The sequence below is a fragment of the Diabrotica virgifera genome, chromosome 5, assembly GCF_917563875.1.
Source record: "Diabrotica virgifera virgifera chromosome 5, PGI_DIABVI_V3a".
Classification (NCBI taxonomy): domain Eukaryota; kingdom Metazoa; phylum Arthropoda; class Insecta; order Coleoptera; family Chrysomelidae; genus Diabrotica; species Diabrotica virgifera.
This window is the reverse complement of record NC_065447.1, coordinates 207,547,230-207,809,027: the sequence shown is the minus strand read 5'-3', so window position 1 is coordinate 207,809,027 and position 261,798 is coordinate 207,547,230. Positions and strand designations below refer to the sequence as shown.

Here is a 261,798-nt window from a genome sequence, read left to right as displayed (position 1 = left end):
TATAATGATGCAAGTTCAAGAGAAATCGTTGGAATACAACAAACCGGCATATTTATGTTTCGTGGACCTTAAGAAAGCATTTGACAGGGTCACATTAAAGGACGTTATCCATTTGTTATACTCGAGAGAGGTACCTCTAGGAATAATTAAAACGATCGAAAACATCTACCAGAACAACACAATAAGGGCCGGTTGTTCGAAAGCTAATCAACAATGATCATTATCAAATATTTAATTACTGTCACCAACTGTCAATGTCAACTTTGTTTGGGTTGCTGAAAACATAATATGAAATTACTTAATCAATTATGTCAATAATTGTTATGTTAATTGATTAACTAATCTCATAATTTTAATCAATTATGTTTTCAGCAACCCGATAAAAGTTGACATTGACAGTTTTGGTGACAGTAATTAAATATTTGATAGTGATCATTGTTGATTAGCGTTCGAACAACCGGCCCTAAAAGTAAAAGTGGAAGATGAACTAACTGACCGACTGAACAATTCAAGCCGACATGGCAATGGGATAAGACAGGGGGATTCCTTGAGTCCTTTATTGTTCAACCTGATCATGGATGAAATAATAAAAAACGTAGGAACCAAAAAAGGATACCAAATGGGAGAAAAACAACTTAAAATAATCTGCTATGCAGACGATGCAATACTAATCTCGCAAAGTGAAGATGATTTACAACGTATGCTGCACCAATTTAACATAACCGCCAGAAAATTTAACATATTAATTTCCTCAAAAAAGACAAAATGCTTGGTTATACCAGCAGATCCAATAAGATGTAAATTGGAGCTGGAAAGTCAGATAATAGAACAAGTGATGGAGTTTAAATACCTAGGCATCACACTATCTAGCTACGGAAGGCTCGAAACAGAAGTGGAAGATCAAGTGAATAGAGCAAACAGAGCCGCAGGTTGCCTGAATGACACAATATGGAGAAATAAAAATATCGGAAAATAAATAAAAGGCAGAATTTACAAAACAGTCATCAGACCAATAATGACATACGCGGCAGAAAGACCCGACACAGAGTGGACAAAAAGATTGCTCGAAACAGCGGAGATGAAAACCCTTAGAAAAATCGATGGTAAGACTCTATGGGACAAAGCTAGAAGTATAGATATACGACGGAGATACAAGGTGGATAACATTAATAACTGGGTAAGAAACAGAGGAATAGAATGGAATGACCACATAATCCGAATGACAACAAATAGGGTAGTCAGGACAGCGAAAGACAGTTCCCCAATAGGAAGACGATCAGTGGGAAGACCACGAAAACGATGGAATGACAACTTACTAGAGGCAGATTGAAAAAAACAGACAGAGTCATGTCTATACAAAAAGAAGAAGTATTTTTCTCTCGAAGAACGTTATGAACTGCTTACTCTTTGTTGTGGTGAAAATTATTATTTTAAAGCATACACTTCCAAATTTTCTGCTTTTTGTAGTTATTATAATCGAAACAAGGTTTACCAGATTTTGATTGGAATTACAAAAATGTTATTTCCAACTATTTGGTATTGGTATCTTAGTTGTACAAATATTTTTGAAAATGTTTAATAGTGAAATCTTAAATTTTATTGTTAAGTTGTAAAACACATTGTCTATACCTGGGAAAGAGAGTTATTTCTTTGTATGAATACAAGATGTAATTTCCACAGATGAAAGTAGTCAAAACTGTTTTTTGTCCGAATAATGTTTGGTGATACGGTATGCTTTAGAAATCATGCCTGGATTTTTTTTGTGGAATGTCTTCCCTGATGTAGCCTCTGTATTAATGGGTACTTTGTTTTGAAAAAATAATATTCTTGAAATTTGACGCTGTTGCGAATTGTTTTGGCGCCTTTTTCGTCTATCATACGAGATTCTTACCCAGATCTGTATGTCATCTAAGTCATCATTCTCTTTGCCTTCTCCCTATGCGGGGTCGACTTCCCTAATTGCATTTCTCCACACAATTCTATCTTGGGTCATATCAATGTTAATCCCCTTTACCAACATGTCCTGCCTTATCGTCTCCCTCCAGGTCTTCTTTGGTCTTCCTCTCCTACTCCTTCCAGGAATCGGCACTTGAGCTATTCTTCGTATTGGGTCATTAACGTCTCGACATTGAACATGACCAAACCATCTTAACATATGCTCTCTCATTTTGGCATCAATTGGTGCCACACCTAGACTTCCCCTAATATACTCATTTCTAATTTTATCCATCTTTGTCACTCCACTCATCCATCTAAGCATTCTCATTTCCGCCACATGCATTCGTTGTTCTTTTTCACTGCCCAACATTCAGTTCCGTACATCATAGCCGGTCTTATGGCTGTTTTATAGAATTTTCCCTTCAGCTTCATTGGAGTTTTTCTGTCACACAACACACCACTTGCTTCTTTCCACTTCATCCATCCAGCCCTAATTCTACTGCATGTACTTAAAATGATCTATTGATCCTAGGTACTTAAAACTATTGCTTTTCACAATCATTTCACCATCCAAAAATAGGTACCATTTTATTTGTAGTAACTCTATCTTTAAATGAACATTCCAAATACTCTGTTTTTGTCCTACTAAGTTTTAAACCTTTTTCTTCCAGAGCTTGTCTCCACTGTTCCAGTTTTTGTTCTAAGTCTCTTTCTAGGCCTAAGGACTAAGCACAGAGCCTTGGTGCAATCCTACTTTCACATGAAATTTATCAGTCTCTCCCACACCTGTCCTAACACTAGTCGTTACTCCCTCATACATATCCCTCACAATCTTTACATATTCGCCAGGGACTCCTTTCTTATTGAGTGCCCACCACAGAATCTCTCGAGGTACTCTATCATATGCTTTCTCACGATCAATGAATACCATATGAGCGTTTGTCTCTTTATTCCTGTATTTTTCCATCAGTTGCCTTACAATTATTGCATCTGTTGTTGATCTGCCCTGCATAAAGCCAAATTGATTATCGGATATTTCGGTTTCTTCACGTATCCGTCTATCAATTACTCTCTCCCATATTTTCATGGTGTGGCTAAGTAGTTTTATAGCCCTGTTGTTTGTACATTGTTGCATGTCTCCCTTGTTTTTGTAGACAGGTACTAATATACTGCTTCTCCATTCGTCTGGCATTTGTCCAACTTCCATAATTCTATTAAATAGACCTGCTAGCCAATTTATTCCTGTCTCTCCCAATGCTCTCCATACTTCTCCAGGAATGTCATCTGGTCCGATTGCTTATCCTTTCTTTATTTTTGAAGCGCTTGTAACAGTATAAATCTTCTTAGTAACGGTATAAATCAACCAGAGATACTTATTAATGGAAACATGATTATTGTGTAAATCAAAAGCATTAAATTAAAAATATCTAAAAATTTAATGCAGCTTTAACTATTAACGTCTTTAAAACAGTATACATAATAAATAATATTAAAATTTAATTTTAAAATCTCACATGTGTAATCATGAAACAAAAATTAAAAATACTGTGTGAAGCTTTTACAAAATTAAACTGTTATCCCCGCTCTAATTCTACTTGGAGGATCATTACTTTTTTTGCTTTTTGTGCTCTGATTAGAATCTGTAGATCCAGTTCTCTTCATACTAGCAATATAGGCAACCTACAAATAAAAATATAATATGAGTAAATAACAACAGACAACAAAGTGATGTTGGTGCATCCGAGACAGATAGGCACTACAAAAAAATACATGACAATTGGCTGCAACAATACTCACCTGTTTATCAATAGCGCGAAATTGCCAAGACCAATTAGCTCTATACAAAAATGGACGCAAGTCGAATCTGTTGTCTTCTGGACTGTAAGATTCGGCATGATATGATGGAGTTATTACTGTCATCTTGTGTCTGTTGATAGCGTAACATCTGCAAAGAAGTTGATTTTGAAATATTAGAAAGTAATTTAAATAATAATAAAATATAATAATTATAAAAACATATTCATGTTATACAAATTTCCAAAAATCGTTTGATAGAGTTCAAAGGTATGGTAGAGATAGAGTATGGTAAACTCATACATGCCTTTAAACACATACACCTAAATAGATCCTAAGGATGTTAATTTAATCAAAAATCTATACTACAATCAAACAGCGGTCGTACGGATGGAAGATAGTGAGACAAACCAAGTAGAAATTCAAAGAGGAGTCATACAGGGATGCGTACTGTCGCCACAATCATTTAAAGTGTACCCCCAAATAATATTTCAGGAGCCACTATGGGAAAGAACTGAACGTGTAAGGATTAGAGGGAGCATCATTATTAACAAGATGTGCAGACGATACCGCAATCATGGTAGAGAATATAGACGATTTACAAATTTTTCTAGAAATCATTAACAGATAAGACAAAAAGATGGGACTAACAATGAATATAGATACAACCAAATACATGGTGATCTCGAAAACCCCTGTTGACAACATACATCTGACATTGAAGGGTAAACCGTTAGAGAGGGTCGACAAATATAAATACTTCAGAGCAGTTTTAAACTCACAGTTAGATAAAGATGAGGAGATAAAGGTCAGAATAGAAATAGCTCGAAAACAATTTATAAAGTACAAGTCAATGTTTACAAATAAGAAACTGAGTATGGCTATCAGATTGAGGTTCATCGAATGTTATGTTTGGTCGCAATTACTATATGGGTAGAAGCTTGGACTCTGAAGGCCCTATCTGTAAAAAAATTGGAGGCATTCGAAATGTGGCTATATACTCGTATTTTGAAAATTCTTTGGACTTCAAAAGTCTCATACGAAGAATTGGGCATGGCAGAAAGCTTATGAACACAATTAAAATAAGAAAAACATCGTATCTGGGCCACATACATTAGAGCGTCGATCATCCGAAATAATTGGGGGACAGGGATGTTCCGAACACCGATTTTTCCGAATCGAACTGTATTTATATAGCAATATTATTTAACCAGAGGCGAATGATATCATTTACATATATATTTACATACCTACTTACATACATACATGTATAGCTTTAGTGACAAATAGGATAGAAATTAAACAAAAAAGTGCTGTATTTGCAACAAAATGAAGATTATTTAAGCATTAAAAAATCTTCAATTTATTTCTGCCGAAGCAATCCTACCCATTTACGAGCGGCTGGGTTACATGTTTTTTAACCATGTATCTGGCAAAGTATTTTTCAGAATGGATTAAAAAATATGAAATTTGATTTTCGGTGTCAGTTTGGCATCACAAACTATATGCAACAAAGCTAAAACTCCCTGGGATTTAGAGAGGAGAAATAGGTTGTCCCCGGGGTCTTTTTTAAGTAAACCACTCATATACAGCAGTGGCGGCCGGTCAGGGTCGGCAGTGCCGACCCATACATTTATAGATATAGATTTTTTTTTTATATTCAATTTAATCAGAGTTGATGTCATTTGTATCTGTGAAATAAAAAAAATCTGTCAGATAATACAGACCGAATTTTATTCATGGTTTTTAAAAGGATTCGGCCAATCCTAGCGTTAAGTGATCCCTGCGCATAAAAGACTTTTTAAAAAATGAATGATCCGTGCCATTCATCTGACTGTTTTCGGCAAGCCGGCCCCAGCTCATCTCGAGCTTGACGATTTTACACGTAAAACTCAACGAAATACGAGTCGAAGAGCAACCAAACGTATATTTCTCTCCGTAGGCATTAAGCGGCAGGTACGGCACATTTACATCTGCCGATGTTTCATTTGGGAGCATCGGCAGAAATTGTAAAAAATATTCACGCCGTTTTACGTCGTTTAATTGATATTGTAATTTATTTAAGTTGTCACCAATTATCATTTACGGGACATGATGAATCGGAGAATTCGTTAAATCAAAGTAGAGAACTAATAAAATTGTTTAAGAAATACGATTTGAAATTTTCCAATTTTTTTTCTGGTTCGAAGATATTTAGCGACGTGTCTAAAACAGTACAGAATGAACTAATATAATCAATTAATTACATTTTGAATAACGTTATTGAATCTGAGATTCTGAAAACCATTTGCTTTTCACTAGAACTAGATGAAACTTCTGATTATCATGTCATTCACAACTATCAATAATTGTAGTTCGATAGGCGTTACGTGGTAATACTTATGAGAGGTTTTTAGGTTTTACAGACGTCAGTAAAAGCAATAAGGCAGAATATATTTTTGGTGTTTTAAAGGACAGATTAAAATTTTTGGATATAAAAAATAAATTGATAAGGCAAATTTACGACGGCGCTGCCGTGATGTCCGGTGAATTGAATGGTCTCCAGGCAAAAGTTAAAAGTATTGCACCACAAGCTTTATTTACTCACTGTCATGCGCATAGAATGAATATAGTTTTGCAGGATACGTGTAAAAAATTAAAGAATATCGTCTTTTCTTGCCATTTTAGCTAAACGGACTACTGTTTTAAAACAATTTGTTTCGAAATAAATTGTCGAATGTCTTTTGTTTTTGCTACCAAGTTTGTATTCATTGGATAAATATGTTGCAGATTCACCTCCTTCTAACCTAACCGTTTGTTAATCTCGTGTTTATTTTTCATAGAAAGGACAATACGCTTACGTTTAGGCATTTTCAATCGAGTTTTTACACTAAAAGTCGGGAGTTCGGATAAGCGGTCGTTCGGTTGATCGACGTTCGGATAATCCACACTCTACTGTACTTCGAAACAATAAATACTCCCTGCTACACGTCATCATGCAAGCAAGAGTAGAGGGAAGACAAGGTTTGGGAAGAAAAAAAGAAAACTTGGCTGAGTAATATCAGAAATTAGACAAACCTTAGTGTTAAAGAGATATTTCAGGTTGTAAAATATAGGGAAGCGTTTAAAGAAGAGATCGCCAACCTTCGTTAAAAGACGGCACAATAAGAAGAAAAATTTAAATAACTGATCAATCACATGAAAAAGACTTGGTAGGAAGCGTTTTGGTCTAAGAGTTTTCGTTTCAACGTTTTCGAGCAACTATTTTAAGACAGCTTATTCTTTAATATATTATTCCCTATGCATCCTAGAACACCTTACCGGCCACCTGGCTACTGAGACAGGTTGCGTTCATTACTGCGCAGCGCACCTGTACAGGTAAATATATCGAATTTAAAATTATTTTAAGACGAAAAATTTTGTTGCCATTGCTTGTAAAACATTCTTAGAAATATGAATTATAATTGCCAGACATTTTTGTGGTTGCTAAATACGTGCCAGACGCTATAGTCTAAATGGCTATCAACGTTTTCGAGAAAGTATTTTAAGATAGCTGATTCTTTAATATATTATTCCCTATGAATCCTCGAACACCTTTCCGGCCATCTGGCTACTGAAATAGGTTGCGTTCATTACCGCGCAGCACACCTATACAGGTAAATATATCGAATTTAAAATTATTTTAAGACGAAATTTTTTTTACCATTACTTTTTAAACATTATCAGAAACATGAATTACAATTGCCAGACATTTCTGTGGTTGCTAAATGCGCGCAAAACGCTATTTATTATAAATAATAATAGAAAAATTTATATCATTTTAGTATGTCTGTAATTTTAATATTATATTATTAACACATAAATAAATGCAAAATTAATTAGCCAGACATTTACTCGGTTGCAGTCATCAGCCAGATGGATTTAAAATCGTTTAAAATGATATATATTTTCAGCAAAACGTAAGCTGGCTGTGTTAAGAAATAAGACAAACAAAAGATACGGGTAAATATATTTGAAATTAGTTTAAGACGAAAAATTTTTTTGTCATTACTTTTTAAACATTATTAGAAGCATGAATTATAATTGCCAGACATTTTTGTGGTTGCTAAATACGTGCCAGACGCTATAGTCTAAATGGCTATCAACGTTTTCGAGAAAGTATTTTAAGACAGCTGATTCTTTAATATTTTATTCCCTATGAATACTCGAACACCTTACCGGCCATCTGGCTACTGAAATAGGTTGCGTTCATTACCGCGCAGCACACCTGTACAGGTAAATATATCGAATTTAAACTTATTTTAAGACAAAATTCTTTTTGCCATTACTTTTTAAACATTATCAGAAACATGAATTACAATTGCCAGACATTTCTGTGGTTGCTAAATGCGCGCCAGACGCTATTTATTATAAATAATAATAGAAAAATTTAAATCATTTTAGTATGTCTGTAATTTTAATATTATATTATTAACACATAAATAAATGCAAAATTAATTTGCCAGACAGTAACTCGGTTGCAGTCATCAGCCAGATGGATTTAAAATCGTTTAAAATGATATATATTTTCAGCAAAACGTACGCTGGCTGTGTTAAGAAATAAGACAAACAAAAGATACGGGTAAATATATTTGAAATTAGTTTAAGACGCAAAATTTTTTTGTCATTACTTTTTAAACATTATTAGAAACATGAATTATAATTGCCAGACGTTTCTGTGGTTGCTAAATGCGCGCCAGACGCTATTTATTATAAATAATAATAGAAAAATTTAAATCATTTTGGTATGTCTGTATTTTTAATATTATATTATTAACACATAAATAAATGCAAAATTAATTTGCCAGACATTAACTCGGTTGCAGTCATCAGCCAGATGGATTTAAAATCGTTAGAATGATACATATTTTCAGCAAAACGTACGCTGGCTGTGTTAAGAAATAAGACAAACAAAAGATACAGGTAAATATATTTGAAATTAGTTTAAGACGATAAAACTGTCGACGATAAATTGGAAAATTCATCACTATCTAAAACAGTGTCACTCACACTTGACAGCGAAGAACTTGATGTATGACGAAGATTTGACAAAACTGAATTAATGTCAGATATGTTACGATACTTAGCCATTAAGGCTGCAAAAGAATTGTAACATTTTTTATGGTATCCATCACTGGTATTCACTTGTTCCGGTAACTGTACATTATTATATTTTAAATTGTATTTAATACGCGCACTCAAAACTTCTTTACACTTTAACAGTTTTTCATCCACAAAAGTTATTACATTCTCGTTTTTTTCCTTGCAAAACACACATTGTATTTTATTTGCCATTATATTGTATCACAATTACTTTTCACTAAATAGAAACTCGACAAGAATCGTTAACAAACTGTGAATTTATTGTGACTGACCCATCTTAATAACATGTGCGGACAACATTCACCCCCGAAATTGTCGTATCTTTTGTAGTTTCTTAATGCGGGCCATTCATGATCTGATTTGTAGTACCTCTAGTGGTACGACAAGAGAGAGAGAGTGACACTACTTTGTGGTCCCTCTAGTCGTACTACCAGACCATTCACGCCCCAACATTTTATCTTTCTAGCCGCCAACAAAGGTCTTACCTTTCAGCCAACTGTTTTCACGTTGGTGTACACTAAAAAATGTATCGAGTAAAGTCTATGCAAAATATAATTCGGAGGATTTGTGTTTTTAAAAATTGGGTACATGAGTTGAGGTTTCATAATTAAGCATGCCATAAGTTTCGTTTCTCTAGCATTTGTCTAGGGATGATATGAACTAATTAATTTTTACGACTCTTGTAATTTTTACGACTTTTTAAGATGGAGGGTAGTTATATTCTATTTTAGTAAACTAAACTAGAGCTGGGATTTGCATTTAAAAATGAACAAAAGTCGTTTTTTCCTCCTAAAATATTTCATTGTTAAGCTCCAAATCAGGCAAATCTTGAAATTTGCGGTGATTTATACTTCGCCTCATTGTCCTCTGACATCTTTATAAACACATCACCAAATAAATAATTTAACGATGGTAAAGTATAAGCCCGGTTACAGATAAATGAGAAATTTAAAGAGATATACCAATTGGTGTACAAGTGGTATACCAGAGGGTGGTGTAAAATTTTCCATCCTAAGAGGGTATACCGAACAAAATATCCATGTGCTTAGATCAAATGACATCTGTTTTAATAGTTCCTTTTTAATATGTTGCCTTGTTACAGGATAGTATTCAGAAAAACGCAAAAATAAGTACTGTAAAATATAATTTCATTAGGTACAATTATAAATAATATATTATATTTAAATAATTATAACTGTTGTTAGGTCTATTTAATCAAAATAATGCTTTTATTTTAATCACAATAATGTTTTTATTTACGCTGCTGCTAAAAGTTGCCGATGTAAGCTCCTTTTTATACCTATCAATGACTCCTCTTACTCGATTGTCGGGTTCTTGTCACAGCTCTGCTGTGCTAAAGGTTTTTACATTTCCACGAAATTCTGAACGACCGTTAACAAGACTGATAACGCAACAATTGGCAAATGTTGGAGTAATGACAATGTAAAGTGCAAAGTTAATGTACCAGCTTCCAGGGGCAAACGAATATGCATTTTACATTGTGGAGGGGAAGATGGTTGGGTAACCGATGGCTTACTATTAAATGCAAAAGACATTAAAGACAGCTGTTTGGACTATCATCAAGATATTACGGGTGAACTTTTCGAATCGTGGCTTAAAAATAACTTATTACCAGATTTAGCAGACAACAGTGTTATTGTTTTAGATAATGCATCATATCATTCTAGACAACTTAAAAAAATTCCGAATAAATACTCTAGAAAGGATGAATTGCAAGATTTTTTATTATCACAAGATTTATATTTTGAAGATTGGTACACTAAAGACCAATTAGTAGAGGTACTTAATACAAAATTATTTGTAAAGGAATATATTATTGATGATGCAGCAAGTAAAAATGGACATACAACTTTAAGACTACCACCATATTACTGAGTTTTAAATCCAATAGAGTTGTTATGGTCTCAACTGAAATATAATGTGAGACAAAAAAAAAATGTAAGTCCAAAATGTTATAACAATGTCGTGAAACTGATAGATTCTGAATTTAAAAATATCACAGGATAACTGGAAGAAAGCAATAGAGCACGTAAAAAATATCGAAAAAATATATCTTAAAAAAATTCCTGTTCTAAATATAATTATTATCAATGTGGAGAACAGTGATTCAGAGGAAGAAAGTGACAAAGTGTAATACCAAAACAACTTTCTCTCAATACTGAGCTTACCCGGAATATTTTCTTACATAATCAGGATGTAGGGATTATCGACATATGTTCATCCCCAAACTACTGCTTCAATCTTTTAAGAAACACGTGGCCTTATTATGAACACCTCACTTATTGTTGCAATATCTATATCTTTGAAAATCAGTTCTTAAGAGAAAAAAAAATGTAAGTAAGTGTTGACTAGATAGTTTTAATTTTTGCTTCAAGGTTTTATAAATTATTTAAATATATATTTTTTATCTTTCACTACCTACCGTTCGCTCAATTATTAATTAGTTTTTGTATACAAACCAAATATTGTTTGAACATTTTATAGAAAATGCATTGCAGAAATATTATTAAAGTAGTTTAAACTTACACAAAATCATCAAGACACAAAATTAAGCTTAGTTTATAACAATTCAAATTTATAGAATCAAATTCTTATAAAATATACCATATTATGTTTCATGTAGGTCGGTACTATCCTGTTCTTTACCGGTCATAGTGCTGCTTATCTCTTTTTTCTCAAATAAAAAACAAAATGTTCACAAAACATAAGACTACAAACATAAGAAAAACATTACTTTTCTTCCACCCGGTATAAGTACAAAAAAGAAGTTTAATTAAATATTTGCACAACTGTGTAAATACTAAAGAAATATCTAAGATAATAAAAAGAAAAATTAGCGAAATCCGTTAATCCGTTCACGAAAAAATCAACTATGAAAATGAGCATACATTTTCTACATCCTTAACTTATGACTCTCAGTGTAGTGGAAATTTTTAATCCAACATCCAACATCGGCATTCACGCTCTAACTTTCTTTGTAATACCGCTAGTAGTACCACTAGTGGTACTACTAGTAGTACTACAACCCATTCACGGTCTGATTTTAGATCCAACATATCACTCTCTCTCTCTTGTCGTACCACTAGAGGTACTACAAATCAGATCGTGAATGGCCCGCATAACCCAACCAGCGATCGTTTTACTGAAAATACACATTATTTTTATGATTTTAAATCCATCTGGCTGGTGAATGCAACCGAATTAATGCCTGGCAAATTAATTTTGCATGTATTTATGTGTAAATAATATAATATTAAAATTTCAGACATACTAAAATGATTTAAATTTTTCAAGTATTATTTATAAAAAATAGCGTCTGGCTCATATTTAGCAACCACAGAAATGCCTGGCAATTATAATTCATATTTCTAATAATGTTTAAAAAGTAATGGCAAAAAAATTTTTCGTCTTAAAATAATTTTAAATTCGATATATTTACCTGTACAGGTGCGCTGCGCAGTAATGAACGCAACCTGTCTCAGTAGCCAGATGGCCGGTAAGATGTTCAAGGAAGTATAGGGAATAATATATTAAAAAACCAAGTGCCTTAAAATCACTGTTTTCCCGACGTTGCTAGCTCTTGGTCCATTTCTTCAACATCATAAAAACTAACCAAAATGGAAGAATATCATCTATAATAATTGAATCAGCTATTTTGGAAAGGGGTCATCTCCACTTTTTTAAATTCTACAGAAGAGGTCAAAAACTTTTTATCTTTAGAATATTAGGAAAATAATTATTTTACGTATTTTTTGGGTTTAATATTCACTATACAAGCTGATAAATAATTTAAAAATATTTTTTAGGTTTGAAAAGACCTAGAAACCGCAATTTTTAAAAAAGAGATGACCCGTTTTCAAAATGAACAGGTATGAAAAGAAAAAAAATAGTCATTATAATGTGAATATTGTTTATTACACGCATTAAACGGCTAAATACAAGCTGATGAATATTTTAAAAATGATTTTAAATTTTAAAAGACCTAGAAACCTCAATTTTTTTAAATAGAGATGACCCGTTTTCAAAATGAGCAGATGATGTTCATTTTGAAAACGGGTCATCTCAAATGGGTATCTCTAGGAGATAACCTCTTTTCAAACTGAACTTGTTTGCGGGGTATGCTGTGCTTATGGTAATAACATTGAAAGTTGACCCGTTGTCATGTGGAATATACGTCTGTATGTGTACTAAATAATATATATATTGTTATATTTCTCTTTGATATGAAAATTAAAATTTGATAATTATAGACAAAATTCAATTTAATATAAAATATTTTTAATTTTCTCAACCACGGGCATATAAATTTAGAACAACCTGTATACAACAAATTGTTATATTTAATTTTAAGAAGTGATTAAATAAGACTCAAGTGAAATCGTTAATAGGTCATTATCGTTGTTCGCGGAAGGATCGATCATTAGCCGATGCTAAATAAGACTAAGTGGAAATAGAGAATAGGTCATTAAAATTTGTATATAGTAGAAAGTAATTTTAGAATGGGAATTAACTATTTTCTTTGAAATCCATTAAGCATATTTAGAAAGTTTAAAAATTGGTTTTGAGGAATACTGCGAATGAGAGTTGGTGGTGGAATTTTGATTTGTGAATCTGGAAGGGATATTTAGAAAGTAGGGGAATGAATGACAAATAGAGATCAGAATGTTTTGAGCTGTCGAGAAGGAAGTCGAGTAGTAGACGGTAGTGTACGGAGAGTGAGAAAGCCGGTGTAGTTCCGTGAGTGTGGAGTATCTATCGTGGAACGAGAAGTAGGCCAGGTTGAGAGTAAAAGAACCTCCTTGAGCCAAGAGTGTCCCGGTAGCTGATTGCAGTTTCGAAAAAGGTAGAATACAGCATCACGACAGAAGCAGGTACGAGAGCTATACGAGCTAGTTTTCAAAGGAGAACATTACTGAAAGCCAGGACGAGGTTTTGATTGCAGCCAAGGATAGCAGGAAACGGGTCTTGTGTGAAGACATTCTCAGTTCACCAGAAAAAGGTCAGTCTCATTTGTTTGGACATGAATGTATGGGTTTTTCGTATTAAATACCACATTTAAAATTGAAGAAACAGAATCAATAATATCAGAAAAGCTTCATCAAACTTAAATAGAATTGTTGCTAATAAATCATAATAGTTAAATGTTAATAAAAACTTTCAATTGGAAACCAAAAGGAAATAAGATTCCCATGTGTAAATGTTATGTTTAAGAATAATAAGATAGAGCAAATATTAAGCAGTGATTGCCATTTAAATAAAATAAACAATATTTTGATTACAATTGTAACCCATATGTGTTATTATTTTACTCTTTTCTTTCCTATCCCGATTAGGAACCATTAAGAAATACTTAGAAGCCACGTATGTAAGTAATTAATTTTATAAAAAGCCCTGAGATTGAAAACATATTGATATGTGATCTGGTAAATTAATTAGATTATTATTCATGCATTGATTAAATTAAATGACATATAAAAATATTATCTCATATCAATAATCAAGATCACAACAATATATATATATATATATATATATATATATATATATATATATATATATATATATATATATATATATATATATATATCAATCGGTTTTAAAACGTCTTGCGACGTTGTCCGATGCCTAATTTCCATGACACTCTATCATCCCATTGGCCCTCTCTCCAAGATTTCTTGGGTCTTCCTCTCTTTCTGCGGTTTGGTGGTACCCATTGCATAATTATTTTAGGGAGTCTTGAGTTATCCATCCTCTGGACGTGTCCGTACCATATCAGCTGTTTTCTTTCTATGTCTGTTGTTAGAGAGCCGTCAACCCCCATTCGCTGTCTTATCTCATCATTACGTATTCTCTCTCTGCGTGACACTCCTACTGATCTTCTAAAAGCGTCCATTTCTACTGCCTCCAGTTTTCTTCTGTTGTTTTCGGTTATCCGCCAAGTTTCTGCTCCGTACAATAGACTGCTTTTAATAAGAGATTCGTAGATATTGTGTTTTCTTCTTTTTCCTATTTCATGACTCCATATTACGCTGTTTAGACAACCTATTGTTTTTCTGGATTGTGTTATTCTTCTCTTTATTTCTTCATCATCTTTCCCCGTTGTGTCAAAAACGATTCCTAGATATGTGTAATGGTCGCAGGGCATGATGATTTCATTATTTTCTAATGTGATGTTCGATAGTTCGGTACCTATTGGCAGGTATTTTGTTTTTTCTGTATTAATTTCTAATCCCCACTTTCCCCACTAAATAATATATACTCAACGAAAAGTGGAAATGTCACAAAAGTGGAGATGGCACCTTTTCAAAATGACCGATTCAATTATAGATAATTATTATCTTACCTATGCTTACCTAAAAAAATGTTTCACTTTTTCTGCGACTTGTTTCGGAGTATATTTCGACGACCACGTTTGGACTAATTTACAGTACATCGAATATGGACCACAACTTTCGATTTTCCTCAACCTACCGTACTGAGTGAGTTCTTCGTAGGTCATTCCCATGTCTTCTTCATCGGTTTGAACTATTCCTCCTTCTTTTAAGGGTTCTAACTCAGCCGTAGGTGGAGCCTCAATTATTTCGTTTAAAATCGGAATGTTGAATTTGGTTTTAGCATAATTCATAAACCTAAAAATAATACACTATTATTAGTTACTAAGAACTCCTAAACTAATTCTAAAAAGCAAATTATTTCATAGATAACTAATATTAAGGGGCAGTATAGTTAATTCTGCGTTTTTTGCATAATTTTAAAACGTTTTCCCTTGAAAGTGGTGGGATGGCTAAAAGGCTATCTTAAAGAACAACACTTGAAGATTATTCAGTTAAATTTTTATTCAAAAATATTAAAATATGAAGTGGTGGCGTCATTTTTAAGTAGACGATCCAAAAAAAAAAGATGATTTGCGGTGTACACTATATCTTCGGACGGAATCATCTGAAGCATAAAAACCAAAAAGATTATTTTAGTTTAAGAGTTTCTTGAGGTAGTGACGTCGAGTTTTTATGATTATATTGATTTTTAAATTCATGGTATAACAAGTGAAAAAATCGAAAAAAAAAAACAGTGAGAAAGTGTGTTCAGTAAAAAGAAAAATGGTAATTTTCTTCAAAAGTTGTTAAAATAAGCAAAATCTCGACGTCACTAGTAAAATATCTAAAAAAGAAGTGTGCAAAATTTGAGGAAGCTCGGTAAATTACTTTTGGAGTTATAATGTACACCGCCTTAAAAAACATGTTTTTCAGAAAACGCGTTTAAAAAAATGTAGTTTTGTCAATAATAAATAGAATGTCAAATAAAAGAAAATTTTTGTATATATCCATATCTCCGTCAATTTTGCTTCGATTAACTTGAAATTTTAATGGTATACTCTTGAAAATATTTACAATCTAATGAGCCATTAAAAAAATCGAAAAAATAATCAAAAATACTGTACCCGCTCCTCTACCCCCAAGGGCAAATCTAAGCGATGATCATTGCGGTAGAGGTGGCAGTTACAGGGTAGAAAGGATATACAGTATAGAAAAGAATTTAAATAGATATGAATTACCGTGTAGAAAATTGAATAGTGGCAGGAATTGAAGAGATGTTTAACATTGTTGCCAAAGTTTTTTTATTTGATCTTTCGTTTTTTTCTGACTATTTATAAGCCATAAGCATTCCTGCGTTATTCCTTTAATTTTTAGATTTTTAGTCTGCTTTTATATAAAAAAAAGTTGTTTTTACGCCGATAACAGACGGGCGATTGTGGCCGGCCACTTTGTGGATCCACAAAAGTAGTTTACCGTGGGTTCTTATGCGGGCGACTGTGGCCGACTACACTCGCTCGTCTGGGGAGTGACGGCCACTCTACATAAGAACCCACGGTAAATCATCGGAAACTACTTTTGTGGATCCACAGCGTAGCGCTGCACAGGGTTGTTTTGTTTTAAACATTTTGTTTTAATCAACTGTTTTAAACATGTTTTAAACGTTTGCTTATGTTTAAAACACTTGAATTAAACAAGTGCTTTTTTTTTAATTTTCTTTATTAATATAACATCAAAAAATTCTCAAATACATTATATAAACTTTTTAACATACAGATAGATTCAGATTTAAATCGAACATAGCGAGCTCATACACAGGGCCTCGAACCTACATTTAAAACAGCGGACCAGTTAAAAGTTCGACACGACACCATAAATACAACAACGATAAATTATTTGACACGCAGCAAACAACATGCTTCTTTTGCGAAGCCCTCTCCTTTTCGCCCGAGTCGGGCCGAAAGTAGCCGAAGAGCGTACACTGATCGCTTAACAGGGTTGTCACGTCTCTCTAAAGTCTCTGCATTTTCAAAATAAAGAGCGTGTGCATAAAATTTCGGGTTAATGTTTAAATGCATATTTTTTTCGAATCCTAAAAAAACTAATAAATATTTTTGAAAAATTTTAACGCAGAATAAAAGATTACATTGTTACCGAGGGCAAAAAGTCCCTGAAAACTTCTATAATGTTTATTTTAATAATTTACGGGAATGAAGAAAAAAAGAGAAAAGAGACTTTTTGTTTATTCTAAGGAACTTTAAGCCGTCGGTAATAATGTAATCTTTCATTCTGCGTTTAAATTTTTCAAGTTTTTTCAGGATTTGAAAAGGACTATTGTAAACCAAAACCATTAATTTTGAAAATAAATAAAAGTATGCCCTGTTCCATATTTGTCTTTTATCATTATTCATTTGTTGGTGCCGCTATACTATGCGGTCTACCGTCGCCATTATGTTATAGCTTGCGGTCTACCTGGGCGGTTAAAAAACCCCTTAATATTTTCTCAGAAAAGTTTGCACACAATAACGAAAGGCAATAAAAAGGCAAAATGTTTATTGCTACCTAGTACCTAATAAATCTTTTCAGTAGTAATTGCACAAGAGCTCTAAAATTATCGAATTTTTCCCGAGTGGCACTTTGACAGTTTTAATTTCACGATCCGAAGGGGAGTGAAATTATGTCAAAGTGTCACGAGGGCAAAAATTCAATAATAATTTTAGAGATCGAGTGCAATTTGCTGCGATTATTTCGTGAATAAAACTGTTCAAACCAAAATTTTATTGCAATTTATTTATGCAAGTACAAATTAATACAAATAACCAAACACTTGTTATAAATATTTGACGGTTGAAAGTCATCATTTTTATAATTTTTAAAACATTAATTGTCATTAATGTCACTGAATGTATTTTTTCTTTGCAACGAAGGGCATCTGACGTAATATACTTGACGACGGGATATTATCAAAAATTATCACTTTAGTTTTTATTTCTGTAGCTTTCTATTGGTCAGAATCTCCTATGAATGAAATAATCAGGAATATACAATAAACTCATTTCTTTACTTATATGCAAGGATCACTGACTGTTTTTCTCTCTGAAATAAAAACCATTAATTTTTCCTTAATAATAATTAGGCTTTATCCTTTAGAACTAATCAGGTTGCATATATTTTTTTTGTATGTGATGTTGATAGTCAAGACTTAACTAATTTTTTTAAACCTACCAGGCCATTTTATTTGAAAAGAGGGGTTGATATTTACATATACCCTGGGAAAATATTACGGTGTTATTTGCATAATAGTAAAGAACCTAACTTCGCATAAAGTAGGTACGGTGTTATTTGCATAATGGTAAAGAAACTAAATTCGCATAAAGTTTATTGTATATTCCTAAATAGTAGTAGGTAGTATAATGTTTATTAGTACTTATCAATAAACATTTTACCTACAAAGGTGTAAACCTTTCTGAGAAAATATTATGGTGAATAGCCGCACACGTATACAGTACCGTCAAAAACAATATTTACAAAATGAATAAAATGCAAAAGTCAGAAGAATTAATATTTTAATTTTACAAATTAATATTTTGTCATATCAATTTACTAGTTCAGTTGCGAATTAGCCACAAATTTGGCTTCTTCCGAAATAAAATAGCAAATTAATACGACAAATTCAATTATTATTAAGTATTCTTCTTCTTTAAGTACCGTGTCCAAATTTTAGGCGTGGGTAGCTTCCATAACAATTTGCCGATATCGTTCTCGATCTTGTGCGGCATCTAATAATTGATCTGCTGATAAGCCACTCCATTGACGAAGGTTTCGGAGTCATGAATATTTCTTCCGACCAATTCCTCTTTTTCCGTCGATCTTTCCATTGAGTATTAACTGCAGCATCCTGTATCTGCTACCTCTCATTATATGCCCCAGATATTCAAGTTTTGTCTTTTTTATCATCTTGGTTAAATCACCTTCGCCTTGACCTACTCTGTTTAAGACTTCTCTGTTTGAAATGCGTTGAACCCAAGATTCTGAGCATTCTACGATACGACCACATCTCAAAGGCTTCTAATTTGTTCATCATGTTAACCTTCATGATCCAGGGTTAAATTAAGTATTAATTTGTAAAATTAAAATAATAATTCTTATGATTTATCCGTTTTATTCACTTTGTAAAGATTTTTTTGTCGGCATTGTAACATATGGGGTTTATACACCGCATCCCACGGTAGACCGCATACTACAGTAGCACCCATTTGTTATTTCTTAAATAGGTTTTAATATTATGTTTCATATTTTTTAAAGAAGTTGATGGTTATTTATTATTTTGTATTGTTTTTATTTTTTTATGAAAATAAATTTAGTCCATGTGGTGAGACCGCTCCCGTCTGGAAAAATTTCTGATTCGGTTTCTTTGTGGATTCCTATTCAAAAATGTCCCCTTTAAACAAATCTAAAGGGTGCCGGGCGCAATTTTTGGGCAGAAATTGTTTAAACAATTTTTTTAAACAAATACAAAAGATCACGTTTTTTTGCTCCGAAACATAAATTTTTAAGTTTTGTGGGTCATTCTAAACAAGAAAGGTATCTTGTAAATTTTCTCAAAAATTGATAGTCTTTGAGTTATAGGCGTTAAAATCTGAAAAATGCGAAAATACGCATTTTCGAGGGCTAAAAACTCATATTTAAATTAGTATTTTTGAGGTTGCCATATACTTAAATTAAAGATTAAACATTCAGCTTCAAGATTCTGAAGAGTGATTGCGCCTAACCCTAATTTAAACCGTTGTTTTTAATTGTTAAATATGCATGTCCATCCGATTTTTTTGCCGGTGCGGCGCGCTCTATTTCAAAAATCTCCAATTTTCCTCCGAAAAATATTTTTTCTAGATTCTTTGGGACATTCTAAATAAAATAAGTTTCTTGACATTTTTCTCAAAAGTTTTAAAGTTATAAGCGATTTAAAATCCAAAAATGCGTTGTTTTGTCATTTTTCGGATTTTAAATCGCTTATTACTTTAAAACTATTATCTTTTGAGAAAAATGTCAAGGAACTTAGTTTATTTAGAATGTCCCAAAGAATCTAGAAAAAATATTTTTCGGAGGAAAATTGGAGATTTTTGAAATAGAGCTCGCCGCACTGGCAAAAAATCAGATAAACACGTATATTTAACAATTAAAAAACAACGATATAAATTAAGGTTAGACGCGATCACTCTTCAGAATCTTGAAGATGAATGTTTAATCTTTAATTTAAGTATCTGGCAACCTCAAAAATACTAATTTAAATATGAGTTTTTAAGCCTCGAAAATGCGTATTTTCGTATTTTTTAGATTTTAAATCACTTATAACTCGAAAACTATCCATTTTTAAGAAAAATTGCAAGATACTTTTCCTGTTTAGAATGACCCAGAAAACCTAAAAATATATGTTCCAGAGCAAAAAAACGTGATCTTTTGTATTTGTTTAAAAAAATTGTTTAAACAATTTCTGCCCAAAAATTCCGCCCGGTACCCTTCAGATTTGTTTAAAGGGGACATTTTTTAATAGGAATCCACAAAGAAACCGAATCAGAAATTTGTTCGGACGGGAGCGGTCTCACCACATGGACTAATTATTATTACGATAATATTACTATTTATAATAGATCACTATTATCTCTGTTACTATAATATTCTATTTCTCATGATCATCTTTCAGTGCGTCACAGTTTTTCGATTTCTTTCTAACGTATTAAATTGTATATGACAGAAAAAAAGGCACGTCGTTGATTACTTTGGTAATTATTCTAGTTCGGTGATTATTCTAGTTGTCGATAGATGGCGCCATAATAAAAAAAATAATTTTTTTTAATTAGATAATAATATTACAAATATAATCTGTATAATTTATAAGACTATACAAATCAAAGAAAATACCATTTTATAAATGCAAGAAACGCATTTGATTTGTTTTTATTCCAAATTAAAAATAAAATGTGACAACTGTCAGATTTAACTAAAATGTCATGTTGTTCTGAAGCTATTTCCTTGTGGCATTTTTATGATTAATTATTTATATGGGAAATAAGCCACAATTAAAATGAAAAAAATAATTTTATTAACGTTTCGACGCCCAAATCGGGTGCCGTTGTCAAAATACAAAATATTACTAAAATAAACTAAAGTGTTGTTGCTAAGCAAAAAAATTCTTCTAATAATTTATTTAATCTCACTCATTTATATTGGCAATTCAGACATATATTATACATTTTAAAGTAGAAGACTTTAAAATGATATTGCCAATATTTATGAGTTGCGTTCCTGGGACGACTTACTGAAAGATAGTTCATTCGATTACATGAAATTAACCCCAACTCAAGAATATCCGTCATAAAAAATTATAGCATGTGATATGTCTTTAAAAAGACAACCAAATGCAACGACAGTAAAATTCTCGCGTTAGAGACTTCATAGTAAATCACAAGGGAAAACCAGGAAAAACCCTGTGATACTATCCCGACATCGTAAGTATTTGGTCTTACATTAATTTACTCTCAAAAAATAATACCAAATTCTGACTTGTAACATGTTTAAATTATAAATATTATTAATAATACTAGATATATAAGTAATACTAAAATATGTACTAGCTCGATATTATTGACTTACTAATCTTGGTATTTTCTTTCTATTGACTTCCTCTTTCAGTATGGGTAACCACATCCTACTGCATTCTACCGAGGAATTTGCGACACAATTGGTTTCATTTAGCATAATTAGAGCCGCTTCTTTGATTTTTCTCTTTTTACTATCTGATTCTTTCAGGACTATACTTGAATCTCTCCACTGAATTCTATGTTCATTATCCCATGCGTGTTGACATATTTGAGATCTATTAAATATGTCAACACGCATGGGATAATGAACATAGAATTCAGTGGAGAGATTCAAGTATAGTCCTGAAAGAATCAGATAGTAAAAAGAGAAAAATCAAAGAAGCGGCTCTAATTATGCTAAATGAAACCAATTGTGTCGCAAATTCCTCGGTAGAATGCAGTAGGATGTGGTTACCCATACTGAAAGAGGAAGTCAATAGAAAGAAAATACCAAGATTAGTAAGTCAATAATATCGAGCTAGTACATATTTTAGTATTACTTATATATCTAGTATTATTAATAATATTTATAATTTAAACATGTTACAAGTCAGAATTTGGTATTATTTTTTGAGAGTAAATTAATGTAAGACCAAATACTTACGATGTCGGGATAGTATCACAGGGTTTTTCCTGGTTTTCCCTTGTGATTTACTATGAAGTCTCTAACGCGAGAATTTTACTGTCGTTGCATTTGGTTGTCTTTTTAAAGACATATCACATGCTATAATTTTTTATGACGGATATTCTTGAGTTGGGGTTAATTTCATGTAATCGAATGAACTATCTTTCAGTAAGTCGTCCCAGGAACGCAACTCATAAATATTGGCAATATCATTTTAAAGTCTTCTACTTTAAAATGTATAATATATGTCTGAATTGCCAATATAAATGAGTGAGATTAAATAAATTATTAGAAGAATTTTTTTGCTTAGCAACAACACTTTAGTTTATTTTAGTAATATTTTGTATTTTGACAACGGCACCCGATTTGGGCGTCGAAACGTTAATAAAATTATTTTTTTCATTTTAATTGTGGCTTATTTCCCATATAAATAAAATGTCATGTTAGAATAAATGTCATAAAAGTGTATTATCACGGACTTACCCTTTTTCCTATCATTAGTTACGCACTGAAAAATGATCATGAAAAGTACAATACAAAATAGATTGGCATTTTTAGTTGAAGAAATCATTTCCAACAAAAAACGATAATTTTGGCAACATTGTACCATTCGACATTATTCGACTTTCAGTGACGATTCTGCTGAAATAGTTCAGAATCCAGTAGCCCGCTTGAGTATTTGACTTTTATGATATAATTCTTTGACAACTTTATGTTGTCCAACTGCGTGGAGCGGAATTACATGTAAATTGTATGTTCCCTTTAATGTACATATATATTATTTATTTATTAATAATCTGAACACAAAAAAAATTGAAAAACTGAAAATATTTTGCAAAGAAGAGTTAATCAATTTCTCAAAACTGTTTCAGACTCATAGTAATCTTGTAATTTAAATCGGTCACGTCATAACTGATGGAATTAAGCTTTTTAAAAATTGAAACCAACTTAGCAGCTTTGACATTGCCTAGCCGATTACGTAGTTTGGAATGGTAAACCTTATGATGAGAAGAGTCTTTCTATGTTGGCTGACAATGCAACAGCTGTGTGAAGCTGTTGAGCAAGTTTCAATGCTGTAGTATACCTATTTATATTTTTCTTAGAACGCCACCATGCCAATGGTTTTACATTCTCAATATAGGTATTTAGAGAACATATGGTGTAAAGTGTACACACTTTTCCTGGTAATAATAATAATCTAAAATGCTTCTGGATGATAATTTATAATGGATGGAGGATAAGTTTATTTTCAATAAAGCGATGATCAAGCAAATTTGCCAAAAAATGAGCTGGGGTCACCAAATCATTTGCATGTTTAAAAAAAAACACTAAGCACCACCAGAAACAGAACAAAATAACTGACAATAGACGTTATTGCAATAGCCAATTTGTAATGCGGATTTATAAATAGTAAATAGTCTGCGTTCCCCAGGCAATAGCTCCTAATTTTGCAATTGGTTTTCTTATCTATTATTTAGTAGAATAATAATAATAGATCAAACACTTTCAATTAATATTATGTTTAGGAAAATATGATTTAAACAATGTTTTCTTCTAAGTTTTATTTGTTTAAAATATAAAATTTAAAATAAAAACATTTTTAAAGCAAAAAAAAACGTTTAAAACAAAAAAACATGTGTTTTAAACAAGTTTTATTTGTTTAAAACATATAATTTAAAAACAAAAAAAAACATGTTTAAAACAAAAAAAAAAACGTTTTAAACAAAAAAAAAAACGTTTGTTTTGTTTAAAATTAAAAAAACATGTTTTTTTGCAACCCTGGCGCTGCAGCGTGGTCCGTTTGGTTTGGTTCTTAGAACTCTTTAGCGACGTATTAGTATAATAAAATATTTATGGATTACCGTCGAAGGCATACATGATCAACCAAAAAAGAAGATGAATCTGTTGATTTTTCTAGTGGCATTATTGGGTGTGAATCTGTCTTTTGAGTTTACTCCTCATGGTTTAAAAACAGGGTATAGTACTACTAGTGTTGGAAAATTCTCGAGAATATTCTCGATATGGAGAATTTTCTGAGAATGAACCCCATGACGCACTTAAGAATATTGTTGAAGATGAAAAATAGGGTTTTAAAAATCATGATCTTATATACAAAATTATGAGACGATACAACAGCTTTGTATATAAAAAACACAAAAACAACAGAAAATACAAAATTTCTTTAATAAAAAAATGAAATTTTCTTCTTAACAGCAAATAATCGATGTGATATGATAAAAGATGAGACCTCAGATTCAGAATCTATTTCTATCATTAGCTCATTCTAGTCATCTACAATCTGCATTTTAATGTACCGATACAATAAGTACTGAAACTTCTTTCAGTTGTTGCACTGGATGAAGACATGCTTAATATATCAACTACTATTTTTGTTAATTTTGTTCCGAAACATGTACCTTTTCACCATATGATTAAGTCTAGATTTTCAATTGATTTTACAACGTATGGTTTTCCAAAAAAATTCCTTCTTAGACTGATAAAGTGTCAAATCTGCCATTATGCTATATTTTAAAGTTGCTAAATTATCTACAAACTCAGTTCCCCCAGTTCTTCTCTGCTTAAATGAATACCATTCTACATATGCGCACGTTAATATTGCACCAAAACAATAAATATTGACACTGTAAACACCCTTGCTAGTGGTTCATGGGATTGGCAAAAACAATATAGCTACATATTTTTTAAATTATAATAATTTGACCCGTACCTAGTTTTTATTTTTGTTTCGGTTTTTGAAAATATAGAAAAAATTTTGCCGAGAATATTCTCGTTCTCGAGAATATTCTCTTGTAACATCACTAAGCACTACTACTATCATGTAGAATGTAGACCATTAAAAAAATAAATAGCACACTTACCGCCTTAAATCTGACTTTGAAATTCCTCCAATGGGATTAATATCAGCACTGGAACAGTCATATTTAGTCATATAGCCTCTTAACGACTCATCAACATTAGCACTTCCCAAAACTAAAAGTCCACCGGGACGCCCTCTTGTCCAAAGCATTAGTTGTGCGAAGAGATATGACAAAACCATTCTGATTCTAGCTTGAATGTTTTGAAGAGCTAGATTTTGTCTTGCACAACCACCATTCGAAGAAAATTTAGGAAGCATGTTTGTCATTTTAGTGAATATTTCAACGCAAGCTGAAACAGCTGTATCTATAACAATGTTCATGTGATAGCTAAAATCAAGAAAATTACGGAATTTATGACATCTGTTTTCTAAATATGTAAATGAATGAATTGAAAAGAAAAACTTATCATAGTACTAAATATCCTTGATGTCTACAGTGTGATTCTGCGAGACTACGTATATATTTTGTTATATTTTGTCTTACTAGTTATTTCTCCACTATGTGAAGTTTTCCAGTTTGAAGAAGACCTCTAAGGTTCTGATCAAACGTAGGGAAGACAAGCATACCACCAATGTCGGTAAATGAGGGCCACATTATAATAGTATAGCTTGCGGTATCAGTCAGATGATTACTCCTATGAAGTAATTTTGGTATTTTGACTAAAATTGATACAAAACAAAAATACCAACCTTCCTATAAAATCTGCCAGAGTCTCGGCCCTCATCCGGGTCTCTTTAGAGGAATTTTCACTTCCCATATAACATGTAACGAATAGTCTATTACATATATCTTGAGCACTATTTGGTGTATAATCTGGACTAGCCAATATGCGTCTTAAATCCGATAAAACCTTTTGATCTAAAACATAGTGAAAATATATTTTGAAGTATTTATGAGTATAAAAAGTTTTACATGAATATCATTATATTTACCCGTAACTATAATTATAAAGTAAACCACTACAAAGAGACCTGGTCGAACGAAAAAACTGCATAAAGAGTGGGAAGGAAATAGATCGGATACAGATCTTCAAAGCTATAAGGTAGCCAAAAAAGGAAGCGTAAGTAGCATTATCAAAAACTAAAGCAGATGCATACAAAAATTATTTATAAGGCCAACCTGATACCACAGAGGGTGTAAAGAAGAAATATAAAGTAGCCAAACACGGCGAAAAAAGAAAGCAGAAGATTTTAATCAGACTAAATGTTTCCGGGACGAAAGGAATAAAAAAGAATTCCCACAAATGTCAAAAAACGGCGGAAAAAATAGGCTTTGATAGTTTATTAAACGAATAATTTGGGCCAGATGATATCTACGCCAGTCAATGGAGCAAGAATAGGATATTACCTCCGAATTCTATCCTACTGCATGGATTTTAATGAAATTTTGGGCCTAGCCTCTACTTATCTCCTAATTCAAAGTCTACCCTATGCCGATGTGTGCTTTTATCTTGGGGGTGGAAAATTATCACGGAACTCTAACTTTTGCTAACAAGCAAAAACTGTTTTTTTTTTGAAAACTCGATACTTTTTGAGTTATTTGTGGTTGAAAATTGGGCATTTTCATTGAAACATATAGGTTTTTTTGCGAATACCTTAAAAACCATGCATCTAACTAAAAAAACTATATTCAACATTTTTGTAATATATAAAAACAAAGAGACACTTGCCCACATAACTCTTCTAGTTATAATACAAAAAGAGATATGGTAGGTGAAAATAGTTTGTTTTTTGGTACATTATCAAATTGGTGTATTCAACTTAAAATAACAGAGAAACGGTCGATTTTAGGTGTATAATGCTACCAATACCTTTTGTAGTGCTTGAAAAGACCTTTAAAATGAGCGATATTAAAGGTACACTACATTAAAACTAAGCGAGATATACTGCAAACAAAATTGATAACTAACGTGTTTTAAGAAAAAATGAGAAGTAATTTTAACCCCCATCCACCAAAATCTAAATGCATCGTTTTCCTTCTACAATACCTTTTACTATAGTGTTATTTCTATGTTCAGAAAGTTGGACGGGTTTAAAATGAATGGTTTTTGAAAAGAAAAGATCAAATTATAAAGAGCATTTTTAAATTTTCTTAAAAATCTTCCTTTTTCTCCATGTAACTTGAAAATGATAAGAGATACAGTAATGAAAAAAACAAGAAAATTTTTATCTGAAAAAACTCTACATTTTTGTGTGGTATCTGTTTTCATATCTCTTATGATTTTAGAGTTACATGGAGAAAAAGGAAAATTTTTAAGAAAATTTAAAAATGCGCTCTATAATTTGATATTATTTTTTTCAAAAACCATTCACTTTAAACCATTCCAACTTTTTGAACATATAAATAACACTATAATAAAAAGTATTGTAGAAGGAAAACGATGTATTTAAATTCTGATGGACGAGGGGTTAAATATACTTCTCATTTCTTCTTAAAATACATTAGTCATCAAATTTTTTGCAGAATTTCTCGAATAGTTTGAATGTAATCGACATTTAGTATTGTTCATTTTAAAGGTCTTTTCAAGCACTATAAAAGTTGGAAGTATCATTATACACCTAAATTCGACCGTTTCTCTGTTATTTCAAGTTGAATACACCGATTTGAGCATGCAGCAAAAAAAGCAAACTCTTCTTACATACCTACCATATCCCTCTTTCTATTTTAACTAGAAGATTTATGAAGGAACGAATCTATTTGTTTTTTATAACCTACAGAAATAGTTTATATAGTTTTTTTGTTAGATGCATAGTTTTTAAGGTATTCACAAAAATCCGTCCGAAAAGGTGTCATTTTTCAATGAAAATGGCCAATTTTCAACCACCTCAAAAAGTATTGAGTTGTCAAAAAATAATTATAGAACAGTTTTTGCTTAAAGTTAGGTTCTCTAGTCTATTCCGTGGCTATTTTAGCCAAAACATTTTTCACTCCCGAGAAGGGGTGGGAACCACCCCCAAGATAAAAGCGCACATCGGCATAGGGTAGACTTTGTTTCATGAGCTATTCCCTACTTACTGTGAAAATATCAAGTAAATCTATTTAGTAGGATGGAATTCGGAGCCAAATACCCTCATTGACTGCCCTAATCTCTGAGTAAGTGTATATAGTTTTAGACACGAACAAGTTGACTAGCAAATATATTTAATTGAATTATGGAAGTGAAAAAAATGCTAGAAAACAACTACTTGTGTTACGACATATGTGTTAAAGATAAGTAAATGACAGGGTAACACTTCCTGATTAATGTATTCTGATGATTTAGTGTTAGTAGAAAGTACTGGAAAATAATGTAACTCAAAAACTACAAGAGTAGAGACAAGCTCTTAGGAAAAATTGTTTAAAACTTATCATACTGATTCTAACGTTTGAAAAGCAGTATAGATTATTCACTTTAAGATTGAGTTACTATAAATTATGTACAACTTACCCGCTTCCTGATGGATGGCATCCATTATAAGATTACACATGGAAAACACAATAATGGCAGTACTTGACGAATCCACACCACCACTCAAAGGAAGGAAAAAACCACCTTGTCCTGATCTTCTTAAATAATCCCACAACCAACAAGCTGGACCCTACAGTGAGAGAAAAGTTGATTAAAGATATGTGTCTTATAATTTCTCATATCTCGAGTATATTAATATCAAATATATTGATAAAAATTATAGAAAGTACTTGTAAAGAGGTAAAAGGAAGAGTACAAATAACACAGAAAAGATCGGAAGAATTTAATTGGAAGAGAGGTATTAAACAAGGAGATAGTTTCAGTCCTTTAATATTCATAATCGTAATGAACGAATTAATAAGAAATACTAAAGTAAGAACCAACCAACTACAGACAATAATAGGTCACCATAGATTACAACCGGTAACAATAGAGTCCTTAATGTATGCGGACGACATAGTACGAATAGCAGATTCTGAGAACAAAATGCAGAAGCTAATGGATATATGGGTAGAGCAAATAGAAGAATTAAAAATGAAAATAATCGAGGAAAAAGGTAAGATATGGTAATCAACGGCAAAGATGATAAGGAAGATAACGAAATAAAGATAAAATGCCAAAAATCAAAACTGGAAATAGTTACAACTTATGCATACAGGGAAGTATCATTATTAACGGCGGAAAAATAGACTGGGAAATAACAAATACAGCAAGAAAATCAAACAAGTTATACTATGTGTTAGCCCTAATAGTGGGAAAACGAGAACTTACAAAGAGAGACAAAAATAAAAATATATAACACAATAGTGATATCGACTGTGCTCTATGCAGTTGAAAACTGAACAATTCTGGAAAAACATAAGAGCATGATAAATGCAATGGAGATGAGACGTTAAAGCAGGATAGTTGGAAAGACAAAATGCGATAGATTAAGCTACGAGACCAAGGAGAAAACATGGAAGGCAATAGTAAACGCGGCTAAGACTCACGAAGAGTTAGAAGTAAGAAAGAAAGAAAGATATCTCAAGTATTAAATTGGTCACAATATATACCTGGTGTTCTAATATTTATACAGGGTGGGATGTTCCAATTGGGTTTGAATAATGGAAAACAGCTTGGGATGGAAATAGTATACAATTAATGACACCAACGCTGGCACCTAATGAAGAACTGAGTCTTCAGACGACAAGTGCAGAAATATTAAGTCTGTGATGTTTTATTTTTATGTACAGTTTTCTAACACTTATTTGAATTCATTTACACTATCACTAAAAACATAATTAATTAATTTATAATATTTATTACTTAACTCTACCAATTTATTTCTTAGACTAACTCATCATTTACTTTAACCCGTATATTAAATAATACTATTTTAAAACAAAACTGACCTGGGCTATTTCCTCTTCTGGTTCAAGAAACTGCCATTCTATTGGATTGGCAGATGGAAGGGCAGTATCGTATTCGGGAGATAGAGAAAAATCTACGTTGATCCTTGGATAACTAGGTGTTGAGGAAGCCAAATGTGCGTTAGCTCGGCGATTGTTGCGATAAGAACGAATATCTTCTAAGTCGATAGTAGATGCTACAACTTCCTAAAAAGAATTGTAATAATTAGAATATTTAGAAAATGGTGAAAAAGTCTGTGTCAAGAAATTAGAGAAAAATGTTTACATAAGTCTATTTGCCACATAATGTAAATATAAACTATAATAAACTTACCACTTCACTTAAAGCAAATTGTTTAGCTCTATTTAAAACTTTCCCATTCAACGTAATACAAGAAACTCCATCGAAATAAACTCTTTGACCATCACAGCCTCTTAAATTACTGTATACATAACAACCTCCACATTTCATAGTCGCATTCTTAACTAAATCGGCTATCACATAGTTTTTCCTTAATTCAGTATGACTACCTGAACCATTGCATATAATTTCAACACCATCTAATGATAAAGGAATGTGGGGACTGCTTGAACACCAGAGTTCTTCACATATTTCAAAACCTAAAAGAGAAATTATATGTTAGAGATATTCTAATATGAAAAGACAATTATATCTGTTAAACTAATAAAATCAACTGAACCAAATAAAATAAAACAGTTAGTCCGAGACTCGAGAAAAGGACAACTATTCTTCTTCTTGTAGTTCCATAACCCTTATTGATCGTTGATGGTGGCTACCATATTCGCTATTGTGACTTTATTGACAGCTTTATTATTACAGCTCTAAATAATGATGTAAGACACCTATTATCAAAATTATTATTCTATCAAGTAATATAAATAAAAATAAAAAATGTCAACTCAAACCATCAACCAGAAATCAGTAAGCTTGAAACTGAAAAAGCACTGAAAGAAATAAAGAATAAAAAACACCTGGCAAAGATACTACAATGGAAGTAATAAGGAGGAAAAATAACAGTTGAAGTATTCTACATTCTAATGAATAAAATTCTCACAGAGAAAAAGATACCTTCAAAATTAGATTACAGTCACAAGATCAAGCTGTCTTTAGAAAGGGAATCAATATAAATGATCACCTCTGATTAATCGAAATAGAAAATGAATGACATATACCCTTGTATGTATATTCGTGTATTTTGAGAAAGCATTCGGTAAAGTAGAGCATTCATCATCATCATCATCATCCAGCCCTTTGCGTCCACTGCTGGACATAGGCCTCATTTCTAACTCAGTCACTAAGCGATATACTCAGCGTTGACCTTTCCATTTTCCTCTGAGCTATTTGCAGCGTTTTAGAAGTTGTAGCTGTCAATGTCAAATTTTCGGCACGATAGGTCATCACAGGTAACACACATCATTGGTCAAATGTTTTACGCTTTAAAGAAATTGGTATATCGCTTTTAAAGATGTCTTTGAGTTTTCCATAGGCTGTCCATGCTAGGTTTATTCTTACTGGTAGTTCGCATGTTCGGTTGTCTCTTGTGATCTTTATTTCGTGTCCAAGGCATATGTATTTTTCCACCAGCTCTACTTTGTTGTCTCCAATATTAATATTTCCGCTAGGTACTAGGTTTGTCATGAATTTTGTTTTGGAGATGTTTATTTTAAGACCCACACTGGCACGCACTCACTGAAGTTTATGTAGGATTGTACATATTATTATCTGCTGTGTCTAGTAGAGCATTGGGCAATAATAACTTACAGAATTTAAGAACTGATTATAGATATACAGACTGAATATCTAATATTATATACTTCAGGTTCATATTCAGAATATTAGATCTTCAGGTTTATGGAACAAAATAAAATAAACTGGGAAGTCAGACAGAAAGGTACCTACCATGTCACCAAAACTGTTTAACTAAGCACTTGAGGATATATTTAAAAAACTAGACTGTTTTCTTTCTGACTCAGCATTTTCCTTCAGTTTTGATACTACGAGTTGGGAGAGGAAATATTTCTGATTCCTAATAGGTGTACACGAAAGCAAGTAAGCTTCAGTATAATGTTAAAACTTGGCTTGGCTATTACCTGTGAGCCTTAATTTGTATTTCATCATTCTCTACTACCTTTCTTAAAGCTCAAGGTTGTAATGATATACTCAAATATTATGTGACTTATGTGTATTCTTAATAGCGTAGGAGAAAATTTCGGGTCAATGATTTTTAAATGCTTTCATTTTTTTTTGAATCCTGAGAAAACTAATAAGTATTTTTGAAAAATTTAAACACCGAATGAAATATTACATTATTACCGAGGGCCGAAAGTCCCCGAAAACTTCTATAATGTTTATTTTAATAAGTTACAGGTGTAAAAAAGAAGAGAGAATTGAGTGTGATTTTTAATTTAAAATATCTCATTCAAAAGAAACTTTTTGTTTATTCAAGGGACTTTTGGCTCTCGGTAATAATATAATCTTTCATTCTTGGTTTTTAAATTTTTCAAAAATACTTATTAGTTTTCTCAGGATTTGAAACAAATGAATGCATTTAGAAAGCCTGAACTTTTGGCTTTTGGCTCTCGGTAATAATATAATCTTTCATTCTGCGTTTTAATTTTTCAAAAATGCTTATTAGTTTTCTCAGGATTCGAAACAAATAAATGCATTTAAAAAGCCTGAAATTTTGCGTCTACACTCATAAACAAAAGTATTAAATAAAATTGCCTATAATTAATAAATATATAGGCAATTTTAAAGAAAGAATCTGTTATACGCCTTACCTATGCATGTATCTACTGTAGAAATTACTGCATCACCAATTGGTACAATCTTTTGATTAGTAATACTAGAAATCATACGAGGTAGATAAAAATCTTCTGTTTGTCTTTCCTGAAATTAAAATTTGAATTCATCACTTAGACTAAGTACCCACCATATAATGTGGTTTCACTACTTTGTAAAAATAATGTACAATATTTTTACATACCTTTTTCCAACTAGTAAACCACCTACTCTCTCTGTAATTTCCACTGTCAGCAAGAATTTTCTTAGGCCTGATGAGTAAGATTTTTTTATTTAAGAATATTACTCTGCAATTGTACGAAACATTTTTGTGCATAATAGGCATACCTACATCTATTAATATGTCTTTACATAATGGTGCGTTCAATAGTTCCGCTAAGACTTCCCAAGAATGCAGGAAAGTATCACTTTCATAGAAATGGTCCTCACAACTGTACCCACTAAAACAAAGATTTTTTGATTAACTTCAAAATAACTTATAAAGTAGAATGATCCCAATTGTTGACTGCATACCATAGTTTAAATAATCTCCGAGTGACGTAATAAAAGGACACAGCACACATCTTATGGAAAATATAATGTCACTCAAATGAAATAAAATTTACATGAATAGATTGTTCTTGAAATTACTATCTTTTTATATTATTGCGTCAGCTCTGAATTTTAATTAATAACGGGGTAAATTGTAATTAAAGTTTATTGAAATCACATTTTTGAAGTCCATAAAACTGTCATTCATAAGTACTATTAGTCTAGTGGCTATTGAAAAGAGCTTACCCAGCGTGAGCTAAGAGGATTAGAGGAAATACTTTTTTATCCTGGCCAAATTATAATTACTTTATTATCTATAAGCATCTGCCTTAAAAATTTATTAAGTGGCCATTCCAAAAATCTTTTCCCTCTCTTTGACTCACATACAACCCCATTTGATTTTAGATTTATTTATATCAATTTACGCCGTTATTACTCAAAATTCAGAGTTGGCGCAATGATATGAAATGATTCGAGACCAATATATTCATGTAAATTTTATTTCATTTGAGTGACATTATATTTTCCATAAGATGTGTGCTGTGTCAATTAATAAATAAAAGTATTTACTGAAGTATGATATAAAAAATTAAATTGTTTAATTTGTATTTTGAAAACAATTTCACAAGTGGAAATCGGAACATTCAAATAAACTTATTTTAAAGTAAAATTGTGGTTTACTTCTCTTAAAATGTACTTTTTTTACTGTGAAAGGATAAATGTACCACATTAGGTATATGTGTAACTGTATGTTGTATCATCGATGTGTATAACTAACAGATTACCTTTGGTTTGAACCCCCCAGGTTTTACCTACAACTTGTTGCAGTTTCAGAAGAGTAACATAGTCATGTTGGTTATATTGGTAATATGAGTGCTTCAATTGAATTTGGAATCTAAGGTTACCCCTAGATTCCAAATAATTTCAGTTCACTTAGTCCATAAGCTTCCTCTTATTTGTGAAAGCTCCCAATTTAGTTTTGGAAGGAATCACAGAGAGGTTCTCATTCAGACACCAATTATTATCTATTTAATGAAGGGCATCTCACATCTGTTGGGTGTTGGTAACACAGTGTCAACAGTGTTGGTAAATTTGACTAGTAAAATCTGACTATTGTTTGTTTTTTAACCAAGAGGAGTGATTCAAATTTACTGCGCCGTAATGCTTGTTTCTAATTGGTCCAACTGCAGGCAAGTTTACTCCACTGTTATTAAATTTTGACACTAATGACATTTATGAAATTTTGGCACTTCTGTCATTTTATAGGTTAATTAAGTATATCGACGATTTTTTGTGTTTTCTGCATTATTCCTTTAATTTTTAGATTTTTTGTCTACTTTTATATAAAAACAGTTGTTTTTAGAACTCTTTAGCGATGTATTAATATAATATAAGTATAATATACCTAATATGTATGGATTATCATCAAAAGCTGATATGATCAACAAAAAAAGATGAATTTGGTGACTTTTCTAGTAACTTTCTTGGGTGTGAATCTGTCTTTTTAGTTTGCTCCTCTTGGTTAAAAAATCAACTATATTAACAGGTGATTGAATTGAATCAAATTAACCAAATCAACCAATAGAGACAAGGATGTATAGAAAATTTTAGTGAGGGCTTATGAAAAGATCAGACGAGATAAAAGAAATAATGGTCTAGGACCTAGGACATCACACCAAGTCAGATAGGTAAGTTCTGTAACAACTCCTTACTGACTGAATTTGCATCAATATGTCAAACACAATAGGTTAGTAGTAGCAGTATAACAGGAGTTGAAAAGAAAATGAACAGATTGAACAGAAAAATATGTTGTGAAATACAGATACATTTCTGGAATTGCGAACAATGCTTAACACCTTGGCTGCGTTATTAGACAAATAGACCTTGTATTACATTAATGGTCGGCTGTGTCGACTGTCTCATAATGCACTGTGGCAAAGATTCACTTAAACGCAGCCAAGGTGCTAAGAAGATACTATTGCAAAATTAGAAAAATATGAATAGTGGATATTTGCACAAAATAGTTACTATAGACAATGATCATAAATTATATCCCTTAATGTTGTTCTGAAGCTATTTTCTTGTGGCATTTTTATAATCAAGTATATTCAAATGGGAAATAAGCCACAATTTTACCTAAAAATAATTAATTAAATCATTTTTAGGTAAAATTGTGGCTTATTTCCCATTTGAATATACTTGATTATATCCCTTATCAAAATAGATAATAAATTTATAGGGTTTTGTTATCATATTCTTTATCACTGTACATCAATGTACATATTGGCATTAAAAACAAAAAATCGATAATTTTTGATATATCAGGTTTTGCCTTAGTACCACAGAAATAAGTGTCCTAAAGGAAAGTATCGATTCAAAAATAAATAGAATGTGCAAGATAGTTCAAGGGCCAATAGTAGTAATAATTAGTCAATAGAAGACAACATATAATTTATATACACACCAGTATATTAGATGTCAACACCCTTTTGGTAGGGATCTATGAAGGAGTATCACTGAGCCGCAAGCCCTTATCCTTGCCATACTGCTCCCCCATAGGCCTATCAGACACCAGCATATTCCAGGCTAGGCCTCAGATTCATATTAGAATTTTAAACTGCTGCGTTATAGACCTGGATCCCGCGTAAGAAAGAAAAGTTGATTAATAGCAAGCTGAAAATTTGTTAATAGCTTAACGGTGTCTAGTCGGACAAACTGTGATGCACAGGAACACTGGAACAGGGGAAGTTTTAACTGTGGAGCATGATAAACGTGTCGTCCTGACAAGTTTATGATTGTGAAAAATAGTAAGTTGTTTTTAAGTTTATTCGATAGCCAACGTTATGTAATATATGCGAAAATGTTTGTCCGACAAAAATGTTGGGCATTTTAACGAGTCCGACACGTAGAACATGTCACATCACAGGAATTATGTTGGTGATGAATAGCAGTCTGATTTTTGCATGAGAGTTTAATGAAAGGTTAAAAAAGCGATTGGAAGTTCTGTCCGACAAAATTAATGGGAAGTTTTCGTAGTCGGACAATCTAAACAGGTAAGATATAGACAAAAATGCTGGTGATAAATAGCTTTCCGACAAAGACGAAATTTAATTAAGTAAATTATTCCTTACCAAGAATGACTGTTGTCGGAAAAAAATAAGGGGTAGATTTTGTAGTCAGACAATTTAAAAAAATAATTTTTAAAATTTCAATAAGGGGTGATTATTCTATGTCAAAAGTACCTGCAATAAATTACAATCGATATCTGTCGATTTATGTCAACATCATTTAGATACCTCACTGTAATACATTTATAGTAGATCAGGCAAATTATATTATGGATTGAGTGGTCTAGCTATCTTTGTCTGCCACATGCGCGGGATCGCTTGGTTAAAAGAGATAGATAGACCACCTATCGACTTTTTGCACTGTATTCCCTTTCTACCCTTATGTCTATGAATACATTTCCATTTAAGAAAAACTGTCACTTTTGGCAATAATTCATAATAAATTGCAATCGTAACTTCAAATTTAAACTAATCGATTTATTTTGGCAGCAAATTATTTCTTGCCATGTGACATATTAATTACATTATTATTTCATTTGTAGAAAGTTGAGAAAAATTAAGTTATACAATTTTAGTAATAATTTATTTAGGTACCCTTTTTCAATCAAGCAAAGCATTATAGCACGAAGAATGATATTCAATAGAACTTTCACAATTATCTGGCAACTGAACCTCATTGAATTGATGACCAAGTATTTTACTAACTTTGTAAAATGTTCGAAAATTACTCAAAAATGTTCCGTTGAATGGTTTCACTTTTGATTTGGCGACTTAAAATTTAAACTGTTGACACTCAAAAATAGACACAAAAACACTCCATAGTTAATATAAATTTTAATTTCCAACACACGTGGCAAACAGAAACTCATAGACCATGTACTTTCAAATACTACTTTGTATAGCACAAAGTGTCACACTGACAAATGCAGCCTTCTAATACATACTTCTAAGCATAATGTGACATATTTATGTCTATTCTTATAAGCACTGAAGTTTTAGACTCTTCACATTTTTCAATGTCGTTTACAGGGTTAAGATTTGAGTATGGAAAAAAATGTATACAACGTTTTTTGTAGGAAATTTTCCGTACTTTCTGATGCGCCTAATTAGAAAACCCTAAGAGATTGCTTTCACATGTTCTTTGACATTTTTTATTGTCATTTTGAGAATATCTAGAACAAACTCAACCCAAAAAAATAATTGTTTTGCAATATATACAAGCATTGATATTTACCTCACTGTTTTTGGAGTGTGCATGTATATATATGCACATGCAAATATGTGAATATAAATAATAATACACACCTAAAATAGCTTTATCAATATGTGACTAAGTCATTCTGAAAAAATGTTTTTTATTTATTTCCTTCGATTTGCCCAAACTTTTTGTCCGACATATAACTTTTTGCATTACAAAATATAATTTGTACATAAACAAATCAAAATTAGCTTGCTATTTATCACCAACATTTTTGTCTATATCTTACATGTTTAGAATGTCCGACTAGGAAAATTTCCCATTCATTTTGTCCGACAGAACTTCCAATTGCTTTTTTAACCTTTTATTAAACTCTCATGCAAAAATCAGACTGCTATTCATCACCAACATAGTTCCTGTGATGTGACATGTTCTACGTGTTGGACTCGTTAAAATGCCCAACCTTTTTGTCGGACAAACATTTTTTCATATATTATATAACGTTTGCTATTGAATAAACTTAAAAAAAAACTTGCTATTTTTCACCATCATAAACTTGTCAGGACGACATGTTTATCATGCTCCACCGTTAAAACTTCCCCTGTTTCAGTGTTCCCGTGCATCAATGTTTGTCCGACTAGACACTGTTAAGCTATTAACAAATTTTCAGCTTGCTATTAATCAACTTTTTTTTCTTACGCGGGATCCAGATCTATTAGCCTTTTTGTTTTTCCATTCACTGGGCCAAGGTTTGAACTCATGTACCTCACAATTCACAATGAAGAGAGATGAAGACAACATATAATTTATATACACACCAGTATATTAGATGTCAACACCCTTTTGGTAGGGATCTATGAAGGAGTATCACTGAGCCGCAAGCCCTTATCCTTGCCATACTGCTCCCCCATAGGCCTATCAGACACCAGCATATTCCAGGCTAGGCCTCAGATTCATATTAGAATTTTAAACTGCTGCGTTAGCCTTTTTGTTTTTCCATTCACTGGGCCAAGGTTTGAACTCATGTACCTCACAATTCACAATGAAGAGAGATGAGTCAGCCACTGTCCCACTTTACTATCTGACTGACAAGAAAGACAAAATACAATTGTATAAAAACAAGTAAAATAACTGGTTATGCATTAGCAAAAAAGCCAATTTTAGGTTTCAGAAAAGATGTTGGTCTTGTGTATTCATTTACAATCATATTTTTAAAAAACAAACCACAAGTTTAGATCTTAAAAATTGTATTAATTAAAGAGTAATATAGTATATTGAAAAACTTGTTTAACGATGCTTAACGATAACTGCATCAATTATAAGCATATTATGTTATTTTATACCTTATTTCTAATTCGGGTCCTGTTCTAAATGTAGCTCCAACTTCTTTGGCTTCTAAAATTGACTGTAAAATCCTGTCTAGATTTCCTTCAAAATCTAAAGCCCATTGATTTAAAGTAGAAGCTGCAATTGTTACTTTTCGACCCATCTTATTTAAAATAATTTGTTTTACGTAACTAAAATTATCGACCAAACAAGTAAAATATCAAGATAACAAAATCAACATAAACATTGTTGACATTTGATTTAGGTTAATACTTTCTTCTTCCCGGGTAAATACGTCACTTTCTTCTCTTATCACTTCTTCTTCCGTCTTTAATTAATTCTTATTTAACAAAATTTAACTCAATTTGAAAATAATCTTAGATTATACATTCACTTAAATAAAATATTAAGTCCAATCTTAGACAAGGAAAGGGTCCAATTTAATAATTTAAATCAGTTATTCTGTTACAAAGATACTCCAAAGAAAATTTTATGTTGTTCAAAATACTCCTTTGATTAAGATCCAGAAAAATGATAGAAATAAAAAACGAAGAATTGAATGACATAACCTACTCAAAAAATTTATAACCTATTTTAGATTCTGACTTTTGATTCCTAAATCAAAAATCAAGTAATATTAAAATATTCAGTTAAAAATTGAACATTATGAGTGTACCACTACCCCCTGGAACTGGAATCGAAAATATCGATGGGGAACAAATTAAAACGGTAATATATGATATGCTTGCATTATAAATTAATGATTTAAATAAATATTTTATTATGTTTTAGTTAAAGGATTTTCTTATATCATATAATAAACTAAGCGAATTCTGTTTTACTGATTGTATAAATGATTTTACAGCGAGAACTATAAAACCTAAAGAAGTAAGTAGATGAAACATTGTTTATTATAGTAATTACCTATTCGCGGTGTGCAAGTACTTGGAAGGGATACGCGAAACGATCGTGCGCGAATAGCGTAGAAAAATTGCAACTTTCTTAAATAATTCATATTGTCAATTGAAATTGTCAAATTGACCTACATTTCATACCTATTGTCATTTAAGAAGAAAAATTATATATTGCTCCACAATATTGATATGATATGCAATTATTATATAAAGGTAAACTTAATTAATTGTATTTTGCTTGCAGTACTGCATTTTAATAGCTAATTTTATTTACTACATACAATTATTTAGGTTTTAATAACATAACCTAAATCTTATTTTTTCTTCTTATTATTTTTTTTTGGACTATGGCCTTGACAATTATCCAGTAACTAGGACCATATGATTGGCCAATATAATTAAAAGTGCGAATAAAAGTGCAGAGCGTGGAAACCAGGTGTTGCTTTTCCGAACTTGCACAGTCCCAATATATTATATTTAGTATTTTTGTAAATGTGTTCCTTGGAATGTAAGATGACAGATCTTGATATCAAATGTTTATTTAATTTGATAGTAAGAACATATTTATTTAAAGTCAGTTTTGTTAAAGGGGTTAGTTATCGTTATCATCAAATTGCTGTCCCTATAAGACAATTATTGGAATTAATTGGCAAACTATAAGTGTGACCTTTAAACTATACTTATCAACTCTACTTTCAGCTCCTACTCTACTATCAACCTCAAAAAAGATGCTAAAATGTGCCACTCCTGCCCACGGGTGTTCCCCATAAGACCCCATCGTCATAAGGGGGAAATGGAAAAACATCAATTTACCAAGAATCCAAACGCTGTAAAAAATGTTTCAAGTAGCTGAGATAATTTTAAAAAAAAATGTTTATTAGAACTTTTTGTCTAGAATAAACTGTTCTCTCGAAAACAATTTTTAGATAAAATATGTATCAACTCGACAGTAAAAATTGAATATCTTTTGATCAGAGTGTGCTATCAAGAAAAATCACGAGATTTTAAAGGTGAAGAGTGCAGATTTCATATACAATTTTTTCACATTTTGCTGCAATTGAAGTTAGCTTCTATACCTAAAGCTGTTTATTTTATGATTCTCATGAGATCAATAAAAGTTATTACTTCCATTGACTGGTCACTATTAGTCCAGAAAGCCACTGTGCATCCGCTAGGAAAAATATTCTGATTCGGATTTTTGCACAATCTTACTCAAAAAGGACTCCTTTTAACAAATTTGCATGTTGCCAGGACCAAAAGTTGGTCAAAAATTTTTTAAACGTTTTTTTTTTGTTTTTTTCCTAAAATTATTTTTTTTGCATGGAAAAAAGTTTTTTTAGGTTTTTTGGATCATTCCAAACAGAAAAGGTCTTTAGTGACTTTTCTATAAAAATGATAGTTTTTGACATATAAGCAATTAAAAATTGAAAAATTGTGAAATTTGCCATTTTTAAGCCTCAAAAACTATGTGAAAAACTGAAAATTTGAATGTTGCAAAGGTAAGTAGATATTCTTTAAATTGATGAAATCCCGAAGAGTTTTTTGCAATACAATATTCAAAACTCCTTTGTTTTTTAATTGATAATCAAGCGTGCGCGACACTATTTTCTACTGACAGTATGGTGCAAATGAAAGGAATAAATTCGTTATTTCTTAAACCGGCGACTTTAAGGAAAAATCCCGAAACAGGTCGATTTTTATTTTTAAGTTATGATATTGTGGCATATATGGTATACTAGTGACGTCATCCATCTGGACGTGATGACGTAATCGATGATTTTTTTAAATGAGAATAGGGGTCGTGTGGTAGCTCATTTGAAAGGTTCTTCAATTTTCTATTCAGTAATGTAAACATTTACATAATTATTTATACAGGGTGTCCTTCTACTTCTTTTTTGGCAAATAGTTTAATTTAATAAAAATTTTTTGGACACCCTGTATAAATAATTATGTAAATGTTTATATTACTGAATAGAGAGTTGAAGAACCTTTCAAATGAGCTAGCATACAACCCCTATTCTCATTTAAAAAAATCATCGATTACATCATCACGTCCAGATGGATGACGTCACTAGTATACCATATATGCCACAATATCATAACTTAAAAATAAAAATCGACCTGTTTCGGGATTTTTCCTTAAAGTCACCGGTTTACGAAATAACGAATTTATTCCTTTTATTTGCACCATACTGTCAGTGGAAAATAGTGTCGCGCACACTTGATTAGCAATTAAAAAACAAAGGAGTTTTGAATATTGGATTGCAAAAAACTCTTCGGTATTTCATCAATTTAAAGAATATCTACCTACCTTGGCAACATTCAAATTTTCAGTTTTTCACATAGTTTTTGAGGGTTAAAAATTGCAGATTTCACAATTTTTCAATTTTTAATCACTTATATGTCAAAAACTATCATTTTTAGAGAAAAGTCACTAAAGACCTTTTCTGTTTGGAATGATCCAAAAACCCTAAAAAAAACTTTTTTCCATGCAAAAAAAAAAAATAATTTTAGGAAAAAAACAAGAAAAAACGTTTAAAAAATTTTTGACCACCTTTTGGTCCTGGCAACATGCAAATTTGTTAAAAGGAGTCCTTTTTGAGTAAGATTGTGTAAAAAATCCAAATCAGAATATTTTTCCTAGCGGATGCGCAGTGGCTTTCTGGACTATATGGAATTTTTATTGTTAGAGCCTATTCTTTAAAACCTGTAACATGAAATTTCGAATTTAAGTTTTTGCAATTTGAAATATGCCTTAAAAACGTTGAATTTAGACTTTTACATTAGAAAGGATGTAAAATTTTTAAAACTGTTTTGTATATCATTTAATATATTATAATATTATTTAATATCGTTTTTAGAAATATTTCAAATGCGTCATATTTTTACCAAAACTGAAAATTAAAATTTCATATTATAGGTTTTGAAGATAGACTCTAGCAATGGAAATTTCGTAGTGACTGGTCAGTAGAAGAAATAAATTCTGTTGATATAATGGAATCATACAAAATGACAAAAAAAATCACACAATATATGTTTATTTATTTAAAGGTCTATAGAAACTGACTTCGTTTGCTGCAAAATGTAAGAATTGTATATGAAAGCTGCACTCTGCACCTTTAATATGTGCTTTGATTTTTGTTGACAGGACAAAACTCAAAAGATATCGAATTTTTACAGTCGAGTTGATACAAATTGTATTTAAAACATTGATTTTGTAAGTAACACATTCAAAATTGTTGGTAGCTTCAAGAGTTGTTTCTGAGAGAAAAGTTCATTTTACATCAAAGTGCCAATTAACATTCTTATTCAAAATTATCTCAGTTTTCCATTCTCTAATAGGCGCAGGTGTTTAGGGGAAGCCCAGGGATAGGAGTAGCAAACTTTTTGCACCTTTTTTGTGGTCCCAAAATTGACATTCTTAGCAAAATTCAGCTTGTTCATATAATTTTTAGAGGTTTAGTGGCATTTTCGTTACTGAAAACTGAAGTAATTGAATGGGTCTGCCGAATAATGTTGTAAGCGCCACATCACTCATTTTTAAGAAATCGAAAGAGAAGTTTTAAAATTATAACAATGGTAAACTTAATCATTTTAAGAGTTAGTAATAAAGTTTGTAAAATTTATTGTATTGTATTTTGTAATAAAATACAAATTACAATCTGTATTACTCACCCTTAAAATGTATAAACATTATCAGCTAGCTGCCTGTTTTATTGTTATCCTAATCTTCTTTTATATTGTCCCATGTGCCTTTCTCCTCACTGTCATTATTTTATTTATCTACCAATCTTAGTTGTTTTCACATATCTCATAATTCTATTTATTTTTAACGTATCTATATTTTCAACATGAGTTGTTTTCAAAGATTGATTTTTCTTATTTTTTTATGTTTTTGTTTTAATCTAATTCTCTAATTTTAATCCACTAGTTTATTTCTTATATCCTAAATCTTCGATATTTCTTCATATTTTTTCCTTTTTTGGGAGTAACTGTTCTTTACCCTTATTAACCACGCATTTCTGACTATTGTGTCTTCTTCACCTAAACCTCTCTCTCTTTCAAGTCCTCTGCGACACAGTCTGCCTATCTTTCACCTGCTTTCCTCTATCTCTCTTTCCATCAACTTCTAATAGCTCTATCCTTCGCCCCATACAGTTTTCATTCTTAAGTCTAGTTCTTCTAGTTTTACCCAACATCCACTTCATATATTTACATTTCAGCTGCCTCCGTCCTCTTTTCCTAAATCTTCTTAACCAGCTACACTTCACCTCTGTACATCAACGCAGGCCTCACCTCATTCTTATATATCTTTCCTTTCAGCCCTTTCCTGATTTTTCGATCACAAAGTACCTGAGTCATTTGCTTCCAGTTAAACCAACCAACCTGTATCCTGGTTCCAGGATTGTATTGGCACAGAAGGTAAAGAAGCTCCCTCCTTTACCTTCTGTGACAATACATCCATTCCTTTTTTATAGATTAGGTTGAAAAATCTTTGGAGTATCGTAATTCCTTCTTCATCTAACAATCTGAGTAACTCAACAGGAATTTGATCAGGTCCAATTGCTTTCCCGTCTTTCGAGGTATTTATTGCTCTAGTAATTTCTTCAATTGTGATCTCGGGACCAGATAGGTTGTTTTATCTACAACTTTTTTAATACATCCATAACAAGAATTAATAGGTAGGGACTCAGTGAAGAGCCTTGATGCAAACCAACCCTCACTGGAAAACTGTTGGTCAATTCTGACACAAGTCCTTTATTTGATATATGCTGCTTCATACTTAATACCTATCCTTCAAGAACCGTACCTACTTCTCGGAAACTCATTTCTCTCTCATGCATCTCTATAGCTCTTGTCTAGGAACCATGTCGTATACCCTCTCAAGATCGGTAAATATCAAATGTAGCTCTCTTTTCTTCTTCAAAGGATTTTGCTGGCTCAAAGTCTTTATAGTCTAAGAGCTGGGAGCGGATTTTGTGCGTGATAAGTAATATGGAAAAACTATATGGGGATATGTTGAATTAGTTGTGTACATGACTTTCCCCAACGGCCGGAAACCAGAGAGGGGGACGAGGGTAGTTATAAGGGGTCAAAGTCGCGGTTTTTATTATTTTTTTTGTGACGCTCATGATCGAGATAGTGCACCAAAATTTGGGAATAACTAGGTCATGACGTAACGAATTAAAATCTCCAGAAGCGGAACGCTGCGTGGCCGACAAAGGGGTGGGGACAGGGGTGAATATAAAAATTAAAAGGGGTTTTTGTGACGTTCCTGATAGAGATAGTGCACCAAAATTTGGGAATAAGCAGACCATGACCTAAGTAAAATCCCCAAAGCCGGAAACCAGAGTGGGGGACGAGGGTAGTTATAAGGGGTCAAAGTCGCGGTTTTTATTATTTTTTTCTGACGCTCGTGATCGAGATGCACCATAATTTGGGAATAACTAGTTCATGACGTAACTAAGTAAAATACCCAGGGGCGGAATGCTGCTTTTGGGGACAAAGGGGTAGGGGCAGGGGTGAATATATAAATTATAAGGGGTTTTTTGTAACGTTCGTGATAGAGATAGTGAACCAACATTTGGGAATAAATAGTACACAACTAGTTCAACATATCCCCATATAGTTTTTCCATATTACTTATCACGCACAAAATCCGCTTCTATCTCTCCGACTATTAAATTAATTGAATGAAACAAAACTAATGGAAATAATTGATAATATATAAATTTTAGGAAAAATGTGCACTTAATTGCATGGAAAAATTCCTTAAAGTAAACCAAAGGATAACTCAGCGTTTCCAAGAGTTTCAAGTTCTAGCAAATGAAAGCGCCATGGCTGCAGCACAGAAATTGGAAAAGGGAGCAGGTTAATCAAAGAAATTAGTATTTTTATAAAAAAAATTATATTACGTTGTAGTTAATACTTGTTGTTTTTTAATAAATTAAAATATCAACTGGTTATACTTATTACCACTAGGGAGTGAATTTTATGCATTTTATAATATACAGACGTTTTTTACTTTTGTCGATATAAAATATTTAAAGATAAAATTGCTTAGGTAAATAAAATTGCGAATACTGAGATATCTTAAATGCTACTATACTTTGTTTTTAAACCATGAGGAGTAAACTAAAAAGACAGATAGACACCCAAGAAAGTCACTAGAGAAATCACCAAATATATCTTCTTTTTTGGTTGATCATGTCGGCTTTCGCCAATAATCCATAAATATTATGTTAAACTAATATATCGCTAAATAGTTCCAAAATCAACTGTTTTTATATAAATGCAGACTAAAATTCTAAATATTAAAGGAATAACGCAGAACACACAAAAAATCATCAATATAACTTAATTAACCTATGAAATGCTAATAGTGTCAAAATTTCATAAATGTCAATAGTGTCAAAATTTCATAACAGTGGAGTAAACTTGCCTAAGGTTGGACCAATTACAAACAAGCGTTATCGCGCGGTAAATTTGAATTACTCCTCCCGGTTTAAAAACAGACCATAATACTAATTTATTTAACTTATAGTAGACAATAAAAAGTAATAATTAACTCTATCTATGCATCTGAATTCTCCCCTAGTTATCATATCCATTATCCAGAGATTCTTTTTTAAACTACCAAATTACTTCACATCAGCAGCATCTTTTTTGATTTGTTTCTTGTTGATTATTTTCTGTGAGATTGATAATATCTTCATCAGTTGCCAGTGAAAGTTTCAAAGCAAAATGATTGTTCAAAGCAGCATTTGCAAGTTTCACCATGGCTTCATCTACAAAATTAATGAATTATTGATATACAGTGGAACCCCGATAAGTCGGCCCCCGATAACCCGGAAGTCCGGCTAACCCGGACCGATTTTCATCAGACAAAAATTTAACAAATAAACAATTTAACAATTTTATCAAATAAAAATGTATGTAGGTCAAATAATATTTGAGAGATAATGTGTATTTGTGTAATTTGAACACATATAAGTACAACAGTAAAAATGATTCATGCACACGGCGGCAGGCAGAGCGACCGTCTCAGCTTATCGGAAAGAACAGGCACCTGTCTGTATTCCTTTTCCGTTATTTATGTCAAACTGTCTTAGCATTGTTTAAAATAGACGTGACTATTTAAAAATTCTTTTTTAAAACAATGGCCTTAGTCTGTTCTTAAATAACGACATTGTTTTAATCACTTCCGTTCTGTAATCGTGCTTCAGATTGTGTTTGCCTGATTTTTGTCTACGTAATGGTAACAAAACTGTAATGTTAACAAAACGTAAAAATGTTGTGACAATGGAAAAGAAACTAGAAACATTAGGTAGGATTGATAAAGGCGAATCTTTAAAATAAATTTATTGCAGCATCATAATATGATATTATGATACCATAGGTCTGGATCCCGCGTATGAAAAAAAAGTTGATTAATAGCAAGCTAAAAATTTGTTAATAGCTTAAGGGTGTCTAGTCGGATAAACTTTGATATATGAGAACACTGGAACAGGGGCAGTTTTAATTGTGGAACAGGTAAAAAATCTGGAACGGTCAGAACACGAAAATGGCACATTTGTTTTGTCCGACAGAACAGACATAAACTCTCCGAACAGAGATTAAACTCTCATGCAAAAATCAGACTGCTATTTATCACCTGTCATAATTCCTGTCATTTGACATATTCTACATGTTCCACTCATTAAAACGCCAATTTGGTGATAAATAGCAGTCTGATTTTTGCATGAGAGTTTAATCTCTGTTCGGAGAGTTTAAGTCTGTTCTGTCGGACAAAATACATGTGCCGTTTTCGTGGTCTGACCATTCCAAATTTTTAGCCTGTTCCACAGTTAAAACTTCCCCTGTTCCAGTGTTCCCATATATTAATGTTTGTCCGACTAGACACCCTTAAGCTAATAACAAATTTTCAGCTTGCTATTTATCAACTTTTTTTTCGTACGCGGGATCCAGACCTACCATATTATGGTGTCGGTACATCTCTACAGTATGACCGAGTTTTTTACCAAGAAATGAACAAAACTCTACACTCTATACAACTATACGTAATTTAGATGTGTACTGTGCATATGTGTTTCATGTTTTTGTAATTATAATGGAGGTTATTTATTAATTTTTACTATATTCTCCGGCTAACCCGGATTTTCGATAACCCGGATCGGCCGCGGTCCCGATTAATCCGGGTTATCGAGGTTCCACTGTACTTAAATAAAATTTGGAGACTATACTAAGATCACAATAAAGATTCCCTATAAATAAACAAACCAAGACACCTGAATGTTACGAGGAGCACTCTCAAATCATGATTTACAATGTATACAGGGTGTCCCAGACTAATTTATCCAGGCTATATCTCTTAAACGAATAGAGATTTTCGAATGGGACAAAAACTGGTTTATTCCATTTGTAATACACTTTAATATGGCGTAGAAAAAATCATCCCCTAAATATTCATCCCTTAGTTACAACCCCTAACTTTAATTTTTTTAATAGCACTGTATATTTTTTTTATAGTTTTTGATGTGGTTTTTTATTCAACAGCTTTTCTAAAAATAAAATCGGTTTGTAAATAATCAAGAAAATATCAGTTTAATTTTTGTTTTTATTAATTATGTGTCCCAGACTAATTTATCCAGGCTATATTTCTTAACAGAATAGAGATTTTTTAATGGGACAAAAACTGATCTACGTATTCCATTTGTAATACGCTTTAATATTAATATGGCGAAGGAAAAATCATCCCCTAAATATTCATCCCTTAGTTACAACCCCTAACTTTAAAAATTTTTTAATAGCACCCTGTACATTTTTTGGTCTTCTATTGTCTATTCAACAGATTTTTTTTAAATAAAATGGGGTCGTAAGGAATCAAGAAAATATCAGTTTATTTTTGTTAAATTAATCAAGACAGCCTTAAAAACTAGAATAGATAAGAAATATGCTTTATTGTCGCTGAAAATTTTACAATATTATGGTCAAAGTTTACATATGTAGAGTCAGAAAATAACAATAACAAATCATCCATTAGTAACAACCCCTAACTTTGAATTTTTTAATAGCCCCAGTACATTTTTTATATCTTTGACATTTTTTTATAACTTTGGATGTCTATTTAATTTTTAATGTTGTTCTGAAGCTATTTCCTTGTGGCATTTTTATAATTAAGTATTTTCTATGGGAAATAAGCCACAATTTTAGTAAAAAAAATGAATTTATTAAGCCTGATTTCGGCTTCGAAACGTTAATAAATTCATTTTTTAGTAAAATTGTGGCTTATTTCCCATAGAAAATACTTAATTATTTAATTTTTTTTAAATAAAATGGGTTCGTAAGTAATCAAGAAAATATAAGTTTATTTTTTATTTTTGTTAAATTAAGAGATATTATAGCCTGGATAAATTAGTCTAGGACACGTAATAAAAATAACAAATACATACACTGATATATTCTTGATTATTTAAGAACCGATTTTATTTTTAAAAAATCTGTTGAATAGACGATATAGAAGACCACATCCATAACTATAAAAAATGTACATGGTGCTATTAAAAAAATTAAAGTTAGGGGTTGTAGCTAAGTGATAAATATTTAGAGGATGAATTTTTCTACGCCATATTAAAGTGTATTTCAAATGGAATAAATCAGTTTTTGTCCTATTCGAAAATCTCTATTCGTTTAAGAGATAAATTAGTCTGGGACACCCTGTATACATTGTAAATCCTAAATAATGATTTACAAAGTTTATACATTGTAAATCATGATTCGAGAGTGCTCTTCATAATATTCAATGTTGGTTTGTTTATTTCTAGTGCATCTTTATTGTGGTTTTAGTATATAATATAGTACATCTGTTAATTAAATATTTACGAAATATGTTGTCTAAATTCAAGTAAAGTAAAAAAAATATTTATGAATACTGTAGAAATTGTTGAAGATTAGGCATATATTTAGTCTAATGATTTAGAATTAAAATATGGCATTCCAGAAGATTATTGATAAAGAGGTGAATTCCAGGTGAGCCAGGGCCGCAATTATAGAAGGAATAAAAGGCATGTAGAGCAGCAATAATTGTAATTTTGAGTTTTATAGAAGTTTCGGAGAAGCTAACGTAAAATTAATTGAGGTATGTTAATTGGACACGTAATCAGGCGAGAGGAAGGTGCAACAGTCAGAAAAGTTTTTGACAGAAGAAGGCCAATGGGACAACTAGCCAGAGGAAGACAGAGACTTTAGTCCAGAGAAATAAGATTTTTCTCGTGACACATCCCCCTCCAGGCCGAAACCAAATTTTTTGAGTAGTATGGACCTCTATAATAATAACCTATATGTTTCCTGCAGCCGATTTTGATGATATACATAGTTATAAACAAATGAAGATCAAAAAACGGTAAATTATCGCTTTTTTCGTCTATTATTAAAAAGTTAAGCACTTTAAACAAATCTGAGAGTACGAAACTCATAAATCGTATAAAAAACTTCAATATGGCGTTCGCTGAATATGTCTATTCTTATTGGTTGCTTGGAAAATTGCAAAATAAATCATAAATTTTGAGATTTTATAAATATTTATAACTTATGTAAAAATTAACTTAGAACCTTCTTATTACACGGAATGCTGAGACTTCTTGCGCTTAAATTATATTTTAAATTTCAAAGCAAGTGGTCAAACAGTTTAAAAGTTATTTAATTTGTTTATCCCAAATTCATTTTTTTGCAACACTATAAGTCAGAAAATGATGAGGTTACAGTAATACTTCGGACAGTTTATGAAAGAAAAACATTTATACTATTAACTTAATTAAAAATAAATGACAAAAAGTACTTTTAAACAGTGTAAAATTATTTTACAAAAACATGTCAATTTTTTGCTTACTTATAAACAATTAGAATAAATTTTTAACCGTTACCAGTAGAAAAATAATTTTTTCATATTTAGAAAGACTGATTTTTTATACACATTTAGAAACAAAAACAACTGTCCTAGGACAATTAGGGACGAAGTTAGCCCCCCTTTTTTTTATAATTTTGCAATATTTATAATTATTTTATGTCATTTTTTTTTAATTAAATTAATATTCTAAATTTTCTTCTTTCATAAACAATCCAAAGTATTACTGTAACTTGATCATTTTCTGACTTATAGTGTTGCAAAAAAAATTAATTTCAAATAAACAAATTAAATAACTTTTAAACTATTTGACAAGTTGCTTTGAAATTTAGGGTATGATTTAAGCACCATAAGTCTCAGCATTCCGTTTAATAAGAATGTTCTAAGTTAATTTTTTACATAAGTTATGAATATTTATAAAAACTCGAAATTTATGATTTATTTTGCAATTTTCTAAGCAACCAATAAGGATAGACATATTCAGCGAACGCCATATTGAAGTTTTTTATAGGATTTATGAGTTTCTTACTCTCAAATCTCAAATTTGTTTAAAATGCTTAACTTTTTGGTAATAGACGAAAAAAGCGAAAATTTATCGTTTTTTGATCTTCATTTGTTTATAACTATGTACTCGTATATCATCAAAATCGGCTGCAAGAAACATATAGGTTATTATTATAGATGTCCATACTATTTAAAAAATTTGGTTTCGGCCTGGAGGGGTTGTGTCACCAACATGATATTTTTTTCCGTATTTCTCTGAACTACTTGGGTATCAAGACAACCTAGAAGATAATTTAAAATCTGTTGAGAGTTAAGACATGGAAAAGAGTTGTCAGAGACACGGGTGAATGGAGGATTGTTCTGAAGAAGGCTTTGGTTCATAACGAGCAATGACGCCACTGATGATGGTGAGGTAATGTTTATATACCTCCAAAATCCTTAATTGATTTATACAACGTAACTTACCAATATTAATATTTTTCTTGGCAGATGTGACGTACCAAGCTAGAATATCGTTATTTCTACAATATTCGTCAATTTGTGGTGGCAGTGTTGTAGTTGATATATCACCTTTATTTGCTAAAATCACTATAGGTACTGTTCTTCCTCCGGGTAGATGTAGTTTCTTTCTTAAATTTGTGAGCCACTGAAAAGCAATCGTCAATTTTGTAAAAAGTGTATTTTAGAGTTCTTACTTTACTAACTGAATTAAATGTCTCTGGTCTTGTTAAATCAAATACTATAGCTGCTGCTACGCTGAAACAACGAAATAAGAGTTAATAATATTTTTTTATTTGTAATTAAACATTTTATTGAATTTGCTTTGGAATAAACCCAAGAAATTGCAGAAAATAGGTCAACCTGCTTTGTTGGTGCCATATACAGGGTGTTTCGTTAATAATGTCCAATCTCTGAGTTGTAGATTCTAGATCATCATTGCTATTCTCACTTTTGACACTACAGCCCGAAAGAGTTCAGTTGAGCTGCACCCAAACCATTTTCTGAGATTTCTCAGCCAGGATAATTTTCTCTTACCTATGCTGCGCCTTCCTTGAATCTTTCCCTGCATAATTAATTTTAGGAGTTCATATCTGTCACCACGTGTTATATGACCCAAGTATTGAAGTTTTCTTATTTTGATGGAATCCAGTATCTCCCTGCTGTTCTGTATTCTCCTTAGTACTTCCTCATTGGTTATTCTGTCTGTCCAGGAGATTCTCAGCATTCTTCGATACGTCCACATCTCAAATGCTTCCAATCTATTGAGGCATTGTTTATTGAGAGGCCATGTCTCCACACCATACAAAAGAACAGAAAATACATAACATTTTAGTACTCGCTTTCCAAGATTTAGGCTGAGGTCTCTACTACATAATATTTGTTTCATATTAGTGAATGCACTTCCAGCCTTTTCAGACAGACCAAATTCTTCACTCGTTGCAACAACCTTATCTAAAATTCTTTGTAGATCTGTAATAGTTTCTGCTATTATTATTGTGTCATCGGCGTATCTAATTTCACATATGGGTAGGCCATTTATTTTTATGCCTGCTACTTCATCTTCTAATGCTTTTTTGAATATTTCTTCTGAGTATGCATTAAACAGTGATGGCGACAAGACACAGCCCTGTCTAACGCCTCTTTTGATTTTTATTTTATTGGTGTTTACATTATTTATTCTTATGACAGCTTCTTGTTCATAATACAGATTATTTATTATTCTTATATCCCGTGTGTCGATGTTCTTTGTTCTTAGTAGTTTTATTAACGGATTATGTTTCACCGTATCGAATGCCTTGTTATAATCTAGGAATCAGAGATAGATGTCCTGGTTTACATCTAAACATCTCTGTATTAGCACATTTACTGCAAATAATGCTTCTCTGGTTCCTTGAGCATTTCTAAATCCGAACTGAGTTTGTCCAATATCTTGTTCTAACTTTTTGTATATTCTACGATGAATAATCTTTAGAAATACTTTGAGTATGTGGCACATTAGACTGATGGTACGGTGTTCGCAACATTGTCTGGCGTTTCCCTTTTTCGGTATAGTCACGAATGTTGATAGAAGCCATTCTTTAGGTAATATACCTGTTCTGTATATGATATTAAATAATTCGACAATTACATGTATATTGCAGTCGACTATACAGTATTTCTCATGATCATTTTTCAGTGCGTAACAAATGATAGGAAAAAGGGTAAGTCCGTGATAATACACATTTATGACATTTATTCTAACATGACATTTTAGTTAAATCTGACAGTTGGTCACATTTTATTTTCAATTTGGAATAAAAACAAATCAAAAGTGTTTCTTGCATTTATAAAATGGTATTTTCTTTGATTTGTATAGTCTTATAAATTATACAGATTATATTTGTAATATTATTATCTAATTAAAAAAAAATTATTTTTTTATTATGGCGCTATCTATCGACAACTAGAATAAATGTTATAAAAATGTCACCGACGAAATGTAATCACCGACGTGCCTTTTTTTCTGTCACATACAATTTAATGCGTTAGAAAGAAATCGAAAAACTGTGACGCACTGAAAGATGATCATGAGAAATACTGTAAGTTGCAATATTTCTGTCGGTATTTCGTCCGGTCCTACAGCTTTCCCAGTTTTCAGTTCTTTAATGGTGTTTTACTTCACTTTCTGTTATTTCTGGTCCAGTCTCTTCAACGAAATATTCGTTATCTATTGTGTCTCGGTTGTCGTTAAACAGCTGTTCTATATACACACACCGGCAGAATTAGCCGAACACGTTAAAAATGGAACATGTTTGATGTCTCGAATTTCCTAAACCAGTGGTCCGATTTGAGTGATTCTTTTAGTATGTTACAGCCTTATTATTTAAGAATATCGTTGTAATAATATTGTTGCTAGACAGGTAAATATCATTTTATACCGGGTGTACCAATCATACTGTGTTTTTTTTTCTTAAAGTTTGGAACACCCTGTTCCACCCCTGAACACCCCTGGAACACCACAAACTTGGTTGTAGACTTAGGCTTTCTTAACATTTTCCTTTTTGATTCATTTACTTATGTGGGATAATAAAAAAGTTATGTGCGGTAACAACTATCCATGTTTTTCATCAATAACTCCTCATAGTAGGGGAGGAAAGTATGATAAATTTGCAGTTACTGGAGCATTATGGGGACCTATTGGATTGTGAAGAGTATGTGCTAAAACCACAAAAAGGTTAAGTTAAGTTTTCCATAAAGTGGGGGACTTTTCATTTTTTAATTGAATTTTCCATTTGAAACAATCGTTTTTTTCCGATTATAGCGCTATCTATCCATAATTCGAAAAAATGTGTCGAATAAAAGTTGCTTATTTTTACGTAAAGAATCCAAATCTGCAATAAAAATTGGGGGCTCCTATTTAAGATTTTAAATTAAATCCCCCACCCCACCTCCGTGGGGGCTCGTGTTTGGTGCCATTCGATAGATTTTTCAAAAATATTGAATGCGCGTATTTTGCTCTTTTTCGATCTGATGTTCAATTTCGCAAGGTTAGTATTTAAAATTTTTAGTTTACCCCTCCCCCCTTTCCGTGGGAGTTCGTTTTTGGTATCATTCGATAGACTTTTGAAAAATATTGAACACGTATTTTTTAGTCTTTCAATCTGACGTTCATTTCGTGAAATATTCGCTTTTTTGTGAAACTTTGTGACTCACCCATTTTCTTAGGCCCTGCCCAACTCGCCAGATCTTTGAAAGATACACTATTTTGCATGTAGGTACTTAACTTACCTTATCTTAATCTGACGATTTCGAATTTTTCTACGGATAGATTTTTTTTCGGACCCCCCTTAACGATCTCCCCTGTATTAAGAACCAATATTATGGTAGAGGTACATTTACAGGGTACAATACACGTATTCAATATTTTTCAAAAATCTATCGAATGGCACCAAACACGACCCCCCACGGAGGTTGGGTGGGGGGTTACTTTAAAATTTTAAATAGAAGACCCCAATTTTTATTGCAGATTTGGATTCTTGACATAAAAATAAGCAAGTTGTATTTGCAACATTTTTTCCAATTATGGATAGATGGCGCTATAATCGGAAAAAAACGATTGGTGGAAATGGAAAATTAAATTAAAAAATGGAGAGTCCCACACTTTATGGAAAACTTAACTTTTTTTGGTTTTGGCACCCACTCTTCACAATCCAGTAGGTCCCCATAACGCTCGAGTAACTGCAAATTTAGCATACTTTCCTCCCCTACTATGAGAATTTATTTATGAAAAACATGGCTAGTTGTTAAAGCACATAACTTTTTTATTTTCCAACGTAAGCAAATGAATCAAAAAAGAAAATGTTAAGAAAGCCTAAGGCTATAATTGAGTTTTAATTTTAATATTTTATATATGCTAGAATATTCCACAGGGTGTTCCGAACTTTAAGAAAAAACACAGTATGATTGTTACACCCGGTATAAAATGGCATTTACCTGTCTAGCAACAATATTATTACAACTATATTCTTAAATAATAAGGCTATAACATATTAAAAGAATCACTCAAATCGGACAACAGGTTTAGGAAATTCGAGACGTCAAACATGTCCCATTTTTAAGGTGTTCGGCTAATTTTGCCGGTGTGTGTAATTTGCCCATACCATCAATTTGTTTTCTGTATCCATTACTATATCTCCCTTTTCATCAACTAGCATATTTTGTTTGTATTCTGGTTTTCTAGTTAAGTCTTTTATTTTCCTGTGTACATTAAAGCTGTCATGTTTATGTTGTAGCGTTTCTATTTCTATTTGTAGATTTAACCCAAATCATTTAAATAAAATGTGGCTCCTTACTGAGTTACAGGGTGTTTTATTTAAAAAATTTAAAAACTATTGTTATCCAGTATTTTAGAACTATTTGACGTATCCTTATCATACTTGACAGAAACGTTTATTTATAATAATTCAGTAGTGTGTATACGCTGTGAGCTCGTACGTAGAAGGGATATTTACAAATTCGCGAGCGCCAGTAGTGGCAAGTCTGTAAACGATTACTGGAAATTTGACATAAATGTCAAAGTGATTAATTTAAAATTAAAATTAAAAACATTAATTATAAAAAGTATTAGTTTGTCAAAGCTGTGTTATATATTTTTACCTTAAATATACAATACGTTTTAAATACTGAATTTAAGTTTATTTAATGTTCCGTAATATCTAATTATAAATTAATATATTAATCTTACCGCCATCTACACGATAATTGTGAAAGTATCCGAAGTACGAAATTCATATTTTATCAATAGAACGTCAAAATGATTAGCAAAATCTTAAAAAAATCGATTATAATTTAATTACTTTTTTGCGTTGTAAATATTAAGCGATAATAATTAAATAATAAATTTAAAAATTACCAGTGAAAGTTGATTAGTAATCCGCCAGGAGCGACACCAGCGAAGCTCACAGCGTATACGCTGATACGTTTACAGACTTGCCACTACTGGCGCTCGCGAATTTGTAAATATCCCTTCTACGTACGAGCTCACAGCGTATAGTAGCCACAATTTCTGCCAAGTATGATAAGGATGCGTCAAGTAGTTTTAAAGTACTGGGTAAAAATAGTTTTTCAATTTTCAAATAAAACACTCTGTAACTCAGTAAAGTAAAGAGCCACATTTTATTTAAGTGATTTGGGTTAAATCTCAATATTTTGAGATCTAGAAGCTGCAACTCAGAGATTACATTCGTAATGAAACACCCTGTATAGTCGCCCTTTGTTTTAAATGGTGCTTTGTGCATGCTTTTTAAGACAGATATTCTGAAAACTATGGGAAAACATTGTCAGTGACAAGCCGTGTGGAGTTCCTTCAGTGGAGCCGTGTGTCCTGAAAGGAAAAAGTAGAGAAACTGAAAGTTTTCATTTAGATTTGTGGATAGCCATATGGTGACAATTTTCAAAATGATGGTTGTAAGATTTTCAGTGGCTATTTAATATCTAAAACACTGTCCTTGTGAACTGGGTTTTGTTTTTGATGACTTATTATTTAGGACTGACGAGTAGCCTTTTAGTAGCAATTTTTGTGTTGGTGTTTTGGTTACGCAGGATTATAAGCTTTAAGGAGGTTTTCAGATAGATCTTATTGAAGGTTGCTAGCGAAATGAATGTATTAATGAAACATAAAAGGATTATGTGAATATAGATGGATTTTCGGTCAGACGGAAAGCATGATACGATAATTTATTCGAAAAAATACATATTTCTCCCTGTCCCGCTGCTTTTAAAATTATCACTTTAAAGTAGTAAAACTAAGTTTGAAAAATAATACAAATAAAAACAGTTTAATAATAATAATTAACAGTAATTATTAAAATTAATTTTTTAATTAATTATATTTATTTTAAGACATAGTTTTAAAAATATATTTCTTCACGAAACATGAAACGTGTTAAAAAATTTATCCTGATGCTGGTTAAATTGTTGAACGTAATTTCAATTATTGTAACTGTAATAAAAGTTAATTTCCACGTTAACAAAAATAAACAGCATAATTCAATTGTGATGTTACGAATTGTCGCCGTTACGAACTGACCATTGCCATTTGTGGGGTTACGAACTGTCAAGTTACGAGATGTCTTGTCACGTTTATCTTTACATAATAAAGGTAGGTAGGTAAGTGAAGTTATCGTTTAGGGTGCTGTAGAATTTAATGCATCCAAATGATTTGAACGAAGGCTCCCAATAATATAATAGGGCAGATAGTGATATAGAGGAAGTGGGTAGCTTGTATCTTATTGGGATAGCATTGACCCTCAATCTCCTGCACAACACATCAAATCGTTTATATCTGTTTTTGAACGCTCATCAATTATGATCGTAATGTAAGAAGTTGTGAATAGAGGAATGTCATAATTTTACTTACGCATGCCTATAAAAAACGCTTAGTAGACTGCCAAAACGCTCGTTGCCCGCAATATCCCATAAATGTAAACTAATTCGAGTATCTTCATCCCATTCTAAGGTTTTGACGGCAAAATCTGCACCTATCGTAATTTTATACTGGGTAGAAAATTGCCCTGAAACAAGGAAATAATAATAGATACCTATGGTTAAAAGTATGGTAACTTATCATCAATATTTAATAAATAGGACAAACCGGTTCTGTGTACCTAAAGTTGTTGTATTCGTGTTTCTAAATATTGTTTTTCTCTCTTTTTTCTCTCTTTTGTTTTTCTTCTCTTAATATGCGATAATTATTGATATATCACATGTACTATTTCTGTGACTAAAATGTGGTACTTCCGATTACACCTTTTTAACTGGAAGTAATATAAAAACCGGAAGTAAATATATATTTATTCATTCCCGTCTTGCTAAGGCTCGTCGAGTAATACATCGCTTGTACTATTTCGACGACTTTAAAACAGAACTTTTAGTTGCAACTCTGCAACCGGAAGTCCGAGGTTAAATTTCTCACCTTTAATACCATTCTTGAATTATAAGCTCTCACTCGACGTCTCATTTGTCGTTCTATCAGTTCTAATAACGTAGGAGTTATATCCGCTGACAAATAGACGTACGGACAGACAGGCATGAAACCGGCAGTATATCGATACCAATATTCTAATAGGACACATCCCACAAATCTAAAATTTTACAGGAGGTGAAAAAAACGTGTAGTTTTTTAAATATTCTATAGAGGTTAGGTTTTTTAACAACAATGTTTTTGAAAAAATATGTTTTTTGATTACGTGGACATTTTTAGTACTTATTTTAATAAATGACGATAATAAGTGGGTTACGTCGTATTGTAATTATATAGCTTTATTGGATACGACATATTTTTCTTAGTGTCATATTAGCATCATACATTGTTGTGGGTTAAGACAAATTACACAATGATTATATTTAAAATATTTTAATACTTTATTTTATTTTTTATAATTATAACATAACTTTTTTAAATCAAAAATTGGAAATTACAAAACTTATAATATATTTGTTTGAATAAAAAAATTCATAATAATTTTGAATGATGTAAATATTTGCAAAACAGGACACTAATTCGTGTTCTTCTTATTTATTTTTGTTTTCTTTTTCACAGTTTTATTTGTATCATTCTTTGTTATAGCTTTTTTTTTTTGATGTTTTATATTTTGTTGTTTTTTAGTTTCAGACGTTGTTAGGATGGTATTTTTATTATTAAGCGATAGCTGTATATCGGTTTTTTTGCTTTCTTGTTTGATTCTTCTGTCTTTTCGTAATTTTTTATTAGGTCATAAAAGTAATGTGTGTCTTTTGGAATAACTTTTTTTAGCTGTTGTAGGTCAAGCCATTTTTTCTTTGAAATTTCTAACCTTTTGCTGTATAGTGGCTTGGGTAAGTATTCATCCAGAATAATTGTTTTTTGTCGTTGTGGTAATATTTCATAAGGAGAGTCGTATTTAGTTTTATACAAAATATCTCCAGAAGGTAAATATTTTAGGCATTTTAAGTCCGCCACCTTTAACGGACTGTTTAATTTTCCTGGACGAATTGAATTATATCTCATCAAGTTCGGGTTATCAAAATTAAGAAAGTACGAATGGTCCAAATATTCTACTTCCAGAGGCATTGGCTTTTTCCTGGCGTCTTTTATAATATTTATGTAGTCTGTCGGTAGAAAAATATCTTTTCCTTTCAATCGTCTCTCAATAAGGCTATGAGAAGAGTCACACTCCATTTGAGTGTGGCCCTTCTCAAGAAACTTCTGTTCAATCTCAATATCAAATTGTGTTGCAAGAATGGACAATGCATTTGACAGAATGACATTTTTATTTTGATAACCACAACTGTCCGAGTATAAAACTATAGGTTTTTTGTCCATCTCCAAAGCTGATACCAGATGTTTAATGATGCAGGTTACAAAAACTGAACAACATAGTTCTCCTTCTGTTTCATTCCATACAAAATTTTTGCATGCATGAGTTGACAAGTTATAGATGGTAAAGTTGTGTACCTGCAATTTTGTTTTGTAATACAATGAGCTTGATTGTAATTGAGGACACAATTTGACGGCCTGCACGTCCATTGTAAAAATAGCCTGGTCTTGAGCTTTCTTCTTGTCCAAATCTTTTTCTTTGCGAGCAAGGTCTTTTGCTAAAATATGATTTCGGTAGATAATTTCTTCAATTTGTTGCATTTTATATCCACAGCATAAATCGCACTGATCCTTTCTAGGCTTGAATAGTGCAAGATTACCTTCGTCAAACTCTTTTAGGAAAGTACTGATTGACAAGGGTAGTACATCTTCGTCTAAACATTTATTTTTATATAGTTGAAATATGTCGGTTTTTGATTTGAAATCTTCCTCTAGATATAATTTGTTCGACTTTTTACGGCAGTAGTGGCTTTCAATTTTAGGCAAACTATCTAGAAATAGGCGCAACTGTTCCAGCTTTCTATTTTGTTCTACTGAATGTACCGACGTATCTTTCTTCTTAGTCTTATTTTTGTTTTTGTCGTCTTGACTACTTTGTGTTCCAAACATAGACCCTTCATTGACCCAGTGCCTTACCATACGTTCTTTTATACCTAACGTACCAAGAAATGTTTGCTTGCACACCTGATGTTTCCCGTCTTCAATTTGCAAATAGTATTGAAATGTTCCCTTTCTCCTGGATGGATTTTTTGTATAGGTTCTCTTTTTTTCAGTGTAGGTGGTCATGTGCAAAACATATAACCTTTTCTGTTCCCAGGACATACTCCAAAATTTCTCAAAAATAGTTTGTCGTATTTCTTCAGACAGTCTTAGGCAAAAACGATTTGCTGCTTTTTTACAGAAAACTGAATCACATTTAGGTCCGAGCATTCTTTTGTTTCTTTTAGTATCGTGTTTAACCGTCCCGTCTTTAGATCTTGTGTATCCAACATACTCTTCTCCCATCATTATTTTTCTTTTGTTAACGTTTTTATCCCATAATTCACTATTGGCTTTTTTCTTCCTTCTACTTTCAGCTGTTCTCGTATCTGTAAAAAAATGTATGTATATTGAAACAAATTTAGGTTTTCAGTATTTTATTAAGGGTATATTGTTATTTTACCGTATATTTTATTCTACTTTAAGACCAACATTCCGATAGCTATGGAACGGAAGACATTTGACCAATGCGTTCTTTCTATTATGACATGCGGAGCAGAAACTCTCATGCTTACAAAAACAACAGCACTAAAAATGCGAGTGGCACAAAGGCGCATGGAAAGATCGATTCTCGGCGAGATAAAAAGGACAAATAAGGAACAAAGACCTAAGGAAAAGAACAGGTATCACTGATGTCGTCGAACTGGAAAGATCGATTCTCGGCGAGATAAAAAGGACAAATAAGGAACAAAGACCTAAGGAAAAGAACAGGTATCACTGATGTCGTCGAACGTATAGCCAAGCTGAAATGAAATTGGGCAGATCACACAGCGAGACTGAAAAATTAAAGATGGACCAGAAAACTAACTTACTGACAAACAACAAGAGAAGGCAAACGCAGTGAAGATGACCACCAACACGCTGGATGGACGACATTAAACGAATATCCAAGAAATGGCAACAAGACGCACAGAACCGTGAAGAGTGGCGAAAAATGCCCATCAGTGGACAGAAGAGACATGATGATATTTTACCGTTGGATTGTACTAACCTGGATTGTTTTCATTTTGTTCTTCATCAGAGTATTCCGAGTCGTCCTCTTGATGAGCTTCTTTTTCAGGTATAAACTCAGGATCAGAATCATCTTCAAGCTCATCTAAATTTTCATGTTGTTGTGTGGATTCATAAGTTTTATCCACACTACTTTCAGATAATAATTCACTGGAAATGTTTAAGTTGACTGTTGACAGAGTTTCGTATCTTACTTCAGAGGACAGCAAGTCAACATTAATACCCTGAGTACCAAAGGGATCTTGAATAAAGTTGTTTTCCTCGTCGTTCATGACTTCAAATTCGTAAGGCACATGGTACATCATATCATTAACATTTATTTCAGGAGTGATCAAATTGGGTTCATCTGCCTGTTTCATTGCGTGCGTTATATTGTGCTGTTTCATTTAACGCCATTGTGATGATTTTTTCTACCCTACTAGAAATCTGAAAAAAATAATCTGTATCAATAAAATGCTAAAATACCTGCCTAAATGCTAAAGTCACAAACTCCGCAGTAAAATCCGCAAAATAAATAGCTTTAGTCAGTCAACATTATTGTACTAAAAACCAGAACTAAATTTTTAAAACTTTCTTTTGGTATTATTTATTTATACTTTATAATAAAAATACGAAGGTAGAGAAAACGTAATAATAAATTTATATTTTTAAATGTTAAAAATACACTTCTGAATCTCAATCGTTAATTTTTTGCTACTTTTGGTGAGTACGAAAAGTTAAATAAAATGATACTTTGAATAAATTATGCATCAATAATACATCTATCTGTTCTAATACGACGTAACCCATAACATAAATTTGAGTTTTACGTCATAATAAACAGTAATTGTTTTAGAAATATGTCGTATCCAATATATTATTTGAAATTCCAATATGACGTATATAACCTCACTATTTCAAAGGTAAATATTTTTACTATAATTTTACATTGTAAATAAGCTAACATGCTTAATGAAAATAATATACTTCAAAATGTAACTTACCTTCGACATCTTAAAAAAACAGACACTTTAAACACAGTTTTTGATTATTGTAATTCAACACGCTCTAACGGTCAACACACACCTTATGAAATCAGGCGGACGACTGTGGTATACGACAGATTCGAAAAATAAAAATAGGCCGGTTTTTGTACGACATATTAGAATAGGCGCGAAAAAATATTTTCAGTTAAATTTTTTTTTAAATATGTTAGATTTAGACGGAATAAGACCTATTGGAACAATATTTGTTAAAAACGCTAAATCAAAAAAATGTGGCATACGTCCTATTAGAATATTGGTATCGATATATTTGTTTTCGTCTTACTAAGGCGCTTCAAATACTAGTACTATTTCGGCAACTTTAAGACAGTAGCTCCACTTGCAGCTCTAAAACCGAAAGTCCGAGGTCAAATTTCTCACCTCTAATACCATCTTTGGGTTATAAACTTTCATTCGACACCTCATCGGTCATTATATCTGTTTTAATAACGGAGGAGTTATGTTCGCGAATAGACAGACAGGCATGAAACCGGAGTACCTATATATTTGTTCTCGTCTTGCTAAGACGTGTCGAATAATATATCGCTTGTACTGTTTCGGCGACTTTGAAACCGTAGTTCAGGTTGCAACTCTAAAACCGGAAGTCCTATGTCAAATTTCTCACCTTTAATCTTTGGGTTATAGGCTTTTCATTCGACACCTCATTTGTCATATCCTAACAGCACAAATGACGGAGGAGTTGTGTTTAAAAAGTCCCTGGGACAGATGAACATAATTCAACGTTTCCACATTTTTTTTTTCAAAAAGGGTGAAAACAATATACCTTACTTATATTACTAACTAATAAATAATAAAGTAAAGTTTTGCCAGATTTTCCCAAAAAATATGACATTATTTGTATAAAAATAATTAGAACTATATTTTTTGCTTTTTTTATCAATTACATTTTCCTAGTAAAGGGTCAAGGCCTTTCTTGGAAAAGTTTATTAAAATTCTGGAACTATTCATGGCATTCCGCGAGTTCGTTACTTTACTCACCTACTTATCGATTGTACGGTGAAATATTCCAAGAATGCGAGAATATTGATTGCCCGCGACTGTGAATGGTTAATATATGTTTTTCTGAATTACTTGAGAACTTTGTTGCACTTGCACTTACCTTCTGTAAATCTACCAATTATAGATGTTTTTCCTACAAAAAAAATATAACATTCAGTTTTTTAGTAGATAGGTAAAACAATATTTATAATTACTCTGTATTATAGAAACGGAAACAATGTTAGGGAAAATAGAGATATTGAAAAACAAAAGCAAGTTAAAAACCTTAACGGCCGCAATTACATAAACATAAATCCGCTGACAATGAAAGAAAAATAATTACAGAAACAAATAAACAAAGTAGCTAGAGAAAAAAGGCGATAGGGAAAAATGGCAAGCACAGGATACAAAAAGTTAACAGTAGACGGTAGAGAATGGAGATTCGATCAAAGGAAGGAATAGCTATTCGAAATAAAAAAAGGCGAAGCTGCACAAGGGGAGTCAAAAAACTAATAAATAGTAAACAACAAAGGAAAAATGGTAACGACATGACTAACAATAAAAAGAAGATAGCAAGAAAGGAAACAAACAAATTGAAAGTGGGAACATTGAACGTAATAGGGACCTACAAGGAAGGAGAATTAAGAAATTTAGAAGAAACATATGAGAAATATATAGGATCGAAATAATGGCCTTACAAAAAAATCAAGCAGCTAAGAAGGGAGATTGTCAATGTTGGAGAAAATACTCTTTTTAAAAACGGCGGCGGGCTAAATAGATACCTGGGGATGGGTTTTGTTAGAGAAAACTGTATTTTTTCTTTTCTATTTTGTTATTGTTTTCGAAATTAATAAGATGCATGATTAATTAAAATGAAATGTTATAAATAATTCAATTTTGATTGTTGCATTACAAATCATAATACACTACTCCAAGAAATTATCGCACCACCCCAAAAATGTAAAATATGTCATATGCACGCCAATGCTGAATATAAAATTCTTAATTGTATGTCAAAAAATATATAGCTCTGTAAACCCTCCAAGTTTCATTTGCATATCGCAACCGATTTTAGAGCAATAAATAAATCGTCAGTTTGTAAGAAAAATTTCAACACCCCCTATATCTCGTAAACGAAATAGTTGCGGACAAATTTATAAAGCAAACTGTCATTTTGTTTTCATGTAGAATTACCCTTTAAAGTTTGTCGCACACCCTGTATTGATGAAAATCATGGCTAGTTGTTAAAGTACCTACCTAACTTTTTTATTATCCAACATAAACGATTGATTCAAAAAACAGAATGTTAAGAAAATCTGAGGCTATATAGTTGGGTTTTAATTTCAGCAGTTTATAAATGTTAGGATATTCCACAGGGTGTGGTGAACTTTGAGAAAGAAACACAGTTTAATTGATACACCCGGTATACAATGACAATTTACCTATCTAGCAACAATATTATAGCGATATTGTTAAAGAATAAGGCTAGAACATATTTAAAAAATCATTTAAATCGGAAGACAGGTTTAGGAAATTAAAGACATAAAAAATGACCCATTTTTGAGGGGATGCGTTAATTTCTTGGAGTAGTGCAAAAATACAAAGGACCCCGCAACACTCCTTATGGAAAAGTGGTGCCGGTGAAATTTAACGAAAGTTTGGTCAATAATACTTCTCGATGTGTAGATTAAAAAAGTCCACGGGACCTGTGTCTGAATAACTACTATTCTCGAGTGCTCGGTTTACGTAAAGTGCACTAATTCACGGTCAAGTGAACGAAAATATTTATTATTGGAAGAACAGAGACTCATTTTCTTCATGCATACTTGCGTGTGGTATATGAATTCGTGGTCAAAAATAGATGCATCGTATTTTAGTCTTCAAAAAACCTCCGAAAACTAAAGAAGTGCGATATAAAATGTGCTGCTAGGCGATATAAGAATAATCATATTTTCATGAATGCTTCACAGTTATGCAATACCAGCAAAGTTGCAGTTCCGCCTTATCTTGAACTAAAGAAAAAATTGTTGAAACATAAAAATACATTAGCTGACATATGAGACTTGTCCCGCATATCAGATATAAGACAAGTAGAGAACATGGACTTGATCTCAATACGAAAAAACAAAGTACAATACCTGGTTTTGTAATGTACGGTAAACCGATCAAAAAAGGAACCTATATACCAAATTTGGTTGAAATCTGACGTCTCCTTCAAAAGTTATCGTGATATTGCTACTAAACAGTCACATATGTATAGTCGCCATTTTGAATGCCCGCCAATTTTGTAAAAGGCAAAATCTGAGATGGCCTCATATCTAAATTTGAACCTTTATATGTGTAGTATATGTGGTCCAAATTATATACTTCTATCATTAAATGCACAATTGGTTCCTTCACATATCGGCTGCACTATGATAAGTATTAGAATTTCAAAAAGTTTGTTAAAATCGGATAAAAGATTAAATTTTGACAGGGTTGTTTCCCATCTAAATGGTACGGTTAATGCTGTATAAAAAGTTTAGATATATCTAATTTTTAAATTGTTCGTCATAGTTATTTCAGAACACAGCAATTTTTTTAAAATCTTTGTTAATTAATTTCACCTTACCAGGGCGAAACAAACCATTAACATAAGAAAACATGTGACTAAAAATATTAAATTTTTCACTAAAGAGAACTTTTATCAGAAATAGTAAAAATTATTCACAATACAACTATTATACGAAATACACTCCCTTGAATATTTTCTAATTGTTTTTTTTTTGGTAAATATCTATAAAATCTTCATCAAATCTTCTATCAAATGTTCGCATCACCGTGTATAATTATCCACAGATTATAAAAGTGATAAGATGAGATTACAATAGTTTAATAAAAACAAGTTTAATTACGTATATTAATCGATATTCTGAATAAACGAAACACGCAAAAGAATAAAAAAAAAATTATTAGAAGAGAATACTACAACTTCTACTCACCTACTCCATAATCTCCAATAATTACAATTTTAAAGATCAATTCCTGTTTGTTTAAATTATTTTCCCTAATTGTCTCACTAATTTTGATAATTTCTTCTCGACTTAAACCAAGACGCGGTCCATTCATGGTTACTATTTACCTAGCCTACAATTGTACTATAAAATAAATAATTTCGTAATTTTGTACCACATTATTGTCACGGGATTTGTATTTTGTTGTCAGACGTGCGAGACTAAATAGGTAAACTTGAGAATATTTAAAAATGTTTGATTAGATACACTTACTTCTACTAAAACGATTACAGCGACATCTTTGAACAGATGATAAAATTTTGTTCTTTAAAAATTAGTGTACTGTGAGAGTGTTTAACTGAAGTGCTACCAGATGGCAAAATACTCGAGACTTGAATAATATTTGAATGGGTGAGAAAAAGTGAAAAATGATGTATTTTATTTAAATGTTGGTTGTTAAAACCAGTACTAACACAAAACAAACACGCAAAATGAGGTATTTGAATACCATATCAAATAAAAAAGTGTCCTTTTACCCAGCCGAAAATTTAAGTAGTTCCTTGCAGAACATAAAATTTTGGTAGAGAGCATAAAATAATTTTGGTGTAAAGAAAACCCTTCAGAGAATTTGGGCAGGGCCGCCGCTACCAAGTGTGCATCGCACACGGGCGGCCAAAAGCAGGCCACTGATGATAATACTTTTTTTAAAACGAAAATAAATTCAAATAATTAAATAGTAATGATTCAGATAATTCTGTAAACTAATATGATTATTACCTGATAATACTAAAATGCGTTTCATTTATTTTCATTAAATAATCAAGTACTACAACAAAAGGATGATGTAAAATACCTAGGTATGCACTTGGACCGCAGATTAACGTGGAAGAAACACATATTCACGAAAAGAAAACAGTTGGGTCTGAAACTCAATAAAATGTACTGGCTGATACGAAAAAGGTCACAACTGAGTTTGTACAATAAAATTTTAGTATACAAGGCAGTGATTAAGCCAATATGGAGCTATGGTATCCAACTGTGGGGATCTGCGTCGAGATCCAATATCGACATCCTGGAGAGATTCCAATCGAAAACCTTGCGCTTTATCACAAATGCACCGTGGTACATGCCCAATGAACACATCAATCGTGATCTCCAAATGAAGACTGTCAAAGAAGAAATTGCCAGTTACGCCCAAAAATACGACATAAGACTACAAAACCACCCCAACAGGCTAGCGAAGAACCTAATGAGACCCCAAGTAAACAGAAGACTAAAGCGCCACACTCCAAGCGATACGAACAAGATTTTAAATTTTAAATTTTCAAAAATATTTTATTTATTAGAGTTTTATTTATAGGGTTTTATTTATTAGTCACAAATAATTTTGTTAAGTACTAAAATTATGATTTTATAGGTTATTGTCACTGGACAGTCTCCTGTAAGTCTCTTTTAATTGTTAAACAATTTACTTATTGTAATCATTATTACAGATTGTAAATAAATGGGATGTTAAAAAAAATTTCATTTATAGTTCTTTTTTTCATCCTAATCTAAATATAGAACTATCAGAAAATATTATTTATTGTATGCACTGCCCTTTTGCAAGTCATAAAGCAGTTCCGGGAATACTTTTTTATTCAAAGCGGCTGGCGGCTTTCAGACTTTTAGATATTTTTCTCGTCCCCGTGTGGAGGAGGGACGCTCAAATAGAATACCTCCACAGCTTCTCCTGCTCATCGTAAAAGACAACAAATTGGAGCAGCTGTCCGCTCTCCTCTGGCCAAGCTCCTAGCCTGTCCATGTGTGATAGTTAATACTCCCAACTATCATACGACACCCACCCCTACCCATCATACATAGGTACACGTCCTGATACCCAAACCTATACCCGAGGAGAAAACCTCTGAAACCAGTGGAGAAAACCACTGAAAACAAACGGATATGCATAGGGATGACGGATGACAGCTATGTATCATCCTAATATACCGCCACCCCAACCTCAAGGTGTAACACCATCATGCCGAAGGGGTGATGGCCCAGGGGTAACATAGTGGGTTACAAGCAATGCCTAAGGGAGATGGCGACCCGAGTGGAAAATAGCCTTGGAGGGGCAAGGGCGCACTACCCCACTGAACCGATCAGAACGATTCAACTCGTGGGAAGGAAAATGGGACAAAAAAACAATAAAGGCGGAAGAGCGAGCAGCGGGGGCGAAAGAGAAAACAAAACAGGGAGAGAAAATGGAAGGGACGAAAGTCGAGAGGAGAAAAGCTGAAGTCGAGAAGTGGAAGAAAAGGAATAAATCGGATCTAGAACCAGTGCAATCAAAAGCAATGGAAAAGACGGAGAAGATAAGAGGGAAAAGAGAGAAGGAAGAGAGAAACAGCAAACCAAGAGAGAGGAAGAAAGAAAGAGAACAGGAAAAGAAAAGGAGGGAGAAGAGAACAGAGAGATCTCTTCTTCTTCTTAACTCAGGCGAGACTCGTTAGTCTCTGGCACTTGGTCATAAGACCTTTGTACCAAACCCTGTTCTTCTCCTTAAACTTTAATAAGTCCTGTGGCCTCAACGAAGGCCAACAGTTTTCTTATTGGTAGTTTTAAGATCTCTTCTGGTTCAAACCTCATTTGACCAGTGAAGTTCTGCCTTACATCACCTAGCACACTGCAATAGCATAGTATGTGTATGGCAGTTTCTTCTTCCATTTCGCACTTTCTGCACCATGGTTCATTCACCTTACCTAGTTTGTATAGGTGATTTCTTAAACGACAATGTCCAGTCACCATTTCAGTGACCGTTTTGATCTCTCGTTTATTGAGGTTCATCAAACTCTTCGAGAGTTTTTTATCAATATTCTTGATTATTTTTTTAGTCTGGATTTGCCCTTGAGTGGTTCTCCATTTATTTTGATGATTCTTTATCAGCCATTTCTGAACATCGTTTTTCATAGCATCTTTAGTGATGCCACAGAAAGGTTCTGGGCCTTCAAAAGTTTTTCTCGAGCCTTGTTTCGCTAACATATCTGCTCGTTCGTTCCCATGCACCCCTTCATGACCCGGCACCCATATTAAAGACACTTTGTTGTCTTTTGCCAGGTTATTGAGGAGATCTTTGCAGTTTCTCACCAGTTTTGATTTGGTGAGAGGGTTCTTTACAGCCAGAATAGCCGATTGGCTATCTGTGTAAATGTTGATTCTCTTAGCTTTAGGGTCCTCATCAATTATTTCATCAATGCAGGCCACCAAAGCAAAAACTTCAGCCTGGAACACCGTTGTATGTTGACCTAGGCTGTAAGATTTATTATAGTTACATGTTTGCCCAAAGACTCCTGATCCAGTACCATGGGCAGTTTTAGATCCATCAGTGAACCATATTAAGTCTCCATTAATGTTTGGGACTTCTTGTTCTCTAGATGGTATAATTGTGTTAATCTTCTCAGTGAAGATTAGTTCTGGTGTCATCATATCTAAGTTCATCATAAAGATGTATTCCTCAAGTATAGTCCCAGTAATGTTTGTGGGGCTATTCAATACATAATTTGGCCTCCAAGTATTGTTTGCTTTGAGCCTCAGGATGGTCATAAAGGCTACCGCCGAAATATACAATTCCAGCGGAGGGAGACCTGTGATAGCCTCTAATGAAGCCGTTCCTGTACTATTCAAGGCTCCTGTTATAAGAACAGAGAGATTTTATTTATTATTTTATTTCATTTATTAAAAATAATAGGTGAAAATAGTTTCTATCCAGATACAATTAGTGTCTCTTTGGAAAGACAATGAACTCGACTTTTCAAAGTAACAAGACATTTATTCAACATATTACTTCTGCACATTTCTTTAAATACTAGTAAGGTACATTTTTCTAAAGTGTTGAAATTTGAAGAGGGCGGCAAATATTAAGTTGCACACGGGCGGTCAACACCTTAGCGGTGGCCCTGAATTTGGAAACGGTTTTATTGGATGAATTGTTCCGACGATGTAAAGAACTGGTGTAGGAAATGTACTAACTACGAGTAACGGACCTTACCGGAAAAGAAAGACTCCTATGAGACAGTAGTACAATGGTGGAAGGTAGACGTCCGTTTGAAAGAATAGCTTTGGATTTTGCCGGGCCATTTCCAGAAAGTGAAAATGGATGCAAGTAGGTACACTTCGCGTAAAAAAAAACTGGTACAATTTTTTTCCCAATATAAACCTGTGTTCAGACTGGACACAATGGCTCGTGAATCACGGCGTTGTTGCCAGCACAGATAATGGAATTGCACTAAATCTAAATACAAAAAATAACGTTTAAAAATCATGGTGGTGAATCGTAAAACGGGCCATAGGTAACTCAATGTAAAATTATAAACTGTTAAATTCCTGCTTCCCTAATCATTTTACAACAAAAGTCATGAGAAGCTATTTGTAGGGGATTAAAATCTGTATTAAAAACAAAAGCTAAAATATTGTTCTAGGATTTAAACACATTCCATTATTTTGAAAAATACCTACATTTGCCACAGTAAGCATGTGTGTAAAAGTTAGGCCCACGTTATTATTTACCTGATTGTTCGCACATTATTGACTGAATAAAACATCTTTATAATTATTACTTTCTCCTCAACTGAGGCTATGTTATCAATTTTATTATTTTTTAAACAAGAAATGATAAAATAAAAATTTTGACAGTTCAAATTGTCAATATTTATAATAACTTCACTGTGACCGAACGCAACCGATACACATTATGGTAATGTGTGTGGCCTAACTTAATATTTCAGCAGTTTCGAATTTTATTGTAATACATAATATTTAAGTTCCACACTTGTTCACTGTAAAAGTTATTCATTTTGTATTAATTTCAAATTTTAATTTTTGCAGTGTGTTTTATTTATTAGTATCCCACAACTTTACGAGAAACCCTTTACATTTCTCGATTTTAAATTAAACATAATAATTTAATGTCATGTCTAGAGTTATTATCTGTCATTCATGTTATATCTGTCATAAATTATAATAGAACGCGAATTAATTTATGGGTACTTAATTGAGATGATGGAACATTACAAAATTAACAACAGAATTTTTTAGGATGCATGTTTAAATAAATGTGACTGACTAATCGAGAATGCTCGATATTGTTTTAATTTTTAGTAAACCTACTAAAAACTTGCGGTCTGCCGCACAGCCCTGCTTTTACCTGGTTTGATATAATATTTTAGTTGAACTGGCAACGTTGCCTAGAAATAAGAATGACATATGTGACAAGACCAATTTACACAACTAGAAAAACACGATTTTCGGTTATAAGACTTGTACCAGTTTTTTTTTTGACGCGAAGTGTACATGTTGGTCGTAATGGATTACTTCACAAAAAGGGTCGAGATCTCCGCAATTCCAGATCAAAGGGTCGCCACTATTGAAGATATGTTGATCAAAGAGTACATCAACCGATTTGGAGTGCCTTTGGAGATCCATAGTGACCAAGGAAGGAACTTTGAAAGCGATCTATTTCAGAGAATCTGTGATAGACTAGGCATGAAGAAGACAAGAACCACGGCCTATCACCCGCAATCGGATTGAATGGGGGAGTGTATGAATGAGATAGTCGGCAAGTATTTGACAAATATGGTGTCCAATCACCAGCGAGACTGGGACCAGTACCGTCCGTTCTTCGCAATAGTACCGTCTGCTGTTAATGAATCAACGGGCCAAACACCAGCAAACGTCATATTTGAAGAATGGACGATATACACGAGTTGGTCCGTTCACATTTTCAGATCGCTAGCGACCGAATGAAGAAACGGTACAATACTCAAGCTGAAAAGGGATGTTTTAAGAAGAACGACAAAGTCTGGCTCTATAATCAGAAGAAGCGAATGGGTTGTTAGTCCTAAGTCGCAGCAGTTCTGGGAAGATCAGTACCTCCTTATGGAGAAGATTAACGACATTATCTACCAAAATAAGAAAGATTCCGAGGGAAAGGCTGATGATAGTACACCATAACCAACTGGCGCCATTCGAGGGAGGCCACGACGCCGATGAAGAAGTAGAAGTAAACCAAGTCCAAAAAGTACCTGACCTCACGTTTGAGGAATTCATGATGGCCTATTGAGGTACTGGTAAAGCAAGACATGTGTGTTACCACTGAAAAAAAAAGTAAGATCTACTCGCGCAATTCCCGATGACTGTTTACCAAGTTGGGTCGAGTTGCAAGCATATAATAATAAGCTTTGAACTTTCTAAAGACACTGTCCATGACCAACCTACCTACCGAGATGTGTGGGAGGCATTAATTGAATTAGAGTTAGCAAAAGTTAGCCATGCAAAAGCTAGAGTGCCGATAATTAGATTGGAGGGCTGTTCGAAATATGGTGGAAAATCTTTAAGACATCAGCTTCCAGGTTTTAGTCTGTTGCAATCAGTATGGTTACTGGTGCGGAGAGAAAGCGGTCCCTTGTCACTTTTATACGAGTATAACTGGGAGTTATAAGAGAGGACTGGATGTTGCCGATACCAACATCCAGTTCTAGTCCCGAAAAGGTTCCAGGAGGAACCATCTCTTAAGAAGGGAACAATGTTATACCAGTCGCCCTCGGCCAGGCGGTCTGGCGTTAGGGCTAGAAGCTGTTCTTACCTGAAGCGGACCCTCTCTTAAAAATACGAGAAAGTTCTTTTGATCACGTCTACCTACTGTCTAAAAAATAAAAGTTAACCGACTAAAAAATAGAAAAACAATGAACAAAGTCCCTGTTATACTGTCGGAAGCTTCGTGGATAGAAGAGTTCATCAAAATATCACACCGCCGTCTGCAGAATTAGTAATTCCTGATTTACAACTAAATGCTCTGTACGACTATCCAGAACCAATCCGTTTCCTAGTCAAACCATTTTCTGCCACTGAACTTAACTTTGCGTTGAAGAAAAACTAAAATTCAGCACCAGGTGCTGATAATATTCATTACTCGATGCTATCAAATCTTTTAAGAATTGGTAAGGCTGCACTACTAAATCTATATAATGAAATTTGGATGCGCTGCATAAAGATTCCGGACGATTGGCACGTTTACACTATTATCCCGGTTTTAAAACCAGGAAAATCATGAAAGAATTGGGATTCTTACCGTCCAATCGGTCTGGCTTCCTGTATACTGAAAACATATGAGAGACTTATTAAAAACCGTCTGGAATTTTGGTTAGAAAAGAACGACCTATTACCAAAAAGTCAGTTTGGTTTTAGAAAAGGTAAATCCACACAAGATAGCCTCTGCCACTTTTTAATAGACATTTATAGTTCCTTTACTTATAAGAAAGCAGTTAGTGCTTTGTTCTTAGATATAAAAGGGGTTTACGACAACGTTAATCTTCACATACTAAACGCGAAAATGTTGGAAATAGGAATACCCGAGATAGTAACATGGAACATCATTAACTTATACATTAATCGAACAGTTCACGTTAGATTAAATGGAGATAAATCTAACTCCCGCTACACATCTTTGGGACTACCACAGGGTAGCATCTTAAGTCCTATATTATATATACTGTATTTCAATAGCTACTTAAGCTTTTGCTTAGCTAAGCCTGTGTCAAAAGTTAAGGAGAAGCTTAAGCTGGGTGCCGTATTTCCATCATTTCCTCAACTAAACTGATGCTCAACTGTAAAGTTAATTGGTTTGGTACCTCTGAATACGTCAAAATGCCAGAACTGAATATTCTGAGGTAAAAACCACTGCTGTTGACATTTAATTTTATCTTGTCATCTGTATCAATGTCATTTACTTTACTTAATTTTGTGTGCATGGTACATGTGTTGTTAGTTTATTGTCTATATTTTCTCTGGTTATATTTTTATTGTTATTTTGCATAAGCAATAGATCCGTCTTTGTAATTTCATTGTATATATTCCTAAATGTCAAATTGGAATGTAAGTTTATTTTTGTAAAATAAATATACCTACCAAGCATTGTAGAAATAAATAAATTTCATGTTTCATACACCTTCCAAAAGTAGTAAGAATTCTATTAATCGTTATAACGATTAATACATTAATAGATTATTATTTAATAATCTAATAATAACGTTATTACTCAAAAGTTGGTTTTCAAAAGAACTCTAATTGATAATCTATAGAAATAACCTCAAAAAACAGAAAACAAATTTTAAGCAAAGGCTTAAACCAACTCCCGCGCGAGCTTAAAATTATTTGGTTTAAGCCTAGGCTTAAGCCTCAAATTGAAGTGGAAATACAGGCATCTAAGCTTAAGCAAAGGCTTAAAGTAAGCTTTGGCTTAAGTGAGGTTGGAAATACCGACCCTAAGAAACTAAACTTCCTCAACACATAAAAATCCTACAGTACGCTGATGATGTTGCGATATATGTAGAAAATAAGTCAATAGATAGATGTAATGACTACCTTAAATCGACATTGAATATTATAAAAAAATGGGCGACCGATAATAACTTAACAATCTCAGAGAGTAAATCAACCATTGTTACCTTTACTAAAAAATGATATTTTCCTCAAAGCCATATACAATTTGATAATAATAGTATTCCTTATAAAACTTCAATAAAATTTCTTGGCGTATTCTTAGACTCCAAATTAAATTGGAAAGAACACACAAATTACATATTACGAAGAATGGAAAATGCAATGAATATCATGAAGACTGTAAGTGTCAGTAACTGGGGAGCTGATCCAAACATATCAATATTACTATACAGAAATTTGATAAGATCGATCTTAGACTATGGATCTATTTTTTATGGCTCAGCATCAAACTCTGTACTTCAAAAAATCGAGAGGATCAAAAATAAAGCACTTAAGGTTATGCACTGGTTATCTTCGTAGCACACCTATTTAGTCATGGATTGTGAGCTTAATGAACCTCCACTTTCATTACGCAGGGAATATCTAAGTGAGAAATTTATAGTTAAAGTAGCAGTTAACGATAAACTGCTATTAAATAAAATTGTTCATTTAACCACCTCATACCTAACTCATTATTACTGGGAAAAAAAGAAACTGCTTTTAGTTGTGGAAAGCTTTCTCAACGTTTCCAATTCCATTGGCGACATACACCAAATAGAACAAAGCTCGTCTCGAAAACTAAATTATGAAGATTATTTATCTCCAGTAAACTGTCATTTAAGTAATATTTGTGCGACAGACTTCCTTACTAAAATAGACCACCTTCAGTGTGTACAAAACAACTGGGGGAGTTATCAGAAATTATATACGGATGGTTCAAAAATGGAAGGGAAAGTTGGATATGCTATATATTACCCACAAAAAAGTATAAAAATAAACAACAGATTACCTGATAAAATGACAATTTTCACAGCTGAACTCATTGCAATCAAAGAAGCATACAAAATATATATTAATAAAAAAGAACTCAATTATGTTATATTTACAGGCTGCCAAAGCATTGTAAAGAAATTGAAATATAATATACATAATTTTGCAGAAAATTATATCATCAGTGACATCATAGCAATGAACAGTGAAGCTTTGAAATCGGGCAAAAATATAATATTGTGCTGGATAAAAGCACATATTGGTATAAAAAACAACGAAATAGTAGATGATCTGGCTAAAACAGCAACAACGAAGGAATCCGCTCTGCAAACCTATCAACTTCCTATAGGAGACATAATTTCTAGTATCAGATCTATCAAACGGACGAAATGGCAGGAACAATACAATAATTCAGACAAAGGAAATTATTACAACAAAATCCAGCCTACACTTCCCATCAAGACATGGTTTAATCAAGTTTCCAACAGAGGCTTTATCAAAACTATTTGTCGAATAAGAAGTAATCACTGTCTGACTCCAGTCTACAAAAGAGAAATAGGACTTGTAGATAATGATGAATGTTTATGTGGAGAGCTAGCTGATCTACAGCATATGCTGTTAGAATGTCCTTTACATTTTATTGAAATATCAAATTTCTATACCAATCTAGTTCAAGTTAATGTACAATTTCCTTTTAATCTTATATACCTTTTACAATCAAACAATCTAGATGTTTATAAAATTTTATACAACCATGTTAATTGTTTAAAATTAAAGCTCTGAAAAAAAAAGAATAAAAAAAATTATAAAAAAAATAATAATAAAATAAAATAAAAAGTTACTAAGAAGATCTAAACCTCCGAGAGGTTGAATCGGGTTTAGGTCTTAGCGTAGTACAAAAAATATACAAAAAAATACATAAAAAACAAAAGAAAAAAAAAACTAAAGAAAAAAAACTAAATAAAAAAAAATAAGCAATATAAAAAAAATGTTAAAAAATATGTATTAAAAAAAATAAAAAAAAATAAAAAAACAGAGTAAAAAAAACAGTAGTGTAATAGTTTTAAATTTAGATACTAAGCATATCTTTTGTAAAAGAGAGAATTCAAAACACATTGACTGGCCAGTTGGTTGCTTAAACCAGTGCCAATAAAACATAAACACACACACACCACTGTCTGACTTTTTCTATTTGTTCACGAACGTTCTGGATCGTAGGGTATATCAAGACACTTCTTTAATGAGTAGGTATATTTTTGACTCTATAAAATAAATGTTAGGTGGGCGCGGGAGAAAAATTGTAATTATTTGTGTTGGCTCAAGTATTTGTTTTTAATTTAAAAAAAGTGTCTTGGTTACACCTTGTACTGTAGTATAGTTTGGGAAAACAAAAAAAAAACATTTTTTTGTAAACTAATTTATTTTGACATAAAATTTTAACACTTTCTATTCGGCACATAAAAAAAATACACAATTGTTGTTGATACTTATACAAAAAAATCCGTTAGTTCTGTAACAATTAATGTTAGCAAAGCGGCTTTATAAGCTAAGTGAATTATTTTAGAATCTAATGTAAATTTACCAAAAAAAAATATTAAATTAAAATGTATGTTTTTATTTGAACTTTAACTAGTTTTATAGAGGCCGTATTTTGAATATTTGCATTTTATTGTAAATAAACAAGATTTTAAGAATACTTTGACCAAAGTTGCACTAAAGTTTAAGTATCTCTTAATTAATAAAATTACTCCAAACTTTTTTCAACATTTGTAAGATTCAACCCAGTGTCACAATCAACAGTTATTCAACCCAGTGTCACAATCAACAGTTTGTTTAATTAAATGAGTATTTTATATAAATATATGCGATTGCACAGAAAAATTCTGCTTAGGTCGAGGAGTAAGACAAGGGAGATACTATATTTCACCAAAATTGTTCACGGCAGCTCTAGAATCAATATTTAAGAATACTCAATGGCAAGATATGGGCATCAATATAGATGGAGAAAGATTAAATCATCTGAGGTTTGCAGATGATGTATTAATCGCAGACAACTTGCAAGATACAGTTTTTATGATACATTCACTTAAAACTCTGTATGAGAGAGTAGGATTGAAAATAAACTTCGAGAAAACTAAATTTATGACAAATCCCGTAATGAGTGGAAATATATCTATTGACAATAATACCAAACAACAAACAGACACTTACAAATATCTGGGACATAAGATCAAAATAAACAGAGACAATCAAACACATGAAATACAGAGGCGAATAGGCTTGACATGGTCAGCATTTATTGGCATATTCTAAAAAGTTCAATTCCTATGTGCCTCAAGGGAAATAGTGCATTCTTTCACGGCTCTTGCTCTAGTTTTAAAGAACCGCTTGGATTGACATGAAATTTGGTATACGCATAGCGTACATGTCAAAGAAAAAAAGTGATATTGTGCCGAAGTGTGCTTTTGCCCTGGGGGTGACTTTCACCCCCTCTTGTTGGTGAAAAAATATATGTCCAAAATAAGTACGGAAATGGGTAAACTGACTAATTTTAAGTAACTTTTGTTCTATAAAGCTTTTTCGCTAAGTCAACACTTTTCGAGTTATTTGCGAGTGAATATGTTCATTTTTCAACAAAATAACCACATTTTTAGACGGTTTTTCGCAAATAACTCAAAAAGTAAGTATTTTGTCGAAAAAACGTTCTTAGCAAAAATATAGCCTGTAAAAAAGTTAAAAAAATGGTGTACGCGTTAAATCTCTGAACCTCGTAGAACCAGAGTTATAGCCAATGCAAAATAGATTCATATTCACCAAATTTCAAATAGAATATTTCGACGTGAAATATCCAAAAAATTAAGAACTTTTTAGGGAAAACCCATTATAACTTTTAAAACGTGTTGAAAAAAAGCTTTATTTATGTTTTTATAAAAAGTTTCTAGCATTAAATTTAAGCAAGTTACGCTCAAAATAAAGTTGGTCCCTTTTGTTTTGGCAAAAAAAAAATCGGGAAGACCACCCCCTAATTAGCAACTTAAATGAAATAACTCGTTACCGCTCCACAAATTATTTTACTTATGTTGTGTTTATATGATCTGTAAGTTTCATCGATTCAAAGTGCTTATTTTTGAAAACAATTGGTTTTAAAGTAATTTTTTTAAAAATTTTAGTTTTGAAAAACATGCTTTTTTTTCAAAATATTTTCAAAATTGTTAGAGATACCAAAAATCCCGAAAAACAAAAACAGTCAGCATTGCTTTTCTGAATATCATGTATCTTTTTGTTTTTCTGTTAGACAAAAATTAATTAAGATTTGGTGTTTCTAATTTTGCATACATTCGTGATCAGTGACTCGTTCAACCTCTTAACTACAGCCCTTTCAAAAATAAGGATTTTGAACCGATGAAACTTAGAGATCATATAAACAATACATACACAAGTCAAGAAACTTGTGAAGTCGTAACGATTAAGTTCATTTGAAATACTAATTAGGGGGTGATTTTCCCGATTTTTTTACCAAAAAAAAGGGACTAACTTTATTTTGAGCGTAACTTGTTTACTTTTGATGCTAGAAATTTTTTTTATAAAACAAAAATGAAGCTTTTTTTAAACACTTTAAATAAGTTGTAATGAGTTTTCCCCGAAATGTGCTTCATTTTTGGTTATTTCACGTTAAAGTACGGATATGAACCTATTTTTCATTAGCTATAACTTTGCTTCTACTAGGTATAGAGACGTGATATATACACCATTTTTTTTTAGTTTTTTACAGGCTATATTTTTGCTAAAAATGTTTTTTCGACAAAATACTTACTATTTGAGTTATTTGCGAAAAACCGTCTAAAAGCGTGGTTCTTTTGTTGAAAAAATGAACATATTCACTGGCAAATAACTCTAAAAGTATTGACAGTGAAAAACTCTATAGAGCAAAAGTTACTTAAAATTAGTCAGTTTATCCATTTCCGGACTTATTTGGACGAATATTTTTTCACCCCCAAGAGGTGGTGAAAAGCACCCCCAGGGCAAAAGCACATATCGGCACAATATCATTTTTTTTCTTTGACTTGTTAGCTATGTGTATGCAAAATTTAAAGGTATGTATGTATTTCTTTAAAATTTAGAGGTTTTGCAATATTTTACCGTTAAAAAACGTATTAAAAGGTTAATAACCAATGTGTTTTGCCCATACAAACTTATGAAGCAGAGACTTTAACATTGACGCAAAAATCCTCGAATAAACTCAGAGTTACATAACGAGCAATGGAACGTGCAATGCTGAACGTGAGCCTTCGAGACCACATAACAAACCGACAAATCAGGCAAAGATCAGGTGTTCAAGACGTCATCGAAAAGATCACGGCGCTTGAGTGGAACTGGGCGGGGCACTTAGCTAGAACACAAGATGGACGGTGGACAAGACGAATCATTGAATGGAGGCCCAGAAACTCTAAAAGAAGCCGAGGACGACCACCGACTAGATGGACCGACGACATAAAAAAGGAGCGGGGAACTGGCTACAAGCGGCCCAGTGTAGAGAACACTGGAAAGAACCGAGGGACGCCTATGTTCAGCAGTGGACGCGATTGGCTGATTGATGATGCGATTGCACACTGGAGAAAAGCCTCACAAGTGTGAAATTTGTTTTAAATAGTTCTTCCTAAAGTAATTGAAAAACCATCTGAGAACACACACTGGTGAAAAACCTTACGAATGTGAAATTTTTTCAAAGCAGTTTTCTAAAAAGGGTAATTTATATAAATATATGAGTGCACATTGGAGGGACATTTTACAAATATGACAGTTTTGAAGAGTTCTCCCAAACCGTTTGGCATTTCATCAAACAAATGCTTTTCACAAGAAAAGTACTTATGACATGAACGTGACAGTTGGATAAGACAACTGGTGAAAACTATTATATTTGTAAATGTTTTTTCAGTGTGCAAACACATGTTTATTTAAATTGCTCTTTTGAGAAAACTGTTCTGATCAAACCGCACCTTCTAAAGATTTTTCTGCAGTGTGTTCTCTCATGGGGTATTTTAAATTAATTTTGGAAGACCTGCTTATAACAACCTGCACATTTGTAATGTTTTTCTTCAGGGTGCAAGCGCATATATTAATATAACGGAAACAAGTTTAAACAAAGAGAGAAAAACGTGAAAAGTTGTTTTAAACAGTTTTCCCTTCCCATAAAACTAAATATACCATGAGATAAACTATTTAAAGTTGTTTTTTGAGTAAAGTCATTCAAAAAATATATTTTCTGTAAACATTTATCAGAATACACTTTTTACAGATGCATCATATTCAAAAGTATTTTCTGCTGAAGCAATTTCCAAATATAGAGCGATTGACGTTTAAAACGGAACGTTGTATAGATATAGGGCTACGTATTTGTTATGGACGATAGAAGCGCGCTGATACCGCTTCTGTCGTATCGTGAATGAATGGTATATCGACAGTCTAGTATAGCAACACATGCGTGATAGTTTTGGCAACACTGATCTGCATAAGTCAAACATTCCGTTCTTAACGTGAAATAAAGTATAGCTCCAGAAACTAGTTTAAGTTTTACTTAACTCACAGGTCAGGCCGCTTTTCTATTCCTTTATTGCATGTTTTAGCCGGCACACCACAAATTTAACCAAAATACACTAATACTGTGTATGTGGTTAAATTATTCTTTAAGACCAGGACCCCTACTCTATAAGGACTGCCCTTAAAGCCAGTGTGTCGTTGCCCGTATCCTGCCCCTTGGAGGCACATACATGTAAAGGAAACATTTAGGATACATAAAAAATACATAGAAATACAGATTGGCAACACTGTAGTCAAAACGTAAACACATATTTTATTTGTCGTCTGCAATAAACTCAATTTCTGAGAGTTGTAACGGGAAATAAATTATTGGAAGTATCTAGTGAATAATATAAGACATTAAGTTAAGGACAGTGATAAGAAAAAACTTTAAAATCGGTGAAATAGCATCGGAATAATACCAAGGACCTATAAAAAGTAAGATCGCTATAATTGATAAGCTTGTCTAACATCAAAGCGTAGAAACGAAACCTTGACCGTTGAAATTGCGACGTTGCCGTTGTGAGCAGAATTTCGGGATAACCACAGAAAATAACAACGGATAATAAACAAACAAAATAAATACGGTAGACGCTGTCTTCTCTGCACTGTTGAGGTGGAAGACAGTGTTTGGCGCCGGAAAATGGAAAAATTAGAGAGTGATGACACACATCCAGAAGGAGGGTCAAAAATTGATCAATTAATAATAATGATGAGCCTCCTCACCGATGACATTAAGGAAATAAAAAGAAATCAAAAAGAAAGTAAGGAAACAATAGAAAAGCTCATTATGGAAAACAGAGAGCTGAGAAAAGAAAATGCAGAACTGAAAGAAGAAAATAAAGAGATCAAGGAGGGACTCAGAGAAATAACAAAAAACATGGAAGTTATGGAAAAACACCGACGAATAAACAACGTAGTTATAAGCGGCCTAACAATAGACACATATGAGCAAGCACGGTTAAAAGGAAAAATCAACAATTTCATCAAACACCACTTAGGAATAGAGGTGAAAATAAGAAATGCTCACAAGCTAGGCGAAAAAACATGTCTAATTGAATTAGAAAACCAAGAGGAAAAAAGAAAACTAATGGAAAAAAAGTACAAGCTAAAAGAAATTAAAGAGCACAAGGTATATATCAACGAAGATACAACCATAAAAGAACGAGATATACAGAAAACAATTAGAAACATTGCCCAGGAAGAAAGAAGTAAAGGAAATGAAGTCAAAATTGGAGTAAAAAAAATATGGGTAAATAACATCGAATGGAAGTGGAACGACAAAGAGGGCACAATGATCAAAACAGCATCAAAAAACTAACAAATAACTGTACCATAGGAATAACGTTGACGAAACAAGCACAGAAAAAGGATAGTGATAATACAAAAAAAGGAAACAAGAGGAAAAAAACAAAAACCGGACCAAAAAACAAGAAAACATGTCGAAAAGAATACTTACTTTTAGGAACATGGAATGTAAGAGGCACATATGGCGAAGGTAAACTTAAACATCTTGCGAGAGAAATCGAAAAGTTCCAATTTGACATAGTAGCCTTGCAGGAGACGAAACAGCTGGGAAATGATATATTAGAAATAGAAGATACATTGTTTTTTAACAGCGGTGGAAAGAATCGAATATTAGGCACGGGTTTTATGATAAGAAAAGAACTAAAAGAAGCAATAGTAGAGTTTAAACCGGTATCAGACCGCATATGTACTATTAGGATCAAAGGAAAATACCAAAAAATCACCCTCATAAATATTCACGCTCCATCCGAAGAAAAAGATAATGATGTTAAAGAATGTTTCTACAGTGAACTAAACAGAACAATCGAAAGTATACCCAGATATGATATGAAAATTATTTTAGGCGACGCTAATGCCAAAATAGGGAAGGAAGAAGTGTTTAGACCGACAATAGGAAAGCATAGCAAACACAATGAAACTAATGAGAACGGACAATTTCTCATAGATTTCGCAAGAGAAAAAAATATGATCATAATGAGCACATATTTTGAAAGAAAAGAAATACATAAGGAAACATGGATATCGCCAGATAGAAAGACTAAAAACCAAATAGATCACGTGCTGATTGAAAAAGAAGAACAGCAATGTATAAAGAAGATAAGAACATACAGAGGACCAGATGCCGACTCCGATCATTACATGGTGGGCATCAAAATGAAACAACTGATACCAGAAAACAAAAACAAAATAAAGATAAAGAAATATATATATATATATACACCGTTTTTTAGGCGTCAACGCCCTTCCGGTAGGGATCTATGGAGGAGTGTCACCGAGCCGCAAGCCCTTATCCCTTGCCGTACTGCTCCTCCATAGGCCGATCAGACACCAGCTTATTCCAGACCAAGTCGTAGATTCTTTTTAGAATTTTAGACTACGACGTCAGCCTTTTTATTTTTCTATTCACCGGGCTGGGGCACGAACCTCGATCGCCTCGACCGCATATCCACTATAGATTTGTCAATCGTGCGCCTCAGTCCGCTTGGCTAATCTGATCGACTAAACCAACCAAACTTGGCTAAAGAAATATATAAATAAACCAATTCGATTAGCAACAAAGAAAGAGCAAGAAACGTATGGGGAAACAATGGAAAGAGAACTAAAAAAGATACAAATAGAAGAACGAACAGAAAACAACTGGGACATCATAAAGCAAGTAATGAACAAAGCAGCAAAAGAGTGTAATAAACAGGAGAATAAAAAGAGAAAGGAGTGGTTCGACATAGAATGCCAAAACGAAATAAAACTAAGAAAATCATTAAGGATGGAAATGATAATGAAAGAAACGACAGAGACGAAGAATAAATATATAGAGCAAAGAAATAAAGTAAAGAGATTGCTGAGAGAAAAGAAGAGAAAACACGTAGAAAATAAGCTAAAAGAAATAGAAGAGAACTACAGAAATAAAGAAATAAGAAACCTGTATCAAGGTGCCAGAAATGAGAAAAGAGGATACCAACAAAAACCAATATTCGTTAAAAACAAAGCGGGGAATAATATAAGCGGTGAAGCAGAAATAGTAGAGAGATGGAAAGAGTATTTTGACGAGTTACTAAATGGCAAGAATAAGTCAAACCAAAGAGAATACATGGAAGCAGAAGAAGGAAATGAAAACTTAGAAGACATAGAAGATAATTCACCCAGCAAAGAACAAATCGAGGAAATCATAAAAGATTTGAAGAATAACAAATGTCCTGGAAGCGATAATATAACAGCAGAGATGATGAAATATGGTGGAAAATTGCTACATGAGTGGATATACAAGATCATAAAAGAGATATGGAGAATAGAACGGATACCAAAAGATTGGAAGGAAGCAATTATTTGCCCATTACACAAAAAAGGAGACAAAACAGAATGTAGTAATTACAGAGGAGTAGCATTACTAAATACCATATATAAAATCTTATCAAAATCCATAAAAGATAAACTTGAAAAAGAAGCTGAAAATATAATAGGTGAATATCAGTGCGGATTTAGACGAGGAAGAAGCACAACGGACCAAATATTCGTAATCAGAGAATTACAAGCAGAAAGCTATGAACACAACCTACCAACGATAGCGCTATTCATCGATTTCCAGCAAGCGTACGATAGAATAAAGAGGAAGAATTTAAAGCAGGCGCTTGAGGAATTGGGAGTTAGCAGAAAGTTACGCAACATGATACATATTACGTTAGAAAATACAGAAAATAGAGTCAAAATAAACAACCAATCATCAGACACATTTATAGTAAATGAAGGAGTAAGGCAGGGCGATCCTTTGTCATCATTACTCTTCAACTTATGCCTAGAAAAAATAATGCGAGAAGCAAAAATCAATAGAGAAGCACTCCTATATCAAAAACGGCACCAAGTTTTGGCATTTGCGGATGATGTGGTGTTGCTTGCAAGAGGAACAAAAGAGCTACAGGCAATAGTACAGAGAATAGTAAAAGCAGCGAAGAAAATGGGACTCCACATAAATGAAACTAAAACAAAATGTATGGAATGGACAGATGGTCAGTTCAGGAATGGACAAAAGCTTAAAGTAGAAGTAGAAGAAGGAACATCATACGAATTCGAAATGGTAGAAAGATTTACATACCTAGGAGCAATAATATCACGTAAACCGAATATTAAAGAAGAAATACAAGCTCGAATAATGGCAGGCAACAAAAGTGTACATGCGCTTAATGGAATGCTGAAAAGCAAGTTTTTATCAAAAGGCAAAAATACAGTTATACAAAACAACTATCCAACCAATAGTAACATACTGCAGTGAGACATGGACAATGACAAAAAATGAACAAAGTTTACTGGAGATCTGGGAACGGAAAATCCTGAGGAAGATATATGGAGGAATAATAAGGGACGGTTTATGGTTAAGAAGATCAAATAATGAGTTAAAGGAATTATACAATCAACCTAATATAATAGTAGTGATAAAGGCACAGAGACTTAGATGGCGAGGTCACATAGAAAGGATGCCGAACGCGAGGACTCCAAAAAGGGTACTAAACTACAACATAGCCTCAAAAAAGAGAAAAGGAAGACCGAAAAATAGATGGAAGCAAGAGGTCGAAAAAGATATGGAAAAAATGGGGTTAGAAGGTCAGAGAAGAAAAATGAATAACAGGAAGGAATGGAGAAAAATCACATACCAAGCCAGAGAAGATCTAGGTACCTAAAGAAAAGTAAAAATGAAGAACCAACAAACTTTTCAAGCCATGGGCCTCTAAGGCCTTTAGTGCTATTATATATAAAAAATACATATATTCTTTTTCTCATGAGCATCTTTTAGTGCGTCACAGTTTTTCGATTTCTTTCTAACGCATTAAATTGTATGTGACAGAAAAAAGGCACGCCTATGATTGCAGACATTTATAACATTTATTCTAGTTGTCGATAGATGGCGCTATAATCGAAAAAATAAAAGAATATGTGTGTACTTTGTACGCAAAGAAGTTATACTTCTATTATATGATTTCTTAAAAATAAATATACTTTAAACAGTTTGTTTTAATTTTTTTTAAACACCAAACTAATTTTGTGCTTACCGCTTTCAAAAAAATTTAAAAAAAGTATAGGATTGCTCCGGATTCGAACCCAAGACCTCTCGATCTCTAGCCGAATGCTATCCCAAATACGCTACGAGGACTGTGTCTGTATCGGTTCGGACGTACCTAATGACAATTCACGTTAACAAACAGACAAGGTGAAGTATAATAAATATACAATAAAATGTTTTAATAATACCCATCTTACTCCTGAGGAAGACAAATCCAAAGACACAAAAATTATAATAAATATATTTACTAAAAACACTAATATATTCTTTTCACACCTTTTCTTGCACTGATATATTTATACATAACTTGAAAGATTTAGCAACTAAACGCCATACTGTCTGTGTGCGCATGTGCGCAGTATTATGAAATTTTACTCTCAGTCGCGCCTAAAGAAGTATAACTTCAAAAAAAAATTATTTACGAATTATGATATATCTACAAATATAATCTGTACAATTTATAAGACTATACAAATAAAAGAAAATACCATTTTATAAATGCAATAAACACAATAATTGATTTGTTTTTATGCCAAATTGCAAATAAAATGTGACAACTGTCAGATTGAACTAAAATGTCATGTTAGAATAAATGTTATAAATGTGTATTATCACGGACTTACCTTTTTTTTCTATCATTTGTGACGCACTGAAAAATGCCCATGAGAAAAAGCATACATACAAAAACAGAAAATGTTATTAAGAGGCCTATATGTACTACCTGGCCAGGTAGTACACTGGCCTTATATAACTATATCAAAGTTATCATATGCTATTACTCAACATGTTATTGCATATTTTCATGGAATTTATTAGATCAGCTCCAATCCTGTGTCACACCAGTAGCTTGGATATTTGGACTGCTTGGTCACTCCAAAATTGCGCTAACCCAGTCAGTCAGCAATCTTAAACTTTTGGCCAAGAAACGCAATAGCGCCCAATACTCCACAAAGAGGGATAGAACTAGAGAGGGTCACTCCAAAATGCACGGACTTGTCCATTTCCACCATTAGTACCTACAACGGATGGACCAAACCTGTTAAACAAAACAAAATTTAGGTAAAGTATAAACAGGACACAATACAAAGTTTGAAGTTAATGTATAAATACCACAATATCTATTCTCAGTTTTCCACTGCATAAAACTGATTTCATTTTATTGAAAGCTCTACTGGCTTCTGGTCATCACAATGCGCCGTTTTATTTAAAGGCTGTAGTCCCATTGTTCATTTAGCTCACATCCCAAATAATTGTATCTGGGTACTTTCTCTAAAGGTAGAGTTAAACTTAATTAACGCGGACTGTTTCGGCTTCAATCTTGTTCTTACTGACAATCATGATTTACGTTTTTTGTGTTTAGAGTCATTCTACCACACAGATATTTGCCATTCTTTCGGAATTTCCCCGGTATAGTAAATATCGGTGAATATTATTCTACTAGTATATCCATGTAGTTCTCCGTTAGTAATCTTAAAATTTCTGTAGGTATTTCATCCGGTCCCATGGCTTTATCATTTTTTTATCATACGTTTTAGTGCGTTTTTAATTTCCCCTTTGGTAATTGTAGGTACAGTTCTACATCTTGGTTCTATTGTCTCCATTCTTTCGTCCTCTTCAAATAGCTCTCTTATATATTCTTCCCATTTATTTATTTTCTCTGCACTTTCAATTATTATTTTGTTTATGTCCATTATCTTTCCAACACATACCTCTCTTTTTGTATATGTAAGCAGTTTCTTTAATTTTTCTGTATAATATGTTACAGCTGTCATGTTGTTTATCTCATCTTTCTATCTCTGCACATGCTTTTGAAAGCTATAATTCCTTCGGTTCGCAATGACAATTAAGGTAGAAGAATTCTTTGTAAAACTTTCAACATTTATTTATGTAAATTCAAAATTTATTTATGATCTTTTTGGATTCTTTTGCACTTTTATCCCAAAGTGCTGGGAATTGACCCATTGCTCATTTAGGAAAATTGACCACTAACCTACAACACTGGCCTATATGGGTTGGCAGATAGTGGGGATGCAGGGAAGGAGTTTGAGATTTGGATAGATTAATAATGGGATCTGGAGCTGGTTTTCTCCCGGTTATGAATAATCTTTCCAAAATTTTTAATTGATATATTTTTTACAAGTACTTATTTTAACATGTATAACTTATAAATTTGTAAAACAATCCTTATAAAATAATGCACATTCGCTGTTAAATTTTAAACCACAAATACACACACCGGTACAAAATTCCGCCACCCAAAATGTTTGATTAAGTTTGACAATTCATAACTTTATTATTTGTGCTCCCATTTTCAAGATTCTTGCAGCAATTTGTAGGTACATGTATTGATATCATTTGGTATTATTCCGGTAACACAAAACTTTTCCTTGCATGGCATTATACAGGTTAATTGATTAGTAGGGTAAAGCTCAATAGCTCCGCTATAGTAATAGATAGCAATAAAAGTTAATAACAAAAATTTTAACCACCTTTGAGCTTCACATTACAAAATTAGTTAGAATGTTACAGGGTGTTCGATAACACAGTGGCAGACCAAACTTATGTTTTTTTAAATGGAACACCTTATATTTTATTTTAAATTCGAAATCCTGTTAACTTCTCCATCACAAAAATATAAAGGTTTGTTATGTTATACAGGGTATTTACAAAGTTATAACCAATTTTTTATATGAAAATCGCAACAAGTTCAACTCCCTGTATAAATATAAAAATAAGCAAAACAACAATGGTTTATTAATGCTATATTTTTTAACGTATTGTCAAAATTTTCAAGAATGGTCGATATTGCTAATTTTCTTTATATCAAATACAGGGTGAGTCAAAACGCAAGTACATTATTTTCTCAGTAATTTTAAATGGAACACCCCGTATTTTATATCACTATTGAAAAGTACCATTACCGTACTTTACTTTTTAGATAACATTCCATATGTCTAAATTTATTAGTTTTCAAAATATTTTCATTTTTCAATGGACCAGTAGCGTGGCCACCAAAATCACCAGAATTTAATAAACTGGACTGATTTTTTTGGGGTTACGTTAATAATGAAGTTTATAAAATACCTCCAACAACAAGGGATGAGATGAAAAATAGAATACAAAGTGTATTTCGATGTGTTAATTTACAAATGCTCCGTAGAGTAAGTAGCTCATTCAATGATCGTTTTAGGCGTACATAAATGTGTTAGGAGATAATTTTGAACACCTTATGTAATTAAATATTAGAAATATTTTATTAAAAGTAGCTTCTAACTTTTTCAAACATGTTTTTTTGCAAAATGTATTACTGATAAATTATGTTTCGTTCTTTATTTGTTACATTGTTACATTTACATACAAAAGTAGTGTTTAATTGTCTTCACAAAATATTGTATTTTGTGTTTGTGTGTTTTTTTGTAAAATTTATTACTAATTTTCTTTGTTTATTTGTTGCATTTACATAAAAAGATAGTTTTTAATTGTTTCAAAAATGTTGCATGTAGTGGTTGTGTTTTTGTTTGTAAAATGTATTACTAATAAATTATTTTTATTTGTTTATTTGCTACAGTGTTACATTGATTACCGGATTGATAATCGGTAATCTTCAATTGTCAATTCAGTCATGGCTTACTTAAAATTTAGATAAATTTAAACACCTAAAATAATTTGCTCTGACAAATGAAAATATCTCGAAAACTAATAAATTTGGGCATAGGGAATGTTATATAAAAATTAAAGTACGTTAATGTTACTTTTCAATAATGATATAAAATACAGGGTGTTCCATTTAACATTACTGAGAGAATAATGTACTTGCGTTTTGACTCACCCTGTATTTGATATAAAGAAAATTAGCAATATCAATAATTCTTAAAAATTTTGACAATAAATAAAAAAATATGGGATTAATAAACCATTGCTGTTGTGCTTATTTTTATTTATACAGGGAGTTGAACTTGTTACGATTTTCATACAAAATTGGTTATAACTTTGTAAATACCCTGTATAACATTACAAACCTTTATATTTTTGTGATGGAGAAGTTAACAGGATTTCGAATATAAAATAAAATATAGGGTGTTCCATTTAAAAAAACATAAGCTAGGTCTGCCACTGTTATCGAACACCCTGTAACATTCTAACTAATTTTGTAATGTGAAGCTCAAAGGTGGCTAAAATTTTTGTTATTAACTTTTATTGTTATCTATTACTATAGCGGAGGTATTGAGCTTTACCGTACTAATCAATCACCATGTAGAGGGGTGAATGGAAGCGTTGTATTTTCTCATAACTTTAAAAAATTCTGCGGAAAAATAGAATAGCTGATTTTGTTTCATAGTCCTGTCATATTATCCCGGAGGTATCACTCAAATTTTCTTCTTCTTCTTCTTTTATATAGGTAGTACTGCCTTTTTTTCTTCAACGGTGCCTTTCATTCTGCCCCTAAATTGTCATTCCATCTTTTCCTTGAGCGTCCTATACTTCTTCTGCCTAACGGTGACTTGTCCCTGGCTATTCTTACTATCCTTGATTCAGACATCCTGCTTATGTGTTGATTCCACTCTTCTTTTCTGTTCTTTGCCCAGGTATTTATATTGTGTACCCCACATATGCGTCTGATTTCCTCACTTCTTACCCTGTCCTGTAGTCTTTTTCTAAAATTTAGTTTTTTGAATTATCCGAATATCTCTTTTTTTGTAAGAGCAGTACCATTTTTTGTAAATAAAAACACTGATTGACTCATAAAATAGAGGTTAGATTGATAAGATTAGAATGGCCCGCGTGCAGCCCAGATCTCAATCCTATTGAGCATTTATGGGATGAATTAGAAAAAGCTATTCGCCGTCATCCTAGGCCTCCAGAAAATTTGGTATTGTTATGGCCCTAGTAGAGGAATATCAGGCTATTCCTCAGGCAACGATAACACATCTTTATTCGATGCTAAACAGATTGCGAGCAGTCTTTGCTGCAAGAGGTGGACAGACATTGAATTTTTTGTTTTGTTGTTAATTTTATTTTGTTTTGTTCATTTTAGTGCATTTGATATGTTTAATTAAATTAACCTTCACAGCAGTGTTTACAACCCTTATAAGAAAAGATATATTCAGATAATTCAAAAAACAAAATACCTCCAGGATAATACAAAAGGGGTATTTAAGGGGAATTTTTTAAAGTTAGGAGAAAAACAACGCTTCCATCCACCCCCGTATGATGCCATCTAAGCAAAATTTTTTTGTTACCGGAATAATAACAAACGACATAAATACATGTATACTCCATCTAATTTACTTACCGTTGCACGTCATCCGCGTCATAGCCCGTGACGTGACATGATACCAACACGAAATATTTAGGCGGTAGGTGTGTTCTGTTTTAGAATCACTTTGCCGAGTACACTGGCATTAGAGCCACTAGACATATTTTATTATATACGCGTAGAAATAATATTTGAAGATTTCTATTAATGTTAACTTAAAGAAATACACAATAATATGTTTCATTTAATTTGTATAAATGGATTATAAAGCGTTTTTATGAAGCACATTTGTTCGGAATGCACTGTAACTATAATCGATCGAAGGTGATATTTTAGCATAAATTGGTAACATTTATTTGACAGTTGCAGTGATGACTTTTCATATTTGTTTATATTCTTTACTATGTATAAGTATTTGTTTCATTATATTTACTGTTTTTATTATGTACTTTAACGTAAGATTATAACTTAATTATTGTTTTCTATTTTTAAAGTTTTTATTTATTTACATTGAATATTAATTTGTTTTGCTGTATAATCCACTTGTATGTATTTGATTTATGTATGTACTATGTATTTGATTTAAAATGAATTCAAGAATTTTTTGTAATTGGGCAACAATGTCAACTTAGATTTCTAACGTAGATAATGACGTGCAACGGTAAGTAAATTAGACGGACTGTACTTACAAACTGATGCAAGAATCTTGAAAATCGGAGTACAAATAATAAAGTTATAGATTGTCAAACTTAATCAAAAATTTTGGGTGGCGGAATTTTGTGTCGGTGAGTGTATAATTATCTGAATTAATGACAATGAAAAGTGAGTTACTTGAAAATCAAACACGTATGATAACGTCAATCTTAAATAATAAATAAATAATTAAATGACATCGAATAAATAAATATTTTAAAATGAAATCGAAGATCAAAAGCTAAATATCAATATTGTTGGTAATAAAGTATATGAAATAAATTTTGATAAAAATTGCTGTGTGATTTAGGTACATTTGATTAAAGACATTGATAACAAATATATAAAGGATATACAATCATCTGATACAAATTTATAATTTTTGTTAAAGAAATGCCAAAACGAGCATGTTTACACAATTTTAAGTATTCTGTATTATCATAAAAAATATATCTGTAATAGTTGTAATCTGTAATGAGTCTAAATTTGCTTGGACGGTTATAACCGCCAAAAAAAAACTATTGGTTATAATAACAGCACAAAAATTAAAAATAATATTTTTGGAAAACGATTTCCAGAATGGAAATCGAGACGTCAAATAACAATAATTATAAAATGTAATTTTCCTTATAATCAATTGTGGCGTAATCCATATAAATATGTTTAATTTAGACATGATACAAGAAAGCAGTTTCAGAACCCATTTATAAAGAATAATCTCTTAATTAATGTTTGATAAAATAATGCCATATTTTTCTATTATCTCAGTATTTCTCTTACTTATAAGTTACATTTTTTTTTCAAAACTTACATCTAATACTCTATTACCTACCATATTTCCCAAATATAGTTCTTCCACTATAACTTTTCCCATGAGTCACAATTAATTTTCAAGCAAGTTAAATCAAAAAATAAAGTGAAACGTACGTCGATGTGTATGTAGATCATTGATACCGGTGCCGCCCAAAATACCGACAGCCAAAATCCCGACACGCCAGAATCCCGACAGGCCAAAATCCCGACATGCAACAATCCTCGCATAAGTAAAAATTCCGACTTTTGTTTAATACTTTTAATACAAAATACATTTGTTTGGTAACAAAAAATAAAAAACAGATGGCCATAAACCAAAAACAAGAAATAAAGGTAATTATATGTTAAAAAGGAACTTATCAAACCTGTCGGGATTCTGGCTGTCGGGATTTTGGCCTGTCGGGATTCTGGCGAGTCGGGATTTTGGCCGTCGGGATTGTGGCTGTCGGGATTTTGGCTGTTGGGATTTTGGGGTAGACCCAGACCCATTGATACGTACCGTCAGATTGTAAGTGATAATAATTAGGAAATGGCTATTATCCTGTGAACGTATTTTATAAAGTTAATTTATTGAAGTGTTTATTCTTTTTTTCATTATTGAGGAGATTGATGGACTCAACATTAAACAGCTTTAATGTCCGACTGTTACATTATTATTTGACAAATAATGACATGATTTCGAAGTCAGCTAAGTATGATATAATGCCCTAGGGCGTTATTTTAAAAAAATAACGCCTTAAGGTACGATTCCGACATCGACGGAAGGCCGTCGGCCGTAGGCGGCAGACGGCAACTGCAAACGGCAGTTACAGTTGTTACCAAGACATACATATTTACTTTGCACTATTAATATGTATAATTATTAGCAACTGACGTTCTGTCGGACAGCAATTGCAGTTAGATGTCATGGTAACAACTGTAACTGCCATTTGCAGTTGCCGTCTGCTGCCTGCAGTCGATGTCGGAATCGTACCTTTAAGTCAAGCGTCCACAGACCCGCATCGTACGCAACGGATTTTAGTTTGACAATCGATAATGCGATCCGTACGATGCGGATCAGTGGACGCGGTTACATAAGTTTCTGTACAAGGCAAACTAAAATCCGTTGCGTACGATGCGTACGATGCGGGTCTGTGGACGCTTGCCTTTAGGGTATTAAATTTGAATAACTAGTTAAATACTGTGAAGTTGACAAATAACAACCTAAGTAAAACTATGGTTACCACAATTACGTTACGACTATTGCTGGTAAATGTACTTATTTGAAAACTAATTAATTCAAAATTCATTCAAATTTTTTCATATAAAGAATACTTTAGTCGGACATTAAACGTCGAAGGCACCACGGGTATTATAGATAATAACGCTTTCGGTCAACATATATCCCTGGGACCAAAGGCCCTCGGTATATACACCATTGACCTCAAGCGTTATTATCCTTCTAATACCCTTGGTACCTTAATAACTATAACGCCATAGACTATTACGAATATAAAGATAAATATAGAACGGTAATAAATAAATTAAAAAAAGTCACAACAACAAAGAAGTTACTATTGTTAAGAAGATTTAATATATATTACCTAAGGTTTTTTTTTTCTTTTATGGCCTTTGGGATCTGCGCCCATTTAGCCATTACCTAAGGTTGAGAAATACAAAACTATTGAGTGAATTACATAAAAAAAACAATTTTTTTAATATATCAAACCTTTGGGGAAACAGTGATACAAATGCAAATTTTTCACAAATTGAATTACCAACAATACGATATTACTAATACTCGTCTTTGTCTGGAGACCCAAAAGTCAGAATTGCAACTTTTCCTTTATTTAACTGAAATATTATTATTTTTTATAAATATAAAACCAAATAAACTGTATTGATAAATTGATTTGTAACACAAAATAAACAATAAATGCAAATAAAAATAAATTGTCATTGTCATTGAAAATTATAAACGTCGAAATTCATAAGCTATCAAGGACATTCTTTATTGTTTATCCTTGCTTAACTTATTGTGATTTCTATGGAAAACCGGCTTAATTTTGCGATACTAGTTTCTGTGAGTTAAAAAGAGACCTAGTAAAAAAAGTAATTCGTAAATAATTTCATGCATGGGAAAAGTTAGAGTGGAAGTACATTATGGTAGGGGAGCCCAAGCGGGGATTTTTGCAGTTACTCGAGCGCGTTAGATTAGCATATTGGGAGAAACCTGGTACCCTGCAGATGTACTTCTACCATATATTGGCTCTTAGCACAGGGGAGTTCGTTAAGGGGGGCCCGAAAAAAAAATCTATTCTTAAAAAAACTCGAAATTGTCAGATTAAGATAAGGTAAGTTAAGTACATGCAAAAGAGTGTATATTTCAAAAATCTGACGATTTAAGCCGGGCGTAATAAGGAAATGAGTGGGTCCCGAAGTTTCACAAGAAAAAAGCGAATATTTCGCGAAATGAATGACAGATCGAAAAACTAAAAAATATGTGTTCAATATTTTTTAAAAATCTATCTAATGATACCAAACACGACTTCCCACGGAGAGGGGTGGGGGGTAAATTTAATATTTTAAATACGAATCCCGCGATATTTCGCGAAATGAACATCAGATCGAAAAACTGTAAAATACACTTATTCAATATTTTTGAAAAATCTATCGAATGGCACCAAACACGACCCCCCATGGATGTGGGGTGGGGGTTACTTTAAAATCTTAAATAGGAGCCCTCATTTTTTACTGCAGATTTGGATTCCTTACGTAAAAATAAGTAACTTTTATTCGAAACATTTTTTCGTATTATGGATAGATGGCGTTATAATCGGAAAAACGATTGTTGGAAAAGGAAAATTAAATTAAAAAATGGCAAGCGCCCACTAAAATAGAAAACTTTACTTAACTTTTTTTGGTTTTACGACCTACTTTTCACAACCCAATAGGTCCCCAAAGCGCTCGAGTGACTGCACATTTAGCATACTTTGCTCCCCTACCATTAAGCAACTGTTTAGAATAAATGCTCGTGAATGCGTATCATAATTTGTACTAAATCTGTTTTTCCTCATTTCAAAAAAGATTAGTAAATTTTCTCTAATTTGTACTTCTTCTATACCTATTATTCAATGGCACAATGTTAATAACTATTTGTTTTGCTTTTATTGGAAGATAATATACTGTTTCATGAGTTTCTAGGTCATGATATGGAATTGTTTCTTCCTGACGTTTCGTCCACAATTGCAGAATTTATCAAGTGCGATGGGTCAGTGGACGGACTCTTCTGTCACCTACTGATGATCTTTCATATTTCTTAAGTGTCTGCGCTATTTACAAGCTTCTTGATTCCTTTAGTATCAGTTTTAGAATCTATGTCCGTTTTGGGATGAGGTTTTGCATTTTATAGCGCTGAGATACATAAATGCAGACAATTTAAACATCCGTGGATAATATTGTGTTGTTCTATTAAGCACCAATGTATTTTTAAACAAAATTTTGTGGCTGTCTTGTGTACACCACACAATGCTTAATCTGTTCCGCAATGCTTAATCTGTCCAAAAAACCAATGCAACCATTCTTCTGATACTCAGTGAAACGAGTGTTTCAGCTAGGTTTTTTTGTTGCAATATGAACGGTTATCTTGGATCTTTGCCATATTGCATCATATTTGTTTGAAAGATAGACACTGGAACCTCATGTTTAAAAACGATTTGATATATTTTAATAATATTATATTATATTATATTAAAAAATCAGTAACCCGGTATAGCTCAGTAAATGAACGGGAAATTCGGCGATACCGTGTAATTTTCAGGGGCAACTCCGAATTGCATGAAAATTTGGATTTACGTTCTACTTACCCTCCACTTCAAAGTTGAAATTGTGCCGTTGGTTGCTTTTACTTGGGGGTGACAGTCACCCCTTCTCGGGGGTGAAAAAACATACGTTCAAGATAAGATCGGAAATGGATAAATTGACTGATTTTAAGTAACTTTTGTTCTATAGAGCTTTTTACGTAAGTCAATACTTTTCGAATTATTTGCCATTGAAAATGTTGATTTTTCGACAAAAAAATTACGTTTTCAGACGGTTTTTCGCAAATAACTCAAAAAGTAAATATTTATCGAAAAAAATATTCTTAGCAAAAGTGTAGCTTATAAAAAACCCAAAAAAATGGTGTATCAGTAAAGTCTATCAATCAAATAAAAACAAAGTTGTAGCTCATGAAAAATACGTTCTTATTCGTCTAATTCCAAATCGAATATTTCAAGGTGAAATCACCGAAAAATTAAGAACATTTCGGGAAAAACCCATTTAAACTTTTTTAACGTATTTATAAAAAGCTTTGTTTTAATTGTTAACAAAAGGTTTAGCATTAAAAATAAGCGAGTTACGCTCAAAATGAGTTACGCAGTCTCTCCGGTTTAAAGTGTTTATTTTTGAAAGGGTTATAATTCAGAAAGCTTGAATGGGTCACTAATCACGAGTGTATGCAAATTTTGAACAGCCATATCTTAACCAATTTTTGTATTACAGAGAAACAAAATGAAACTAACATATTTACAATAGCAAAACCTACATTTTTTACTCTTTAAGATTTTTCTTATCACTAATACTTTTTCGTTATTTTGAAAAAATGAAATTTTTCAAAAATTTTTAGAAATTTCTTTTTACTATAAAACCAAATGTTTTCAAAAATAAGCACTTCAAACCAATCAAACTTACAGATCATATAAACAATACACATATAGTTAAAATAGATGGTAAAGCCAAACGATTAATTTCATTTAGGGTGCTAAATAGATGGAGGTTTTCACGATTTTTTTACCCAAAAAAGGGGCTAATTTTTTTTCAGTGTAACTCGTTTATTTTTGATGCTGTAAACTTTTGTAAAAAAAACAAATAATAAGCTTTTTTTTCGATACTTTAAAAATGTTAAGAAGGTTTTCCCGAAAAACGCTTCTTTCTTCGGTGATTTCGCGTTGAATTATTCGATTTGGAATTAGACGAATAAGAACGTATTTTTCATGAGCTACAACTTTGCTTCTGCTCAATTTGTAGACTTTACTGGTACACCATTTTTTTCGTTTTTTTATAGGCTACACTTTTGGTAAAAATATTTTTTTTCGATAAAATATTTACTTTTTGAGTTATTTGGAAAAAACCGTCTGAAAACGTAGTTTTTTTGTCGAAAAATCAACATTTTAAATCGCGAATAACTCGAAAAGTATTGACTTGCGTAAAAAACTTTACAGAACAAAAGGTGCTTAAAATAAGTCAATTTATCCATTTCCGGCCTTATTGTCAACACGCGTTTTTCACCCACCGAGAAGGGGTAAATGTCACCCCCCAAGTAAAAGCAACCAACGGCACAAATTCAACTTTGAAGTGGAGGGTAAGTAGAAACTAAATCAAAATTTTCATGCAATTCGGAGCTGGCCCTGGAAATTACATTCCAAAACGGTCATTTATTGGGCTAATATTAAACCAAACCACTATACGCAAAACAACCTTTCCATCTGCGACTCTGCGAAGCTCCTTATGAAGAATGAGTACAAAGTTCGCAGCCTAGCTCGAGACGATAACCCAAAATATTACCGATTAATGAAGAAATGAAGAAAATATTGAATTTTTAATGAAAATGAATGTATTTCCTATACTTCAGTATAAATATGATAGACGTTGACCATTTGAGGTAAAAAACCTTCATTTCTGCACACATGTTAATATTATCTAAAATATAATTTTAATTTTTATATACTGTATGTATATGAGTACACAAGATGACACAAATGCTTCGAGAGTTGTGTTATGTTATTGTAGAAAAATTATGGTATATTTTGATAAGTAAAAATGCTTCCGAACAAAGAATAGTTATCCTAATATCATTATTATATCTTTCTCTTATATAAAGATAACTAGTAGTGTCTAATCCATACACAATTTACACTAGTGAAGCATTGATGAAAGGTTGGCAATAGTCCTAGGTTTTCACCCAAAGTGACCGGAAGTAGAATCGGAAGTCTTCGTGTAAATTTGCGTAGATTGTAGGTTGATATATGATTTCATCCCTAAGCAGATTTTGACATGGACACCACAAGGGAGAAGAAAAAGAGGAAGGCCGAGAAGAAGCTGGAGGGAGGGAATTGAAAAAGAACTAGAAGAAAGAGAAATCCCTCCAGGTCTATGATTAAACAGAGAATAATGGCGGTTAGGAGTCGGTAGGCGTCGGAGAACGCTATAAACCGATAGTAGTAGTAGTAGTAGTAGGGATATATGATTTCATTAGTTTTGATACATTTTAGCCAAACTTCCGGTCACAAATTTTTAACCGGGCATCAAAACCAGAACTAAATATTCGCTCGACTTCTCAATACACGTCGATTGATGTACATGTACTATTTCTGCGACTATAATGTGATATTTACGGTTACAACTTCTTAACCAGAAGTGATATAAAAACCGGAAGTATATATTTGTTCTCGTCTTGATAAAGCGCGTCGAATAATATATCGCTTGTACTATTAGGGTTTTACGCTTTCATTTGACACCTCAGTTATCATTCTATCTGTTGTAGAGTTGGAGGAGGAGGAGTTGTGCTGACGCACGCTCAGACAGACATGGATAATACCAGGCTTTCACATTTTAATGTAAATTGGGCGGAAACAAAATTATATCGTGTATAAAAGTTCAAAAAGATTATGTTTGCAATGTATTTTTGGTTACATAATTAATAGGAACAAGTTTAAAAATAATATGAAGAATGAAAAATTAAAATCCTGTTTTTAAATATTGAAATTTTATCTAAAATCTGATATGATATTAAACACCCAATGTATAAAAGTCAAAAGAAGTCCAGGATGTTGTACCTAAAGCTTTTTTATCTCACAATTCGACTGGAACTGAAGAGAAGAGGGAAAGTAAGTAAGTACTATAAATGTCAGTTTATATTTTATATACATTAATATGTTCCTTTCATGGCTGCTTGAGGACTCAGAGACTCCGAGAGATGATAACATTTAATAAAAAAAGTTAAAAGGAGGTACGTGTTTGCTGCGTATAGACAGTACGAGTAGAGTAGATGTGATGACTACAAGTTTTCATTTATACACTGAGCGTCACAGAGAAGATTCCACTCAAAAAATGGGTCATTTTTGATGTCTCAAATTTCCTAAACTTGTTGTCCGATTTAAGTGATTTTTTAATATGTTATAGTCTTATTCTTTAACAATATCGCTATAATAATATTGTTGCTAGATAGGTAAATTGTCATTGTATACAGGGTGTACCAATCAAACTGTGTTTTTTTCTGAAAGTTCACCACACCCTGTGGAATATTCTAGCATTTATAAAATACTGAAATTAAAACCCAATTATAGCCTCAGGTTTTCTTAACATTGTGTTCGCTTATGTTGGATAATAAAAAAGTTAGCTACTTTAACAACTAGCCATGTTCTTTATCAATACAGGGTGTTTCTAAATAAATGCGACAAACTTTAAGGGGTAATTCTGCATGAAAAACTAATGACAGAATGTTGAATTTTTTCTTACAAACTGACGATTTATTTATTGCTCTAAAATCGGTTGAAATATGCAAATGAATTTTGTTAGTATCTAAGAGGTAGTTATTGCGCATTTTTTGACATGCAACTAAGAATTTTATATGTATTCTCCATTGGCGCGCATACGGGTCATATTACCCAGAATACGGGTCATATTACCCGTATGCACGCCAGTGGTGAATATAAAATTCTTAATTTTATGTCCTCTTAAAAGCTACCAAATTTCATTTGCATATCTCAATCAGTTTTAGAGCAATAAATAAATCGTCAGTTTGTAAGAAAAAATTCAACATCCCGTATCTCGGAAACGAAGCATTTGCGGACATATGTTTATAAAGCAAACTGTCATTATTTTTTCATGCAGAATTACCCCTTAAAGTTTGCCGCACTTATTTAGAAACACCCTGTATTGATAAAGAACATGGCTAGTTGTTAAAGTAGCTAACTTTTCTATTATTCAACATAGCGAATGAATAAAAAAACACAATGTTAAGAAAACCTGAGGCTCTAGTTGGGTTTTAATTTCAGTATTTTATAAATGCTAGAATATTCCACAGGGTGACGCGAACTTTGAGAAAAAGTCACAATTTGATTGGTACAGCCGATATACAATGACAATTTACCTATCTAGCAACAATATTATTATAGCGATATTGTTAAAGAATAAGGCTATAACATATTAAAAAATCACTTAAAAAAATGACCCATTTTTTGGGTGGCCTCTGTTCTGTGACACGCAGTGTACACGGTGAGCTTGAAACAAGTTATTATCTAATTTACTATATCTTAACAACTCATAGGTAAGTAGACAATACAAGACAAAATTTAAATCCGCTAAGCGTCCCTTTTTGAAAAAAAAAAACGATTTTTTCTAAAAAAATATAAATTTATGAAAAGTAACATTTTACATAAATATTTTGCAATAACTATCGTTGTAATCGTTTGCAAAATGAAAGAAACGTTTATTCAAACTTCTATATTAATACTACATGAACACAGCAATAGATAAATACAGGGTGGGTCAAAGAAAAGAGTCCACCTCGATATTTGTCAGTAGTTATTCGATTTTAAGGAAATACCGAAACAGGTCGATTTTTATTTTTATATTGCAATTTTTTCGCATATATTTCATACTAGAGACGTCATCCATCAGAGCGTGATGACGTAAACGATTTTTTTTTAATGGGAATAATGATCGTTTGGTAGCTCATTTGACAGGGTGTTCAATTATCTATTTAGTAATATAAACATTAATATCATTATTTATACAGGGCGATCAAAAAAATATTTTTTTAATTAATTAATTGACGCAAAAAGAGGAATGTACTTTAAATTGATTTAACTCAAAATACATTGTACTGATGTCAGAAAATAGAAAAAAATGTTTATTTCACAAATAATTATTTGTTTTTTCGCTTAAATTAAATCACAAACAGGTTCCCATCTACCTCTTTTGACAGTTTTAACATTTAATTTAAGCGAAAAGTAATGTTTATTTGCCCAATAAACATTTTTTTCTGTTTTCTCACAGCAATAAAATGTATTTTGAGTTAAATAAATTATATACATTCTTCTTTTTGCGTCAATTTATTTAATTAAAAAATAATTTTTTTGGCCACCCTGTATAAATAATGATATTATTGTTTATATTACTGAATAGAGAATTGAACACCGTTTCAAATGAGCTACCACACGACCCCTATTCCCATTTAAAAAAATCATCGATTGCGTCATCACGTCCAGATGGATGACGTCACTAGTAACAAAAATATATATATCAAAAAATTGTAATTTAAAAATAAACATCGACCTGTTTCGGCATTTCCCTAAAATCTAATCACTACTGCCAAATATCGAGGTGGACTCTTTTCTTTGGCCCACCCTGTATAAATAAATACATATCTAAAATAATGCAGCGGTTGGAGGATATGTGGGGTTCAAGAAATTCTTCAGAAATTTCTGAAATTTATATTATTTTAGAGAAAAATCGGTTTTTTTTCAAAAAGGGGGTTTTTAGCGAATTTAAATTTTGTCTTGTATTGTTTACTTTTGAGTTGTACAAGATATTCCAACAAAAAAAGTTGAAGATATCGTAAATTTGATAATAACATGTTTCAAGCTCACCGTTTGTACATATCTACCATATTAAAAAAAAGTAGTGTAAGGGTTTGCTCACTACGGAGAGCAATGTATTGTATCCTCGCTCCGACCCTTGCTCCCTGGTATTTATATTCGTGGATTCTCGCATTTAAAATAATGTATTTATTTTACATAGCAATCGAAATTATATTATCGATCGCAATGTAAAATAAATACATTATTTTAAATGCGAGAATTCACGAATATAACGAATATAAATACCAGGGAGCAAGGGTCGGAGCGAGGATACAATCCATTGCTCTCCGTAGTGAGCACAACTTTAGGTAACAAAGTACGTAACAACGTAGATAATTTTTATATAAAAAAACTGCACTGCCACTTCTGTCTAAGACAGTGTATTGTGGATTTAATGAATATACAAGTACAAATTTCCAACAAATTAATCAATATTAAATCGTTGAAAAATTTTTTGATTATCACACAACTCTCAAAGTTTAAAACATCGTGCCACCTTGCATATTTTTGTAATAACTTTGTAATACACTAACCACACAAAAAGTTATTGTTTGATGTACTGCTCTACGTATTCAATAGCATTTACAAGTACCATTTTTTCGGTCGCTCTCATTTTAATAGCAAGTCTTCGATTGGCACTCAATTCTTTATTTTCCGATAACTTTAAATCATCATCGAGAGTGGTTTTGTAAATAGCCAACAGCAATTTGAGACGAGCTTGAAGAAAAATCCAAGATTTCTTCTCGAGACTCGTATCTAGGGCGCATTCTAGGTATTGCACGTCGTCCGATCGGTCGTTATCCAGCCAGTGTTGGATTTGCTCTGAAACAACAATATTTATAAATAAAACTGACATGGAACTAGAAAATTATTAAGAGATTTTATTAATAATAGGGGTAATAACTTTCATAATAATTAGTTAGAAGAAGAAATAAAATAAGATCCGGAGAATTACAGAGTGTAACGCGGTCGTTGCGTTGTTGCTCCAAGGTAACTAAATCAGTCGAAGAAAAGAGTCCGCTTTTTAAGACATTTTTATTAATTATTTGGAATCAAAACATACAAAACATAAGATAATTGGCATTAATTACTCGTTAATTTCGTTAATAAAATATATTTATAATCTACGCATCCCGCTTTCTGTTCGGGCCGATGTGACGATATTTTGTACATGAATGAGTGATTTTGACGATCGCGTGAAATAGGAATTGCTTTTATTAATACGACATGAATGTATAAGAAAAGGGAAGAAAGGGAAACTCGCTCAGCTCGCCAGATGAAAAGACATATTAGGGATATACGATCGCCGCTCATATAAAGGATAGGTAAAAGGATAGGTAAGAGGAGAATTGTCGGATTCGCTCAGCTCGCCAAAACGACAGCGGAAAATGGTCGGGAACTACTACCTACATAAACTCAACTCTTATACCTCGCTGTTATTTATTATTCTTCGATCAACGCTCCAAGAATAATATTCAACTAGGCTTTTCGTTCCGACTTTTATATCGTCCGAGACGGTACAAAAACACGTTTTACTTAATTCATTGGCGTACTCTAGACGATAAAATTATATTATCGTCACAAGAGGAATTAACTTATTAAACACAACATTAAAATTAACAACCAAAGTGATAACAAACAAACTTAATGAGATTATAACATTAGCAGAAGAATAACCGACGCTATATTTATAATGAGGCAAGTTCAAGAGAAATCGTTAGAATACAACAAACAGGCATACCTATTTATGTTTCGTGGACCTTAAGAAAGCAACTGACAGGGTGAAATTAAAGGACGTTATCCATTTGTTATACTCAAGAGAGGTACCTCTAGGAATAATTAAAACGATCGAAAACATCTACCAGAACAACACAATAAAAGTAAAAGTAGAAGATGAACTAACTGGCTCAATTGAAGCTGGCAATGGGATAAGACTCAGGGGGATTCCCTGAGTATTATTCAACCTGGTCATGGATGAAATAATAAAAAAGTAAGGACTAAAAAAGATACCAAATGTGAGACAAACAAGTCAAAATAATCTGCTATGCAGACGATTCAATACTAATCTCTCAAAGTGAAGACGATTTACAACGTATGCTGCACCAATTTAATATAAACGCCAGAAAACTGAACACGTTAATTTCACCAAAAAAGACAAAATGCATGGTTATATCAGCAAATCTTGAGGATAATCTTGAGAGACTTATAATTTCGGGAAACATTAAAGGGCGCAGAAGTAGAGGTCGCTCACCTACTCGATGGACAAGTCAAGTACAGAAAGCCAGTGGAAAAAAAACATTCTCTGAATCCATGAGGGAAGCTCAGGACAGAAGCCGATGGAAAGAGATAGTTGCTCGTATTATAGGGAATCACGACACTCAGCAATGAGAAAACGACTGAGGAGGAGGAGGATCAGCAAATCTAATAAGATGTAAATTTCAGCTAGAGGGTCAGATAATAGAACAAGTGATGTAGTTTAAATATCTAGGCATCACACTATCTAACTATGAAAAGCTCGAAACAGAAGTGGAAGATCACGTGAATATAGCAAACAAAACCGCAGGTTGCCTGAATGATACAATGTGGAGAAATAAAAATATCGGAAAAAGAAATGAAAGGCATAATTTACAAAACAGTCATCAGATCAGACCAATAATGACATACGCGGCAGACATACGACCTCAAACAGAGAGGACAAAAAGATTGCTCGAAACAGCGGAGATGAAAACCCTTCGAAAAATCGATGGTAAGACTATGGGACAGAGCTAGAAGTACATATATACGACGAAGATGCTAGGTGGAGAACATTAATAACTGGGTAAGAATCAGAGTAGAATGGAATGACCACATGAACCGAATGACAATAAATAGAGTAGTAAGGACAGCGAGAGACGGTTCCCCAATAGGAAGACGATCAGTGGAAAGACCACGAAAACGATGGAACGACAACTTACGGAGGCACATTGAAAAAACAGACAGAGTCATTTCTATACAAAAAGACGAAGAAGAAATAAGTGCCAAATAATCAAATAAATCAAATACAAAAAAAATATATTCGCTCTGTGCGTGACCATGGTGGGGGTAACCTAAAACGATGCCAGCGTGAGTAGCGGCGAAATATGACAATAGGTGCGTTCACGGATACAATTGACAAATTGTCGCCGACAATTTCTAACCTCACTTAATATAAATAATACCGTTATTAGATAAATATACAAGGTACCTATATTTACTTTTAACTAATATTAATAACTAATTATTAAATCATACTAGGTAAATATACCTTGTATATCTATCTATTAACGATATTATTGTCAGTGATGAATCAATAACAAAAGTTAACCATTTTAAATACCTAGGATGTTGGATAAACGAGACACTAAATCCGGATGAAGAAATTAAAACTCGTATAGAAATTGCAAGAGGAGCATTTATGAAACTTAGATCTATTCTGAGCAACTCTCAGCTGAACTTACAACTAAGAATCAAGTTCCTAAAATGTTATGTGTATCCTGTATTACTATATGGATGTGAAACCTGGATCATGAAGGTTAACATGATGAACAAATTAGAAGCCTTTGAGATGTGGTCGTATCGTAGAATGCTCAGAATATCTTGGGTTCAACGCATTTCAGACAAAGAAGTCTTAAACAGAGTAGGCCAAGGCGAAGGTGACTTAATGAAGATGATAAAAAAGAGAAAACTTGAATATCTGGGGCATATAATGAGAGGTAGCAGATACAGGATGCTGCAGTTAATACTCAATGGAAAGATCGACGGAAAAAGAGGAATTGGTCGAAAGAAATATTCATGGCTCCGAAACCTTCGTCAATGGACTGGCTTATCAGCAGATCAATTGTTACATGCCGCACAAGATCGAGAACGATATCGGCAAATTGTTATGGAAGCTACCCATGCCTAAATTTGGGCACGGTACTTAAAGAAGAACGATATTATTTATATTATTTTAAAGTGAGCATGCGTGTTCTGACAATTTATCCAATTTTCTGACAATTTCAGGTACCCGCGAACGCAACTATTATTGAAGCTATCTTTGTAATGCCACTGTCATTGTTTGTATAACAAATTTTATCAACAATGGTAAATAAATGTTGCGTATTTAATGGTGCTAATAATATCCAAAATAGTGAGTGTAGTTTTTATAGATCTCCAATAATTGCATATAAATTAGAGACAATATTTAAACTAGGAGAAGTAAACTCAAAAGACAGAATCCAGTAATCAGTCTCGGAAAACTAATAACATTAATAAGTCGTTAAGGAGTTATAAAAACAGCAGTTTTTTATATAAAAGCAGACTAAGAACCTAAACATTAGGGGAATAACTCAGAAAACAAAAAAAATCGCAGATATAACTTAATTAACCTATGAATCTTTGACAAAATAATTGATATAATCATTTACTATTAATCATCGTTCAACCCGGATCTATCCACTGCTGGATATAGGTCTCCCTCAGTCTTTTCCATGCATTTCTGTTTTGTGTATTATTATTGTTCTGCATTACTATTAAACGAGTATTAAAATAATTTTCGTCGAAAACAACGACGCTGTTCAACTCTGAAGCCTGGTGAGTTTAATTTTAATTTTGACTTTGGGTGGGTTGGAGTCAATAAAAGGGTCTGTTAGAAGACTATTTTTTATTACTCGAGCTTTCAAATGTATTACATTCTTTTTTAAGAGCTAGAATGCATGAAAATTAAATGATACAGTGGAAACAAAAATAATGTAAAAAATAACTCACCAGATAAATCTAGATTGGTTATTAAACTTGCTAACAAATAACAACACATTAAGAGTAAAATTGTTAATATTAAAATTAATTTTTTTCAGACTACATAACAAAATAATGGTCAGAAGATTTGAATTTTGGCCAAGGTCTTTATAAATAAATTTCGGGAAACTGGAAAAATTTATACAAAAAATTAACGTCCATGTCAGTGAAAACCAGCATACATCGACAAGTAGTAACTATATTATTTATCTATGGACAAGTAGCTTAAAGTGAGATATAAGGCATTCCAACATGCTGTCAAAATTGAATCAATATGGCGGCTGGAAGGGAAACATAAAAATGTTATTCTATCAGTTCTTAATAAGTTTTAGAACAATTTAGTTGCGTTTTTTTGTAATTTTGTTTTGTACAAGGATTCACTTAACATTTTCACTGGAAAAATTATTTTAAAAAGATAATATGTCTCATTTCTGTTGTGTTTTGATGTGTAAAAATGCGAGGTAATCATGATAAAGTTCAGTTTTATCGGTTACCATCAGTGCTATATTTTAAGCATAAAACAACTAAATAAGTTATCATCTGAGAGATAAAAACATAAAACAAATAAACAAGGTATTATCTGAGAGACAAAAACAATGGTTAAATTGAGTAACGTCCTATAAAAATGCTAAATAACTAACTATGTCCATGTTACTTACGCTTGCAAAACTGTCAAACCGTAGGTTAACTCAGACCCCTTGAGGGAAAGTGGACCTATATTATTTATTTTGCCAATCTTTTGCTTGTACCGGGTGGCCAACTAAGAACGGCCGTCGGCTATATCTCAGAAACGGATTATGTCAGAGCTTCGGGATAAAAAATTTTATGACAAAAGTGACCTCGAGAAAAGCCTGGAAATTATTTTTAGAATTGTAGGTCTACCGCTAGATGGCGCAATTTAAACAGAAAAATTTAAAAAGGAAAATTTGACAAAATTTTACCAATTAACAGGCATTCAAAATACGATCATCTTATTCTTCATAAAATTATGCGTATATTTTGTAATACAAGTTTTGGTCAATCTTTTAAAATAAGAGGTAGGGGAGAGTGGGAACCTTGTTACGGAAAAGTGCTTGTAAGTCCGGTTCTGCTTAACCGATCTTTACAAATTTGGTCTTGTTGTAAACAGCTCTTTACTGGCAATGTAGGAGTTATAATGTCGAAGCAACCTAATATGTTTGGTACCTGCTAGAGGGCGCTATTTAATTTTTATTTTAAATCTAGTTTTCCTTGAAAAATATTAAATAGAAACATACCGTTTTATTATCAGATTATAAAAGAAGAATAAATTAGCAATAAAATACCGAAAACAGCATGTCGATATCTTCTTCCAATCCGGAGATATCTTAAAAAACGTGTTAAATGGGAGAAACTTTTATGCTTAACTTAACAGTAGTTATAAACCCACTAACTTAACTAATAATTGCATAGGTCTTACAAATTACATTAATTTACAATAACAATACATTGTAAATCATAAATTATAAAAAAAAATGCTCAGATACAATTGGCTTTTAACTACATAAATTAAAATTTATACTTACCTACTACCAATAATACACAAACTAAGTACCTAAGTAAATTCCAAAATAGTAATTACTGAGAAAAAACTAAGACTAATGGCGCCCAAGGTGCTCAAAATGTTGTCCATCATTTGCAATACAAGACAAAAGTCTCCGACGAGTGGATAAAACGGAAGCTTCAATTTCTGCTACTGGGATGCTTTGTATTGCATCTCGTATTCTTTGAATCATATTATCCCTTGTCGTAGGTCTATTAATAAAAACTATCTCTTTTATTCTTCCCCACAAATAAAAATCCAAACACGTTAGGTCGGGGGACCTTGCTGGCCAAGCAAATAGGCTTCCACGTCCTATCCACCTATCAGGATAGGTTTGGTCTAAGAAATTCCGAACACCTCTATAGTAATGTGCTGGGCACCCATCATGCTGAAAAATCATGTCTCGACGAGTTGCTAATGGTACGTCTTCTAAAAGTAGTGGCAATTGGTTCATTAGAAAATCTAAATAATTTTCTCCATTCAAATTTTCATTAAAAAAATATGGTCCAATTATTTGTCCACCTAGAATACCGCACCATACATTAACAGACCAACGACCCTGATGCCGAACCTCCTGCATCCAATGGGGATTCGTTTCAGACCAGTAATGCATATTATGGCGATTTACATGGCCATCACTACGAAATGTAGCCTCATCTGACCACATAATACTTGAAAGTAATTCGGGGTTGTCGTCTATCATATTTAGTAGCCAGTTACAATAATCCAGCCTGGTATCGAAATCTTCAGCATTTAAATGTTGGTGTAGGACAAGGTGATATGGATGCAATCTAAAATAGTAAATTTTGAGATAATTAAAATTTTGCAAAATGTGGAAAATATAAATATTTACAAACTATCATTCAAATATTGGATGAACTATAAAAATTATGGCGTATTCTAATTGCGAATAAAGTAAACGAATATGATTTACTAAAGTTACCTGTGGTCTCTTAAAATATTTTGGACAGTGGTTCGACTTATTCCCAAACTTCTGGCGATAGCTCTTGTGCTTAAATGGGGGTTTACATTTATAAACGCTAAAACGTTTATTACATTTTCCTCAGTGCGACCTATACGACGTCTTCGATGCAAAGGTAAATGCACACTTCCTGTCGTACGTAAACGTTGTGCGATTCGAATAAAAACTCGTCTACCGTGATGTCGTCTGTTGGGATACTGCTGTGCATATACTCTAGCAGCAACAGTGGCATTTCTCATACATTCAAAATAAACTGCCAACATGTCAAAAGCTTCTTCATTTGTAATAATCATATTTTTATATTTATATTAACGAATGTAATTAATTAAAAAGGTAACAACATAAACAATAGACACAATTACAACGCCATTAAAAGTTTTGACATTAGAAGCGATATTCATTTGTTAATCATAGCCTTGCTTGTAGGTATGTAAAGGGCAATTTATTTTATACTTATTACTGAAGTGTAATAATTTGACTGTTACTGATTAATCGACTTAGGTAATAGTTTCCTAATACTTTTCATCAGTCCTTGATTCATAAGATAAATGGTGGTACAATATACCTACTTACCTAATAATATAGTAACATAATAAGTCGAAATTAGAATATGCATAAAAGTTTCTCCCATTTAACACGTTTTTTAAGATATCTCCGGATTGGAAGAAGATATCGACATGCTGTTTTCGGTATTTTATTGCTAATTTATTCTTCTTTTATAATCTGATAATAAAACGGTATGTTTCTATTTAATATTTTTCAAGGAAAACTAGATTTAAAATAAAAATTAAATAGCGCCCTCTAGCAGGTACCAAACATATTAGGTTGCTTCGACATTATAACTCCTACATTGCCAGTAAAGAGCTGTTTACAACAAGACCAAATTTGTAAAGATCGGTTAAGCAGAACCGGACTTACAAGCACTTTTCCGTAACAAGGTTCCCACTCTCCCCTACCTCTAATTTTAAAAGATTGACCAAAACTTGTATTACAAAATATACGCATAATTTTATGAAGAATAAGATGATCGTATTTTGAATGCCTGTTAATTGGTAAAATTTTGTCAAATTTTCCTTTTTAAATTTTTCTGTTTAAATTGCGCCATCTAGCGGTAGACCTACAATTCTAAAAATAATTTCCAGGCTTTTCTCGAGGTCACTTTTGTCATAAAATTTTTTATCCCGAAGCTCTGACATAATCCGTTTCTGAGATATAGCCGACGGCCGTTCTTAGTTGGCCACCCGGTACCTGCTAGCACCGTTAAGGGAATGGGTACGTATTTTCGGCTGCAATGCTATTCAAATGGGGATTTATTTTTTTCGAATCCTGAGAAAACTAATAAATATTTTTGAAAAATTTAAACGCAGAATGAAAGATTACGTTATTAGCGAGGGCCGAAAGTCCCTGAGAACTTCTATAATGTTTATTTTAATAAGTTACAGGGGTGAAAAACTAAGAGAAAATTTAGTGTGATTTTTAATTTCAAATATCTCATTCAAAATAAACTCTTTATTTATTCTAAGGGACTTTCGGCTCTCGGTAATAATTTAGTCTTTCATTCTGCGTTTAAATTTTTCAAAAATATTTATTGGTTTTTTCAGGAAAAAAATGAACACAATATCCGTGGTAATATTTTCCAAATCTACCTTTGTCTTACAACGCAACGCACTCAATCGAATAGAATATTGTCAGTCAGACAGTGACTATCAGTGACAATTTTAAATATTTGACATGGCATCGGGAATATTTTGAGTTGTTGATTAAATAATATTGATATATAGTGTATTTGATAAATAATTGATTTAAGACGTGAACTTAATAAAAAGTTATTTATTGTGTATTATTTGTGGAATATCCAAGCAGAGAATACATCAGGATAATATATTCTGTGATCCAAGTATTTTGTTGTTAAAGATGTTCAAAATTGTAAGCGTTCCATAGTAACAATATATTATTAAAAAATCACTTTAACAGTTTTCCTCTTTTCTCGATTGAGTATTAGTTTTTGTTGTACATATAAATTATTACAATCACTGAATACATAGTTAGTGAAAAAATTATCAGTAGTAATTGCACAAGAGCTCTGAAATTCTATATTAATTTTAGAGATCGAGTGCAATTTGTTGCGATTATTTCATGAATAAAACTGTTCAAAACCAAAATTTTATTGTAATTTATTTATGTAAGTACAAATTAGTACAATTAAACAAACAGTTGTTATAAATATTAATTTGACGGTTGAAAGTCATCATTTTTATAATTTTTAAAACATTAATTGTCATTAATGTCACTGAATGTATTTTTTCGTAGCAACGAAGGGCATCTGACGTAATATACTTGACGACGGGAAATTATCAAAAATTATCGATTTAATTTAGATTTCTGTAGCTTTCTATTGGTCAGAATCTCCTATGAATGAAATAATCACATTTATGAACTGAATTTATACAAATAACAGTTATCCACGAATATTCAAAAGCCATCTCTTTAAGTTAATGATGACATTTTCAAGTAGAATGACATTCTAGTAATGTTTACATATCCATACCAGTGTGAATTTACTACACGTAATTTGCCGTGTAAAGGCAGAAAAAGTAGGGATAGCCGTAAAATATTTGCGAATTATGTACCGATGGCCTTAACGGTAAAAAACTTAAGAAACAATACGGTACCTACAAATAATATAAACAAACACAATGTTTGACAGTTTCCCTCCCAGCGGTTTCATAAACGTTAAAGTCTTGGAATGCACTTTATTTAAATATTTTACTAATGTAATAATTTAAAAAAAAAGAAGATTTAAATAAATAGATACATATCTTCTTAGTTTACAGAAGCACAAAAGAATGTAACAAGGATATGAAAAAAACAAAAAAGAAAACAACCAATGTGATGTACTTATGGTGCTATGAATGAATTATAAAAAAAAATGATGTAATTATAAATTTTACTTTAATCCAATTGGAGATGTTAAGTCACAATGACGACCTCTCGTGGATTTCGGCGGAAATAAAATTGAAGGTGTTTTTGTTCTTTCTCTTTTTATTGGCCTGATATATTGAGGGGTTTTAATGTCAAATTTTTAAATTTGAATTTTGAAATTTTCGCGAAAAAATATTCATTGTTTACATTTACAAATTGGTGGCTAATATACAATTATTAACATGGAATTTTCACGTTTCAATAAAGGTTGGCGTCGATGTTGTATAGAAACTTGTAAAAAAAATCTGCTGGTGGAGTACAACTGCATTATTGTCCAGTTAAAAAAACGGAACAAGTATTATGGATCGAAGCTTGCGGTTTAAGCAAAAATATCAAGTATTTTTATATTTGCAGTGACCACTTTAAAAAAAGACGATTACATTACTGCAAGTAAGTAATTTATATTAATGATACTTATCTTTATACTAAACAGATATGTGCACAGTGTACCTATAATTAGATCACAATCTTTTATAAAATTATCAAATTATCAACTATATATTTTTAGCTACTGTGCATAATAGTAAAAGACGTTTGAAAAAGTTAGATAGTAGTCCCATCGCATAATAGTAAAAGACGTTTGAAAAAGTTAGATAGTAGTCCCATCGATTAATCTATTAGCATCAGTAGAATCAAAAGAATGTGTTCGTCCTAAATTTACTCCAAATATTCTACAACACACACATGTCATAAGAACACTTTTAATTAAATCGTTTGTATTAAAATTTATTAATTATATTGATTTTCGAAATGAAGATTTCATGCTAATAATTTTATATTACCCACCAATTTGTAAATGTAAACAATGAATATTTTTTCGCGCGTTTAAAATTTCAAAGTTTGACAACGATTTGACATTAAAACCCCCATTATAGCAGGCCAAGAAAAAGAAAAAGAAAAAAAACACCCTCAATTTTAGTTCCGCCGAAATCCACGAGAGGTGGTCATTGTGACTTAACACCAATGTTCAAATAATCCTAATACTTAATACAACGTAATATAATTATACACATAACTAATATAGAATATACATAAAAAGGTAGTATTTATTGGTTTAAATCAGAATTGTTTTTTATTACTTTAGGCAAGAAAATAAAAAATTCGAAATACAAACATAGTATAGCACAGACTGAATATATGAAGTAAATTCAAAAAATAAAAGCCAAACTTTACCGCCCTTTTGGTGAATAACTAAAGCTAATCTATTATTAAAATTAATGCTTACCTTCGTTCATGTTAAATATTCTTACAAACGCCAATAAGGATCCGTCAACGGGCAGAGGTCCTTTTTTGATAAAAAAGTTACTGCTAGGCTGTATATTTAGTTTGTGTAATAACTCTACTCTCTTCTCTTGTAGTGGATCAGATTTACTGATGCCCAACTTAATCCAGTATCCGTCGTGTTCGTTATTTTCATAAACAAATCTAAAACAGTTAATAAATAATCTGAAGAATGGCATATAAAACATAATATGGTTGTGGACAGGATTGACCCGGGTAGAGCCTATTTCTGAACCCTTTAAAGACAATGAAGTGCTCAACTCTAAGAATGGATACTTCTTTTCCTAGCCTACAAAGACACCTTAGAGCGGGACCATTGTATCACTTTGTGGTTCGTTATTGGCTTCCCAAACGTGTTAAGAACCCTTCAAATGCAATAATGTCCATAGGACCCCGCAGAAACCTTATGGGAAATGGCTCTCTTGTCAAATGCTCTGAAACTTTGGGTTCTGGTAGTCCTTGATGTGTAGAACAAAAGACTCAATAGGCGCATAGCTCCAAAAAAATCATGGTTTTAAGATATAAGCCTCTGAAGTTATAGATACAGTGAGGACGTTTGAGTTGGAATAAATTCATTTTCTCGAGAATGGGAGACTCTGGAGATAAATTACAAATCAGGTCGATTTTTATTTTTAAATTATAATTTTTTGGCATATATATCATACTAGTGACGTCATCCATCTGGGCGTGATGGCGCAATCGATGATTTTTTTAAATAAGAATAGGGATCGTGTGATAGCTCATTTGAAAGGTTATTAAATTCTCTGTTCAATAATATAAACATTAACAATATTATTTATACAGGGTGCCAACATTTTTTTTAATTAAATTAATTGAGACAAAAGGAAGAATGTATATAATTTATTTAATTCGAAATACATTTTACTGTTGTCTAAAACCAGGAAAAAATGTTTAGTTGGTAAATAAATATTGTTTTTCGCTTAAATTCAATATTAAAGCTGCTACCCACCTGCCTCTTAGCAGTTTGAACATTTAGTTTAAGCGAAAGGGGTCGTGCGATAGCTTATTTAAAAGGATATTTAATTCTCTATTCACTAACATAAACACTAACATAATTATTTATACAGGGTGCCCAATTTTTTTTTAATTAAATAAATTGAGACAAAAAGAAGAATGTATATAATTTATTTAATTCGAAATACATTTCACTGCTGTCAGAAAACAGAAAAAATGTTAATTTGAAAAATTAACATTGCTTTTCGCTTAAATTAAATATTCAAACTCCTAAGAGGCAGGTAGGTGGCAGCTTTAATATTGAATTTAAGCGAAAAACAATATTTATTTATCAGATAAACATTTTTCCTGTTTTCGGACAACAGTAAAATGTATTTCGAATTAAATAAATTACATACATTCTTCTTTTTGTCTAAATTAATTTAATTTAAAAAAATTTTTTGGGCACCCTGTATAAATAATTATGTTAATGTTGATATTATTGAATATAGAATTGAATAACCTTTCAAATGAGCTATCACACGATCCCTATTCTTACTTAAAAAAATCATCGATTGCGCCATCACGCCCAGATGGATGACGTCACTAGTATGATATATATGCCAAAAAATTGTAATTTAAAAATAAAAATCGACCTGATTTGTAATGTATCTCCAGAGTCGCCCATTCTCGATAAAATGAATTTATTCCAACGCAAATGTCCTCACTATACCTATAACTTCAGAGGCTTATATCTTAAAACCATGATTTTTTGGAGCTATGCGCCCATTGAGTCTTTTGTTCTACACATCAAGCACTATCAGAACCCAAAGTTTCAGAGCACTTGACAGAGAGCCATTTCCCATAAGGTTTCTGCGGGGTCCATGCTTCAAGTTCCAAATTTAGAACTTTATAATCATTCTAAATCCTGTCTAAGGAGTCAACTCCCGTAATAGACTTCCTCACAGGAATAGGAGCCTTACAGAAAGCTTCAAACTTCCTTAATTATATCCCTTATGTTAGCTCAGCTGGATCAAAATCTTGCACCTCTGTGAAACATATTTTCTTTCCGGCAATAAACCACATTAAATAGAGGTGCATATACGTATAAGCATAAGAAAGATCATGGTGTAGATGAGACAAGATCAAAGTGACTGGGCATGTATGATAAGAAAAACACATTACTTTAGTAGATCATACAGGAAAAGATATTATCGATGAACGAAAAATACTTGAAACATGGAGAAATTATATAAACGAATTGTACCAAGAGAACAGGCCAAATATACAAAGCAATGTAACTCAAGAAGAACCTCAAATTTTAAAATCTGAAGTTCTTCATGTAATAAAATTAGCCAAAACCAAGAAAGCAACTAGACCAGACAATATAGTTGAAATTATTAAGGACGTGTATATTACAGTCATTGCGAAAGATAACAAGATGTGAAGGATCTTATAAATATATTTCAGATTATTCTAAAATCATATGATATAAATATATGATATAAATATGGCACATATGACATATTTGACGTTAATATGTAATATTTATTTACTATTTTTGATAAAATTTGATATACAAACAATGACAGTGACAATACAAATTATCGCCAAAATTGTCATATTTCGCCGCTACGGACGCTAATAATTTCATGTATCACCACCATGGTCACACATGGAGCGAATAGAGTGTTAAAAGCATAAGTATAACTAACCAAATCTAATCTTACCCATTGTGAATAAAAAAGTCAGCATTCGTTCTGGCTCCATAAAAGATAAAGAACTGTTCTCCCGGTTGGTAATCTTTTAGTGCCAAACATTCGCATCTTTGCAAATCAGGATTATAATCAGTGCTTATCTACAAAAAAAAATCAATGTTTCAATAAATACAATCAATCTAAAAGGGCCTAGCCGGGCAAGATGATGAAAAATGCCCCCCAACTCGATTCGAATTCTATATAAGTCACCGTTTGGCACATATAGAGAAACTCACTTTCTGAAATTTTTAGCCCACCTAGAGCCTAATTAGGCTTTTTATGTTTTTATTTTTTATCTCGGCCGCATCGAGAGCTAGCAAAAAACTTTAAATAAAAAAGTTGTAGGTTTCAAAAAGTTCTGTCCCCAAAAAACGTTTTTTTTTTAATTTTTTTTTCGGGAAATTGAAATTTTAGGGCGATTATAAAATTTTAAATGAGTATAAAAAAATAATTAAGACATTCGTTTTCGCGAAAAAAATTTATAACGTGTATTTTTGCATAACGTATCACCCTGAATTTTTTCAGATTTTTAAAATTAGTGAAACGTACTTTTAAAAATAAAAAAAACGCATTTTCTTGTTTTTTTTTCGCTCTTTGATACAATTTTATACATGGTGTTTAAAAAAAGGTAACACCGTCACTAGGATAGATAAAAAACTGAAAAATAATTGGGGTTTGCTTAATAAAAATTTTTTGTAATGCCATCCATTTTCAAGATACAGGGCGTCGAGGAAAACAAAATTTTACACATTTTTTACGATTTTTCCGAAACAACTGGCAACATTGTAATGATATTTTTGACATACAATTAAGAATTTTATATTCATCATTGGCGCGGATACGAGTAATGGTCTGAACTTTTTAAAGAAAAAAAGGTAGTACCCCACTGACATATTTCAAATTAACAATCATTTTTCAATTCTTCGTTGAATTTGTGACAGAAATCTATCTTCCTTTTTTTTTCATACGACGCGCCGTTTTCATGCAAAAAATAAAATATCTTAATATTTCCAAAATATTGGAATGTACGGTACGAGTTACCGAGTATAATGTAGTGTATATTGTATAGAAACTTAACATGTATTATTGTGTTTTCAATTTATCAATCAAAGGCAAAATGAAAATTGAATTAATTTTTTTTTTAAATAACGCGGGCACATAAATTTGATACACCCTGTATATTGATCTGTAAATATTTATTAGAATTTAGTTTGGATGTAAGTGGATTTCTTTTTTAATGAGCTTTCCGATGAACCATTAAAGACTTTTGTGAATAATTAAAGTGAAAAGAACGATGTATTTAGTTTTAAAATGGAAAAAGATTGTTTATTACGGGAACTATAGAATCCACAGGTAGAGGTAATTATTATTTTCTAGAAAAATGGTTTAAAAGAAAGTTTGGAATTTTAATATCTTTGTTTCAACCCGAGTAAATGTGTAGAGTTTCCCCGAAAGTAATTAGGATGGCCGGAATAATTTTGAAAGAATGACTGTTTGTTTGTCGAATGGAAAAGAGAAATGTTTCTGATTCTTGGCAATTTGGAAGGGGAAAAGTAGTTTGAATGTTGAGTGAGTTTGAAAAAGAAGTCAGTATGTTATTGGCATCGCTGAGGAGCAGTTCGACGTTTTCGTGGATAGATAGTTAGCAAGTACCGGTGGTTGTTGGATAGTGTAGAATAGTGCTGAAAAGTGGAACGAGAGACAGATCAAACTGAGACGAAATACCTCTTTGATTCTGTATTATTGTGAGAAGGAGAGCAGAGAATTTTTGGAGTTCTGTTTGAATCGAGTACTGGTCAAAAGAGGCTTTGGCTCGTTGGAGAATTGGTGCTGGTATGCTGATAGTTTTGAAGCTGGAGAACAGAGAGGGCTTTGATGAGTAGCCTTTAACATAGTCAACGAGGGAGAGCTGTTTTGGGTCACGAGAAGACATCAGAGTGAGTGAAGCAAAAGGTCAGTCAACTTATGTGAAAGATATTTTTATGTTCGGAAACTAAAATTTTGAGTAAAAAGCGTAGGAATTAAAATTCCAATATTTCAGAAAGTAAATATGAAGTATAGCTAATCTTGCGAATACATAATTTGGTTTTGTTTATTTTGTTGTACCAAAGGCATCGGGAACAAACCGATAAATTGTTTTTTTTTAACTAGAATAAATTTAAGTGGTAAAAATTTTCATTCGGACATCTGTGTCCACAGGTTTTAGATTTGATAGATTTTTAGAGTATTGATTTTGATAAATAAAAGACAATTCTGTATGTTTATTTGATATTTGGCTTTATTTCTTTTACCTATTTTATCCCGATTAGGATCAACTAAGAGATACTGAAACCACGAGAGAAGATAAGTATAACGTAAGATAATTTAGACATTTTTTAATATTATAAAAAGGAACCCTGAGATTTTTTTTATTCAATTTTTATGTATGATTTGCGACAATTAAATAATTAATCAAATAAATAATAATTAATATAAAATTAATAAGAAGCAGATCATAACAGTATGTAGTTCGACTACTTTGTACAAGGGTTAAGATGTTTTATTTCTTGCATAAAAATGGCGCGTCGTATGAAAAAATGGGAAGATAGATTTTTTGTCACAAATGCAACGAGGAATTCAAAAATTATTGTTAATTTGAAATATGTCAGTGGCGTACTATCATTTTTTGTTTAAAAAGTTCAGACCATTAACCGTATACGCACCAATGATGAATATAAAATTCTTAATTGTATGTCAAAAAATGCACAATAACTACCTCTTAAAACCTGCCAAATTTTATTACAATGTTGCCAGTAGTTTCGGCAAAATCGTAAAAAATGTGTAAAATTTTGTTTTGTTCAACGCCCTGTATCTTGAAAATGGATGGCATTACAAAAATTTTTTATTAAGCAAACCCCAATTATTTTTCAGTTTTTATCTATCCTAGTCACGGTGTTACCTTTTTTTAAATAATATGTATAAAATTGTAACAAAAAGCGAAAAAAAAAACAAAAAAATGCGGTTTTTAATTTTTAAAAGTACGTTTCACCAATTTTAAAAATCTGAAAAAATTCAGTGTGAAACATTAGGCAAAAATACACGTTATAATTTTTTTTTCGTAAAAACGAATGTCTTAGATATTTTTTTATACACATTTAAAATTTTAAAATCGTCCTAAAATTTAAATTTCCCGCCAAAAATTAAAAAAAAAATTCGGACAGAACTTTTTGAAACTTACAACTTTTTTATTAAAAGTTTTTCGCTAGCTATTTCGCTACCGAAAAACATAGAAAGCCTAATTAGGCTCTAGGTGGGTAACGTGACCACCTAGGGGGCTAAAAATTTCAGAAAGTGAGTTTCTTCATGCGTCGATAAATTGGTTTAAACACTGCACATAAACTTTTCAAAACTTTATGAACCTTCTAAATGAAAATATGGAAAATTGTAAACTATAACAATTATAAAAAAAACTATCGTTTTATCTAACAATACTTACTGTTCCATTAATGTGATTACACATATCCCAAAGAGGTATCAATGCATTAACGGTACCTTCATGACATTCGGAGGGTATGGTGTTTTGTCTTGTCATAACTGTGGATACCGCCCAGCTGTAAATAAATATAACCATTTTAAATTATGTATTATATTAAATATATTAGATACAAATATAATAATAATAATAATAAAACAAATATAGAATAAAATATAAAAATATAAAACAGATATAGAAAATCTTCATCGAAAAGTACGAACACACCTCACAAAAGCACAAAAACATCACCCTAAAAGTGCAGTAGAACGAACGACATTACCGCGGTATTTAGGAGGAAGAGGACTTATGGATATAGGTGAGCAATTAGATAAACAAAATTGCTAATTTAAGAACTTATTTTCAGATGCAAGCTGAAACATCTACTCTACATCGCGCTATCTGCGCAGTAGATGACACAACACCGATCAAACTGAGGGAACCAGAAATGCGCATAAACCACCTCACTAAGGACGAAAAAATGCGCAACTGGATGGGTATACCTCTGCACGGGCGACATCCCAATGAGGTCAGCCAAGACTATGTCGACAATGCAGCGTCGAACTATTGGTTGACAGCAGGAAAGATGTTCCCTGAAACAGAGGGTTCATTACTGGCCATTCAGGATCAGGTTATACCAACCAGAAATTACCTGAAATATATCGTCAAAGACCCTCAGGTTCAAAACGACAGATGCCGATATGGATGTCAAGCCCAAGAAACCATCCAACATCTTACAGGGGGCTGCCAGGCATTTTCTGCAACTGAATACAAGGAACGACATGACGCAGTGGGAAAAATCCTTCATCAAGAGATATCGATCAAGCTGGGACTTCTCCAAACGTACCATCTCCCATATTATCAATACGTCCCTGAGAGTATGCTTGAGGATGGCAACTACAAGCTACACTGGGACCGCACTGTGCTCACAGACCAAACAGTGGCACATAATAGACCAGATCTCGTACTAGTTAATAAATTAACAAGACAAGCAACACTAATTGATGTGGCGATACCTAACAACAATATCTGCGTAGTAAATTTACTGAAAAGATCGGCAAGTACAGAGATCTGGAAATTCAAATACGAAGGCAATGGAGAATGCAAAGTACCCGACGATATCGATTATTATGTCTACTACTGGAGTCATTCCGAAGACCCTCCTCGAAAGCATAAAAAAGCTGGGTCTGAATGAACATTTTTATAAGACCATGCAGAAAGCTGTACTACTCGCGACGCGACGGCCAGAAGTGTACGAAAATTTTTGGGAGATACACCTGCATTCCAAGTCACCTAGGGCTCGATAACACGGAAAGAGTCCCACCAGAGCTCAATCCTTTTGATACTGTAGGTATCTGGGATGATTCAAGTTTCCCCTTAGAGGGAGTGTGAGCCGTATGGCTAAATCTGGATAAAACAAATGATGTTTAACAGGCTTCAGAAAAGATATACAGGGTGTTAGTAAATAAGTATGAAAAACTTTAAGGGCTAATTCTGCATGAAAAAATAATGCCGGTTTGCTCTATAAACATATATCCGCAAATGCTTCGTTTCCGAGATACGGGGTGTTGAAATTTTTATTTCAAACTGCCAATTTATTTATTGCTCTAAGACGAGTTAAGCTATGAAAATGAAATTTGGTCAGTTTTAGGAGGTAGTTATTGCGCATTTTTTGACACACAATTAAGAATTTTGTATTCATCATTGGCGCGCATACGGGTAATGGTCTCAATTTTTTTAAAGAAAAAAATAGTACGCCTCTGATATATTTAAAATTAAAAATTATTTTTAAATTCCACGTTTAATTTTTGATAAAAATTTCTTGCCGTTTTTTCATAAGGTGCAAAGTTTTCATGCAGAAAAATAAAACATCTTGACGCGTATTTTTCATTTTTTAATATCAAGAAATATTCAATATAATAATACTAAACTGGAACAATAACAGAAAATATTACTAATAAGATTTTAACTAGGTGCAGAGCTACAACAAATGTTAAACATGACCTCCTTTAGAGGTTACAGAAAAAATTTATATTCATCATTGGCGCGCGTACGGGTAATGGTCTGATTTTTCTTAAGAAAAAAATAGTACGCCACTGAGATATGTCAAATTAAAAATCATTTTTGAATTGCTTGTTCAATTTACGACAAAAAAACTTTCTTGCCTTTTTTCCATATGCGGCGACGTCTTCTTATTTTGCAATTTCCGAAGCAACAAATGTTTGGACAAAAATTCAAAAATTTCCATTTTAAACCTTTGCTCATCTACTAAAAGTTGAATAATCTAAATAATATAATTAATTACCCTATTTTTACCTGTAGCGATTTAAACAAAAAATTGCCATTTTTGAACCTTATTTGTTAATAACTAAAATTCTCGTCAGAACTGTGACGGGCATTTTTGTATTTATAATGTATTAGGTATACAGGGTGAGGCAAATAAAGGGCCTATTAGAAATATCTCGAGAACTAAAGGCAACAGAATCATGAAAATTGGAATAAAGGGGTTTTGAAGGATGATCTATTAAATGACAATATTTTCATCTCTTTGCAACTTCCGGTTATACCGGAAGTTGCTTATAACTTCGTTTTTTAAATGGGACACCCTGTATATTTTTACATTTTTGGATTCTCTTCGATGTCTTCTTTCTTAAAATATGAGGTTTTGTAATATTATACAGGGTATTTTAAAAGATAATTACGTTTTTTTATTAATTTCGTAGCAACATTTACACCCTGTAGAATTGTAGTAGTTTGACATCTAAAACTCTACTTACGTTCAAATGATTTTTAATATACTCTACTATTGTTAAGAATCATTAGTATAGCTAAATTTTTAATTTTAGTATACAGGGTTGGTCGAAACTCGGAATGAGTATTTTCTGAGTTTTCTTAAATGGAACACCCTGTATTTTAGTATTGTAATGAAATGATATTTTATGGTACTTTTTTATTTCTTAAGCATTCCCTATACCTAACTGCTTTAATTTGTGTTTAATTGTTAATCGCACCAACAATCTTAACTAAGTAGGTACATATTTCGATAGCTAAACCATTATTGGTAATTTTAAGGACCAGTCTGGATTAATATGTATTTATTTCTGAAAAATTATTTGGGATTGAGTATTTTCACGGCCAACCTAATAAAATTTTACGTATTTTTTGTTGCAATTAATGTTTAGCTTGAATCACCAATAACTCACAAATTAAAGCAGTTAGGTATAGGGAATGATTAAGAAATAAAAAAGTACTATAAAATATCATTTCACGACAATACAAAAATACAGGGTGTTCCATTTAAGAAAACTCAGAAAATACTCATTCCGAGTTTCGACCAACCCTGTATACTAAAATTAAAAATTTAGCTATACTAATGATTCTTAACAATAGTAGAGTATATTAAAAATCATTTGAACGTAAGTAGAGTTTTAGATGTCAAACTACTACAATTCTACAGGGTGTAAATGTTGCTACGAAATTAATAAAAAAACGTAATTATCTTTTAAAATACCCTGTATAATATTACAAAACCTGATATTTTAAGAAAGAAGACATCGAAGAGAATCAAAAAATGTAAAAATATACAGGGTGTCCCATTTAAAAAAACGAAGTTATAAGCAACTTCCGGTATAACCGGAAGTTGCAAAGAGATGAAAATATTTTCATTTAATAGATCATCCTTCAAGACCGCTTCATTCCAATTTTCATGATTCTGTTGCTTTTAGTTCTCGAGATATTTCTAATAGGCCAGTTATCTGCCTCACCCTATATAGTACCCAAATCACTCATTTGCAACCTGGCTGGTCAAGTGTCACGACAAAACCTTATTTCTCTGGATTACACACAGTTTATGAAAATTATAAAAATCAATTCTACTATATAAAAATATACTGTCTTTCAATTAGGGATACGAAATACGTGACAAATAAAAAAATCAAGGATCATTTTGCTCAAGGCCTTTAAACAGTGTATAATCAGCTTAATGTGTAAAAAACAAAAGAATATTTTTTGCCATCTGACTAATGTTTTATTGATTACGTTAGTATTTCCCTGAATAAGAATATCGTTAAATAATGATCTTCTATCATGTCAAAATACGGTCAAGTACAAAGAGATTTACCAAAAAATAACTTAAAAATTTTAAAGAGCCAATATCAGCTACAAAGTGATGCAAAGAAATTGCAAAATATACCACTACAACGCGACACTTACATTTATAATTTACACAGGAAGATTAAGAATGCTGTTGGAATATCAGAGCAATTGTAGGTTAAGATAATTTCGTCATAAAGGAGAAAAAAAGAATACACTTTATTGAGTATTGAGAGAAAGTTTACATAACTGCAATTATGTATATACTGGTAAAGCGCTTAAAAAATGGACAATATTTTCCATAGTTCAATGTTTCAATGGTTCATGTTCCAATGACAAATACATAGGTTCATACTCGTAAAATTCTAAATCGAATATTTCAACGTGAAATAAACAAAAATTAAACCACTTTTTGGAAAAACTCATTACAACTTTTTTTAAGTGTTTAAAAATGCTTTATTTTAGATTTTCTTAAAAGTTTTTAGCATCAAAAGTAAGCAAGTTATACTTAAAATAAAGTTGGTCCCCTTTTTTTTGGTAAAAAAATCGTGCAAATCACCCCCTAATTAGCATCCTAAATGAAATTAATCGTTACCGCGTCACAAGTTCCTTTACTCGTGTATGTATCGTTTACTATGATCTGTAAGTTTCATTGGTTCAAAGTGCTTATTTTTGAAGGGGCTGTAGTTGAAAGGGATTGAACTAGTCACTAATTACGAGCGTATGCAAATTTTGAAGATTTTTGTTCTTCAGAAAAACAAGAAATCCAAAATATTCAGAAAAGCAAAACCTACATTATTTTAATCTTTGAGTTTTTTGGTATTACTAATCATTTTTAAGTTATTTAAAAAAAAGCATTTTTTCAAAATTATAAAAATTTTTACTTAAATCAGATCATATAATATGTAATACATAAATAAAGTAACTTGTCAAGCAGTAAAGATTATTTTCATTTGTTATGCTAATTAGGGGGTGATTTTCACGATTTTTTTTTTTACGAAAAAATGGGACCATCTTTATTTTGAGAGTAAATTGCTTACTTTTGATACTAGAAACTTTTTTTAAAAACAATAACACTTTAAAAAAGTTGTCATGAGTTTTCCCAAAAAAGTGCTTCATTTTTTGCTTATTTCACGTTAATACTCGTACATTATATTCGATTTGGAATTTGACGAATATGAATATATTTTTCATTAGCTACAACTCTGATTCTACTGGGTCTAGAGACCTCATACATACACCATTTTTGTCACTTTTTTATAAGCTATTATGTTACTAAGATTTTTTTTCGATCAAATAATTATCTTTTGCATTATTTGCTAAAAATCATCTAAAAACGTGATTTTTTTTCGAAAAATGAACATATTTACTAGCAAATAACTCGAAAAGTACTGACTTAGTGAAAAAACGCTATAGAACAAAAGTTACTTAGAATTAGTCAGGTTATCCATTTCCGGACTTATTTTGGACGTATATTTTTCACCTCGAGAAGGGGGAAAGTCACCCCCAGGGCAAACACACACATTGACGCAATATCACTTTTTTCTTTGACGTTAGCTATGTTAGCTATGTGTATGCCAAATTTCATGTCAATCGAAGCAGCCCGGTAGTTTAAAATTTGAAACAAAAACCGTGTGTAAATAAATGGACAATTAGTAAATAATTGATTTTTTTTAATCCACAAGGAAAATTCCTGATTTTTTTAATTATAAGTTTATAATTTAATAAGTTATCATATATTTTCACTAATAATATTCTTCTAATAATATTATAGGTTACTACATATCAACCGTTTAATTACTATTATTTTAAGTATCGTGTGAATTTAACTACACGTTGCGTTACAAGAAATATGCAAATATGACGCATTAATTATGTTTAATATATAGCCTTTTGCTGTACGTTTCTATTGAAGCAAACAATAGAACAGTTTCACTTTTCTTCGGAACTTTCTTCGACGTCAAACATTTATGTTTATTTCTTGGCGTGTCATCCTCCTTCGGTTTAAATATTTGTACAAACTCACATATTTTATTGGTTGTAATTACTATTCACGGCGTCTTGCCACTGCGTATACCGTGAGAATCACAAAGACACTGTCTTTTCGTTTATATAAAAATATATCGATAAAAATTCTTTACCTACATATTTAAAAGCACTTGTTTCACTCTTAATTTAATTTTAAACCTATCAAAATTGTGAACCTTGCACAGTTTTGGGAACGTTTAAGGAAGAAAATAATAGCACTTGATGAAAGAGATATTAAATACATGAGAAGAATAGCTGGACTTACGAAGTTTAAAAGATTTAGAAATGAAGATATAAGGAGAGAGCTGGAGCAAGAACTGATAATGAGGAAAATCGAAAACAAATAATTCAACTGGGTTGGCCACATAAAGCGAATGGAGCAAAACACACTGACAAAGAAGGTATATGAAGGCAAAATGGGAAACAAAAGAAAAAAGGAAAGGCCGAGGAAGACATGGATGGACGAAATCCATGATATAGGTGAAAAGAGAGACATGCATGCATATAACAGATATGAAGAACCTGGCTACCAATAGAAGTGCATGGAAGAAATTTATAACAGACAGAACCCTATATCCGACGCCCTAAAGGGCACTAAGGATTATCAAAGAAGAAGATGTTTGTCATAATTGATAAAAGATGAAGTTTTTCAATCCTAATAGCAACATTAATAATATTGAAAATATTAAAAATATTACTAAAAGATTTTTAAATTGAAAAACTTATTGGTACACTTTCCTGGTGACACCTCCAAGGCTTCTACAATTTGCAAGCCAAATGGATGCTGCAGTGAAGACAAAGGGAAGGAATTCTACACTATGCAATTCACATCCCCGTCTGCAGCTTGGTAATCAGGCAAGCTGCAGACGGGGATGTGAATTGCATAGTGTAGAATTCCTTCCCTTTGTCTTCACTGCAGCATCCATTTGGCTTGCAAATTGTAGAAGCCTTGGAGGTGTCACCAGGAAAGTGTACCAATAAGTTTTTCAATTTAAAAATCTTTTAGTAATATTTTTAATATTTTCAATATTATTAATGTTGCTATTAGGATTGAAAAACTTCATCTTTCATTTGCCAGATGACGCTAGTCACCTACCCTATTTGTTTCAGTTGCAATGTGTGGGAAAAGCTCTCGGTGCTGGTCAGTTAGGATATGGAGAACAAGCCTGCGCTCTCTCCGATGAGATTCCAATAAGAATCGAAAATCGCGATTCAGAGAGCTGGATTGCACTCCGTATTCTAATTGAAAAGTAAGATTGTTTTGCCTTCGCATTGCAACTGAATAAAAATGGTATACATTTTTATTTTATAGTCGTATTACTCCGTAGAGTAACTAGGTGCATTTTCCGTTGGAACTTTACCAAGCTGCAGACGGGGATGTGAATTGCATAGTGTAGAATTCCTTCCCCTTGTCTTCACTGCAGCATCCATTTGGCTTGCAAATTGTAGAAACCTTGGAGGTGTCACCAGGAAAGTGTACCAATAAGTTTTTCAATTTAAAAATCTTTTAGTAATATTTTTAATATTTTCAATATTATTAATGTTGCTATTACGATTGAAAAACTTCATCTTTCGTTTGCCAGATGACGCTAGTCACCTACCCTATTTGTTTCAGTTGCAATGTGGGAAAAGCTCTCGGTGCTGGTCAGTTAGGATATGGAGAACAAGCCTGCGCTCTCTCCGATGAGATTCCCATAAGAATCGAAAATCGCGATTCAGAGAGCTGGATTGCACTCCGTATTCTAATTGAAAAGTAAGATTGTTTTGCCTTCGCATTGCAACTGAATAAAAATGGTATACATTTTTATTTTAATTGTGTATTAATGTTTGCAAACTTAAGATTGTCTCTCTCGTGCCAAGTCCGATTTTGAAACTAAACTGACTCAACGACTCCAGCCACTGATCTCTTATTTCTAAAATAATCTTGTGTGTAACAATAATGTATCTAAAGAAAAGTTTTAAAAAGTGGCTCTTTAGTCTTATTAGACGGTGGTCCTTAAGGAGCAATGTTTGATAGAGCAGTTCAATAAAAAATGAAATTCTTCAAAAATGAATAAGGAAATTATGTGAATCCAGAAATGGGAAGAACTTTTAACAAAATTACTTACAGATCCTCGTGGATAAAGGAACACAGATAAAAATGCAAAAAAAACAGAAATCACAGATTGGTGCATATTATTAGATTTAAATCATCAAATGAGAATGAGTAGAAATGGAAATATGAGATGGAGATACACCAAAGAAGCAGAGAAGCTATGATCACACTAAAAGAAAGAAACATATTATGATCAATAAACTTGTTTTATTAATGAATCAGAACAATTAGATATTATGAGCATGGCATATAAAAAAACCAACAAAAAGAGAATGACAATGAAGCAAAACAGCAAAAATTGTAAAAATAGAAATACCTATTGTATAATAAAAGCCGAGAATCACTACGGCCTAACATACTGCTTCATGAATCAAAAGTTGTATCATAATTTTTGTCTAGTAATTTTTATTACTAGAAAATGTCTAAGGAGCTATCATAACAAGGACAGAAGCTTATATCACAATTTATCGAAAAACAGTTGAATATCAATGAATCTAAATATATTCTTGGAGAAAACTACATACTTTCAGTTTCAGTACGTTCGTCTGTCACGAAAAGACACAGGCGGTATTAGAGGTGAACGATACCACAATGGACAATAATAAATTGTCCACTCTGGTATCTGAATATTATGTGAATAATTCTTGAATTATTCAAGAAATAAATTAGGATTATCTCGAATCTACGATTCATTATCAGCTTTCATCCCCTTATTCTCTTTTCCAAAAAATATACAAAGGTAAAGAAACGGGAAAAAAATAAAGAGGGAATACTTATAATAGAGGATAATTAAATAAGGAAGTATGGGCAGATTATTGCAGAAAATTCTTGAAGGAGGAATATACTGGAATAGGAAACGGTGGCCGAAAAAAACCACCTGAAGTACCCATCTAAATCTGAAAAGAGCCAACGATAGAGTCATTGGAGGAAGTAATTCAGAGGAGCAAAATGAAAAAACTCCCTGTTTAGACGAAATTAGCATGAATTTATGAAAGAGGGGGAAAGAGATCTTAGGGAAAAAATACTAATACTACTGCCTAATATATAAAAAGAAGAGAAGATGCCAGCGGATTGGGAGACATATAAAAAGTGAGACTAATAAATTTGTGAGAATTATAGAAGAATAACATTACTAAGTACGACGTATAAAATAATGATATCCATAATACGAAGAAGAATGTCAAAGATTAGGAAGAATAGAGTGGGACACAACCAATCTGGATTCACAGAAGGAAGATCAATAGTAGATGCCAGATGCCATACATACCATATAAAACAAATTATCTACAGTATTTCTCATGATCATCTTTCAGTGCGTCACAGTTTTTCGATTTCTTTCTAACGCATTAAATTGTATGTGACAGAAAAAAAGGCACGTCGGTGATTACATTTCGTCGGTGACATTTTTATAACATTTATTCTAGTTATTCTAGTTGTCGATAGATGGCGCCATAATAAAAAAATATTTTTTTTTTAATTAGATAATAATATTACAAATATAATCTGTATAATTTATAAGACTATACAAATCAAAGAAAATATCATTTTATAAATGCAAGAAACACTTTTGATTTGTTTTTATTCCAAATTGAAAATAAAATGTGACAACTGTCAGATTGAACTAAAATGTCATGTTAGAATAAATGTCATAAATGTGTATTATCACGGACTTACCCTTTTTCCTATCATTTGTTACGCACTGAAAAATGATCATGAGAAATACTGTACTTTTAAATGTGGACTATAGTATTTATGTGTGAATTGTCAATACGAATAAATCATAAAATTAAATTTTTTTTAAGGATTATTAAAAGAATTTTTTACCAAGCAATAAAAAAATTGTTTAATTTAACGAATTAAGTGATGGATAGATAATAGATGCAGTTTACTTGTAACAAGAATTATACTTGGCAACTTCGCCGACCAAGTGACGTAAGTTCTCCCAACGGCTGACAGCTGACACGGCCGAGGCCGACCGGCAGAGCTCCTGTTTACGCTCCGAGCAGTGAGGAGCCATTGAACTACAATCTAGTTTTAGTAATGTAGTTTGTTTCTGTTTCTTTCGGTGATTATACCGCTCACAGTAAAGTTTGTGCCTATTATTATTCAACCCCGATGTGTAAGGTGCTTCCCATTATTTACAGTTGAAGTTCCAACACGAGCAAAACCCATATATCCTGACTCCCACACCCCAAACTCCTTGAACTCCTTATATTGGCGCCCAACGTGGGGCCCCAATATAAGGGGTTGAAGGAGTTTGGGGTGTGGGAGTCAGGATATATAGAGTTTTGCTTGTACTGGAACTTCAACTGTAAATAATGGGAAGCACCTCACACATCCGGGATGAATAATAATAGGCACAAACTTTACTGTGAGCGGTATAATTACCGAAAGAAACAGAAAAACTACGTTATCAAAACTAGATTAAATACTAATAGTTCAATGGCTCTTCACTGCTCGGAGCGTAAACAGGAACTCCGCCGGTCGGCCTCGGCCGTGTCAGCTGTCAGCCGTTGGGAGAACTTACGTCACTTGGTCGGCAGGGTTGCCAAGTATAATTCTTGTTACATACTAAATTTCTGCACTTTTACGTCTTCAACTTATTCAGTTAAGTTAAAGGCTATGAGCTATGCATAGTAAAAACACACCAATTAAGAAGATGGGTACGTATTTTCGGCTGCAATGGTATTTAAATGGGGATTCATTTTTTTCGAATCCTGAGAAAACTAATAAGTATTTTTGTAAAAATTTAAACGCTGAATGATTACGTTCTTACCGAGGGCCGAAAGTCCCTGAAAACTTCTATAATGTTTATTTAAATAAGTTACAGGGGTGAAAAACTAAGAGAAAATGTAGTGTGATTTTTAATTTCAAATATATCATTCAAAAGGAACTTTTTATTCATTCTACTGGACTTTCGGTCCCCGGTAATAAAGTAATCTTTTATTCTGCGTTAAAATTTTTCAAAAATACTTATTAGTTTTCTCAGGATTCGAAAAAAATGATTACATTTACCTAAAATACATTGAAAATTTTGACAGGCATAAAAATGTCCCTTTCCTCTTAAGAAGTATTGAAAACAAAAATTTTTCAATTTTTTTGAATTTTATTGTTAGTTTTATTGTTAGATAAATTAAACTTCCATCTTATATTATATTTAAAAAGCCAACACTATAAAATCGAATCATTAAAAGGAACGATTCGGCCCAGTTCTACGCTGAATTGAATGTTCCGGACAACACATATTTTATTAATTATTATTGAAAAAGAAATCGCTTGACATCCAACCAACGACGACGACGTGCACGCCATATGTCGGACGCCGCGCCGATTACGATCGGTTTCGTTTCTGCTCTTTAATTCCGTTTGCGTTTTTTTTATTGACTTTGGCAGAAATATACTGATTTAGTTTTTGATTGATGAGGATATAACTAATTGAAATTGAAACTAAATTAAAAAAGACTGAAAAAGATTGATTATATTGAGCGCGGTGAATTCTTCATCTTAACCACTAAAATTACGTTATACCGACCACGAAAATCAACTTTAAGGTGAATGACCAATTTTGATGATTCTTTATGTTTTCAAGGTCGCTGAATCTGAATATGAAGTTCATTTTTATCGAGAGTTGCTGGAACATGTTCAAAAATCAAATTTTAGGCAAAAATGCGAAAAATAAATTTTTATGATTTTTCAAGTTTACCTCGCTGTATCTTTGGTCGCTGTAAATATTTCCTTTTGAAAATTTTACTGTGTAATGTTTGAAGTACAGTAAAACCTGTCAGTAACACAGGTTTTACTGTATTTAGATAACAACGAGCTTTGTCCAAAATGTTTACATTACAATTACAAACAAGTTAAAAGAGGAGTTGTTAATTTTTAAACATTTTGTCGTCAGATTTCGTTAGTTTCATGTTTACTTAAAAAAAGTTGAGTGACAAATTCTTTAGTATATAATTTTAACTACCACAGCAATAAAATATAATTCATGAAGAAGTTTTCTCGAAAATATTAAGTCAAAACTTGTAACAGAAAAAAAGTTATGTGACTTTATAGACGAACGGCACACCCCAAAAAAGTTTATTTCTCGAGATACTGCATGGTGTGATGACCACGGTGTGGTTAATGGCTAATTTTGGTCGTACTGTATGTTTTTACTGTATGTTATGGTTATGAATACGAAAATGAGGTTTATTTTGAATTTTACGTGGGCGAACATTGGCAAAATCATAATATTGCCCTAAAAATAGAAAACAATGAAATCACATTTTTCTGCGTTTAACTTGCTACAACTCTGTTCCATTTAAATATTTTTTTCTGAAATTTTTATACTATATTATATTTCTTACCTTTCTGAAGATAATGGTACCTGTTTCAATCTTTCTGTTTTATTGTAATAAAAGTTATGAATTGTTTAAAGTAAAAGGTACACATTCCTGAATTGCAAAGTTTAATCGCAAAAGTTGAGTGACAAAATTTGAAATTTTGATTTTTAACCAAGTTTATGTTAAAATATAGGGTACAAGGAATAAAATGTTTTATAGAAAAAAAATGGCGCAACTTTTAATTTTAAGAAAAACGTGATTTCATTTTTTTTATTTTTAAGGTAAATTTGCGATTTTGACAATGTTCCCCCACTTAAAATTCACAATAAACCTAATTTTCGTTTTCATCACAATCAAAAACATAAAGTAAGACCAAAATTAGCTGTTCACCACACCGTGGTCAGTATCTCGAGAAATAAGCGTTTTTTTGGGGGAGTACCACTCGTCTATAAAGTCACATAACTTTTTGCTTTCGGCTTATAAAGCCATCTTCGGAGCTATGGTCAAAAGGTTCAAAATACCACCATGAAGAGAGATGGATCACATGTACGATATACAAAAAATACTTCTATTACTTGTGCAGTTTTTTAATGATGGAAAAAATATAGAAAAAAACCTTGTCTGTCTGTTGAAAAAAGGTGGTCAATTCTTGCTGTTCTTAGTCGAAAAAGTTGAAAAAACATATATATTACAAGCACAAAGGACTTTCACGAAAAACTACATTACATATAACAAAAATTTGATCATGGTAAGGTCAAGAGACCTTACCATCTGATGTGTGCTGTGTCAGTATGAAGAATGATGTATGAAGAACATTTTTCCTTAGTGTTATCGTTTTCTAATAATTCACTAATTCATTCTCAACAATTTCAGGAGTTGCAATCTTCTTCTTGTGGTGATGTCTCCTGTAGTGGAGGTTAGCGATTACACTTGCAAATCTGTCTCTGTCTCTGTCCAATGCGGCTCTAAACAAAGATAATGAATCAAGGCCGGTCCAGTCTCTGATATTTTTAAGCCATGAAAAAAGGCCTACCGGGACTCCGTTTTCCTTCAATTGTGGATTCAAACTTTTCGTTTCTTATTGTCCTAGGTAGCTAACTTTTCTAACTTTGATGATCTTTAGCACCTCCCTTTCTGTACTTATTCTCTTTACAAATTTAAAGACTGAAATAGTTTTGTACACGCTTATGACAACAGGTAAAAGAGGGAGAAGTGTACTTTTGAAGTGTGTAAAATAAATAATTCTTAGCTGAGCGCTTTCGGCTTATAAAGCCATCTTCGGAGCTATGCTACAATAAAAGATCTCTAATGAATAATTGATCTTAGAATTCAAAGTTTAACTTACGCCAAAAAGGTCAAAATGCCACTATGAAGAGAGATGGGTTCCATGTACGATATAAAATACTTCTGTTTCTTATGTAGTTTTTTATTGGTTGGAAAAAACCTTGTCTGTCTGTTTAAAAAAATTTTCAAATTGCTGTTGGTTATTTTTGTATCCAGAAAAGTTAAACATCAAGAACAAGCACAAAGGACTTTCACACGAAAAGTTACATTACATATAAAACGAATATTTGATCATGGTAAGGTCAAAAAAACCCTACCATTTGAATAGTACGGTGTCAGATAGCAGAATGGTCTCATGGAGGATTTTTAATGACAGCCGATATAGACAGGGTGTGCTCGTTAAGGTGTCTTCACATTTTCTCATATCAAGTGAAAGTTGACATATGACATTTTAGCAATCGGATTGAACAACTTTTCAGCAAAGTCTGTAGTTACATAAATCTGGTTTTTAAAAATTATGAAATACATATTGAAAAGAGACTTACGGTCTAGGATAAATCAATTGACAAGTTATCCTTCACAAACCAAACTCGAATCGTTTTTGAAAATTAATACATGATGTAAAGAAACTTGATGGTGAAGTTTTTTTAGGAAGATGGGAAATAAATTAACATCTCACAATAAAACACTGAAAAACGTTTGTTTTTCTATACTTCCACAAAATTTATTACAACTATGTTATTACTACAGCTGTTTCGGCAAAGTGCCTTTCTAAAGTGATGCCACTTTGCCGAAACAGCTGTAGTAATAACATAGTTGTAATAAATTTTGTGGAAGTATAGAAAAACAAACGGTTTTCAGTGTTTTATTGTGAGATAAAATGAACTTCCATCAAGTAACGGTCGAATCCATCAATTATTTAATAAATTAACAATGGATTTTGTGAAATGTGATTTTTTAAAGAATAAGCTGCCAAATGAGTTATTACAAATATTGTTTTTTTAATGATACTTTAATAAAGAATTAAAAAATGTAAAAAATATTTAAAAAATTATTTTTTGATTGCATGAGGTCAAACTTCTTCCTCCAGAGTCTCCCACAAGAGTCTGAACAAAGGTTTATAGTTGTAATTATTTACAATTTTAATTTAATTTTATTATTATAATTTTATATTTTATTATATAATTATCATTATAATCTGATTTTTGCTTGAATACACAAATCAATCTTAATTACAACTATAAACCTTTGTTCAGACTCTTGTGGGAGACTCTGGAGGAAGAAGTTTGACCTCATGCAATCAAAAAATCATTTTTTAATTATTTTTTACATTTTTTAATTCTTTACTAAAGTATCATTAAAAAAAAACAATATTTGTAATAAATCATTTGGCAGCTTATTCTTAAAAAAATCATATTTCACAAAATTCATTGTTAATTTATTTCCCATCTTCCTAAAAAAACTTCACCATCAAGTTTCTTTAGATCATGTATTAATTTTCAAAAACGATTCGAGTTTGGTTTGTGAAGGATAACTTGTCAATTGATTTGTCCTAGACCTTAAGTCTCTTTTCAATATGTATTTCATAATTTTTAAAAACCAGATTTATGTAACTACAGACTTTGTTGAAAAGTTCTTCAACCCGATTGCTAAAATGTCATATGTCAACTGTCACTTGATATGAGAAAATGTGAAGACACCTTAACGAGCACACCCTGTCTATATCGGCTGTCATTAAAAATCCTCCATGAGACCATTCTGCTATCTGGCACCGTACTATTCAAATGGTAGGGTTTTTTTGACCTTACCCTGATCAAATAGTCGTTTTATATGTAATGTAACTTTTCGTGTGAAAGTCCTTTGTGCTCGTTCTTGATGTTTAACTTTTCTGGATACAAAAATAACCAACAGCAAATTGAAAAATTTTTTAAACAGACAGACAAGGTTTTTTCCAACCAATAAAAAACTACATAAGAAACAGAACTATTTTATATCGTACATGGGACCCATCTCTCTTCATAGTGGTATTTTGACCTTTTTGACGTAAGTTAAACTTTGATTTAAGATCAATTATTCATTAGAGATCTTTTATTGTAGCATAGCTCCGAAGATGGCTTTATAAGCCGAAAGCGCTCAGCTAAGAATTATTTATTTTACACACTTTAAAAGTACACTTCTCCCCCTTTTACCTGTTATTCTCTTTATGACATTTTCGTTGGTGGTGTGGATTGTAGTTTCAATCTAATAGCCATAAATATTTTTTTGCATAATACTTTTCATTATCCAGTCGTGGTCTAGTCGTAATTCAAATTGCAGCACTAAAAATATGACTAATCCATTTAAAAAAATTTATGGCTACGGTTCTGCTATAAAACACACTCTTGATATCCCATTATACGCAGCATTAAACCGAACTAACACAAGCCGTGTGAATAAAAACTAATTGTTTTCTAAACAATAATTATTACTAACAATGAGATTGCTTTTACTTTTCATTACACCAATTATTAAACCAGAGTATACTTGTGGGATATTCCGTTTAATCAATCATAGAGAAAGATATTAGCATTTAAGTGGTATTTTAAAACATTATATTAAAAACCTTACACAAGCCCAAACAATTAAATGTTCAGACAAACGAAAATTGATTGAAAACGTTAATTTTTACAACCTTGCTTATTGAATTAAAAAACGAGATCAAACAATATACATATTTAAAGTCTATCATTAATACAGTCGAACCCGCTTGACAGAATACCTCTTATAGGAATATCCCGCTTTAAGGAATATAAATTTGAGGCCCTGAAACGTCTCTACTAGCCACTAATGATCGGTTATTGGAATATCCCGGTTATAAGAATACTTTTGCTTAGCACGAAATGTTCGGAATTATCTAGTCACCGTGTATAAAATAAATAATTTTGACATTAATTCAATATAATCAGTAAGTTTCTTGACAGTTACTTGTAACAAACCTACTGTTTTTACCAAAATTTGCCGCCCCCTGAATTATGCCGCCCTGTGCTATAGCCTATTCAGCCCATATGTAAATCCAGCCCTGATGCCAATGCAGAAACTGAAAGATGTTTCTCTACTTTCAAATTGATCTAAACGTTTCTACGGAACACAATGTCGGAAGAAATATTGACGGCGCTTGTCATGTTGACGATCGAAAAAACTTTAATTGGAGAAATTTCTGACTTCGACGAAAAAGTGATGGAAAGTTCATTTCCGATAAAAACAGAAGGATTCAGGCTCAATTTAGGAAGTAGGCTTTTGGTAAATACCTATTAATTTTTATTTAATTCTCGAATGAATCAGCGCCTCACTGAACAAAAATATCACGAGCCGCCACTGTTCTTTGATATAACAAACATACAATGCTATCCCTAATACGATACTAGCGGATAATTAAAAAAGAACATACAGAAAGGAATAACAGGGTCACTAGCTTCTCGTCTGGAGTCTGGGGGTCCATCAAGACATATTTAGCAGACAAACAGATAAGGTATGCAATGATACACAAAGGAAACAAATCTAAACTTTTACAGTCATGAAAAATTATATGATCGTGGACAAGTTTTATAGAACAAACCGCGCACGTGTATGACAAAAAATCTATAATTGTACCATACCTATATTTGTTAAGGGGACGTAGTCAGAAGAGACCGAATATTGAATGGTGCATATACTTTACATTTGATTAAATTGTAGGAGTCTGAATATTGTTGAAACATCAAAAAGACAGATAACAGTAATCATCAAATGACTTAATGTTAAGACTAGTGGTGACTTTGGCCGTCACTATGCGACGGGAACACAATCAATTGCCTTCTACAGTCACTGCACTCAATTTTTTGTGACTATTTTCAAACGATCAAAAACACTTTTAACGTCACATAACTGTATTTTCTACTGTCGTCTATAATGTCTAATTAGGGCAGTCAATGAGGGTATGTGGCTCCGAATTCCATCCTACTATATCGATTTACGTGATATTTTCACAAACAAACTTTTTAAGTAGGGAATAGCCCAAGAAACAAAGTCTACCCTATGCCGATGTGTGCTTTTGTCTTGGGGGCGGTTCCCACCCCTTCTCGGGGGTGGAACATTTTTTGCTTAAATAACTACGGAAGTTGCTAGATAACCTAATACTAAGCAAAAACTGTTCTATAATTTTTTTTCGAAAACTCAATACTTTTTGAGTTATTCCTGGTTGAAAATTGGCCATTTTCATTGAAACATAACACCTTTTCAAACGGTTTTTTGCGAATACCTTAAAAACTATGCATCTACCTAAAAAACTATATAAAACATTTTTGTAGCTTATAAAATAGCAAAGAGATTATTTCCTTTATGAATCTTCTAGTTATAACACAAAAAGAGATATGGTAAGTGAAAAAAACTTGTTTTCTTGGTGCATGCTCAAATCAGTGTATTTAACTTGAAATAACAGAAACGGTCGATTTTAGGTGTATAATGCCACCAATAACTTTTGTTGTGCTTGAAAAGACCTATAAATTAAGCAATATTAAATGTCGATTACATTCAAACTATGCGAGATAAACTGTAAAAAATTTGATGACTAACGTATTTTAAGAAAAAAAATGAGAAGTATATTTAACCCCTCATCCACAAGAACTTAAATGCATCGTTTTCCTTCTAACATACATTTTACTATAGTGTTCTTTTTATGTTCAAAAAGTTGGGCGGGTTTAAAATAAATGGTTTTTGAAAAAAAATAAGATCAAATTATTGAGCACATTTTTAAATTTTATTAAAAATCTTCCTATTTCTCCATCTAACTCGAAAATGATAAGAGATGCCAAAAAAAAGTTGCCATACAAAAATGTAGGTTTCTTCTAGATAAACATTTTGATTTTATTTTTTATAACAGTATCTCTTATCATTTTCAAGTTACATGAAGCAAGAGGAAGATTTTTAAGAAAATTTAATATGCGCTCTATAATTTGATCTTATTTTTTCAAAAACCATTCATTTTAAACCCGCTCAACTTTTTGAACATAAAAATAACACTGTAGTAAAATGTATTGTAGAAGGAAAACGATGCATTTAAATTCTTGTGTATAAGGGGTTAAACATACTTCTCAATTTTTTTCTTAAAATTCGTTAGTCATCAATTTGTTGCAGCATATCTCGCTTAGTTTGAATGTAATCGACATTTAATATTACATAATTTCAAGCACAATAAAAGGTATTGGTAGCATTATACACCTAAAATGGACCGTTTCTCTGTTATTTCAAGTTGAATACACTGATTTGAACATGCACCAAAAAAAACAAACTCTTTTTACCTACCATATTTCTTTTTGTGTTATAACTAGAAGATTGAAGAAGGAACAAATCTCTTTGATTTTTTATGAGCTACAAAAATGTTTTATATAATTTTTTTAGTGAAATGCATTGTTTTTAAGGTATTCGCAAAAAACCTTTTGAAAAGGTGGTATATTTCAATGAAAATGGCCAATTTTCAACCACGAATAACTCAAAAAGTATTGATTTGTCGAAAAAAAAAATATAGAACAGTTTTTGCTTAGAATAACCAAAAAATTTTTCACCCCCGAGAAGGGGTGGGAACCGCCCCCAAGACAAAAGCACACATCGGCATAGGGTAGACTTTGAATAAGGAGATATTTTCAGGCTATTCCTAAAATTTCATTAAAATCCATGCAGTAGGATAGAATTCGGAGGTAATAACCTGTTCTTGCTCTCATTGACTGCCCTAAATTTAAAATTATACAGTGAGCACGTAAAGGTTGGAATAAATTCATTTTCTCGAGAATGGACGATTTTGGAAAAAATCCTGAAACAGGTAAATTTTTATTTTTAACTTACGACTTTTTGACATATATATTATACTAGTGACGTCATCCATCTGGACGTGATGACGTCATCGATGATTTTTTTAAATAAAAATTGGGATCGTGTGATAGCTCATTTGAAAGGTAATTCAATTATCTATTCAGTAATATAAACATTAACATTATTTATTATATTATTATTTATTATAACAAATTATTTATACAGGGCGTCCAAAAAAAATTTCTTTGAACTCAATTTATTGACATAAAAAGAAGAATGTGTGTAATTTATTTAATTCAAAATTCATTTTCCTGCTATCAGAAAACAGAAAAAAATGTTTATTTGGCAGAAAAATATTGTTTTTTGCTTGAATTCAATATTAAAGCAGCCACCCACCAGCCTCGTGATAGTTTAAACATTTAATTTAAGCGAAAAGCCATGATTATTTTTTTAATAAACATTTTTTTCTGTTTTCTGAGAGCAGTAAAATGTATTTTGAATTAAATAAATTACATACATTCTTCTTTTTATGTCAATAAATTTAATCCAAATTTTTTTTTGACACCCTGTATAAATACTTATGTTAATGTTTATACTACTGAATGGAGAATTGAATTACCTTCCAAATGAGCTATCACACGACCCCTATTCTCATTTAAAAAATCATCGATGACGTCATTACGCGCAGATGGGTGACGTCACTGGTATGATATATATGCCAAAAAGTCGTAATTTAAAAACAAAAATTTACCTGTTTTGGGATTTTTTTCCAAAATTGTCCATTCTCGAGAAAATGAATTTATTCCAACCTTTACGTGCTCACTGTATACAATTTTGTTTACTTTGTTGGTACAGAATGTAAACAAATAACCGGATGACGTCACGACGCGTTTTGGGCTGGCTGGTATAATTTGACTTTTCACTCGTCTTTAGTGGCCAAGCGAAAGACAAACAAAACTTTTTTATCTTTAATACATGTTTTAAATTATGTTCTGTTGTGATTTATAACATTTTTTTCGAATTTAAAATTGTATGCAAGTTCCCTATTCCATGAATATTTAGATCAAACAAAGTGCCAAAAGCATGGATCCGAAGTTAGCCGCAATTTTAGTGACGTAAATCTGAAGAAGTATAATATAACTGCGTATAATACAGGGTGAGGCAGATAACTGGCCTATTAGAAATATATCGAGAACTAAAGGCAACAGAATCATGAAATTTCATATACAGGAGTTTTAAAGGATGATCTATTAAATGAAAATATTTTCATCTCTGCAACTTCCGGTTATACCGGAAGTTGCTTATAACTTCGTTTTTTTAAATGGGACACCCTGTATGTTTTTACATTTTTGGATGCTCTTCGATGTCTTCTTTCTTAAAATATGAGGTTTTGTAATGTTATACAGGGTATTTTAAAAGATAATTACTTTTTTTTTATTAATTTCGTAGCAATATTCACACCCTGTAGAATTGTAGTAGTTTGACAACTAAAACTCTACTTACGTTCAAATGATTTTTAATATAGTCTACTATTGTTAAGAATCATTAGCATAGCTATATTTTCAATTTTAGTATACAGGGTTGGTCGAAACTCGGAATGAGCATTTTCTCAGTTTTCTTAAATGGAACACCCTGTATTTTAGTATTGTAATGAAATGATATTTTATGGTACTTTTTTATTTCTTAAGCATTCCCTATACCTAACTGCTTTAATTTGTGCTTAATTGTTAATCGCATTAACAATCTTAACTACGTAGGTATTTTGATAGCTAAACCATTATTGGTAATTTTAAGAATCAGTCTGGATTAATATGTATTTATTTCTGAAAAATTATTTATAATTGAATATTTTCACGGCCAACCTAATAAAATTTTACGTATTTTTTGTTGCAATTAATGTTTAGCTTGAATCACCAATAACTCATAAATTAAAGCAGTTAGATATAGGGAATACTTATAAAATAAAAAAGTACTATAAAATATCATTTCATTCCAATACTAAAATACAGGGTGTTGTATTTAAGAAAACTCAGAAAATATTCATTCCGAGTTTCGACCAACCCTGTATACTAAAATTTCAAAATTAGTTATACTAATGATTCTTAACAATAACAGACTATGTTAAAAATCACTTGAACGTAAGCAGAGTTTTTAGTGTCAAACTATTACAATTCTACAGGGTGTGAATATTGCTACGAAATTAATAAAGAAACGTAAATATCTTTTAAAATACCCTGTATACTATTACAAAATCTCATATTTTAAGAAAGAATATATTGAGGAGAATCCAAAAATGTAAAAATATACAGGGTGTCCCATTAAAAAAAACGAAGTTATAAGCAAAAAGAAATGAAAATATTTTCATTTAATAGATCATCCTTTAAAACCCCTTTATTCCAATTTTCATGATTCTGTTGCCTTTAGTTCTCGAGATATTTCTAATAGGCCAGTTATCTGCCTCACCCTATATATGATAATAACATTAGTGTTTTTAGTATTTTCTTTACAACTTTATCACATTTTCTCACCTTTTAAATCTTTCTTGGACTTCTACATATGTTTGAAAGTAGAAATTAGCTAATTCGGTTCAGTTATTCTGGATCTGTTACAAAAAATATATAACAAAATAAAATGACGTTTATTAAACGTCACTCAATGTTTACATATCGAAACCGCACGAATTTATAAGATTGGATATTAACAGTATCTGTATCATGGGCACATGGGCAGTTTCAAAAATACCTCTGTGCTCCTTCAGGTAAGAAATAAGATTTTATCACAGTAGTGTACGAATTGATTGATTTAATTTATAATTATACAATAATTGATTACGTATTCACATACAAAAAATCAGACAATGATCACAGTTGCTATTTTTATATAATATATATCATGATTCTTGTAATGGTGTTAGAAATTTATATTAAATATACTTTCACGGAAATAACAACGTATACTGCGGTATGTTTTCCGTATATACAATAATAGAAAATTATAAATTGTTTAAAGTTTATTGTAATATGTTGTATAGTCGGTTCGCTAAACTCAGACGCAACTGGCTAGATATTTTAGTCGACATTTTTTTTGTTTTTTGCCAATTTTGCAAAAATTGGCAAAATTACTAAATATTTAGTGATTATTAACTATTTAAAAATTATTTTTTGCCAATTTTGCTAAAATAGGCAGAATTACCGACTAAAATATCTAGAAAGTTGCGTCTGAGTTTAGCAAACAGACTATAATAGCGATAATTAAAATATTATACATTAATGAAATAAATCTAGAATCATGAATATAGTGCAATAATAATTAGATTACGAAAACACACAAATAATATAAGTAAGACGTTAAAGCCATACCATAGTTCAATAGTTATTAAGGTACCAAGGGTAATAACGATATAAGGATAATAACGCTTGAGGGATATACGTTGACCGAAAGCGTTATTATCTATAATACCCGTGATGCCTTCAACACTTAATGTCCGACAAAATTATTCTTTATATGCAAAAACTTTGAATGAATTTTGAATTAATTAGTTTTCAAATAAGTACATTTATTTTACTAGTAATAGTCGTAACGTAACTTAGTGGAGTCACTGAAGGTGGATATGAGCTATTCTTGTTCTCATGATCATTTTTCAGTGCGTCATTAATTATGACGTCATATACTGTATTGGGTGTGTCGAGACTTATTTCATGTAATTATTGACGAATCTGACAGATGCCACAATCGTACTTAGCCATAGGTGAAAAGCTTGTGGAATTAAACTAATTAGTAATTTAGTAGATTTGATTTTTACACAATTAGTCCAAGTAATGAAGCTTAAAATAGGACAAAACCTTGCAATTTTTACAGAATGGATCGATTTACTTGAAAATTTGAGAATAAGTAGTGGATAGTCCAAGGATCAAAATCTATATCATGCCGAGAGGCGCTTTTACCATGGGGGTGGTTGCCACCCCATCTCGGGGGTGGAATTTTTTTGTTATACTTTAATCGTAAAAGTTGGTAAAAACCTTCATCCTAAGCAAAAAATGTTCTATACATTTTTTTGATAAAATTGAAGTTTTCGATTTATTCGCCATCGAAAGTGTTAGTATTATGTCGAAAAAATCAATGTTTTTAATAAGTTTTCTGCTAATAACTCCAAAAGTTTTCGTTTTATCAAAACAACTTCACTTAACAAAAATGTACCTTTTGAAAAAATGAACAAAATAATTTTTTTAAATTTTCTTTAGGACCACTAGTAATCGAGCTATACTTTATTATATGTTGGCTCTTCTTCGTTAAATGCTAAATATTGTAGTTCAAAAGTCAAAAGACGGAAAAACTATGCATTTTTCGAGGAAAACTTGTTCAAACTAATTTAAACCACTTAAAAATATCTATCACCAGAAATACAAAAAAGGCTCTAGCTCAAAAATTAAGTGACTTATAATGAAAAGAATGTCGGTCCCCATTTTTTTCAGCGAAAAAGTGATCGCAAGCAACCCTCTAATCACCACCCTAATTAAAATTAGTCATTAACCTTATTTGGCCTTTTTTACTTATGTATTATTAATAGGTCCTAGAAGTTTGACCGGCTTAGAATGATTAGTTTTTAAAAAAATGGAGTTAAAAGCGAATAACGAATTTTTGTAGTTTGGAAAAAATGGCCACTTCTTCAGAATAGCAAAATTAACATCAGAGATACAAGAAAAAGTTTGAATATTAAATTGTAGCTTATTTAATTCCGAAGAACCTGGCTTATAAAAATTTTTTCTACGGCAAAAATTGAGTGAGCTATTGACAATTAAATCTAGCAATAACATGCAAAAACCACCTTTACCAACCCTTTCAAAGTCACCTCTTTTTGCGACTGAGGATTTTAAAAAGATTTAATGTAAATAGACTAATAGGCCTTGTAAAACCTACAAAATTATATTTTCACCAAACTTTCTAAGATAAAAATAAAAAAGTTACGGATAAAACATCAATATATTTTTATGAAAGAAAAAGGAGAAATCCAATTGGAAGCATAATAATGTAAGTTAGCGGTGTTTTTGGTCATTGGACTTATTCATTCTTATTTATTTATGTATTATAAATAGATTCTAGAAGTTTGACTGTCTTAGTTTTTGAAAAACTGGAGTTAAAATTGAATAACGAATTTTTGTAGTTTGGTAAAAAATGCCATTTTTTTCAGAATAGAAAGATTAGCGTCAGAGATACGAAAAAATTTTGCGATATAAAATTGTAGGTTATTTAATTCCCAAGAACTTGTTTTGAAAAAATAAATTTCTACGGCAAAAATTGAGTGAATCGTAATATCGAAAAACATTGATTTTTCTATACAAAACTAACACTTTCGATAGCGAATAAATCGAAAACTATTAATTTTATCAAAAAAATGTATAGAATGGTTTTTGCTTAGAATGAACGTTTTTATCAACTTTTGCGGTCAAAATACAATAAAAAATTTCACCCCCGAGATGGGGTGGCAACCACCCCCATGGTAAAAGCGCCTTTCGGAATCATATAGATTTTGATCCTTGAACTATCCACTACTTATTCTCAAATTTTCAAGCAAATCATTCCATTCTGTAAAAATTGCGAGGTGAAACGCTTCGGTTCGGTATTTTTTATAAAGGGGAATAAAATTAAAAAGTAAACAATATTGTTAATTAAATTTATAAATATGGAAACATTAAAAAATGACACAAAACTGTCCATAAACTGTGTTTTTATCTTATTCTCTAGGTGCTGTCTCCGCTTCAAAAGTTAGCAATCATCAGAGAGATCTTTATTTCTGAAACAGCGGCTCTAAATAATTCATTGTTATTACATCCAAACCAGTTCCTAAGGTTCTTCAGCCATGAGTTACGTCTCCTTACTATGGATCTTTTTCTTGCATAATGACCTGGATTATTAGATATACATCTCTCATTACATGTCCCATATATTTCACGTTTTCTTCTTATTTGTTAGTTCTCGTTCCTTATGCGTAAGTCTCATTACCTCCACGTTGGCTATTCTATCTACTCATGAGATATTTAGCACTCTTCGGTACAAATCGAATGTCTCTAGTCTCCTCACGCCAATGACTAACTTTTAACGAACTAAATTCTAAACCAAAACACAAAATAATGCACAAAGACGTTGTGAAACACAAGTGAAGTCGAATTCGAAATTTCAAAATGACAGGTACACAAAATACTGACCTGAATAATAACCGTCACTTGACTCTTTGACACTTCTAAAAAATGGCCAAAATGGACGAAGTTTTTGTCAAATGTTGGTAATACGTGTATTTGATTGGCTAGAAAAAACGCGCATTCTAAATATCAACGAATCAAAGGTAGGTTAGGAATAGACATCTTATGTATATAACCATTGTAATGCTGCATTATTTTTGTGTTTAATCACGGAGCTACCGCTTTTTCCGTCTCATCTAACTTAATGCATTAGAGAGAAATCGAAAAACTGTGACGCACTGAAAAACGATCATGAGAACAAGAATATTACCTCCGATTTCGTTCAACCTCCATCGATTTGCATGAAAATTGGTGAGTGGTTAGAGGATATCTCAAGAAACAAAGGTGACTTGGTGCCAACTTGCGCTTTTACTTTGGGGGTGGATGCCACCCCTTCTCGGGGTGAAAATTATTTTATTAAAAATAACCCCATAATTAGATAGGGGGACAAATTCTAAGCAAAATTTGTTACATAAAATTATTAAAATAAATCAAAACTTTTTTGAGTTATTAAAGATCAAAAATTTTAATTTTTCGTAAGAAAAATGCATATTTTTAACTGATTTTTCATAGATAACTCAAAAACTATAAGTTTTTACAAAAAAGTTAATATTACTAAAATTGAAGCTAATAAAAAATTAAATAAACTTCTTACTAAAAAAAACCTTTTAATATTGACTAAAAGTGAGTTATAGGTAATGTAATGCATATTTTTCTCGGCAAGTACCCAAATCTAAGTATTCAAGCTTAAATTACGGGAAAATGATGCATTTTATAACATAAACTTATTAAACATTTGTGAAAGTACTCAGTGGTGTCATGGCAAAATTAGCAGTGTGGGAACGCACTTTCCTTAACTTTTTTACAATTAAAATATTACATGGGCGCTCATACCCATGGGCGGGGGGGGGGGGGCGTGCCCCCCCTTGCCTTTCAGGTGCTGTATAATATATATGGTTATCCAAAAAATACAAAATATAATGTACAACATCTTCACGTCTGCCCCCCCCCTGATTTTAAAAATGTGTATGCATTTGCTTAATTCAAAAATATTTAAATTCTGGAATTGTTTTTTTTTATTTTATTTTAATTGTGAGAAAATAAGACAACATAGCTAATTTAAATGTTTTGGAGACATAAATGTAATCATTTATTTGTAATATTAAACCACACAATTATTATAAACCAGTTTTATTATTTACATGACAAGATAACATAGGAACGAAAGGTGTTGTTTAACATACAAAGGAAAGTGTTTCACATTCAATCAAAATTACAAAAACTGAACAAATGGATTTTCTTCTTCCGGATAAGGTTTTGCCGTGCGTGTCCTAGTGTCGTCTGCTGTGCGGTGTCTCCTCAACCAGGTGTTCACATAGGGCTCCACATTCCACTCGGTTATACTTGGTCCATGTTGTTTTATAAACATAAGGCTTGAAACATGTCTGGTTAAGAGTCTAGTTCGCAAATCAGTCATTATCTGGTTCATGAGACTAAAACCTCGTTCACATTCTGACGAACTACATGGAATCAGTTTAGTGCAGTTCAACAACGGGATGAGATCTTTTGGTATTCTAGAAGGTGAATTGGCTTCGATATAATCTCGAAAGCAGTTTGTTATTTTCGCTTTGTTAAGCTTAAACCTTTTGCAGAGATTTTGAATTTGTTCTTCCCCATATCGTACTGATTTGTCAGTTGGGTACTGATCAGTTTCCAGTACTTTTAAATCAGATAGAAGAGAATCGTATTGTTGCTTACAGTTTGAAGAGGCGCTTGATTTTGACTCATGACTGGATTTAGTAGTAAACATTCTTCTAGTTAAATTGTTTATTACACTTGTTATCACTTGTTTGTGATTGATGGTCGCAATTTTTGGATTGTTTGTAATGGGGACATTGTTGAAATTACCGTCCTTCTCAGCAATGTAAGCCTCAAGGCTCTTGGTTCCAGGCGTTTCTTTCAGAGTTTCAAAAAATCTAATGCTTCTTCTGATCAATTTATCAGCATAAACAACAGTAGTTTCTCTGTTTTGCAAAGCCTCTGAAAGCATCGAAAGTTCAGCCAAAATGTCATACATAATGGCTAAATTTAACAGAAACTGTAATGATGATAATTGCCTTGATAGGCCACAGTACATAGATCTTTCAGTAGAACTTCTGTTCTTGTCTGTCTTCGCCTTTTCAAAGTGGTTGTAAATGGCAGAGTAACCATACCACACAGCCGAAACTGCACGATAGGAACTTGCAACCCATCGAGTCCCTAAAACTTTTCCAATTTTTTGGAGTTGTTGTTCCAGCTTTGAGGCACACTCGGAGAGTTCACGTTGGTTTTTCGGTGACTTACTGTAAGTGGAGTATATTTTATCCATAAATATTTGAAAATGATTTACGGCCCCAACTTCATCAACTGCATCACTTAAGGCTAGCTCTAGTCTATGATTCATGCAATGCCAAACAATAATATCTGGGTACATCTCAAGCAATCTTTCAGCTACACCTGATTTTTTACCCAACATGACGCTGGCACCGTCACTTGCAAATGAAACAAAATTTTCTTTCAAGTAATCATCATCAAATCCGCTTATTTTCAAACAGCTTAGCAAACTTTCAACAATTACCTGAGATGTTTGACTGCTCAGTTCAATCAACTCTAAGAACAAAAAATGAGGATTCTGCTCTTTGCTGAATTCACATTTTAAATACACTATTAGATTAGATTTTGAGCCTACAGCTGTTGACTCATCTATAATAACTGATATTTTACCCGAAATGTTTAAAATTGACTTGATAATTTTTGATTTCATTTCACTTGAAACGTGATCAATTATTTCTACAGCAGTATTTCTAGAATGTAGCCCGATTCCAACATCAACATTGTTCATTCTTTGCAATTCTAACAGGTCAAAGAAGTCTGAGTAAGGCCTATTGCTCTTGGCTAGATAGTAAGCAGTTCTGAAAATAACTTTTGTTGTTTCGAGGTGCGAAACATTCATGACATCTGTGACTTTTTCAATAGTTTGGGATTTGCTTACTTCAATAATCTTTTTGGCTGCCTTATGACTAGAGGTTGTTTTGTGGATGAACATTTTTTTTCTCAGCGATCTGAGTTGAGCAGCCTTAGTTTTACCATTAGAAGTAACTTGGTAAGAACACCATTCTTTTGCAATGCTGGAGCGCTCTGTCTTATTAGCACCCAAGTGCGACACGTGTTTACAAACACTACATCCAAGTTTTCCTTCCCTACAATCAATCCAAGGAAAAGCTTGTTTTTTTCGCTCCCACATTTCTTGGTTCCAAATAGATGGCCATTTTAAATTAGTGACTATAAGTCTATCAGACTCATCCGGTTTAGGACAACGTTCAATTGAATTAGACTGTTCGGTTAAATTATCTTTACTTTCCTCACCTGTAGCTGATGATGAAGGAGAAACAGAAGTTGGTTCTTTTTTCCCTACTTCGAAAAATGACATTATTGTTTTTTGCTTCTTCCTCTGGGATTCCATTGCAGTATTTTCCACTACATTTATCACTTATCTCACTTGAATAAAAGTTGTATACTGTACACCTACTATACTTGTTAATATGTACTGCCTAAAGCATTTATTTAAAATAAACATAAAACATGGCATAACATACGCGAATTATTTACTATGATTTCTTCGAGTAAACTATACACAAACCGTAAATAAATAATCCAGGAGTCGAACACAGTTAACAGAGACTAGTACAGAACTTCTCGGTGAACAAACAGACAGTGAATACAATGACACAGCATTTTTCGCGTAGTACCAGACAGTGTAGAAAATCGACAGTGTTGCCGATTTGTACATAATTATCAGATTTACTTAACTTTTATGAGTTTCGTAGAAGTACAGTCTAGTTTTCACGCCGTGGCCGTACTCTCTGGTTTTCGTACACTAGGCAGTAGTAGGCCTAGTACAACGACTCACGGAGAGCGGAGTGAATCGTTGTACTGTATCGAAATATAGAGAGCGTTTTCTATAATCCGTGATTTATTTGCAAAACCTAAATTCTTTATTTTTTTTTCTTTTCTTAACCAGTGTGGGAACGGCGTTCCCACGCGTTCCCACACCATGACACCACTGAAAGTACTTAGAAATATCTATCAAATGAGATATCAAACAAGTTAATAGCATTAAAATTTATGCTCCAAAAATTTTTCCAATTTTATCTTTTAAAAACTCCGTTAATTTTTAAGATATCGGGTTCACCTAAAAACGGTTTAAAAGGTAATTCCAAAGGTTATTAAAACGCGGTGAATTTAATCTTTTAAACCCCTTACTTTTATAAAAATCAAAGATTAAATGGCCACGGTTACATGGTTCTCGCAGCAAAATTTAAGCTTTAAACGTTTTTATCTCGGTTATTTTTCACCCTACAGTAATGTTAATAAAAGGTAGATATAATATTTGATATAAAATGACTAAAATTTTGTTATTTACCATTTTTTACGTATATTGAGTATTTGTTTAGTTATTATCAAAAGAAAATGAAAATTAAAAATTCTGATTTTTTAAATTATATCTTTTTTTCAAAAATGCGCATTCTAAACCGGTGAAAATTGTTAAAATCATTACTTATGCTAATACAAAGGAATTTTTGTAAGGATTACTATAAATTTTAATTTTTGTTGAAATGGCGTATGTTTTATTTTTCACTTTTTCCTAAAAAAATCGAAAGGGTTCTCTTAGTGTCATCATAACTTGCTTAATTTTGATGCTATTAACTTCTTCTGGAGCTCATTTGTTAGGTATTCTAAAGTACTTTGATAAGTGTGTAGGACGTATATTTTATAAAATGTATCGTTTTCCCGTTATTTAAGCTTGAATACTTAGATTTCAGTACTCATCGAAAAAAATATACATTCAATTACCTATAACTCACTTTGAATTAACATCAGTTTAATACTTTAAGGGCCGGTTGTTCGAACGCTAATCAAAACTGATCATTATCAAATATTTAATTACAATTATATTTGATTAAGCGTACTTCTGACAGATGTTGCATTTTGAGGTTATGTTGACTGATTTATTTTATTATTTTGGTTTTAATTTAAAATAAAACATAATTAAACTCTTTCTGATGTCAATTTCTTGTTTTTACTTACAAATCAATAATAATAATAAGCAATTTTTAATAATTTAAGAGCTGCGGCTATATTTTAATTACTGTTTTACCTACAATCAATAACTGATTAGTGTTTTACATGTATTTTTCATGTCGCGATTTGATTCACATCAAGAAAATTGATTACAATAAATGATTGATTATAATCAACTTCTTGATTAGCGTTCGAACAACCGGCCCTGAGTGAATAGTGTATTAAATTTTTTATTGTCTTCAATTTTGGTAAGAATAGCTTTTTTGTTAAAGCTAATAGTTTTTGAGTTATACGTAAAAAACAGCTTTAAAACATGCATTTTTTAAGAAAAAATGAAATCTTAGATCTTTAATAACTCAAAAAGTATTGATTTATGTTAATAACTTAATATAACAAATTTTTCTTAGAATTTGTCCCTCTATCGATTTATGGTATTATTTTTAATAAAATAATTTTCACCCCAGAAAAGGGGTGGCATGCACCCCCAGGGTAAAAGCGCAAGTTGGCATCATGTCACCTTTGTTCCTTGATGTATCCTCTAATTACTCACAAATTTTCATGAAAATCGATGGAGGTTCAACAAAATCGGAGGTGAACACCTTCAGTGACTGCACTAACTGTGGTAACCATAGTTTTACTTAGGTTATTATTTGTCAACTTGACAGTATTTTACTAGTTATTTAAATTTAATTTTGAAAAATAACGCCCTTAGTGGCGTTATTATAGTTATAAATAGGGCGTTATATCATACTTAACTGACTTCGAAATCATGTCATTATTTGTCAAATAATATACCAGTCGGACATTAAAATTTTAACACATCAACATTTTACTTAGGTTAATGCAAGATGCAACTTTTGAAATAAGGCAAAAAGGCGTTTTCTTTTTAGAACTGTTTAAGGAAATTACAGAAAATCATATTAGTTAACGTAGATCCGATCCAAATAAAAAAAAATACTGAAAACTGTTTTTTTCTATTTTTCATAAATATTATATTCATAAATTATTAATTCATAATTTAGAAACAATAAATTTGATCGAAAAAACTTTTGGAATAAAATTTAGCTTATAAAAAAAAAACAAAGAAACTGCTTTTTTTGCTGTAAGCACATACATATCGAATTTTACGGATTTCGTATGTAACGAAAAATTTTGAAAACTCAACACAGAGTAACAGGAAAAAAAATTTTACTGAAAAAATTCGTCATATATTTTTTAAAGTACTATGTACCATATTTTTTTCAGAATAAGTACAAAACTATCGAAGATACGTAAAATTTGCTTGACACTGATGAGCGCGCTAATAAACGGCAAAATAGCGCAAAAGATGGAAAACATAATAATACGTTGCGCAACAAAAAGATATGAAACTAGTGGAGGTGGAAATGATCGTTATAAACGTATAAATTAACATTACATTACATAGTTTCCCACATTTAGACGTCTGTGACAGGAGTATTTTAAAAAATCTACTGTCACAGTGACAGTTGTCATACTCCTCTGATACGTTTAAAGGTGGATACTATGTAATATAATGTTAATTTATACGTATATAACGATCATTTCCATCTGCACTAGTTTCATCTCTTTTTGTTTCGCAATGTATTATGTTTTCCATCTTTTGCGCTATTTTGCCGGTTATTAGCGCGCTCATCACTGTATAACAAAATGTTAGGTTCCTTTTAGAGAAAATACTGCAATATAGCAAATTTTATGTAACTTCAATAGTTTCTAGAATTCTTAGAATAATGATAGAATAATGGCTTTGGATGCTAAACTTGCAGTTACTAAAGCGTCATGGCAACTTATTGGTTTGTGAAGATTCATCATCATCAACCCGTACTCGTCCACTGCTGGACATAGGTCTCCTTCAGCTCTTTCCATCTTTCTCTGTTTTGTGCGGCTTGCATCCAGTTGCCGACAATACGCTTCAGATCGTCAGCCCATCTGGTTGGTGGTCGTCCTCTGCTCCGTAGTGCTTCTTCTCGTAGCCTCCACTCGACAATACGTTTTGTCCATCGGTTGTCTGACAATCTGGCGACGTGTCCTGCCCAATTCCACTTGAGCGACGCGATTCTTTCGACGGCGTCCGTTGTTTTTGTTCTACGACGTATTTCTTCGTTTGGGATTCGGTCCCTCAAGGAGACACCCAACATCTGGCGCTCCATAGCCCTCTGAGTTATGCGAATCTTGTTCACTACCTTTTTTGTGAGTGCTAATGTTTCCGCTCCATAAGTGAGTACAGGCAATACACACTGGTCAAAGATTTTCCTTTTTAGGCATATATGTAAGTCCGATTTAAATATATAGCACAGTTTATCAAACGCTGCCCAGGCTAATAGTATGCGACGTGGGAGCTCGCACGTCTGGTTATCTCTTCCCAACCGAATTTCATGTCCCAAGTACTTACAAGATGCAGTCTGCTCAATATCCATTCCATCAACAACAATATTACGATTTAGCACCAGATTAGTCATTATTGATATTAAACGTCTTGTTGATATTAAACTTTAGTCCGACCTCTAAGGAAGCGTGATATATCTTGTTCAACATTATTATTGCATCATTCGTACGATCGGCTATAAGGACGATGTCATCTGCGAATCTCAAATGACTGAGCTTCTCTCCATTTATATTGATACCATTTTCATTATATAAGGGAAAATATAAGTGGACACCCGGTATATGAAAAAATGTTTGTCCGACAAATATGTTGGACATTTTAATAAGTCCGACACGTAGAATATGTCACATGACAGGAGTTTATTGGTGGTAAATAGCAGTCTGATTTTTGCATGAGTTTAATGGAAGGGTAACAAATCAATTGGAAGTTCTGTCCGACAAAATACATGGGACGTTTTCGTAGTCTGACGTTCAAAACCTGTAACCTGTTCCACAATTAAAACTTCCCCTGCTCCAGTGTTCACGTACATCAAAGTCTGTCCGACTAGACACCGTTAAGCTATTAACAAATTTTTAGCTTGCTATTAATAAACTTTTTTTTGGTATGCGATATCCAGGCCTATAACTATTTGAAACATCTGTCGTAATAGTTTGTCATTTTTGTATCAACTCATACCTGACTACTGCAGTATTTTTTCTAGGTATAAACAAGTCTTTCACAAATACTTCTTCTTCTGGCCATACCCTTTTGCGTGCTTTTGCCCTCTCAGGCATCGGATTGAGATTCCGATTCTTCCTTTACCCATTTTTAAATGCATTTCTATTTTTGGCCATCGTCTTTAATTTTTTAATACTTTTCCCTTTATTCTTTCCTATTTTTGCGATCTGATCTACCCATTTTCTTCTGGGCCTTCCCCTTCTCCTTTTCTTTCTAGTTTTTAATTCGAATATTTGCCTTGTAATTCTTTTTGGTTTCATTCCATTAATATGTCCGAATCAGAACATTTGCTTCTATCGTTGATTGATGTATTTCAATCATTTTCATCTCCATCTTTTGCAATGTCCGTCGATACTTCTTCTGCCGTTTGGTGATTTTCTCTTGCTCTTTTAACCACTTTGGTTTCCACTTATGTGCTTATTCCATTCCATTTTCTGTTTAATATCCACTCTGTATGTACACCCTATCATCATCAACCAGTACTCGTCCACTGCTGGACATAGGTCTCCCTCAGCTCTTTCCATCTTTCTCGGTTTTGTGCGGCTTGCATCCAGTTGCCGACAATACGCTTCAGATCGTCAGCCCATCTGGTTGGTGGTCGTCCTCTGCTCCGTAGTGCTTCTTCTCGTGGCCTCCACTCGACAATACGTTTTGTCCATCGGTTGTCTGACAATCTGGCGACGTGTCCTGCCCAATTCCACTTGAGCGACGCGATTCTTTCGACGGCGTCCGTTGTTTTTGTTCTATGACGTATTTCTTCGTTTGGGATTCGGTCCCTCAGGGAGACACCCAACATCTGGAGCTCCATAGCCCTCTGAGTTATGCGAATCTTGTTCACTACCTTTTTTGTGAGTGTTAATGTTTCCGCTCCACGCTCCATAAGTGAGTACAAGCAATACACACTGATCAAAGATTTTCCTTTTCAGGCATATGGGTAAGTCCGATTTAAATAAATAGCTGCCTTCTTAAAAGTGTGTTCTAAAAGGGTTGTGAACAGCTTTGGTGAGATGATGTCTCCTTGCCGTACTCCTCGCTGCATACAGAATTTATTAGTTTGTTGATCAGAGAGTCTTACGCTAGCCCAGTGTTGCCAATCGCATTTCTCTAGATTATCCGATGATCGCTCGAAAAATATCCGATTTGTCACGAAAAGGTACGCTAGGTCAAAAATTATTCTGCTATTAAAATCAATGTTGCCAATGTTATTCTTTTAGTCCCCTTAACAACCATCAAATAACAAAATTTGTTGTTCGTACGCCAATCAGTTGATTGTAATCAATTATCATTATGATAATTAACATAATTGATTGATAAATTAATTATTAATTATCAATTAACGTAACAATTATTAACATAATTGATTAATTAATCAGTTAATCTCATAATTGTAATAAATTATGTTTTCAACAACCCAATCAAAGTTGACATTGACAGTAATTAAATATTTGATAATGATCATTTGATTCCATTTCTGATTAGCGTTCGAACAACCGGCCCTTTAATCTACTGGATTCTCTATTTCACAGTTTAAAAATTTTCGTTTATAGATGGAAAATCTCGTATCCTAGCTGATTATTACCTAATTCATGCATGTAAATACTATTTACTTACTATTATTATATTATTCGTATTTTGTATTATCGTAAGTGTTAAATTCTAAATAAATAAATAAATCTAAATATTTCATTATTTGGATCGTTATATTAATTTATTATAATTATTTAAGTAAAAAAACACTTTTAAATATTATTTTATTAAAACGTAATAACTACCTAAAACTAGGTACTGGAAAATAAGTAATAAATAAATCAATACAAAATAAACTACAGCTACATTAATAGCATAGGCGCAAAATTTCTGGTCAATGCTTTTAAAATGCTAACTATTTATCTAGTTTCAAAGATATTAGTCTAGATATCTAGATATTACTAGTTTCAAATAAGTAGATTTTTCTACAACCACTATTCCAAATGCATTTTTCTGTACAACTTTATGTTAACAACTACATAAAATGAAAATAAAACTAAATCGTGCGTGAATTAGCTTTCATAAGTTTAAAGACTAATAAAAAATTATGAAAAAAAAAGTTTTTAAGAAACGCTTTTCTTTAGTTACGAGTGACTAAAATTAAAAATATTATAAAAAAATCAACCAAAAAGAAAAAAAGAAAAAAATTGAAAAAATCTAACACATTCGTCAAAGAAAAGCGTGGCGCGTCTTCATCGAATAAACGGTTTTCGCCCCACGCTTTTCTTTAACGAATGTGTTAGATTTTTTCAATTTTTTTTATTTTTTGCTTTTTGGTTGATTTTTTTTATAATATTTTTAATTTTAGTCACTCGTAACTAAAGAAAAGCGTTTCTTAAAAATTTTTTTTTTTCATAATTTTTTATTTTTTACTTTTTAGTCTTACACTTTTCAAACATTAAAATATATCGACATGTTTCTTAAAATATGTATACAACATATTATGATGTACTAACATGAAAAGTAGTCGGAATCGGCAAAACATTTGAAACTTTATTGTTTATTTATGAAGCATAACGTAAACAATTAACGTAAAAAGTGAAATTATGTATAGTTCATATCATTAGCTACAATCCGTAAAAGTTTCAAGTTTTTACATTGTAAAAAACAAGAGAATTGAAGCATTTTCCATTAAAATCGTTATTTTTATTTAAACAATAAATAAACAACAAAAAAAAATTTTTTTATTGATTATTCGTGTATTGTTCCCGCGAATGCATATGTCTGGAAATTTTCATTCATTTGCATTGGAGAAAAGGCACTCAAATTAACGTCTAAAGATTTGACGCAAACTATTGAACTAAATAAAAGCGTTTAAAAACTAAAAACTCATAAATAACATCGGAGGGCAGACGGTTTTTGAAATTTGAATTGGATTAGTATGCCTTAAGTGGATGCACTTGTGCATTTAAATTCTAAACAAAAGAATCGGCACATGTCCCTTTTGTCAAAAGATGAAAAGTATCGGATGCCACTAACATTCATCCAGTATAGACTATTTATAAAAATTTGGGTGGAACCAAACAAAATTAATGTGTTGTTGGTGTTGGGAATATATGGATGAGAAAGTTTTAGTCGATGGTAGATACACTGAAAAATATCCGCAAATATCCGATTTATTTAAAGATACGAAGAAGATACGACAACTCTCAAAAAGGTACGCAAATCGGATAATTATCCGCCAATTGGCAACACTGGCTAGCCGTAAGGAATAAAAATCTGCAATAAAAAAGGGACTCCAATTTAAGATTTTAAAGTAACCCCCACCCCACCTTCGTGGGGATCGTCCCACCCCACCTCCGTGGGGATCGTGTTTGATGCCATTTGATAGATTTTTGATAAATATTGAACACGTATTTTTCAGTTTTTCGAGCTGATGTTCATTTTGTGAAATATCACGGGGTTCCTATTTAAAATTTTAAAGTTACTCCCAACCTCCCTACGTGGAGGGTCGTGTTTAGTATCATTTAATAGATTTTTGAATTGAACACATATTTTTCAGTTTTTCGATCTGATGTTCATTTCGAGAAATATTCGTTTTTTTTGTGAAACTTTGAGAATCGCCCATTTCCTTACGCCCCGCTCGAATCGTTAAATTTTTGAAATATACACTGTTCTTCGTGTACTTAACTTACTTTGTCTTAATCTGACCTTTTCGAGTTTTTCTAAGGATAGATTTTTATAAGGAACGCCCCAACGCGCGCCCCTCTATTAAGAGTCGATATTTGGTAGGGGCACATTTACAGTGTAAATTCTCCCCATGTGATTTTTCTGACATGCTCGAGTAACGAGCAAAATCCCCGCTTGGGCTCCCCTACCATAATCTTTTTTGGGAATAATTTTCGGACATTTCCACAATTGTGACTTAAGTGTGGCTTTTTTAGGTACTTTAAAAAAATTACAAATTTTTCTAGTAAAATTTTGGCTGTTTTCCTGTTATTCTCTATATAGATTTTTTAATCTCCATTAACATTAACGTTTTTGGGATAAATCGATTGAAAACGTAAGAAAAATTGAAATTTTCGATCACAAATAAATCTAAAAATATTGACTTTCAGAAAAATCTCTATAATTTGCTTCGTTAACGTTTCGCAATTTTTGTTTTATTTTTTATTGTTACGTCTTCTTTATTATTACTCGTAAAAAAAGTAAGTATTCTTTATTTCTTTCGTATTTGTAATTTCCAATTAGAACAGTCCACCTGAAATATCTTAAGATGTGTGTTGAAACCTAATTGAAGTGTCGCGTCGCGTCGGTGAAATAAATGATAAAAAAAGGTTATCAAATGTGCCTTACACAATTACATGTTTAAGTTGTAAGCGAGTTCATTGCATAAAATTAATAATAGGTTTTCTAAACATGTTCCGAATATTTTGTAGTATTTCAGAGGTTGTTTCTCCACATACTATTTGTATTAAACGCTGAAGATCATCTGAAGAGGTAGATTTCATGTAATAACTAACACATATATATCTTTGAGACTATATCTTTGAGACTATATCTTTGAGACTATTAAATATCACCTTCTGACGATCTGATATTCGGGAAATTTAAAAAATACGTAGAGGAAGAAGTTCCATAACGCAGAGGGGTGAAATACTGTTGAAAAATACATCATTCTCGACAATCTGACAGTGGTGTTCAACACTATTCCAATGCAGCGGTAGATGAAGTATTCAAACAAACTCCGATAAAATCGACCTACCATTTTTTTGGCTTGGAATATAGTCATTCAGAGAGTCTCAATCAAAAGTAAATGTATTAAAGATATTGCCAATTAGTGAAACATGGTTATTATAATAATATTACAATATTTTACTTCTTATTTTACCTACTCATTACAGCTAATGTACATACTATGTTAATAAATATTATAAATATATTATACTTAATGTTTATCAAGAACACATAGTGTATACATTTTACAAATAAAAATATTAATGTTAATTATTTAAAATAAATGCATTCTTTTTTGTATTTTTTTTGTTCTTTTTTTTTGTATTGTTTTTTGGTTTGTTTTTTTTGTCACTACGATAAGATGTCAACCCGGTTCAACCCGTCGGAGGATTAACTCCTCTTAGTGATTTTTTTTCTTTAATTTTTTTTTTTTTTATAAATAATATTTTTTTTTAAATCCCAGTTGGACATGTAACTATTCTGGATAATATAAACGCTGTTTTCTAATAATTGTATAACTTAAATAATGACAATAGGATCTGAAATGATGTCTGAAGAAAAGTAAAAAATGCTATAAAATAAAATCATGCTGCAGATAATGAAATTATACCGATTCAAGCATTAGATTAATTTTTTTTTATTTAGCTAATGCCTTGACAACTAATAGCCATTGGCATTATAGGTACGGTGAATTTTTACAGTTAGGTACCTAGTGTCATGTGTAGTGTGTGTGTTGAGTAAGTGTCTTGATACTTTGCAAAGTCGACGTCATTGTCTTTGCAAAGAGACGCTAATTGTATCCGAATGTCTGCGGTCCCTCCGGTGAGTACCGATCCCACAAGGACATAAACTATTTTCATTTATTAATTTATAATAAACGAAAAATTTTTGACCCTGGTGAGATTCGAACTCACGACCATTCGGACCTTTCGATCCAAAGGTAGGCGCTCTTACCACTGAGCCACAGAGGGGGTAGATTTAAATTTAAAATTTAAAATACTGCCCCTTTAGAATCATTTCTGGACGAACATGCTGTATAAAATAATCAACAATATCAACAAACGTAAGGTGTTAAATTTTTTGAAAACTATAAAAATCTAATAAGTAACACTGTTTAATCACACGTCAATAAAAAAACTAAATTTCATTCACTGTAATCGGAAAGTAACAAATAATTATGCAAATTTACTTATTTGAATACTTTCTTTTGATAGAAATCAAAAATGACAACAACAAAATCTTGTGACAAAGCACATCTGCGAAGTATTAATAATATCTATCTACTAAAGGAAAATCCATGATATTAGAACAAAAGGTTTGAACGGTTATAAAATCTCCATTAAAAGGAAGAATATGAACTCCTAAAGTACGGAGGACCAGATCTGGCCAAATAACTAATAAAATTAAGTCAAACAATATCACAGAACACAACAGAATACATCAAGAATGGAGAAAAGGAGACAAATCTGACTCGGAGAATTATACAGAAATTAATTTAGTGTAGGAATCAGTGATTGAACCTCGAAAAATGGACACACGTCTGGTTTTATTTTTTTTCTGGTATATCAAGGGGTGCTTATTGTGAGACTAATTTTTTCTTAAAAAATTTCGTCCCGGGCCCCATTTTCATCCCTTTAAAGGGGGTAATTTGTGGTTTTTGCGAAACGTAGCCCTTCCTGTACGTTTTGCAAAAAATTTACTTAATAGTAAAATGAAGAGGACTATATTTCCTACTATTTATTTCCCGACAGCATATGTCTTTCACCCACCGTTTAGCGGGGGTGGCGCCCCAAAGTTGACAAATTTTTAAAAAAGATGTTTTAAAAAAAATTATTTTTCCCTAACTGTAATGAAAATTAAGAAGAAACCCTGCGGCAATTATTCACAAATAAGTGACTGATTTTTTGGTATAGGTTTAATTTAAGGGCAATTGCAAATATTTTAATTGCAGGGTGTTACATTTAAATAAACCCCTTTTTATACCATCTGAACCACCTATGCTAGAATAAAAAAACTTTCAGCATTTATCCATGTACTGGTGTTATTTACAAATTTATATAATGCACCCCCATATTTTCCCCGGAACCACCCAAAAAAAAAGGAGAATTAATAAAGAAAATAATCAAAAATTTTTTTTGGGCCACCACTGTGAGTTTAGGGTGCAAAGAAAATCAAATATGCATAGGTCATAATGTGTAGCAGACAGTGTGTTCTTTTATTTTCCATAAGTACGTTATCAATAAAATGAATAGGTGACAAAAAAAAACAAAAACTGGAGCCCGCCAAAGCATTTCTTAGGTTTACGACGCCACTGTGCCGTAACGGTTGCTTATAGGAAAAAAATTCATAGGAACTTATTTGTAGAGAAAATAGTGGTCTTTAATTCTGTATAAGTTTTGTTTTAAAAAAATGCATAGGTAATGAGAAAATCGTAAAAACATGCTCTCCAAGGGATAGGGATAGTTTCTGTAGTTTATTTTCAAGGATAGGGGTAGTTTCCGCAGGTATGTTGCAATAATCGTATATATTTATGAAAAACCCTATTGATGGAGCATATGTCCATATGGGCCAAAAAGCAAAAAAAAATGTTTTTTCAACACCCACTTATTTATTTTTTTGGCTACAGGGGTTGTATCAAGAAATCGCTTTTGGTGTCTATGCATGGGTAATAATGCATAGACACCAAAATAGACTGCACAAAATGGTATATGAAGCATTTTAATAAAAAGCATGGTGTGTGAGGGATGCCAAGAAAATCACTTTCTTTATTAATTCTCCTTTTTTTTGGGTGGTTCCGGAAAAAAATGGGGGCAATATACAAATTTGTAAATAAAACCAGTACATGGATAATCGGTTAAAGTCTTTTTACTCTAGCATAGACGGTTCAGATGGTATAAAAAGGGGTTTTTTAAAATGTAACACCCTGTAATTAAAAAATTTGCAATTGCCCTTAAATAAAAGCTATACCAAAAAATCAGCCATTTATTTAATTGTCGCAGGGTTTCTTCTTAATTTACATTACAGTTGGGAAAAAATAATTTTTTTAAAAACATCTTTTTTAAAAATTTGACAACTTTGGGGCGCCACCCCCGCTAAACGGTGGGTGATAGACATATGCTGTCGGGAAATAAATAGTAGGAAATATAGTCCTCTTCATTTTACTATTAAGTAAATTTTTTGCAAAACGTACAGGAAGGGCTACGTTTCGCAAAAACCACAAATTACCCCCTTTAAAGGGATGAAAAGGGGCGAATTTTTTTAAGAAAAAGTTAGTCACATAATAAGCACCCCTTGATATACCAGAAAAAAAAATAAAACCGGACTTGTGTCCATTTTGCGAGGTTCAACCTCTGTTTCCTACACTAATTTATTCAACACAAAACTAAAATTAACAAAGTCATAGCAAACAAACTGAATTGAATTATAACACTAGCAGAAGAACAACAAGGTGTTACGTCGGGAAGATCATGCACCGACGCTAAATTTATAATGAGGCATATGCAAGAGAAATCATTAGAATACAACAAACTGGTATATTTATGTTCCGTGGACCTTAAGAACGCATTTGACAGGGTCAAATTAAGGACGTTAGAATGTCCACTTATTGTACGCAAGACAGATACCTCTAGGAATAATCAAAACAATCGAAAATGCCTATTAGCAGAACACAATAAAAGTATAAGTAGAAGAAGAAATAATTGACCCAATTGAAGCTAGCAATGGGATAAGACAGGGAGATTTCCTGAGTCCTCTATTGTTCAACCTGATCATGGATGAAATAATAAAAAAGGTTACCAGATGGGAGAAAAATAACTTAAAATAATCAGCTATGCAGACGACGCAATATCTCTCAAAGTGAAGATCATTTACAACGTATGCTGCAACAATTTAATACAACCGCCAGAAAATGTAACATGTTTATCTCTCCAAAAAAGAAAAAAATGCATGGTTATAACAGCAAATCTCATCATCATCATCAGTGGCGTTACAGCTCTTTATGAGCCAAAGCCTTCTTCAGAACAAATTCTCCATTCGCCCATGTCTCTGGCACCTCTTCTCCATGCACTAATTCCAATAGATTTCAAATCATTTTCTAGGTTGTCTTGGTACCTAACTCTCTGTCTTCCTCTTGTTCGTTGTCCTATCGGCCCTCTTCGGTCAAAAACTTTTCTGACTATGGCATCTTCCTCTCGTCTAATTACATGACCTATCCATCTAAGGTGTGCTACCTTAATGAATTTTACAACGTCAGGTTCTCCAAAACTTCTATACAACTCAAAGTTGTAACGCCTGCGCCATAAACCTTGTTCTTTTATGCCTCCATATTATTCGTCTTAGTATTTTTCGCTCAAAACGTTTGAGCAGTTCTTGGTCATTCTGTGTAAGTGACCAAGTTTCTGAACCAAATGTTAGCACTGGTCTTATTAGTGTTTTGTATACTGTCAGTTTACTTTTTCTAGACATTTTTGAGGCCATCTGTCTTCTTAAGCCTTACACTTATTGGCGAGCACTATTCTTCTTTTAATTTCTTCACTGACATTGTTATCTTTAGTTAGCAGCGAGCCTAAGTATATGAAGGTGTCGACACCTTCCAGTTCTAGGTCATCAATTATTATTCTTGTAGGTGTCGGGTTGCTTGACCTAGTGCAACACATATATTTGGTCTTTTGAACATTTATATTTAGTCACATTCTCTGTGCAGATGCTCTTAACGACCGAAATGCTTCAGTCAGAGATTCTGTGGACCTACCTATGATGTCTATGTCATCTGCGTATCTGACAATTTGTACTGATTTTTTAAAGATTCGTAAATTGTACCATTCGTAGTAATCTGTGACTCTCGAATTATTTTTTCTAATGCCAGGTTAAATAAGAGACACGATATTGCATTACCCTGTCTTAGTCCATTTTTGCAATGGAAGGGTCTTGAGAGATCGTTTTGGATTTTTACCATGCTCTCTGTACTTTACTCACAGGTGCAGAGAGCACAACAGCAAATCTACGAAGACGTAAATTAAAGCTGAAGGTTTAGAAAATATACAAGTGATAGAATAAATATCTATAATAAGCATCACCTTACTATTTAATTACAGAAAACTAGAAAACAAAAGTGGAAGATCAAGTGAATAGAGCAAAGAGAGCCGTAGGTTGCTTTATTGAAACAATATGGAGAAATAAAAATATCAGAAATGAAATGAAAGGTAGACTTTGCAAAACAGCGACAGAAACACAAATTGACGTATAGTGGATAAAAACAGAGGACGTATAGAGGATGTTAGAAACAGCAGAAATGAAAACCCTTAAAAAATCGATGGTAAGACACCATGGGACAGAACTAAAAGTACGGATATACGACGGAGATGCAATGTGGAGAACATCAGGGACTGGGTAAGAAATAGAAGAGTAATAGAATGAAACGATCATATAAGCTGAACGACAACAAATGGAGAAGTAAAGGCAGCGGGAGACGCTTCCCCAATAGGAAGACGATCAGTGGGAAAACACGAAAACGATGGAACGACCACTTAGGGGAGGCACATTGAAAAAGAGATAGAGTCATGTTTAAACAAAAAGAAGAAGAAGAGGAAAGGTAAAAAATGATAGAAAATAAAATTATTCTGCAGATAGTCAAATTAAACCGATTCAAGCATTAGATTTGAAATATACCTACTGCTTTGAAAGTGCTATACCCTTTGAAAGTATTTTTGTATTCGCGGTGTGCAAGTACTTGGAGAAACGATCGTGCGCGAATAGCGGAGAAATCTTGCAACTTTCTTAAATAATTCATATTGTCAATTGAAATTGTCAAATTGACGTATATTTCATACCTTCTGTCATTGAAGAAGAAAAATTATATGTTGATCACAATATTGATATGATATGCAATTATAATATAAAGGTATATTTAATTAATTGTATTTTGCTTGTAGTACTGGATTTTAATAATTAATTTCATTTACGACATACCTGCAATGTTTACCTTTTAATAATATAACTTCAATCTTACTTTTTCTTCTTATTCTTTTTTTGGGCTACGGCCTTGACAATTATCCAACCAGGACCAATATGATTGGCCAATATAATTAAAAGTGCGAAAAAAGTTGCCGAGCTATGAAACCAGGTGTCGCTTTTCCGAACTTGTACGGTCCCAATAAACTATAATTTGGCATAAATTCTAGCATGTGAAGTGATATATTTCAAAATTGTTTGAACACGCTGTATAAAATAATCGACAATGTCAACAAACATAAGGTGTTGAATTTTCTGAAAACTATAAAAATCTAATAACAATTTTTAATCACAACTCAACACAAAAACCAAATACTGTAATCGGAAAGTAACAAATGATTATGCAAATTTACTTATTTGAATACTTTCTTTTGATAGAAATCAAAAATGACAACAACAAAATCTTGTGATAAAGCACGTCTCCGAGGTATTAATAACACCAAAGGAAATTCCGTGATATTATGAACAAAAGGTTGGACGGACTTAAATAATTGATGTAAATTAGAGGTAGTTAAAATTATTAAGACTTTATTTTTCGATTTTCACACGCAGAAAAATGTAGACAATTGATCGAATCAGGTAATTTTCAACAGAAAATCCAATAAATGGTAAAACCGTAACTGCGCCGAAGAAAGAAGAGAAAGCTTTTAGTTTAGCAAAACTTGCTTAGTGATACTAGAGATGGATGATTATTTTTAACACGATATTTATACGATATAATATTACAGTTGTAAAATTACAATTATTGTAATTTTTTTAAGTGACAAATAAAAAAATCAGTATAGACTCCGAATAATGCCTCATATTAGTATTATGTTACGGTTTAGCCTTTAGCCCAAATATCACAATGTTCCAGCCTATCTGTGAAAAAATAATAGATTTCATATAATATATAGGTATGTAGCTTTATATAGGTTTCTAAAGGTTCTAAAAGGTATATGAGGGACAGCTAATGACAAATCCTTAAATATGTACAACTGTGTACATCTATACATTTTTTTTGCCTATAAAAATGTTATAATTTAGCTTATAAAACTTTATAATAGCTTTGATATGTGTCACGTGTCAAGTACGCTCGCTGAAAAGAAGGAGAAAAAACATAATCTTAAAAAAAACCTTCTATGATCAATTGGAACCAAGATGGCATTTTTTTTTGTTAAAATCATATTTCCATCGTGTACATTAAGTGCTAAAAATTGAACAGAATATAAGCGAAGATCTGGTTTTTATGATTAAATTTATATATGGTATGTACAGAGAAACTGTAAAGTTATTATATCTTTTAGAACTTTCAAAAACCCGAACAAGACTTTTTCAGCTGTCTTTTTCTTTACTGGCGGCCTACAATTCGTTCGGGCAACATGACAAAAAGACAGTAAAAATACGTTTTATCTATCGGGTGATTAACTTTTGCGACAAAGTCCGATAAATGCATTTCTAATTCTAATCTCCACGTCATCAATTGTTGTTGGAGGTTTACGATAGACTGGATCTATAATATAGTCCCAGAAGAAGAAGTCGACTTTACTTAATTTTGGTGATCTAGGATGGCCAATGAATTGGTCAATCAATTCATCTTCGATAATAGCGTTATGATGAGAAGGAGCTTGGTCATCTAAATACCATAATTAATGGCAGATGTTCAGTGGTAGGTTTTCAAGTAAAATAGGTAAATGATTTACTAAAAGGTTTAAATAAACCATTCCGTTTAGTGTTTCTCAAAGAAGAAAGGGTCAATTATATAATTACCTAAGATAGCACCCCAAACGTTTAAGGACCCACCTAGTTTGACTCTTCGTAATTATGTAGTACGGATTTATTGCTCAAAGTGAAGATTTTTATTTTATTCTCTCAAAGTGAAGATACTTTACAACGTATGCTGCACCAATTCAACATAATCGCCAGAAAATTTAACGTGTTAATTTCCTTAAAAAAGACAAAATGCATGGTTATAACAGCAGATCCAATAAGATGTAAATTGGAGCTGGAAGGTCAGATAATAGAACAAGTGATGGAGTTTAAATACCTAGGCATCACACTATCTAACTACGGAAGGCTCGAAACAGAAGTGGAAGATCAAGTGAATAGAGCAAACAGAGCCGCAGGTTGCCTGAATGACACAATATGGAGAAATAAAAATATCGGAAAAGAAGTGAAAGGCAGAATTTACAAAACGACGAATTAATCCAACCAATAATGACATACGCGGCAGAAACACGACCCGACACAGAGAGGACAAAAAGATGGCTCGAAACAGCGGAGATGAAAACCCTTCGAAAAATCGATGGTAAGACTCTATGGGACAGAGCTAGAAGGACAGATATACGACGGAGATGCAAGGTGGATAACATTAATAACTGCGTCAAAAACAGAAGAATAGAAGAATAGAATGACCACATAAGCCGAATGACAACAAATAGGGTAGTCAGGACAGCGAGAGACGGTTCCCCAATAGGAAGACGACGAGTGGGAAGACCATGAAAACGATGGAACGACAACTTACTAGAGGCACATTGAAAAAAAGACAGAGTCATGTCTATACAAAAAGAAGAAGAAGAGGATTTATTGCTGGATAATATAGTACGATTGGCATATCCTTTTTTGTTAAACGTTGCTTCATCTCCGAATAAAACAAAATCGAAAAAAGTTCTTTGCTAAAGCACCCTTGTTTCAACATAATTCTCAGTCAATTCTTGGGGTGGATGTGGTATGGCTACATGTGATTGTAGGGGAGCAAAGTATGCTAAGAGTAGGTCCTAAAATGTATGCGAAGGGTAGGTCCTAAAACCAAAAAAAGTTAAGTAAAGTTTTCTATTTTAGTGGGGACTTTCCATTTTTAATTAAATTTTCCATTTCTAACAATGGTTTTCCATGGGGGGGGGGAATGGGGGCTCCCATTTAAGCTTATAAAGTAACTCCCCACCCCACCTACGTGGGGGGTCGTGTTTGGTGTCATTCGATAGATTTTTCAAAAATATTGAATAAGTGTATTTTTCAATTTTTCGATCTGATGTTTATTTCGCGAAATATCGCGGGATTCTTATTTACAATTTTAAATTTACCCCCACCCCTCTCTGTGGGAAGTCGTGTTTGGTATCATTCGATAGATTTTTGAAAAATATTGAGCACATATTTTTTAGCTTTTCGATCTGTCATTCATTTCGCGAAATATTCGCTTTTTTTCTTGTGAAACTTTGGGACTCACCCATTTCCTTACGCCCCGCTCAAATCGTCAGATTTTCGAAATATACACTGTTTTGTATGTATTTAGCTTACCTTATCTTAATCTGACAATTTCGAGTATTTTTAAGGATGCTTTTTTTTTCGGGCCACCCTTAACGAACTCCCCTGTGTTAAGAGCTGATATATGGTAGAGGTACATCTGCAGGGTACCAAGTTTCTCCCCATATGATAATCTGACGCGCTCGAGTAACTGCAAAAATCCCCACTGGGGCTCCGCTACTATGATATCTTGATAGAATTTTCTGAAAAGATCAGTAACTAATGTTTTGCTCTCTTAAAATATTTCGGATATTTATATGGAATTGCTCAATATTGGCCATTAAAACATTTAATTCGGTTCCTTCTGTTGTAACCGTTTTTATTTCTGTTTTGTCTCATATAACACACTTTCAAAACGCTCTCTTATTCGGATGCCGACGATCTAGATATCGCTTATAATGAGGCGATGAAACAGATGAAATAAAATAAGTATACATTCGCGACCATGGAATTAGAAACGAAGGAGAAGAAGGACGACCACAAGAGGTCGGCTGATATAAAATAATATGCTGGATCATCAATATATAGGTAGGACGGACATAATATTGAAAGGTGTAGGTATATTTAATTTCAGAAAGATATTTAATAAGAAAAATACTAGGTTTTTTTGTAAAATGTATATTTTAAAATACCCTAAATAAGGGTCACAATGAGACAAAACGTTTTTGGATTAAGAAATCCATCATCAGTGTTCTAAAAGCCAAAAATTGCATGCCTTAGCCACCAAAATGTGTTGGGTAAAAACCCTTTAAATGTAAATGAATAAGTTATGTTACATATTTATATAAAATTCAAATGTTATAGATATGCCTGGATGTTACCCAGGACAACACAGGACTCTTCCCGCGTGGTTGGAATTGTTTTTTGGAGAAAACCTCACATATTGGATTTCAATGGCCAACTGAGCTCAGGTTTGCAATTTTTGGCTTTTAGAACACTGTTGATGGATTTCTTAATCCGAAAACGTTTTGTCATATTGTGACCCTTATTTAGGGTATTATAAAATTTACCTTTTACAACAAATCTAGTATTTTTGTGATTTATGGTATACAGCCAGCTACAGGAAGTTTATTTTGATCGTGGATATTTAATAAGATTTTAGACAGATCTGTACTATTGTTTAATATTCTTTTTAAACAATGTATGCACGATCAAGAATAGAATAGAATAGAAATATGCTTTATTGTCACTGAAAATTATACAAACTTTATGGACAAAGCTAATATAAAGTCAGAAAAAATAAATAAATAATAACAATAACAATAACAATTTTCTGAAATGTGATAAATCGTCAATATAAAAAAATACAAGTTAATAAAGTAAAGAAAAAAAAAACAAAATCGATATATTTCAACAATTAATAGAAATTGAAAAGTGAACATACAACAAAGTAAACTACAGACATAGGAACTAATAAATTTAAGCTGCTGCATGTGACACCCAAATATAGATAAGTTTGGTTACTTTTACATTACTGTAATTTCTTAGTTAGTCATTAAGAAACTCTTCTACTGAATAATATGGTCTTTTAGATAGATGAGCTTTTGTCATTTTACGGAACTTGGGAAAAGATGTTGCAGATTTGAGTTGTAAAGGGAGATGGTTGTATAGTTTTTTTGCGGAATATAACATAGATTTCTTTACTACCTCTGAGGACGGGATCGGTAAATAGACATCAAAAGTTGAATTTCTGGTGGAGTAGTCATGATGAGGCCTTGCTGGAAAGACATGCATGTGTTTACGAATTAAGCAAGCAGTTTCTAAAATATATAAAGATGGAAGGGTTAAAATTCCGTGATCTTTGAAGTAACTTCTGCAATGTGTTGTTCTTCTGAGGCCAAACAGATACCTTATTGCTCTTTTTTGTAATTTCAAAATAACATCTAATTGGGCAGTTGTACTAGAACCCCAAAAAGGAAGACCATATCGAAGATCAGACTCGAACAAGGAAAAATATGTTAGTTTAGAAGATGCTAAATTGAGTTTTTTCGAAACAGATCTTATAGCATACCAGGCTGAGGCGAGTTTCCTACTTAACAAATCAATTCATGCCTCTCCTAATTTGAGTACTTTCATAGTAGTATTAAATTTACGTGAAACACAAAATTGTTTGTGTAAGCAATACGATTATCACAGCTTTTTTGTTTTCAAAAAACCACAAACCAATCGCGAATAGTACCTAAGACCACCAACGTTCGTCAAAAGCAGAGATAAAGCAGGAAAAAGATTAAACTCAATTTCAAACCCCCCCCCCCCCCCAGAAACTCAAAAACCAAGAGTTTCTTCAAAATTAAAAAAAAAACACGTCAATTTATACTGGGAGGGGGACGAATTTTCGTGCAGAATTCATGCCCTCAAATGTAACCCCCTACTGCCCCGCATCAACTCTTAGTTTTTTTAAATAGCAAGTTTTTTTTCTCTACACGACACTATTTTTTTTTTAATTTGCGGAATAACTTTGAAGATAATTTTGGATTGAACTAATTTATTGGTTGAACGTCATTAATAACAAAAAACAACCGATTTCATCAAATTAACCAATTAAATGTTCGAAGTAACCTACTCTGATCTCCATATAATAATACAGTCTATTTTAAAAGCCTCCTCGTATATTTACAAACACCCCAAATTGAGATTGGATATTCAATCAATCAATTAGTTAAATCCAAAATTATCTTCAACGTTATTACGTAAATTAAAAACAAAATAGGATATCGTGTACTATCGCAGGGGTCACCAATATCCTGGGGATCCGTTTCGAAAACCTATGACACTTCCGGGGTCCGGAGTTAACACTACTTATCTGGTTGTTCCAATTCGATAAACAAATCAGAAGGGTGCAGTGCGAAATTTTTAGGCAGAAAATTGTTTTTAACAGCTTTTTTAATAAATCCAAAACATCACCTTTTTTGCTCCCGAAAATATGTTTTTAGCATTTTTGGGTCACCTTAAACAAAAAAGGTTTTCTATAATTTTCATTTGAAATTTGATAGATTTCAAGTTTTAAGCGATTTATAAACTGAAAAATGCGAAAATAAGCATTTTCGAAGCTCGAAAATTCATGTGTACATTATTATTTTTGCGGTTGTCAAGTGCCTAAATTGAAGTTTAAACATTCAATTTCAAGATTCTGATGGGTTATCGGGGTTTATTTCAATTTCGACCGTTTGTTTTTATTGTCGTATTTAATTAGCACATTGGCAATAATTAATTGAATAAATAAATCATTAAGAAAAAATATGTTAATAATAAATTATAAAATTTTAATAAATGTGAAGTATTTGTTGGGCATTTTTTGCATAAGTACGTATACCTAATATATATAATAAGTGCGACAGAGACACCATAAATTGCGATGTGCGGCGACTTAAAAGTCGAGTGGGCTCGCATAATTAGCAATTAAAAAACAACGGTCTATATTGAAGTAAGTCCCGATTACTCGTTAGAATCTTGAAATTGAATATATAAACTTCAATTTAGGCACTTGGCAACCTGAAAACTAATAATTTACATGAGTTTTCAAACCTTGAAACCTATGAAACCTATTTTCACATTTTTCAGTTTTTAAATCGCTTATAACTCGAAAACCATCAACTTTTGAAAAAAATGACAAGAGACCATTTTTTAAATACAATTTTCGGGGCTAAAAGGTAATTTTGAATTTGTATAAAAATATTGTTTTGCCCGGCATCCCGGGCCCCTTCTGATTTGTTTAAGTGGACATTTTTGAACAGGAATCCACAAAACAAACCGAATCAGAAAATTTGTCATTCTTTACAAAATTAAATTATCAGTGATAATAATGACATTTTTTTTTTTGTTATGTACAACCTTTCTGAAGTTTGGAGTGCGTTTGGTGTAACTAATTCTCATTGAAGAGTTGAGATGTTGTTCTGAAGCTATTTTCTTGTGGCATTTTTACAATTTTAACTATTTAGAATGGGAAATAAGCCACAATATTATTAAAAAATGATTTTTTTAATAATTTTTTTAATAATGCAGTAGGATGTGGATACCCATACTGAAAGAGGAAGTCAATAGAAAGAAAATACCACAATTAGTAAGTCAATAGTCGAGTTAGTACATATTTTATATTTTAGTATTACTTATATACCCATGTATTATTGATATTATTTATAATTTAAACAAAATTATAGTAAAGTCAGAATTTGGTATTAATTTTGAGAGTAAATTAAATGTAAGACCAAATACTTACGATGTCGGGATAGTATCACGAGGTTTTTCCTGGTTTTCCCTCGTGATTTACTATGAGATCTCTAACGCGAGAATTTTAATGTCACCGTTGCATGTGATTGTCTTTTTAAAGACAGATCACATGCTATGATTTTTTTTTTTTTTGTGACGGATATTCTTTAGTTGGGGTTGATTTCATGTAATCGAATGAACTATCTTTCAGTAAAGTCGTCCCAGGAACGCAACTCATAAATATTGGCAATATCATTTTAAAGTCTTCTACTTTAAAATGTATCATATGTATCTGAATTGCCGATATAAATGAGTCAAATTAAATAAATTATTAGAAGAATTTTTTTACTAAGCAACAACATTTTTGTTTATATTAATAGTATTTTGTATTTTGACAACGGCACCCGATTTGGGCGTCGAAACGTTAATAAAAATCATTTTTTAATAATATTGTGGCTTATTTCCCATTCTAAATAGTTAAAAGAGTTGAGATATTCATCTGTTAGCTGAGATCTGTACCGATTTTTAATAAAGTTCATTCTTGATAAAGCGGCTTCGTACAAATAAGTTGAGTTAAACATAATATACAATTTCATGGCCAAACATTTTCAAAATTGCCAAACGCTATATTCTGAATTTAATGACGGTCCGCACAAAAGTAGCTCACGGTCCGGATGCGGACCGCGGTCCGCTAATTGGTGACCCCTGTATCGTGTAGAGAAAAAAATTTCCTTTCAAATGATGTGCCACTCGATCACACTTGCTATTTAAAAAATACTGGGGGTTGACGTGGGGCAGTAGGGGGTTACATTTGACGGCATGGATTTTGCATTAAAATTCGTCCCCCTCCCAGTATAAATTTACGTGTTTTTTTAATTTAGAAGAAACTCTTAGTTTCTGGGGCGTCAAATTTTCGTTGGAACAGTGTATAGAACTTGCATTGATAATATGAATGCAAAGGAAACAATAATTAATTTATATTCACGTCCAACTCTAGCCCAGACAAACGATCTTCTCAAGTAACTATTTATCCTCCTCTCCCCACCGAAGTGTCGTAAAGAGAAAAGAAAGGACCAAACGCGGGTTACTACATGCTACATGTAGTAAACAAATCCTTATTCATTCAATCTTTCGGTTTCTGGTAGCGTTGCGGAGTTCGATACGCGCTGCATACAGACATTGACGAAAAACCCCGATAAATATATACGGTGCGTCCGAAAAAATCATGACCCGTTGCCGATATTATATAATTTTTGTGCTAGTTATTTTTATTAGTGTTATTGTTGGCGAGGATGTTAGTCAAGAGGAGTCTTTCGAGGATAATAATAGGGAAGTCAGAGAACTTGATCAAGAGGTAGGATATCGACGTTTAATTATTATTATCTACATTAGTTAAAATTTCATACCTTTTCATAATATTATATCTGTGTAATCTTGGAAAAAATAGTAGGCTTGGATCCTGCGTACAAAAAAATGTTTTAGCAAGCTGAAAATTTGAATAGCTTAGCGGTGTCTAGACGGACAAACTTTGATGTATGGGAACACTGGAACAGGGGAAGTTTTAATTATTGTGACGTGCTATCCTGACAAGTTTATGATTGTGAAAACTAGCAGGTTGTTTTTAAGTTCATTCAATAGCAAACTTTATACAATACCGGGTGTCCACTTATATTTTCCCCCATTTTAACTGCCTGTAACTTCTAAACGGTTCAAGATAGAAATATGCGGTTTTCGCTGAAATGTTTTATTTTAGTAAAAGTTTTGTCTAAATTGATTGAATTTTTTATATTGCTTTCAAATACGAAAAAAAAATGGCGGATTTTTGAAAAAAACGTTGTTGACTTTTTTTTAATGGAACACCCAGTATATTTTTTTGTAAATTGAAAGAAAGGTCATTCGCCTATCCATCTATATAAAGTTTTTCAAAATCGGTTGTCAAATCACTGAGTAATTAATTTTTAAAATGAGAGGTGCAACGTGGATATCACATACCTAAATAACATTATAAGCAAATTGATATTATTATGTGATTTCCACATTGCATCTCTCATTTTAAAAATTAATTGCTCAGCCATTTGATAACCGATTTTAAAATTTTTTATATCGCTAGATAGGTAAATGACCGTTTTTTCAAGTTACAAAAAAATATACTGGGTGTTTTAATAAAAAAAGTCAACAACGTTTTTTTTAAATTCCGCCATTTTGTATTTAAAAGCGATATAAAAAATGGTCATTTACCTAAAACCTTGAAAAAACGTTCATTTACCTATTCAGCGATATAAAATTTTTTAAAATCGGTTGTCAAATGACTGAGCAATTCATTTTTAAAATGAGAGATGCAATGTGGAAATCACATAATTGATATTATGTTATGTGATATCCATGTTGCACCTCTCATTTTAAAAATTAATTACTCAGTGATTTGGCAACCGATTTTGAAAAACTTTATATCGCTGGATAGGTGAATGACCTTTATTTCAATTTACAAAAAAATATACTGGGTGTTCCATTAAAAAAAAGTCAAAAACGTTTTTTTCAAAAATCCGCCATTTTGTTTTACGTATTTGAAAGCGATATAAAAAATTCAATCAATTCAGACAAAACTTTTACTAAAATAAAACATTTCAGCGAAAACCGCATATTTCTATCTTGAGCCGTTTAGAAGTTATACGCAATTAAAATGGGGGAAAATATAAGTGGACACCCGGTATATGAAAAAATGTTTGTCCGACAAATATGTTGGACATTTTAATAAGTCCGACACGTAGAATATGTCACATGACAGGAGTTTATTGGTGGTAAATAGCAGTCTGATTTTTGCATGAGTTTAATGGAAGGGTAACAAATCAATTGGAAGTTCTGTCCGACAAAATACATGGGACGTTTTCGTAGTCTGACGTTCAAAACCTGTAACCTGTTCCACAATTAAAACTTCCCCTGCTCCAGTGTTCACGTACATCAAAGTCTGTCCGACTAGACACCGTTAAGCTATTAACAAATTTTTAGCTTGCTATTAATAAACTTTTTTTTGGTATGCGATATCCAGGCCTATAACTATTTGAAACATCTGTCGTAATAGTTTGTCATTTTTGTATCAACTCATACCTGACTACTGCAGTATTTTTTCTAGGTATAAACAAGTCTTTCACAAATACTTCTTCTTCTGGCCATACCCTTTTGCGTGCTTTTGCCCTCTCAGGCATCGGATTGAGATTCCGATTCTTCCTTTACCCATTTTTAAATGCATTTCTATTTTTGACCATCGTCTTTAATTTTTTAATACTTTTCCCTTTATTCTTTCCTATTTTTGCGATCTGATCTACCCATTTTCTTCTGGGCCTTCCCCTTCTCCTTTTCTTTCTAGTTTTTAATTCGAATATTTGCCTTGTAATTCTTTTTGGTTTCATTCCATTAATATGTCCGAATCAGAACATTTGCTTCTATCGTTGATTGATGTATTTCAATCATTTTCATCTCCATCTTTTGCAATGTCCGTCGATACTTCTTCTGCCGTTTGGTGATTTTCTCTTGCTCTTTTAACCACTTTGGTTTCCACTTATGTGCTTATTCCATTCCATTTTCTGTTTAATATCCACTCTGTATGTACACCCTATCATCATCAACCAGTACTCGTCCACTGCTGGACATAGGTCTCCCTCAGCTCTTTCCATCTTTCTCGGTTTTGTGCGGCTTGCATCCAGTTGCCGACAATACGCTTCAGATCGTCAGCCCATCTGGTTGGTGGTCGTCCTCTGCTCCGTAGTGCTTCTTCTCGTGGCCTCCACTCGACAATACGTTTTGTCCATCGGTTGTCTGACAATCTGGCGACGTGTCCTGCCCAATTCCACTTGAGCGACGCGATTCTTTCGACGGCGTCCGTTGTTTTTGTTCTACGACGTATTTCTTCGTTTGGGATTCGGTCCCTCAAGGAGACACCCAACATCTGGCGCTCCATAGCCCTCTGAGTTATGCGAATCTTGTTCACTACCTTTTTTGTGAGTGCTAATGTTTCCGCTCCATAAGTGAGTACAGGCAATACACACTGGTCAAAGATTTTCCTTTTCAGGCATATATGTAAGTCCGATTTAAATATATAGCACAGTTTATCAAACGCTGCCCAGGCTAATAGTATGCGACGTGGGAGCTCGCACGTCTGGTTATCTCTTCCCAACCGAATTTCATGTCCCAAGTACTTACAAGATGCAGTCTGCTCAATATCCATTCCATCAACAACAATATTACGATTTAGCACCAGATTAGTCATTATTGATATTAAACGTCTTGTTGATATTAAACTTTAGTCCGACCTCTAAGGAAGCGTGATATATCTTGTTCAACATTATTATTGCATCATTCGTACGATCGGCTATAAGGACGATGTCATCTGCGAATCTCAAATGACTGAGCTTCTCTCCATTTATATTGATACCATTTTCATTCAGATCTGCCTTCTTAAAAGTGTGTTCTAAAAGGGTTGTGAATAGCTTTGGTGAGATGGTGTCTCCTTGCCGTACTCCTAGCTGCATACAGAATTTATTAGTTTGTTGATCAGAGAGTCTTACGCTAGCCGTAGCATTGTGGTAGATATATTTTATGATGTCAGTGAAGCGATGTACACCCTATATGTTAGTTAAATTTTCTTATGATGTATTCACTCCTCTTTAAACGCCTCGATGTATTTCCTGTAATTCTTCTCATTTTGGGTCTTATTTCTGATGCATACCTATGTAATTATTTGTTTTTTACTAGCTTTATATATTATATTCTAGAGTTTATCTCCGTGGTAATACTGGTATCCAAAATCTATTTGCTTCTTGTACCTGTTCTCTTATTTTTATTTCCATTTCTGGACACATAATATGTCTCTATCGGCGGACAGTGTAATCCCAAGATATTTTACTTACATAAATCGTTAAATGACACCACCGATTATTGCTAATTTACATTCCGTTGGATATTTCTGATACCTACCTGTGGTTTTGGTTTTCTGAGTTAAAATCGTCACACTAAATTCTTTCAGTTGAATTGAATCTGTGGACTATTCTTTATAGACTATTTTTAGTTTGGATCATCAATATTGCGTTGTCTACATATTAGAGTGTTGTGACTTCTTTGTTCCTCATTCTCTATCCTCTTCCTTTGTTGACGCTTTTGATGACTTCTGTAAATAGTCCATCTATTTTTGATTTCACGACCCCTTTATAGGTCGAAATATACTGGCGACCCCCTTGTGTCATAGATAGCCAAAGAAATAATTTAATTAAAGACTACCTAGGTTAGGTAATTCTTATATCCTATTTTGGTACATTTATCTGTTATTCGCGCGGGCCAAAAATTTAAGAACAACCAACATTTTGCTTTACATCTTGACGAATCTACAGATGTTTCTGACTGTGCACTTTGAAGCATATGACAGTATCACTGAAGAAATCATATTTTATAAAGCACTTCCTGCAGACACTACTGGCCATTGTTTGTGCAATATGCTTTTATAAAGCACTTTAAATAATAAAGTTCAATATTGATTGGAAAAATGTATCGCTATTTGTAGAGATGGCGCGAAAGCTATGACTGGGCAAAACAGCGGATTCACTGCAAAATAAAATCGATAATTCCAAACACGGAATGGGACCTTTCATCGCCGCCGGTTCATCGCCGCCGTTTCGATGCCGCCGGTTCATCGCCAGTCCATTTCATCGCCGGCCGTTTCATCGCCGGCCGTTTCATCGCCAGTTAGTTAGTTGATCTTGTATTATGGGAGATGACACGACACGACGTTAAATTCAGTTCAAAACTTGTGACAAATAAATAGATAAAAAATATTATTATATTAATTTACTGTTCTATTTCTACTTCCCCTAAATTTGATACTAAACAATATTAAATTTGTAGTGTTAAATTATATTTTATATTATAAAAGTTTAAAAGTCTATTAAAAGATTAAGTAAGGCAACGGGAATGGTCATATCTCGCATTTCCTAGAATTTCTAATTAATACTAAAAATAAATAATAAATGTAACTGTCGAAAATTGGTCGAAAATTCGGAAATATATCAGTTAGCGTTTAACTGACTGGCGATGAACCGGCGGCATCGAAACGGCCGGCGATGAACTGGCGGCATCGAAACGGCGGCGATGAAACGTCCTAGACCCTTCCAAACATATCCTGGACACACTGTTTTCTTCATCGACAGGCTCTAGCTACTAAGGTAGTACCTTCTATTTTAAATGAGGTGCTCAAGGAGGTAATAAAAATTGTGAATTCTATCAAAGGTAAAGCTTTGCAAACCAGGCTATTCAGAATCGTTTGCAAACTCGATTCATCAAAATCTTCTTTATCACACAGAGGTCAGGTGGCTATCTAGAGGAAAGGTATTGACAAAAAAGTTCTGGAACCGAGAGCTGAATTATTGTTCTTACAAGATGCAAAATCTAAATATGCTTATCGTTTTTCTGACCCTATTGACTCTTGGAATTATAATTTTTGGCAGATCTGTTTAGTCACCTTAACAATTTGAACAAGAACGTTCAAGGAAGGGAAGAGAATACATGTTTGAACAGCTAAAGATAAAGTAAAAGCATTCTTAGGACAAAGCATTCAAACTTCGTTTGTGTTAACCTCTCTGCAAAACAAAATGTTTGTGAGTCTTTTCCAGAAGATTGTTGAAGATAACAGAACAAACCAAAGTTTTGCAATATCGGCTCACATTCCTTGCATGATACAGACCTTGCATAATTTACAAGAGCAACTTTTGACATACTTTCCAGATTTGCACTCTGAATCTCTGAAGCTGACAATGGGCGTAGATAGATTTTAAATCTTTTTTTGGACAAATCAATAGATCTGGCTGATGTCACCACAAAAATGAAAGAATATCTTCTAGATTTAGGTGCTGATGGCATGCTTAAAATGGAATTTTATTCGCAAGTTTCGACGTATTTTGGATGAAAAGAAAACAACAATATCCAGAGCTGGCAAGGGAAGCTCTTAAATTATTAATACATATCTTCACTTCATACCTGTGTAAACTGCAATAGACTGCAATTAGAAAATGATTTAATTATTAACCTTTCAAAAATAGCACCACAACTTGATAACCTTTTAAAAAATAAACAAGCACATCCTTCCCACTAAAAGTGTGTTACTTTTTGTGTAAGAACCTCAACTTTTTCTTTCAGTCGGCGACCCCCCGAGTAAGGCTTCGCGACCCCCTAGTGGTCGCGACCCACAGATTGAAAATCACTGTTCTATATTATACAAAAGATGAATTGCATCTTTGAGTCCTACTTTGTCGAATGCTTTCAAGTCCATCAGAAATATAAACGCAGGTCTAATATACTCTAAACATACTCTGTTCATTATCTTCTACATAGTTCGAAAAAAATATTGTTCGTCTGATAAGCTTATCCTCCGATATACGAGTATTTATTTTTGCAGAATTTTAGTTAATAAGTTTTATTGTGGTATTTAACCAGTACCTCTGGAGTAAGGTTCTGAAACTGTTGTCTTGTGGCATGCCTAAGTTAAATATTGTGTTTATATGGGATTGGCCACAGTTGATTGTAATGATAATTACATTTTTACCTAAAAAATTTGAGGTTTAGATTTCCACTTCGGAAATCGTTTTCAACATACATACATACATAATCGAAAACCTCTTATACCCGTAGGTGTCGAGGTGTACAAGCTTTCTTAAAATTTGTCTACAAAGGACATCGCACACATCTTATGGAAAATATAATGTCACTCAAATTCAATAAAATGTATACGAATAGATTCGTTTTAAATTAACGGTCAAATCTTATCATTGCGCCAACTCTTAATTATGATTAATTACGGCGCAAATTGCAATTAAAGTTTATCGAAATCACATTTTTGGAGTCAGTAAAACTGTCAGTTACAATCATTATTGTTCTGGGTGCTATTCATAACAGCTTAAATCCCGCTGAGCCTAAGCGGATTAGTGAAACTAATCCGCTGATTTATGGAGTACCGACAATTTGGGTATTATAAAATATTTTTTCTCTCTCTAACTTATGTACGTATCCATTTGATTTCAGATTTATTTATATCAATTTCTGCTCTTATTATTGAAAATATGGAGTTGGCGCCATGATAAGATTTGACCGTTAATTTAAAACGAATCTATTCGTATACATTTTATTGAATTTGAGTGACATTATATTTTCCATAAAATGTGTGCGATGTCCTTTACGCCACTCTTTTCTGTCTCTAGCTAGTTCCTTCGCCTCACTCCATGTCTTCTCTCTTTCTTCGAGAATCTCATTTATGCTTTTGTTCTATGTTTTTCTTTGTCGTGCTCTACGATTTTCCCTATTCTTCTCACCTCGCATATCTTCTTCACCAGTCTAGTTTCGTTCATTCTGATCATGTGGCCACACCATTTCAATTTCTTTTCTTCTGTTTTTACCTTTAGTGACTTCGTTCCTAGTTCTTGTCTAATGTCTTCGTTTCTTCTTCTGTCTGTTCTTCTAACACCCAGCACGTTCCTCAAGTATTTCATTTCACTTGCTTGCAGTCGCTTGGTTTGTCTTTCGTCAAGTACCCAGTTTTCTGCTCCGTAGGTTAATACAGGTTGGTACACTGTTTGGTATACGATCTTTTTAGTTTTTGTAGTTATTTCTTTTCTGTTCAAGAAGTTTTTGTATAGTGCATGATATAATCTAGTTGCTGAGTTTATTCTTGCACCAATCTCGTCTTCTTGTGTCCCTTTGTTATTCAAACTTATCCCTAAGTACTTGAATACTTCTATCTGTTCGATTATATTTCCTTCAATGTTAATGTTTATTTTTGTGTTACTACCATCACTTTAGTTTTCTCGGTGATTACTTTTAAGTTGTATGGTTTTAATTCTTCTGTCCACATTGTCATGTTCTTTTGAAGGTCTATTTTCTGTTTTTGCTATATAAGCACTATATCTTCTGCAAATACACATGCTTCTACTTTGACTACTTGCATATTTCTGTATCCTGCAATATATTTTTTTGTTTTTGGCCAGCAAGCTTTTATTACTTCGTCCATAACGCTTAAACAATAATGGACTCAATACACCACCCTGTCTGACTCCATCGTTATTTTTGAAGTTCTGTTTCTTGTTCTTCCTTGGTTTTTCATACAGACTACATACCACCTTCAACAGTTCTTCATCTACATTCTTGTTCTCTAGGCTCTTCCAGATTCCTGCCCTGTCCACCATATCAAACGCCTTTTTCAATTATTTGTTGCAAAGTAAAATTGTGGTCTTGTACACTGTCCGCTGGTCTAAATCCACTTTGTGCATCTGCTAGTCTAGGTTCTATCGTCTTACGTAATTTACTTTTTATTATTATTTCGTACATTTTTAGTCCTGCGCATAATAGAGATATTCCTCTATAGTTCATAAATCGTTTTCAAAAAAGATTATTATTAAAGAGTTATTATTAAAGAAGTTTTTGATAAAGAGTGTAATAAAAAGAGTGTATAACTGCCAATGTGTTGAGGAGGATATGTTTTTCTCAAAATTGACGTTGACATACTTGGCCACGGCGTTGTAGGCAACAACCATTCTTTGGCTGAAATGATCTGAGGGTGGATATTTTATGCCCTATGGTACATCAAATTCTAATTGTTTGTGTGTTTCTGCATTATTTTTACGTGCTACATGCGATTGTATGTGTCTGAGTCTTCGTTTTGTGTTTATGTGTTGCAAATGTATTATTGTAGTTTCTTATTCGCTATTGTTGGTATATTCTTGTTGATTATTTCTTTTTTTCGTATTGGCAACCAAAGTCTGCTGTATACTGCTGATGAGTTTCTTACACATTTTTCTTCATTTAGTAGGATTAGTGATGAGCGAGACTGGTCTTGGTCTTGCGGTCTTGGTCTTGCAGCAAGACCAGGTATTCAAGACCAAGACCAAGACCGAACCTTGCAAGACTACGCAAGACCAAGACCAACATGCAAGACACTTGCACTTTTTTGCGAAATTGGTTTTTTATTATTTAACTGTATTTTTTTAGTTCAATAATATATACTGACATTGTAATAAATCTTAAGCAATATCGATTTTTTAAAATACATAATATTTTGGTTATATTTTTAAGTCGTTTTGATTAAGTCAAACGGTTTGCATTTTCTCAACCTTCAAAGTGTCCAGAAGGCAAGTTTTCAAACGGCGACAGTTCAAGGACAATTGAAATTACTTGTAAGACAAAAAAATGTAATTATAGATAGGGTAATCCATTAAAAAAAATGCCATTAAAAACGGTTTTTATGTACCAGTAGTTTTCGCTTTTTGTCTAATAAAAATATTGACATGTATTTCAATTCTTTTCGCATAATCGAGGAAAAATGTAGGTCGTTAAATTTAAAATTAATACCAAAACACATCATAATAGATTTTGAAAAGGGATTCACAATGCTGTGAAAGCATTGTGGCCTGAAAAAAAATAACTGGTTGTCGATTGTAATATGTCAAGCTTGGTATCGCAAAATCCAAAGCTTAGGTTCAGTTTCTGAATATATTGACAAAAATTCCGATACTGGGAAATTTTTAAAATTATTTTTTGGATTAATTTTTTACAATCAACGAAAGTTTGGAAGTTGAATTATTTGTGAAAATCCCGGATGACAAACGCGTAAAGAATTTTACTGATTTCATAGTTGAAAACTATTTGGAAGAATCTAGGTTTTCCCCAGAAAGGACCAGTACTACAAATAGTATGTACTTGAAATGCATGCGAATCATTTCAGTGTGTTTTAAATTCTAGTTTTTACTACCCACATCCGAATATTTTCAACTTTTTAAATGTCATAATGGGTATTCAATCCAAAAATATGTGAAAATAAGTGCGAATAACTCGTGCTACGGGAGCAATGTAGTTTAAACAAAATTAAAGAACTGCAAGATAACAAATTACAGAATTAAGTGTCTATAACTCCCCATTAGGTTTAGTTATTATGTTATAGTATTAGGTCTATAAATAGGTATGGTGAATATATCATATTATGCTAATGAATGTATAAAAAGCAGGTTGTGTCTCAATTCAACTTAAAATTGAAATTTGAAAATAAACCTTTATATTTGAAACATACTTTTTAATGAAATAATTAGGTGAATGTATAATGTTAAAATTGGTATCCGTTTGAAACTACATTCTAGATTCTTTTAAAATTTTAAAGCAAAAAATATAGTTTCATTCTTCACATTTTTATTTATTTCAATGTACATTTTATTCGAAATTGTTCGGTTCAAATTATTACTACCAAAAAAGCAAGACCAGCAAGACTCTTGCAGCAAGACCAAGACCAAGAACAAGACCGGCTAGTGCAAGACCAAGACCAAGACTAGCCTGGTCTTGGTCTTGTTCTTGTTTTGCTCATCACTAAGTAGGATGATCTCGGCTTCTTCGATTTTTCTCTTTTCGTGCCTGTTCCCTTCATGATTATTGAAGCATCTTTCCAATGTATGTACTCTGTGTTCATTGTCTTAAGCATTTTTGCAAACAGATCAATGCAAGCACAACAAATAAAAAAGCACAACAATCAAAATTGTATTCATTTTATTTTATTTTTAATTTTGTTCAAGTTTTGCCTTTGTTTTCGGTCCTTTCCGACTGATTTTCACGGGGAAGTCAAAGAACAGTTTCTTCTTCAATAACCGACCTACATGTTTAGAGAAGAAAACGCATAAAACTCATTGCATTATAACCAAACCACTTGGGTGCACAAGTGCTGTCCTATTTCTTTATTTTTATTTTATGGTTCCTTCTTTCAGGTTGATATTGGGAAATTATGTTTTCATTTTTATGTTTAATTCAAGATAACTTAAAAAAAATTCAATTTTAGCATTACGAATTGTACCGTTACGAATATGTATAGTTACAAATTGCCGCAGTTACGAAGTGTTGCCGTTAAGGCGCATTTAAATCAAAGCGAACACGAATGAACGAACGAAGGAACGAATTCGTAGGTGTTCGCTTGGTCATTCGTTCGCTACAAAGTAGGACCATTTACATTGAAGCGAACATTCGCATTCGTTGATGATCGGGAGTGCATATTGCCCGCAGATGTATTTAAGATGGGCCAGTCACACATTGTGTTTAAGTTTATTGTCGTGTTTCTTGTTGGGTAAATTTTAATACAATAATAGCTTATAAAATGCAATGTGTGTTCTGTAAGGTGAAAAATATGTCATATTCATAAATATAAGTATAAATTTTGATACAACTTCAATAATTTCATTTTGCCCTGTCTCTATTCTATAATTATTTAATATAAAAAAATTGATTTTAATAATTAAAATAAAATAAAAATTATTTTCAGACTCAAAAATAGTTTATCCAGGTATTTTTTATTATTTTGTTGAAAATTTTGATGATAAGTTTTATTTATTAATATTTTATTTCAATCTGGCATTATCAACTAAAGGTTAAGAAAAATAAAACGTCCAAAAATGTCTAGCAATTATAAATTAATATTTCTTCTTCTTCTTAAGATGCCGTGCATTTCTGCGTAGGCGTTCACCGTACATTGTCTTGTTTATAAAATATTACTGTTTTTAGCAGCATTGCAAAGCATTTCATAGCCGTGGATTCTTGTCCACTGGCGGTGGCGATTACGCAGCCATGACATCTTTTTCCCAGACCCCTCTTACCCTCTATCTTTCCGTCGAGTATCAGTTGCTGAAAAGTGTATGGTTCCCCTCGTAATATGTGCCCCAAGTATGCAGTCTTCTTAACTTTAACATAATTAAAAAGTTCCCTATCCTGTAAACCCGCTCTTCTTAATACTTAATCATTTCTGACTTTGTCCGTCCATGATATTCTAAGCATTCGACGTAGGCACCACATTTGAAACACTTCAAATTTGTTAATGGAACTGGCCTTTAACGTCCATGCTTCCATTCTGCACCAGAGCACAGGTCAAACGTAACACTTTTTAGCATATAAATTACTGACAAAATATTTGTATTCATATTTCTAATAATGACAAAAGTAATGACAAAAAAAAATATCTTCTTAAAATAATTTTGAATTCAATATATTTAGGTCGGTACCTGTAATGTGCTTCGAACTAATGAACGCAATCTGTATCAGCAGCCAGGTAGCAGGTATTATACGCTGTTTGAGGGAGCATAGAGAAGAACCAGCTTTCTTAAAATTCTTCCTCGAAAAAGTTGCTTGCTCTTGGTATTATGACTATATTATGTTCAAATAATAAATTGTAAAATTGGTGTATCAAAATAAATTTGCTTTTAATTAATTTTAGCAATTAATTTGATTTGCTTACCTCATTAGTCTTTCTGAGTTGAAATTTATCCAATAAAAACATTAAGCGCGTGATACACACGCAATCTTTAAGTACGCGGGTTTAAAGATCGCGGACTTACTCGGCTCGCCGTCGGTGATACACGGCAGACTTAAAGTACGCGGTTTTAAAGAGCGCGGTTACCGTCGGTAGCAAAAAATTTAGAAACTGTCCCCGTGGTTAAATTTTTTATTTTCTGTGTACCTAATTTTGCTGAAATCTTATGTTTTTTAGTAGAGTTTGATTATTTTTTTGATCAGGTTTTGTTAAATAGAAGAATAATTTGATTTTTTATAAGCGTGGTAAGCTGTCAAAATCATAATGTGAAGTATAGCACTTGTTTTTGATCTATTTTAATTTAATACACGGTATATTCAAATGGGAAATAAGCCACAATTTTACCTAAAAATGATTTTATTAACGTTTCGACGCCCAAGTCGGGTGTCGTTGTCAAAATACAAAATAATACTAAATAAACAAAAATGTTGTTGCTTAGTAAAAAATTCTTCTAATAATTTATTTAATCTGACTCATTTATATCGGCAATTCAGACACGTATTATACATTTTAAAGTAGACTTTAAAATGATATTGCCAATATTGATGAGTTGCGTTCCTGGGACGACTTTACTAAAAGATAGTTCATTCGATTACATGAAATCAATCCCAACTCAAGAATATCCGCCACAAAAAATCATAGCATGTGATCTGTCTTTAAAAAGACAACCAAATGCAACGGTGGCACTGAAATTCTCGCGTTAGAGATTCCATAGTAAATCACGAGGGAAAACCAGGAAAAACCTCGTGATACTATCCCGACATCGTAAGTATTTGGGTTTACATTTAGTTTACTCTCAAAATATACAATTTTATATAGGTGAAACGTCAAGACCATTAGACGTTAGAGTAAATGAACATCAGTCTTATATAAAAAATAGAGAATTTGATAGATCTCAAATATGTCAACACGCATGGGATAATGAACATAGAGTTCAGTGGAGAGATTCAAGTATAGTCCTAAAAGAAGCAGATAGTAAAAAGAGAAAAATCAAAGAAGCGGCTCTAATTATGCTAAATGAAACCAATTGTGTCGCAAATTCCTCGGTAGAATGCAGTAGGATGTGGTTACCCATATTAAAGGAGGAAGTCAATAGAAAGAAAATACCACAATTAGTAAATCAGTAACATATCGAGTTAGTACACATTTAGTATTTTAGTATTATTTAAAATTTAAAATATCAAGTCAGAATTTGGTATTAGTTTTGAGAGTAAACTAAATGTAAACCCAAATACTTACGATGTCGGGATAGTATCACGAGGTTTTTCCTAGTTTTCCCTCGTGATTTACTATGGAATCTCTAACGCGAGAATTTCAGTGCCACCGTTGCATTTGGTTGTCTTTTTAAAGACAGATCACATGCTATGATTTTTTGTGGCGGATATTCTTGAGTTGGGATTGATTTCATGTAATCGAATGAACTATCTTTTAGTAAAGTCGTCCCAGGAACGCAACTCATCAATATTGGCAATATCATTTTAAAGTCGTCTACTTTAAAATGTATAATACGTGTCTGAATTGCCGATATAAATGAGTCAGATTAAATAAATTATTAGAAGAATTTTTTACTAAGCAACAACATTTTTGTTTATTTAGTATTATTTTGTATTTTGACAACGACACCCGACTTGGGCGTCGAAACGTTAATAAAATCATTTTTAGGTAAAATTGTGGCTTATTTCCCATTTGAATATACTTGATTATAAAAATGCCACAAGAAAATAGCTTCAGAACAACATTAATACAAGGTAGGCATAAACAAACAAAATATCATAGATAAGATGGTAATATTTTCATCAGGTGGATAAAACAGCCTATAAATAATTAGGTTTACTCAAAAACAAATAATCAAAATAATTTAGTATAGCTTAAAATAGTGTTTAACGGTTTTCTCAAAACTTATAAAATGTAACTTGTCTTCTTTCAACAAAAAACGATTGAATTATTTCTAGGCAATTTGCTTAATTAGTGAAAATATAAGTGTAACTTTAAACGCAATAACATGATGGCTCGAGGCTCGTGGCAGTGATACACGTACGGGTTACGAGTAAGATTTCAAACTTGTTGGATCGACGGCGTACTTACTCGGCGGACTTAAAGTACGCGTACTTGCGGTGATACACGCGCGAAAAAGGTCGCGAGCCATAAGTTCGCGTACTTACTCGCGTATGTATCACCCCTTTTAGGATTTTAAAAGCAAACCACTTCGAACCCTCTTTTTGTCTTTCTCGTCTAAATGATGCCAGAAGCTAATTCATTTTTTTAGTTCAGAGACATCACAACCCATTCCTATAGAAATGTTAAAACAAGCATCAGTTTTCGTGTTTATTATTTTATATAGCTTCGATTTCGGGTTTCATAGGCATTCTTATTTCTATATAACTCAATTAATTGAAGTATCTTGTCCTTGATCCATTTCATATTGCAATATTATGTTTTCACGACTACACAATAATCAACCCTCTCAAACTAATGTTTGTAAATAAATTAATAGTACGTTCTTTATGAGTAAAATATTGCAAAACCTCTACATTTTAAAGAACCGCTTGGATTGACATGAAATTTGGCATACACATAGCTAATAAGTCAAAGAAAAAAAGTGATATTGTGAGGATGTGGGCTTTTGCCCTGGGGGTGACCCTCCCCCCCATATCGGGGGTGAAAAAATATATGTCCAAAATAAGTTCGGAATTCGATAAACTGACTAATTCTAAGCAACTTTTGTTCTATAGAGTTTTTTCACCAAGTCAATACTCTTCGAGTTATTTGCGAGTGAATTTGTTCATTTTTAAACAAAATATCCACGTTTTTAGACGGTTTTTCGCAAATAACTCAAAAAGTAAGTATTTTGTCGAAAAAAATATTCTTAATAAAATTATAGCTTATTAAAAATGAAAAATTTTTTGCATATATTAAGTCTGTAGACCCAGTACAAGCAATGTTGTAGCTAATGAAAAGTAGGTTCTTATTCGTCAAATTCCAAATCGAATATTTCATCGAGAAATTACCAAAAAACGGAACACTTTTCGGGGAACACTCATTTCAACTTTTTTAAAGTGTTTAAAAAAAGGTTTATTTTTGTTTTTTAAAAAAACTTCTAACCTTAAAAGTAAGAGAGTTATGCTCAAAATATTGTTGATACCTTTTATTTTTTGGTAAAAACAATCGCGAAAAGCACCCCCTAATTAGCATATCAAATAAAATTAAACGTTACCACTTCACAAGTTACTTTGCTTATTAATTTATTCTTTATACGATCTGTAAGTCTCAGTGGTTCAAAGTGCTTATTTTTGAAAAGGCTGTAGTTAAAATGGCGTGAACGAGTCACTAATCCCGAGTGTATGCAAACTTTGAACAGCCATAGCGTAACCGTAATTCAGAAAAGAAAAAGGTACATTTTATTACTTTTTGAGATTTTTGGTATTACCAATAATTTTTAAGTTATTTTGAAAAAGAGCATTTTTTTCAAGAATAAAAATTTAAAAAATTTTATTTTAAAACCACTTTTTTTCAAAAATAAGTACGTTGAATCGATGAAGCTTACAGATCATATAGACACAACATAAATAAAGCAACATGTGAAGCGGTAACGATTAATTCTATTTAAGTTGGTAATTAGGGGGCGATTTTCCCGATTTTTTTATGACAAATCAAAACGGACCAACTGTATTTTGAGCGTAACTTGCTCACATTTGATGCTAGAATATTTTTTTTATAAAAATAGACATAAAGCTTTTTAAACTCTTTTAAAAAATTGTAATGAGTTTTTTCCAAAAAGTGCTTCATTTTTTGGTTATTTCACGTTGAAATATATTTATTTGAAGTTTGGCGAATATGAACCTAATTTTCTTTAGCTATAACTCTGCTTCTACTAGGTCTAGAGACTTCATGTATACACCATTTTTTTCACTTTTTTACAAGATACACTTTTGCTAACAACGGTTTTTTCGATAAAATACTTACTTTTTAAATTAATTGCGAAAAATTGTCTAAAAACGTGTTTGTTTTGTTGAAAAATGAACATATTCACTCGCAAATAACTCGAAAAGTATCGACTTAGAGAAAAAACTGTATAGAATAAAAGTTGCTTAGAATTAAGCATTTTATCGAATTTCGGACTTATTTTGAACATATGTTTTTCACCCCCGAGAAGAGGTGAAAGTCACCCCCAGGGCAAAAGCACACATCGGCACAATATAACTTTTTTCTTTGACATGTTGGCTATGCGTATGCCAAATTTTATGTCAATCCAAACGGTTCTTTAAAATTTACAGCAAAAACCGTCAAATAATGTACTATAAATCAGTACTTCTAAACGAATTCGTTCGCTACCGTCTATCCACTGTCCACATTGAACAACGATTTCCTTTGATGATTCGCTAACTTACCGAAATCGGTTGGAACATGTGCGAATGCGAACTAATTCGTTCGGTCATGCTCGATTCGCTGTACAAATACAATAAAGTCGAATTCGTTCGTTCGTTCGTGTTCGCTTTAATTTAAATGCGCTTTTACGAACTGACGTCGTTACGAATTGTGCGTTACCATTTGTCGGGTTCCGAACTGTCGCGTTACGAGATATCATGGAACCACATATTTCTTCAGTAGTCCACTGCTTCTTGGAAACTTTGCCACCTTCAGACATCAACTGTTAAATTTCAATTGTGTGAGTGATTTGGAGAAATTCTACGAGCCGAAATAACAAAAAATTGGTAGAAAATTCGTATTTAAAACAGTAAGGCGGCAATAATAAACACATGACCTTTTCCACTAAACATACACGACTTTCAAAACACGTGTTAAACTTCACGCGGAACGTGAACAACAGCACTCAAACGGTCGCAGAACACGTTAGTCTTCAAAAAGTTTGCGAAAAGTTGCAGTTTTGTTTTATTCGATACGAGATTGAGTTTTGTTTTTGTTTTTTCCGTTTAGTTTAAAACCATCGCATCGTACGCTTCCATATTTTGCCGTACTGCTCTCCTATAGGTTGATCTGATACAGAGGTGCTTTCTAATTGAAGTCCCCGATCCATTTGGATTTTAAATTACTACATTAAACTTTTTGTTTCGTAGCCTGCGATCAAACCATCGCTCCTCTAGAACTCTCACAGTGAAGTGAAAACACATCTTCCGCCTAGGACGCTTGGCCATCAGACTAACTTTTTCTTTGATAACACGCTCAATAAATTTGCTTCATGGCAGGATTAAATCAGACATCATTTCTACGCAAACCAATATACAGAGAGAGTCTGTAAAGTGGAATAAATTCAATATCTCAAATACTAATTGTTTTTTTGGAAAATGCTCAGACCCGTCGATTAGTATTTCAAATTGTCCTTTTTACATTCAATAATAATGTATACAGGGTGTCCCAATTTAGAGATATGACGTCATCGTCGATTTTCTTAAATGGCAACACTGTCATTTTGATAGCTAATTTGATAGGGTTTGTAAAGTTATACATAACTGCAAAATATCAAATTTTTATTCTCTACCATTTACATAGAGATGCATCAAGTCAAACTAGTTTGATTTTATTCAACAAACTTGACTTGACTTGAAAATCAAACTTTTTTTGTAAAAAAGTTTGACTTGACTTGATTTCGATATCTTTAGGTTTGACTTGAAATCAATATTTTTCAAACAGTTTGAAGTTTGAATGTCATATTGGCAACGTGTTTATTTCCAATTCTAATCGAGAGCGTACGGATTTTGTTGTGACTTATTTTTATAGGTCTGAATCGGTATTCTGCTACTCCGCAAATTAGTTTGTAGTTCACATTTAGACGTCCATGTTTGGCTTGTTTAATACGTTCGTTTTGAAGTGTGTGGCTTTGGGAGATAATATCTGAATGTGGATATTTTTCGGTTCAGAATAAGTACCAGAACAAATTGAGTCTGATATTGAAGGTATTCCCACTGCAAAAATTAAGAGAAACAATCTGTAGTCGAAGCAGTATTATTTAGGAAAAATAAATATACTGATTTATTTGATGTTGCGGCAGGTGATTTCAAAACAATGAAAATTGCAAAGTGCATACATACTTCTATTATGTAAAAATAAAGAACAGCGTTATAAAATCACACACAGTGAACTAATTCTTTAAAAGGACAGCGTTATGCATAACTCGACCAAGCGCCATTTCTTTAAAATCGAGAACAGCGGATTCTGGTGACACATAGCTAAAACTATCTCGGAAAAATCCCTGTTATTGTCACGTTAACGGTTACTAAGAAAAACAAAAATAAACCAAGCGACATTCTGTCTATTAAGGGTTTTTAGTTTTGCATAACAAGACTATATTCATAACTGCCATTCTTAACTGCCATTCATAACTACCATTCATAACTGCCATATATCCATAACTGCCATTCATAACAGTTTCGCAATTGTAGACTAAGCGCCGACTTTGGTCTGTTTATGCTAAACTAAGCGTTTGGCCAGAATAACAGTTTTGTCCTCATTAATGTACACATTAATTTTGAAGTTTCCGTCAAAAAATGATGGAATTTTTTTAAAGTGAAAATGTGTTTATATATATGTAATTAAATTGAAAAATACAAATAATCTTTATAAAATCTTTTTATTATGTCTAACGTGCTATGTACAATGAATATAGTATAAGTCATAAAATGGACCTTTCGGGATTCTTCTATATTTTGAATTTTGAATGTCTATTAATCATTTCTTACTAAGAGTATAAATCAATAGCCTGTTTTTCATGTATAAATATTGATTTTTCGTACTTCCGGGCCTAAAGTGACAACTTCACTCCCTTGTGACAGGTACTAAAGTGTCACATTTAATCCCTCCGGGATTAAATATTGACGAAACTCCCGGAACGATTAAATCACAAACAAACGAATTTAAGGGATATTTTATTGAAAAATATAATTAATTAGAATGGTAATTAACGTTAATATTCAAATTAATATTGTGACAGTTCGTCATATTGACCAGTCTTTCCTGGGTTAATGCAGCAGGTAACTGACGAGTAACAGATAGGTCCTTTTCATATTGAACTGGTGTTTGTTTCGAAGATCCTGCGGAAACAGGAAGCGAGAATGAGGACTGTGGCATAACTATAGTGGACGAATCGGCGACTTGACCAAATATTTTATCTGAAATTTTTTGTTTATTTTTAATAGACGATTCAATATATCCCTCGGCCACGTTGGAGGATTTCCATCCTCCATGTCTCTTCAGCACGTCTATTGTTGCTCCCGAATCAGCTAACAAAGACGCAGATGTGCGTCTAAAACAATGTCCCGTATAAGACGTCGCATTTTCTAATTTCAAGAAAGCTGCTATTTGCCGTGGAATTGTACCAAACATGTTTTTTCCTACTACTCGCGTAGTACATTCTTTGTTGATGTATTGAACAAAAAATTTTGAATGAGTTGTCCCTGTCTTTCGCAATGCCACATATTTCCGAAATATCGCCACAAAACTGATGGCACTGTTTTCTGAATTTTTGATCACAAAATTTCGGTCAATTTTATTTTTGGTGTTTCTAATCGCAATTAGGAAGGAATCGCCCAAATCTCTCACATCGTCGATTTCTAAATCAACCAACTCTTTTCCACGACAAGCTCCCGCAACGCCCAAAATAAGTGCAACCTACAAAAAAATTGATTTCTTAAAATTTCTGAATATAAACAAATTTCCAAATTTACCTTAAGCATTAAATATTTATCATCCGGAGCCTCCCGTAAGAACTGATCTACCTGCTCAGACGTGAGAATTCTTGACTTCTTTGGCTTAAATCCCTCATTTCTTCTCTTCAAAAAAGCTAATAATTTTGGAAATTTACTTATATCAATATCTTCTCTAATGTTAATAACCGATTTCAGCATTGAGTAATGTGCCCAGAGAGTTGAGGCACAAACCGCTTTTGATTTATCATCGAAGTAGACTAACAGCGCATTTTCAGTAGGTTGTCTCACATTTTTTAAGCGGCACCACTTTTTAAAAGCATCGTACTGCTGCTCGTATAGTTTTCTAGATTTCGGTGGTAACAATTCTTCACCTACTTCGGCTGCTCTTTTATCAATATCAGATACACCTTCTTCACTCATGATACCAATAATTATCAATAACAATGTTTCTTTACAATGACACTAGTAATGACAATGTTTCTAAATTATAACTGTCACAACGCAATGTTACTATGGTAACTTATTTTAAAGACAGTTTATTAAATGAGTTGAAGAGAGAAAAAACTGATTGAAATTATTGAAATAATTAATAAAATCATACCGGAAGTACGAAAAGTATCGTATATACCTTGCGACTGAAGTACATTTAATCCTTCAGGTAAATTATGGCCCTCCCTGCGGTCGGGCCATAAACTTTACCTTCAGGATTAAATGTACTACTTCAGTCCCGCGGTATATAATGTACTATTATTCCAACAGTACAACTTTTAATTTCAAAAGTCTGCTTTGTAAGGTACAGGTCAACTTCTACTGTTAGTACCTTCTGCTTTCACTTACGCAGCTTGACTTATACTTTTAGTACACACCACATGTTATGAGATTCTAGGGCGCTTGTATTGAAAAAATGTAGATAATCCAAATTTGACCATAAAATTTCAAGCAATTAACATCCTTAAAAACGGGTTGGTACGGAAACAGATTTTTGAGGTTCTTTGTTTTCTTCCTTTTTAACTTTCCTAAACCTTTTTTTATGACTTTCGTTGTGTCGTTGAATACGGTGCCGATGTTTATTGTTATCGGTTATAAAAGCAGAAAATTATAAAAATAGCTAGATCCCATTTAAACCAAAAACTGTTCATTTAGTATTTTTTTATTTAATTTTGTTGTGCGTGCTAAAAAATAGTTTACTGTGAAAGTGTCAGTGTTCTATTGTACATGATTTTTAAAAATGAGTAGAGGGAAACAAATACTAAAATTATTGGAACTAAAGGATGATTTATATGGCACTAAATGTATTATTAAATTTCTTATCTTAATTGGCAACTGACATGTCTATCTCAACAAAAAAGTATATAAAAAAATTTTAAAAAATAAAATACAGGATTCTTTGTAAAAGGTATATTTAAAAGACCCTAATAATGGTTACATCACAAAACAAAACGTTTTCGGATTAACAAGTAATCCATCATCAGTGTTAAGCCAATAACATGCATGCGTGAGCCACCAAAAAGTTATGGTTAAAAACCCTTTAAAAGATATAGTTGACACTCAATTTTCAATATGTGAGGTTCATCCCTTTCATATCACATTAACGTGGGTTACAGTCCTGTGTTGCCCTGGGTAATATCCAGGAATGTTTGCAACATCTGACTATTTTAAACATAATATGTAGTATAATATAAGATCTTATACCTTTTAAAGGGTTTTTACCCATAACTTTTGGTGACTCACGCATGCATGTTATTGGCTTAACACTGATGATGGATTACTTGTTAATCCGAAAACGTTTTGTTTTGTGATGCAACCCTTATTAGGGTCTTTTAAATATACCTTTTACGAAGGATCCCGTATTTTTGTGATTTATGGTATACAGCCAGCTACAGGAATTTTATTTTTCTCGTGGATTGTTAAAAAATTAGATCTACGAAATAAATTATTTTTCAAACTCTTTCAAACTAGTTTGACAAACAGTTTGAATTTTCAAACCTGTACGATTGACCAGTTTGACTTGACTTGAATTATTTGTCAGAAGGATTGACTTGAGTTTGACTTGAAATTAAGTCAAACTCAAGTCAAATTCAAACATTCAAAATAATAAAAATGTGTACCATTTTTATTCGGCTGCAATACGAAGGAAAAACAATCTTACTTTTTAATTAGAATAAGGAGTGCAGCCAGTCCCTTTAACTGCAGTTTTCTGCTCTTATTGGAGCGTCATCAGAAGGAACGTAGGCACTGTTCTTAATCCAATCAAATCGCATCGAAAGGTTTTCCCAAATATTGAATATATATTTTCCCAAATATTTTCCCTTATTCTAATTAAAAAGTAAGATTGTTTTTCCTTCGTATTGCAGCCGAATAAAAATGGTACACATTTTTATTATTTTATTTTCGTATTACTCAGTAGAGTAACTATGGTGCATCTTTCAGTTCCTAGCCGGCTGCAGACGGGGGATTTGAATTGCAAGGTTTAGAATTCCTTCCCTATCGTCTTTACTGCAGCATCCATATGACTTGCAAATTGTAGAAGTCTTGGAGGCGTATACATGGGGATGTACCAGTAAGTTTTCAATTTAAAAATCTTTTAGTGATTTTTGATATTTTTCAATATTAATTATTTGCTATTAGGATTGAAAACTTGCTTCGTATTTCAAACATTCAAGTCAAACTTGTGCAACTCTACATTTACAAGATAATAGAAAATAACAAAGTTATATCTGTAATTTGGAATATATTCAATAATTAAAATACTAACTGTTTTTTTGAAAAATGCTCAGACCCGTCGATTAGTATATCAAATTGTCCTTTTTGACTTATAATAATAATGTATACAGGGTGTCCCAATTTAGAGATATGACGTCATCGTTGATTTTCTTAAATGGCAACACTGTCATTTTGATAGCTATTTTGATAGGGTGTGTAAAGTTATACACAACTGCAAAATTTCAAATTTGTATTCTCTACCATTTAGATGATAATAAAAAATAACAAAGTTATGAAAAAGAAGTAATCAACTAATAATTGAATTTAATTATTTCAATAAATTAAGCAAAAACTCATAATGTTGCCCTCAATTATTGTCAAATTGTCAATGGGCAACGTTATGAGCATTTGCTTAATTGAAATAAATAAATTCAATTATTATTTGGTTACTTCTTGTTCTTCATAACTTTGTTATTTTTTATTATCTTGTAAATGGTAGGGAATAAAATTTTGAAATTTTTCAGATGTGTATAACTTTACACATGCTATCAAAATAGCTATCAAAATGATAGTGTTGCCATTTAAGAAAATCAACGATGACGTCATATATCTAAATTGGGACACCCTGTATACATTATTATTATATGTCAAAAATGACAATTTGATATACTAATCGACGGGTCTGAGCATTTTTCAAAAAAACAGTTAGTATTTTAATTATTGAATATATTCCAAATTACAGATATAACTTTGTTATTTTCTATTATCTTGTAAATGGTAGAGAATAAAAATTTGATATTTTGCAGTTATGTATAACTTTACAAACCCTATCAAATTAGCTATCAAAATGACAGTGTTGCCATTTAAGAAAATCGACGATGACGTCATATCTCTAAATTGGGACACCCTGTATACATTTTTATTGAATGTCAAAAAGGACAATTTGAAATACTAATCGACGGGTCTGAGCATTTTCCAAAAAAACAATTAGTATTTGAGATATTGAATTTATTCCACTTTACAGACTCTCTCTGTATTTGCAGCAGACACAGAAATATTTACGAATTTACGGTATGCGACAAAAAATAAACAGTAGTGAAATGCGTATGCCTCAAATTTTTATGTGTCATGTGCCGAAACGTAGTAAGTAGTTTCTGAACGTTGTTATTACGTTTGTAAATATCATGTTAATGTTAGGTACTTCAGGATGGTTCTCAGTTTTGCAGAAAAAATTTTTAACGTGGAGTACTTTTTTGGTCATACGGAAAAGGTCGCCAAAATGGTCTAAGTTTAAAATCAACAATGGTTTCAGCAGAACGGAGCAGCCTGTCAGACGGCTAGGGAGTCTCTTCAAATACTGTGCGATCATTTTGGGGATCGGCACTAATCGATGCGTAAATATGGGGAATGCTGAAAGAGGCAGACCGATCCGCTGTCTGACATTCAGGAATTGTGGACTAAAATTAAAGATGTTTTCGTGTCAGAGGACATCTAAACAACTGTTTTATAAGGAAACTCGTCGTAAATAATATTTGCAAGGCTATATATCATGTATACTAAATATATGAATAATCATAAACATTTCAATATTTGTTTCAGTACTGTTTATTTTGCCGCATACTGTATTTTGGTGCGGTTATGAAATTACTTTCATTTGATTGATTTACAACTCTGCGTAACTTTTAGAGGCAATAGATTAGTAAAATTATGTGTACGTCTCTATAATCTGCGCTTGTATTTCTAAGAAGATGTAACAAGTGTTCATATCTAATTATGCATAATAATGGTCTATTGTAGCACAAGACGTAATCATTTTCATCGGTTAAAACTGATAAATTGTGTAATTTATGACTTTTAAAACCGTTTTGTGGTTTTAAAGGTGTTTTAAAAAAAATATTTGAACACCAATAAATTATTTCTTGACGTTCAATATTTTGCGTATCAGACTCAAACAAAAAATGTATCGAAACAGAGCTTATACAGGGTGTTAGTAAACAAGTATGACAAACTTTATGGGGTAATTTTACATGAAAAAATAATGACAGTTTCCTCTATAAATATATGTCCGCAAATGCTTCGTCTCCGAGATACAGTGTGTTGATCACACACAATCAAGAAAGTTCGGATACGCCGATGACTGGGCCCTCACTACACGATGCAGAACACTAGAAACGTCTGAAGAAGTTCTGACGGCAGACTTATATAAATTGGGCAAATATTTTCGCAAGTGGCGACTTCAACCAAATGCATCCAAAACAGAAGTTAGTTGCTTTCACTTGAACAATAAACTTGCTGGAAAGGAACTCAACATACGGTTTGAAAATACCACACTTACCCACAACAAAACACCGAAGTACCTGGGCGTAACACTAGACAGAACGCTATCATTTAAAGAACATTTAACAAAAACTGCCCAAAAGTTGAGTACAAGAAATAACATCATACAGAAGCTCTGCGGTACCACCTGGGGAGCATCGGCTTCCACTCTCGGCTCGACTGCCTTATTGAATATTGTGCTCCAGTCCAAAGGTCGACACTCAGCTGCACAGCACTATGATGATGATAGCTGGTACAATTAAATCAACTCCCACCCAATGGCTCCCAGTATTAAGTCACATCCCACCTCCACATTTACGACGAGTTGACGCACTTACACGTGAATACAAAAAGATCATGAACAATATAAATCTGCCGATCCACCAAGATACCGAGGATGCACGAAATACCCGTCTTCGCTCTAGAAAACCACCAATAAAAACGGCAAGAATGATACATGAGGATAATAATTGATGGATTCGACCGTTACTTGATGGAAGTTCATTTTATCTCACAATAAAACACTGAAAAACGTTTGTTTTTCTATACTTCCACAAAATTTATTACAACTATGTTATTACTACAGCTGTTTCGGCAAAGTGCCTTTCTCAAGTGATATATTTTACAATGTGTTTGCCTTTTTAAGTCTTTAACTGAAGAGGTTGAGGAGTGGGGAGCTGTTTGTCTCGAGTTGGTCATTCAGAATTATATCTGTATTTTTCAATTTATTAATTTCCATTGATTCTAAAAGTGATAGCTTAAGGCCTTTATTTTGAATATGTAGAATTTGAAACTCTTCATTGAAAGAATGATTATGATCTAGAAGGTGAAGTGCGTATGTAGAAGTGTCTGTTTTTCTATTGCTGAAAGCCCTTTTGTGTTCTGCTATCCGTTTGTCAAAAGTTCTGCCAGTTTGACCGATGTAAGTTTTCGGACAGTCACCACAAGTTAGTTTGTACACACCACTCTGTAGTTGCTTTCTCTTTCGGCTTTTATTGTTTTTAATATGTTTGCTTAAGTTGTTGTTAGTTCTGAAAGCTGGTGTTATTCCTTTCTTTTTTATGTATCTGGCTATTTTTGTTGTTATTTTGCCAGTATATGTGAGAGAGCAGAAGGTACTGGGTTCTTTCTGTGGTGGTGGATACACTAATTTCAAGGCTTTCTTATGGAGTTTTTGGTTTAAAATGTTGTTAACTGTTTGTTCGTTATAGCCATTGTTTACTGCTATTTGTCTAATGATATTTAGTTCTGTCTCGAAGTTATTTTTTGTCATAGGAATTTCTGTCAGTCTATGTATCATGCTATGGTAGGCTGCTAATTTGTGTTGTGTAGGATGGGATGATGAATTGTGTATAGTTGTGTCAGTATGGGTAGGTTTATGATATACGGAGAACTCATGTTTGTTGTGTAGTCTGGTAATCGTTACATTTAGAAAGTTTATGGAATTATTCTGTTCTGTTTCTATTGTGAACTCAATATTACTATGAAGTGAATTAATGTATGATAGAAATTGGTCAAGTTGTCTGTTAGTTCCTGTAAAGCAGACTAGTATGTCATCCACGTATCTCCACCAATATAAGAACTGTTTAAATAAGGGGTGTTTAGAAATTGTTGTTTCAAGTTGGTTCATAAATATATCTGATAGTAATGGGCTTAGAGGATTACCCATAATAAGTCCTGCACTGTTGTTTGTGTAAATTTGATTATTGAATTCAAAATAGTCTTGATTTATGCAAATTTCAAGAAGGTGTAAAATTTCAGATGCAATGATCGGATTTCTACTATTATGTTCTAAAAGGTTTTTAACTAAAACAAAAGTTTCTGTAGGAGGAACACTAGGAAAAAGATTTTTTACGTCAAATGAAATTAGTCTGGAGTTGTTGGGCAATTGAAAATGTTGTATTTTATTAACTAGTTCTAGTGTATTTTTTACGGTGAATTTAGGTGAAAATTTAGTGTATTCTGTAATAATATCTGACAGTTTTTTTGAAAGTTTATATGACGGAGCTGTATAAAAAGAAACTACAGGTCTTATTGGGTGGTTAGGTTTGTGTAGTTTAATAAAAGAGTATAATTTAGGGGGTTGTGGGTTCATAATATTAAGGTATTTCTGTTCTGTTGGATTTAGTATTGATTTTGAATTTTCAATGGCTAGTTTAATTTGTTTTCGGTATTTTTCTGTGGGGTCTTTGTTTAGTGTTATACTATTTTGGTTATTTAAAAATTCTATTTATTTTGTTATTATAGTCACTTTTATCGATAGCAATAGTAGTGTTACCTTTGTCTGCTTTTGTAAATATTATGTCATGTTTTATTGATTTATTTTTAATTGAAACGGCTATTTGGTTTTCTTTGTAACAGGAATTATTAGTTTCACTACCTACATCGGTAATAGATTTTGCAAGGATGCTTTTTTCTATGTTATTGGCAGTTTTATTTAACGCTACTTCACATTCTACACCTAAATATTCTAAATTTCTAAAGAAAGGCACTTTGCCGAAACAGCTGTAGTAATAACATAGTTGTAATAAATTTTGTGGAAGTATAGAAAAACAAACGTTTTTCAGTGTTTTATTGTGAGATACATGAGGAGTTCAACATCACGAATGCATGGTCCCAAGAATGGAACGCATGGCAAAATAACATGCCCTGCATTACCCACAAGCCACCAGGTTTTGATCTTCCACCTAAAACATGGTCCACTCTAAATAGGATCCGAACCAGACATGGCAGATGTGCATACATGCTACATAAATGGGGAAAGAACCCGTTTCCTCAATGTGACTGTGGGGAGAACCAAACCATTGACCACATTATTGAAGAGTGTCCCTCAAGATCCTACAATGGTAGCCCTGAAGACTTCCTGTTTGCAACTTCAAAGTCAATTGATTATATTAATACACGTTTGTAACTATTTAAAGTTTGTCATATACCTATATTACTAGTGTTTGTAATTTTGTTCTAAATGTGTTGTAATTGCCATACGATAAATAAATAAATAGTGTGTTGAAATTATAATTGAAACTGCCAATTTATTTATTGCTCTAAGACCGGTTGAGATATGAAAATGAAATTTGGTGGGTTTTAAGATGTAGTTATTGCGCATTTTTTGCCATACAATTAAGAAATTTGTATTCATCATTAGCGCGCCTACGGGCAATGGTCTGAATTTTTTAAAGAAAAAATAGTACGCCTCTGAGATATTTCAAACTCAAAATTATTTTAAAATGCCACGTTTAATTTATGATAAAAAACCTTTCTCGCCTTTTTTTTCATATGGTGCACCGTCATCGATGCAAAAAAATAAAACATTTTGGTTCGTATTTTTCATTTCCTAATCTAATACATTATCAAGAACTATTTAATATAATAATACTAAACTAGATAACAATAACAATAACAGAAAATATTACTAATAAGATTTTAACTACGTGCAAAGCTACAACAAATGTTTAAAATGACTTCCTTTAGAGGTAACAGAAAAATTGTATATTCATCATTGGCGTGCGTAAGGGTAATGGTCTATTTTTTTTTAAGAAAAAGATAGTACGCTCCTGAGATAAGTCAAATTAAAAATCATTTTTGAATTCCTCATATAATTTTTGACAAAAAAATAGATCTTGTCTTTTTTTCATATGTGGCGCCGTTTTTTTTACAAAAAATAAAACATCTTAACGCTTGCAAAGTAATCGAGGTAGTTTCCATATGCATTTAAACTTTTTCAAATACCTTGTAAACGTTAAGATCTTTTATATTTTTTTGCATAAAAACGGCGCCTCATATGAAAAGAAGACAGGAAAGATTTTTTGTCGTAAATTGAACGAGTAATTCAAAAATTATTTTTAATTTGACATATCTCAATAACGTGCTATTTTTTCTGTTAAAAAATTCAGACCATTACCCGTACGCATGCCAACGATGAGTATAAAATTCTTCTGTAACCTCTAAAGGAGATCATTTTGAACATTTGTTGTAGCTTTGCACTTAGTTAAAATCTTCTGTTATTGTTCTAGTTTAGTATCATTATATTAAATAATTCTTGATAATGTATTCACAAATGAAAATACGCACCAAGATGCTTTATTTTTTTTTAATAAAAACTGTGCACCATATGAAAAAAGGCAAGATAGGTTTTTTATCATAAATTAAACGTGGAATGTAAAAATAATTTTTATTTCGAAACATCCCAGAGGCGTACTATTTTTTTCTTTAAAAAATCCAGACCATTACCCGTAGACGCGCCAATGATGAATACAAACTTCTTAGTTGTATGTCAAAAAATGCGCAATAACTACATCTTAAAACCCACCAAATTTCATTTTTATATCTCAACTTGTCTTAAAGCAATAAATAAATTGGCAGTTTGAAATAATAATTTCAACACCCCGTATCTCGCAAACGTAGCATTTGCGGATATATTATTATATTTATAGAGCAAACTGGCATAATTTTTTCATGTAGAATTACCCCTTAAAGTTTGTCTGCTTATTTACTAACACCCGTGTGTGAGAGTAGTACAGCCGACTTCCAGAATAAACGGCACTGGTACATATACTATACCGTCTTAAGTATATGTTTTGATAGTGTAAGAAACCTAATTTTAAACATTTTACATAAATTCCTCCAATATTTTAAAGTGTTTTCACTAAATCAAGTGTTTTGAAGTGTGATAACTTGAAAAGGTGTGTGATAACTTCAGTAATTGATTTTCTCCCCCTTTCAAATTGGTCGGAGATATTAATAAAATAATTGAAATATTTAAAAATGTCGAAAAACATCGTTTTTCCTACTTTCCTTGATCCTGGCTTATACCTTTAAAACGATTTATTTTAAAGCAACGTCGTAATAACATAAAATAGCGATACTTAACTGAATTTTCTATAACGTACGACTGATACAAAGTGGGGAAAACAAGCCCCTGCTCTTATTCACTATTTTACAACGACTTATTACCTTCCTAATTTGCCTAAAAATATTTATAATAAAACAGAGACCACCAAATTTCAATAAAATTGATTCAATAGATTTCGCATAATAATTTTGCAATCTTTGTTTAACAAACATTTGAATTCTTTAAAATCTTGAACAAAAAAAACTAAACCATATACAGTATGGTGCAAATGAAAGGAATAAATTCGTTATTTCGTAAACCGGCGACTTGAAGGGAAAATCACGAAATAGGTCGATTTTTATTTTTAAATTATGATATTTTGACATATGTCATACTAATTACGTCATCCATCTGGGCGTGATGACGTAATCGATACTTTTTTTAATGAGAATAGGAGTCGTGTGCTAACTCATTTGAAAGGTTATTCAATTCTCTATTCAGTAATATAAACATTTGCATAATTATTTAGAGTGTCCAAAAAAAATTTTTAATTAAATTATTTTACAAAAAAAAAGAAGAATGTATGTAATTTATTTAATTTAAAATACATTTTACTGCTGTCATTAATCAGACAAAAATGTTTATATCACAAATAAACATTGCTTTTCGCTTAAATTAAATGTTCAAACTTCCAAGAGGCAGGTGGCTGGCGGGAGCTGGCTTAAACATTGAATTTAATCGAAAAGCAATGTTTATTTCTGAAATAAACACTTTCGGGAAACACTAAAATGTATGCTGAGTTAAATAAATTACATACATTCTTCTTTTTTTTTTGTCAAATAATTAAATTTAAAAAAATTTTCCCTGTACAAATAATTATGTAAATGTTTATATTACTGAATAGAGAATTGAATTACCTTTCAAATGAGCTAGCACACGAACCCTATTCTCATTTAAAAAAATCATCGATTACGTCATCACTCCCATGTAAATGACGTCACTAGTATGACACACATGCCAAAATATAATTTAAAACTAAAAATCGACCTGTTTCGGGATTTTCCCTTAAAGTCGCCGGTTTACGAAATAACGAATTTATTCCTTTCATTTGCACCATACGTATTCAACCTATTCAACGTATTTTATAAAATTTTGTAAATGTGTCATATGGTTGCCTTAAGCACTAGGCCTGGATCCCGCGTACCAAAAAAAAAGTTGATTAATAGCAAGTTGAAAATTTGTTAAGAGCTTAACGGTGTCTCGTCGGACAAACTTTGATGTATGGGAACACTGGAACAGGGGAAGTTTTAATTGTGGAACAGGTTAAAAATTTGGAACGTCGGACTACGAAAACGTCCCATGTATTTTGTCGGACAGAACTTCCAATTGTTACCCTTTCATTAAACTCTCATGCAAAAATCAGACTGGTATTTATCACCAACTGGGCATTTTAATAAGTCCGACCCGTAGAACATGTCAAATGACAGGAATAATGACAGGTGATAAATAGCAGTCTGATTTTTGCATGAAGTTTAATGAAAGGGTAACAAATCATTTGGAAGTTCTGTCCGACAAAATACATGGGACGTTTTCGTAGTCTAACCTTCGAAACCTATAACCTGTTCCACAATTAAAACTTCCCCTGTTCCAGTGTTCCCGTACATCAAAGTTTGTCCGACTAGACACCGTTAAGCTATTAACAAATTTTCAGCTTACTATTAATCAACCTTTTTTGTACGCGGGATCCAGGTCTACACGGTTTGAAGTGTACTTTAACTAAACGTACAAAAACTCACATGGCAATATTATTAATCTCGAAGAAGAAAATATTGATACTGCTATTAACTTTAATGAAATTTATTTAGAATTATAATTATGATAAAAATTTGGGGAGTAATTTTCAACTTCAAGATGAAGATTTTGATGAAGTAACGCGTCCAAGTGATCCTTCCAGTCCACTGCACAAGAAGGTCGGTACGCCTAGGCCCAAACGAATAATTATCCGAAAAAAAAAAAGATACTTTCTGTATGAAATAAATCATTTTTAATTCTATTCAATAAATTAAATGTAATCACATAAAAATTTTTTGTTGTAAAATTCATTTTTATTATAAATGTTTCATCAAAAAATTAATTTTGTTCTGAAGCTATTTCCTTGTGGCATTTTTATAATCAACTATTTATAATGGGAAATACGCCACAATTTTTCCAAAAAAAGATTTTATTAACGTTTCGAAGCACAAATCGGGTGTCGTTGTCAAAATACAAAATACTACTAAAATAAACAAAAATGTTGTTGCTAAGTAAAAAAAATTCTTCTAATAATTTATTTAATCTGACTCATTTATATTGGCAATTCAGACCTATATTATACATTTTAAAGTAGAAGACTTTAAAATGATATCGTCAATTTTTATGAGTTGCGTTCCTGGGACGACTTTACTAAAAGATAGTTCATTCGATTACATGAAATCAATCCCAACTCAAGAATATCCGTCACAAAAAAATATCATAGAATGTGATCTGTCTTTAAAAAGACAACCAAATGCAACGATGATAGTAAAATTCTCGCGTTAGAGATTCCATAGTAAATCACGAGGGAAAACCAGGAAAAAACTTCGTGATACTATCCCGACATCGGAAGTATTTGGTCTTACATTTAATTTACTTTCAAAAAACTAAAACCAAATTCTGTCTTTAATATGTTTAAATTATAAATAATATTAATAATACATATATATACAATAAGTAATACTAAAATATAAAACTTGTACTAACTCGATATGTTATTGACTTACTAATCGTGGTATTTTCTTTCTATTGACTTCCTCTTTCAGTATGGGTAACCACATCCTACTGTATTCTACCGAGGAATTTGCGACACAATTGCTTTCATTTAGCATAATTAGAGTCGCTTCTTTGATTTTTCTCTTTTTACTATCTAATTCTTTTAGGACTATACTTGAATCTCTCCATTGAACTCTATGTTCATTATCCCATGCGTGTTGACATATTTGTGATCTATCGAATTCTCTATTTGTAATATAAGACTGATGTTCACTTACTCTAACGTTTAATGGTCTTGATGTTTCACCTAAATAAAATTGTTCGCATTCACAAGGTATTTTATTAAATGCAATTCTTTGTTTTTTCTTGTTCATTGTTAGATTTAGTTTTAGATAGAATAGATCTCAATGTGTTTGTTGTTTTGAATGTTGTTGAAATGTTGAATTTATTTCCTATTGTTTTAAGTTTCTCGGATAGTCCTTTTATATATGGTATTTATATTTTCCTCGTATTATTTCTTGTGAATGTTGTAGGACCCCATTCTAAGTTGTTCTGTTCAATTCGATCCAATCTTGCCAATTCCTTATTAATTTTAACAATTAATTTGTTTAAAAAATATTGTTATTCTACAACCATGTTAAAAATGAAATTTTTAGAGCGTTAAAAATGCTACTTTAAAGCACTAGTGCTTTAAAAATTTTAAGGCACTGCAGTTAAAAGTGAATTGTCAAATTGTGAAACGTCAAAATATTTATATTTCATTTATTAACATTAATATTAATAGTACAACTTGCGCAATTTGAAAAAGGTGGTTTAAAAGGTTTTTAAAATTTAATTTAAACTGTATTATTGCATTTTTAACACGTTTGTAGAAAAAACAAGTTTATGTAACGGTATAATATTTTCGCTAAGAATTTTTAGACATTCCCCTCGAGTGTAGACAACCAGTTCTATCTTTTACGGGTCATAGGTTTCATGGTTTCAGCAATTAACAAAAATATTGTATTTTATAAATTTATAACGTTTGTAGAAAAAATATTGTATGATATACGTGTTAAAAAGTACATTTTTAAGGCACTCATGTGAATTGCAGAACTCGCTATCGCTCATTCTGCAAACTTTCACATGCGTGCCTTAAACGTGTACTTTTAACACTTATATCATACATAACTATTAAATAATTACACAGCTTTCAAATGCAAATATTTGTTTTTAGAACGTTAAAAGATATACCTTTGGTAAGTTTTTCTAAAAAAAGTCTTCAACCTAGGAAAAAATATGTAGTTTTATTTTGTTGTAAATAAAATGATTCATTGGCATCTCTGGGTTGTGGTAACGACTAAAAGGGCCAATTTCTCATATTGAGTTCAACTCCAGTTTAACCTGAACTTCTAGTAAACGTCAGTTTAAAGTCAAAATCGTCTTTCTCAATTCGCTTCAACCGATGGCAGTTTAATCTTGAACGATGATTGAACGGTGGAATTCGGCCGTTCAAAGATTTCAGAACTCAGTTCAGATGATTTCATGGACTACGCATGCGTTGTATTAAGACGAAACGCTGTCATATACAAATATATCTTATTTTATTATATTAAGCCTAACGATAAACGATAACATTATTTTTGTTTTTATAATATTTATTTATAATTATTAAAATGACTATTTGATTATAAATACTTAAATTAAACTTATTCAAAAACAGCATAAAAAAAGTAATTCAAAATGGCGACAGTTTTTTACCTTTTGCCATCTATTGGCATTTCTCGAAAGCTGTAGAACGAGCAATGAGAAATGCAATCCCAACAAAACCGTAGATCACCGGTGAACCTGGTTCAACTGAACAATAGATTACCGCAGGTATGAGAAATCGACCCTTGGGTGAACCTGGTTCAACTGAACCATAGATTACCGCAGGTATGAGAAATCGACCCTAAGGGTCGATTTCTCATACCTGCGGTAATCTATGGTTCAGTTGAACCGGGTTCACCGGTGATCTCCGGTTTTGTTTGGAATGCATTTCTCATTGCACGTTCATGTCAGTGCTCGTCAGTGATGTGGGAGACATCACTGGTGCTCGTTCTACAGCTTTCGAGAAATGCCAATAGATGGCAAAAGGTAAAAAACTGTCGCCATTTTGAACTACCTTTTTTATGCTGTTTTTGAATCAAATTAAATTTAAGTATTTATAGTCAAATAGTCATTTTAATAATTATTAAATGTTATAAAAACAAAAATAATGTTATCGTTTATCGTTAGGCTTAATATAATAAAATAGGATATATTTATATTATGACAGCGTTTCGTGTTAATACAACGCATGCGTAGCCCATGAAATCATCTGAACTGAGTTCTGAAATCTTTGAACGGCCGAATTCCATCGTTCAAGCATCGTTCAAGTTTAAACTGCCATCGGTTGAACGTGAATTGAGATAGACAGATAGACGATTTTGACTTTAAACTGACGTTTACTAGAAGTTCAGGTTAAACTGGAGTTGAACTCGATATGAGAAATTGGCCCTTATTTAGGTTTCTATATTCGAGTTATGTCGGATTAAAAAAAGAGAGAATTGCTCAATTTGAAGCCGATGATTGTGCGTACAAAGGATATACATATACTGCAATATGAATATCTTCAAAATATGAAATTTTTTATCGAGAAAGAGCTCCGAAAGAGAAAGGTAATAGTTCAAAGATTACCATCCTAACTACGTCGCAAATGCCGTTCAACGTCCTTTCCAACGTCGTTTTATGAATTTAACTTATACTAATAGTTGGCGAGATATTCTATTTATTTATGAGCTAAAAAATTGTTACTCAGGCCCGGCCGCCCAAATAATCCGATTTCATTTCTATAAAGTGAATTGGATATGTGGAGTGCACTTTTATATGTAAAAAAACTTCTACACGGTTTAGTTATTGTGCAAAATTTTACAGAATTTTAATTAAAAAAAGAATAGATTGCACAATAATTATTATGCGAAATCTATTAAATTGATTTTAATGAAATTTGGTAGACTGTTTTATTATATTCTAAAGATTTTCAAGGCAAATTATGAAGGTCCTAAGTGCAATCCAAGTGGTTGAAAAACATTGAATAAGACATTGAATAAGGATTTCCCCATTTTATTGTATTTATTGCTATTTTGCATCAAGGGTTCTTCTTATGGTGCTTTCTCCTTTAGCGGAGGTTAGCGACTACACCGCCAAATATGTCTCTGTCCAATGCGGCTTTAAACAAAGATGTTGAATCAAGGCCAGTCTCTGATATTTCTAAGCCATGAAATCTGGCGCATACCGGGGCTCCGTTTTCCTTCAATCTCACCCTGGATGATCAGTTGAGCAAGGCGGTACTTTTCGTTTCTCATTATGTGTCCTAGGTAGCTAACTTTTCTAACTTTAATCTTTATCACCTGCCTATCTGTAGAGCTATTCCAGGTCAAATCAACACACTTTGAATTAATTTTTTTCCTGAGCTATTTTTTGTTAAAATTTAGAGTACTCATAGTGGATGATTAGGTGCAGAAACTTTTAAAACTTTTAAAACAATTTTTAAATTTTTATCTCAAGCCGTTTCCGAAATATGGTTATGTAAAGTTTTCCAAAAAAATCCAAAACACCGCGACCATACTTTATTGGAATGGTTGCAGAAGCTGTCCTAACAGAGCTAGAATGCTGGGAGAGGTTTCGTTTTGTAGCATTTTTAAAGCTCTTTACAGTGACATAAAATATACAGCATGATGTTATGATAAACAAATTTTTCTTAAACAAAAAAAAATATATTTTTTTTCCAAAAAGTACATAATTTAAAATTTTCATAATACATATTCCTACAAATACATAGTATATAGGTACTGTTGCTAATAACATATTAAATTTTTATTATGGGATGGTGATGGGTTCAACATAAAAAAAATTAAATTTACACATACAGTATGGTGCAAATGAAAGGAATAAATTCGTAATGTCGCAAGCTGGCGACTTTAAAGAAAAATCTCGAAACAGGTCGATTTTTATTTTTAAATTGTAATTTTTTGGCATATATATCATACTAGTGACGTCATCCATATGGGCGTGATGACGTAATCGATTATTTTTTAAATGAGACTATGTGTCGTGTCCTATGGGCCATTCCACGAACATACGCCTGTTTTGGATTACTTCGACAACGAATATTTTACTGTGCAACATAAGAAGTACGAAAGTAAATGGCGCTAATAATTATTCCAATAAACAGCAATGTAATTTGCAATTTACTTTCGTTCTTCTTATTTTGCACAGTAAAATATTCGTTGTCGAAGTAATCCAAAACAGGCGTATGTTCGTGGAATAGGGTATAGCTCATTTGAAAGGTTATTCAATTCTCTATTCAGTAATTAATAAACAATAATATAATTATTTATACAGGGCGACAAAAAAATTTTTTTTAATTAAATTAATTGACAAAAAAGAAGACGGTATATAATTTATTTAATTTAAATAAAATAGATCTTACTGTTGCCAGAAACAGATAAATTACATACATTTTTCTTTTTTGTCAATTAATTTAATAAAAAAAAATTTTCTTGCCACCCTGTAGAAATATTTATGTTATTGTTTATATTCCTGAACAGAAAATTAAACAACCTTTCAAATGAGCTAACACACGACCTATAGTCTCATTTAAAAAAATCATTGACTACGTCATCACGCCCAGATGGATGACGTCACTAGTGTGATATATATGCCAAAAAATTACAATTTAAAAATAAAAATCAACCTGTTTCGGGATTTTTCCTTAAAGACGCCAGCTTGCGACATTACGAATTTATTCCTTTCATTTGCACCATACTGTAAGTGTAAATTTTTTTTTATGTTGAAGCCATCACCATCCCATGATAAAATTTTTTATATGTTATTAAAAACAGTATTATGTATTTGTAGGAATATTGTGAAAATTTTGAATTATGTACTTTTTGGAAAAAAACTTAATCAAAATATATTTTTTTTTTGTTTGAGAAAAATTTGTTTATCATAACATCATGCTGTATATGTCACTGTAAAGAGCTTTAAAAATACTGCAAAATGACACCTCTCCTAGCATTCTAGCTCAAGTAGGATATCTTCTACAACCATTCCAATAAAGTATGGTCGCGGTGTTTTGGATTTTTTTGGAAAACACATAACCATATTTCGGAAACAGCTTGAGATAAAAATTTAAAATTTTGTATTTTTGTTTTCCTTATTAGCCACTATGAGTATTCCAAATTATAACCAAATCTGAAGAGGGGTGAAAATTAGCTGTGTTGAGTTGATATGGAATGACCCTGTACCCATTCTCCCAGATCATTTTCTTTGGTGGTGTGGACGTCTAAGTTATTTTCAAGATTCTTCTATAAATCCAGAGTTCAAAGGCTTCTAACTTATTCATTAGCGTTATTTATGTTGGGTGTCCGGGCCTCAGTCCCATGCAAAAGTATTGCTACTGTTACAAAATAAGCTTTTCGTTTTAATAAAGTAATAAAGCCTTGTATTATACCTCTATTCTCGCTCTTACTTCTTGTTTATAACCAGCAGCCAAGATATTTGTATTGGTTTTCGTATTCAAGGTTCTGTCTAAGGCCTCGCATCCGTGAACTTTCTCCTTTGAAATAGAATAAAAATAATTAAATGTTACCTATTAGATACTTATAAACTCCTTGGATCTGTTATTTCGAATTTCAATTACTGTATAGTTAGATTAAAATGTTATTTATAGAATGATAAATATTAAATATATGAATGTTGGTGTGAAAATAATTTTGGGGGTTCACGTGCACATGTGCACTTATGGAGAAACCGCCACTGCTCGTTAGTAATTTCTGGTAGTGTTTCAGATCCTACATTTAGTATTTTTGGTTCCATATCGTGGTTTTCTGCTTTTGCTATAATTCTGTAGGTATAATATAGTAATTTTCAACAATATTTATTATCTGATTTTTGTCGTTTACAGTGATTCCATTTTTATCTTTTATATGTGTTTGTTGTCGGCCTTTTGCTATTTAGAGTTTTTAACACTTTCTTGCTCATGTTTTTCTCTATAATATTTTCGTTTTTTTTTCTGATTTTGTCCCTGATGAGAGGGAGTGAACTCAATTATTATTATTGAAATAATCTTACAACTTTTTCTGCCAAAATCAGAAGACCTCTCACATTCAAATGTAGTGGTTTTTTCACAGATCTGGCTTCTATACTCATTACCTTAACTTCCTTATTATTTTAGACTATAAAAACAATGCAGAAAAGATAATACACAGCTCTATACCATGAAAATAAAACAGTAATATTAAGTACACTTTAGAAAACAAAAATAAGCATTTTTTCAAGATTTTTGTTCTCAGAATCTTTATTAAAAATTAACATAAAACTTTTTATATGTTAATATCTAACTCTTAGAGAATACAAAAATATATCTTTTTTCATTTATGTACGTACACCAATATTGTAGAGGGCGCCAAAGTCGAGGCCTCGAAAAAAGTAGTTCCAGTGACGGACAGTTAATCTCAGGATTGGGATCTCTGAAACAAAAAAATCGTACGGCATTTGAAAAAGGAAGGTTTCTTACGTAACAATTTACCACCGTTAGTAAAAATTCCTCAAAAAAAAGAGATTTTAAGAAAATTTGAAAAATTTTTGTGAAAAAATCGCTCCTGTTGCTTCAGTTTTTCATGGTTAAAAAATATTTTTTTTTATTTTTTGGTCAAATTGTGGTAAATTGGCACGTAAGAAACCTTCCCTTTTCAAATGCAGTACGATTTTTTTATTTCAGATATCCCAATCTTGAGATTAACTGTCCGCCATCATTTCTCGAGGCTTCGACTTTTGCACCCTCTACAATATTAGTGTACGTGCATAAATGAAAAAAGATATATTTTTTGTACTCTCTAAGAGTTAGATATTAATATGAACAAAGTTTTATGTTCATTTTTAATAAAGGTTCTGAGAAAAAAATTCTTGAAAAAAATGATTATTTTTGGTCTTCTAAAGTGTACTAATAGTACCTTAAGACAGTCGACGCTGTATTTTACTATTAGTACTCGTAAGAAAAACCATATTTTGCAATGCGTTTTTTGTAAAGAAAGAGTATTTCTGCCGATACAATTGTATTATTTTCTCATTTTCTCATGATTTTTCGCCATATATAGAATTTCTATAACACTAACACAGAAAGATAAAACAAATTCTCGTGTGTTATTTTCCCAATGTCGGACGTGCGTATACTGAGAATTTTAATTGGTATTTAGCCATGTGTTCATTGGAAAAGTGGATTTTTTAGGTTAATGTGCTGAGATCTTGTTAATGATGTAGAGAAAATTTTTTCTTAGAATGCATTCGTAAATATTTTTTTGGTCTAAGATGTGTAATATTGATTTACTAAACTTTCTTGTTCGAAAACGAAACTAGATAAAAAGGAATTGAAGCAAAAGCTTAATATATAAAAAAACTAATTGTACGGGAGAATAATTGCACTAATACATACTATAATAAAAAGTGCAAAAAGATGAGGCGACAATGATATAATAAAAATATTCCAGAAAATTAGTATTATTGATCATATTGAAATATTGATCACGCCAAAGCAAGTCGAAAACAAAAACGGTTGAAAAAATCTAATCAGTTTTTCTAAAAAGGTACCTATATGATGGACAGCTGATGTTGCTTTGTTTTTTTCTATAATCATAAAAAGTGAAAAAATTATTTTTGCCTATAAAACGTTCTTTATACATTTTAGGGAAAATGGTTCAAATCAAAGCTGTAGATATTAAAAAGTTCTATAATTTGCGATACATACACACCCAAACGTATATGGAATCACCATGTATTTCTAAGTAATATTTATTTCTTTTGAAAAAACTTGTTATTGTTGCGAAGAATAAAGGTTTTAAGGTTTTATAAAGGTAATATACGTCATGTGGGGTTATAGAACTTACAACAAGGAAAGATTATTGATCTTGTGGACCAAGTAATGTTCTCAGAGGGACATAGCTGTAGAACTAGGCGTAAGCGCGGGACTCCACTTGCGATTTTCTAGTCGCGCGATTGTTTTGTCGCGAAATTGAATACATTGTTTCAAATACAAGTCGATCCACGATTATTTAGTCGCAAATGGATTGACTCGTATTTGAAACAATGTGTTCAATCTTCGCGACAAAACAATCGCGCGACTACAAATCGCAAGTGGAGTCCAGCGCTAACACAGGGCGTTCTGTCCAAAACCTATGCTAGGTAACAGGGCTAAGAAAGCTCAAAAATAAAGCAAGGGAAAGTCACCAAAAAGTAATAACGGCTCGCCACGATCGTTTAATTGTCCAATCAGCTGGAAGACACTCAACCATTTCTCACCTGTAGCTCCAAAGGCAGCTTTTGGAAGCTACAGGTGTAACTCTTTCAGTTGAAACGATAAGAAGAAGAGTTCGTGCCAAGAAATATACAGCAGGAGACAGTTATGGGTTCCCGAGTTATCCAGGCAGCACAAGATTGATCGCCTAAATTGGTGTCTTCACCAGCAAAACTGGAACATTGGGAATTGACAAAATGTGCTATTTTCAAAAAAAGTCAGGATTTATGTAATATCAGATGACTCACGAAATCGTGTACTTAGACGTCGAGGAACAAAAGCAAGAACAAAAACTGTCAGATCTGTTCACAAATATACAAGGGGAAGTGTAATGTTCTGGAGAGGAATTGTGATCCATAAAAAAACTCCTTTAGTTTTCATCCAATCAACTTTAAGTGCTCACAGGTATGTTGATAGTTAGGCTCTGGAAAGGTGCAACGGGAGAAAATTTAATTTTCTTGCATGATAATGGACCTCCACATACCATTAGATTGACTAGAGACATCATTGAAGCAGAAGGTATCCCTTGTTTGGAGTGGCCTGCTTGCTCACCCGAGCTTAAAACTATAGAGTATTTGTGGGATATGCCTAAAAGAAAATTTAGAGCTCGCCGGGATAATCCACAAAACACCGCACGGCTAGTACAAGCTGCTCTTAAAGGATGCAGCAACATACCACAACAAAATGTTGATAATTTGATTAGGAGCGTGCCCACGCAAACTGAAGCTTGCATAAGGACTAGAGGTGATAACACTGACTACCAAGAAAAAACAAAAAAAATAAATAAAAATAATGTGTGTGTACTTTGTACGCACGTAAGAAGTTATTCTTCTATTATATAATTTTAACGAAGTAAATATACTTAACAGGTTATTTGCATTCTATTTAAATATTAAACTAACTTTCTTATACTAACTTTCGTAAGTTTCGGATATAATTACACAACACGGTGACAAATAGATTGAGTGGTATCGTGATAAAAATGTTATACCTACATATTTTATTATCTTACTACAGAAGAAGAGAAATTCAAAGACACAAAAATTATAATAAATAATAAATTTACTAAAAACACTAATGTATATTCTTTTAATGACTTATTTGCGCTGATACAGATAATATCTTGAAAGATTAGAAACGAACTACATACTGTCTGTGTGCGCATGCGCGCAGATTTATGAAAAATTTTACTCTCAATCGCGCCTAAAGACGAATAACTTCAAAAACAATTTAAACATTATTCGTTTTACATTGAAATGTTTTATGCTATTGAGTGTAAAACAACTAGATTCAATTTGTTTGTTAAAAACTTTATTGTTTTATTTAATTGTTATGTATTTGTTATTAAATTGCTTTAAAATAAATATTGTTTAACTTCGTGTGTTCGTTTTTTTAAATTCGCCCGAAATAATAAGAAATATCAGATGATTCCATATAAGTTTGGGTGTGTGTATGTGCGAAATTAAAGTACATACATAGACAATTGATCAAGATAATTGCAAAAAACCCTTATTTTTGCAATTAATTTATTAACGATAGTAACTTTGTTTTTTGCATAACGACATCTAATACAGGATGATTGATTAGTAGGGTAAAGCTCAATAGCTCCGCTATAGTAATAGATAGCAATAAAAGTTAATAACAAAAATTTTAGCCACCTTTGAGCTTCATGTTACAAAATTAGTTAGAATGTTACAGGGTGTTCGATAACACAGTGGCAGACCAAACTTGTTTTTTTAAATAGAACACCCTATATTTTATTTTAAATTCGAAATCCTGTTAACTTCTCCATCACAAAAATATAAAGATTTGTTATGTTATACAGGGTATTTACAAAGTTATAACCAATTTTATATGAAAATCGTAACAAGTTCAACTCCCTGTATAAATAAAAATAAGCAAAACAACAATGGTTTATTAATGCCATATTTTTTAACGTATTGTCAAAATTTTCAAGAATGGTCGATATTGCTAATTTTCTTTATATCAAATACAGGGTGAGTCAAAACGCAAGTACATTATTTTCTCAGTAATTTTAAATGGAACACCCTGTATTTTATATCACTACTAAAAAGTACCATTACCGTACCTTAATTTTTAGATAACATTCCCTGTGTCTAAATTTATTAGTTTTCGAGATATTTTCATTTTTCAATGGACCAGTAGCGTGGCCACCCAAATCACCAGAATTTAATAAACTGGACTGATTTTTTTGGGGTTGCGTTAATAATGAAGTTTATAAAATACCTCCAACAACAAGGGATGAGATGAAAAATAAAATACAAAGTGTATTTCGATGTGTTAATTTACAAATGCTCCGTAGAGTAAGTAGCTCATTCAATGATCGTTTTTAGGCGTACATAAATGTGTTAGGAGATAATTTTGAACACCTTATGTAATTAAATATTAAAAGTAGCTTCTAATTTTTTCAAACATGTTTTTTTGCAAAATGTATTACTGATAAATTATGTTTCGTTCTTTATTTGTTACATTGTTACATTTACATACAAAAGTAGTGTTTACTTGTCTTCACAAAATATTGTATTTTGTATTTGTGTGTTTTTTTGTAAAATTTATTACTAATTTTCTTTGTTTATTTGTTGCATTTACATAAAAAGTTAGTTTTTAATTGTTTCAAAAATTTTGCATGTAGTGGTTGTGTTTTTGTTTGTAAAATGTATTACTAATAAATTTTTATTTCTTTATTTGCTACAGTGTTACATTGATTACCGGATTGATAATCGGTAATCTTCAATTGTCAATTCAGTCATGGCTTACTTAAAATTTAGATAAATTTAAACATCTAAAATAATTTGCTCTGAAAAATGAAAATATCTCGAAAACTAATAAATTTGGGCATAGGGAATGTTATATAAAAATTAAATTACGTTAATGTTACTTTTCAATAATGATATAAAATACAGGGTGTTCCATTTAACATTACTGAGAAAATAATGTACTTGCGTTTTGACTCACCCTGTATTTGATATAAAGAAAATTAGCAATATCAATAATTCTTAAAATTTTTGATAATAAATAAAAAAATATGGCATTAATAAACCATTGGTGTTGTGCTTATTTTTATTTATACAGGGAGTTGAACTTGTTACGATTTTCATACAAAATTGGTTATAACTTTGTAAATACCCTGTATAACATTACAAACCTTTATATTTTTGTGATGGAGAAGTTAACACGATTTCGAATATAAAATAAAATATAGGGTCTTCCATTTAAAAAAACATAAGTTAGGTCTGCCCCTGTGTTATCGAACACCCTGTAACATTCTAACTAATTTTGTAATGTGAAGCTCAAAGGTGGCTAAAATTTTTGTTATTAACTTTTATTGCTATCTATTACTGTAGCGGAGCTATTGAGCTTTACCCTACTAATCAATCACCCTGTATATAAACTTGAAGTTATGGCAATAAAATTAATGAGTTATTGAAGTGTGCTAAACCTCAGCTAGATCGACCAAATAAATAGTGTGTAGGTTATTCAAATTCTTTATCCCGGAGAGCAATTATTTAAACAACTGTACTTGTCCAAACAGTTACTCTAGAGTTATTTAGCAGATCTCAATAGCTTCTTTGAGGCTTCAGTTTTAAGAGGTATTAAAAAATTTTCAACATTTTATCATCAACTAGACAAAGGACAAACAAATAAAAATTGATTGCCGGTACTTGGGTACTTCTACATATTGAAAATTGTCTTCATTAATAGAAGGATTGTCTAGTATACGATAAGTATATGTTATCATCATCATAAAGCCTTCTGCATCCAAAGTTGAACATAGGCCTCCCCTAATTTCTTCCAGTTTTGTCGGTCTTGGGCTTTCTGCAACCAATTCCCAGCAATCCTTTTGACGTCGTCTGTCCATCGTGTAGGTGGTCTACCTCTATATAGTATATGTTATATGTTAAGTTAGTTTGCCACCATAATTCAGAAAAATGTTAGTAACATTCAAAGATACCTTCCTTTTTTTACGAAATGCCCCTGAAGATGCTCTAGGAGCGAAAGTATACTTGGGCAAGATTTAATTAAACTCAGTGCTCGATATCTGCCTTTTATTTCCGTAAATTTCATATATTCGAGCATTCAACAACTTCCTATTTCAAGTAATAATTAATTAATATTTTCCTCATTTTCAGAGATGGAGAGTCATAGATATCCTTCCAGAAGGTGACGCTGACTGGATTCCCAAAGAAGACGTACAAAATCCCAACCAAATGAAACTAAAGCGTCGAAGACTTAGAAAACGGAAAAGAAGACCACCCCCAGCAGACAGTTCTGAAGAAGTACAGTTTGTCAGAAGAAGAGTGCGACCCTACCGACTAGAACCTTGGGAAGATGTTAACATGGAAGACATGAAACCCAATATACGACGAAGATTACCTCCACAGTATACATCTTCAGAAGATACTAGTGATAGTGTTAGTGAGGTTCAGGACAGTTATAATAAAGAGAAACCAGTAGAACCAGTGGTTGAACAGAAGAAATTTGAACAGCCCGTAACACTTAGTTCAATACAGGATTTGAAGAACTTGTTGAAACAATCTGGAGGTCAACTTAGTTTAAGCGAACTTTTACAGCAAAAAAATCTGTCTCTGTCAGAACTTTTGTCAGGTAATGAGAAAGCAATATCAGCTCTTACAGAAAGATCAAAAACAACTGCATTCCTTTTAGAATCCACGACTGAAATAACAGTTAACAATAAATACAAAAGACTACCTCCTTCAATTGGTTTACGAAAAGACTTTAATAAAAACGGTGCAGCAGAAGATACAGTCGCTGATAGTCTTTCTGAGAGAGAACTCATGGAAGCTCAAAGAAAGCGGTTTGCGATTCTTCAACCGAAAGAAAACAAAATGTATGCGAATATAATAAAGTTTGATGTTATAACAGAACCTACAACTGAAAGGAGAATTTTTATACCAGCAAGAACAAAACAGTCTGAAAAACATCTACCACCATTAAAAGAAAATATAGAAATGGAAAGCACAGATGAACCAATTATTTCAAGTCCTAAATTGTTAGCTTCCACAACTACTACAATTAAATATAGTCCTAGTACTATCTTCGTTCCAAGCACTACGCCAAGATTGATAAGAGCCAGATCAAAGTTACCAACAACTAATGCTAAACTGAAATTATCAACCAAACAATTATCGAATGACGAAAAACAACGTCCTCCATCTTTGGAATTTAATAAACCTATTCCAATACAAATAAGTGAAATAACAGGCTTAGCTTTCAAAAATATTAAGCGAAATGAACAACAAGCAGAAAAACCCACGAAAATATCAATAGATTTAGACAATCACGAACATCAATCCAATGTTATACCTTCCACAGCACATGAACCGATCCATCAAGAAACAGAAATAAATTCTGGCTATCAAAATGAAACGTACGTCACAGCCAAACAAGAAATTATGGAAGTTATGAAAGATCCAGAAAGCCGGGAAAAGTTATCTAGAATTCTAGAAAACAGGAACATGACTTTGGACGAGTTGGTCGAACAGAGAGAAAGAGGTTCCAGTCAACGCCATTTAGCAGATATATTTCATAACAACACTAGAGAACCGGAACCAAAAGATGAACCGCATGTAGGTCATATCAATGAGGATTTTTTTACCAACGTAATACCAACGAACAGACAAGGAAAAAGTACTCAAATAAAGACTCCACAAATGGAAGCAACGACGCAGTCTGCAACAAACGAATCAAAAACCACGTTTTTTAAACAAAAAGAAGCATTTCCTACAGTAGGGCTAAACTTTGATAAACAAGAAACGTTTCCATGGAAGCAGTTGTACCCTGATCTGTTTCCAGACTCGAAAGAAGAAGTCGATGACTCTTCTAATGAAATACACAATAAGATCCAAAGAATTGATCTGGATGATGCGTATGCAACACATTTTACAGATGAAGGATTCTTCATAAATTTTCCATCGGGAGTCAAATCTGCTCTATTTGTTAGTCTAGCTATCATAGCTTTATCCATTGTGGTATTTTTGGCCATATTGGTTGTGTTTAGGTGGATGAACAAAAAGAATAAGTCACTGAATTATTGCAGTAGCTTGACAACAAAGTTTAGACCGCCTATGTTACAAGGACGACCAACGACAGCCATAAAGACATTCATGAATGAAACGTTGGGAAGGAAGAAAAACTATTACAAATCAAATCTGCAGAGTATGTCTGACGAAATCTGGGATGCAAATAAACAAAGAAAAGATTCTTTCTGATTATTGCAGTTTTTCTTTTTATAATTTAAAATGAAAAATGGTTATCAGGTAATTTGGGAAAGATCAGGGCCATTTTACTATGTTATGTGAAAGGGACATATACTATTAAAGATTCGTGTAAGAGATGTACTTATGTACCCCACGAGATTTTGAAATAACTATATTTATGTTATTTGGTCTTTTATTTCTATTAATGGGACCAGTTAATGGCAACCAGTGTTTCCCTAGTGAATATTTTATATTTATTACATAAATAATACACTCGTGGACAAAATTATTGAATATCTTAGAATTTTGATTAATCCAACCATTTAAATGTTTTGTACTGGTCTCTCTCTCTCTCTCTCTCTCCCTCTCCCTCTCTCCTCTCTCTCCCTCTCTCCCTCTCTCCCTTTCCTTTAATACTGGTTGGGTACATCATGCTCAAATACTCACTAACAAATTTTCTACATTGGTCCCTATCTTCAGCTGTTCTAAGGATTTCGCAGAATGGTCATACCATGTGGTTGGTGACTGTCTAGAACGTTTCCAGAAACAATTAATCTCTCCAAATTATCGTCACCTCTGCGAAGACGTTACCAAAGAACTGTAGAATTCGCCGCAGACATGTTGTGGACAGCATTTTTTAATGTCAGGTTGGTTTAGAATGGAAACGTTTATCCGATGAGCTGTCCCAGCATTCTTCTTCAACACCAAGTCTCAAAGGCATACATTTAATTGCATTATTGAACGCGAACAGTCCAGGACTCTGCCCCGTATAGAAATATTGAGAATATAAATGCATTCTTTTTCTTTTGAGAGATAGATCTATCTTTCCTGACTTTAGTTAGGCGGCTCATCGTATTTCTAGATATCATCAACATCATCATCAGGCAACCTCTTCCGTCCATGCTGGACATAGGTCTCTCCCATTTTTTTGCTACTCTCCACGGTTCTGTACGTCTTGTTGCCATTTCTTGGACATTCGTTTAATGTCGTCCTACAGCGTCTTGGTGGTCGTCCTCTGCTGCGTTTGTCTTCTATTGGGCGCCAGTCAATTAGTTTTCTGGTCCATCTTGAGTCTCTTAGTCTCGCTGCGTGACCTGCCCAATTCCATTTCAGCTTGGTTATGCGTTCGACGACATCAATGATACCTGTTCTTTTCCTCGGGTCTTGGTTCCTTATTTTATCTTTTTTGCCACGCCGAGAATCGATCTTTCCATGCGCCTTTGTGCCACTCGCATTTTTAGTGCTGTTGTTTTTGTGAACGTGAGAGTTTCTGCTCCGTATGTCATAATAGGAAAAACGCATTGGTCAAATGTCTTCCGTTTCATAGCTATAGGGACGTGGCTCTTAAAGATGTCTCTTAACAAACCATAGCCCGCCCAAGCAAGTGTTATTCGTCGTTGAAATGCACAAGTCTGACTATCCTTGCTTTTATTCTGACTTCATGGTCGAGATATATGTACTTTTCTGAAAATTCCAGCACTTGATTTTGGATGCTTAGGTGTTCACTGGGAACTAAATTTGTCATAAATTTGGTTTTACTGAGGTTCATTGTTAGAACTATTGTTAAACATACATTTTCTAATTCTTGTAGCATTTGTTATGCTTCACCCTGATCTTCGGTGAACCTTCATACCCTTCATTTTAAAAGCTAAATATTAAGTACTAAAAATTCCTCCTAAATGTGCCAATAGCCTTCCTTACAAATCTTTAATTTTCAAATCTACTGGGAGACATACGACATATTTTTTCTAAATGTGTTGAATCTCGTGAAACAAATATAACTGTTGCAAAAGGTGTTCTTTTTAACATAAAAATTTACTTTTCTAATTTATTTTATTTATGTGATTATATGTGCAATATTATAAAAGTTATATGCTTAGGCTTAACAAGTGGTAGTTGTGTCTTTTTCGATTTGTATTATTTAATAATTTCTTCTCATTATTTTTATTATCAACATCAACATGGTCGGAAAATTTTAAAAGCTAAATAAAGCATAACAGGTTTATGTTTCTAAAAGTCGATTATTACATACAACATCAAAGGAAGTATAAACAATTTTTCTTAATAATATTTTTGTAAATAATTTTGGAAGATATATTCACGAAACTGTAGAAAAAACTTTCTTGTAATTAAGAATAATATTTTATAAATGTTTGACATCGGTTGTACTAGCATATGTAAATATTTTCTTTGTATGTTAAACTTAATTTCGTATGTTCTGATATACTTATGCACATCCCATTTTAAAGAAAGATGTGATTAAATGAGTAAAATGGAAAAAACACAATGGACAGATCAGGTGTTTTGAAGCTATATGATTAGAAATTATTGTCCTTACTTTTGAATGGCCACCTAAGAGGCGGATATGAAAGTTATTACAATGTTGGGGAACAATATTATAAAATTAGAGCAGAAAAAGAAAACATAAAAACGCATAAAACCTGGAAGGCAATTTATTATATTTGACTCTGGCTAAAGAACACAATCTCATAAACAATAATTATAAACTAGTTTGAGACTGTATTAGACCAACAACTGAGAAAATCATATGATCAAACATAATAATGTCGATAAGACAACTTTGGAATCAATTTTTATAGCTGGTTATTAATTCCGATTTCATTATTTTTCCCTATAGTCCAGAAAGCCACTGCGCATCCGCTAGGAAAAATATTCTAATTCGGATCTTTTGCACAATCTTACTCAAAAGGGACCCCTTTTAACAAATTTGCATGTTGCCAGGACCAAAAGTTGGTCAAAAATTTTTTAAACGTTTTTTTTTGTTTTTTTCCTAAAATTATTTTTTTTGCATGTAACAAATTTTTTTTAGGTTTTTTGGATTATTCCAAACAGAAAAGGTCTTTAGTGACTTTTCTTTAAAGTTGATCGTTTTTGACATATAAGCGATTAAAAATTGAAAAATTTCGAAATCGGCCATTTTTAACCCTCAAAAACTATGTGAAAAACTGAAAATTTGAATGTTGCCAAGGTAGATAGATATTCTTTAAACATCGATTGATGAAATCCCGAAGAGTTTTTTGCAACACAATATTCAAAACTCCTTTGTTTTTTAATTGCTAATCAAGCGTGCGCGATACTATTTTCCACCGTTGCATGTGTATGCAGTATGGTGCAAATGAAAGGAATAAATTCTTTATTTCGTAAACCGGCGACTTTAAGAAAAAATCCCGAAACAGGTCGATTTTTATTTTTAAGTTATGATATTGTGACATATATGGGATACTAGTGACGTCATCGATCTGGGTGTGATGATGTAATCAATGATTTTTTTAAATGAGAATAGGGGTCGTGTACTAGCTCATTTGAAAGGTTCTTCAATTCTCTATTCAGTCATATAAACATTTACATAATTATTTATACAGGGTGTCCAATAATTTAATTTTTTTGTCAATTTGCCACATGATTTAATTTAATAAAAAAATTTTGGACACCCTGTATAAATAATTATGTACATGTTTATATTACTGAATAGAGAATTGAAGAACCTTTCAAATGAGCCAGCACACGACCCGTATTCTCCTTTAAAAAAATCATCGATTACGTCATCACGCCCAGATGGATGACGTTACTAGTATACTATATATGCCACAATATCATAACTTAAAAATAAAAACCGACCTGTTTTGGGATTTTTCCTTAGAGTCACCGGTTTACGAAATAACGAATTTATTGCTTTCATTTGCACCATACTGTACACATGCAACGGTGGAAAATAGTGTCGCGCACGCTTGAGTGGCAATTAAAAAACAAAGGGGTTTTTGATATTGTATTGCAAAAAACTCTTCTGGATTTCATCAATCGATGTTTAAAGAATATATACCTACTCTGGCAACATTCAAATTTTCAGTTCTTCACATAGTTTTTGAGGGTTAAAAATGGCCGATTTCGCAATTTTTCAATCTTTAATCGCTTATATGTCAAAAACTATCAACTTTAGAGAAAAGTCACTAAAGATCTTTTCTGTTTGGAATGATCCAAAAAACCTAAAAAAACTTTTTACCATGCAAAAAAAATAATTTTGGGAAAAAAACAAAAAAAAAACTAAAAAAATTTTGACCACCTTTTGGTCCTGGCAACATGCAAATTTGTTGAAAGGGGTCCTTTTTGAGTAAGATTGTGCAAAAAATCCGAATTAGAATATTTTTCCTAGCGGATGCGCAGTGGCTTTCTGGACTACTAAAAAAACTATAGTTCTTGAAGTGAACTTAATTTTATAAAATTTATTTACGTAGTAGATCCTATTTTAAGTTACTTGAACTGATTATTTTATTTTTTAAGTAGTATTCATTAGGTATGGTTAAAAAATTCATTGTTCCATAAAGAAACTGATAGTAATATGTATTTATTTTTATGGTAGTTTGTAAAGGTCCTTTCTTAGTGGATGGATGGATTTTGTCACATTTTTAATACTGTTTTAATATTTGTTTTCTATTTAAAACTGTATATTTATTGTTGATTTTTTGTAAATCGTAATATAAGTATTTTAACAAAATTATTTCGTATTTTACTTTGGTAAACATGATTACAGACTTTGGAAAACATATTAGCTTCTTTAACTAAACTTATAGTCGGAGAGATAGAAGCGGATTTTGTGCGTGATAAGTAATATGGAAAAACTATACGGGGATATGTTGAATTAGTTGTGTACATGACTTTCACCAACGGCCGGAAACCAGAGTTGGAGCCGAGGGTAGTTTTAAGGGGTCAAAGTCGCGGATTTTATTATTTTTTTTATGACGCTCATGATCGAGATAGTGCACCAAAATTTGGGAATAAGTAGGTCATGACGTAACTAAGTAAAATCTCTAGGGGCGGAGCGCTGCGTGGCCGACAAAGGGGTGGGGTAGGGGTGAATATAAAAAATATAAAGGGTTTTTTGCGACGTTCGTGATTGAGATAGTGGACCAAAATTTGGGAATAAGTAGATCATGACATTACTAAGTAAAATCCCCAGAGCCGGAAACCAGAGTTGGGAATGAGGGTAGTTATAAAGGGTCAAAGTCGCCGTTTTTATTATTTTTTTTTGTGACGCTCATGATCGAGAGAGTGCACCAAAATTTGGGAATAAGTAGGTCATGACGTAACTAAGTAAAATCTCCAGGGGTGGCACGCTGCGTGGCCGACAAAGGGGTGGTGAAGGGGTGAATACAAAAAATATAAGGGGTTTTTTTGCGACGTTCGTGATGGAGAGAGTGCACCAAAATTTGGGAATAAGTAGAACATGACATTACTAAGTAAAATGCTCAGAGCCGGAAACCAGAGTTGGGCATGAGGGTAGTTATAAGGGGTCAAAATCGCCGTTTTTATTATTTTTTTTGTGACGCTTATGATAGAGATAGTGCACCAAAATTTGGGAATAAGTAGGTCATGAGGTAACTAAGTACAATCTCCAGGGGTGGAACGCTGCGTGGCCGATAAAAGGGTGGGGGTAGGTGTGAATATAAAAAATATAAGGGGTTTTTTGCGACGTGTTAGATTGAGATAGTGCACCAAAATTTGGGAATAAGTAGACCATGACTTAGCTAAGTAAAATCCCCAGAGCCGGAAACCAGAGTTGGGGATGAGGGTAGTTTTAAGGGGTCAAAGTCGCAGTGTGTATTATTATTTTTGTGACCCGGCACAACATTTGTCCCACCGCAGCGCTCTGTCCCTGGAGATATTACTTAGTAATGTCATGGTCTACTTATTCCCAAATTTTGGTGCACTCTCTCAATCACGAACGGCAAAAAAACCCCCATATATTTTTTTACTCACCCCTGCCTACCACCACTTTGTAGCCCAAGCAGCGTTCCGCCCCTGAAGATTTTACTTAGTTACGTCATAACCTACTTACTTCCAAATTTTGGTGCACTATCTCCATCATGAGCGCCACAAAAAAAAATAATAAAAACCGCGACTTTTACCCCTTATAACTACCCTCGTCCGCCACTCTGGTTTCCGCCTCTGGGGATATTACTTAGTTATGTCATGGTCTACTTATTCCCAAATTTTGGTGCACTATCTCAATCACGAACGTCGCAAAAAAACCCCTTACATTTTTTTATATTCACCCCTGCCCCACCCCTTTGTCGGCCACGCAGCGTTCCACTCCTGGAGATTTTACTTAGTTACGTCATGACCTATTTATTCCCAAATTTTGGCGCGCTATCTCGATCATGAGCGTCACAAAAAAAAATAATAAAAAACGGAACTTTGACCCCTTATAACTAACTTCGTTCCCTACTCTGGTTTCCGGCTCTGGGGATTTTATTTATTTATGTGATGGTCTACTTATACCCAAATTTTGGTTCACTATCTCAATCACGAACGTCGCAAAAAACCCCTTATATTTTTTATATTCACCCCTACCCCCACCCCTTTGTCGGCCACGCAACGTTGAGCCCCTAGAGATTTTACTTAGGTATTAGGTACGTCATGACCTACTTATTCCCAAATTTTGGTGCACTATCTCGATCATGAGGGTCATAAAAAAAATAATAAAATCCGCGACTTTGACCCCTTATAACTACCCTCGGCCCCAACTGTGGTTTCCGGCCGTTGGTGAAAGTCATGTACACAACTAATTCAACATATCCCCGTATAGTTTTTCCATATTACTTATCACGCACAAAATCCGCTCCCAGCTCTTGGACTATTAGCTTAGAAGAAATTTAACAAGAAGGGTTTTAGAACTTTCTTAGAAACTCTGAAGTTCTTTGCCATGGATTTATGGAAGAAGAATAGAGGCAACATAGTTTTTTGACTCTCAGCTCATTTTTTCAATGATAATGTACGTCTTAAGACATATATGTTCTTGGAACTTATGAATTTTGAGAAAGAAAACCAGTATTAACATTCAGAAATTTACTATTGACATATTAAACAACATGATTATGGAGATGAAGCTGAGATAAATTGTCAAAAGGTTTAATTGGTACAGACAATCAACTGAATGGACCAAATGAAGTTCTAGCATTCCAACCTTACATGAGACTGTCATGTCACAATTTAAATTTGTTTATGCACAATGCAAGCAACAATACACTTTCAGAAGTAGCATAACTATTAGTGGATATATAATATAATATTATAATATAATAATATATTTCTATTGGTAAAAATAAAATAAAATAATAAATGGAATTATTCATCGTCATAAAATACATATTTATTTGCAAGATTTTTAACTGTTACCAATGGTAACAGTGGTTGCATGGACGCTTCGCCAGTGGTTTCTATACATTTTCTGACGTTCTAAACGTCACTAAACATAAAAATAAACATTGCAACAAGTGAAGGGTCCAGGACTGTAATACTGCCGTGCTTAGCCAAAACGCTGAATCTACAGAGACATCACATTCGAGTAAAATTGATTTTTGCTTAAGAATTCGTATACATTTACACAGGATACAGCAGAAGATGTGGTGTGTTTAATGTGTTTTGGCTTAACTTACGTCATTTTTAGTAAGCATAGATATGCACATTTGGGTTAGAGAGAAGTAAAAAATTTAATTTTTTTCAGATTTTTTCAGATACAGCGTTTTTCCCTAAGCACGGCAGAATAGCTCAATGTTTCTATATATCTATTAGGGTGGCGCTTACTGTATATGGATCCTTGTATATTTTATAAAGTTCGAAGTTGCATTGTCATCTCCACACTCCATTGTCATTCATCATTCTATAGATTTGCATTTTAGTACTTTTCTTTAGAAACATTCTTACATGTTTTCATTATTTTTGTTAGAGTTCAGCTTTCTAAAGCCATATGTTAAAACTGGACATATTATTGTTTTGTAGGGTTTGAAGAAATTCATAATAATATACTAATTGAAAGGGAGGAAATCAGCAGACTATGTGGTTTAACACATTAGCAGACACACATCAGATACACATAGACACATCTTCTTATGGAGAAAGTGACTTCATATGCAGTCGTGTCTGTGAATGTGTTAAACCTTGTCACACTGAAATCTGAAATTGATTTTTTAGATCTGCTTAGACAATGCATGGTCTGAAAATTTAATTATTTAGATTTACATCCCACCTTACAGATACGTTTTATAGCAAGAAAAGCTTAGGCTTTTTACACATGGAGCTGCTCAACACAGAGTTTTACCTGATAAACCCTAACGTTTCAAGGAACAAATGCAAGCACATGTTTAACAGATTAAGCGCTGCGTTAAGCGCCAGCATGTGTATAAAGCTTTAACAAGCATTGACAAGTAAAACCTGAAGAATAAAATTTAGTTCAAGAATTAAAAATTCAAACAAAGATGCATTGAAAAACGATTTCATCCTCACCGCTTACCTTTTGTGATTTTATTCTTGGACCCAAATATTGAGACAATGAAATTTCTTGGTAAGACAAGATAGATGAATGTTAGGGAACTAGTAAAAGATACATATGCCGGAAACTATTTTAGATTTCCAATCTATGAACAGAGAATGTTAAGATCAAAACAGTCTAAGAAAACATTGGCAAACTGGCGAACTCTTTGCCTCCATGAACTCCACATCCAAATCATCTTCAACATTGATCTGTGACAAATTTAAAGATTCGTTAGGCAAGGATGACATCCACAAGACCAATACTGAAATTATACTTATAATAGAAGATTCAACCCCATGTTAAAGTTTTAAAGTTTTGGAAAAATTGCAGTAATTTACCTTTAACAAATTAGCCAGCGAATTTTAAATGTATCTGCTATAGTCTGACAATAATTTGAAGAATGTGATGCATACACTATTTTGACCAATATGGAATGATGAAGATGAGTGATAATGCATTAACATCTTGTAAAAATTATAAGAGTATAGCTCTGCTACTTCAGGGAGCTTGTTTTCTTATTCAAGCCAGACTGTGGAACAGTGTCAGGACCGGACTGGCTCATGAAAAAGGCGCCAACCTAATCTCTAAACAAAGGCGCCAGACCCCCTCGTAAGCTTTTGCATCAAACTTTTTATGCAAAGTAAATCAAAATTACTTGTGAATGTTTTTAAGTTTAATTTTAATTTAAAACCATTACGTAATTTACTACTTTTATTGGGAATATGTAGTAAATTATATTATGAAGATGAGACAAATATATAGCTTCAGTTTCCCAGTATCCCTTTTATTCCGTTACACTCTTTGGTAGGTACTCTCTGGAGAATCCAACCAAATTTTTGAAAAGTCTGAGTAATTTTTCAACTATTTTTACAGAAGGACCTACTGGATCCAAAAACATTTAACAAAAATCATGATGATCGGTGTTCAACAGAATCTTTTTGAATTTTTTCAAATTTTTAGAGCGCTCTAAAACTCCATATAATATAAGAGTAAGCCTCGATAAAAAATCCACAACCACATGGTGTCAGGTGATCCGTGACTAAGTTGTGAATGGTTTAGTAAAAGGCAATTCGGGCATAGTAAAACCGACTGCAAGGGAGAAAACAGGGCGGACTCCTGCTACAGATGTGGCAAGGGGGGCACCAGGCACGAGAGTGACTGGTCCGTTTGGTAAAGAGTCCGGTCACAGACCTGACAGCTTACAGTGCCTGGAGTAAAAAAACTGATCCCGGAAAAGCGGAGCCTCAAGAGAGACCCTGCCACAAGTGACGAGGAAAGAGTGGATGAAAGCACCTAGGACCAGGAATCAGACAGCGTACGGCTCAGTAAGTTAGAGAGATAAAAACCATCTAATACGAAGTTCCTTCAAATAAATGTGGGAAGGGCGAGGGCCGCTCATGACATTGCAGAGGCACTTTCACGAAGGGAAGGTTATGACGTGATCCTATTTCAGGAGCCACATGTAAAGTTGGTCTCTGTACAAAGAATCATTAAAAATAGGAGATCTGATGGGAGAGAGAAAAATTCTTTCTCTGCTAAATGACGGTAAGGTACCTAGGTTCGTGAGAGGTAGTAGTGAATCCTTTCTGGACATGTCACTGATTTCAACGTTACTTTTAAACAGGGTCATAAGCTAGACTGTTTTGGAAGAAGAATCGCTCAGCTTACATAAGTACGTGATTATAGAAATAACAAGAAAAAGGAAGAAACAGAAAGATAAAGATATCGATCTAAAGAGATTTTTAAATGAGGAGGTATTTGTGGATGCTTTTGGCTTGATTGGTTCGAGATGTGAGGATGTAAGTTGATCAAGGGTCTGAGTACAGCACCGGAGTTTGCTTGTGTAAAGTCAAATGGGACGTATGAAAGGAAACAACCATACTGGTGAAATGAGCGGCATGAATATCTGAGGACAAATTGTATGAGAGTAAGAAGGGAGTGCAAGAGGTTAATAAGAGTGCAAACAGGAGAGTTGTAAGAGAGAATGAACGAGCGCAGGAAACTACACATGTACATTAATTTAATGCTAATGCAACAGTGGCATTAAACAGCAACAGCAGAGATTGATACCTAAAGGCGCCCGAATCATAAAAATGGACTTCGAGGGCACCGCGCGTTGAGTCTAAGCTATTAACATAAAACCCGGAGGCCTTTTTCGAGCTATGTCTTCTAGCATTTGATTATCTGATACCTGACACGAATTGAATTTTGTTGTAGCCAATGGCTTCATTATGTAGGAGGGCACAATAATCCTATATGTATAATGCAATTATGAAGCGCAGAAAACTGCACTCATATATTTTAGGCCAATATTGTGAGATGTAACACTCATATTATTATAGAAACAGCGGATATAATCCGGTCAACTTATACATCAAAATGCTTGGCAAATAACAAAAATTGCCGTAGAGCCAAATTTTGGTGGAGAGCTAGGGTATACCATAACAAATAAAGTTTAAAAAGTCCCCATCGATCCCATGTGTGCGTCAAAAGTTATTCGGGGTCAAAGGTCAAAATTTGAGATTTTTTGGATTTTTTTCGAAAACGGTAAGTTTTATCAAAAAAAAATCTTAAACCAAAGTTGTAGATCTTAAAATTCTCTACAAAAATAGTCCTTACTATTTTTTTCCTAAGAGTTGCCATTCCTGAGATATCGCGATTCAAAGAGTCACATTATACATGATATGCACACGTTTCCACACCACACCTGTGAGGTAGTGTACTCGGCGCGTCTTTTTTACTGTGGTTTCCCCTGTAGGCCTACTCCACTAACTGTTTTGACAATTTTAGGATAATTTAAGGAAACAGTACCGGTCAAGTTCTAGATATTACCTTATTATTGATATTGATTATTGATATTGCTATTGATTATCAGGTTAACTATTGTTTTGATTTCTTTAGATATTTTAATCAGATTCATATTCTTGAAAGTCTACTTCAACAGTCAAGTCTTCTTCGATTTCATCTTCTTCCTCTTCCTCTTGCTGGATGTTCAAAAATTGTTCAAATGTGACTGAGTCAGAGTCATTGGTCTCTTCATTAAAATCACAGGAGTCTTCCTCTGTTGTACTAAACTGGACATTTGAGCAAGACTGACCTTGGCAGTTGGTACACACTAGAGAACACAGCAACCCGACTTTTTTACATCCACATTTGGCACTACAACCTTTTTTGCAATTGCAAAAAATAGTGTTAAGGAGTTTTTCTGGAGCAGGTGGGAGTAAGGTTTTAATCGGTTCCAGAGTATTATATATATTAATTTCCAACCCCAGTCTTCTGGATTCAGTTCATTGCCTAGCCATGTTTGAACTTGATAATATACTCGATACAAATGTTGAAAAGCAGATGCTGATGTTGGAGGAAGACATGATAGTTGTACTTGTTTCTTGTTTCGCGTATTTTTTACAAAAGTTAAGTATCGGTATTTATCAAGACAAATAATTTTTTTTGGAGCTCCATAAACCGCAAGAAGAAAGCGAATTCCTTCCGTAATTATTGTTTGCGGTGTAGAATCAAGTTCTGTAAAAACTTTACAGCAGTCTTCAGCAAAAATCTTTTTTTTTTTCGAATAATTTAAGTACTGACGTTTTGCCCCTTCTGTACATTGCGGACGTAGTGTCGCAGCCGGTTATCGCATGTACAAATAAAATGTACTTTTGGCATTTGGGATAAGCCAATAAACTATTCGAAGAATATATCTCTGTTCGCTGTTGAGCCCTTCCAGGTTTCAGAAAATAAATAATTTTATCTACTGGAGTCCTTGCAGTAATCAGTACCAACAAATCAACACCTTCACCAACTACAATTGTTGTGTTTGTTGCCTTAAATTTTTCAATTGCTGTCTCAATTATAAGGACATCTGCGTCACTTTTAGCTTGTTTCACTTCAATATTCGCAGCTGTTAATTTGTCAGTTAACATTTCAGCTTTCTTTCAGCTTTCTTCTTGCGGTTTATGGAGCTCCAAAAAAAATTATTTGTCTTGATAAATACCGATACTTAACTTTTGTAAAAAATACGCGAAACAAGAAACAAGTACAACTATCATGTCTTCCTCCAACATCAGCATCTGCTTTTCAACATTTGTATCGAGTATATTATCAAGTTCAAACATGGCTAGGCAATGAACTGAATCCAGAAGACTGGGGTTGGAAATTAATAGATAATACTCTGGAACCGATTAAAACCTTACTCCCACCTGCTCCAGAAAAACTCCTTAACACTATTTTTTGCAATTGCAAAAAAGGTTGTAGTGCCAAATGTGGATGTAAAAAAGTCGGGTTGCTGTGTCCTCTAGTGTGTACCAACTGCCAATGTCAGTCTTGCTCAAATGTCCAGTTTAGTACAACAGAGGAAGACTCCTGTGATTTTAATGAAGAGACCAATGACTAAGTCACATTTGAACAATTTTTGAACATCCAGCAAGAGGAAGAAGATGAAATCGAGGAAGACTTGACTGTTGAAGTAGACTTTCAAGAATATGAATCTGATTAAAATATCTAAAGAAATCAAAGCAATAGTTAACCTAATAATCAATAGCAATATCAATATCAATAATAAGGTAATATCTAGAACTTGACCGGTATTGTTTCCTTAAATTATCCTAAAATTGTCAAAACAGTTAGTGGAGTAGGCCTACAGGGGAAACCACGGTAAAAAAACGCACCGAGTACACTACCTCACAGGTGTGGTGTGGAAACATGTGCATATCATGTATAATGTGACTCTTTGAATCGCGATATCTCAGGAATGGCAACTTTTAGAAAAAAAATAGTAAGGACTAATTTTGTAGAGAATTTTAAGATCTACAACTTTGGTTTAAGGTTTTTTTTGATAAAACTTACCGTTTTCGAAAAAAATCCAAAAAATCTCAAATTTTGACCTTTGACCCCGAATAACTTTTGACGCACACATGGGATCGATGGGGACTTTTTAAACTTTATTTGTTATGGTATACCCTAGCTCTCCACCAAAATTTGGCTCTCCGGCAATTTTTGTAATTTGAAATGTCTATATAGACCGGGTTAATATTGATACCTACGAAAGGTGCCTGAATTGCAAAAATGGTCTTCTAGGACGCCGAGCATCGCATCTAAGCTATTTGATTATCTGATACCTGATACAAGTAAGTTGACAAGTTGTATTTTGTGTCGTTGTCTGGCTTCATTATTTAGGATTTTGGGGCGCAACAATCCTATATGTATAATGGAGCGCAAAAAACTACACCTATGTACCTACAAAGATGTAAAACTATTTATATCAGGTATCAGATTTATCAATTAGCTTATATGCGACACGCAGTGCCCTCGAAAACCATTTTTATGATTTGGGCGCCACCTTTCATAGGTATAAATATCCGCTATTTCTATTATAATATTATTATAATAAAAACAGCGGAAATTGATACCTATGAAAGGTGACCATATTTTAAAAATTGTATTTGAGAGAGCCGCACGTCGCATCTCAGCTATTTATTATAATAGAATCAGCAGAAATTGATACCTATGAAAGCTTTCATTCAAGCTATTTATTATAATAGAAACAGCAGATATTGATACCTATGAAAGGTGCCTGAATCGTAAAAATGGCATTCGACGCCGTGCATCGTATCTAAGCTATTTGATTGTATAATACCTGATACAAATTGTATTTTGTTGTACCCACTGGCTTCATTATGAAGGTTTCTGGTGCACCCTCGGAGCTAAACGGCAAAATCAGAAGCAAGTAAAACATTTTTTAGGGGAATGGTAGCTGCATCATATTTGTGTTAAGGTTCAAAAAATTTTTTTTCAGCGTTTAACTTTTTTTTATGGATAAATACTAACGAAGGCAAAAGGCGCACCGGCCCGAGGGCTGGTGGGGCGTCGGGCCAGTCCGGGCTTGAGTGAGGTATCAGATAATTTGAATTGAATGTCAAATTATGAATTGGGGTTGTGAGTTTTATTAAAAAAAGTTTATTTAAGAGATTTCACTTAAAATTGTTGTTATAAATATTCAGTTATGCATATACAACAAGGTATATTGTATGTTTACAATATGGTTTTACTGAGTGTTAAACTAGTCAAAATTTCAGTTAAAAAGAAAACAAAATATATATATTTTTATAAGTCACTGTACATAAAATATTATTGTTATTCAATCAGATAAAAATCATAAATATGTTAGTTCTGGTAACTTGTGGAATTGTACCAAACCCTAGAGTTATGAGGGTAGAATTTTTTTGTGGATTATGTGTGATAGATTTTGTGATAGAAATAATGGAATAGGTATGGTTAATTTTGATACATATAAAATAAAAGCAATTTTTTGAATGATGAGGAAAATTTCACTTACTAATCGAGAAAAATGTTTGTTTCTTTTTCAATTTTAACTATGGTTTAAAAAGATAAAATCTAAAGCTTACCGGTATTCTTCAAAGGTAAATTTATCCCTCATGAGTACACAAACTGGATCATTTGAGGCATGAAAAAGTTTATAAAAGTAAGCATATTGTCTAGCAATACTCTTCATTTGGTGCAGTGCAAGATCCAACGTAGGACTCCCTCTTAGCTCCTCCAACTCTTCAACAGTAAAATATAATACTGTGTTGTACATTGAAGGTAGAATATCTAAATAAGGTTTCCAAAACGATTCAGTTTTAAATTTTTCGAATAGTAAAAAAATCGCCAATGCTACATTTGTCATACTACTAAGCAGAGGATCTTTTTCTAGTAAAGTTTTAAGTTCTGATTTCCTAGCTATTTCCACAGTTAAGATTAACTTTCTAGGTACTGAAATTACTAAAGACGATACAGGAATTTCTGTATTGGCTATCAGTCCTAAATCAAATCCTTCAATGGACTCAATTTTACACCCATTAAATTCTGCTCCATTGCTCTTACACCACTTTGAGAACTTATCAATAATGGCATCACTTGATCTATTGCTAGATGTAACTGAATCATTATTTGACTGGAATTTCTTCAGCTTATCAAGTACGGCACTTATTTCTTTCTGATGTTCCAATGATTTGGAAACATCCTTCTGCTGTATTATTGTACTTATCCTCAGCAATTTATCTATAAGTTCACTTATTCCTTTTTGATGTTTACTTGCACTAGGTTGTTTCGTCCTGGAATTTGCTCCCTTTCGACCCATTATCTGTGTTTTCAGTAACTGATTTCAAATTTCCACCATGGAAAAATCTCCAAATTTTCACTAATTTTCACGTGGAACTAGGGTTATGTATCAAATTTCATTATTTTTTATTTATAAACAGAAATTGTGGTGACACCTGAAAGTGGCTTGAATGTTCAGTCAAAAATAAATTCCTTTTGTAGCTTGTAGCGTAAATGTCATATTAGTTTAACTATCGGTGGAGAGGTGTCGCTAAAATGTTCCAAATCAATATTATTTTTAATTTAGTCTCTTTTGTGATGCCGCTTCCGTATGAAAAAAATTTCTGATTCGGTTTCTTTGCTGATTCCTGTTCAAAAATGTCCCCTTTAAACAAATCAGAAGGGTGCCGGGCGAAATTTTTTAGCAGATATTGTTTAAAAAAGTTTTTAAACAAATTCAATAGATTACCTTTATTGCCCGGAAAATATTTTTTAGTTATCCTGGGTCATTTTAAATAAAAAAGGAAAAGGTATCTTGTAATTTTTTTCAAAAATTGATAATTTTCGAGTTATAAGCGATTTAAAATCTGAAAAATGCGAGAATACGCCTTTTCGAGACTTGAAAAATCATGTAAATTAAGTATTATTTTTGAAAAATTAAAAATGTATAAACATTTTCAATTTAGTTGCACCCGAATTTAAAATGCACCCGCATTATCTAGTTCAATCAAAGAGTGCAGCAAGTGTATATACCGGTTTCGGGGCTTTTTTGCCCCTCGTCAGTAGTCACATATGCTCTTCTCTCTGACTGAAGCAAGATACACCAACGAGTGCAGTCACGGATTTCAACGATCGAACGAAATGGCTGGAATGCCTTAGCGACATCTGCTAGAAAAGATACATAGAAAGTTTTCAATCTAATAGCACAGTGGCGTAGCGTAGTGGGGCGGCAAGGGCGGTCTGCCCCGGGCGCAAATTTTTAGGGGCGCCAAAATTTAACAATAAATAATAAAAATATTTTGTAAATATTTGAACCCTTTTATATTTTTATCGCAACTACAAATTTGGACCGATTGAAAGGAGCACGGAATTTTTCATTACTTATTAACTTATTTTGTGACAAATTCGGGGAATGCCTTTTCTTTGAATGATATTTTGTAGCGACTGGCAACAACGTCTATAATGACTTGTTGGAATTCCCCGTTTATGACATCAGCGAGAATGACTTCTATTACATACATCGGCAATTATTTTACTACCCTATACCTACGTTATTCAGTGTGTGGAACAAAGAAAACACTTCTTAATTGCTTGAATACGAATTGCAAGAAAAAATTGTTCAACTCTGCAGTCAGGTACATCCAGATCAGCTGAATGCAATGAGACTTGCATTGTATGATCGATTAAGTTTTTGTTCACTGCAAGAGGGTGGTTTGTTCGAACATTTAATTGATTAGAGTTTTTTTAATGCCTTTAATTTTAATTTAATGATTAATAATAAAAATTTTATTTGGTTGTTTTATTATAATTTTTTGCCTTGCTCAAATCATTCGTTAAACCTAGTTTGTTTACACGCTGCTTCAGTTGAGGTGGTTTCAGTAACTTTTTTCGGCACTTTAGAACGTTGCTATCCTTTTTTTTCCTCATAGACACATCGTTGGTAAGTTCTGATAGCAGCTACAGGCAAAAGCATAAAAAGGGTTCAAGACACGCGGTGGAGTGCAAGAGGCGATGCCGTAAATGTGAGATGGCATCGTTACAAAGAGATTATCGTCACTTTGGAAAAACTCTGTCCGACTAGACACCGTTAAGCTATTTGCAAATTTTCAGCTTGCTATTAATCAACTTTTTTTTTCGTACGCGGATCCAGGCCTATAAATTAAAATACCTAAATAGGAGGGCGGCAAAATTGTCTTCCGCCCCGGGCAGTCGACACTCACGCTACGCCACTGATTAACATTTAAAATATTATTGTATAAAGAAAAATACATATCCCATCAGATTGAAAACAATGGGAACCTTCTCTGGTAACAACATCCGAGGCTTCTAAAAAATGTAAGCCATGCGGATGCCGGGACTACAGGAAGATGAGTGATTTCTAAAATTTGTAAATCACGTCCCATCTGCTCAGCGCGGTAAAGCTTCAACGAGAAGGTTTCCTACGTACTCCAAATAGAGTAAATAAATGAAAAATTAAAAATGTATAAAAATTTTCAATTTCTTTGCAACCCAAAAATGCAAAAATGCAGTCGCATTATATTCTAGTTCAATCAGAGAGTGCAGCAAGTGTCTATACCGGTTTCGGGGCTTTTTTGCCCCTCGTCAGTAGTCACATATGTTCTTCTCTCTGACTGAACCAGGATACACCAACGAGGGCAGTCACGGATTGCAATGAACGAAATGGCTGGAATGCCCTAGCGACATCTGCTAGAAAAAAAGTTCTTAATCTAATAGCACATAAAACAACATTTTAAATATTATTCTACATACCAACAGACTGAAAACAATGGGAACCTTCTCTGGTAACAACCTCTGAGGTTTCTAAAAAATGCAAGCCATACGGATGCCGAGACTAGTCTTTAAGAAAACTTAGTCTTTATTATTTTTGAGTTTGCCAAGTGCCTAAATTGAAGCTTAAACATTCAGTTTCAAGATCCTGATGAGTAATCGGGGCTTATTTCAATTTAGACCGTTGCGTTGTTTTTTTTTATTATTAATTATGGGCGTCCAATCGACTTTTAAGCCGCCGCGCGTGTCACACTATAATATGGTGTTTAATTAGCACATTGGCAATCATTAATTAAATAAATAAATAAATAATATTAATAAAAAACTATGTTATTAATAAATTAGAAAATTTTAATATATGTCAAGTACATAAATATTTTTTGTTGGTAATTAAAACTCGGCTTAAAAGTCGAATTGGTTAATTAAAACACGACTTTTGGACGCGCATAATAATTAATAATTAAAAACACCGGTCTATATTGAAATAAGTCCCGATTACTCCTTAAAAATAAACATTTGCATTAAGTTTTCAACCCTCAAAAATGAGTATTTTCGCATTTTTGACTTTTAAATCGCTTATAACTTAAAAACTATCAACTTTAGAAAAATGAAAACAGACCTCTTTTGTATAAAAACAAAAGAGGTACCTAACTAATCTTTTGAATTTCTTTAAAAAAATTATTTACAATTTCTGCCCAAAAAAATTGTCCGGCACTCTTCTGATTTGTTTAAAGGGCATTTTTGAACAGAAATCCGCAAAAAAAACTTAAAACTCTTTAAAAGAAATCGGAATTGGAAGCGTTACCTGGAGTGTAAATTTAGTAACTCAGCAGTGGCGACCCACACATTTATGAACACATTGTAGATTTTCTAAATATTTAATTTAATTGTTGATGATATTTGTTTCTGTAAAATAAAAAAAGATCTGTGAGATAATACATACTAAATTTTATTCATTGTTTTTAAAAGAATTCGATAAATCCGATACGTTAAAAGTGATCCCTACGCGTAAGAAACTTTTCAAATTAATAATCCCAGCCATGCATCCGATTGCGATTGTGTGAATTCTTTTTTAGGGACGGCGAGCCGTCCCTAGATATACGATTTACTTGTAAGAAGCGCTGTGGAATATTAGCCGACAGGCAACCAATTATACATTTCACCACAATTTCACCCGTATTTGAATGGCAGAGTCCGGCAGATACCGGCAGAAATCAATCTGCCGATCGGTGATGGGCATACACCAGCAAGGCAGGTACCAAGGCACGTACCCTGCTAATAGTGCGCTCGGGACGAAATTAATTATGAAATAACGTAGCTTTTGGAATTTTAAATCTCGGTTAGTTTTCACTGTAGCAGATATTCGTAAACAGCTTTTGGAAGTTTTCAATTTTATTAATAAAAGCGACAATTTTGCAAGTGATGATATCTCGATCCGTGAAGCAATCGGTTTGAAAACTTTACTAAATGATTATTCTTTTAATATTGTTTTACATATTTCTAAGAAAGTGTTTACCCAAACTGATGTGATATTCAATGTTGTTCAAAATCAGTCAACTGACATTATTTATTCCAAAAATAGAATAACAAAGCTGGTAAAAAATCTCTGAGATAGTAATTTTCAATATATACGCAGGGAGGTTTTGGATTCGCTTGATATTTCCGAACACCCCCACAAAAGACAGACAAAAGTATGACACAGATCTCGAAAAACAAGTATATTTTGAAATTTTTGATGCTATTATTACTTGTGCAATTAGATAGGTACTCATTTTTTCAAAGTTACGCCAAAGAATTTTCAAAATATCTATTAGACAAGTGTATTAAAACTATCCATAATTATTTAATCAAATAAACTAAGGAAATTAATTAAAAGTTTTATATGCTGATCCAAATATTTTCGGAAGATGGGATAAGTTACAAAATATGTTCAAACATAAACAAATATGAACAAACTGTTCCCGAAATTAATAAATTATTATCATGAATTCTCTCATTGCTACCAACTTTTGCCTTAAATGAACGGGATTTCTCTTGTCTTAAAAGTGTCAAAACGTATTGTCGAAACACCATGAAACAAAAGAGAATGTCAAGCTTTTCTCAAATGTCAATAGAAATAAAAAAATATGAAAAAAAAATTGTTTTAAGAAACACTTTTCTTTAGTTACGAGTGACTAAAATTAAAAATATAAAACACTCAAGTAAAAAGCAAAAAAATAAAAAAAATCGAAAAAATCTAACACATTCGTCAAAGAAAAGCGTGGCGCGTCTTCATCGAATAAACAGTTTTCGCTCCAAGCTTTTCTTTAATGAATGTGTTAGATTTTTTCAATTTTTTTTTATTTTTTGCTTTTTACTTGATTCTTTTATATTTTTAATTTTAGTCACTCGTAACTAAAGAAAAGCGTTTCTTAAAATTTTTTTTTTTTCATATTTTTTTTTTTTTGTACTTTTTAGTCTACTTTCAAACATTAAAATATATCGTCATGTTTATTAAAATATGTATAGGTAAAACATATTATGATGTACTAACATAAAAAGTAGTCGGAATCGGCAAAAAATTTGAAACTTTATTGTTTATTTATGAAGCATAACGTAAACAATTAACGTAAAAAGTGAAATTATGTATAGTTCATATCATTAGCTATAATTTTGTAAAAGTTTTCAAGTTTTTACATTGTTAAAAACAAGAGAATTTAAGCATTTTCCATTAAAATAGTTTTTTTTTATTTAAACAATTAATAAACATAAAAATTTTATTTTTTATTGACTATTCGTGTATTGTTCCCACGAATGCATGTCTGCAAATTTCCATTCATTTGAATTGGAGAAAAGGCAGTCAAATTAACGTCTAAAGATTTGACGCAAACTATTGAACTAAATAAAGGCGTTTAAAAAAACTATTAAAATCTCTCCAACACATTAATAAATTTTACGATGATGTTATTATTACCCATTTTGCTACGTGCAAACAACATAGACTAAAGTTAATTTATAAACATGTTTAGGTTCTAAATCTATGTGAAAAAACAAAAGAAAAAATAAAACAAAAACAAAAACCAAAAATCTTCTATGATTGAAGCCTTTTAATTAGATGGTATACCTATCTGAGGAGACAAAAACCTTGTTGACCCTGTCCCTAAAGCCACGAGCCGCCACTGTAACTCAGACCAGGTGAGACGTTGATCTCTCAGTGCATTTCCTGTAATTCTTCTCAATACTCTCATCTCTGCCATTTCCAGAATTCTTTTTGTTGTGACTGTGTCGGGTCTTGTTTCTGATACATGTCATTATTGGTCTTACACTGGCTTTATTAATTCTTGACTTTATCTCAGTGTTAATATGTCTGTTTCGCCATATAGTGTTATTAAGACATTCTGCCAGTCTGTTTGCTTTTTGTAATTGATCTCTCACTTCTTGGTCCAGGTCTCCATAGCTGGACAGTGTAATTCCAAGTTATTTTTTTTTTCATTATGTGTTCAATACTCATCATCATCACCATCAAGGGCGTTACAACTCTTCGTGAGTCTTTGCCGCGTTTACCATTGCCTTCCATGTTTGTCGGTCCTGTGCCACTAATTCCCATTGTCGCACTCCCATTTTCTCTAGATCTTCTTTGACTGCATCTTTCCACCTTTTTCTACGCCGCCCGCCCTACAGACCTCCTTCCATCTGGCCTTTCCCAGATCTCATTGTTTATAAGGAGATTGTCGTTACTGCGTATCACATGCCCTGCCCATCTCAGTCTATTGGCCTTTATATATCTGACTAGATTTTCTTTTCCGAATAGAGACTCTAGCTCGTTATTGTATCTGCGCCTCCATTCGTTTGTCGCGCTGTCTCTGCAAGGGCCATATATCATTCGAAGGATTTAACGTTCCCACACCAGCAATTTATTTACTTCTCTTTTTGTTAGCGTCCATGTTTCGCTTCCATACGCGACTGCTGTGTTCAATACTGATGCCATCAATTTCTATTTTACATTTGATTGGTTCTTTGCTGATTACTATTATTTTAGGTTTTTGAGATGAATTGTCATATTTTTTTTTGCTCTTTTGTTAAATCTGTGGATTAGTCTTTGCAGACTAATGCAGACTATGTTCATCTAGGGCTATCGTAACACAGTATTTTTACTTCTTTGTTTCCCATCCTATATCCTCTTCTTTTGTTGATATTTTTGATGATTTAGTCCATGATTATATTGAAGAGCCTTGAGCTCAATGAGTTCTAATATCCCCTCAAACTACGACTGCAGTTTCGTTGGATGCGTCGAGTAGCTCGACAGAACTGTTGCCGGTTCCAAACCCGGATAAAAGAGGAGAGGATTTACAACCAGGTTAGCACTCTACTTTAAAACCATACAACTCATAGAAACAGGATTATCTCGGAATTATTTAGTTACCACCAAAAAACTACAATAAAATACCCTAAAATAGCTTTTACAAATTATGGACATTCCGTTTCTGCGTTAGTTTATGAGTATTTCAGTCTTATCAGATATTTTAACAATACAATAGACAGTTCATCTAGTCCAGGAACCGAAGCTTTTCACCTCGCAATTTTTACAGAATGGATCGATTTGCTTGAAAATTTGAGAATAAGTGGTGGATAGTCCAAGGATCAAAATCTATATGATGCTGAAAGGCGCTTTTACCATGGGGGTGGTTGCCACCCCATCTCGGGGGTGGAAATTTTTTATTATATTTTGACCACAAAAGTTAATAAAAACATTCATTCTAAGTAAAAAATGTTCTATACATTTTTTTGATAAAATTAATATTTTTCGATTTATTCGCTATCGAAAGTGTTAGTTTTATATTGAAAAAATCAATGTTTTTCGATATTACACTCATTTACGATTCACTTAAATTTTGCCGTAAAAAAATTTTTTTCAAAGCAAGTTCTTGGGAATTAAATAACCTACAATTTCATATTTAAACATTTTTTCGTATCTCTGATGCTAATGCTTCTATTCTGAAGAAAATTGTATTTTTTACCAAACTACAAAAATTCGTTATTCGCTTTTACCTCCAGTTTTTTTTAAAACTAATCATTATAAACATATAAACCAGTCAAACTTCTGGCATCTATTAATAATACATAAATAAAGAAGCATGAATATGGCCAATAACTAAAAGCACCGCTCACTTACATTATTATGCTTCCAATTGGATTTGTCCTTTTTTTTCAAAAGAATATATTGATTTTTTAACCGTAACTTTTTTATTTTTTATCCTAGAAATTTGTTAAGAAAGAATTTTGTAGGTTTCTACAAGATCTATAACGCTATTAATATTAAATCCTTTTAAAATACTCAGTCGCAAAAAGAGGTGACTGTAAAAGGGTTGGTAAAGGTGATTTTTGCATGTTATTACAAGTTTTAATTGTCAATAGCTCACTCAATTTTTGCCATAGAAAAAATTTTTGCTAACGCCGTTCTTAGGAATTAAAGAGGCTACAATTTTATATTTAAATATTTTTTCGCATCTCTGATGATAATCTTTCTATTCTGAAGAAAATGGCATTTTTTACCACACTACAAAAATTCGTTATTCGCTTTTAACTCCATTTTTTTTAAAACTATCATTCTAAGCCGGTCAAACCTCTAGAATCTATTAATAATACATAAATATAGAAGACCAATTAAGGTCAATGACTAATTTTAATTAGGGTGGTAAGTAGGGAGAAGTTTCCGATCACTTTTTCGCTGAAAAAAATAGGGACTGACATTCTTTTCATAATAAGTCACTTAATTTTAACTATTTAGAATGGGAAATAAGCCACAATATTATTAAAAAATAGCTTCAGAACAACATTAAGTCACTTAATTTTTGAGCTAAAAACTTGTTTTTATTTCTGTAGATAGATATTTTTAAATACTTTAAATTAGATTGAACAAGTTATCCTCGAAAAATGCACAGTTTTCCCGTCTTTTGAGTTTGAAACTACAATATTTAGCATTTGACGAAGAAGAGCTAACATATAATAAAGTATAGCTCGATAACTATTGGTTATAAAGAAAATAAAAAAATTGTTTTGTTTATTTTTTCAAAAGGTACGTTTTTGTTAAGCAAAGCTGTTTTGATAAAAGGAAAACTTTTTGAGTTATTATCATAAAACTGATTAAAAACATTGATTTCTTCGATATTTCGATATAGAATAAATCGAAAACTATTAATTTTATCAAAAAAATGTATAGAACGTTTTCGCTTAGAATGAATGTTTTTACCAACTTTTACGGTCAAAATAAAATAAAAAATTTCCACCCCCGAGATGGGGTGGCAACCACCCCCATGGTAAAAGCGCCTTTCTGCCTCATATAGATTTTGATCCTTGGACTATCTACTACTTACTCTCAAATTTTCAAGCAAATGGATCTATTCTGTAAAAATTGCGAGGTTTTGTCCTATTTTAAGCTTCATTACTTGGACTAATCATTAAGAATCACATTTTACACAAGATTCTGGACTAGACAGAGACTGGGTTATTTTGGTTTCTATTGTATTTTACATGGTTTTTTACCATTTGAAAGTGCCTACTCACAGAAATCACCCGGTGCATTTAAGAACATATTTATTATTTAAGTTTGTCATTGTGCTTTACAATAACGGAAAAATGATGAAAGTTTAATAACGGTAAAGTGCATGGAAATATTGGGGAATCAAACTTTAAATATTAACCTATCCTAACATTGAAATATGTGCATACAAAAGCATATCTTTGATTGTTAAATAAACGTAGTCGGGGAAAGACTTCTCCACCACCTGTGATTTATTGAAAATATTCTTCTAATTACGGATGTATCAAAAGATTCCAATATGATGATACAATAAAAAAGGAACTGTGCAATAATAAGAAATTAACAAATTGCGCACAAATAATAATATTATAAATTGATTACTTGAATGATTCTAAAAATAAAAAATATTTTCTAAAAATAAGTACTAAAAGAGGAGCTATGAATTTGTGATAATTATTGTGGTTAGTATACAAATATATAACATAAGGTAGGTCATAAGTTAAATCACATGAAGCCAATCTTTAATGTTACAAAATAAAAATAGAATTTTTACAGTAGCTCGTGAATTGTTGACAATTTTTAATAATAAAATATAATCGACAAGCTGCTAATTTATATTAAAAGCATCTTTCAAAAAAATAACGATACCTATCTAAGCACTTACATAAAAATGTTATGGGAGCTGTGATCCACTACCACCAAATGTTTTCCAATTTTTATGTATGGTATAATTAAATTATTATTATTGCAGCGTCATTATTTTTATCTAAATAGGGCCGTGTTTTTATTGTCCTAATATTAAGTTAATATTATTAAAAGAAAATGAATTTTGTTTATTACACTGGCATAAGTTTGTCCATGTTCAGTTAGGATGTGAAAATATATTAGTAAATTGTTCATGTGGACCCCCTGCTGCTATACATTTTTACCATAAAAATAAGGTTGGGGGGGGGGGGGTAAAAATAAGACATTGAAGGTCGAATCGTCTTTTTACTTTTTTTCTCAAAATATAATTTTAAGCAAATTTGCATTTTTTATCGTAAAGTATCAATGAAAAAAATAATGTTTTAATAGAAGGAACTCAAAAATGTGATTATTAGGCATTATAACCAGTTTTTTATTTAAAACAAGTTTCTGATCAAATTTTAGTATAGAAAACATTAAAATTCTGTTTTTTTACATTTCCCTCCATTCTCAAAAAATGTTCTTCTATTTGACTGAAAATTTGCCCACAGATAGTCAAAACACAGGACTTAAATGGTTAAAAGAATTTGTATAGTCTTACAATACAAGAAAAGTTACATGCAATAATATTAGAGTCAAAATTATATATAGTCCAGTCAGGTTAGCATTTGATCTTGCATGCCGAGCTACCCAAGCAAGATTATATTTTTCTAATCTTTAGGGGGCAATAGTAGTGTAAATTTAAAATCGCGAATGAATTCCGCCGTTGCGTTAGCCGCCATCTTGATTTTAAAGAAGAACAGTTTTTTATCAATACTTCCGCTATTTTCAACTTTTCGACAAAAATGGTAAGAACTGAAGTTGTTCCAAATAAATCGTGTGTAGAATAATTATTACAATTCTTTTCCAAATTAATTGTCTTTACTTATAGTAGACGCCTATATTTTTGACTCTGATATTATTTTACCTATTTTTTTTTATATTATAAAACTATAAAAATTCTTTTAGCCATTTGAACTCCTGTGTTTTGGTTATCTCTGGGCAAATTTTCAGTCAAATCGAAGGACATGTATTTTGGGAATGAAGAAAAATGTAAAAAACGGTATTTTAACGTTTTCTAAAATAAAATTTGATCAAAAACTTTACTAATTTACTTTACTTGTGTTTATTATGTTTGGTACTTTTTGTCTGTAATTCTTGCACTCTTCCAGATCTCCTTTTTTATATATAGGTACTATTATATTTACTTATTTAGAAAATATAGTTTAAATTAGCTTTGGGGGATAGCGGTACGTCCCGCGTGACAAGGGATGGGACAAAGAAAATGGCTGTGGGACGGGACAGATAAAAAGTGCCTTGCAGCTGTTCCGCTTGAAACCACAGCTGTGCTCTTGTGCCAAACAACTACACTATCTTGCATTTCCAAAATGAGTACAATAATGAAAATAAATCGTGTAACTATTTAATTAAAAACTGTTAAAAATCAGGAAGGAAAATTAACAAATATTAGTCCCAGACTAATTTATCCACGCTATATCTCTTAAACCAAAAGAGATTTTCGAATGGGACAAAAACTGATCTATTCCATTTCTAATACACTTTATTATGGCGTAGAAAATAATCCATAACATCCTGTACATTTTTTTGAAGTTATACTTCTTTACCGGCGATATGAGGGTGAATTTTTATATGTTAAAACCTATGATCCCGGCGCATGCGCATTATAACTTTGTTCTGATTGGATGTTCAAATGACATGTCAAAAATTATTCAATATGGCGGCTGTGGCACAGCTGTACTTAGTTTGATTATTTATGGTTGTTGCGTTTTAAAATTTGTGGGAAAAGAAACAAAGTTAGTTATTAGTTATACTGCCTTTTTAAATAGTTTTCATATACCTATATTTTTGGACTTTTGGACTATTTTGGACAAGGAAAACTCATTCTAATTTGGTAAGTAGTTTTTATTATAATCATATTGTAATTACACATTTGGATTAGGTTGGAATACATACATTTAATTTATTTTCTCAAGAATGGGGATTATAGAGAGAAATCCCAAATTAGGTCCGATTTTTATTTTTAAATTATGATTTTTTGGCGTAGATTTATTTATCTAGTAGGTATGTAATGCTTTGATTTACATACTTAATTTGATTACCAACAAAAGTTCTACCAATCTTCATCTAATATATTGTTTTCTTACTGTTTTGTTATATTTTAATATTTTCTTCCACAAAATTTAAACTACATAATTTAATTATATTCAAAACAACTGTCAAACAGTAAAACGTTCAGTTACCCTATTTTTCCACATGACAAATAATGTGCAATTGGACGAGTGAGTCTAGGCTTCGATTACGAATCAAAGCGCCCCGAAATTCACGGGTTCAATTCCCGATGCAAGTTTTTATGTTTTTATGCATTGTATGATTGTAAGTATATTTGTTATATAATTTTTTTTCAGAAAATGCGTATTTAAAATTTTTGCCAACAATTATTATATTATCGTTCAGAAATAATTTTTTCTTTGTGGCATTTTTCAATGTGTTTGTGTGCGTTTTATACTTTTATTTTTTAAATTTTTGGTATTGTCTTAAAAATCACATAATATGTAGTAGAAGTATAACTTCTTACGTGCGTACAAAGTACACACACATTCTTTTTTTATAATTTTGGAGGAGGCTTCCATCCCCTATTTAATAGATTTTTCAAAAATAAAATGGGTTCGTAAGTAATCAAGAAAGTATCAGTTTATTTTTTATTTTTGTTAAATTAGCTAAGAAAGCCTTAAAGCTTAAAGGAAAAATAAAAATAGATGTAATAAAAATTTCATGAAAAAAAAAAATAAAAATAACAATAATATTTACATTAGATGTTCGAATTGTAGTCCACCATTTCGAATCGTGCCAGAAGATTTCTGGCATGTAGGTAAATCGTCGTCGATTTGTCATTTTTCCGTTTTTCACATTTTCACAAAAATCTTTTCATTGAAGGAAAAACTTCAGTTAAAAAAATTATTCTATTTTAGTATTAATACGTGCCTCTAGAAACTCCGTTTTGTTAAATTTTTGGTATTTAATTTGTTTTAAACACTATCCTTTATTTTTTAAAAGTTTGGCTTTAAAGGGGCATACAATCTTCCAAAAAGTAAGCAAAAATTTACAAAAAAAATGTCTTATAATGGTAGGGAAGCCCAAGCGGGGATTTTTGCAGTTACTCGAGCGCGTAAGATTATCATATGGGGAGAAACCTGGTACCCTGCAGATGTACCTCTACCATATATTGACTCTTAACACAGGGAAGTTCGTTAAGGGGGGCCCGAAAAAAAAAACTCTATCTTTAAAAATACTCGAAATTATCAGATTAAGATAAGGTAAGTTAAGTACATGCAAAAGAGTGTATATTTCAAAAATCTGACGATTTGAGCGGGTCGTAAGGAAATGGATGTCAAAAATTTTCACAAAAATTAAGCGAATATTTCGCGAAATTAACGTCAGACCGAAAAACTAAAAAATACGTCTTCAATATTTTTCAAAAATCTATCTAATGGTACTAAACATGACCCCCACGGAGAGGGGTGGGGGGTAAATTTAAAATTTTAAATACAAACCCCGCGATATTTCGCAAAATGAACATCAGATCGAAAAACTGCAAAATATACCTACTTTCAAAATGTTTTTGAAAGATCTATCGAATGGTACCAAACACGACCCCCACGAAGGTGAAGTGGGAGGTAACTTTAAAATCTTAAATGGGACCCCCAAATGTTTATTGCAGATTTGGATTCCTTACGGAAAAATAAGCAACTTTTATTTGAGACATTTTTTCGAATTATGGATAGATGGCGCTATAATCGGAATAAACGATTGTTGGAAATAAAAAATTAAATTAAAAAATGGAAAGTCCCCTCTAAAATGGAAAATTTTACTTAACTTTTTTTGGTTTTAGGACCTAACAATCACAACCCAATAGGTCCCCATAACGCTCGAGTGACTGCAAATTTTGCATACTTTGCTCCCCTACCATAATGAAGTCACAGTATTTGAAAAGGGCGGAGGTAAATTCCTCACCAACCAGTAGAACCATATAATCCGACAAGTATTTTCCTCACCAAGTTTAAGGGTTCGTATTAATCCGGTAGGTATTTTCCTCACCAACTCACTCAGGTAATAAAATAAAAAATATAGATGTAATTTAAGAATGATTATTATGAAAGCATCCGAAATCCGAATAAAAGACATTCATTTCCTTACGTTGTAATAATAGTTTATAATATAGAAAATGTGCAAAACGTATAAATTATTATTTATTATTTACTATAATAAGAAACACACTTTACAAAATCCATTATAGTCATTTGATTAGACTGAAAACTGATTATAGTTATTAAGGTACAAGGTACCAAGGATATTATAAGGATAATAACGCTTGAGGTCAATAGTGTATAGACCGAGGGCCTTCGGCCCGAGGTATATACGTTGACCGAAAGCGTTATTATTTTATTATTATAATAACGTTTAATGTCCGATTAAATTATTCTTTATATGCAAGAAATTTGAATTTACCAGAAATAGTCGTAACGTAATTGTGGTAACCATAGTTTTACTTAGAGTTTTATTTGTCAACTTGACAGTATTTAACTCGTTATTTAAATTTAATAGGCCCTAGGGCTTTATTTTTCTATAACATCCTTGGGCGTTATATCTTACTTCTTTCTTCACTTTTGGCGTGCATACTAGTGCATTTGCCAGAAAATGATATCGTACTTAATATACTTCGAAATAATGTCATTATTTGTCAAATAATAGACCAGTCGTACGTAAATTTTCTACATTTTTCTCAGCTTACTTGCAGATTGCAGTAATAAAAAATAATAATTTTATAGTTTGCATGACATTAAATCAAACACAAAACAATCTGATACGTCTTTCGGTTTTATATAATGTAAGGCCAAAAGTATGTTTGAGCCTACTTTAGATTCATTTGTATATTCTGAAGTTAAATCAAGAGACTGAATTTTCTATACCAAGTTTGGTGAACTTAGGTGAAATCTTCAATCATGTATTTCAGTGTTTGGACACATTTGAATGATTGCACTATGTATAAATATAGCCTTTTCAAAATCTACAAAAACTTTACTAGGATTAAACTCAATTTCGAGAGCTTTAAAAATTTCTGATTTTAACAAATAGAAAAGATTGTTTTAAGTTTCTGTTTTTTTTTTGTTTGACAGTAAACAGTATAATAAAGAAATATAATGCCCATTAACTGGCCCATGAATAGTGAATAATTGCAAATAATATGTGGTACGGTAATTGTGCCATACATATAATATACGAGAGGGGCAAAATTATGGAATAAATTAATTTTCTCTAAAACGGACGATTTTGGAGAAAAACCCCGAAACAGGTCGATTTTTATTTTTAAATTACAATTTGTTTGCCTATATTTTCATAGTAGTAACGTCATCTAACTGTGCGTGATCACGTAATCAATGATTTTTTTAAATGGGAATAGGGGTCGTGTGACGGTGTCGTTGCAGATGCGGTCGTAGCATTTGCGATCACGGCTGTTATCGTTGCATTTGCGGTCATACAAAAATATGTTGATTTTATCGTTGCATGTGCGGTCATTGCCTAATAAACAAATAGTATTTTTACCTTTTTCTACCACTATCACATGAATAATTCTATAACCAAATTTTTGTAAGATTTAAATATTATTTACCATAGACGTTGATAAGAGGAGAAAATGCTTACTAATGATTTTATTACGGCAAAAAGTATTTAGATATAAAAAAACTTGCTTCTTTTGAGAGTTTAGTGAGATTATGTGCACTAATTAAACAAAATGAAGATAGTTGATTTAATAAAGGGGTCGGTTTTCTTTACCTATTGTTAGAAATATAGATAAGCGGATTAAAATATTTCAATAGGGTCGACCGGACCTGCTAATAACGGCCGCATATGAAATGCCTCCCGAAATAGGATTTCTTACCTATCGCTAAAATGGTCACATACGAATTGCCTCTCAAGGTTTAAATAAATTACATGGTTCTAATCTTTATGTGAAGGTGAGACGTTGCCGCATCTTCGTCCCTTTGTAAATTTTTGTCAAAATTGGTATTTTGTTATTTAATTTATTTTATTTTCAACCTTTATGTATTAAACATTATTGACACTAGGCGGTATTTATAAATTTTAACTAACTTATACATATATAACTAGTTTTATAACCATTATAATATATATTTTATTATAACCATTATTTTTTATAATTAATAATTTAACAAAAAATACAAAAACATATTAAGTATTTTATAGATTTATTAAAAATAACATAACAAAAAAACTTATTTGGAAAATAATACAAAATGTGTATAGAAATATAAAATTACAAAATATTTTTCCTAAATTTATATGATACTACTTTGACAAATTCTAATCTATTTATTTTACATTCTCTTAATTCTAAAATTTTTTCATTTAGAACATTTATTTTTGCTGTACTTTCCGCAACAATTTTTTTTTTGGTGTCGAAACAGAATTCATTTTAATGTAATTATTTATTTGAAATTGTAAAATTACATCAATAAAATTATTAGTGTTAGGATGAGGGCAGTATAAAGAAGAATTATACTTGGAATGAAAACTTTCGCATGGGTTTGTGGTTCTTTGTAAGGATGAAGAGTGTTCAGCCCAAAGATGTGGACGAAATGTCGAATTATCAGATATGTAATTATCAACAAGATAATCATAAAACTGGGTGACTCTTTCATCGACTGTTTTAATTTCTGCCAAATCTATATCAAAAAAATCGCTACCATCTTTAGGATGTAAGAATGAAAGACTAAAAATAGAAATAAGAAAATGCGTAATTTCGGTTGAGTCAACACCTTCTTTCTGGTATTCTGGAGCTAATCCCAGTGCTTGAACCTTTCTATACCATGCCTGACCCAAATGAAAACGACATCCATGAAGATCTGCTTCAGGAAATCCCATACGAATACCATTATGAATGGAAATTTCAAAGTCTGAAGTTATTACTTTAGGGGATACAGGACAATTAATTTTAAAACATTCTTCTATGATATATTTAAAAGCGAGATAATATGAAGATTTTTTATCTTGAAGTAAACAAAAGACAAGAGGAATATAATATAATGTCCATTTTTCAAGCCATGTATACTAAACAATTGAGTGAAAAAACGAGGACAGTATTCAAAAGTTCCCTCAACATATCAATTGGAAACAGTCGAAAGAAAACGAAGATTTGAAAAACATGTTACTATAACAATATGATTATCTTTGTCATTTTTAATTATAAAATTTTCATTTCTATTTGTAATAATAGAAGATGAATCGAGAGCTTTATGAAATTCAAATATATTTTTGGGAAGTTTAATTAAAGAATTTGTGGTTCTAGCATAATATAAATTTTGTCTCACCCTATTGATATCATTGATAGTAAATGTCTCTATATTTGTCTTCTTAAGTTCTTTACAGATGAGCTTCATTGGTTTTTCGCTGAGATCTTCCACGGCTGCTCTTTTTATTGAATTGCTTACGGCTTTTCTATTGTAAACTTCGGCAGACAACTTCTCGTGGTTATGATCTAATATTGATTCAATTATCGTATTTTCGCATCCCTGTGTTTTCACAAAAATGCTTTGCAGGTTTTTTAGTACATGTCCACCGTTTTACTGTATCTTTGGCCAACATTTAAAAAGATCAAGGTAAAAGTACCTATTCATGGAATCGTTAAGAAGAGATTAGAATCGCAATTGGAATTACCCAGAAAATTCCACACCTGTAATTTTGAACCAATCAAAATACGTTATTTTGACAGATCACCATGGCAACGGAGGTATTTTATCGGAAATTTTTTGCTCGTGGGGTACCCAACAGCGAATTATAGTGGAAATTTTTTGACGTTTACAATAACAGAATTTTTTTGACAGACTGGTTTTTATTTGTTTACATAATTTAGTTTTGATTCATTTTCTATCACTTGTAGTTACTCAAAACTTATGTAAAATTGAAGAATATACTATTTTCTATCTTGAAATGGTATTCCCATGCAACTACAATGAGTAGAAATTACGAATTTGAAAGCCTAAATAATTGCTGAATGCCGCGCTATTAATCTGTTCATGCAGCTTTGGATTTTCAAATGCAAATTTGGTGTGGAATTTTCTTACCGAATACCACGCGAAGTCAAATTAATATCCGGAAATTTTTTTTTGATCATGAATATTTTTAGAAAATTTCCGGAAATAATTTGACCTCTAGTGGTATTACTAGTGAAAATTCCACACCTGTAATTTTGAACCAATCAAAATACGTTATTTTGACAGATCACCATGGCAACGGAGGTATTTTATCGGAAATTTTTTGCTCGTGGGGTACCCAACAGCGAATTATAGAGGAAATTTTTTGACGTTTACAATAACAGAACATTTTTGACAGACTGGTTTTTATTTGTTTACATAATTTAAAATAAAACGCCAAAAAATAATTTTCTATCACTTGTAGTTACTCAAAACTTATGTAAAATTGAAGAATATACTATTTTCTATCTTGAAATGGTATTCCCATGCAACTACAATGAGTAGAAATTACGAATTTGAAAGCCTAAATAATTGCTGACAAAGGACAAAGCTATGGCGCGCTATTAATCTGTTCATGCAGCTTTGGATTTTCAAATGCAAATTTGGTGTGGAATTTTCTTACCGAATACCACGCGAAGTCAAATTAATATCCGGAAATTTTTTTTTGATCATGAATATTTTTAGAAAATTTCCCTCGTAATTTTCAAAATATTCATGATCTCAAAAAAATTTCCGGAAATAATTTGACCTCTAGTAGTATTACTAGTGAAAATACCCAGAGAATATAAACAAACAAAAAGATTAAGGTAAAAGTACCTATTTATGGAATTATAAAATGGAATTATAAATATGGAAGAGATTAGAATCGGAATTGGAATTACCCAGAAAAGCTGGATATTAGATTGTCGGGTAACAACTTTCTTTTCTAAAAAGAAATGTGTATGTCGTACTGTGAAATATTTATGTGAAACAAATTTTATGTAGGTACACTGCAATAAGAATTAGAAAAATCAAAATAAATAGATACTACTTATTTAAATTATGATTTGGTAACATTCTGTCATTATACAGAGATTAAATAAACAAAATATCAGCCTAAATGATTAACGAAACGAAGGAAATTCGATTGTACCTGGGAGGCATTTCATGTATGAAAATATTTACCTGAAAAAGTGGGAGGCATTTCGATAACGCCGCTAATAACTTGGGTGGTTACTAATTTACGTTACGACCTTCTTACATTTCTAGCTTTTAAGTAAAATGTCTGATCGCAAGTGCAACATTACCTGCCAAAATATTTTGGATTGACCGCTTTTGCAACGAAAATTACCTTGACCGCATATGCAACGACCGCATCTGGACCTATTTCCGTGTGACAGCTTATTTGAAAGGGTGTTATATTCTCTATTCAGTAATATAAACATTAACGTAATTATTGATTGATTGATTGATTGATGACGTCACTAATATGAAATATAGATATGCCAAAAAATTGTGATTTAAATATAAAAATCGACGTGGTTCTGGGTTTTTTTATCCAAAATCGTCCATTTTAGGAAAATGAATATATTCCATAATTTTGCAGCGCTCTGTATAAAATTCAATGTTGCTAAAAATCTTATATTTGTTTCACATTCACAACTAAATAGAGTTATCTTACTTTTGACACAGTTTATAAAGAGAAAATTTTCCTCCTTGGTTGTTTTTTGAGCACAGCTCTTCACAAATTCTTGAACCTCATCAATATTGGAAGGAAGTCGACCAGGCATCATTTTCGTCGATAATTATATATCTTTTTTCTTATGTAACAGACATCAATCGTAGTAATTGTTTCAGGCAAATTAGCTGCAAGCTCTTGGCGAATGATTTTTGGCGGTTTTTCAGTATATTCTCTTCGGCTTTACGTTTACAAGAGTTAGAAACAATTTTTCGATCTATCTTCTGCAGATCTGGTTCATGATTATGTTGTAGGCTACTTCTAGTTATTGTAAAATTTGCCCCAATAGTATTCAATTTCGCACTAAAAGTTATTTTATGGCCTCCAGAACACTTCTTCACTTTCAAAAACTTTCACCTTATAAAAAAATAAACTTTTCAAATACCGCGATTACTTTCTATTAAACATGCCATTTTTGTCAAAATTCCAATTATGACTAAAAATAAAATATAAAATATAAAAATATAATAAAATATAAAATTAATTAATTAATTATTATAGGTACCTACTGTAATTTTATAGCAGATAAATAATTTCCTTGAATGCCTTTTAGTAAAATCTACCTGAAACAATCATTTCCTGTGAGGAAAATACCTGTCGGATTATGGCATACCCTTCCAAACTCAGGTATAAGATTATTTTGGTGAGGAAATTACACCCGCCGTTTGAAAAAATTATGCGTTTATTTTACGTCTTGGGTATTCGAAATGTGTATTGCAGCACGTGGACTACAACTCGAACATCTAATGTAAATAATATTAATTAGTTAGGTAATTGGTATTTTGATTTATTTTTCGTGGAATTTTTATTACATTTATTTTTATCGTTCCTTTATAGACAAGGCGAAAACGGCGGGTTCGTTGGGGAAAATATTCCCATGAGATTTTTTTGCATAATCACATTCGTGAGACACCCCAGAATAATGTTCAAGAAGTCGCCCACGTGAAAAATGGTCCAAATTTTTTTAAACAATTTTTTTTAATCAAATTGCAAAAATCTATGTTTTTGGCCCGGACAATTTTTTTTAGGTTTTTTTTGGACCATTCTGGACAAATAAGGTTTCTTATAATTTTTCTTTAAAGTTGATCTTTTTCGAGTAATAAGTAATTTAAAATTTGAAAAACGCGAAAATTGCCATTTTTAAGACATCATTATATATAACTCTGTTAAAAATTATTACTATGAAAGTCAGAAAGTGACTAAATCAAAGTTTAAAGCCCCCGCTACATGATCCTGAAGAAATCTGTGTCATTAATTTATTACTTAGCTGTTATTTTTAATTAACAACAATAAGCGGTTAGATCGTATTGACTCGGCTGTAAATGTGAGTGCGAGTAAGATGCACAATTGGACTGCCGGAATGGTATCTCTCTCGCACTCAGCATTTACGGCCGCCTAACACGTGCATGGCGCTCATTATTATTACTTAAAAATAACAGCTTAGTAATAAAATAATGACAAAAATTTCTTCAGGATCTTGTAGGGGGGGGGGGCTTTAAACTTTGATTTAGTCACTTTCTGACTTTCATAATAATAACTTTTAACCGAGGTATTAAGCCTTGAAAATGGCCATTTTCGGGTTTTTCAAATTTTAAATTGCTTATAATAACTCGAAAACTATCAACTTTAGAGAAAAAATATAACAGACCTTTTTTCCAGAATGGTCCAAAAAACCTAAAAAAAAATTTTCCGGGCCCAAAAATATTGATTTTTGCAATTTGATTAAAAAAAATTATTAAAAAAAATTTGGACCACTTTTCGCCTGGGCGATTTCTTGAACCTTATTCTGGGGTGTTTCACGAATGTGATTATGCAAAAAATTCTCACTAGTAATACCACTAGAGGTCAAATTATTTCCGGAAATTTTTTTGAGATCATGAATATTTTGAAAATTTCCCGAGTCGCAGACGAGGGAAATTTTCTAAAAATATTCATGATCAAAAAAAAATTTCCGGATATTAATTTGACTTCGCGTGGTATTCGGTAAGAAAATTCCACACCAAATTTGCATTTGAAAATCCAAAGCTGCATGAACAGATTAATAGCGCGCCATAGCTTTGTCCTTTGTCAGCAATTATTTAGGCTTTCAAATTCGTAATTTCTACTCATTGTAGTTGCATGGGAATACCATTTCAAGATAGAAAATAGTATATTCTTCAATTTTACATAAGTTTTGAGTAACTACAAGTGATAGAAAATGAATCAAAACTAAATTATGTAAACAAATAAAAACCAGTCTGTCAAAAATGTTCTGTTATTGTAAACGTCAAAAAATTTCCACTATAATTCGCTGTTGGGTACCCCACGAGCAAAAAATTTCCGATAAAATACCTCCGTTGCCATGGTGATCTGTCAAAATAACGTATTTTGATTGGTTCAAAATTACAGGTGTGGAATTTTCATAGGAATATTTTTCCCAACGAACCCGCTCTTTTCGCCTTGTCTATTAAGCTTTAAGGCTTTCTTGATTAATTTAACAAAAATAAAAAACAACTGATATTTTTCTTCGTTATTGATATTTTATGGACTTACGGTCTTTAAATATTTATTCTTCTTGGTATAGTAGTCATGTTGTGACTGGCTGATTGACATAAAGTCCATGCCATAAAAAAACTGATATTTTCTTGATTACTTACGAACATATTTTATTTTTGAAAAATATATTGAATAGATGATGAAAGACCTCATCCAATTTTATAAAAAAAAATGTACAAGGTGCTATTAAAAAAAATTAAAGTTAGGGGTTGTAACTGAGAGAGAAATATTTAGGGGATGACATTTTCTACGCCATATTAAAGTGTATTAGAAACGAAATAGACCAGTTTTTGTTCCATTTGAAAATCTCTATTCATTTAATAGTTATAGCGTGGATAAGATAGTCTGGGACACCCTGTACATTTCTAGTTCATTTTTCAATGTCGATATTATAAACACTTGCTTGGTGTACAAATATTAATTTTGAATTAAATCAACATAGTTTCTGATTGATTCATAGTTAACGATTCTTTTTAATTGTGAATATTTGGGATAGCCAAATTAGGTTGTATATTGATTTTCACGTGATGTCGAAGATGGGTTCGAGGAATTGCTAATAACAGTATTAGGTTTTGTAAAAGAAATGAATCATAATGTGTCTCTTTAATAAAAAAAGTACATACACCGCAACTGCGGTTAATTTCCTTCTCTTATATTGTTTTAATTTAGTATTTACCCCAACTACTTGCTTTGTGCATTTTCCATTTTTTCTATAAGAGCGAAACATGGATGGGTTTTTAACCTTCGGATGACCAAGCGGGGGAAATTGTGACCCCAGCGTATGTTTTTCTTTAATAAATTCAAAAGTATTTTCACTTTTTAACTCATTATTTTTTTATTTGACTTTAATATCATTCTAGATATCCTCAAATTTTGAAATAAAAAAAATTCCCTATATTTTACGAATAAAAAATATATTCTGAAGTTGATGTTTAGTAAAATACCGTCTCTTATGTGTAATTCCAAGTATTTTTACGCTAATGACGTCGACTTTGCAAAGTAACAAGACACTTACTCAACATATACACTACACATGACACTAATACACATGTTGTGACTGGATGAATGACATAAGGTCCATGCCATAAAAAAAAACTTCATTTTTTTGTTAATTGTCATTTTTGACATTTTTGACCTGGGGTCATTTTTCCCTCCTTGGTCATCCGTGTAACAAAAAAAGGTTGGTCATCGGAAGGTTAAGGTCTGAGATAATCAGAATTTCAAGTTACAATTTCCAATTCTTCCTAATATTAAAATAAGCTTAAAATATAAGCTTAAAATTTGAACATATCTAATTCATCTCTTTCTTTCTCTTGTCTATTGATGTGTTAATAGCGACTTATCACTGTAATACCACTGGCGAAGCGTCCATGTAACCACTGTTACCATTGGTAACAGCTAAAAATCTTGCAAATAAATATGTATTTTATGACGATGAATAATTCCATTTATTATTTTATTTTATTTTTACCAATAGAAGTATATTATTATATTATGTGTTAATAGTACCTAATTCAGTAAATAGCCAGACACACGAAAATATTGGCGAGTTTATGTGACTCAGTTGCACTTTATTATATTCTGTTACCAGTCTCGTTTGTGGTGAAAATAATTGGTTATCTCGCTGTCGCTCGGGCGGCTCGGGACCGGCTAGTGTGAAAATTTTGAAGGAGCGATGGGCGTAAGCGCGCTGTGTATATCAGTAGGGCTGTTACCAGATTTAAATTTGCTAACAGTACCTATAATAAAAAGTGTGCGTGCGGATGAGTGTCGCTGCGTAATCGATCAACTACTTGAAAAGTAATTCTGATTGAAAAATAAAATGAGATTATTGAAAATGAAAGACCTATTTTAAACAATTTAAAAAAGGAATTTAAAAAATTAGCTCGATATTTTAAATTTAGTTGGTACAGTGAAAATCCTTGGTTATGTGGTTGCAAGAAAAATAGACTGTATTGTTGGCCATGTCTTCTGGTTTTTACAGAAAAATGGGTGGACCAGGTTCACGATTTAAATAGTTTTAGAGTTTTAAAAAAGAGACATGAAATTTCTCCGTTACCTACATGTAAGATGTATACCCAATTTGATTCAGTTTGGCAAAACAAAAATCAAAAGTTCTCTTAACCAAGCATTTAAAGCAAATATTGCTAAACATAATGAGTTTGTTAAAAAAATAGATAGGTACTCGTATATCCTTAGCTCACTTAGAAGAGATATGTACCGTATGTTTTTTGGCCGAACAAGAATTAGCGTTTCGTGGTCATTTTGAGGGCGAGGGCTCTGACATTCGAGGCAATTACAGGGAATTGTTAACATTAATTGCCAAAAAAGATCAAAAATTTTGCCAACATCTAGAAACATCAACTGTTTTTCGAGAGTTTCAAGTGATATACAAAATGATATTATTGAAGCTATATGTA

General features: G+C 32.3%; 6 protein-coding genes across 9 annotated transcripts; 2 read left to right on the top strand and 4 right to left on the bottom strand.

The window, feature by feature from the left end:
* Positions 1-3,355: 3,355 nt before the first annotated feature.
* On the bottom strand, positions 3,356-39,377 carry LOC114332889 (glutamine-dependent NAD(+) synthetase). The gene is made up of 11 exons (XM_050651768.1): positions 39,128-39,377; positions 33,172-33,427; positions 32,966-33,074; positions 30,498-30,784; positions 30,167-30,370; positions 28,755-28,905; positions 26,017-26,185; positions 25,328-25,654; positions 15,228-15,503; positions 3,736-3,883; positions 3,356-3,618 (listed from the first exon to the last, which is right to left on the bottom strand). The coding sequence occupies exons 1-11, from the start codon at positions 39,271-39,273 to the stop codon at positions 3,505-3,507; spliced, it is 2,187 nt and encodes a 728-aa protein (XP_050507725.1). The 5' UTR covers positions 39,274-39,377; the 3' UTR covers positions 3,356-3,504.
* A 283-nt stretch (positions 39,378-39,660) lies between these two features.
* On the top strand, positions 39,661-45,983 carry LOC114332890 (mitochondrial import inner membrane translocase subunit Tim9). Its single transcript, XM_050651771.1, has 3 exons — positions 39,661-39,839; positions 39,903-39,998; positions 45,763-45,983. Exons 1-3 carry the CDS (start codon positions 39,777-39,779, stop codon positions 45,898-45,900), a joined length of 297 nt encoding a protein of 98 aa, XP_050507728.1. The 5' UTR covers positions 39,661-39,776; the 3' UTR covers positions 45,901-45,983.
* A 130-nt stretch (positions 45,984-46,113) lies between these two features.
* Positions 46,114-67,356, bottom strand: LOC114332892 (ras-related protein Rab-38). Its single transcript, XM_028282677.2, has 6 exons — positions 67,100-67,356; positions 64,240-64,272; positions 58,330-58,483; positions 52,127-52,187; positions 51,897-52,077; positions 46,114-46,812 (listed from the first exon to the last, which is right to left on the bottom strand). The coding sequence occupies exons 1-6, from the start codon at positions 67,224-67,226 to the stop codon at positions 46,676-46,678; spliced, it is 693 nt and encodes a 230-aa protein (XP_028138478.1). The 5' UTR covers positions 67,227-67,356; the 3' UTR covers positions 46,114-46,675.
* LOC126885277 (uncharacterized) lies at positions 59,359-64,231 on the bottom strand. 2 transcript variants are annotated; one of them, XM_050651769.1, is made up of 2 exons: positions 63,081-64,231; positions 59,359-62,523 (listed from the first exon to the last, which is right to left on the bottom strand). In XM_050651769.1, the coding sequence occupies exon 2, from the start codon at positions 61,333-61,335 to the stop codon at positions 59,590-59,592; it is 1,746 nt and encodes a 581-aa protein (XP_050507726.1). In that variant the 5' UTR covers positions 61,336-62,523; positions 63,081-64,231; the 3' UTR covers positions 59,359-59,589. Both variants share the same exon structure in this region, with proteins under 2 accessions (XP_050507726.1, XP_050507727.1).
* Positions 67,357-86,684: 19,328 nt separating the features above from the next.
* Positions 86,685-237,488, bottom strand: LOC114332887 (actin-histidine N-methyltransferase). 3 transcript variants are annotated; one of them, XM_050651765.1, is made up of 6 exons: positions 236,610-237,488; positions 121,262-121,376; positions 117,760-117,887; positions 115,020-115,219; positions 104,009-104,297; positions 86,685-88,086 (listed from the first exon to the last, which is right to left on the bottom strand). In XM_050651765.1, exons 1-5 carry the CDS (start codon positions 237,341-237,343, stop codon positions 104,020-104,022), a joined length of 1,455 nt encoding a protein of 484 aa, XP_050507722.1. In that variant the 5' UTR covers positions 237,344-237,488; the 3' UTR covers positions 86,685-88,086; positions 104,009-104,019. The 3 variants fall into 3 exon arrangements, with proteins under 3 accessions (XP_050507722.1, XP_050507724.1, XP_050507723.1); XM_050651767.1 differs by having other exon boundaries at positions 104,068-104,297; XM_050651766.1 differs by lacking the exon at positions 86,685-88,086 and adding an exon at positions 89,162-99,531.
* Positions 174,724-224,514, top strand: LOC126885276 (uncharacterized). Its single transcript, XM_050651763.1, has 2 exons — positions 174,724-174,977; positions 219,792-224,514. The coding sequence occupies exons 1-2, from the start codon at positions 174,849-174,851 to the stop codon at positions 221,889-221,891; spliced, it is 2,229 nt and encodes a 742-aa protein (XP_050507720.1). The 5' UTR covers positions 174,724-174,848; the 3' UTR covers positions 221,892-224,514.
* Positions 237,489-261,798: the final 24,310 nt, after the last annotated feature.

Coding starts and splice junctions, on each gene's coding strand:
- LOC114332889 (XM_050651768.1), bottom strand. CDS start 39,273: ATGGGTCGAAAAGTAACAATTGCAGCTTCTACTTTAAATCAATGGGCT. Junction 25,655..26,016: donor CTGGCAGATTTTATAGGAAG/GTTGGTATTTTT, acceptor TCTTGATTTTAG/CTATCACATGAACATTGTTA. Junction 15,504..25,327: donor TCAAAGTCAGATTTAAGGCG/GTAAGTGTGCTA, acceptor TATTATTTTTAG/GTTTATGAATTATGCTAAAA.
- LOC114332887 (XM_050651765.1), bottom strand. CDS start 237,343: ATGGGTCGAAAGGGAGCAAATTCCAGGACGAAACAACCTAGTGCAAGT. Junction 117,888..121,261: donor GTAATCACATTAATGGAACA/GTAAGTATTGTT, acceptor TTTTTTTTGTAG/ATAAGCACTGATTATAATCC. Junction 104,298..115,019: donor AATATTTAACATGAACGAAG/GTAAGCATTAAT, acceptor TTGTTGTTTCAG/AGCAAATCCAACACTGGCTG.
- LOC114332892 (XM_028282677.2), bottom strand. CDS start 67,226: ATGAATGGACCGCGTCTTGGTTTAAGTCGAGAAGAAATTATCAAAATT. Junction 64,273..67,099: donor TATTGGAGATTATGGAGTAG/GTGAGTAGAAGT, acceptor TTTTTTTTGTAG/GAAAAACATCTATAATTGGT. Junction 58,484..64,239: donor AATTGGTAGATTTACAGAAG/GTAAGTGCAAGT, acceptor TCCTTGTTTCAG/GGCAATTTTCTACCCAGTAT.
- LOC126885276 (XM_050651763.1), top strand. CDS start 174,849: ATGACCCGTTGCCGATATTATATAATTTTTGTGCTAGTTATTTTTATT. Junction 174,978..219,791: donor TCAGAGAACTTGATCAAGAG/GTAGGATATCGA, acceptor CCTCATTTTCAG/AGATGGAGAGTCATAGATAT.
- LOC114332890 (XM_050651771.1), top strand. CDS start 39,777: ATGAGTGTACCACTACCCCCTGGAACTGGAATCGAAAATATCGATGGG. Junction 39,840..39,902: donor ATGGGGAACAAATTAAAACG/GTAATATATGAT, acceptor ATTATGTTTTAG/TTAAAGGATTTTCTTATATC. Junction 39,999..45,762: donor GAACTATAAAACCTAAAGAA/GTAAGTAGATGA, acceptor TATAAATTTTAG/GAAAAATGTGCACTTAATTG.
- LOC126885277 (XM_050651769.1), bottom strand. CDS start 61,335: ATGATGGGAGAAGAGTATGTTGGATACACAAGATCTAAAGACGGGACG.